This window comes from Miniopterus natalensis, chromosome 18 (genome assembly GCF_054644295.1).
Source record: "Miniopterus natalensis isolate mMinNat1 chromosome 18, mMinNat1.hap1, whole genome shotgun sequence".
Lineage (NCBI taxonomy): Eukaryota > Metazoa > Chordata > Mammalia > Chiroptera > Miniopteridae > Miniopterus > Miniopterus natalensis.
The window spans coordinates 12,461,983-12,690,943 of NC_142098.1; the positions used below are offsets into that span (position 1 = coordinate 12,461,983).

At 46.7% G+C, this 228,961-nt stretch overlaps 7 protein-coding genes, 1 non-coding gene and 1 pseudogene across 10 annotated transcripts; 4 read left to right on the forward strand and 5 right to left on the reverse strand.

The window, feature by feature from the left end:
* The first annotated feature begins 1,904 nt into the window (after window positions 1–1,904).
* Window positions 1,905–17,178, forward strand: SLC7A10 (solute carrier family 7 member 10). The gene is made up of 11 exons (XM_016221013.2): window positions 1,905–2,070; window positions 11,156–11,360; window positions 13,409–13,560; window positions 13,792–13,917; window positions 13,987–14,140; window positions 14,886–15,009; window positions 15,092–15,195; window positions 15,540–15,636; window positions 15,826–15,975; window positions 16,581–16,758; window positions 17,001–17,178. Exons 1-11 carry the CDS (start codon window positions 1,920–1,922, stop codon window positions 17,129–17,131), a joined length of 1,572 nt encoding a protein of 523 aa, XP_016076499.1. The 5' UTR covers window positions 1,905–1,919; the 3' UTR covers window positions 17,132–17,178.
* A 1,215-nt stretch (window positions 17,179–18,393) lies between these two features.
* LRP3 (LDL receptor related protein 3) lies at window positions 18,394–29,918 on the reverse strand. Of its 2 annotated transcripts, none has more exons than XM_087827045.1 (7): window positions 29,846–29,918; window positions 28,029–28,076; window positions 23,015–23,153; window positions 21,232–21,446; window positions 19,657–20,773; window positions 19,216–19,348; window positions 18,394–18,997 (listed from the first exon to the last, which is right to left on the reverse strand). In XM_087827045.1, exons 1-7 carry the CDS (start codon window positions 29,916–29,918, stop codon window positions 18,413–18,415), a joined length of 2,310 nt encoding a protein of 769 aa, XP_087683171.1. In that variant the 3' UTR covers window positions 18,394–18,412. The 2 variants fall into 2 exon arrangements, with proteins under 2 accessions (XP_087683171.1, XP_087683172.1); XM_087827046.1 differs by having other exon boundaries at window positions 18,738–19,016.
* Window positions 29,919–42,402: 12,484 nt separating this feature from the next.
* TRNAT-AGU (transfer RNA threonine (anticodon AGU)) lies at window positions 42,403–42,476 on the reverse strand. Its single transcript has one exon. It is a non-coding gene; the product is annotated as a tRNA-Thr (tRNA).
* A 1,680-nt stretch (window positions 42,477–44,156) lies between these two features.
* WDR88 (WD repeat domain 88) lies at window positions 44,157–67,327 on the reverse strand. The gene is made up of 11 exons (XM_016220878.2): window positions 67,019–67,327; window positions 62,288–62,398; window positions 61,133–61,221; window positions 60,450–60,513; window positions 58,531–58,669; window positions 57,135–57,264; window positions 52,815–53,002; window positions 51,028–51,110; window positions 49,501–49,569; window positions 46,358–46,450; window positions 44,157–44,497 (listed from the first exon to the last, which is right to left on the reverse strand). Exons 1-11 carry the CDS (start codon window positions 67,325–67,327, stop codon window positions 44,312–44,314), a joined length of 1,461 nt encoding a protein of 486 aa, XP_016076364.2. The 3' UTR covers window positions 44,157–44,311.
* A 943-nt stretch (window positions 67,328–68,270) lies between these two features.
* GPATCH1 (G-patch domain containing 1) lies at window positions 68,271–110,207 on the reverse strand. The gene is made up of 20 exons (XM_016221073.2): window positions 110,135–110,207; window positions 101,969–102,103; window positions 99,581–99,666; window positions 97,153–97,313; window positions 96,543–96,640; window positions 95,969–96,027; window positions 95,217–95,459; window positions 94,074–94,221; window positions 90,212–90,291; window positions 87,405–87,609; window positions 84,537–84,833; window positions 83,393–83,571; window positions 82,799–82,926; window positions 81,674–81,810; window positions 81,162–81,328; window positions 75,725–75,941; window positions 74,100–74,207; window positions 71,403–71,500; window positions 69,809–69,954; window positions 68,271–68,547 (listed from the first exon to the last, which is right to left on the reverse strand). The coding sequence occupies exons 1-20, from the start codon at window positions 110,205–110,207 to the stop codon at window positions 68,517–68,519; spliced, it is 2,796 nt and encodes a 931-aa protein (XP_016076559.2). The 3' UTR covers window positions 68,271–68,516.
* A 6,130-nt stretch (window positions 110,208–116,337) lies between these two features.
* RHPN2 (rhophilin Rho GTPase binding protein 2) lies at window positions 116,338–168,513 on the forward strand. The gene is made up of 15 exons (XM_087826619.1): window positions 116,338–116,406; window positions 130,964–131,079; window positions 141,070–141,198; window positions 143,596–143,671; window positions 149,509–149,586; window positions 149,927–150,051; window positions 151,533–151,699; window positions 153,792–153,979; window positions 154,383–154,539; window positions 156,670–156,789; window positions 158,269–158,463; window positions 161,047–161,123; window positions 161,676–161,822; window positions 162,112–162,267; window positions 167,127–168,513. Exons 1-15 carry the CDS (start codon window positions 116,338–116,340, stop codon window positions 167,388–167,390), a joined length of 2,064 nt encoding a protein of 687 aa, XP_087682745.1. The 3' UTR covers window positions 167,391–168,513.
* Window positions 126,591–127,981, forward strand: LOC107543386 (zinc finger and BTB domain-containing protein 14 pseudogene; annotated as a pseudogene).
* Window positions 168,471–171,752, reverse strand: FAAP24 (FA core complex associated protein 24). Its single transcript, XM_016221005.2, has 4 exons — window positions 171,463–171,752; window positions 171,202–171,341; window positions 170,869–171,021; window positions 168,471–169,822 (listed from the first exon to the last, which is right to left on the reverse strand). The coding sequence occupies exons 1-4, from the start codon at window positions 171,566–171,568 to the stop codon at window positions 169,574–169,576; spliced, it is 648 nt and encodes a 215-aa protein (XP_016076491.1). The 5' UTR covers window positions 171,569–171,752; the 3' UTR covers window positions 168,471–169,573.
* A 373-nt stretch (window positions 171,753–172,125) lies between these two features.
* On the forward strand, window positions 172,126–216,826 carry CEP89 (centrosomal protein 89). Of its 2 annotated transcripts, none has more exons than XM_016221059.2 (19): window positions 172,126–172,210; window positions 175,224–175,330; window positions 181,332–181,490; window positions 184,644–184,830; window positions 189,667–189,769; window positions 192,519–192,547; window positions 193,504–193,546; window positions 195,773–195,991; window positions 197,598–197,743; window positions 202,359–202,409; window positions 202,574–202,657; window positions 204,179–204,282; window positions 204,756–204,871; window positions 207,306–207,486; window positions 208,485–208,652; window positions 209,223–209,364; window positions 212,587–212,676; window positions 214,242–214,411; window positions 215,671–216,826. In XM_016221059.2, exons 1-19 carry the CDS (start codon window positions 172,172–172,174, stop codon window positions 215,909–215,911), a joined length of 2,379 nt encoding a protein of 792 aa, XP_016076545.2. In that variant the 5' UTR covers window positions 172,126–172,171; the 3' UTR covers window positions 215,912–216,826. The 2 variants fall into 2 exon arrangements, with proteins under 2 accessions (XP_016076545.2, XP_087683388.1); XM_087827262.1 differs by having other exon boundaries at window positions 197,601–197,743.
* The last annotated feature ends 12,135 nt before the right edge of the window (window positions 216,827–228,961 follow it).

The following is a 228,961-nucleotide window of genomic DNA, read 5'->3' on the forward strand; positions in this document are numbered from 1 at the left end:
CTAAATGACCTCCTGAGCTGCAGGCCTGGCCAACAACATGCAAATTCCATCCTGTGCCGTGCGCTGGAGTCAGCCCTTCTCAAACACCCCCCACATCCCAGGTGCCATGAGAGGCTCACCCTCGGGAACCACAGGCTCCCAGCCCGTGAGGCGCCGGCCACCCCAGCGCGCACCAGCCCTGGCTGGACCCTAGCGTTGAGGGGTGGCCGGATGTGCAGAGTCAAACCAGCAGGTGGAGACTACCCGCTAAGACCAAGAGTCTCCAGAACTCTGCGGCCACCCCCCACCCCACCGCACCGCACCCCCTGCGCGAGGCCCCTTTAGAGCCTGCGGCTGAATGAGGCTCCCAGGGGTGGACGGCGGAGGGCGCCAAGAATGCCGCCTCCGACGGGAGCGCAAAGGCTGGAGCTTCTCCTGTGCCCCCAGCACGTCCACCCAGGATCGATCCTGCTCCCTACCCCCAGGTCCCCGCCCCCAACTTCGCAAGTCCCTTCTCACCAAACTCCTGCACCACCAGGCTCGCACCTCGATGCTCGGCGCACAGCCCGCGCTTCACCCCGGGTAGCCCTACGGCCCGTCGGACCCCGGGCAGGGCGCCCCCGCAAGCCGCGAGGCCGGGGGCGGGGGAAGGACCCGACGCCAGGCGCAGCCTCATCCGCATGCAGGGGACGGAGCGTCGCGGCAGCCGCCAGGAAAAGACAAAGGCTGTTCCGCCGCCCGCCGCCCTGTGCCAGGCTGGCCCCGCTCGCAGCCCCGGTGGCCCCCCACATGCCCCCTCTCCCCCCCCCCCCCCGCGTCTGCTTTGCTAGCTGCACAGTCCGGGCGGCTTCCGGGAGGAGGCAACCTCCCTCGGATCCTGCAAGCCCAACCTCCTCCTGCGACCTCAGGAGCCACAGCCTCTTTCTCTGTGTCTCCCCGCAGTAGAGGTGGCCCCGTCTCCTGGAGCCGGGCTCGACTGCGCGGGTCGGTCGCCAAAGACCAGAGTTCCAGTCCCCTGATGCCCGACTCTGACCTGCGGCTAGACGTCTGCAAACGGAACCTGCCAGACGCAGCCCAGAGCCGTCGGGGGAGGGCGGGGGGCTGGGCGAACCTCTTCCAGGGCTCCCACTAGGGGGTGGGTCCCCTCTGAATGAGAGTTGGGGGCCCCAGGGTCTTCGTAGGACCCTGTCTCTCCAGGCTTTGGTGGTGGGTGCTTAGGGTCTCCTGACCCCTCAGAGGGGTTCCTGGACGCACCCTCCAACCCTCCTAAGGGCTGACCCTCACACCCCGCCGTCACCGTCTGCAAGCCAAGGAGGCATCAGAAAGGGGTGACGTCTCGGCCCGGCCACTTGCCCCTACGAATCTCTGAGCCTCGGCTTCCACTCAACCTCCAGCCCCCCCACTTCCCACCCCCACCCCCATGCGCTGGGGGTCATGCCAGAATTTAGAGAGTATGGAAGCGCTGGCACGCAGCGGGTCCCCATACACAGGCAGCTATTTTGCCAGCTTCCAAAGTCTCCAAGAGGGCAGGGGCAGTCTTGCCTTTGAGCTCTGCTCCCCCCTCCCCCCACCCCACTCCCACCCCCACCCCCACCCCCACTCAGGCAGCGAAGGGCCCCAGCCGTCGCTCAGCTGGGAAGTTCCTCCCAGGTCTGCCCCAAGCCCTCTCCTTCGCTCCCAGGCCAGGACTGAGGAGGGGGGCCGCGGGGCAGTTTCCTTTAAGGAAAGTGGGGGAGGGGGCTGCGGGCCAGGCCTCCTTCCGCCGCTCCCTGGCCCCAGCCGCCCGGGGGGCGCACCACCCGGGCCCCGCGCCAGCGCATGCGCCCGTCGGTGAGCCTGCGAGGGCGGCGCGCTCACCGACAGACGGACTGACCGACGGACTGGCGGCGGGTCGGATAGCCTGGACAGCGCAGGGAGCTGGGACGCGGCTGGACAGCGAAATGGCCGGCCACACGCAGCAGCCAAGCGCGCGCGGGAACCCCGGCCCTGCGCCCTCGCCTTCCCCGGGCCCGGGCCCCGGCCCCGGCGCCTCGGAGCGGGTGACGCTCAAGAAGGAGATCGGGCTGGTGAGCGCCTGCACCATCATCATCGGTGAGCGGGCCCCTGGCGGGCGGGTGCCGGGGGGCAGGGCCGAAGGCTTGAGGCGCACGGCGCTTGGAACCCCTCTCCTGGCGCTCCTACGGGCCTGCGACGGTGGGACCACGGGGGAGGGGATGGCTCTGTCGCCCCCGCACAGCGACCGCAGGGCTTCTGTCCCACCTCCCCCGGCGCCTCGAGGTGGGCGAGGGAGGTGCCGGTGCCATGCGCCCCTGGAATCCTCACCCTGCCCTTACGTCGCTGTGGGGTAAGGCAGTTACCCTCGGTGTTCTCGTCTATGAAGTGGGAAGGGTTAAGGTCCTGCCCGAAGGGCAAGAGCCTTGCAGGTGTGGGGCCTGAGCAGGCTGACCCCGCTAAGGCCTCAGGTACTGGGCAGTGGCTCAAGCTAAGTCCCTACTGTGTGCAGCGTTAAAAGTGTCATGCCCTGTGAGTGATTTTGTCTTCAAAAAGCAGGAGGGACTGTGGGTAGACTGGACAGCCAGAGCCAGCCCAGTGTGGAAACAGGTTCAGAGGATATTTATTGCAGTTTGATGGCAGAGCCCTGGGGGAGGGGGCAAAGCAGCCAGTGGCTAGAAGAGGCCAGTGTTGGGGTGGGGCAGACAAAGCCTGAAGAACAGCCAACTGCTTCCTGAGCTGAGATCCCAACAGGCACTCATCCTCTGGCTCTGGGGCCCCAGCTTCCTCACCTGAGAATGGGTCCATGTGAGCAGAAGGCTCAGGAGACAGCAAGAACAGTGGTAGGATTTTTCTCTTTCTATCCCAAATCATGAACACTGACTTCTCAGGAACTGGCTAACCCAGATCAGTGCCTGTGTCCACACCAGGTGCCTCAGAGACCCTCATGTGTCCCAGGATTCATGGCTGGAGGGATGAAGGACTGGGGTCTTGACTGCTCTCAATCTATCACCTCCCCAACCAGTGGGAGCTGCTGGTGCATCCACTGCCCACCCATTCCCAAGTCCCTAGAGATAAAGTTGGGGTTTAGGAGGGCAGACTGGGATCTTCACCTCCTCTCTGTCCCCACACTGGGAGCTCCTGGGCCTGGCTAGAGCCTGGCTCTTGGCTAGCCCTTGCACTCACACTGAGAGTTGCCCCAGAACACAGCCTCTGTGCAGGTAGCTCTCTGCCTCCCCATTGCCTCTGGAATGGCATCTTTCCTGACCTGGCACTGAGACCTTCTTGGCCTACGGTGCCCTGCTTAACTGTCTGCTGGCAAGAAGGGCTGGTTCCAGAGATTTGGCCAGGATGCTGGTTAGAGCTTTGTCCCAGTCCACACTCGCCCCAGGAGCTGTGCCCCCAGGAAGAAGCCCACACATCATGAATGGGCCAAGAGGCTGGGGTCAAGAGGCATGTCTGGAGCCAGCTGCAGTGCACTCCCTGGGCCACCTCAGTAAGTCCAATTTCCTTGAGCTGTGTTCCTACTCTGCCTCTTCCGGGGTGACTTGCCCAAGGCTGGCAGACTCCAGAACAGAACACAGATGACCTGACCCCAGCCCAGGATACTCAGTGGTGGTCCAGCAGCCCTGCTTAGGGAGTTTTAAAGGGTAACAGCAGACAAGAGGCTGGAGCAGGCAGGAGGCAGACCAGAGGAGCATCACCCTGAACCAGAAGGTGACAAGAGATGAGGGAGGAGGCAGGTATGGACTGAGTCAGGGTCTGCACTGCCCCCCTGATGCCCTGAAGGCCTCCACCAACTCCCCATTCGCTGTTCTGGGGGGCCAACCTCCCACATATAACCCCACCTTCCTGCCCTGGGGAACCTAGTCAAAGTCAAAAATTTCTCTAAAGTATCATATTTTAGCTTTAAAAGTCCCAAGAACTTTATATCATACTCAGGTCTTTCTTGTTTGTTACCAGCTACTTCACTTATCTCCAAAACTTCCAGACAGTCTCCCCAGGAGACACTCTGATCCTCTTCCCTGTACCCCCTGCCCCGCCCCAGGCTGGGGAGTAGGGTTTTTGGAAATGGAGCTAAATGGAAGGGCTTTGGGTTGGAATAAGACTCCCCCTAAAATGTGCCTTGAGCAGCACCTGCTGGCCTCTGGGAACACAGCCTGGAAGAAAAAGAGGCACCTGGGGCAGGGCTGTGTGAGCTGCATCCAATATCTGCTCAGAAAACCACCTGTCATCACATTGTGAAAATATGTTGTCCCCTGATCTCATTTGATTCCCATGCCTGTCTTGCATGATGGGAATTTTTGTACCCATTTTACAGACATAGAAACTGAGGCTGGAAGTTGCATGACACTGCTACAGGTGATGGACTCAGGATTTGCCAGCAGATTTGGGTTCATTCCCCAGCCCATTGTCCGTCTTCATACTGCTCTGGTGCTGGGCAAAACTGGGGCCAGATTCATAGTCCTTAATGCGAGAAGGTTAAGACTAAGCTGAGAGCTCATCCAACCAGGATTTACTGTTTGTTCATCCATCCACTTCACTATGGATGGATGAACGAACAGATGGAGAGAAATTTCCCCCAACTCCTGCCCCCCCACACCCCACCCAGGACTGTAGGTACAGGGTGTCTTGTCCTGACTCAGGGACTTCAGACAACTCCCTGAATCCACATTCAAGGAAGGGATGTGCCCAGGTCCAGCTGAGTGGGAGTCACCCCTGGGTCGCTAACCAGGCTGTCCTGTCCTCCACTCATGTTCATGGACTCAGGGGTCTGCTTCATGAGTCCTCTCTCATTAGGAGCTCATCCCTGCCCATCCAGCCTTGTCCAGGCCCTTCTCTGTGCGTCATCAGGCCTGGAGGTTGTTGAGCTGCTCAGGGGATGGCCCTCTCCAGAACCCCAACCCCTCCTTACCAAGACCCTGAGGAGGCATTAAACCTGCCTCACCACAGCCCCAACTTATAGAAGAGAAAACTGAGGACCTGAGGCTGCAACCAGCCCAGGGTCACATGTCCTGTGTGCTCTGGGAAGCTGTTGGGGGCCGAGGCAGCTCTGGCTACAAGGGCAGGGCCTGCCAGCACTGGACACATTCGTTCATCTATCTAACAATTAGGTGCTGAACAGTGTCGGGCACTGTTCTAGGTGCTGGAGACACAATGGGGCATGAGAAGACAATATCCTTGTCCTGCTAGAACTGACGTTCCAGCATGGACGTCAAAGGGCAAACAAGACAAACAAGCTGAATGTTTCGCCAACAGGGTAATGATAAGTGTGCTAAGGTGAGAAAATTAAGGCAGGAGGCAGGATTATAGATAGCAGATGAGTCAAGAGTGGGTTGGGGTCCAGCTTTTTTTTGCTCTCTTTTCTTTGCATGATGGGATCCCTGGGAGGGCTTTGAGCAGAAGAGAGATGATGTGGATGGGAGGGGAAGGGAGGAGGGGATGAAGTGAGAGAGGAGAGGAGAGGGTGGGATGGGGTCAGAGGGGAAGGGAGGGGAGGGGAGGTGGTGGGATTAGGTGAGAGGGGAGGGGAGGGGAGGGGAGGGGAGGGGAGGGGAGGGGAGGGGAGGGGAGGGGAGGGGAGGGGGTGGAATGAGGTGAGAGAGGAGGGGAGGAAGTGGGATGGGGTTCGAGAGGAAGGGAGGGGTGGGGAAGGATAGGGTGGGGTGGGGTAGAATAAGAGGCGAAGGGAGGGGAGGAGAGGAGAGAGGAGGGGACTTAATGGGATGGGATGGGGCTCACTTTGGCCATGGGCAGCAAGCGCAGAAGCAGGAAGCCAGTCAGGAAGGTACTTGAGTCACCTGGCTAAGAGATGACAGTGACTCAGAGCAGGGTGGCAGCAGTGGAGGTGCTAAGAGGAGGTTCAGTTCTGGGTGTGTTTGGTAGATAGAGCCAAAGAATTTGTGATGATGAAGGATGTGGAGGCAAGAGAGGAGGCAAAAGGGGCACCAGGGTTGGGTCTGAGCAGGTGGGAGCACCCTTTGCCATTTACTGATCAGGGAAGACTGAGAGGAGCAGGTTCGGGGGAAAGAGGGCTGAAAGTCAGGAATCCCATTTTGAATGCGTGAAATGAGAGATGCTTATTTGTTGACTAATCAATTGGATATACTGTTTAGTTTAACAGGAAGGTCTGTGCTAGGGACATAAATTTGGGAGTTGCCAGCAAAAGCTGGGGTGCTGGATGAGGTCTCCAAGGAAGGGAGTATTGAAAGAAAAGGGAAGATGCCCCAAGACTAAGCCCTGGGCACCTGTTGTCTAGAATTTAGGAGAAATGAGAAGGGATCAGCAGAGGAGTTCGAGAAGCAGCAGCCAGTGAGGTGGGAGGAGGGCCAGGAGACTGCCCTGTGGGAAGAAGGGGTCCACCTGCCAGAAGCCGGGGGTGAGGCAGGTCCTCTGAGGCCTGGGGCTTGACTGCTAGATGCAGTGGCATGGAGCTCATGGGGCATCTGGAAACAGGGCATGGGTGAGTCTCACTAGAGGAGGCCACCTTGGCTGAGCAAGCCAGGCAGAGAAAGCTCCACACTTCTGCTCATCCCTCTCTCCAAAGGAAAGTGGGTTAGGCCAGACATGCATGCCAGCCAATTGGCAATTCCAGGCATGTCTTGGAAACATCCCCACTCACCTCCCTAGAGTTCTGCCAAGACCTCAGCAGGCACTTTTGTCTCCCTGGAGGGGTGCCTGATACATGCTCACTGTAAGGACATTTATGTGCTTAGAGACACAGGGCGATGGCAGGACCCCAAAATTAGGGCCCTGGCTTCTGAACCCAGGGTGTTGAGGTCCCATGGGGGTCAGGTCTCCAAAGGCCAGAGAGGGTGGCCTGAGGTACCTTTAAGGTGACTGACAATACTAAGATCCATAGCTACTTCTTGGGGCCTCTGATGAGCCAGGCAGGGTGGGAGCCTGCTTGCATCACTGCCTCATCTCCCCACTTTACCCATAAAAGGCTCAGAGAGATGAAGTACTTTGTCCACATCATGAGGGATCTGGGATTCAAACCCAGATCTGGGAGTTCTCAACTAGTAAGTTCCATTGCCCATGGTCTAGGGGCCTTAGGACCTAGCAATGGGAATTTGGAGCTCTTTGGAGCTTTTGTATCTTCCAGAGAATTTGGAGGCCAGGGCCTCATGGATCATGCCCTGGGAGGTGCTGGGACTTGTTGCCCAGAGCAAAAGAAGGAGGCCTGGCCCAGGGCTAGCCCCTGATCAGGCCCAGCAGGGCAATGGGGCCATGCTCCCTGAGTCAGGGATAGGCAAGGAGCATATAGGGAGACCTAGCCTTGAGCGTTCCCTGTCCTTCCAAGGGGGTTCAGGCCTTTCATCTCAGCAGACCCTACCCTCGGTGGCCATCCTCCAGCTATCATGGCAATGGGGCAGGGTCCAGGTTATAGGAGCCAAGGCGGGGAGTCAGGGAGGGCTTCCTGGGAGTGATGTTGCTTCTGGGAGGCCAGTGAGCTGGGGAGAAACCTGAACAGTGAGGACTTGGGCCCTGTGCAGATGCACAAAACACATGCACCCTGCCCAAAAGTGCCTCTGGCAAAGTTGGGGTTGGACCAGCCCTCTGCTGCCCCCTAGCCCAATGCCCCTACCTGGCAGAAGGGGAAACTGAGGCCCAGAAGGGCAGCACTGGCCTGAAGCCACACAGCCAACTCCTGAAAGTGTTTCTAGGGCTGAAGGGTGATGCCAGCGTCCTGACAGGACCTCTCTGTCCCCTCCCCAAGTCAGACTGTGCATTCCCCACACACACACCAAGGGCAACTGGCTCTCTCCACCACCATGACCTCCACAGTCCACCCCTGTGACCTTCATGGTCTGCCACTGCCTCCCAGAAATAGGTCAGTGTGCACCGCAGCAGGCAGGGGAACAATGGCCCTTTCTTCATTGCCCCGAGGAGCTGGGTAAGCCCCATCAGGCCAAACATCTTAATGTGATAAAACCACCCAGTGTGGGCTGAGGGAAGAGGGGTGGGGGAGAGTGGAGTGGCCTCCTCACATCCTTGCCCACCTGCCCAGGAGCTCCGGCCCCACCGAGAGCCTGCAGGGGCCACAGAGCAGCAGTCCCATTGGGAGGATGGGAACGTGGAGGCCTTGGAACCACCTTTCTCCAGCCCGCCATCAGTCAGACGCCTGAGCAGACACTCAGCCGTGTCCCGGCCCATCCCATGTTCCCTGGTTCCTGTCCCTCCTCTTCTTCCTCCAGAGCAGGGTCCCCCAACAGCTGGGCTTGCCCACTGCTGTTCCCTGAATCAGGCGGAGCTTAGTCTGCTGGGCCTGAACAGAACAAGTGAGAAGGGAGGCCTGTGCCCACCACCACCAGAGGGCTGGGCAGGCACCCCTGCGGCACCTCCTCACAGCTCCGTGGTCCCTTCCCCACACCTCCTGTAGTCATCCGAGCCCTGGAGGCCCCACCCTTGCCTCATCGTTGGTGGTCCCCCACACTCCTTGCCCTCTGCATCTGACCCAAGCCAACAGCCCCTGGTGCTCTTGCAGAGCCCCACCCAACCATGTGGTGTGGTGTCGAGAGCAGCTTGTGGACCTCCACAGGGTTTTCTGCCACCTTCCAGCACAAACCTGCAGTTGTCCAGGCCTCCAAGGACCTGAAACATTAGCAGGCACATGTGTTCCTTTGAGCCACTTGGGGAGTAGTCCTTCACTGTAGCCTGAGGCCATGTGTCCAAACAATAGTGATCCCCCCCCCCCCTTAGCCCATTTCCAGGCCCCAGCATAGTGATCCTCCACCCCCAGCCCATCTCCAGGCTCCAGTCTCCAGCTACTGGGCACAGGCCCCAGCCTTGAGGACAAGGTACCAGATGTGGCTTCCCCAAAAGCTATGCCCATGAGGCCCTGCCGGGCTGAACTGTGTAGAGGGGTGGGGTACCCATGGGGTGGGTGGCTGAGGGCTCTGGATGCCCCCAGCCCCAATGCACCCAGCTCCTCACAAGGCCACCCAGCCCCCGCTGGCTTCCACCTCACTGGCTTTTGGCAAATCCCACTCCACCAGGTCCTGAGAACATAGACTCTGCTGCCGGATAGAGCAAACTCAAAGGCCTTTTAGAAACCCGACAGCCCACCCAGGACCTGGGCCCCCATGGTAGGTGAGGGAGGTTGCTGCTTTCCCCCGGGAAGCAGGCTCGGGGCACAGCTTACCTCTGGGGGCTGGGGGACAGGAATTCTTTCGCCCTTATCTGGATGTATTTAGGCCTCTTGGGACGTGACTGGAAAACCAAGTGGGGCGTCGTGGCCGTCCAGACTGGGAATCTGTGTCGGCCGGGGGTGGGGTGGAGGGTAGCGCCGTGAACAAGGAACGCATGCAGATTGGCGCCCGCAGCCGCTTCCTCTTCCAGGCCGTCTGTGGCCTGGCGGGTGGAGCGGGCAGGCTCTGCCCTGGTGGACGCGTGCCCCTCCCCGCCGCCCCACAGGGCCCTGGCAGATGGGGCTATCTTATTGAGGGGCTGAGCCCCAGGTTCCCTTAATGTTGCTTTTTTATTCATGTGGCCTGTGGAGTCTGGGGTTGTGTCCTCTGGGGCACGTCCTAGTGCAAATCACCAGCGACGTGTCCTGATTCATTTGCACAGATGATGAAGCCTAGGCAACCCAGAACACTGCCCCCTCTTTGCCCTAAGTGGCAGGAGCTCAGGGTTAAGTGGGCACTCAGTGTCTTGTTTATCCTGGAAACCTGCTCTGCAGACCCTGGCTTGGCCCCTGACCATTTCCCACTGTTCCACTCCCAGATACTGTGAGTCAAGGGAGCACTGTGCCCCTCCCCCAATTCCCAAGACTCAGAGTCAGCCCCAGGGGCAGGGCAGAACTTCCATGACCAAAGCAGAGTGCACTCTCACCCGAACCTTCGAACCTTCGAAGCCAGCCACCCCCTCTGCTCCCCTTCACAGGCCCTCCAGGAGGGCCCAGTGGAGAGTGCTGCCCCACAGATGAGGAAATCAGTCTCTCCCATCAGGGCATTGGTGCCACTTGGGGCATTAGGCCATTTATTCATCCATTAGTTTACTCAACAGATGTGTATTGAGCACCTACTATGTGCTGAGGAATCAAGGTGAGTGAAAGCAGGTGAGGTTGCAGACAGTGCACAGAATGATGCAGAGATGCAGAGTGCATCTGGATACAGCTGAGGGCTTCCCTTAGGTATCTCACTGAATTCTCACAATAATCCCATTGTACAGACAGGACTCGAGAGGTGACCTGAGACGGAAGAGGTCTCCAGGTCTCCTGAGCCGCAGCCAGGGCTTCCCATTAGGGGCCTGGGATTCAAGCAGTGACCCATTTGCAACCAGTGGGCCATCCCAAGGGAGAGGCAGTCCATGTCCAGACCCCAGGCTGGGCCAGGAGTCCCCCTCCATTGCCCTCTCCATTCCTTGCTTGATGGCTGCTGACCAATCCCCAGCCCTGAAAATGTACCCCACTGGCCCTTGCCCAAGACCTGAAACATTTTCACAGTGCCAGGAAACAGGTCTCTTCAGAGTCTGTGTGTGCAGGTTGCTCCCTGGGTCAGGGAGGAACCCAGGGAGCAGGCCGAGGAGCTCCCTGATAGGGAAAGAAAGGGAAGATGGACCAACAGTGAAGAAAGTACGAGGTAGGGTCTGGGGAACCACGAGGCTGTGAAGTGGGAGGAGGAGCCCAAACCAGCATGGTCAAGGAGGACTTCGTACAGGAGGTGCCACTGCCTGAGTCACTCCATAAGTTTGGACTTCGACCAATAGGAAAGTGGCAGGAAAGTGTCATGGCCAAGGCCTTGCTTTAGAAGGCCAGCTCTGGCCAGCAGGTTGGAAGTAAGGCAGGTGGCTGGAGGCTGAAAAAGCTGGAAGCTTCGGCCAGGGGCAAAGGGTTGACCTGGGTCCTGTGGGAATGCACAGCAGTGACCACCACTCTGCCATCACTCATGTGGCTGAGCCTCGTTGCTTGTGCTCACCCCACTTTGTGGGAGTAAGGGGGTGGGGGGGCAGAGGAACAGGACCCACCTCTGGAAGGGGAGCCTGGCTGAATGGACAAGGTGCCACTCCCATGCCAGGACTAGGGAGGGGAGATGATGAGCCCAGAGTGGGGTTCCATTGACATCCACATGCCTCCAGGCCTTCCTCCCTCTTCCTCCCAGGGAGCAGCCTGGGTTTTCTTCCTCACTGCAGCATCCAGAGCCCCACAGAGAGGGCTGATGCCTCTCCATCTCCCCCACAGGGAACATCATAGGCTCCGGCATCTTCATCTCCCCCAAGGGGGTCCTGGAGCACTCTGGCTCTGTGGGTCTGGCCCTCTTCGTCTGGGTCCTGGGCGGGGGCGTCACTGCCCTGGGCTCCCTCTGCTATGCGGAGCTAGGAGTCGCCATCCCTAAGTCTGGCGGGGACTATGCTTATGTCACCGAGATCTTCGGGGGCCTGGCTGGGTAAGTGTGGGGTACCAGCGACTTGGTGGTGGGTTGGGAGCATCTCCAGAATGGATGGCCAGTCGGGCCTAGACCTGGGTTTTCTCTTCTGCTTCTCACATCACGGGAAGGTCATGGGGAGGAATGAAGGGAAAGGGGTGGGGCTGTTGGGCCCCCTTCCACATGCCCACTCCACTCAAGCTGGACACTACAGCTGGCCCCTTGACCTCTCTGTTTCCTTTTAAATAAAGCTGTGTCTAAGTCCCCCTCCCCACCCAGTGCTTCTGGATGGGGAGGGCCTTACTATCTGAAACCTCTAGGTAATTCTGGCATCAGGCAGGGATGGCCTTGATTTTAGTAGCCCATATGGGGGAGGGCATGATATTCCTATCAGTGCCCTGCAGGAGCTTCCCTTTAAATAGCTCCCAGTACTCCTTTATCCACCAGTGAACATTAGCTGAGCACCTACTGTGTGCTGTGGGCCGGGGATGCTGCGATGAAAAGATGTGTCCCTGTCCTCACATTGCTCACGGTGCAGAAGGGAAAATGCCCCTCAAAAGTGACTAAAACCTAGAGGATCCCAGCTTTGAGGATGTGTGCAAGAAGCAGTGGCCCAGCAGCCAAGAGAATGGGGTGCCGACACCTAGGGAAGGCTCCCAGGAAAAACCACATTTGCACCGAAGCTTGGAGGAGGAGTGGCATTTTCTCAGCCGAGCAGTGAGGAGTTGGAGCACGTACAGAGGGTGGTGGCCTGGGCCAGCTTGTCAGATCTATGGTAGGCAGTAGAGCTTGGGGGGAGAGGAGGGGGCAGCCTGGGGTGGAGGGGCATCATAGTATGGCAGTTGTCCAGCTGAGCCATGCTGAGGGCCTCAATAAACGTACAAGAAGATTCCAGAACCATTTAGGAGCGGGTTTGGGAGGATGTGGTGGCCAGCGTGGCATGAGGGAGAGGTGGTGGAGCAGGAATGACGCTTTCCCACTGGAGAGGCTCCATAGACGGCGGTTCCTGAGATGGAGAAGGGGAGGTTTGGGGTGCATTGGTGGGGTCTGTGGCACATCTGGGGAAAAGCTCAGTCAGGTCTTGGCAGGGGGTGGGTTCTGGAGTCCAGGGGACTTTAACGGGGCGGCTGTTAATGAGGCCCTGGCAGGGCAGGCACACCACTGGGTGATCTCCTCTGGGGATAGGGTCCTCAGAGGGGCCTGGGACCTGAGAAAGCAAAACTGTGCTGTGCAGCTGGGAAGGATACTAGAGAAGGTGAGAGGGAGAAGAGGGCCCAAGACCCTACCTCTTGGCTCTGCCTGGAGGCACCCAGCATCAAGTTTGCAGAGGGGAGCACCCAGCAAGGGGGAGGGTCATGGAGTTAGGATGCCCCAGAAGCCAAGGGGTCAGGGGAGGTTGCAAAGCAAGTGGTAGGGAGCAGCAAGGGTGAGGACCAAAAGGAAGCCACCAAACTTGGTGCTCCAGAGGCAGATGGTGTCCCTGGATGAGGCAATCCCCACCCTTGAGAGCTGGACTGGGGACTAGTACCACCCCCAAGGACAGGCTGTCCCCTGGATGCAGGCAGAGCCCCCAGAAACAGGCAGGGCCTCACAGCCTTGAGCAGAGCCCCCACTCCTACATGAGTACCCTGCAGAGGCAAAATTGGAGAAGAAAGGACATAAATTACTCCCCACCCCTTATGGGGGCTCTGGAAGGGCTGGCCCCTCAGGGGATCACAGCTCAGTCAGCCATCTGCAGCCACAGGACTCAGCTGAGAGCTGCTGCTGGAACCGAGACTGCTGATCCCCCCCACCCCTCACCCCAGCCGGAGCAGAAAACAGCCTGAGGCCAGGGGCTGTGTGGCCATTAGAAAGGTGGTTGTTTCCCTGTCGGTTCTAGACACCTGCCCAAGGGCAGCTTGTAGCTTTTTAACTGTGCCCAACCCTGTCTCTATTGAAACCTGTCTCCCCGGACTGAAGCCAGCCTCCAGCGCTTGCACCTGCCCTTGGGCCCCTCTGCACACACCTGGGCCTGCTCTGCCAGGAAGGCGATAGAAAGCCTGTGCCACTTGGGCCCCCTCTCATTTTAGCTTCCTGCTGCTCTGGAGCGCAGTCCTCATCATGTACCCCACCAGCCTGGCCGTCATCTCCATGACCTTCTCCAACTATGTATTGCAGCCTGTGTTCCCCAACTGTATCCCCCCAGCTGCAGCCTCCCGAGTGCTCTCCTTGGCCTGCCTGAGTGAGTGCCCCCCGTGGAGCTGGGCTGGGCCTCTGCTGCCTGCCCTGTGGGGGAGGACTGGGACTCCTCCAGCGGCCAGCCCTGGAGAGCTCAGCCTCAGGGGGGAGCTTCTTGCACTCTGGCTGCTGCAGGCTTTACCACCCTCCTGCAGCTCAGGCTGGACTTGGCCATGGCCCACCATGAGGGTCTCAGCCTCAGGCGTGCACCCACCCCCTCGCCTTTCCTCCCCAGTGCTTCTGACGTGGGTGAACAGCTCCAGCGTGCGCTGGGCCACACGCATCCAGGACATCTTCACCGGCGGGAAGCTGCTGGCCCTGTCACTCATCATTGGCATGGGCTTTGTCCAGATCTTCCAAGGTAGGGCCAGGGTGGGGCTGTGCCCAGGGCTGGGGAGATGACACTGACCCTTGACCTCTGGACCCCCAGGACACTTCGAGGAGCTGAGGCCCAGCAATGCCTTTGACTTCTGGATGACGCCCTCCGTGGGTCACCTAGCCCTGGCCTTCCTGCAGGGCTCCTTTGCCTTCAGTGGTTGGAACTTCCTCAACTATGTCACTGAGGAGCTAGTTGACCCTCGAAAGTGAGTGGGGCACCCGGCTGGGCCCTGAGAAGGGGTGGGGCCCAGTGATGGGAGAGGCAGCCTCCCTGCACAGACTTGCTGTCACCTATAACTTAGTCTGGTCAGATGCCTGACCACTCCACTGCCCCCAAGGGAATGGCTCTGGAAAGAGAGTCGGGATGCTTGTGCTCCAGCCTGGCCCTGTATGGCTGTGGGCAAGTCACAGCCCCTTGCTGGGCCTCAGAAACACTGAATATCATTGTCCTGCTGTAAATGGATCCAGCTATTTGCATTTGGCCAAAAATTATACATGTGCACACAACATGGTCCCTACAGATGAGGCCAGTGGCTCCATCTGATGCTCAGCCAGGGACCCCATAGTGAGCAGTTCTAGCAAGGGCTGGGCTGATAGGCAGTCCCAGGGGCACCTTAGGTCTATGGGCTGAGCTCTCAGGGCACTTCTGGGATTTTCAAGGCTGATTTTGGCTGTGTGCAATTTTCTCTTTATGTGCAGACATTACACCCACCCCTTAGGATATGATGTGGCCCCTCCCCCATGTGCCCAGGCTGGGGTTAGGGAGTTGAGGGGGGATTCAAGACAGACAGCAGTGCTGCCCCCTTCCCTGCCCTCAAGGCCCCCAAGCAGACGCAAAAGATGGAGACAAAGCTGCTTCTGTTGCTGGCTCCCCTGGCCCCCCTCCTCACCCCTGGGCCCTGCCCCCAGCCCCCAGGGGGCCAACATTGATGCATCTCACCACTGCCCCAGGAACCTACCTCGAGCCATCTTCATCTCCATCCCCCTGGTGACCTTCGTGTACACTTTCACCAATATCGCCTACTTCACTGCCATGTCCCCCCAGGAGCTGCTGGCCTCTAACGCGGTGGCCGTGGTGAGTGGGGCCCCGCTCGGTGCCCAGCCCTGCCCTGCCCCCACCCAGCCTCATGCCCTGCCTCTCTCTTGTGCTCACTCAGACCTTCGGGGAGAAGCTGCTGGGCTATTTTTCTTGGGTCATGCCTGTCTCCGTGGCACTTTCTACTTTCGGAGGGATCAATGGCTACCTGTTCACCTCCTCCAGGTGACTGGACTGGGGAGAGGGTGGTCCAGGTGAGGCAGGGTAGGTGCCCTGGCATGCAAGCAGTGCTGGGGGCCAAAAGAAGAGAAGTCCTGTAAGGTGGGGCCCTCCTGAAGCTGAGACAATGAACTCCCCAGGAACAGGTATCTGATCTCAACTCTGAGGAGCAAAAGCAAGAGGGGCTAGAGGGGAGAAAGAACTGCTCAGTGGGACTGTTGGGGCCTGGAGGAGGGGGATCAGAGGTGACAGCTCAAGAGGGACATCAGGTCTAAAGCTGAGGTCCAGGATCTGGCCAGTGAGGAGGCCTAAGGCCAGGCTCACAGCCCCTACCCATCTCCGTCCCCCAGGCTGTGCTTCTCTGGAGCCCGAGAAGGGCACCTGCCCAGCCTGCTGGCCATGATTCACGTCAGACACTGCACCCCTATCCCTGCCCTCATCGTCTGCGTAAGTTGGGGGACCCAGGCTGGTAGGGCAAGGAGCCCAAGCCACCAGCAATGTGGGTAGTGGCAGGGATGAACCCCAGCCCTGGTGGGCAGCCCACGGAGGGAATGGGGAGGGCCAGGGCTCACCAACCTCCTGCAGGGCTGACAGGAGGCAGGTGGGAGGCCAGCCCTCAGCTCGGTCCTCTCCCAGTACGGGACCACGGCGGTTATCATGCTTGTGGGAGACACGTACACGCTCATCAACTACGTGTCCTTCATCAACTACCTCTGCTATGGTGTCACCATCCTGGGCCTGCTTGTGCTGCGCTGGAGGCGGCCGGCGCTCCACAGGCCCATCAAGGTGAGTGAGAACTTCACCCATTTGGGCGTCAGTGTCAGGTGATGGCGGCGATGGGGATTCCAGCTTCTGCCATGCGCTAGGCCCTGCTCAGGGCTTTGCGTGCACTGACTTATTCAGTCCTCAAAACAGCCCCACGAGGTGGGTTCTTTGCAAACAAGAAAATGAAGCTAAGACACTCGCTCTAGTTACACAAGTCACTTGCTATGGTTCCACGAGCCCACACCAAAACCGAAGACCCTAACCCGAGCTAAAGGAAAAGTCCTCCTTTTTGCATATAAATCCTTGAGCTGGAGAAAGGCTTCAGTGCCTGAAATGTGACAGACTAAAACAGAATCGACCTTCAACCAAGTGCAAGTCGCAAGTCCACATTCAGTCACTGGGTGGAGGAGTTCAGACCTGCTGACACTGACAAATCCTCAACAGTTTGGCCACTGGCCATGCAATGAATGGGCTTCCAGCACCGTGGGCTGCTGCCAGGAGGGGGCCGGCCCCTCAGGCGTCAGCTCCCAGGAGAGGGTGGAAAGCACCAGGCCCCCTGGGTTGTGGGGCTGGAGAGCAGGGGGCGGGGGGCCCTGCACCACCGGTGCTCTGCTCACTCTCCACAGGTGAACCTCCTTGTCCCCGCCTTGTACTTGGTCTTCTGGGCATTCCTGCTGGTCTTCAGCTTCATCTCAGAGCCCATGGTGTGCGGGGTCGGCGTCATCATCATCCTCACCGGGGTGCCCATTTTCTTCCTGGGAGTGTTCTGGAGAAGCAAACCAAAGTGTGTGCACAGACTCACGGGTGAGCTGGGCAGCCTCCCCCAGGTGCCAGGGCTGCAGATGGGACCCTTTTGGGGGCTCACCCTTGAGTGGGGTCTCCCAGCAGCTATGCTGGCAACACAGAGCCTAACCATCACCAAATATCTCCCCACAATGTGCCCCAAGTGTCCGGGACCCACCACAAAGGGAGCAGCTCTCTGGGGACCCCTGCCTCATGGGGTCAAACCCCGAGGTCCATCTGTCTGTCTGCCTGTCTGTCCTCAGAGTCAATGACACGCTGGGGGCAGGAGCTGTGTTTCGTGGTCTACCCCCAGGGAGCCCCAGAGGGGGAGGAAAATGGCCCCTGCCAGCCCTCCCCACTGCCCTCCACGGACAAGCCCCTGAAGACACAATGAGACGCTTGTGGAGTCTGAAGCAGCTATTTCTGTTTACATGTTGTTTATTGAGGAGGTGTTTTGCAAAAAAATGTTTTTCCTGGGGAAAAAAAAAAAAAAGAGATCCCACTCTTAGAGGCCTATGGTGAGGAAGCCCTAAGAAGTGGGCTGGGTTCCCTGCCAGCACTGCCCTGCAGGCTTTTCTGGAAAAGATGCATGAATAAAACAGGGCTGGTGGTGCACTTGTCTCAGGTGAGTCCCAGGTGGGCATGACTGTGGGGGCAGGTGTGGAGCTGGCGGGGAAGACAGGCTCTGGAGGAGGCGCTCGGCATTGGGGGCTCCGCCGCTGGAGCCAGGCTCTCCGTCTCTGGGACTGTCAGTTGGGTCCAGAGCCACCCCTACCCCAAAAGGACATCAAGGATTGGGAAGTGGCTTATGTGCCCCCTCCCCAGGCCCAGCAAGGCCAGGCCGAGGTTCAGACCCCGGGAGAGTCCAGGGGTTCCCTCCAGAACTGCCTTTCTTCCCATAAGTCCCCATGGAGTGTCAGGACTTCAGAGTTCACCCTAGTTTACAGGTAAGGAAACTGAAGTCCTGAGACAGGATGGAATGGATTTGGTCACTGTGAGTTTGTGCCTCAGCCTCTGTCCCCTGAGAAAGCATCAAGCAGCATCTCCCAGGGACTCAGGGCCTTCCTCTACCCAGTGCCCACATTTTCAGTGCCCTAGTGCCCTCTCAGATAGAGGGCAAAGGGCAAAGGTCAGCCTGGCTAGGCCCATGCTTACACCACAGGCATGAGGATGGGGGCAGAAGCCTCCTAGCCCAGCTCCTCGGGTCCTGCTGGGGGGGATGGAGGAGAGCTCAGTGCCATCAGCACCCCCTGTAGACTGGGTCCCATGTGCCCACAGCCATGATCAGTCGAAGTGCAGCTCTGGCGCCCCCTAGGGTGAACGAAGTGAGAAGCCACCGACAACACCCCAGAGAGCTCTGCCCTGGCCCTCCTGCTTCTCTAGAAATGGGCTCCCAGAATGGAGAAGGGGAGGTAAAAGTGAGACCCTGGGTGCCTGTGTGGACACTGGGGTCACACAGAGGGGGTCATAATTCCACTCCCCTCCCTGCTGAAGCTCCCACAGCCCCACCTGCTTGGCCCACTGGGGGGGAGAGGGGGATGCTGATGCTGCAAGCTGGTGGGGATTCCAGGTGGGCCACACGGCAAGAAAGAAGCACTCTGAGACAGGGTAGAAATGACTGTGTATTCCCTGGTTACAAAGCGGGGCTGTGGCAGTCACCAGTGCATGTGGTGGGTCAGCAGACCAGCAGGGCCTCGTCGTCACTGGCCTCCAATGTTGGGGAGCAGGAGGGTGGGGGGCTCCTGCAGACTCCCAGTGGCTCTGGTGGGTGGGGACCTAGGGTGCTGCTGGCAGTGGGGGCTGGGGGGTGAGGGTCCTGGGCCGAGCAGGGCTCCCGAGGTGTGTCCACAGGGTCTGGGCTGTCCATCAAAGGGTCCCTGCAGGCCTTTCTGTCCTTGGCCACTGGCCTGTACTCTGGGTCCTGCAGGCCCAAGGGGGGCAACACAGAAGGTCCCACCTCTGATGAGTGGCCAGGGACACTGGGTGGCCCATCTCCAGCTGCCCCAGGGCTGCCTGTGTCCGTAAGGGGTGCCGCGGGGTCCAGGGCAGCCCCTGGTGCAGGCTGGAGGAGCCCGTCACCCAACACTGTCTGAGAGGTGCGTGCAGCAGTCAGCAAGGGGATCTGTCCTCGCGGTGCCCGAGGCCGGTGAAAGAGCCGGTTCCACAGGCGACCTAGCCGGCGGCGAGAAGGTCCTCTGCGGGAGGCATGCCGGCGCATCTGTCGCCGCATGGCCGTGCGAAGGTTCTGTAGCACGGAGGCCTGGAGGGTGGGGCGGCGGCTGAGGGGACAGAGGTCAGCACGACCCCCAAGGGACCCAAGACCCCAAGAGACCAATGTGTCCCCCGCATCTGGCCATGGCCCTCAGGTCACCCTCCCCAGGCCTCACTTCCCGCCTCCCTCTACCCCACCTTGCCTAAGGTGCTAAGGTCCAGCCGGGAGCTGGGGACCTGTAGGGTCTCATGCCTTGTGGAGCTCACCTGGGATGCGCTGTAGACAGGAAAGTCCTCCACCGGTGGAATGAGGCCCTGTGCAATGAGCTGTCCATAGGACGGGGGTGCCTCCCGCCGCACGAACTCGGCCTCTAGGCGTGTCATCTGGGTCTCGAAGGCCCTGAAAGCAACGGGCAGCAAAGGGCAGCATAGCAGGGCTGGCCAGGACCCCACACTTCCCATCTCCCACGGGGCCCTGTGGGAGGGCTCACAGCAGGAAATGGGGCCCTGCCACTCCCTCCAGATATCTTGAGATGCCCGGACCCTGGAATCACAAGAGAAGTCCCACGTGGATGGCCCGAGCCCCAATTTGCAAACCCACAGCAGTAGGAGCAGTGAGCCCAGAGCCTCTCTCCAGAGAAATGAAGAAGCCGAGGCTGTGGCCTGCGGCCCCAGGCACCGGGCAGCAGTGAGGCACCGCCCGCCCACCTGTACTCCTGCGTGCGCAGAGAGTAGAGCTTGAAGGCGCAGCCCAGGGCAATGACGAGCAGCAGGCCACAGACCAGGCTGCCGATGAGGGCGGCGGTGATGACCTTTCGGGGCACGGCCGCCAGGCAGCCATGCTCATCGCTGCCGTCCTGGCAGTCCTCCTGGCCGTCGCAGCGCCACGTCTCAAAGATGCACAGGTTGGTGCCACAGTGGAAGGTGCCAGGCTGGCAGGAGAAGCAGTTCTTCTCATCGGCGCCATCAGGGCAGCTTTTCTGGTTGTTGCAGCGGTCGGCAGGCGTGTAGCACAGGCCACTGCCACTCTCGCAGGGGTACTGGTCGGAAGGGCAGGCGGGGCAGCCCTGCTCATCTCGGCCGCTGGCACAGTGCCACCAGCCATCACAGCGCTGTGGCTCTGAGAAGCAGCCCTGCTCGCCTGTGTCATCCACGTCGCCCTCGATGCTGCTCCCACATGGCTGCTCCCATGGGAGGCAGTAGCCCTTCACCTGGTAGGTGGCATTGAAGCCGTGGCCAGCACTGCGGGCACGGGCATGGTAGGCCACAGTGAGGCGGCCCTGGGCAGCCTCCAAGCTCACGGGCCGGTGGTTGCTGCGGTAGGACAGCGTCTGCAGCAGGCGGTCCCCGCGCTCACCCAGGCCCTCATACACCTGCACGTAGTCGTCATAGCCCAGCCGCAGCTCCAGCTGCAGCAGCACACGCCGAGTGTCTTGTGTGTCCACCAGCCACGTGCAGTGAAGGTCTGAGGGCCCTCGGGCTGCACCAAACAGGTCTGGGGAAGCAAAGGAGCCATAGAAGCTGCCCAGCCGCCGGCCGCATGCCAGGTCAGGGCAGCCGGCCTCATCAGAGCCATCTCCGCAGTCCTGCGTGCCGTCGCAGCGCCGCTCTGCAGGCAGGCAGCGTGTGGAGCGTGCCCCGCTGCAGGGGAAGGTGCCCCCAGGGCACAGGCTGCCAGGTGGCTCAGAAGCAGGTGCTGAGCAGTTGCCCTCATCGGAGCCATCGCCACACTCATCCATGGTGTTGCACTGCCACGGGCCCGGCAGACACTTGCCATTGTCACAGTGGAACTCGTCTGCCTGGCAGGACGCCTGGCCCAGCTTCCCTGTGGGATGAAGAGAGCAGGGGAAGGCAGTCAAGGGAGAGCAGAGCCTCCTTCCAGCATGGGGTCTGAGGCCAGGAGCAGGCAGGGCGGTGTCCCATTCCAGCCGGGCCTCTGCAGGGCCTAGGAAGAAGGAGGAGACAGAGAGAAGAGCCCCTGGCCTCTCCATGGCCACCCGAGGGACAAAGTCCCCTGGAATGTCAGGGTGAGCTGGGGTTAAGGGGTGAGCCCCCATTCTAACCAAGTCTGTGAAGTGAGGTCAGTGGCCTTGAGGGACTCCAAGGTGCCCTGAGGCAGCAACATGACCAGTCCCAGTCCCACCACTGTGCTCAGACTGATGGGGTTCCTGGAGGAGACCCTGCAAGGAGCGGGCAGGTGGGGGGTGCTGCTCTGGCCCCGGGTGCCCACATGGTGCCCTGAGTGCTCTGTGGTGCCCTGCAATGCCCTGTTGCTGATGTCACCTCGGATATATGAGAGACGAAAGCCCTGGGCCTGGCCAGAACTGGAGGCATCAGAGTGGAAGAAGATCCAGACGTGATCCCGAGCGGAGATGAAGGCAGGAGGGATGGCAGAGCCGCAGAGCCTGAAGGCCTCCTGGCGGGGCGGGGCCGCTGGGCCCAGCATGAGCCAGTCGAGGGAGCACTGGTGGGACTCCTCCACGTCAAAGTTTCGGAAGCTGCAAGGGTGGGGAGGACCATAGATGTGGGTAGGCAGGCAGAGCTCATGCAGTCAAGGACCAGAGAGATCAGGCCTGAGCGTAGAACAGGGGTGGTCAGCCCCACCCTGACCCTCCTCTCCTCCACTTCCAGGCACCCAGGGGTCTAAGGGCAGCTCCAAGAATAATCAGAAAACTCTGAAGAGCATCCTTCACATCAGCCCCCTGAGTTCTGGGAAGGCCTGGTCAGCACACATATAGCACCCCCACCCCAGAGCCAGAGTGAAGAGCCCCATCATGGGCAATTCTCTCTCCTGACACTTTCCCAAGTGGGGAGACCCAAGGGTCCAGATCCTCCCATACTGGGTCTGCTAGGACAGACCCTGCACAAACTCACAGGCGTGTACACTGTGGGGGAGAGGGCACGCCCCCAGGGGTGGCCTAGGTGACAGTTTGTCACCTGGGGAGAAATATACTAGCCCTGGACCCTCTGACCCAGGCTGTGGGATGAGCAGATCACAGGTCCTGGAATCTCTGGAGGAGGGTGAAGTCTTTGCAGAGTGTGTGCCTGAAAGTCATGGCCCTGTGACCCCGAGAAAGAAGGCTCAGGTGCTAGGACAGACCCTGATGGTGCCCATCACATCCTATGCTTTGGAGCTGTGAAGTAACAGGGGGCTTTCTGGGCACTGGCATTTAGGAAAGTGAATCCGCACGCAAATAGCCCCATGGCCACTCAGGCCAGGGGTTCCAGCCTCAGTTCCACCATCTGATAGCCTCACTCCATTTCCCTCTGCACATCCCTGCAGCTGCAGCACCTGGGCTCCTGCCTGATTCCCTCTCCTACCAAGACTGCCCTGAGGACTCTGGAGAAATCCTGCTCAGGGATCCATGCCAGCCTAGCCTGAAGCCACCCCTTCAGGACAGAGAAGACACCTCTGCCACCTCAGAGAGAGCTAGACCATGCCCACCAGCCCCCGGGGCTCCCCTTCTTGGTAGGCCTGAGGTGACTAGCAGCTCCCACAGCCCCTCAGGGCAAGATGAAGCCCAGCTCCAAGTAGCCAGCCACAGAGGCCCACAGAGGCCTGGAGAGCTGGGCACACTCACAGCTCACACATGCTCACAGGCACTCATATGCTTATAGCTCACAGATGTTTACACCTAGACTCTCACACATAACTTGCACACACACAGCTGCTCACACGTGTCCAAATTTGCTCAGACATGTGCTCATGTACACACATGTGCTCTCATACACTCACACATGTCCTTTACACATGATCATACACATACATAAGCACACGTGCTCACACACACATACTCATACATCTGCTCATGTATGTGCTCTCCACATATACTCCTGGGCCCTCCACACCTGCTCACACATGTGCTCACACACATACACACTCATATGTGCCTTCCTCACCTGCTCACACTTGCTCACACATATACACACTTATATGTGCCCTCCATGCCTGCCCACAAGTGCACTCATGCTCAGGCACCATCACACACATGCGCTCACACACACACACCCTTAGCACTCGCAGACCCATATAGATTCCCTTGGACACCCCCTGGCACTCCCATACCTGATGGTGATCATGTCCCCACGGTCGCCCTGGATGTACCAGCTGCAGTTGGTGCCCGGTGGGTAGTTGAGGGGCCAAGCCGGGCTATAGATGACGCCACGCCGTTCTGTGTGCTGCTCCAGTTTCCCGCTGCAGGCAGCTGTCAGGAGAGGAGACAGAGAAGTGCTGGCCTCACCCTTGGGTAGGAAGTAGGGGAGGAAGGGGGGCACTTGAGCCCCCCATAGCTTGAGCACAGGCCTTTCCAAGGTGGGATAAAGGCCAGCCAAGGGTGGGCATGGCCAAGGGCAAGGCCACTACTCAAGACTTCACGGAAGTGGTGTATGTGAGAGGGGCAAGGAGCACCCCCATGGACTCAGGACAGCCGTACCCCAACCTCATCCTGTGCACCAGAGCCTAGGTCTTATCTCCCAACCCTGGCAGGGCTGGAAGCGTGCCCACCAACAACTCCCCTTGGCACCTCTGAGGTGCAGCCTCTTGGCCTTGGAGCCTCCATTATTTAAGAATTCTGCACCCCTAGGCCAGCCTGCCTTCCGAGGGACTTGACAAATACAGGCCTCAGCCCAAGAGGAGAGGAGCTTTGCTCACCCAACACAGATGTGAGTACCTACTATGTGCCAAACACAGTGTCAGGCATGCTGAGTAAAGGCAGGCAAACACCCTGCTCTGTGGAACTTGCAGACTCCAGGGTGGGTTGAGGGGGGAGATCAGGCAGACTTTATGCAGATCCCCTGAGTGGAGCAAAAATAATAAAACAGGCCTGAAGGGAGGGGCCAATGTCCAGATGGGGCTGGAAATGCAGGCTGGGTTTGATTACACCATATATGGAATTTGGGTTTTATCCCGAGCATAAGTGGAAAGCCACTGGAGGTAGATCTGGTAACCAGATGAGGAAACTGAGGTTCAGAGAGGATAAGTGACCAGCCCATGGCCACACAGCCAGTAAGTGGCCATCAGAATCCACCCTGTTCCTCTGGTGGGCTCAGCTCTCACTGCCGTGCCTGTGCCAACGCATTTATGAAGTGTCAACCATACACTGTGTTAGGGACCAGCGCAGAGTGTCACACCTGCCAAAGTGAATGAGGGGCCACCATGCTCAGCCCCATGGCTTCACTGTACCCACCAGCCAGGCCTCTCTGCTTGGCACTCACCCGTGGCCTGGGAGGCCAGCCCCCCTGACCTTCAGATTTCTCATCCATAAAATGGGAGCGACGCACACAAGGCCAGGAGAGGAAGGACTGACAGAATGGCCTGGCCATTCCCTCTTACAGGTGAGGCCACCAGCTTTCTGGACCTCGCAGGGACCCTGGCTGCTGGCCTGGGGACGCCCTGGGAGGTGAAGGGCTATGCAAACCAGAAGAGAACATCTCCTCTGGAAGGTGCTGGGTGGAGGTTCCCAGGCAGGGAGGGCTCAGGCTGCTAGGGCGCATCTTCCCCCACATGGAGCCTCTGAAGCGTGTTTAACAAAAGCACCTGGCCTCTATGGCAGGCAGCTCCGGCTACTCAGGCTGGGGACCACTGTATCTTCAGCGCCCAGGACAGGATCTGGGGTAGAGGGGGCCCATTCAATACCTGCTATGGCCTGGAAGCCTTCTGTAGGGACGAACACTCACAGAGGCCAGGTTTCTCATCCACACTGTCCAGAGAAAGCCAAGCCTGCACACCTTTCTCTCTCTGGCCAGAACATTTCCCCCTCCAGGACTTATGTCTGGCCCTCTTCCACGGGTCAGGAAGCCTGTCTCTCTGACCACCAGCCACATCAGGAGCAGATGAACAGACAGCTGCCAGCCCAGCTCTGCCTTTCAGCAAAACCCCTGACAACAAATACATCCCCCCAAATAGCCTCATTCCTGATGGCCCCCAAGGCTGCCCCGGAAATTCCCACACCCAGGGCAGCAACGTCACTCAGTTACCATTTGCTCTTCTCCAAAGGGGACCCCAGAGACTGGGGTTCCTGCAGCTGTCAGCCCGGCCCACGCAGAGCGAATGTGAAAAGGGGGAGGCTGGGTCAGTGCAGGGAGCTGGGAGCTCTGGTCAGGGCCTCTGGACTGGACACCTCTTGGCAATGGGTTTGGAGGGTGCCACCAGCTCAGACAACCAGCCCCAGGCCTCTCTGTGGTAGCGGGTCTTCCCCACCCAACACACCACCCCAAGATCCAGGCACAGGAGGGGCTTGTGAACCCAATCCCGGGGCCTCTGCTTTACTCTGTGAGTAAAATGTGGTCAGTGGGTGTGCTTCTCTGAGGGTTGCTGGGGATCTGGAGAAAGTGGCAGTCTTTAGGCAATGTGGGGGGGTTATTCCCGTGGGAGGTGAGGGCATGACAGTGTGTAATAATGGGCCAGCAGTGAGGGGAGCTAGGAGGGCTGTGTGTTTGGGGAGATACTGATGCAGACTAGAGGGTTTGGGGGTGTTTGGGAGGCACTCAGAGAGGTCTGGCTGAGCTTTACCTGGAGGTGACCTGTGCTCACTTGGGCAGAAAAATCTGTCAGCCCTCATGCAAGTGGACTGCATGGCGAGGGATGACTGAGCATTTTTAGACCAGCGAGCGCCTTTCTTTCCTGGTCCAAAGAGTCATCAAATACTCTTGAGAGAGCCTGAGCCTGATTAAGCAAAATTGCAGATCTGGTTTCTAGAGGCGATCAGTACTCCGGACAACCTGCCTGGAGTCACCAGACAACAGGAAGCTGTACCCCCACCCCAGGAACCCGGGGAAGCTGCCAGGTAAGTGGAGAACAGAGCCTGACAACCTAGGGCAGGATGCGGTGGAGGTCCCCAGGGCAGCCCAGCCAGGCCTTCAGGAGTGCCTGAGCCCAGTGAGGGCTGGGAAGGCGCAGTAAGGGCTGAGACGGACAGTCGTGATCCAGGATCCTCACAGTAGGAGTCACAGGGAAAATCCTGACAATGTAGTCATGGAGCCTTGGGTCAGGGGGGATAGGGGGCCTCAGGTAGCCAGAAGCTATCTCTTAGCAATGCCAGAGGGGTCAGGGCTGGACTCCAGAAGAGCTAGGGCCCAGACCACCACCTGTGACCACACAGACTGTGCGCAGCTCGGGACACCAGGGCACTGTGCATAGCCACCATGATGTGAACAGTGGCCCCTGAAATTGGGCAATGTGGGCTCTACTGGCCCTGAGGTCTTTTTTTTTTTTTTTAAATATGTTTTTATTTCAGAGAGAGGAAGGGAGAGGGAGAGATAGAAACATCAACGATGAGAGACAATCTTTGATCAGCTGCCTCCTGCATGGCCCCTGGCGGGGATGGAGCCCACAACCTGGGCATGTGCCCTGATGGGGAATCGAACCATGACCTCTTAATTCATGGGTCAACACTCAACCACTGAGCCATGCCAGCCAGGCTGGGCCTGAAGTCTTGATGGCTAAGAACAACTAAATGTGTGGCCCTGGGTGGCTGTCTTTCTCTTCCTGACTCTGTGGGCGAACCTCGTCCCTGCAGCACCACTCTTCTGGCCTGGGGCTCACATCTGTAAGGCCTGCCACCCCTGTCCCACTCCCTCACAGCCAGTCAGTTTCTCCTGGAAATTGTGTGGGGAGACTGGCAGTTAGCTATGGGGACCAGGATGCCAGGCAGGGCTGGGGCTGGCTCTGTGCTGAGCAAGGCAGGGCCCTAGGCCAGCAGAGTCAGCAGAGGAGGCCTGGCTGCAGGGAACCGGAGCTAGTGTGCAGGGACAATTGGGAGGGAGACGAAGAGTCTGTGTCTGAGAGACGGGCTGATGACAGCAGCTTCTGTGGATCCTGGGCCTCCCATCCCAGTGACCTTGGCCAACAGAGATACCTCTCTTTGAGCCGACCTCAGTGAGTTTCTGCTACAAACTGGGCCCTGAGCAGAACTAGAAGTCCCATACTTCCTGCCCCTCCATGCAGCACAGCAGACAGCAAACAAATCAGCAGGCACCCAGACTGGGGACCACACATTTGCCCAGCTTCCTGAGGCCCTTCTTAGATGTCTCTTGGTGGCACCAAGGGCCACGAGGGCCTAGACTTACACATTTGCTGATGGCCTGGGCCACCCTTCCTGCTCCCGGCAGTCTTCAGGTGCTGCACTTGACACTAGGCATGAGTACAAAGACAGCCAGTGGATGGACAGACCTGATCTCACAGGCAAAAGATGCTCACAGGGGCAGAGCTCCAATTGTGTTTTCTCACATTCTATATGTCTATTTGGCATCCACTGAGGGCCAGACTCTCAGTCAATTTGTTTACCTCTCTCCTGCACACCAATTTATCTAAAACCTGCCTTTTCCCAGGCCAGCTGATCCAAGGCTGAGCCCCTACCCACCTTCTTATCTAACTCACTCACCAAGACAATATTTCCCCTGCCCTAGACTGTCCTAGGGCTGAAATTATTCAGCCTTGCCAATCCTAAGCTGTTTCCCTGGCCCTGCCTTGACTTTCCCACTGAAACTCCCATTGATGTTCTGGCCCAGGCCTTCCCTGCACTCCTGCATCAAACCTGATCAAACCTCTGGCCCTGCATGGCATGGCCATTGTCCCTTCCTCTCAAGACATATAAGTAACAACTTCCGTCAATGACATTGGCTTCTCCACATCATCCCTCAGTCACACCTTTATAAATTAAGTCCCAGGTATAATTTTTAAAAAGGCAGCATCTAGTGGCAGCTCATGGCCCTTGGGGAACCCCACAGCCTACAGGAAGCACCATCTGTTAGTTATACCAAGCCCATGACAGTTTGCTAGTGGTATTAAGCCACCATGTGTCAACACCATCCATGCTGAGCACCTTGCCTCATTCACTCATTCAACCCTAATAACAGGCTTTGAAGTAGGTCCTATTATTGCACCCATTTTATAGAAGATGAAACTGAGATTCAAGGAAGTTTAAGCTTGCCCAAGGCAGAACAGCTCCTTTGGGGTGCAGAAAAGATGCACGAGGACTGACCTCAGGGGTGGAACCAGGACCCTGAAGACCTGTCCTCAGAAGTCACCAAACCAGAAGGCAGGGAAGAAGCGGGGGAGGGGGGGGACACATCTTACTCACCTAAAGCAGGAACTGCGCTGCTGAGCCTGCCAGTGAGAACGATGTTCACTGCGGGAAAACACAAAGAGGGTCCAGGTATAATTTTTAAATTATACCTGGAGGGAGGGGCTCTCAGTACCCAGACACCTGCCCTGGGCCGGGAGCAGTCCTTTCAGGGGTACAAGACAACATAGCTGGAACTCCTCTCACAGGGCAAAGCCCAGAGCACTGCCTCAGCGACTCCTGCTCCCAGCCTGGGCCTGCGGGACCCCGGAGGGTCTCAGAACCCACCTGCACACTACAGCAGAAGAGAGCAGTGTGCAAGCCTGGCTGCACCAGACCACTCCTGCCACTCCCCACACCTGGGAAGTGTACCTCACTTGGGAGAGGGTATGCTTCCGTCTCCTGTCAGGCTTGAGAAACTCAAGCTTGGGCCCCCTGTCATAGAGAGGCCCTGGCTCAGCCTGGACCGAGGCTCTGCCTGTCAGAGGGGTTCCTGACACCCTGAAGGGCTGACACCCTCTGAGGGGCCTTGGGAGGGAGGGAAGTCGTTCTGATTACCCCATTTTACAGGGGTGCATGGCTACAGGGTTCAGGGGCATCTTCACTGTGCCACACTAACCTCGAAAAGGGAAGCAAAGAATTCTCCTGCCACCCACCCCCTCAAGTACCCACCCCCTGGGGTTTGTCTTTTGCTTTCCTGCAGGGGAACCAGGAAGATATGGGCAAACCCAACTTCCCAGTGGTTCAGGGCGCCCCCTCCACCCAACAAAAAGTGAGCCAAGGAAGGCAGAGGGCATCAATGGAGGGGTTAGCACCACTTGGTGAAGAAGCAGGGGCAAGTGCCCCCTCTCAGGACACCCAGGCTCTGGGCCACATCTGGGCAAGGAGGGCCTCCGGAGGCCAAAAGGCCTGTCCCCCAGCCCTGCTCACCGGGGCAGCCCACCCAGCAGCTCAGAGTCCAGCGCACCATGGCAACCAACAGAGTGGGGAGTGGGCACTAGGAGAGTCACAGCCCTTACTGAAACCAGCTTGCACAACAGAGGCAGGTGCCTGACCCCCAGACACAAGCACCCTGATTCTTGCGGAGACAGGGGATCATGCAGCTTAAAACCTTCAGGTTTCTTTTTTACTTTGTCATTTCCATGGCTTCAGCAAACCTACAGGGTTACAGTGCTGTCCTCAGTGACACCACAGGGTGTCCAGTAATGACCCCAGGCTCAGATAATGGCCTCCCTCCTTTATCATGGTAAATAAAGGAGCCATGTGCATTGAGGATTTAACTCTTTCCTTCTCTCCCCACACAGGGCCCTGGAAAGGTGGGCAGAAGAACTCCTGGGTAGCATAGGAGCCCTCCCGCCCAGGTGCCTGGCCTAGACAGGTGCCTCGGACCTCCCAGACACACCACCGAACTGAACAGGCCGGCCCCTGGGTCTGCGAAGACACAAAAGGGAGACGGGAGCATTCTCGACGCTGCCTCCAGCCTGGCATCCTGAGTCCAGGCTCCAGGCAGCACCCGTCCCCACCCTGACTGTGGGCAGAAGACGGAGACTTCAGGGGGCAGCTGCCTCGCCTTTGTGGCTGCTCCGGAGGCCCCGATGGCCCGCCGCCGCCGGGCTGAGCGCACGGGGCGGGCAGGAAAGGGCCGCGCTGCGCACCGCCGAGCTCGGACCCGCGATCCGCGCCCAGGCCCAGGACCCCTGCAGGCCCGGGGCTCTCCCGGGGCCGGCTGCGGAAGCCCGGCCGCCGACGCGAGCGCGGGCCGGCGGGTCCCACCGGGGCGCGGCGCGGGTCTGCCAGGCGGGGCCCCCCTCCGCGGGCCTGCGCGGCCCACTCACCCAAGCAGACGACGGCCAGCTGCGCCCGGGCGCCCGGCGCCCCCTCCGGCCCCGCGACCGCCCGCTGCTCCATGCCCGGGCCGGCCGCCCGCGGGCGCCCCGCGTGCCCCCCGGGTCCCGCTCGGGCTCGGGCTCGGGCTCGGGCTCGGGCTCGGGCTCGGGCTCCGGCTCCGGGTGCGGGTGGCGGCTGCGGCGGCGTCTTTGTGAGGCGGCGGTGCAGGCCGGCTGCGCGCGGGGCCACATCGGCCGCGGCGTCACGGGCCCCGCGGGGGCTCAGCGGCGGCCGCCAGGGAGGACCCCCACCCGCCGCTGCCCCCGCGCCCCGGGCGCCCAGCCGCGGCCGGCCCGTGCCCGGGGGCCCCGGGCGCGCCCATGCGCCGCGCCGTGCCGCGCAGCCCGCCCGCCCGAGCCGCCGGTGGAGGGTCCGTGGGTCTGTGGGTCCTCCCGCCGGCCCCTCGGCCGCCAGGAGCTCGGAGGCCGCGCTGCGCAGCCACGTGACGCGCCCGCCGAGCCGCAGTGGCGCTGGCGGGGCGGGAGGGGGCGGCCGGGGCGGCCGGGGGCGCGCGCCCGCCTCGGTGCTGGACAGCTCCGCGCCCGCGGCTCCGGCGGCTCAGCGCCTCCGGCCCCGGTTCCGCGCCGGGCCCCGGTCGGGCTCGCCTGGCCGGCCGCGGGTGGCGGAGGCCGGGCGCCTCTCCGGAGCCCGGCCGTGCTGGGCAGCGCAGGGGAGGGAGGGCTGGTAGAAGGTGGCAGCTACCCCGGGCTTCTTGGGGGCCCTGAGGGCGGGACAGCTTGTGGCGCTGCAGGTTCCTACCCCTCCAACCTGACCCCCGCGCTTGCCACAGCCCAAGGAGCCGCGTCACATCCCTGAGATGAATCCCTCTGTGCAAAGCAAGGCCTGCGAGGGGCTTCTGGAGACGCACCCTCCGGGGGCCCCTGGGCCCTCCCAGCCGTCCCGACTGGCACTGGGAAAGGGAGAGGGGGCCTGCCTTTCAGGAGCGGGGCCACCACCCGAGAAAGCAGTCACAGAGGGGCTGGGCTCAGAAGACGCAGAAACCCGGACCGAAGAGGCCATTTAGGGCCAAGCAGGTCAGCCCCCCCCCCCCCCCCCCCCGCCTTGAGAACGATGTGAGATCAGACGTCCCGGAGGGTCCCCGGCATGGAGGCCTGCGCCCCCCCCCCCCCCAGCTGAGGCTCCCGGCCCCTCCATCCCCTCTCCCACCTCTGATCACAGCCTGTTAGGAGAGAAGGTGGAGAGGAACTAGCGTTATGTTAGTAAAAGTTGTAGACAGAGTCACTAACTGGATTTTAATTTAAACACTTGGGGGCAAATGCATCCTTTTGTTTCTCTGGTTTTTCTTGTTCTCTCTCTTCTAATTTCTTTGGTGATTTTTCCAAAGCAGGCTTCTTCTTGGGAGATGCATTAAAGGGTTTAGGAATCAAATAACAAGATAATTCATTTATGGTAAAGAGCACTGGGCTGCCAGAATTTGGTTTCCGAATTTCCTCAGACTGCTCGCCACCCATGTAATGGGCATTTCTGTGTGGCAGAGCGTTTGACTGAAGTAGGGGCACTGGCAGGGGGATCTGCAGCCTGGTTTACACTTCAGCGTAGGTGATGCGTTCTGTGAGGGATCCGGGTTAGAGACCAACACCGTGGGGAGTCCCACTAAGCCTGAGGCAGAAGGAAAACTGTGTGCCCATCTATACCCATCAAAATAGCCTCCCATATTTTGAAGCAAATGGAAAAGTTTAACAAAAGCTCTACAATCCTCAAACATGACTCTATTGAAGCTCTAAATTGCCCAGTCTGTTCACACCTCGTTGTCAACCCTGAAAAAGCCACACGGGAGGGGCAGCCACCTACCTGGGAGCCTCAGGCTCATTAGAAACAACTGTTTCCATTGCACAACAGTGTAGGGTCATAAAACAAACAACAATCTATCTTTATTTAAACATTTGGTCATTTGTTCATCGTGGATTTTTTGCATTTATTTTATTATTAATATTTTTAATATATCTTTATTGATTGCAGAGAGAGGAAGGGAGAGGGAGAGAGAGATAGAAACATCAATGATGAGAGAGTCATTGATCGGCTGCAGCCCGCAACCCGGGCATGTGCCCTGACTGGGAATCGAACCCCGATCGCCTGGATCCTCGGTAGATGCTCAACCATTGAGCCACGCCCAGCTGGGCATTTATGTTTATTTTTTTAACATAACATATTTTGCTGCTGATAGTGTTCCCATGGGTCTGTTGGTCCTCTTGCCTGGCTGGGGTTTTTTGGCACAAACTTAAACCCCTGCCCATGTTGAGACTTTGACTATCTGACCCGGTTTCTGGTTTAGTCCCACGGTGGTCTAGTGCCCTCTAGTGGCTGCTGGGAGTCGCCAGGGTAGCCCCTGGCCAAGTCAGGCATCAGGGTCCTCCTGGGGGAAGCTGGCCTTCCTACTTAGGAGGAAGCAAGGATGCTGTCACTTATGTGTGCCTCATGAGATGTGGACTGTGGGTCACCAAGGTCTTCTGAAACCTCTTCCAGGAGTGAAAAGGAGAAGACAAGCAAAAGGGAGAGGGAAGGGGCACAGAGGTGTCCCACATCAATCCCTGTCCAAAACAATGGTCACTGCCATTGCCCATTCACTGGCTGCATGCCTGAGGCTCCACAGGACACGGAGTAAGTTCCCACTCCCTCCTTGGTCACTGGCCTGCATGTAGATGCAAACTTAAGCCCTCTCGTATCCAACTGGTTGCTGGACACTGCATAGAGGATGCTGAGTTGGATGGTAAATGTCTTTCTTGATTTCAAATAGTTGGAATTTATTTGAGGGTCAAAGGCCAAAAGTGGCTTTGGCAAGTAAAACTGAAACAGGTTTAGTGCAGGTCCCTCCTAGGAAGGCAAACTCTTCATTGTCCCACCTGAATTCTAGACCAGACACACACAGACACACAGACACCCAGTCTGCACCTTTCCTGTTGTACCCAGATAAATTCATGGCCATAACACTTACTGAGCCAATAACCTCTACTGCAATCCCCCACACCATCCATCACTAAACCCTGATAGTCCCCACATGTATCTCCAATTTGCACACTGCTCTCCATCACCACGGCCACCTCCCTGGTCCCAGCTACCATCTCCTCTCTCCTGGACCTCTGCAGGAGCCTCCTGCGTGACCACCTGCCTCCCAATCAACAGCTCATATTTTTAACATGCAAAGCGAACCATGCCCCCTGCAGCAAATGCTCAGGAACAGACTTCAGGGTTTTTAACCTGGGCTTTGTGATGCTATGGGACTAGCCCCGCCTACCAAGCCCATCTCTCCACCCAACTCCTTCTGTCCTCAGAACGTTTCCACTCTTTCCAGAGCTAATTTCTACTCCTCTGTTCTGCCAGGACAACAGTGAAGCAGCAGAGCCAGAGTGCATTCGGAGAGCTGTGAGCAGCTCTCTAAGCAGCCCTACCAGCATGTGGATGCACTGACGGGCCCCCAGGGCCCAGGCCCCTTGGAGATAAACACTCCAAGCACCCAAGGCCAGCTACCCAGTCGAGCCAGTGGTGAGAGCTCTGTCGGAGTCTGTGAGCCAGTTTCTCCTTGGGCAAAACCCATCCTTGGGTGCTTTGTAAGATTTCTTTGGGCCCCAGCAGGTGAGCCTCACAAGCCAGTGTCTTCTAAAAGGCTATTTTTCTCTCATAAACATTAAAATTCATGTTTCTCAAATGAGGTTTTAAAATCTCAGCCATTTAGGTAGAAACAAACTTGAAAACCTGTGACTATGGGATTTCTGAATGGCAGCTAATGTACAACTTTGCAGTAAGATGGTGGCAGGAGAGGAAAGGAGGTAAGAAGAGAAAATTAGCATTAGGGAAAGGGAATTCAGGTTTATTTGAACTTAAAATACTAAAAATATCAAAACCACAATGAGATACCACTTGACCTCCATTAAGATAGCTACTAGGAAGAAAGTGAGCAAGAAGAAAAGTAACAAAGTGCTAGCAAGAATGTGGGGAAGTTGGAGCCCTTGCCCATCGCTGATGGGAATGTAAAATGGTGCCGCTGCTGCGGAAAATACTTGGGCAGTTTCTCAAAAGGTTAAACACAGAACTGCCATCTGACTCAACAATTTCACTTTGGGGCATATAACCAAAAGAAGTGAAAGCAGGAACTTCAGGAAATACTTGCATACTCATGTTCGTAGCAGCATTAATCACATAACCAAAAGGTGGAAGCAGCCCAAGTACATTGACAGCTAGGTGGATAACCAAAATGTGGTATATCCATGCAGTGGAATATTATTCAGTCGTAAAAAGGAAGGGCATTCTGACACACGCAACAACACGAATGAACCTTGAGAACGTTACGCTCAGTCACAACAGGATAAATACTGTATGATTCCACTTACATGCGGTACCTTAAGTGCTCAGACTCAGAGACAAATCAAAAGGGTGGTCACCAGGGGCCAGAGGGAGGGGCAGTTGGGGAGTTAGTGTTTAATGGGCACAGTTTCAGTTTGGGGGAGAAGCGAGTTCTGGGGACAGGTGGCGGTGATGGTTGCACACAGTGTGAATGTGCTTGATGCCACTGAACCATACACTTTAAAATGGTTGAAATGGTAAATGTTGTGTTATGTGTATTTTACCACATTAAAAATACAGTAAAAATAAACCTATAAAAATCAGGATTGTCACAACATTCCCACCTGAGCTCTGAGAGATGGGACAGCTGGTCTGGTCCTGCTTTGGGTTTAGTGTGGTATCCTAGCGTCTCTGCCTTCCTAAAGCCCTGTTCTTTGGGGGAAGGAGGACAAGGCTTGATACCCAGTGCTTGTTCCACCCTATGAGAGGCCCAGGCAACCCCACCTCCACCCTCCACCCCCCTCCCGCCACCACCCACAGATCCAGCCCTGCCACACCTGCAGGCACCTCTGTGGCGATGGGCGCGGTGTGGCCACGCACATCCAGCCACGGACACTCTCCAAGCCATTGCTGCTCTCACAACTTTAATAGGCCAGCGGCAGTAAAACCCTTTCACCTTCAGTATCAAGCAGTAATGTTAAAATTATAGGCCTGGAACAGTGACCGTACGTGTGTCGTAAAAGCACCATTCAAAAAAAAGAAAAAGGCTTTTATTGCAATAAAAATGTTAGCACCAGGTCACCCACTTGGTTTACGTAACCCTCTGCACAGTAATTTTAGATGAGTGCAGTTCCCATCTTCAATCACAAAGCTCCCCTCGGCCTTGCCGAAGCACTCAGCAGCACCTTGCAACAATAATCGTTTGTGTATTGATTTGGGGGGGAAATCAATCCAATTCAGTGCACCTCACTAAATAATTAACAGAGCAAAGCACGTCAGAAGCCGAGGTGAGGAACAGATAAGGTTTGTTCCTTAACCCTGTTGCTGTCACAGGAATAAAAATTACAGGTTGAGAGTATTAGCCTGAATCCAGAGACACACAAGCAGGCCTGGGAAACCCACAGCTGGAGGGATGGTTGGAAAGCCACTGGGACAAGCCCTCGAGTCTCAAGGAGCACGTGTGGGAAACGAAAGCAGGCTGCTGAGGTGGCTCCTAGAGAGGCTGCCTGTCCCTGTCAGAGCTCCTAGGGCTCCCTGGGGGCACGTGGTTGGGGGCGTAGTAGTGTCAGACCCACTCACCAGGGCCCCTCCCCATGGTGGAGTGGACAGCGAACCTTTATATTATGGAGTTAAGGATTGTATGGAGTTAATGAGTCAACTCATTTTTTTTAAGTAGTCCTACTTCAAAAGGAAATTTTGTATCATTACCTTGAATGTAAATCCAGATCTTTAGCCATCACTAGGCAATCATAACTATGTAAACACGACCAAAACACTGGACGCTGTGTTGTCTGCATGCGTTACTCTCTCCCTCCCCCACCCCGTCTCTCTGTGAATCTCCACCAGGGAGACTTAAGAAGTAGCGTAGAGCATTCAGGGCATCCTGGCATCAAAACAGAACTTCTCCTCAATTGCATGAGAGACACTGGAGGACAACTGAAGAGAAAATGATGTCCTTGCGTTGTGGCTCAGTGGTATTTCCTGCAAGATGTGACAGCCCTGATCCAGATCATCCGGGTCCTATTGGAAGTCACCCCAAGCGTCCCACAAGCAAGGAAGACCAGCAGGATAAAGCAGAGGCTCTGGAGCCAGCCTGCCCAGGATTCAACCTAGTTCCCCCACTCCCCAAGTGAGCAGGTTTCTTAACTATTATGAGCCTTGGCTTCCTCATCTGTAAATAGGGGCACAACAGTACCTACTTCACTAGGTCATGATAAGAACAAGAAGCATTACCACCTGTAAGGCACTTACAACAGTCCCCTGCATTGAGTGAGCACTCGGTAAATACCAGCCATTACCCAGCTGCCCCCTCCAGGAAAACTCCTATTCAGCCTTCAGAACCCAGGTCAACTATCCTTTCTCCGCCCTCCCAGAGGGAGATAAAACTTCCTCTCTCCTCACTGCTCCTCTGTACCTTGTGTTATGTGTATTTTACCACAATAAAAATACAGTAAAAATTCAGGGTTGTCACATTTCCTCCTGGTGTCTTTATAGGAAGAGCAAATTTGGACAGAGATGTATGAGCACATAGAGAAACATGCCACATTAACGAGAAGGAAGCCATCTGCAAGCCAAGGAGATAGGTCTCAAGAAACTAAACCTGCTGACACCTTGATCTTGGACTTCCAGCCTCCAGAACTGTGAGAGAACACATGTTCATGTTTAGGGCCCCCGTCTGTGCTGTTTTGTTATGGCAGCTGTATCTGACTAATACAAGGACAGATGGCGAGGTGGCTCTAAACATGCAGGTAACTAAGAGCGCACAACACCTCGAGGCGAAGTGCCCTAGAGAAATAAAACACAGGATCAGGGTGGAGGGACCTCAGATGGTCTGGCAGAGGGACGCACTGGGGTAGCCAAAGCCTGTACAGGTGGCCTTCGAGCTGAAAAGTAAATAGTAAGGAGCTAATCAGGCAAAGGTTTGGAGACAGAGGGAACAGCTTGTAAAAAGGTCCCAAGCTCTGGAAGATAGCTGCCGAGTGAACAAGCACAGGGGTCACACGGTTCTCGCTTCGTGGTCCCATGCCTCAGTTACTTTTTGAGGATGCTCTGCCACTGGTCATTGTGAGAAGTCCAGAGGTCTCTAAATCCACACTCTGTCCTGCTCCCGGTGACCGTGGACAGGCAAGGGACCAAGGTCAGCCAATTGCCACCTCTCTCAGGCCCTGATTCCACAGCAGGGAGGGCAGGGGTGGGAAGTAGGGCAGGAAGTGGGGCATGAGGAGTTTGGTGGCTGGTCCTTGGGGCTACCCCTTGTTCTGCCAGTGCCAAGCTGGTGCTCAGCATTGCTGCTGTGGGTTCCATGAACCACCCCCAGAATGTCCTCTCCCCCTCCCACAAAGTCCCCTGGTGGTTAGAAAAGGCGGTGGTGCCCACTGTGGGTAAGAGCAGGTTGCAGGGGCAAAAACTGATGCAATGTGGCAGGACCCATGCCCAGAGTCTGGCCCCCCTGCCACTCTTGTGGGGAAATACGGGATGCGGTGAAAGGAGTAAGGGAGGCGGGCAAGAATTACTCATAGCCTCGTGAGGAAAATTTGTCAAACAGCAACACCTGAGGGAAGGTGTGGGGGCCAGTTCCAGGTCCACATAACAACATTTGTCAATTTTAAATGGAAATAGAGGTATTCAATGAATCCATAGCTCACTGGTTGGCCAAGGTGGACTCACAGAATGTAAGAGTAAGGAATGCTCATTGTAAGGAAAACAAAGTTCGATCCCACGGAGAATAGCACTGCTTTTTTGGCAAACATCCTTCCAGCTGCTTTTTGTTTTGTTCTGTTTTGTTTAATGTATTGCCCAGCCGCTGTGGCTCAGCGGTTGAGCATTGACCTAGGATCCAGGAGATCATAGTTCTTTTCCCAGTCAGGGAACATGCCCGGGCTGCGGGCTCAGTCCCCAGTGGGGGGCGTGCAGGAGGCAGCTGATCAATGACTCTCTCATCACTGGTGTTTCTATCTTTCTCTCCCTCTCCCTTCCTCTCTCTGAAATCAATTTTTTTAAAAAGATATAAAATTGTGCCTCTCAGCAGGGCACATTTGTCAACAGAATGAATGTGCTTTGAAATTCCTCCTTTAGCAGGTTTCCAGGATATCTTACTATTTTTCAATATGTGAATCATTAGCATCACAGCAGCTGAAATAATCAGCACCAAAAGCTCATAGGTCTCCTTCCAACTCCTACATCTCAGATAACACAGAAAAAAAAGCAAGTTATCTAGCATTGGAAATACAAATCTACATATTCTCAGGTAACTGAGGCCAAGTTCAACCTAACATCATTTCTAGCACCTAGTGAACTGTGTGCAGACAGGAGGTCACCAAGATCCTTGGGGCGGGCTTTCTTGCAATTGAATCCCTATATTGTCAGCAAAGGAAATTGTGCAAAAAACAAAGACATAATATTTTTTTCCATAAAATGAGCAACAGTCTATCCCAAAAGTTCATTCAACTATTTATTTAAATAACATTTTTTAATGTTTTTATTGATTTCAGAGAGAGGGAGAGGGAGAGATAGAAACATCAATGATGAGAGTCATAGATCGGCTGCCTCTTGCACGCCCCCTACTGGACGACACCCAACCAACTGAGCCACACTGGCCAAAAGCCATTCCTTTTCATTGCTGAGCAGAAGTCCATTGCTCAGACATGCCACAGTTCATCTATCTCCTGTGATGGACATTTGGGCTGGCCCCAATTTTGGCTATTGTATTTAGAGCACCTGTGAACGTTTGTGTACAGGTGTTCTTGCGGATACTGTTTTCATTTCTCTTGGAGAAATACTGAAGAGTGGGATTGCCGAAGATCTGGCTTTTCAATTCTGATAAAATGAGGTCATTTTCACTGCTCTGCTAAACCCACTGGACCCTTCCTCTACTGGAAATTATTCTGTTACTTATATGTACTGCAGATATCTTTTCCCGGTTTGTAACTGATCTTTTCCCCTCAAGATTCAATTTATCATTCAGTATCCCAACCCAGATTCTGCTCCCTCCCCCAAAAATCTAACAAACTACTGGCAGTAATAAAAGCATAAGACAAGAGGGCTCCTTTAAAAAGACACATCCAAACATCAAGGGCATTCCTACATACCAGGAGTGTAGGAATTAAAAATTAATAGGAAAATTGTCCCATTCACCATACCTAGAAATAAACTCAGCAAGAAACCCAGCAAGACCTAGATTAAGAATACTGTAAACTGACCAAAGGGCTTGAAAAGTGATGTAAATAAATGAAAAGATAAAAGACTCAGTAACAACGTGAAAATGCAAATGACAGATTGAGAGATAATACTGATTATATCTACGAAAGACAAAGGGTTCTTATCTAATATAAACTCCACCTACAAATCAGTAAGAAAAACAAACAACACAACTGAAATACTGAGCAAAGGACATGAACAGGCAACTCGCCGGAGGAATACAGATAGCCAATGGCATCTAGAAGGATTCCCAACTCCACTTGTAAACAAGGGAAATATTGATTAAATTAACAGTAAGAAGCATTTTACAAACTCCTTGATATTGGCAGGCTCCAGTTCTGGCAGGGTACAGAGGCATGGGTACTCCAGAAAAGCAAAGGAGGGGAAAATGAGTGTGGCCTGTACATACTACACTCAGAAATCCTCTCTCAACTTTGTCTTTGAAAAACTCATGTGCACAAAGAAACCTGCATGTGAGGGAGGGTTCCAGCCCAGCTTTGTCCATTGCGGTGAGATTCAGGAAAAAACCCCACACCGCCACAATGTCCACCAGCCAAGGAGGAATCTTCTGATTCATGTAACAGCCACAACCAAGCCAGGACCGCTGGGAAGCAGTAAGTGAGAATATAAGGCACCCATCTGGAAAGCACCAAGATGAACATGTTGATAATTTATGTTAAAAACACATGCACAGCAATGCAAGGTTGGTTTAACATCTGGAAATTAATTCATGTAATACACCATGTCAGTAGAATGAAAAACAAAAACCACATAATCTTAACATAAGCAGAAAAGGCATTTGACAAAATCCAACACACTCAACAAACTAGGAATCAAAGGTGACATCTTCAACTTGATAAAAGGCGTCTATGAAAAATCCGTGGCTAACATCACATTTTATTAAGTTTGAAGTATGGCCCTGGCTGGTATGCATCTGTTGGTTGAGCATGGTCTTGTGCACTGAAAGGTCATGGTTTGATTTCTGGTCAGGGTGTATACCCAGATTGCAGGCTTTTAAAATTATTATTATTATTATTATAAAGGAAGAGGCTTTTTTTAACATTGTTACAGCAGTGCGTTTACATGAAGGGATCCTCAGTGCACAGCCCACCAGAGCTGCGAGCGGATAAGTCAGAGAGTAAAATCAATTATTATACACAGGTGCAGACACCAGACCACCCTCAAACAGAAGACTGATAATCACTTTACCAAAAACAAAGTAAATAAAAATAACACCCATTTTTCTATTTTAAAAAGTGTCAGCTCTTGAGTGGCTGAGCATGGCATCACCGATCGCTTTAATGCTTGCTTGAGGGTTGAGTTGTGCAGCCTGTGGGGGCCAGGCCTGTGTTGGCTTCTGAAGTTTAATTTAAGCATTCCAGAGTTTCATCTTTTGAAGTACTTCTGTTTTAAAATTTTCTTTCTCTACTAATTTATTAATTGTGCCAGTCTAACAGTTAGCCAGCCTTCATCAGCTGTAAGTATTAAGACCAGAAAACCTCCCTTTGTAGGCTTATATCTGAGTCAAGAATGAAGAGAGACCAAACACTAGAACCTTAAAAGGTAAATGATAGTCAGTGATTGATGTTTTTCTCTCACATTGATGTTTCTCTCTCTCCCTCTCCTTTCCTCTCTCTCTAAAAAATCAATAAAAACACGTTTAAACTCCAGCATATTAGGCTAAAAAATAAAAATTAAGAAGTTTGTTTAAGTATGAAGTATGAAAGACTGGATGGCAAAGACCAGGAAAAAGACAAACATGTGCTCTCAGCACTTCTATTTAATATTGTACTGGAGGTTCTAACCAAAGCAATTGAAATGAAATAAAACACATCGGAATGAAACAAAAAAAGAAATACAACTATTCACAGAACACATGATTTGTATACAGAAAATCCAAGGAAATAGGAGATCTAAGGAATTCACTAAAAACTAATTAGAACTAATAAACTAGGTTGGCAAGGTTGCAGCATATAAGATTAAAATACAAAATCAACTGTGTTTCTATGCATTTGCAATGGACAATCTGAAAATTCCATTAAGAAAACAATTCCATTTACAATAACATCAAACAGAAGAAAATACTTAGGGATAAATTTAACCCCAAAAATGTGCAAAACTTATCCTGGGGGAGGGGACAAAAAATAGCTGTTGAAAGAAATTAAACATCTCCCCTTGGCCACCTCATAGGCAAATGCTCAAAGCTGACCCGACATACCTCAGGCTGGCAGTAAAGATGGGTCAGGGAAAACCCGGCCGGTATTGGCAACAGTGACGAAGGCCCTGTTACTGGAGACGAGTTCACATCTCTGAAGTTGCTATCAGAACTGCAAAGCCTCAGAGTGTCCCTGCAAGTTTTCCCTTGCAATGTCAATCAAAAGCAACCAAGCTACAAAGGGCAAGAAACTGAGCCCTGAACAAAATTTAAAAACCAGGTAAGAAGCCCAGGCCCATGGGAGAAACAGAGAAGAGCTGCTTCTGGGGCAGGTGAATTTGCCTGCTGGGGCCGCTGCAGCGCGATGGGACTGCCCGGTCGCGGCTGACGCGGCTTCTGCGGAGTGCGACACGAGCATTCCTGGGCAGCTGTTTTTGATTCCGATGCCTCACCGCGCCCCCCAGTCTTGGACGCAACTGCCCTGGCGCGGGCCCCCCGCCCGCGTGTTTTCCCCCAGCCGGGGCCTCGGGGCGCCCTCACCCCCGGTCCTCGGAGTCCCGCTTCACGCATCCCCGCCCGGGGTTCCGCGCCCTCAGCAGCCGGGGCACGCCGGCGGCTTCCGTCCCGCGCCCTCCCGGCGCGCCGGCCTCGGGGCCCCGCCTGACCTGGCCAAGCCCCAGCCCCGGGCCTGTGCCGCAGCCACGGCGCCGCGGGGCCGAGCGAGGAGAGTCCGCAGGCCTGCGAGGGGCCCGCGGCACGGCGCCCAGTCGGCCCTGCCCGGAGGGATCGCACCAGGGGGCCCGCCTGGCGACCCCCAACGCAGCCGCGGGGAGCACCGGCCGCGCCCTCGTGCCCGGGACCGAGCCGCCGCCGCGGCCACCCGCGTGTTTCCACCGCCCCTCGCGCATCGCGGCAACCGGGGCGTCCCCTCTGCTCACTCTCCGGAGTCGAGGACGCGCCGCAGGTCTCGGAGCCCCGCGGGGTGAGCTCCAGGTGAGGGCTCGCGCCCGGCCGCAGGCAGGGGCCCGGCTGAGGGGACACCTCGGAGTCACCCCCACGCCCCCGAGGTGGGGAGGAGGATAGCGGCGCAGAGCAAAATTGGAAGTGGGCAAAAGTGAGCGAGGTACTCGGTTGAGGCACCGCTGGGATTCGAACCCAGGATCTCCTGTTTACTAGACAGGCGCTTTAACCAACTAAGCCACGGCGCCGCCCGCACAGGCTCCGCGAGAATCCTTTACCCATTACTATTTACCCGGGCGTTCGCGCGCATGCGCACAGGCCGCCCCAGCGGCGGGCGCATGCGTGGAGCAGGCCCTCGCTCACACAGGAGGCTGAGGTAGGGCGGCGGAGCCCGGGGTCGGAGGCTCCTGCCGCGCGCGGTGGGCGGGACCGAGCAGTGTTTTCTTCGCGGCCTCTGTCGGGTCCGCATCCGGGCTTGGAGCCAGAGTGGGTCCCTCCTTTGGGAGATGCTGACGTGAGATCCACCGGGCTGGCCCGCGAGGCCGAGTCCCCTCCCGCTCCGGAGATCCCCGCGGGACTATCGCGGCCCGACGGCCCGCTGCCCGGCGCTGGGTCAGAGCGCACACCCCGAGGTGGCCCCGCGGCGACCGCGCCCCGGGCCCAACGCACCGGCGCCCCCGCCCCCCGGGGGCCCCCCTCGGCCGCACTCAGACCATTGGTGTCGCCGGCCCCGTCATCCTGGAGGCTCCTCTGCCCGCCCGTCGGGACCAGACCCTTAGCTTCACTTGGGCCGCTTCTCCGGAGGACCCGGCGAGGGGAAGGGTCCGGGGACACAGGGATCCAGAGCTTCAAGGGACCCCGGCTTCCGGCCAACATCAGCCACTTTGCCCCAGCACGTTAGAGGGCCTTTCAGCAGCGACAAAACCGTAACACTGCTAATCCATTCACCCAGCAAGTCCTCGGGTGGGAGAGCCCCATCCACAGAAATGTAAGTTTCTGCAAAAATATATGCACAAGAAGCTTCACGCCAGGATTATTAGTAACAGCAAAGGCACGAGAAAGAGGAACCACCTGAGCGCCCACCAGTGAGGGCAGTGGCGTGTGTGCAGTCCACCCGCGCCCCGGCGGAGGGAATACACCTCTGCTGTCTTGTGTCGGAAAACGGGGACCACTAGCAATAGGACTCCTCTCTGAAGGAGAGCTGAATTGCTGCCAGAGCAAATAAATGAGTATTTACTGAGCAGCCAGCTCCAGCCTGAACAGTCACCAGGGTTGTGACTGAGGAGGGCATCACTAAGCACAGGACTTTGCCCAAAGAATGTCAGGTTATGGTGCTCCTGAGAATTATTGGTGCCAGTCCATGGACACTAAATAAATCGGTCTTGCAATTAAGTTTTTTAAAACAGAGCAAGGGGCATCCGAATGATATTTGCCGTGTGAGCAATACCAAATGGAAAAGGGAGCCCTTCATGGTTTTCAACTGAAACCTTCACTTCTGGAGTAATTATGCTGTAGATATGCTGTAGATAGCAGGAAGATGGCAGCCCGTGTGCATAGGCATGCTGGAAATTGAAAAGTCTGGGGTGGACAGCATGAAACATTCTGTGATGGAAATGCCCACCACCTGCCTGCCTAACTAGACCTTCCTCTACTCTGGGCAGGTGGCCATCCGGGAGCATTAGACAGGGAGGCACCCACAGTCTCCTCCACAGAGGCGTCCCCACACATCTTCCTCTTCATTTTACAAGCCCTTCCTCAGGGGCTGCTAGTGCCAGCCCCCGAGGTCTGCCTTACAGGGCAACTCCAGAGCCCAGAATGGGAATCCAGCTGTGTCTGGATGAACACCAGGACATAAAGCTTATAAATAGCAAGAGTGCTTCTGGAATTCACATGCACACTCGTTTTCCAAAAGAATCTAGGTTTATTCTGCCTGAAAACTAAAAGCATCCAATCCCATTCAGTAGGGTGCTGAGGAGGTAGCATGGTGGTGGGAGCCCAGCGAGGGTGTGGCCCTTGCCCCGTCTGACAGGCCCACCCAGCCAGGGAAGGGCCCCAGAGAAAGATCCCTGCAGAGCCCTGAAACCTACAGGACCCAGTGGCCACCATCTTTGCCCAGGCTGGACCCCCTTGCTGGCGAGTCGTCCTTTTCTGATGATGAGGCCTCTGCTGGCAAGCCTTTTGCTTCCATCCGGCAGAACACGCATTTGGTGACGACTTCAGAAAAGATGTCACTTTCGTAGACAGAGAAAGGCCTGTCACATTCTTCGCACTGACGTACAATATTTAAAGAGAGCAGAAAAGAGGTGCTAGTCAGAGGGGATCAGGGCATGCAATTAGAATTCTCCCACCCTATCCAAACCCCTTGGGTTAGGTCAAGGCAAGAGCTGCCTCTCCTCTCTGGGTGGAAATTGCAGGCCACTGAGACAGAATGAGCACAGGCTTCTCCCTCTCTTCCCCCAAAAAGCTGTGCAGCTCATGTCCCCTGCCAAAGGGTCCTGGGGGCAGGAGTGGTAAGCCACCTGGCAGTGAAGAGGACAGGGTGGAGGGGTCTAACCCCATCCTCTGCTCTGTGCAAAGCAGAACTATGGGGCCGAGGGGATATCTTAACTCCTTGACATCCTGGGGACGCCTCACTTTTACAGAACCATGAGAAGCAAATAAGCACAATTTCTGCACGAAGCAGGAATTTTTACTAGATGATGAAGGTGCTGAGCATCCTCCTGCATCTCAAAGCCTGTTTCTGGCCAAAGCACAGAGAGAACAGTGGCTGCAGCAGCAGAGCTCACTCACTACATCTGCTTCCCACAAATGTGAACACCACCACAGCGGGGTTCTCGGGCCACGGGCAGAGGTCTCTCAGGAGTTCCCACCACAACACAGTCCCCCCAAGACGAGCCTGTAGGGTGGCATGCCCCTGCCCTGGCACCCCAAGCCCCTTGCTTTGCCACCCTTGCCTATTTCAGTGCACTAATGCCTGCAGGAGAGATGGGCAAACCCTATATGGGGCAGGCCCTCTGGGAAATCTGGCCTCTGAGAAAACCCAGCCTTTTTTTAAAATTAAACTTTCTTTATTCTACAGTATAATTTCTCACGGCCCAACCCCAGAATGACAGCTCAGAGGAGGCAGCTCCTGCTGGCAAGTGGAGGACATGGGCAAGCACTGCTCTGTAGCTAGTCAGCTTCCAGGGCCTGAGAGTGAACTTGGCCACAATGACCATGAGAACCAGCTGGCCACAAAGCCGAGGTCCATGTGGGTCCCACCCCTCACTTCCCTACCCCATAGTGCTGTTCCCAAATTAGTCGTTCCCAGAAGCAGTGGCTCCCAGCCAGACCTTCTGAAAGGAGGTAAGTCTAGGTGACTGTGGGATTCCAAGGGAAGGAAGACTAAAGAGGGCCCAGCATAGGCTCCTCAGTCTCTTAAGGTGGCAGCCAGGTATCTGCTCCAGAGTCCTAGCAAGTCCTCTACTGCCCAGGGAGAACCTCCGTGGCCAGCCCTGGCTGAACCTGGTGAAGCAAAAGACGTGCCCACTCTACCACCAAGTTCTCTCACTAGAGAAACACAGGCACCTAAGCCCCTTCCATGGGAAATGGGGCACTGAGGGCCTGGCCAGAGGGTCTGCTGCCAGAGTGTAGGAGGCTCACACAGTGTCCAGGTGTGTGCCCAGCACTCCCTCAGGCCTCATTTCCCAGTCCCCCTCATTCACTCTACACAAATACAGACCAGGTTCACTCCTGCCTCAGGGTCTCCGCACTGGCTGTTCCCTCTGCTGGAAAGTTCTTCCCCTAAACATCACATCTCACTCCCTCAAGTGTTTGAACAAATGTCACCTTCTCAATGAGACCTATCCTATCTACCCTTTGAAAGAGAGCAACCTCCAGCACTCTCATTCCCCTTCCCTATGTTAGTTTTCTCCAAATAACTTATCACCATGTGACTAACCAAATATTTTGCTTATTTCTTTGCTTTTCTCCCCTTTTACAATTTAAGCCCCTTCAGGGCAAGGATTTCAATCTTTTTGCTCATGGTTTCATCCCCAGTTGCTGAATAAATGTTTGTTCAAAGAATAAATTAATTTGTAGTGGTAACAAATGAAAGCCTTCATTGGGCTTAATTTTACCCAATACCAACCTGTTTCACCGTTAAGCCCAGGGCCTTTTTGTACTTGATTACCAAAGGAATTTGGTCAATTTCTTCAATATTCCATAGTCTCATGGTCCTATCCTAAAAAAAGTTAAAAACAGCAAACCAGCAGTCACAAAATGGGTTCTTTAGGCTGGACAGGCCCAGGGAGGTGCATCGCAGCAGGTTCTGTTTGAACTTTGACCTGCTGAGGAGCAGAGTTAGGGCCCAACTGTCTCAGTTTCTCCAGCACCTTTCCAGCTTTTGCTCTGCAAGGCCCATGTCCCAGAAAACCCCTTTCAGGGTGCAAAAAGTCCCATTTTTCACCAATGGGTATGGAAGTTCAAAATAGGGTCTGAAAGCAAAATTTTTAAAATGCCAAATGGATATGCGTAGACGATCCACCGGCTATAGGTCCATCACTGTTTTCCACAATTTGCAGTTCACAACAATAGATCATCCATTATTGTGACTCATCCCCCGTGATGCAACTTAAGTATTCAACTCCACAGCATTGTAATCCTGAGTTTTAACAGTTTGCCTTGATTCTACCTATGGATTAACGGTTGAGCTTTGTTTCAAGATAGTGCTGGTAGAATTTTTAACATTGTGAACATCATGATCTGTTTTGTAAGAGTTAGGGTAATAAAAATGAGAACATTTGCAGGACCAATGCCAGCATGACCCAGATGTCACAAGAAAAGGAAGCTGTACGCTGTGTTTAATGACAGATAGACACTTAAAACTAGACTGGGGGCCCTGGCCAGGTGGTTCAGTTGGTTGGAGCATCGTCCAGCACACCAAAAGGTTGCAGGTTTGATTCCTGGTCAGGGCACATACCTAGGTTGCAGGATCCCTGGTTGAAGCGTGTACAGGAGGCAACCAATCAATATTTCTCTCTCTCAAATTCATTTTTTTAAAAAGAAAGAAAACTGTCTTAAAAAAACAAACAACCCCTAGAATGGGGATAGGTTACCAGAACAATATGCAGAAAATAACTGGGGATTAGGTTTGGTGGAGGAGGAAATATGAAGAGCACATATGGTGACTGAGTCTGGGATGGGACAGGCAAGTTCAAAATTATTCAGAAGTTTTCATCTTCCACCAAAATATCAATGTGGGGGGAAAAAGAAATATGAGGCATCCAATTGGAAAGGAAGTAAAATTATCTCTATTTGAAGATTACCTGACCTTGTATATAGAAAATCCTAAGGAATCCACTAAAAAACTATTAGAACTAATAAACAAGCTTGGTCAGATTGCAGGACATAAAATCAACACACAAAAATCAACTGCATTTTTATATACTTGCAGTGAACAATCTGAAAATGCAATTAAACAATTTGATTTAGCATCAAAGGGAATAACATTGCTTAGGAATAAATTTAACAAAAGAAGTGCAAAACTCACAGACCAAAATCTAAAAAATATTGTTGAAACTAAAGAAGACATAAATAAATGGAAAGATATCCCATGTTCAATGAACCAGAAAACTTAATATTGGTTAGATGGCAATACCTCCCCCCACAAAAAAATGATCTGCAGATTCAACACAATCCCTGTGAAAATCCCAGCTGACTCCTCTGGTCACTAACTGATTCTAAAATCCATATGGAAATTCAAGGGACCAAAAATAGCCAAACAACCTTGAACAAGAACTTTGCAGGGCTCATACCTCCTCATTTCGAAATGTACTGCAAAGCTACAATTATCAAGACAGGGTAGTTCAGGCACAAGATCCACAGAAACACAGATAGAAACATAGGCCCATAGACTAGAATTGAGAGCCCAGAAATAAACCCTCACATTTATGATCAATTATTTTTTACCAGGGTTCCATTTTGGAAACAGAAGTAAACATAGGGGTAAATCTTTATAACACTGGATTAGGCACTGGTTTCTTAGATCTAACACTAAAACACAAGCAACAAAATACAAAACAGATAAACTGGACTTCATCAAAATTTAAAACTATTGCGCCTCAAAGAACATGCATCCAGAAAGTGAAAATATATGTGCCAATAAGCACATGAAAAGATGTTCAACGTCATTAGTTGTCAGGGAAATGCAAATCAAAACTACAAAATACCACTTCATAACTATTAGGATTACTACACTCAAAAAGCTAAGAGTGCCCAACCGGCATGACTCAGAGGTTGAGCATCGACCTAGGATCCAGGAGGTCGAAGTTCGATTCCTGGTCAGGGCACATGCCTGGGTTGCAGGCTCGATCCCCAGTGGGGGGTGTGCAGGAGGCAGCCGATCAATGACTCTCTAATCATTGATGTTTCTCTCTCCCTCTTCCTCTCTCTCTAAAAATCAATTTTTTTAAAAAATATATCTTCATTGATTTCAGAGAGAGAGAAGGAGAGGGGGAGAGAGATAGAAACATCAATGATGAGAGAGTCATTGATTGGCTGCCTCCTTTACGCCTCCGACTGGTGATCGAGCCCGCAATCCAGGCATGTCCCCTGCCCGGGAATCGAACTTCAACCTCCTGGATCCTAGGTCGATGCTCAACCGCTGAGCCACATCCGGTTGGGCTCTAAAAATCAATTTTTTAAAAATCTTTTAAAAAAATAATACATAGGCATAGAATTTTTATGTGCTATTTACTATGGATGTTCTGTAAGGTGTGGCAGTATCCTAGGTTGGCTCTCAAGTAAGTTGGTCATGTAGGCAGTTTTGTCCAGTCTCATAGATCGAGAAACTCTCAGTCTAGAGAATGGAATGTCTCTAATAGAGGTAAGGGGCAAGGTGATTCCCCACTTCTCTGGTCCTCACACCTAGAGGACAGCCCTCTGGACATCCTGGGCTAGCCGCTATGTGCCACTGGAATGGGAATCCCAGGATGTAGCGAGGTATGGGGCCCCTTGTTGGCTCTATCTCTCACCAGTCTGGCCAGGCCCTTGCTCCAATGAAACTCCAATGCCAGTGGTGCAGAGACAGAGGCAACTCCCCACAAGAGCAGACAGAGGGACCTGCTATCCTCGTACAGGCCGCTCCCTGGATGGGATGGGATGGCCTGGCCAGGTGTGGCCCTCAGACTGAACCTGCCCCCAAAATTTTACTTGACAACAGAGTTTCTGTTATCACCAATCCTCACAGATGCAACAGAGATTTTAAGTCACTCAAAGGTTGGCCACTTTTACCTTTGAAGCAGACAGGATCCATTTCTTGTTGCTGCTAATGGCAACATCCATAACCCAGTCATTATGGCCCTGAAGAAAAATAGAGTTTTAACAAGGACCTAGAGGAAAAGCTTTTGTAAGAACAACAAAAACAAAAACAAAACAAGTAAACCCAATGTTGCTTACGTTTAAGAGTAACCAACTGTGCTTCCCTGGTTTCACCAAGGACATTTCAGGTGGAAAACAGTGTCAAGGCTTGTGATACGTGTATGTCATGGCCTTGTGCGTGTTTTTAAAGACAGCAGGATGGGGAAAGAATTATTGTATCCCTAGCTGGTACCAGAGCACCTCTCGCAGGTTTGTGCTTGCTTGCTTTGTTCTAGGGAATACTACTCAGAGCTCTGACTGGTGAGGGGGCTTTTGGCTTCAAGTGGGGGACTGTTTTCCTCAGATACAAAGGAGCTCAGAGGAGACAGATACCATTGCTGGGTCAGACATTTGATGACATCAGGGATCTGCCAGCATCCTTGTCATTCTTTGGCCTTTCCCTTATAGAAAGAGGGGAACAGTGAGGCAACACGGTTGGGTAGGACAGGGAACCGGAGAGAAGGTTAAGCTGCTGTGCATGACAAAAGGAAAGGAATCTGAAGGTGGAAGAATAGAGAGGAGAGAGGAGAAAAGTGAGCAGAACTAATAGGGGGCAAAGGGACTTAACTTTAAGCACAGGGTGCTTGAACATTCCATTTTAAGCCATTTATTTGCTGTGATGTAAACTCCTTTGCCCCTCCCAACTCAGAAAGCTCAAATAGACCGGCCTGTGGGAGCCTGAATGTTGTGGTGATCCAAGGGGACATCATCTACATTTGGTCACATGGAGCAGAGAGACCAAGACTCATGGGTGCAAGCATTCCCAGCCAAAGGTGGCCATGACATCTTAGGATCAGGGAGTATGCAGATATCTTAGGGTGGAACAGAGGCACTGAAGGAGCCCATCCAGGGACTGCTGACCTCTGGGTGCTGGCTGTGTTGGGTAATCTATTCCCTTATTATGGAGCTACTTTGAGTGGAGTCTTCTCTAACTCGCAGCCAAAAGCACCCAATTGACACCCTTCGTTTGGGAGCCTACAGCTTTCTGTGCATGCCTCATTGTGGCATTTAGCCTTCTACACAGTAATTTCTGTTGTTCTTAAACACTTTCCTATCTCTGAGTTTCTGCATTTGCTGTTCCATCTGCCTGGAATGCCTTCCCCCAAGCTCCTCACTCATCCAGTCCTTCCCTGCCATCGTTCCTCAGCTCAAAGGCCCCCTTCTCCATGAGGCCCTCCCTTCCCACCCACTATGGATTAGTCCCTGCAGTCCGTTTCTGTCACATCACCCATTGTGGTTTCTCCATTTCATTCATCACTGTTGATTTGTTTGTCCTTCCCCACAGAGGTATCAGCTCCATAGGGGACATCTAGGTCTTCTGTCTCCCCAGCATCCAGCACCCAGCATGGAATGACTAAGGAGTGAAGCTCAGATGCTCTATTCTGATGCTGGTACTGGTACCTTCAAGGAGAGCTTCCGGTAGCCTTCTCCTACATCCCAAATAGTCACACTCTTGTCAAACCCTCCAGACACGAGAAAAGATGCTGCAACACAAAATGAGAGTCTCGAGGGGTCATCTTCTCCAAGCAACTGCTTCCTCCTGTGGTGGGGTCAAAGCGGGCTGAGGCCTCGTTAGTGAGGTGCTTCATGACTCACTCTAAAGACACCCTCACCCCCCCTTCCTGGTGTTTCAACCACCCACAGTTACAGCTGATTCTCATTATTAAAGGTAGTTATTTTCTGTCAAGTCATCACAAACACTGAACTAGCAAATACTGAGCCATTGCTCCTAAGGAAAATACAGGGTTAGGTTCCTGTGAGCCTCTGGTCACATTTCCTAAACTCATCAAAAAACATAACCTTGTTTTATGTCTGTTTCTGTTTAGAGACACCTTATCTGATATATATTGTTTGTTCATTAACATTGAATTCAGGGCCATCAGTTCTGAAACTCATGCCTGAATGAAGCTTCTCTAACACGTGTGTTTCCCCCATAAAGCACATCACAGCCTTTTTGCACTTAGGAGCACTGGACAGCATTGCTAGGAGGCCGGTTTAAACAGCAAGAGCACCAACTAAAAGCTCAAATTGCAAAGCATGGCACTAAATGGACCACAAAAAGTACACGTTATGATGAGAGAGATGAAACAAGAAGGCAGCAAGTCACCTATTTCAACTTCACCTGGGAATGCGCACACAGGCTAACAAAATTTGCACTGCGCTTCACATATCCACGAGTGACCACAAAAGTGCCATGAGTATTGACTTTAGGGTTACAAATAAATGTTAGCCTGTAGGCAAGTTTATAAATAGAGAATCTGCAAATACTGATGACTGTATGCAACTCTGAAACCAGTAAAGCCAAGGAAACAAACTGGTGGGGCGCCTCATAGTGGGGTCTGACTTACACAGAGGCTGCTTCTGAAGAGGAAAAGTTATTCGGAAAAACACATTTCTCAAGTCAAACCCTGATCACGTGTGTACTGGCTGGGGTCCCCCACACACAGTCCATGAGGAGGCAGGAGTATAACCTTTGGCTCCTGTGTATCAGGTTCCTGTCATTGCCCCTGCTCACATCCATGCCCCTTCATCTGGAAATAGCTTCCCAATTTCCCTCACCTATTATCAATCCCTCTGGTTCAGAGTGTTCTTACCCTAAGCTCTAACTCTGGGGGTGGGCAAGTCACTCAGACCTGGCCAATCAGTACCTTTCATCTCCTGCTATAGTGATTGGTTCAGAGATGGGCATGCGACCCAAGCTGAGCCAATGGGAGTCTTCCATGGGACTTGTGCTGGCATCATCAGAGGGAGCTGCTTTCTCCAGAATCACTAGCAGCCAGAACCGCTGTTGGCCTGAACCACCAGAGGCCACTTTGCCTACTTGAGGAGAAATACCAATACAAGAAAGAAGCTGATCTGAGGAGCAGAGTAGAAGAGTTGGCTCCCTGACAGCACTGTCTGAGTGTCTGGACTCAGCCACACCTGAAGTGAGACCTGGACTTTCCCATTACAGGAGTTAATGAATTTCCTTTGTTGCCTAAACCACACTGAGCTGAGTTTCTGTCACTTACAAACTTGTGCCTATGAATCTCCCTCTTGACTTTTTTGTTCTTGTGGAAAATAAATCCACCCAGCAACACTGAAAATCATCTCTCTGTGCTAAGGAAAGTCCCGTGTGAATGAAGCATGAGGAACTCTGCCCCACCACTCCTGTGGGTGCAGAATTCTTCTACGTGTTTATTACTCACTGTCTCTGGCAAAGTGGCAGGAGCTCACAGACCCTTCATGGCCCTGCATCAGAGTCACACAGGCTCCACGGTTCCGAAACTCCCCTGTATGAATGTTCCATATTTTTAAGGTTTTATCCCAAGAGCTTGTACATAGGAAATGGCCACTGGAGGTAAAACAGCAGTTTGAGATTGCATTGGAATGTGCGCTGAAAACACAGAGGGAAGGGTGCAGATGTTAGCACTAGACTCCTGGAAAATCTGAAGACACACCTAAGGGGGGAAGGGTGAAGGGAGAGGGAATTGGAGCTGATGCCCTGTGACCTAATGGGCATCGCTCCTTCAATCACTGACTACCATGGTCCAGATGATAATTGCTCTATGTCACACTGTTCCAGGGTTTCTCAATCATGGCAATACAGACATTTTGTACCAAATAATTCATTGTGATAGGGAACTGTTTTGTACATTGCAATATGTTGGGCAGCATCCCTGGGCTCTACCCATTAGATGCCAGTAGCCCTCACACCTAGTTGTGACAACCAAAAATGTCTGCAGACATTGCTAAATGTCCACTGGGGTATAAAACTGCCCCCGATTGAGAACCACTGCACTATTCGGAGCTGCCTGAGGTTTGAGGAAAAGAGCAGTTAGAAAAGCTGTCAGTGGTAGTTAATGGACTAACAGCCCTTCAGGCCTGGTGCTGGGTCACACAAAGTGTGCCTCTCCTGTTCACTGTTCACCTCCTTTCACTCCAAGATGTGGACGTTTGGCTACTTCTCCCCTGCTCTCCCCCTCCACCCCCTCCCACTTACTCTTCTTCACCCCAACTGCTCTCTCTCTCTCTCTTTCTCTCTCCCTCTCTCTTTATCTGTCTTCAGTGTCATTAAAGCATATTTTAATGTTGCATATTTAATTAACATAGTTTTTGGTTATCCATTCTCAATTTTTAAATGTGTTCTTGTTTGGAGGAAAATAATCTGTCAGCATTTGCTGCTTTTTTTGTTTGTGATCCTCAAAGTATTTTTCCCATGATTCTCATCTCCTGTTATAAACAGAACTTTCAAGCAAATCTATAAACATAAATGAGCATCTCTGAGTAGCCTGAATCATAAAATCAATCATTTTACCTGAGGAAAAGGTTGAGCAAAACTGTTTTCTAGAGCTCAGGTCAGAGTTTTGGACTCTGTTTCTGTTCTTTGAAATGCACAAACCGAGCAAGATCAAAGGGGGACTAGTGTCAACTTTCCAATGGTGTCCAGGGTAAAACTTTCCAAATCCCTATGCCTATTGGGCTAAGAACCATCTCTGCATCCACACTGTCAATGGGGTTTAAACCTGGAGATGGAATAAAAATCCCTCCCCAGAATCTAGACACTGTCATTGTGGTTCAGGCCAGGGCTATCTCTATTTTTCAGGATGGATTCTCATTTCGAATAAATTCCACTTCTCATAAAAGACCATTTTTCTTAGTGCCAATCTTTGGGAAAAGTGCTTGTGTTGCACATGCATGTCTGGATTAAGATGGAGTCAATGCACTTCTCTCCATTCCTCTTGCTTAGGATGGCTAACAACCCTGGGCATTTACAGAGCAAACAGAAGACTGTGAATGGTAGAGAAAAGGCAGACCAGCTAGGGCTCTTGGGACCCAAGGAGGGCATGCTGTGAGTGCCTAGGGTTTTCTTTTTGCTACATATGTCCTGGACTGAGTACTGGAAAAGCTTGTAACAACAACAAAAAAAGAAATGGGGAACAAAAGAAAAGGCCTCCAAGTAAACTCACTCTCCCTAGCCAAAGGAAGAGCCTAACAAAACGGAACACCTTTAGACAATACCCACCTAACTCCAGCCAAATATCTTGGGGAAAACTGCAGCCCCATCCCCACCGCTGTCAGCAAAGGCCAAGACGGGAGCCTAGATTGCCACCCTTGTCAGGCTGTAATCAGATGGCCTGCTAAGGCAGAAGATTTAAGTAAGACAGTCTCATAATGTAATACTCCAAATGTCCAGGATACAACTAAAAATCACTTATCATACTAAGAGCCAGGAAAATCTCAAGATAAATGAGAAAGACAATCAATAGATGCCAACACCGAGATAACAAAGATATTAGAATTATCCGATAAGGATTTTTAAGAAGCCATCATAGCCCGGCCAGGCGTGGCTCAGCAGTTGAGCATCGACTTAGGATCCAGGAGATTGCAGTTTGATTCCGGATCGGAATCGGGGCACATGCCTGGGTTGCGGGCTCACAGCTGATCGATGACGACTCTCTCATCGTTGATGTTTCAACTCTCTCTCTCCCTCTCCCTTCCTCTCTCTGAAATCAATAAATATATATATATATTTAAAAAGCCATCATAAAAATGTATTGATAGGCCTTGGCCAGTGTGGTTCAGTGGTAGAGTATGGGCCCTCACACCAAAAGGTCTTGGGTTCGATTACTGGTCAAGTGCACATACCTGGGTTGCAGGTTCGTTCCCAGCCCTGGTCGGGGCACGTGTGGGAGGCAACCGATTGATATGTCTCTCTCACACAGATGTTTCTCTCTCTCCCCCGCTCTCTCCCTTCCAACTTCTCTAAAAATCAATGGAAAATATATCCTCGGGATTAGACAACAACAAATTTAAAAGAAAAAATGCTTTGATGGGCCCTAGCTAGGTACTTCAGTTGGTTAGAGTGTCATCCTGTGCACCGAAAGGTTGTGGGTTCGATTCCTGGTCAGGACACATACCTAGGTTGCGTGTTTGATCCCTGGTCAGGGCACATGTGAGAGGCAACTGACTGATGTTTCTCTCTCTTGCTCTCCCTTCCTCTCTCTCTAAAAATCAATTTAAAAAACATATCCTCTGGTGAAGATAAAAATAAAATATAATTTTTTTAAATGCATTGATGGACAATTACAATCATGTTTGGAACAAACAAAAAGATAGAACTCCTCAGCCAAAAAGAAAATATAAAGAATGATCAAATGGAAATTTCAGAACTAAAAAATACAGCAACCAAAATAAAAAACTCAGTGGGGAGGACAGAGGAAATCATTTGCGACTATAAAGGCAGACAATATAAATTAACCTATCCAAAAAATAGATTGGGGGGAAAAAACCAGAACCTCAGGAACCTGGGGACTATAACAAAATATCTAAGCATTTGTTTCATCAGAGTTTCGGAAGGAGAAAGAGGGTGGGGATGAAAAAGTAATCAAAGAAATTACATCTGAAATTTTACCAAATTTGGCAAAAGACATAAACCTATAGATCCCAAAAGCTATGTCATTCCAAATAGGATAAATTCAAAGAAATCTACACCCAGACACATCATAATTAAACTTTTGAAAAGTGAAGATAAAGAAAAAATCTTGAAAGCAGTGAGAGAGAAATTACGCCTCACCTAGAAGGGAAAAACAATTTGAATGACAGTGGATTTCTTATCAGAAACCACGGAGGCCAGAGAAAGTGACATGACAGTTTTTAAATGCTGAAAGAAAGAAAAAAACTTGTCAACCCAGATTTCTATATCCAGCAAAAATGTCCTTCAGGATGAAGAGGAAATCAAAACATTTTCATTATTTTTATTTTTTTTTAAAATATATCTTTATTGATTTCAGAGAGAGGAAAGGAGAGGGAGAGAGAGAGAAAAAAACATCAATGATGAGAGAGTGATTGATCAGCTGCCTCCTGCATGCCCCCGACTGGGGATGGAGCCCGCAACCTGGGCATGTGCTCTGACCAGGAATCAAACCCCGATCACCTGGATCCTAGGTCAACACTCAACCGCTGAGCCACACCTGGCCGGGCAAGACATTTTCAAATGAAAGGAAACTACGAGAATGTTTGGCCTCAGACCTACCCTAAAAGAATGGCTAAAGGAAGTTTTTCCAAACAGAAAGCAAGCAGTAAAAGAAAGAAACTTGGAACATCAGAAAAAAAGACAGAACATAGTAAGCAAAATATGGTTAAATACAGTAGTTTCCTTCTCTTGAGTTTTCTAATTTATGTTTGACAGTTGAAGCATATATATATATATATATGACAAAGAATTTGTTTACTCCTTGGAAACTTCAAGATCAGTTGAGATTATGTTGGCTCACATTGAAACAAATGTACCTGAGGCCTGTCCCAGCCCAAAGGCCACAAGTGATGGTTTCCCCAGCCTTCCCTCCTCCTTCCCTTTTCCCCTCTCCAACCTCCTCATAGTACCCACGACCAAGCTGGAGATGCCCAACATGGATGCTGGCTAACAAGCCGAAAGTGTGCAGGCCAAATCCAGGAGGGCATGGATGGGAATCCTGCCCACTTCCCTGATACAAGATGCTGCCCGGCTTCCTGGGGCCCCTCCTCACTTGGTGATGGTAAACAGCGTGGCCTGGGATGTAACATCCCAGATCTTGATGCTCCTGTCCAATGATACGGAAGCCACCTTCTGGCTATCAGGGTCAAAGCGGCAAGCTGTGACCGATCTTTTGTGGTGATCTGAGGCACAGGGAAAGGGTCTTGTTATGCACGTTTCATGTTCCAAGCCACATGCTTCTCAAGGCCCAGAGGCTCATACTACTCCCCCAGACAATGACAATATTCCAGAAGCACAATTCCAGTTTTCACAAGGGACTAGTCACTCACACATCCCTTAGTGCCTACCACATATGCCAGGCTTTGAACAAGGAGCACGGCCGATCCACTCCCTGTCCCAGCAGAGCTCCCAGTCTGATGGGGATTCACCCTTGAGTGGGCAATGCCCCACAGTATGCCAGGGGCCCTGAAAGGAGGGTGAGGTACCTCACAGCTCCTGGCAAGGTACCTCACAGCTCCTGGCCCAGCCTGGGGCAGCCCTGAGAAGTAGAGGAAGGGCCCAAAAGTTATCAAGGGCAGGAGGGCAGGAAGAGTGCTCCAGGCAGAAGGAACAGCATGAGCAAAGGTCTGGAGGTGGGACAGCACATGGAGAAGTGTGGTGAGCAGCTAAAACCTGGAGAGTGAGGAGAGGTAGAGTAGGATGTGATACATTAAGGGAAACATACAAGCCATGGGGCATTGCACATATCATGGTTCCATATTGATAAAAATAGACATAAAGCACATATGGGAAGTAGCACTGTGTGTACAAACACACACAAATATGCACACACACACAGGGTTCAGGAAGGCCACCCAGCAACATATTTTTTATAATAGGTATCTCTGGGGAGGAGACAGGACCGGTACAGGAGTCTTCAACTTTTGACTTTACACACCAAATTTTTTTACAAAGATTATGTATTTTTTAACCTTTATTTTGCTATAACTGTCAACTGACATGTAATTACAAGGATAACACAAAGAGAGCCTGTATGCCCAGTTTTCCCCAGTGGTAGCATCTTGCAGAATGATATATCACAACCAGGAAAGTGACATAAATGATTATTATTTTAATATTTAGAAAATACAGATAAAAATATTAAGAAGGCTGAGCCTCCACTCAATAAAAAGTTGGGCTTTAAATGTCCACATGAGGTTGGAGCAGAACATTGTTTCATTAAATTACGAGCACAAGACTGAACGAAAAATGTTAACTGATGACCAGTCTTGGTATTAACAGCCAGTGTTTTTATCAATCAGTGTCCCACCTTTAATTATATGACTCATATCATTACAGTTTCACCAAATAGAGCAATCAAAAGTCAGTCAAGTGACAAGCAGCTGTTGCCATGGCTGACAGAACAGAACAGGGAGCCCATGCAAACTCACCTTTTTTTTCAAACTCACCTTTGATGTGTATCAGAATCTTGGCGTTTAGGGCATCAGTTAAACAGATTCCGTGATCCACATCTAAGCCTGCGACCACATATTTACCATCAGGAGAAAAGTTACAGGCGGTTATGAGGTTTTCATGCCCGATCTTCCACTGAAATAGGGCAACGATCAAAAGGTTGTTCTCTCTCTAGCCCAGCTGTTCAGTAGAGCTTTCTGTGATGATGGAAATGTTCCATCTACGTGCTGTCCAATATCCTAGCCACTGGCCACATGTGGCCATTGAGTGCTTGTAGTAGGCTAGTGCAAATAAGAAACTGAATTTTTAAGTTCGCTTGGTTTTAATCAATTCATTTAATCAATAAATGTAATTAATTAATCTGTGTCCAGATTAATTATGATGAACAAGGGTAGGGACAGTACCCAGCAGAACTGGCAGCAAGGTTCGAGTAATGGCCAACTTTACCCCTATGCATTTTGGTAAAGAAGTGAAAGAAAGCATCCAAGATAGAAAAACTGGCTGGAGACAAGAACAGGAAATTTACGAGAGAAGAAATAAACATTTGGGAAAATGTTTAAAGATCAACACCAATCTCATTTTTCACCTACAAAATTGGTTAATTTTTTTTTTTAATTATGTTACCTGGCATGTGAGGGTGAGAGATAGTGGGCTCTCCTCCAGTGCCTAAGGTATAAGTTAGAACAGATTTCTGGAGGACAGTTTTAAAAGCCCCATGTTTCTATACCAAATTAGTAATAAAATCCAGCTACATATCCAAAAATATATTGCTGCATATGTATAAAACTTATATGCAAACTTTCCTCATTGTGGCATTGTTTATAATAAAAGTGAAAGCAGCCTTAATGTCCTGAAACAGGGAATGGTGAAACCAGCATGATCTATTTGTCCGATGGATCCCACACACCCATTAAAAAACATGATGTTGAGCCCAGCCAGCGTGGCTCAGCAGTCAAGCATCAACCTATGATCCAGGAGATCGAGGTTCGATTCCTAGTCAATGACGGGATTATAGGCTCGATCCCCGGTGGGGGGCGTGCAGGAGGCAGCCGATCAATGACTCTCTCATCATTGATGTTTCTATCTCTCTCTCTCCCTCTCCCTTCCTCTCTCTGAAATCAAAAAAGACATATTTTTTTAAAAATAATAATCATAATACGATGTAGATGTGTACTGAAATGATACTATGTTGCTAACAGAAAATACTTGTCTGGGTTAATATGTAAATGTAGGAAATGAGACAGCAAGATGTTAACTATAATCTCTGGGGGTTTTAAAGTGTTTGATTTTGTTTTTTCTAATCTTGGCTTTTCTTTCTTAAAAAAACTTTACAATGAATGTAAATTGATCTTTGCACTAAGAGAAAGACTGTTTTTTTAAGGAGACAAAAGAGGAGGAAGGGAGAGGGGAGGTGATCTGCTAGGGAAGGACATCAGGGAAGGGACGGGAGACCCTGAAGAGATGCCTGAGAAGGGCCAGGGCTGCTGGGCACTGAGCAGGAGAGAGAGGGGACCTCAGGGTGGTTTGGATGGATGGGTGGTGGCCCCTCCAAGATGAACAGATTGCGAAGGGCCAGAACCCTTATGCTTAGGCCAGGGGGCCTTTTCCTGGCCTCAGCGCTACTTCCTGCCTCATCAAATCCAGACACCTCACAGGGGAGAGCCTCTCTCCCTCAGTCTGAAATGCCATGACCCCTTACCTTAACCCCCACCCCATCCCACTTCTTTCCATGTATCCATCCTTCAAGAAGAAGCCCTTCTCCCAATGCCCCCACTTCATCATCTTGGGTCCCTGAGAAAATTCTCTTTTCCTGGAAGTCTGATTTCTCTTGCCACCCCACACCAAGCCCAGGGCCCTCTAAGGCCCAGTGCAGACCCCGGGCTGAGGCATCTCCACTGGGGCGGGGCATGCTTACCAGCAGCTTGCCTGTTTCAAGGTCCCAAGTCCTCAGAGTTTTATCATAGGCTGATGCAGTAATTCTGGAATAACATGACGAGAAAGGGTCTTTATGGCAGAGACAGTTATGCATATGGTTTCCTCAAGGAAAATTTTGATAATTTAAGACCAAGATTGCAAATAATACCAGAATCTCTCTAAAGATGCTCCATGACCACCACCCACTCACCCCCCCGTCCTGCCCTGGAGAGCAGTGGGTTCTCACTGAGCACAGAGAGAACCTAACACAAAAGCAGGCCAGCACCACTCTCTTCCTTACTCCCTCAGCCGTCTAAATCTGTTCTCTCATGTTTAGGGCGTTAAAGGTATCATCTCTTCTGTTCCATAACTGACCATCTTCTTCTAAGGCAATATCTACAGCTCACAAGGATCAGTCACTTCTGCTCACATGTCTAATTTTTAACAGAAAAAATACTTTCATAGGCAGCTCATTTCACTCTAAAATGTTTTATTGTACATTTAGTAAAATTTAAAAAATGTACCTTTGTCTTGTTATATTGCATGTTTCTGTGGCAATCTTTGTCCACTATATAAGATAAATTTCCATGAAAGTTAAATTCTCATATTGTTTTTACTCAACTGTCCCTGGTGTGCCTCTTCACTCTCGCTGTTCCTGACCAGTGTAAAGGAAAGAAAGGTCACCTTCTGCTGTCAGCCGTGACACTGCACTCTAAAACAGGAGCTTCGGGCCGATGCTCAAAATCCCGGATAATAGATCCATCCACGGCATCCTCAAATCAACAGGAGAGATGGACAGGGAGCGAGAGGTCATAGAGGCACTGACTGAAGTTGTGGATTGAGTTCAATCAGCTTGTTGGGAACAGTAAAGCATGAGAATCACATGGTCCTATGACTCTCATCCATCTCAAAAGGGTCACAGAGCTAGTGGGTCCCAAATGTGGGGCCTGAATCACTTGGATGGTTCCCAAACCCTCCTGTTCAGTCTGCGTGGCCTTGGTACCCACCAATGACACAAAAGATGCTCCTCCAAACTATCTTCCACCTGGTTACCTGAACCAGAACCCAGGAACCAGGCTTGACTTGTTCCACCCTGTCCCTCTCCTGCCCCTGAAGCCAGAGGAGATTACAAAACTCAGAGCTGACTGTCTTCCACCATGAGCCCAGCTCCAGCCACACAGTCATCAGTGGCCTGGCCCCTAAGGAACATTGCCATCCCCCAGCCCTGCTCCTGTCTGACCAGCAATGCCGCTAAACAGGCCTGCCAGGGTCTGCTGGCTATGTCCAGGAGGTTTTGGAAGAGCTCTTGGTGACCACCTCTCTGCAACCTTGTCTGACCATCACACCCATTCCTCGTTCCCTTGCTTCCTGCACTAATCTCAGGTCTGCCTCTCCCAACCTCTTCTCACAAACAGGTCCCAGGCCTGGTCACTTTTCTGTCCTCTGTGGCCAGCAAGGCTTGGCTATACCATCTCTGTGGATAGAACTCAATTTCCCAAATGAGAAGGAGACCCAAAGAAATGGCACGGCTCAGATACCCCTGGTAGGCTCTAGGAACAAAAAAGGTGAGGCACTCCCAGTCCAGTGGTCTCTATCCCCTGCTCCCACTGTTTCCAAACCAACAGCCTAACAGCAGCTACATTAACTCATCTCTCGCCAGTGGCTTGACACTCATGTGAGCCCTTCACTTTGCTTCTCCTTCTTAGACTTGGCTCAAAAAGGCCTCTCCAAATCCTTGTGACCCTTGAGAGCCTGGAAACTCAGTACTGGGGAACTCTCCACAAGAGTTGACATAAACCTACAGGATGTTTTGGTTCCAACTAACATGGGGCCACCTACCCACAGCTTCACGGTGCAGTCAAAGGAGCCACTGAGGAGCTTTGTGTCGTCCACACAAAAGTGACAAGAACTCACAAGGTGTTGGTGTCCACTCAGAATTTGAAATGGAATCTGAAAAAAAAGATGGACTGAATAAGTTCAGCAGGTTGCAGAATACAAGCTCAGTATTTAAAATATCAGTTGTATTTCTATACATTTGCAATAAACAATCTAGAAAAAGTTAAGAAAAAAATCCATTTATAAAAGCACCAAAATAGGAATAAATTTAACAAAAAAGTGTAAAACTTATACTCTGAAAATTGCAAAACATTGTTGAAAGAGATTTTAAAAGACCTAAATAAATGAGCAAACATCCTTTGTTCATGGATTAGCAGACTTACTATTGTTAAGATGAAAATGTCCTTAAAAATGATTTACAGATTCAACACTATCTCATCAAAATCCCAGCTGAAATTGACAAGCTGATCCTAAAATTTATATGGAAATTCGAAAGAAGCAGGATAGCCAAAACAATCTGGAAAAAGAACAAAGGTGGTCCTGGCTGATGAGAGGCAATGATCGGCTGCCTCCTGCATGCCCCATACTGGGAACTGAGCCCACAACCTGGGCCAGGCAGCTGGGCCCACATCACCCAGCAAGTGGTTATTTGAAAGTGGATTTGGATTAACTATAAATATATATTGCAAACTCATGGGCAATCACTAAAAAAAAGTAAAAACAAAAAGGAACAACAAAAAAAACACCATATCTGATATGCTCAAAAAGGAGAGAAAATGGAATCACATAGAATGCTCTATTAGAACCATAAAAAAACAGAAGAAGAATGGAAGTAAAAATAAGAACAAAAATCAACAAATAGAAAATAGTAACAAATATAGTGTATATTAACCCAGCTATATCAATAATCATGTTGACTATTGAAATCCACAAATTAAAAGGCAGGGATCATTAAAATCAACCAAAGAACAAGATCTAACAATATCTTGTCTACAAGAAACCCACTTCAGGTATAAAGACACATATAGATTAAAACTAAATGGATGGAGGCCCCAGCTAAGTGGTTCAGTTGGTTGGAGCACTGTCTGAAACACCAAAAAGGTTGCGGTTTTGATCCCCGGTTGGGGCATGTATGGGAGGCAACTGATCCATGTTTCTCCTCTCCCTCTCTCTTCCTCTCTCCTCCTCCCTCATCTCTCTCTCAAATCAATAAAAAAGTGTCCTCAGGAGAGGATTAAAAAAAAAAAGTCCAGCCAGTGTAGCTCAGCTGTTGAACATTGACCTAGGATCCAGGAGATTGTGGTTCGATTCCCAGTCAGGGCACATGCCCGGGCTTCGGGCTCGATCCCCAGTCGGGGGCGTGCAGGAGGCAGCCGATCAATGACTCTCTCATCACTGATGTTTCTATCTCTCTCTCCCCCTCTCCTTTCCTCTCTCTGAAATCAATAAAGATATATTTTTAAAAAACAAATAAATGAATATAATGGACATCTACAGACTACTTCATCCAACAACAGCAGAATACACATTCTTTTCAAACTCATATGGAGCATTTACCAAAATAGACCATATTCTAGGCCACAAAACACACCTTAACAAATTTAAAAGAACATAAATCATACACTGTCTGTTCTCAGAACACAATGGAATTAAACTAGAAATCAATGACAGAAAGATGGTTGGAATGTCAAAATACATGGAGACTCAACAACACATTTAGAAATAACACAGTTCAAAAAAAGAAATCTCAGGAAAAAATTTTAAAATATTTTCAACTAAACAAAAATAAAAATACAACTTATCAGAATTTGTGAAATGCAGTGAAAAGAGTGGTTAAAGGGAAATTTATATCATTGAGTTCATATATTAAAAAAGAAGATCTAAAATTAATTACCTAAACTTCCACCCTAGAAAAATAGAAAAATAAAAATAAATTAAATTCAAAGTAAGAAGAAGAAAAGAAATAAGGAATAGAGCATAAATCAATGGAACTGAAAACAGAAAATCAATAGAGAAAATCAATGAACCCAAAAGCTGGTCTTTTTTTTTTTAATATAACTTCATTGATTTCACAAAGAGGAAGGAGAGGGAGAGAGAGAGACTGAAACATCAATGATAAGAGAGGGTCATTGATCGGCTGCCTCCTGCATGCCCCCCAGCAGGGATCAAGCCCTCATCCTGGGCATGTGCCCTGACCAGGAATCAAACCACAGTCTTCTGGATAATAGGTCGATGCTCAACCGCTAAGCCATGCGGTCTGGGCCAAAAGCTGGTCTTTCAAAAGGTCAATAAAATTGATAAGCGTCTAGCCAGGATAACAGAAAAAAAACAGAGAGGCCACAAATTACTAATATCAGAACTAAAACAGCCCGACTGGCATGGCTCAGCAGTTGAGCATGGATATGATCCAGGAGATCACAGTTTAATTCCCCGTCAGGGCACACGCCAGAAATAAAACAGATATCACCACAGATGCTATGGACATTAAAAGATAATCAAAGAATATCATAAACAACTCCATTCCCACAAATTTGATAGCTTGAAATACAACTGGCTAGATTCAAATTTGAAATGAAATGGACTAATTCCCTGAAAGACACAATTTGCCAAAACCCACATGAAAAGAAATAGATAATTTGAAAAGGCTTTTATCTATTAAAGAAACTGAACCACTAATTAATAACCTTTTAAAACAGAAAGCACCAGGCCCAGGTGGGTTCACTGGTAAATTCTACCAAATGTTTAAGGAATAAATTATACCAGTTTTCTACAATCTCTTTCAGAGGATAGAAGCAGAGGGAATACTTCATAAGTCATTCTGCGAGGCTACCTAGCATTACCAAAATACCAAAACCAGACAATGACATTACCAGTATCTCTCATGAACACAAATGCAAAAATCCTCACCAAATATTAGCAAACAGAATCCAACAATGCATAGAAAAAATTATACATCATGATCAAGTGAAGGTTATCTCAGGTATGAAAGACCAGTTCAATATTCAAAAATAAATTAATGTAATCCATCACATCAATAGGCTAAAAAAGAAACTCATGCGATCATATCAATAGGTACAGAAAAAGCATTTGACAAAAATCCAACACCCATTCATTATAAAAAATGCTCAGCAAACTAGAGGGGAGCTTCTTAACTTGACAAATAAATACCTACAATAAACCTTCAACTAACATAATACTTAATGGTGAGAAACTCCAAAGCTTTCCCACTAAGACCAGTACAAGGCAAAGGTGTTCTCTCTTACTACTCCTTTCCAACCTTGTATCAGAAGTTCTAGCTCATGCAGTAAGATAAGGAAATTACAAGTATAAGATTGGGAAAGAAGAAGAAATAAAACTGTCTTAGTTTGCAGATGACATTATCACCGATATACGAAATCCAAAAGAATCAATGAAACACTTCTGGAACTAATAGTGATTATAGCAAGACTGCAGGATACAAGGTTAATATACAGAAGGTTAATCACTTTCCTGTATACTAGCAATGAACAAGTGGAATTTTAACTTTAAAACACAGTATCATTTGCACTAGCACCAAAAAATTAAATAGTTAGGTGCGTATCTCACAAAATATGTAGACGATCTATACAAGGAAAACTACAAAACTCTGATGAATAAAATCAAAGAGCTAAATAAACAGAGATATTCCATGTTCATGGACAGAAAAACTCAATATTGTAAAGATGTCAGTTCTCCCCACCTAATCTATGGATTCAGTGCCATCCCAATTAAAACCCCATTGAGTTATTTTGTGTTTATTGACAAACTGATTCTAAAATTTGGAGAGGCAAAGAACAGCTATTGAAGGAGAACAAAGGTGAACTAATGACACTACCTGACCTCAAGACTTACTATAAAGCAACAAAAATCAAGACAGCATGGTATTTGTGGAAGAACAGACAGATAAATCAATGGACAGGTGAGGTTATATTTCTTTCCAACCTTTCATTGACCTTGACCATCTCTTTCCATGAGAGCACTTCAGTCTCTCTTCCGCCCAGGGAGGTTTTCTTCATTGTTTTCCTCCTGTGTTTCTTTCCTCCCCCCTCTCCTACACCTCTCATGTATATTGGCTCTTCTGGGTCGCTCCTGTGTGCCCTTTATCTTTTCTCTCGTTTTTGTTCCTTTCTATTTTTTTCTCTGAGTTCTCAAAGAACCCCCCGAGCTTGCTTTCTGACTTCCTGTCCCAGTTCTCCCTCTGACGTTAGAGCCTTCACGGAGGATTTGGGTTTGGAAATCCTCTTTTTCATCCCCAGGAATTTTCTCTGCTCACAGATTATTTCCTCTTTCCAGCTGCCTGTTTTTGCTTTATCAAGGCAACGTCTCTCAGGTATCACCGAGAATACAGAGCAGTGTTGTTAGGTTTTTGTGTTTTTATTTTATTATTGCTACTCTAAGTTTTCTGTTGCTGCTGGTGTTCTGTTTAACAGGTGGGGAGGGCCCCTTCACCCACCCTGGGGTATGCACTTGGGAGTGTCACCTTGGGGATATTTAGAGGCTCAGCTGGAGACCACAGGGTCTAGGTTGGGTCAGGGCAGCTGCTTTGAAACACTGTCCTCACTGCCCACCCCCTTCCCAGGATAGTCCTGTTTCCCCAGCGACTGCGGGGGGAGGGGGGAGCCCTGGGCCACCTGTGGCCACTTCTGAGCCTTGGCCCACTAGATGCTCCTCGGGCAGGGGACAAACCGCCACCCCTCCCCGGAGAGCAGTTCTAACCTTGGAGAGGGGCTCCTGGTCGCCCCAGAACTTCTTTTCAGGCATCGGGTGCTTCTCAGGCAGTCTCTGCTCCATGGCCAGCGGGTTGAGGGAGGACAGCAGCCCGCCCCGCCGTATGTCCAAGAGCGACATCTTGAAGTAGCCCACGGCCCTGGCCAGGGTCGCCCAGGACAGCCTGCTGCGCTGGGCTGTGTCGTCCGAGTCTGGGTCCACCGGCGGCCGCACGCTCCTCTCCGGGGGCGGTGTCTTCTTCCTGCCCTTGGCCCGGTGTCTGGGGGAACTGGAGACCCTCGGTGGCTGGGAGGCCATCTCGGCACCCTGCCTACCAGCGGCCGGCAGCCGGGCCTGGCTGCAAACGGTGGCCTCCCGCGCGCGCCCCCGCGCGCAGCCCTGGGTCCGACACGCCCCCGCCCAGGAGCCCCGCGAGCTCGCTGCCTCCTCCGCGCATAACGAGGTTACCCTCAGAGAGACGGGCTTGGAGGTCTGGGCACGAAAGGAGCAAGGCGACGAGTGCAAAACCGGCGGCCCCGTTCGGTCTCCCCGGCGCCCTCTCCCGGGACCATCTCCGCGCGCCCCCCGTCTCTGTTGGGCTCTCGGCCACCCCACTTTATGTCAACCACGGAGAAATGGTCATTCAGAAATGGCTCTGGGTGAATTAAAATGGAGTTGTTAGGGGCAGGTACACACCATATGTAAGAGCGTGAGGGAAATATCTGTCCCAATGCCGATGAAAGTAACGGACAAAACCTCACCCCAAAGACTGGACGGCTGTTACCAAACAGCAAGGGTTGTTACCTCCGGGTGGGGGAAGTGCTGATCTTCTCTTCCTCCTTATAAAATCGTTCTGATCTTTCTGCGATGTCATTTTGATAAGGTAAAAAAAAACCCTCTGTCATTTACTTCTGTCAAAGGTCTGCCAGCCTCCAGCAGGGAGTCAGGGGGTGGGCGCATGCTCTTCAGCTCTTGGTCTTGGTGCCTCAGATACACTGGTGACACCTACCCTGAGAGGCTGAGGCCACCTGCCAGGATCCTGGCACTGTGCAGCCCAGGGGACTCCTGGCTGCCACCATCAACCACCAGAGGGAAACACTGCAGGAGCAGAAGGAAAGGACCACCTCCCTCTTGTACAAGTCCTTCGATAAGTCCAGCCGTCCTTATCGGGACTTGGCTTTCTTCATAACAATACCAGAGAACAGTCTTCAATTTTCATTCTTTTTTTAAACTTTCGGGAAATGAAAAATCAAGACGGAAATAGAAAAATTCCATTTTAATTAAACTGTACAGTCTGAATTTTTTTCCTTGACACTAACTGAAGTTAAAAATAGAAACCAATTTTTGCAAACTTCCAAGGCAGCCTTTGAAATGTCAAGGTTTTAAAAATTATTTTACAGCATGAATTTACATATAAATACAATCTGTACAATGTATTAACTGAGCAATCAACAGACTTCTATCATGGAGGAGATCTGGTTTTGGAACAGGCCAGGGCAGAGTTCAACTACTGCCTCCTTAGAGGAAGATGTTTTAGCCTGGAAACGGAAGTAAAAGAGAAAGAGAAGGCAAGTTAGATATGAACTGACAAGCCAAACAGCTCAATTTTATTAATGCTTCACTGTGCTACGACACTGGGATGCAGGGGTTCTTAATCTCTGCTAGTTCATTCACCCTAATACAACTGGCTATCCATTTGGAGAAAGGTAAGTTAGATGCCTACCCTACTCTGTTTGGCGGGGGGAAAAATCTACAAAAGCATGAGAATAGTTTTTATATATATATATATATATAAAATCTTGGGTTAGGGAAGCCCTTTCAAAGACAAAAATGTAAAACATACCAACAAAGAAAATTGGTAAAGTTGAGTGCACCAAAAATTAAAGCTTCTGTATAACAAAGATAGTTAAAATCATATGATAGGTAATACATTAAAACACAAAGGATTAATATCCTGAATTATTATTTTTTAATTACTAAAAACTAGTAAAACAATCTAACAGAAAATAGAACACTTGCAGGGGAACTTGAACAAGCTATTCACAAAAGGGTACATGGCAAAGGCTGAGACATAGGAAAGGACATTCAACCTCATTAATCCAGGTAATGCAAATTAAAATGAGATGCCCTGCCCGGCCGGACGTGGCTCAGCGGTTGAGCGTCAACCTGGGATCCAGGCGATCGGGGTTCGATTCCCGGTCAGGGCACATGCCCGGGTTGCCGGCTCGATCAATGACTCTCTCATCATTGATGTTTCTCTCTCTCTCCCTCTCCTTTCCTCTCTCTGAAATCAATAAAGATATATTTTTTAAAAAATTAAAAAATGAGATGCCGTTTTTCACCCATCATATTGGCAAATGTTTCTGTACCATTTATATTTGATATAACAAAGCGCTTTCACAATTTAAACTGATACAGCTAATTTTGGAAACAGTTGGGCAGTATTTATTCACTCTAAATGTTCATACCCTATTTATGCTACATAAAATTATTTATATTAAAAATGCGTAACATAATGTGTGTGTACATATGTTACAGGTGTGTAGTTTTGCAAAAAATTCTTATAAGTTATATATGAAACTGAGAGCAGAGGTTACTGTGGAAAGAGAAGTTTGGGGAATTGGTCAAGAGCCACTTTGAGTTTTATCTGTAAGGTATAAATTTTCACAATGATAATATATTCACATATTACTTATTAATTAAAAATTAACTTTTTTTAAAACCTAGTTAATATGCAAAATTATCAAGATCTTAATGAGGCTTTGGAAGGTTTCTGAAAACCAGTCTCCCATTGCCTACCGTCTCAGCAGCTCCTGGGGTGACAAGTCTATGGTATCTTCTTCACTCTGGCTGTCACTGCTGTCGGCACTCTCAGAACTACTACTTTTCTCTGACTTTTTACTCTTTTGCTTGCCTTTGTGCTTGTGCTTCCGGTGTTTCTTTTTCTTAAAAAAAAAAAAAAAAAAGTTGCTGGCAAACACGCAAGCACACACAGACTCACACACTCACACAGGTGTTTTCCTCCCTAATTCACAGCAGTGACAGGCTAAGGAGGCATTTGATTGCTGGAGTCATTCAAAAACAAAAGCAAAACCTCATTTGGGGTGAGCTTTAGCCAAGTATGGGACAGGCCAGGAACACACGGCTGTGTACACTCTCCACCATGTCCCCACTCATGGAACTGACCCTCTAGTGACAGGCACAGCAGAATCAGGTAGATGTAGACAGGATACTGTCTCGACACTTAGCCCCCATCTTATCCAAGGTGACCCCTGCCACTTCCTGTGAACCTGACTGGTCCATTCTGTTAGGCATATGTGATAAACTATACACATCAGGATGGCAAACACCCTGGAAATGCACAAAGAAGAAAATGGTAGAAAGTTAGAGAACAGCAAATACTCTGGTAAGAAACAAATGAATTTGGTTTTTGAACCTGTCAGCACCAATTTTTTTTCCTTTCACTACAAGTGAATTTCCTCATCTTCTATGCTCAGGAATCCTTTTTTCTGATAGTGAATAAGGGAGCTGTTTTTAATCACTTCTACTACTGCCCAGACCAATTTGGGTACCCAACACCAATATTAACGGAATTAAAAGGCTATGCCTCCCTGGCAAGTTTTCCTCAGTGGTTAGAGCATCAGCCCATACACCAAGGGGTTGTGGGTTCAAATCCCAGTGAAAGACACGTACCTGGGTTGCAGGTTTGATCTCCAGCCCCAGTTGGGGCGCATGAGGGAGGCAACCAATCAATGTGTCTCATATCGATGTCTCTCTCTCTCCCCCTCTCCTTCCCTTCCACTCTCTCTAAAAATCCACAGAAAAAATATCCTTAACAACAAAAAATTTTTTTTCCAAAAGCCTGTGCCAAACTGAAAAGAAGACATGGATGATGACAGAAGGGATGTCAACAGCGAATACACACAGTACTCTTTCAGGTTTTCTTTACTTCAAATGCCAAGCTATGGACCAACATCTCTATGCAATGATGACGAAGTAGTTGAGAAATGTTCAAAATAATACCTTCATTTAATATTGAATGAATAATCGAATAAAACTTCTATTATTTATTACTCAACCATCACTCTAAGATACTTAAATGTCCTTTTTCCTACTTTTTAATGCTCACAAGTTAAAAACTTTTTTAAGTACAACTGAACAAATTAAAATATTCCATCTGAAAGAAAAACAAAGTTTCTGAAAATCAAGGGTCTACATTGAGTGTCTAGCCCACACTTCTGTCAAGGTGTCGAAAAACCCATGTACCCCTATCTTGGCCACAAGACACTCTCTTCAACAGGTTACATGTGTGACACTTGGGGACTTGTCTGGATGACAGAAACAGGAGCGACAGACCCCACACACTGACCCCAGGACACCAGAAGTTACTCACCTTCTCTTTCTTCCGTCTGTGCTCTTTCTTGGTCTTGTGTTTTTCTTTGTTCTTTTTATGTTTCTCTTTTTGAGGAGCCTCAAGTTTCTGACGAGCATCTGAAACACAAATGCAATAAACACATGAACTATAGGGGGAAATAAAGGCTAAATTCTTGAAGTAGGAATCTGCCTTAGATGGGATGATTAGCATTAAGGCAGAACTCCTGTCCTCCCTTCCTATACAAATGGTGTTAGCTGTATATAGGGAGTCCCAAAAAAATGGATACACACACACTTTAAATAATTTTAAAGGCAGTGTTTATTAAAATACGTTTCATTTTCAAAACTGAGCTATCAGCTGTTAAAGTGTGTATACGTTTTTTAGGGACACCCTGTATTTAAAAACTGCCAGAAACGTCAACACAATACCTGTGTGATCCAACTAGTATCTTACCAGAGGAAGATAAAGTCAGACCAGGTGCCCACAAGCCTTTGTAATTTAACATCCTAGAGTAGTTCGGAGTCTGAACCTCAGCTGTGTCGCCAGCTCTGTGATCTTTGGCACCTTGCTTAACCTCTTCAAGGTTCAGTTTCCTCTTTCATAAAACAGGGGTAAGAAGAATCCCTATCTCCTTAGGGACACAGAGAGGACTAGATGGGGCTGTGCACATGAATCCCATAGCCTGGAATCTGGAACATAAAAGTCAGCTCCTCTCACAGCATCCTCCCTTTACAAAAGCACATTCAACATGAATTTGTCTTATAAGTGGAAACACTGAAAAACTAGCATCAGAGCAACATAAATACATGTAATCATTAAAATGACAAGTTGCAAGCACCTAAATTCTCCATCCCCAAATTCTGACAAAAACGTTTTCATGGGTCATTAATTTCCTGGTACCCAAACCAGCAAAAATTCACAATAGTAGAAGCAGTGTAAATTATTAAATCATCTTTTTCCACCTGAAGAAAGTTCCAAGGTGTTTCAGAAGTATGGATATTTTCCAAAACCAGTTAACAGGTGTTTGCAATTTTCTATTCCTATAGTTTGGTCGGATATTTCAAAAACTGATCTCTGCAAACCTTTTTTAAAATTAAATATATTTTTTGTATTGTTGACAGTATTGCAGATATCCCCTATTTTCCCTCCCTTTGCCCCTCCACCCAGCCCCTCTCCCGTTCCTAGGCCTTCACCACTCTATTGTCTGTGTCCACGGGCTATGCATACAAATATATAAGTTCATTGGTTTATCTTTTCTCATTCCTCCCTCCCCCATCTGAGATCTGTCAGTCTGTTCCATGCCTCCATGCCATGGAACTTATATTTGTTGGTCAATTTATTTTGTTCATTAGAGTCCACATATAAGTGAGATCATGTGATATTTGTCTTTCTCTGGCTTATTTCACTTAGTATAATATTCTCCAGGTCCATCCATGCTGTCTCAAAGGGTATGAGATCCTTCTTTTTTACAGCTCCATAGTATTCCATTATATAAACATGCCACAACTTTTTTATCCATTCATTTACTGATGGGCACTTGGGCTGTTTCCAAATCTTAGCTATTGTAAGTAATGCTGCTATTAACATACGTGGGCATAAGTTCTTTCTGATTGGTGTTTCAGGGTTTTTAGGATATATTCCCAGAAGTGGGATTGCTGAGTCAAACAGCAGTTCCATTTTAAATTTTTTGAGGAAACTCCAGTTTTCCACAGTGGCTGCACCAGTCTGCATCCCCACCAGCAGTGCACTAGGGTTCCTTTTTCTCCACACCCTCGCCAGCACTTGTATGTCAGGTGATATCTCACTGTGGTTTTAATAACCTTTTTTTAATGCTAGTTTTTGGAAAACCATTTTCCCTCAATAACCCATAGACCAAATGAAGTTATTAACTATTCCAAGGATCTCAAGGACAATCTGGGAAATGGGCATAAATAAATTAGCTTTAAAGAGCTAACACTTTAAGCTAAAGATTTGAACAACTAAAGCAAATAAGAAATACATTCACTGCAACCTTTCAAACGTTCACACTTTTTACTCCTCTCTGCTTCTTATTGTCTCTTTGAAGGCTGGATTAATTAACTAAAACAATATTTATATATGAGCACCACAGGAAACTATAGCATAGATAACAATTATTTATTATTCGTATACCCGGGCCACATTATCAGAGGTTTGTTAACCCAGTCTTCAAAGAGACAATAAACCAGTCTAAACATTTTAATGTGAGATGCCAATTTAGGATGGCACTGAACAGAAGTCGTTAACAGCTACTGGAGGAGGAAGATGGGCTGTATTTACTTCTGAAAGAATTAATTTTATTTTATTTGCTACATTAGCCAAAGTATAAGAAAGTCTTAGAGTACCTTACTCCCTGCAATTCCCCTCCCATCTTTGTGTCCTAAATTTTTACTTTTTATTTCTATAAGTAGAAATAAAACATTTGAGATACTTAGGACTCTACTATAAATAACTGAAAGTTAAAAAAAAAAGCTTAAGGGTCTCCGAGGCTGTAAAGCAATAACTGTCATTAAAGCACTAGGTGGAGTAATGGGTTTCCAAATGTGGCGGCGAACAGGTAAACCAGAAACCAATGGATATATTTGGTTGGCCTCGTGTTAGATTAGGTGAGTGGATATAACACCATTAGAGTTGTCATATCTCAGGGGACACTCTGGTGCCAGTGCAAACAGGTGGACCAAGGAGCTCTCAACTCACTGGGGCAAAAGACGGGGGGCAGCCGCGGGCCGAATTCTTCTCTTTCGTCTATCTGCATCTTCTGTATCACGAAGGAAGGTGCAGGCTCCTGGGGTGCCGGCTCACTAGCTGAAAAACACCACGGTATTAATTTCATATATTTGCCAAATATTCATATGTTTGAGTCTTTCACTAATGTCTGTTGCCACCAGGTAATGTGTACCTTCCTTCACCGTTTTGCTTAACTAGCTCACATCAGGTGCTGAGGACACAGGGGCTGTGAACATGGGCCTGACCTTCAACCTCATGGGCTATAGAGCTGGGAAGTCAGTCACACAAGGACACGGGCAGCCAAGTGCACCAGTGTCTGCAACACAGGGGTGTGTATAGCATCCAAATCACCCACTACAAAATGAAGGGTTAAAAGACGTCCTCGAAGAAAGGTCATCTGAGAAAAATAAAATTTACAAATAGGGATATAAGACTATGTCCCAGCTCAGAAAGTTTAATTTCATTCAAAATGCATTATCAGAGGAGAAAAACGGAATATAAACAACTTATCATGTTCACATTAATAATCTTTTTTTAATAAAAAATGACTGTTTTCAGATAAAACAGATAAAAATAGAAAATGTTTGGAAAAATAAGCATCGAAAGTATTTATGATGGTTATCTCTGAGAAGCAGGATTCCAAAGGACTTAAGCTTTCTATGTTTTTATATTTCTAAATTCAAGTATATATGACTTTGTAATAAAATATAAGTTGGGTTTTTTCCACAGAAATAAAAAAGAGGCTGACATTTGTTATCACCTAAGAACAAACAATATTTTATACCACTATGTAACTATGTAAGGCTCTCAAAACTTATACCCATGTCCACCACAGATGGACAGGGCAGGCAGAGCACTCTGAGACCGAGATGAGAAATTCTGTCCATCCCCCACCCCAAGCATCTGAAAAGTGTTGCACCGTTGCAAGCTCAAGACGGCCTCCTTTCCTGGGCGAAACTCCCAGCTGGGGTAAACAGAACAAGCAGGACAAGCTACTGACCAAGCATTAGACTCATAGTAATGAGGGCAGACCCCATCTGCCAAATGCTGGTTGATCCAGAGCATACGATGTGCCCTAGAGAGAGGAATGCTGGCACAGCCTCTGTATACTTCATGACTAAATGTCATCCAGAATCCTAGCACCTCCTTATCAGCCAGGTTTTTAAAAAAAAGCATCATCCCCGATATGCCAAGGTTATGGGTTTGATCCCGGGTCAAGATATATGCCAGAATCAACCAATGATGCATGAATAAGTAAAGCAACTAATCGATGTTTCTCTCTCTCCCTCCCCCTTCCTCTCTCTCTAAAATAAATACATAAAGCTTTTTTTTTTTACTATTCTTAAATTCTTTTCAACCAGGATAAGCAGGAAAATCAACATTATCAAACACATCTATCCTAAAAATATACCAGAGATTTATACCAGACATATAAAACAAAACTCTGGTCTGCCCCAGCTGAAAATGTACAAGATTAAAACATCACTGATTGCGAATTATCATGGTTTAAAATTACACACTAAGCAAAGCAGCAGCTTCTCTAGAGACATCATTGTTTTCTTCTTTGGATCCCAAAGTCTGAAATACTGACGTACTGTGTGCCACAGATGATGTTTCCATCGAGGCAGTCTCCTGGGAACTTTTGAAGTCGGCCTCCCCGGTACCCTCCTGATCATCCTCGCTGTCGCCCTGCTCATCCTCAGAGGATGAGGACTTTTCTTCGGAGGAGCTGGCAAAGATGGCCTTGAATAAGTCCATGGATGGGCGGCTATCTTCTCCTGCAGTCTGTGACTCCGCACCTTTGTTTACCAGCTGCATTAACAGTGAAATAAGAGTCAGGAATAAAGGAACAAGAGTGAAAGGACCCAAACATTCTAGAACACACACACACACACACACAATGATGTTTGTGTTCACGTGCATGGCTCTCCACACCCACATACTGCATAACTAAACAATCGTCATACACAGCATTTATTTTTGTAGTGTCTCTGATTCAGAAACACTGCAGAATGTGGTGAATGGTAGAAGCAGCTGAAATCTCTTAGGGAGATTGGTCATTAACCAGAATTGCAGTGAAAAATGCAGTAGGAGTTAGCACAGTGCCTCTGTCCTGTTTTCAAGAGTCCATCTGAGCCTTCAGGGGTCCAATATTAAAGGTGCTGAAGACGGCCCACTCATGAAAATGCTGAAGAGAAAACTGGGCCCTCCACACAACGGGGAGGGAGCCAGGAACACATTGATAAAATGGACACAGAACTTCCCTTCTCAGCTACACATTGCCCTTCCTAAAAGAAGCTCAGATATGAACATTCATATTAACTAAATAAAGAGCCTGTAACTTTGTATGCACTCAATTCAATAAGCAAAAAGCAAAGGTGTGAAGAAGACACAGCTCCCACCCTCCAACAGCATATCACCTCTGGACACTGGGCAATCTAATGTGCTAAGCAGTACGAGAGAGCCCCAGGACTGGCCCAGATCACCATCCACTTCCGTCCTTCCATGTTCCCACTGGAGAACCTGCGTCAGGACTAGATCCGGACTCTACTACCCAGCTCTCCTCACTCTCAGCCAGTGGTCACTTCCCCATACCACACCACCTCCAGTTTCTGGAGCAAAGTTACAAATTCCTAATGAGGAAAACTGGTACAAGACAGTGGCATTTGTGGCTTTAAAGTAAACACTTTTCATAGAAAAAAATTAGACAGGAAAAGTATACCATTGCTCACTAAAAATAACCAGGGCACCTTGGAGAAAGGACTGATTCTAGAGCTAAAACTGAGAAATAAAGAGAGGAGTCCAGAACATTTTACTGAGCCAAAAAGCAAGGTCAGGCTCAGAGAATAAGAGGGATTCATCAAAAGGACACAAAGCCAACTTGAAGGGGCTCCAACTAGCCAAGCTAGTACAATCGGAGCATTAAATAAATATTGATAGTACCAAATTTATCTCTTTGGATAAAATAGGAAGCAAAGAAATAGTTTGATGAGAAGCTATTTCAAAGCTTCTAAATACTTATTAAAATAATTAAGTAAAAATTAATAAGAAATTATAAAGAAAAGTATTTATTAATTAGAAAGGGGAAAGATTAACTTTACTGTGAAAAACCTTGGCAGGCACCACATTGCAAAAATGATCAAAGTGAACATCACTAGTAAAGCGACAAATCGCCATCCTGCGTCACCCGGCAGGATCAATGAGAGCACACCGGCATCCCAGCTGAGGAGTTCCTACCACAGATTAAAAACTTGAATCTAGTCCCAACGTAACATCAGACAAGCCCAAATTGAGGAACGTTCTTCAAAATACTGCCTGCAATCTTCAAAAGTATCAAGATCATAAAAGCCAAGGAGAAACTGAGGAACTGCTCCAGATTGAAGGAGGCTAAGACATGACAGCTAAATGCTACAAGTGATGCTGAACTGAATCCTTTTTGCTATAATAAAGGACATTATTAGGACCTTGAATGGGTAGACCTTGAATGGGTCTGAGAATTAGACAGTAGTTACGTTTCAAAGTTAATTTTCTGATTTTGATGGATGTACTCTACTTATATAGGAGAATGTCCTTCTTTGAAGGAAACACAGGGATGATGTGGCTTTGATAACAGAACTATGGGATTAACCACCAGCTATGTCCCAGACCACTGGGAGGTACACATGCACAAAAGATCTGAAAAGTATTATAAGGGCTCTGAAAACTAGAGTGACATTTGAACCACAGCTCACAGAAGATTGGTTGGAACTTGCAGCCTGAACCTAACTAGGTCGATTGCCTGCTAAAGCAAAACAAAATGAAAATTCAGCATTCTCCTTAGAATCTGAAAAAGACCTAGGGTCTCATGACATAATATTCAAAATGTCCAGCATGCAATCCTAAATTACTTTTACTTGGTATACAAACAACCAGGAAAATCTCAACTCGCAAAGGACAATCAACAGAAGAAAACCCAAAATGACAAAAATGTATGCATTATCAGACAGACTTTAAATCAGCTTTTCAAACCATGCTTCAAGAATAAGGGCAAACAACTAGAAAGATAAAAAGGCCTCGGCAAAGGAATAAAAGATATAAAGAAGAACCAAATGGGAATTTTAGAAATGAAAAATAAAATAACCAGAATTAAAAAGCCACTGGATGAGTTCAATAGCAGGATGCAGATGACAGAGGAAAGAGTCAGTGAACTTGAAGACAGATCAATAGAAATTATCCGATTTGAACAACAGAGAGGGAAAAAAGGAACAGAGAGGAGTGAGAGTGTGTATAGGGAAAATATCTGAAAAAAATAATGGCTGAAAATGTCCAAATCTGGGGAAATACAGAATTAAAGAATCAAGAAGCTCAGTAAACCCCAAACAAAATAACCTCAAAGAAATCATGCCCAGACACATCACAATCAAACAGCAAGAGGAAAAATCACATCATATAAAGAGAGAAACAGTGATTTGAATGACTATAGATTTCTCATCAGAAATCAAGAAGCCAAAAGGAAGTGGTACAACATTTTGAAGGACAAAAAGAAAAGAACTGTTGACCCAGAATTCTATTTCCAGCAAAAATATCCTTTAGGAATGAAGATATTACAGGACATTCTCTGATTAAGGAAAATTAAGAAAATTAGCTGTTGGAAGTAGTCTAAAAGAAATGCTAAAGGAAGTTCCTCAGACAGGAGAAAGTGATAGAAAAGGGAACTTGGAACTTCAGGAATGAAGACAGGACAACAGAAAAGGTAAATACCTGAGTAACTAAAATACACTAATCTCTTCTCATCAGTTCTTTAACATTGAAAGCAAAAATCAAAACATTGTCTGAGCCTGGCCGGGCATCGCTCAGTGGTTGAGCTTCGACCTAGGATCCAGGAGATCAAGGTTTGATTCCCGGTCAGGGCACATGCCCGGGTTGCGGGCTCAATCCCCAGTCAGGGGCGTGCAGGAGGCACCCGATCAATGATTCTCTCATCATTGATGTTTCTCTCTCTCTCTCCCTTCCTGTCTCTGAAATCAATAAAGATATATTTTAAAAAACAAACAAACATTGTCTGATAAGGTTTTCGATATATGTACATAAGACAATATAAAACAGAGAGAAAAGAGACCTATATAGTGGTAAGGTTTCTACATTCCACTTGAAGTGGTAAAATATCAATTCAAAGTATACTGTGAAAAGGCAAGTGTACACATTGTAACCTCTAGAGTAATCACTAAAAACTAAAGAGAGTAAAAAATAATAGATAAATTAAAGTGGAATGCTAAACATTATTTAAGTAATACAAAAGAAGGCAGGAAAGGGAAAAGAGGGGAACCAAAAAGTAGAAATAGACAGAGAGCAAATAATAAAACTGTAGATCTAAATTCAAATATATCAACAAATTACCTTAAGTGTAAATGATCAAAACACAAATTAAACCATATAGATTATCAAATGTGGTTTTTTTAAATGACTCAATGACAATGACCTGCTGCTTATTAAAAAAAAAAAAAACAACTTTAAAGATAATGAATTAGATAAGTTAAAATGATGGAAAAATACAACTATGCAAATTACCAGGAATAAAGAATGATATTACATAATGATAAAAGAGTCAACTCACCAAAAAGATATAATAATCTTAAATGAGTATATAATTATCAAGAGAATTTCAAAATACCTGAAGCAAAAACCACTTTGGAATACAGCCTGGCAGTTTCTTATAAAGTTAAATCTGTACGTATATATTACCCAGTACTCCCACTACTAGATGTTTACTCTAGAGAAATACAAACTTATGTCCACATAAAATCTGCACATGACTGTTCATAACAGCTTTATTTATGACAGCCAAAAGCTAGAAACAACTAACGTCCTTAAACTGTGGTGCATCCATGCAACAGAATAGTATTCAGCAACAAACAGGAATGAACTATTGCTACATGCAAAATACTGGTAAATCTCAAAGGTATGATGCTGAATGAAAGAAACCAGTCTCAAAAGGCTATGTACGTATATCGCCTGATTCCATTTATATAACATTCTGGAAAGAAAAAAACTATAGAGACAGAGAAGAAATCAATGGGTGACTGAGGTTTGTGGTGAAGAGAGAGGACGACTACAGAGGCACAGCATAAGGAGGCTTTTTCACTATGTATCCTGACTATGGTAGTGATTACATGAATCTATATATGTGTAAAAACTCACTGAACTGTACATTTTGAAAGTCAATTTTAATGTAGCTTAATTTAAAAAGTAGAATAAGCCCTGGCCGGGTGGCTCAGTTGGTTGGAGCATCATCCTATACACCAGAAGGTTGCAGGTTTGACCCCTGGTTGGGGTGCATACGGGAGGCAACTGATCAATGTTTCTCTCTCATATCGATGTTCCTCTCTCTTTCTCTCTCTCTCTCTTTCCCTTCCTCTCTCAAATCAATGGAAACATGTCCTTGGGTAAGGATTAAAAATAATAATAAAGCATAAAAATAAAATTAAATTTAAATTTAAAAATAAAAAATTTTTGATGACACTATTAAAAATAAAACCAACTTTTTATTAAGTTCAACTTTTAACTATTAAAGCAGTAATTTTTTTTAAAAACCCAATGGATGTTTTCTCTACATTCTCCATAAAAAAGAATACTTGTTATTTGGAAAATTATATTTTTCAATAAAAATACATTGAATTTTGTTTCAATGGTTAATGCTAAGTGAAAGTCATTCTAGGCAGAGAAGTTTATAACCCCTCCTCAAATGATTTAAGCTATGACCCAAATTGTTGGATTGTAGAGCAGGTGGTGGCGAACTACATCCCAGGGGCCAAATCCAACTCACTGCCTGCTTTTGTAAATAAGTTTTTATTGGAACATAGATGTATCCAATTGTGTTCACATTGCCTGTGGTTCCTTTCACACTCAACAGCAGGATTGAATAGTTGCAATAGAGACTATGGCCCACAAAGCCCTTAATATCTGGCCTTTCACAGAAAAAGTGTGCTGGCCCCTGCTCACCAGAGAAAGATAAAGGCCACAGCTAGCCTGGCAAAGAGAACTGGGTCCAAATACCTTTTCTGAGAGTGAGTCCTTCACATGCTCTTCCTCTTTGTTTACTAATGGACTAGACTCTTGTTTAAGTGGGCCAACTTTTGATCTGGCCAAACTTAAGAATTCACTAATGGAATCTTCTTTCTTTTCTTGTTTAGATGTATCCCATCTGGATGGTTTTCTTGATTCTGAAAAGTAGGACATAGACATAATAGCAGAATTAGCAAGCAAAAACAAGTTCTTCATTACAGCTCTTTAATTCATTCAAGAACATCAGTGACCCTGCTATAGGCCAGGCATTGTGCAAAGTGTGGGGCATGTGGCAGATGCTGAGGCAGAGTACCAACCCCAAATAGGATGCATCCGGACCATTACAACATGAGCTAAGGTATCCATCTGAGCAATTCTCTTAAGGGAGGGAGAGTTTGCACTATATGTATCCTTAGGATTAGATGACCTTTTATTTCTATCTTCCCAACAGACTAGGGATTGAGACCATGGTCAGCACATGGATCTGAGGAAGTCCTACTCACTATCAGGACCTTGGTGCGGCAGTGCTTTTTCACTTGATGTTTGAGTTGTAGGCAAGGAAGCTGTCTCTGGGAGTGTCAGAAAGTTGAAGACTGAGTATTTGTCACGTTTCACTCTTGGTAAGCCAACTAAAGTTGAACTGGGGGTTGAAAAGAAAAAATATGAATATAATTTTAATAACAACTGTGAGAATAAAAATTTAATTCCTATAAAGCTTTCCATGTCATGTTTTTCACAAGTAGCTCTTCTATTTGGCTATAAAGGTCCCCTAAGAGGTTTAAAAATTTAAAAATTTATAATAGATGACTTTAGTACCCATTAGTGTTTTCTTTATTATAGTAAGAGCTAAAATTTAACTTTAAAAATTGATTTCCATTAAGGAAAACTTCCACTGCTAAAAATCTAGTAGACCCTGAATAGCACAGGTTTGAACTGCGCAGGTCCACTTATCCACAGATTTTTGTCAATAAATACCATAAAGGTAGTTTCCTTATGATTTCCTTAACATTTTATTTTCTCTAGCTTACTTTATTGTAAGAATACAGTATATAATACATATACCATACGAAATAATGTGTTGACTGTTTATGTCACCCATAAGGCTTCTGGTCAACAGTACTATTAGTAAAGTTTGGGGTGAGTCAAAAGTTATACGTGGACTTTTGACTGCACGGTGGGGGAGATCAGAGCCACTAACTGCTGCATTGTTCAAGGCTCGGCTGCATACTTAAATCTTCTGACAAAGTCTCTGATTCAATTATATATGCTTTCTTGTGGTGTTTATAATCAAATAAGAAGTACTAAACTTTATAAAGGATTAGAAAACATAACTAACATTTTAAATGTAAACTATATAAGCATCATTGAAAAGGTAGCAAATCAGACAAGTTTTATAACTTGACATACCTGTGTTTCATAACTTCAATATGGACTAAGTTTGCTATCTGGATGTTTGTTAATATTTTTAGTAATAAATTAATAGAAGTTAAATTTGTACAATTTGCAACTCAAGTATTGTACAAGTAAGTTCACCTAGAAAAGGGGGATTTTACATGAGTATGTAAGCAGAAAATTAGCTTTAATATGGGGAATAAGTACTGATGGAAGCACAGGTTTATCCAACTTACTCTGGATAAGGGTCAGGGACATTAAACCTCTTACATAGAAGCTTGTCAGGGTGCCATTCAAATGTGTCTCGGGTGAGCTTTCCAAACATCTTCATCTTCACAGCAGAATGCTTGTCACTGACATCATTCTGGGAAAAGACATTCACTCTCGTTCATCAAGTGGTCACACACTGACCTGACTGCTCTTCCATTTAAAAGTACTCAAGCACTCTTTCAAAATTACAAAACCGCTTATGCTACATTTTTGCTAAAGTATACTGGGAGCATAAACCTAACTTCTAATTCTCCAATGCCATGTATATTTTTATCTTTTCACTGAGGGATTTAAAATATTTTGCTATGCAGTGTTTTAATTTTAAAATGCACCAGGTAGGCCCTGGGTAGCTCAGTTGGTTAGAGCATGGTCCCGATAGCCCAAGGTTGCAGGTTCAATCCCCAGTCAGCACACATACAAGAATCAACCAGTGAATGCATAAATAAGTGGCACAACAAACTGATGTTTCTCTCTCTTTCTCTCCCCGTTCCTCTCTCTCTAAAATCAATCAATAATTTTTTTTTTTAAATGCACCAGGTAGGGACGTGATGGCAACAGACCTCTTGGTCTCGAGGAACTTCCACTTGATCTGAATCGTCGACCTCCTTGGCATGAGTGAACCTGGAGGACAAGGTCGAATGGGAAGATGCATACAGCACGGCTGCCCGGGCAAATTCCTCCCGTTCACGGCCTCGCTCCCACTCTGTCATACTGGGATCCAGACAATGTTCCAGTGCATCTACGGTACAGAGAATAAGAAACAGCTTCACTCTTAGGAAAAACATGCGGCTCAAAGGGGAACATCTGGTGGCACCACTAGGTCCCTACAGATTTCATCAGAGACGAAAAATCCTCACTCTGGTTTTTAAGAGCATGGTGAGGAGGTACTTGGCAAGTATTACTGCTCATTCTCTCAAAATGATGCTTCTTTTGAATTCCACTGCATACATTAGAGAAAAACATTTGGGAACTAATGCTCGATTAAATCTTCAAAGCAAGGAACCTGTTACCACCCCCAGACAATAAGTTCATCCCAATTACATTCCTAAATTTTGGCAGAAAAACATTCCTTTCTCTAACTTTTTTATTTTTCCAACTTTTTTTTTTTTTAATTTAACAAATAAACGTTAGGGGTCTGGATTCTTAGTAGGGAGTTCAAGCACAGTACATAAAGATCTGCTTTGGAAAACCCTTTCATCTGCTATGTCTCACAAGGACTGCTGCGTACAGTGGCCAGCCCTCTCCCCAGTCTTGCCATATGTATTTACTTCATAGATCACAGTGATTTTCTACCCCGTGTAATGGTTCGGCAACCAGCTCTCCCCAAATTTTAAGCTATGATTTAGGGCTGGGTGGTTAAGACCTTAAGATAAAGTGGGAGATGGCCTTGTTTTCTCAGTGTGAAATGCAACGCTTGCAGAAGTCAAGCATTTGCAAACAGTAGAGGGTCTGTAATTGAAGACTGGCGACCACGGCATGTTCTCTAATTAAACAGCTGGCTTTGGGACCTGAGAGAAACAGAAACATAAGCCAATTGTTCTTGTTTCCTAAGGTCAAAACCAAGGCCTGCATCTCTGCACCGCTGGCAGCAGGACGAAGCACCCTGGCAGAGCAGGGTACTTCAATTTTAAATCTGGGGCGAGGTCAGCATACCAAGAGCCCCGCTGCTGGGTGAGATGTGGGAGGCTGAGGCCTGGCACCCACCTTTCTGGCCCCGTTTCACATTTACTAAAAACTTTTCGTATCGTTTTTGCTTCTCTGGATCTTTGGCAAAAGGTTTGAAGTTGCTGGCTTTTGTGGTGGCTGCCCCACCACTCAGTGCCATGTGCCACGAGCAGTGTGCGCCGTCTGGAGGTGAGGGCTGGTTTCTGCTGCTTGCGGCATTCTGGGCCAGACTCAGGGCCTTGACCTGAGCTGCTTTAAGGTCAGTGGCCTGCTTCATTTCTTTGAATCGCTCTTTATCTTTTTGGGATAGAAATTCTAATACTGAAGTAGCTGAACCTAAATAAAAACAGTAACAGGAAGAGATGACAGTATCGTTAAGACAAGTATACTTACATTTTTCTGTACATAGACTTTCAATATCACAAGTTCACGTAACTGGACTATTTTACATTTAGTGTTTCATCTGTATTCACATGATTCCTGTAAACCAGACAGTACTAAAACAATGAGGCTCCTATTTCACAATTGGCAAAAATGAAGGTTAGTACTTGGATGTTTATCAGGCCAGCGAGTGGTCCCAGAAGGAGAAAGCTGACATCTTGAACTCTGGACCTCCAGTCCATGGTAGCCACCCTTCCACAGTCCTGCCCAGCACAAGCCCCGGTTCAGAGCACAGCTACCCATCATGCACCCACTCGTGCCGCAGATGCTCACTGAGCACTCATTCCATGCCAGACACTGGGCTGGGCTGGGAGGGCAATGCAGGCAGGGTCCCGCTCTCACTGATGAGGGAGAAGGACATTAAAGAAGCCAAAAGTCAACACCAGAGGACTGCTATGAGAGGAGGAGAGGAGGACTGTGGGAAAACATAGGGTGGTGTGATTGAGGGCGACTTAAGTGAGAGGGCTGGCTGAGAGGGGGAGATGACTAGCTTATATGGTGGGCACGGAAGGCCTGGAAGGTCCGTCTAAAGAGATAATATTTGAGGTAACTTCTGAGTAAAAAGAAGGATCCAACAAACAAGGGAAGAACAGAGGTAGAGGAAGCGGTAAACATAAAGGCCCTGAGTGGGCATCTTGGTTGGCAGGTTCAGAGGGCAAACAGGAGGATCAGGAGGTTAGACCACAGTGGGTTAAGGGAAAGTGGTGTAAGATGTGGCTTGAAACATAGACAGGGATGGATCCAGAGAGCCTTGTGGAAAGTCCAGATTCTCTTTAGTTAAGTACTGGTGGCACTGGCCAAGTAGCTCAGTTGGTTAGAGCATCGTCCTGATACACCAAGGTTGTGGCTTAGATCTCCAATCAGGGCACATACAAAAATCAACCAATGAATGCATAAATAAGTGGAACAACAAATCTATGTTTCTCTCTCTCTCTCTCTCTCAAATCGATTTTTAAAATAAGAATCAACTAATGAATGCATAAGTAAGTAAAACAACAAATTGATGTTTCACTCTCTCTTCAAAACCAATAAGTAAAAATAAATAAACAAAAAAAAAAGTAGTAATAGAGCATTTTAAGGGGGATAGTGATATAATTTGGTTCACCTAGCTACTGTTGAGGGGGATGGGCTGCAGAGGACAAATAAGGACCAAATCAGGAGGCTATTGCAATAGTCCAGGTGAGAGTAGATGGGCATTCAGACCACGGGGGAAGCAGCAGAAATGCAGAAAAGTAGATGGAGTCCCCGTGCCTATTAGGGGTAGAAATGAGAGGACTTGCTGATAACTGGGTAGGGTCAGGGGAGGGAGGGAAAGAGAAGAGCAAGAATCAGGATTCCTACATTCTGATCCGAGCAGTGGGTCACTGGTGGTACCATTTACTGTACTAAGAAGGGGCAGACTGGAGAAAAAGCAAGTTTGAGGAAAGAAGTGGAAACCAAGAGTTCTGTTGGGGTCTATTACATTTGAGATACCTGTTAGGCTCCCAAAGGGCAAGTATAAGTTCATCTCTCTTAGTGGGTCTTTCTGCTCCAACATACAGGGGATTCTCCACATCTGTCTATACTTTCACATGCACTCATTCCTTCAGGCTTCCAGGAAAAGTGCTATAGTACCCTTTTCCCCTGAGGAAAAAATCCTATGGTCCCAGGCTGTACAGAGAAAGTGAAGGTACACATGTCCCCGGTCTTTACCACATTCCTGAACAATTATTAAAATCTGAAAACTGCTACCCTGGCTGTTGTGGCTCAGTGGTTAGAGCAAAGGCCTGAGCACCAAAGGGTTACGAGTTCTATTCCCAGTCAAGGGCACGTACCTGGGTTGCAGGTTTGATCCCAGTCAGGGCCCATGTGGAAAGCAACCAATCGATGTTTCTCTGTTTCTCTCTCCCTCCCTCCCTCTCTAAAAATCAATGGAAAAAATATCCTCGAGTGAGGATTAACAAAAAGCAAACAAACAAAAATCTGAAAACTCTGAGCTTAAGACAAAGGTTGTAATTTCAATGACACAACTCAAACTAATGGTGGGAAACAAGTCTTAAGAAGTAAAGGATGTATACTTATATGTGCCATTCACAATAAACAATTTTATTCCCACAGTTTGGGAATACAAAATCTTGGAAAAATTTCAATGGGAAAGCATCTTTCCATTTTGATTTTGATCACTCAGAATTATAATAAATGCAATGATTTATTTTTTATTTTTAAGAAATTCTTTTTTTTTTTTTAAATATGTCTTTATTGATTTCAGAGAGAGGAAGGGAGAGGGAGAGATGAAAGCACCAATGATGAGAGAGTCATTAATCGGCTGCCTCCTGCATGCCCCCCACTGAGGATCAAGCCCGCAACCCGGGCATGTGCCCTGACCAGGAATCGAACCTCGAGCTCCTAGATCCTAGGTCAATGCTCAACCTCTGAGCCATGCCGGCTGGGCTAAATTTAATGATTTTAATCTTCTCCATGACATACCTTGAATAGGTGTTTCTCCTAGCAACTCTCCCCGCTTGGAGGCATTCAGTTGGTGCCTACTATGTGTCCCTGGGTCATGTATTGACTTTCCAGTTGATTCTGATAATACTTGAAGTAAGTGAGAGTTTTTGGAAGTTGCAGCTACCACAGGTCTGAAATAATGCACTGGTCGATAGTCTCTTGGCAATTCAGGTGGTGGATAAATCTTCAAAAAACAGAACAAAACTCTGAAAATACAGGCTGTACAATGATCATGTTTGATTCAAGCAAGAAAACCCCTTACCTCTGAGCGTTATTAACCCCAGCCTTTCCTAGACTAACATTCAGCAGGTAGGTAGGCAGCACTGGGAACAGATTGTCCAGGTGCCCAGCCAACATCCATTCTGGATCTGGATGGTCACCAGAACCACAGTTCAAACGAGACATTTTTAATATCACCCCTGCCCACTTCTACACAGAGATGCTAACATGCATGTTTCGTATAAGAACAAAAACTATGACAACAGCTAACAGGATATACAGGCCCACGTGCAGACCTCGCCTACTGTAAGTCAGAAATTTTAGAAAAGTATGATTCAAGGTATAGAAAAAGTAACTTTAAGTTACTTTTAAATTCAGAAATTTTTTCTGGTTATGTTTCAGTTCCAAATTGGAACTTCAAGCCTTATTTTTTTATCTGAGGTATTTTTAATTCAAAAGCTGACTGAGCCCTGGCTGGTGTGGCTCGGTTGGTTGAGTGTTATCCCATGCACTGAAAGGACACTGGCTCGATTCCCAGTCAGGGCACATGCCTGGGTTGTGGGGCTCAATCTCCAGTAGGAGGCAGCCAATCGATGTTTCACTATCAGGGAGATGTTTCTATGATTGTGTGTCTCTCTCTCCCTCCCCCTTCCTCTGTCTCTAAAAAAAAATCAATTAAAAAAAAAGCTGACTGAACTGAAATTGAAATATAGTATTTGGGAAACTCAGGCATTAATGATGGCAGAAGAGATAAGCTAAAAGAAAGGATTAGAGAAGCATTTGAGATCTTGCTTCCTGTCAGATGTTGTTAGTTTTGGCTCAAATAAACCCTTTATAAAAAAATTTTTTTTAAACCCATTAGACATTTTTTAATTACTGCATTAAATGGTCTCTTTTGCACTTGGTCTAACAAACATATATTTATGGACAGTTCTATGTAAGCTGTTTTCTAGATTTTTCAGCGGCCTGAAACCCTGAGCTCTGTAACCAGAGAGGAGCTGAATGCCCTGTGGCATGAGTTCTCAGCTCCAGCTGCACACTGGGTTCACCTGAGGCTTTTAAGAGTAATGATGCCCACATCCCACCCCACAAAGTCAGCAACAACTGGAGTTTCCCAAGGTTCCCAGGAAGTTGCAAGGTTCCCAGGTGGTTCCCTGGGGGGCAGCACCTGGCATGATGAAAATCCATAAAAGAGTAGTATTACCACTGTTAGGAAATCACATTTTTTATCATCTTAGTCTGACCACCTTCTCTGAAAAACAGACTCCCCAGCCAGCCAGCAAACACTCTCATGTTACCAAGACACAAAAATCCCGTGGAGCATGGCAGAAAAGAGGTGCATACACCCTAGTATTCTTCATAACCTCCATCAGATTCACAGCACTTCAAAGGTGGGGTTAAAAACTAGGTGAACACAGCCCTCTTGTCAATGGCTCACGCTCAAAGCCCTACTCCAGCGAGGAGCACCTCAGGAACCCCCGCTCTGTCTGCCCACTTAGGGCACTCTGCCAGTCAGTGACCTTGTCTATCTTGCACCCTCACTGAATAAAAGCTACTTTGGGGTCAGGACTTTGTCCTATTTATCCTTGACCCTGGAATTAAATGAGTACTTCTCAACCATTTTTATGCTCCCCTTTCATAAATGTAAAATTCGCCTTCTCCTTTGACATATTTGACATTTCTGATGATAACAGCAGCTTACTATGCACCCAACACTGTTTTAAATGTATCCTGCTCACGATTACAACACATTAACTATTACCACTAAACCAACCACAGCCACTGTAATATCGAACGCAGTTTCTCAGGCTGCACTGCTACCGGCCGCCCCTGTTCTGAAGAACCACAGGCCAAGCCACAGAGGCACAAATGTTTGCTGAATGAAAAACAAAAAGCGCATTACAAAGTGTGGAATAATCTGAAAAAAGGATGCCAACAAGGCAAATGGCCAGGCACCCTCCTGAGTTATCAGCACCCACAACTAACTTGTGATGTCCACCTAGGAACAGGTGACTCTGAGGGTGTTAAAGAGTACTGCTTGGCCTAAGCTGTAATAGAATAGCATTAAAACAGGACTATCTGGAAAAGCACACAGAGTTGTCCCTGAGACCTGACCTACATGTACAGGCTTCTCCCTTCCCCTTGCCCAGGCAGGGAGCCCAGGGAACCTCACACGTTAGTTAATACGCCTCACAGCAGGACTCAGGGCTGGGGGTCATTACAGCTTTCTGAAAGATTTGTACTTTTCCTTAAGTTACACTGTCCCTAGAATTTTATCAATTCCATTCTCCCACCAGTTTCTAATGTAATTTCTTTTTAATGGAAATAACCACTCACTTGAAGTTTGGGTTTAAAAGATGAGCAGTTGGCTGTTTTGAATACATTGTGGCTACTGACTGCTATTTCTAAGACAGAATACGTTTTCCTCAACGATCACTGGTAACAAGGCTGGTGCTTTTGAAAACAGAATTTATTTACCATTCCAGTTGTTGATACAATAACTCAGATTACATAATAAGTATTAAAAGCACTAAACCAGAAAAAAATATATATAAAAAAATTCTTACTTTCTTAGAAGACAAAGGTTTAGAAGCCAAGGAAAATCCATCCAGTATTTTGCCAATGTATCGAAGATCTTTCTCTGATTCTACAAAATGATGTCATTGATTAATTTCAGAAGCATAGATAAGAATAAGACAGACGTCAGTTTTTTTATCTCTAAGAAACACAAATACTACAGGTAACATGTGATATCACACAGAGATAGCAGCAAAGGAGGAAATACCTCTGTTGACTCTGGGAGCTGGGCCCACACCACCCACAGCTGATTAGGCTGCCCAGGACCCAAGGTTAGAGGCCCAACGCTAAGGGGCACCAAAAAATATACTCTGTGTAGTAAAAGCTCTCAAGAAAAACCATCAAGAGAACAAGTGTGGATAAAAGTAAAACCATGACTGTGAGAGGGTCATTTCTAAAACTGGGTGAAGAACCCTAAGGAGGCTGCCTCCCAGTTTCCTTAGCAACCATCCAAACAGGGAACAAAAGGAACTACAACCGGGTCAGCGCGTAATCTAATCTTAGCACAAATTAAAAGGTACTTTTGTCCTTTTCTGAAAAATGAAACTCTAACAAGAGATAAAGATCACTAATTCAAGAAACAAAATGACCAGACGCCCTCTGACTTGAAGCCAGGGATGGTCCCTTGGTCGCAGACACAGCCCCACCGACAAAGGCCCTTTGATTACCAAGGATTTCCTGCGCATGGTGGCTCTGCCAAAACTCCACACGCACAAACTGCATTCTCTGCAGCCAAAGCCCCTCCCCGTGACCACCTCAGCGCAGCCACAGCTGGCGTTTAGACCTCCAGCAGACACAGCTGCCCGCATGCACAGCCGGGTAACTCTCCTCCCCCACAAAATCACTCTTTGTACTTCAACTCCTGTTGAACTTTTGTACCAGCTTCTGGAGGTTCCTAAGATTCTGTACAGTAATTTGCTATTAAATTTCACATTCTTGCTATTTTCTATTCTTTTAAAACCCTGCAATTTTACTTTTATGAATTTATTCTGAATATACAGCAAATGTGCACAAAGAACCATAAGGTATTTACTATAGCCCTATCGATCAGGGGGGAAAAAATTAGAGCAATTCAAAAATCAACCATTATGACTGGCTGACTATAAATTTACTCAGTGAAAAACCATACAGTCACCCTGGGCAGGTGGCTGGGTTGGTTGGAGCATCGTCCCCTACACCTAAAGGTTTGGTGTGTACAGCGAGGCAACCAACTGATGTTTCTCTCTCACCTCTCCCTCCTTCTTTCTCTCCCTTCCTTTCTCTCTAAAAAAAAAAAAATTAAAAAAAAATCAATTAAAAACAAAAAAGAGAAACCATAAGGTCAAAACTATAGATGTTGTGGCCCTAGGGGTGGCACAGAAGAGGCAGCTGTGGGAGGGGGTGACAGCAGAGAGGGCACAAGGATAAGGGGAGGCCGGGGAGCCCAGGGAGACACCCGCCCAGGCTTGACGCGGGAAGGGGTGGGGTCAACAGTCAGGCAAAAGTGTTATATAAAGGAAAAGCCAAAGATTTGGCTGGGAGGGCAATTTAAATATGTATACTTATTACAGATCAGCAATTATTATACAACGAATATGTTAATGTTAGTAATATAGCATTGTATTAATATATTGACATATTAACATAATTAACAATTAGCATATTTACTATATTATCTATAATATTACATATTATAGCATTGATGTAATATGTATTATTATATAACTTCTTTTAGGTTATAGAAATGATAACTTAGTACATAATTTTGAAAATATAAAGGTAAAGCAAAAAATATAAAAGTGAGTAAAAGGTAGAAAATAAAAGCAGTCTAGTTATCATCCAGAGGTAACGCCAACTAACATTTGGGCGCCCAGCCTTCCAGCATCTTGTGAAAACCTGGGTTCTCTCTGTGGCGACAAGGACAGGCCACTCACTCAGCGTGGTGGCTGGGTGCCAGGCAAGGTCTAAGCCCTCTACGTACATTACACTCTCCACGGGACAGTCATGCCACTGTCATGCCCACTGTCCAGGCAAGGACGCCGAGGCACAGAGAGGTTAAGTAGCTTGTTCAAGGTCATGGCTGAAAAATGGGGAGAACCAGGACTGAAACCCAGGCAGGCAGTCTTCAGTTTGTGTTCACAACCACTAAGCAAACTACCTCTTAAAAACTGTTCTGCACCTGCCTTTTCTCTTCTAGAAATGTAAAATCGGTATCATTTTGGGGAGCGATGCTTAGATTATTTCAACAGTATGATCTCAGATGTAGTCTACAAGAGTTAGATCAAATTTTATAACTACAGCTAAAAATGTCTGAATAGATTGTTTTTATCTCAACTCTCATCTCCTTTATTTATTAGGTAGTTATTACTGTAACCGAAGAATAGTAGGTACCATTTATTCAGTCTTTGAGGCAGGTGCCAAACACGGAGTTATGCCGTTTAATCCTCACAAAACCTGAGTGTAGATTTTGTCCTCACTTTACAAATGATGCCCAGAATGGTTACAAGCCTTGCCCAAGGCCACACAGCTGGGAAGGAGAAAGCAGGGAGCCGATCCAAATCCGTTTCTGATTGGCTCCAAATCACACGCTACTAATACCTGTGTCACACTGTCTCCTCCCTACACCTTTTCTGAATTGAGAAATTAAAATACTACCAGCCGTTGCAGGGTTCAATCCCTGGGTCAGGGCATATACAAGACTCAACCAATGGCCCTGGCCAATGTGGCTCAGTGGTTAGAGGGCTGGCCCACCCACCAAAGGGTCGCGGGTTCAATTCCTGGTCAAGGGCACATAGCTGGGTTGCAGATTCGACCCCTGGCCCTGGTCCAGGTGCGTGCGGAGGTAACCAATTGATTTGTCTCTCTCACATCGATGTTTCTCTCTCTCCTCCTCCTCCTTCCCTTCCTTCTACTCTCTCTAAAAAATCAATGGAAAGCCCAGCCAGTGTGGCTCAGCGGCTGAGCATCGACCTATGATCCAGGAGATCAAGGTTCGATTTCAGGTCAGGGCACATGCCCGGGTTGCAGGCTTGACCCCCAGTGGGGGGCGTGCAGGAGGCAGCCGATCAATGACTCTTTCATCATCGATGTTTGTATCCCTCTCTCCTTCTCCCTTCCTCTCTCTGAAATAGATAAAGGCATATTAAAAAATAATAATGAATTTAAAAATCAGTGGAAAAAATATCCCCAGGTAAGGATTAACAACAACAAAAAAAGAGTTAACCAATGAGTGCATAAATAAGTGGAACAACAAATCAATGTTTCTCTTTCTCTCTCTCCCCATTCCTCTCTCTCTCTCAAAATCAATCAATAAAAAAAAATTTAAATACTACCTAGGTTCTGAATCACTATAGACTCTGACGTGAAATTCAAGTTGTGTTGACAGATGTCCACCTCTTTGTCCAATAAGAGCCTCCTAAGAGCTGGGGACACAAGCAGAAGACAGGCTGGCTGCCAAGCTCCATCTTGCTACGCTCAGTGTTCCTACTACCGAGTCGCCACACCTGGCCTTCAGACCCACTGCTTGAGCTGACCTACTTTGACCACGTGCCTAACTCCTCGAGCTGGAAGTGCTTCCCTCTGACCCTGCCAGCTCTTACCTGCCCACACGCGTGCTCCTTCCGATTCCAGGCCTCTTCTTCCTCCCCTCCTTGGCCCTGTCTGGATAACTGGCGTGGCTCTGACCCATTCTAAATCCTGCGTCTGTCTTACTTCCCACACTGGGCCTCTCCTCCTACTTTGTTTCTCACTCTCCATCTCTGACCAACAGCCCCCTACTCCTCGGAGGCTGCCTCTGTCACATCAATCTCGCAATCCCTTCTCCCAGATAACCTCACACTGGTCCTGCCATCAGCCTTGGGTCTATGGAATCACCTTTCTGACTCTGGTATTGCTTGGGCGCTGTCCAGCCATAGAGTCCATCTCCAGGCTCCTCATCCTTCAGAACAGTGTCATACTTGGACAGAGTTTCTGTGGCATAGATGTCATCGTCTTCCTCTTCCAAGGCACCAACACCAAAGGCCTTCGGAAACAAGGTTTCAAACAGCATTACAAGTGTCAGGGTATGTTTGCGTTAAAGGATAAGCTACTTTAAGGATGTAACTGAACAGGTCACATTAGCACAGTAAGGTCACCAAGAGAGGAGCAAATGGGGGACCCAGGTTAACACAGACTCAAGTCCTTTGGGTTACAATGACAGGTGTGAGTGCCACACCCAGCAGCAGCTATAGGTCTAGGTCCTAACGTGGGCAGAGGAATGGAGGACACACGCAAGCAGCAGTGCAGGAAGTGAAATGGGGCCCCCAAAATAAGAAAGGAAGAGTGTTCATCTGTGTTCGATATGACCTGTGGACACAGCTGGTAACCTGGTTCTGGAGACCACCATACTCTAATAGCTGCTGTAAGGATGCCTAATCTCTGTGGGAAATGATCTCCAACAAGTATCCCTTTTTGTTAAAATAACTAGAAAAACAATAATGGCATTTTCTAAATGTAACTTAGAAACAAAAAGTAATAATGACATTTTCTAAATGTAATTTAGGAAGGGACCTCTGAATCAATTTGAGAGGACAGGCAATCAGGAAAAGCTCTCCATCTCCTCAAAAGTACAAAGCAAGTCTCCCAAGTGAAACTTACACCTACACTCCTCGAGCTGGAATGTAGGGCTGGCAGCACCAGGAAATGGTCCAAGAGGGAGTCAAACTTGGACGTGAACTTGGGAGAGGCAGACTGAAATTCAATTATTACCTAAACCAAAGGGGTAAGTGTGGTTTTCTGCTCAGTTCCACAAGAGCGTGAAAAAGCAGTCCTCGCTCCTGGGAACACACAAACTCCACCAAGAACATAGGTCACAGGATCTCAGGAGTAAGTATTCAAATCACGTGGGTGCACTTTACGTGTCTTCAGAAGAGATCCGAGTAGTCAATCAATAATGACTGCCTACCATGGGCAAACATAATACGGAAAGTGTTCTCATTTGTCAATGGTTCCATGTTTATAAAACAGAAACTCTTTTACCTGGCCTGAAATTCCCAATTTTCTTCCTTTATTCACCCCAGTATCTCCGAGAAGATCGCTGGTCTCCTGGGGTCTCCCACTAAAAAGATTAAGATGTTCTCCCGAAGTTCCAAACAATGCCCGGTGGGGATCTAGGCCCTGGTAAGCCAGTCCATGCACATTATCTTTAGGTGTGAAATCCACAGGTGTGACATCCCTGGGGGCAAAGGTCACATTTCCTGGCAGGTAGTCGTCATCTTCATCCTATTTAGAAAGTGGAACGAAGATGAGTCACCGCCTCTAAAATGCTATTTTCAAATGCAGTGATTCATTCCAAACAGAACCACCACCAACATTCATCTCCACTGTTACAAATCACTAAACCAAGTCCCTGAACAAGGCGATACTAAACACAATTCCATTTTAAGAATCTAAACAGACTTGGGATGTCTATGGTGCTGGCAGTGCCGAATACAGTATCTGACATTATAAGGATAGTTTTGCAGTGTGGGTATTTCACTGTAATGGGATATGATGGATTTCAAAAATTGTTTCCAATCATTTACAGATGATGTATTGTAGAATTGTATACCTGAAACCTGTATAACTTTATTAACCAATGTCATCCCAAAAATTCAATTAAATAAATAAATAAAGACAACTTAAATAGTAAAAAAAAAAAAAAAATTTGTTTCCGACCATAAAATTTCACATTCATGAAGTAACAAATGCTACTGTACCACACTGAAGGTCAGTCATCCCATACAATATACCTCAGAGTCTTCGGAGCCTCCAGGAGGTAATGCACAGCCATAGATTTTTACTCCAGGATCTACAAGAAATTTCAAATGCATCAGTCATGAGCAACTGAAAAAATAGAAAACCGAGTTGCTGACGCTCTTTAGAGACACAGGGCTGTGCTTGTAAAAGGCGCTACAGCATTAAGGTCTGAGACTGAACATCCAGGAATTCTTTTCCACCAGCCCCTGATCCACCCACACTCTGGCAACAATGTGCTAAATGATTAACTACTACTGCTCCAGCACCAGGGAGAGCCCAAAATAATTATTGCTGCTTCCAAGAGTTCACAGTCTGGCTGGGGAGACCAAGGGCAAGAAATAGAAAATAATCATGTTAAGCTGTGACACAGTTTTGGCAGAAGTAGGAAACAGTTTCATATACTCCTGATGGGAATGTAGACTAGTACAACTCTTCCAGAAAACTATTTCACATTACACACAAAAAGCCTTAAAATACATGCAAACCACCCAGCTACTATGTCTAGAAACATGTAGCCATTAAAAAGTATTAGGATTAGGGTTAATGACAATCAATATACACACATACCAGGTTTTTGTCGGCGTGGTCTTCTCTTTACTCGAGGACCAATTCCTTGTCCTTCCTTCCAACCCATTTTTCTTAGCAATTCAAAACCAACAGATAATCTAGGAGATCAAGGCATTGAAAATGAACTTTTTATAACACTAGAGCACAGCAGGAAGTAAGCAGCCTTTGAGTTCCTGCCCAGCGGATACACTTGGCCTACCTGAGCCCTTCCCCCCATTCGTGTTAGAACTGCACAGCCCTGCCCTTCTGGACCTGGGGAAGCCGATTAGAATCTCTTCTCCTGGGCCCAGAATGGGCACATAGCTACTCTAGATGATCCTTGTCAAGCCTTCAGCTGGGAAGCCATGACAGTCTGAGGCTGCCACATCAGGCCACATGCCCAGGAGCAGAACAAGGAGGTGTGCGAAGGAGAGAGGGGAAAGAAGATGGAGCTCTAGGGCACTCCATGCAGCAACAGTGCAGGGCCCTCTAGGGAAGACACCCCTTTGCACTCGGGTCAGGTGAAGAAGGCTCGTCCCACTAGCAACCAAGCTTTCCCTACATAAGCTCGCTATACATATGCAAAGCAGTGATTTCAAGATCAGAAAAGTCAAAATTAAATTCTTCTCACGTTGCTGGTGCTATGAGGTCATCGAGCAGAGTGGCTCCAGGAATTGGGGCAGTAGCAGCTGCTAACTGCCTGGCCTTTTCTCGTATTTTATCTTTGGTTTTGGAAGCAAAATCATCTGTGGTAACAATTGCTTTAGGTGCTATCCCAAATTCACTAAGATCCTTAAAAAAAATTCAAACAAAATTACTTACATTATTTGGAAAGTGACTAAACATGATACATCACGTAGCTTTAGTTCTTGTTAAAATTACAACATTGAGTTTGGGATCAGAGGACCAGCTAACTTTACACACTGACTTCGGAACCCTAACATAAGGCCAGTGGCCAAGGACAAGGGCATTAGAGTGGCTACTCAGTGAGGCCACATGGGGCACTGCCAACCTAGGAAAACAGGAAGGCCCTCATTCTTTTCAGGCAATATTTCAAAGGTCAGTGTGAAGGGGGCAAATCTTAGAATCACAGCCAACTGGTAAGCACCAATGTGCCAGGCCGGGTTAAGTGCCTTTGTATTTACTGCTGGCTGCCTGTCTAACAGCCACTGCCCCTTCCTCTTCTCTCACAGAGTCCTGAGATTGCACAGGCACCTGCCTTCCTCTGCGCCACCATGCGGCTCAGGAGTGCCGGCCTTGCTATGTGCGGGCTGGGGTGGGGGCAGGGTTAGGGAATGGAGGGTCAAGTCTTATCTAAGCGAGTCATTTTGATCCCATTTCCCTCACTTTAGGAATAAGCATGTAGCCCTGGCTGGTTAGCTCAGTTAGTTAGAGTATTGTACCAATAAGCCATGGTTGCAGGTTCGATGCCAGGGCAGGGAACATAAAAGAATCAACCAATGAGTGCATAAATAAGTGGAACAACAAATAGATGTTTCTCTCCCTTTCTCTCTCTCTCCCCCATTCTGTTCTCTCTCTCTAAAATCAATCAATAAAATTATTTTTTAAAAAGAATAAGCATGTAAAATAATTTGTCTTTTTAAAAATTATTTTTAAAAATTATTTTTTAAAAAGAATAAGCATGTAAAATAATTTGTCTAAGCAGAGGGAAAATTCACTGGAAAATTTATGTAAATAGTTTCTTTGATCTAAAGAAAAGATACCAAGAAGAAAGTCTTTCTTCAACTGAATAATGTCATCCTGGTTGTGCCCCTGGGAACTATTGCAGCCACCTTGCAACCATGAGATGATCTAGTGTAAGGAGAAGCTGACATGTAGATGACTGAGAAGAGAATCTGGGACCTCACTGGCATTTAGACTCCTTGTTACTTGAGACTGTGTTTCCTTATGGATTATGCTAGTCAGATAGGAAGGGGACTGCCCCTTGCCTCTTAGCTGCAGCCTAAAGCATGCTGATATAAGTATTTTATTTCATCTTTATCACAAATGGATCCGTGACTAGGTTTTAAGTTAAGAGGAGTTTAATTTTAAAACAAAATGGAGCACACCCTACATGCTGGCAGGACTGTTTTAGAACCGCCTTCCCCAAGCCCCCATTTACCCCTAAGAAGTTTATAGTCATTGTTGCTTTAACACTGTGCCCAGAGGCCTGCATGTGGCTTCCTTTTGGTCCTTTCTTTAGCACTCGCTGCCCCTTAAACTGCAGTGTGCATGAGCTACTGTACAAGGCCGAAGACTTGGCTCGACGGATGCTTTGCTGCTGAGGCAACTGAGGCCTTTCCAGTGAATGTGCCTGCACAGGCATTCCTTGTTTTATTGCACTTTGCTTTACTGTCCTTTGCAGGTATTTCATTTTTTACAATTTGAGGGTTTGTGGCAACCCTACACTGAGCATGCCTATCGGTGCCATTTTTCCAACAGCCACAGATGATGGTTAACATCTTTTAGCAATGAAGTATTTTTTCATTAAGGTACTGCACACTCTATAGACTACAGTAGAGTATAAAAATAACTTTTATATGTACTGAAAAACCAAAATTTTCACATGACTCACTTTATTCCAATATTCATTTTATTGTATTGGTCAGAACCAAACCCACAGGTAATATCTCCAAGGTATGTCTATATATGACTTTCCCCTATACTCTTTTTTTAATTTTTTTATTTATTGATTGGGGGGGGGAGAAAGAGAGAGAAACACCGACTTGCCGCTCCACCCATCCAAGCTTTCTACTGGTCAATTCTTGTAAGTGCCCCAACCAGGAATGGAACCTGCAACCTTGGCGTATTGGGATGACGTTGCAACCAACTGAGCCACCTGGCCAGGGCTCCCCTACACTCTTGACTTTAGAAACTACCCCCAGCTTAAGACGCTGCTCCAATGAAGAAGAATTTATTGAAATACAGGGCACTATAATCCAAATACTTAAAAGATAAAACCTTACGTACAAAGAGGAAATCAGACATTGAACTTTCTGAGGAAGGAGATGCTATAACCAACTACAAGCTAACTGGCAATTAAAGTTCTGTGCACTCACCTCTTCATCCATAAAATCTTCAGGACCAAGAACAGATTTGTCTGCTCTGTTCTGTCGTGAAGACACAAAGGAAGAGGGTGTCCATCCTTGAAAGAAAAGTTTAGAGCATTACAACCCTTGGTAGCATTTTGGTTTATAACTAAGTAATTAAATAACATGAAAACCCCATAACTACAAACTCCTGGCTACTTCCCATCTCACTGCTCATATAGATGTAATTATTCCACATAAACTCCTTATTAATCCCCATATCCCCTGTTGTCAGAACTTAGTGGGTACAGTGAGGTTTCCCCAGAAAAATTTGGAATCAAGTAAAATCAAATTATACGTGGAAAGTTAAACTGTGAAAGGAAAATAAGTAGACCTGAGCAGAAAGATGCAAGGTCGCCTTAAAAGGCAGGACCACTCTGAGACCAGCAGAACAGCAACCTACACTAATAAATTGGTGTCAAAGAAACAATGTCTGGTGAACACAGAACACAATATACAGATGATGTATTATAGAATTGTACACCTGAAACCCATATAATTTTATTAACCAATGTCACCCAATACATTAAATAAATTCAATAAAAAATTAAAATTTAAAAAATAAGAAGAAAAAAAACAATATGTCAAGGTACAGTCAGCCAAGAAAGAACGGCTAAAGAGAGAATTACAGAAGCAATGCAAATAACATTCAGAGTGCCAGACCCAAGGACCCAGCCTGGCTGGTCTAAGGACAGGCCATGGCCACAGCAGGTCCCCAATTCCATCAAATACCTGAGTCTTATGACGAACACCCCTGTTCCCCTTCCACAGTCACCAAACATGTGCCCTGCCTAAAGAGAGAGAACGCTCTGAGGATCTAATGTACCCGTAACCCTCTCCAGATAAGCTTCTTTAGATTTCTCTAAGAGTGACACACCTACTTTCTGATCTCCTACAAGAGTCTTGCTGAGGAGCATGCGGCAGATCTACTCTTGGCAGATGGGTGGAGTAGGCTTCCGGGCCAACCTGGGAGATTGATTCCCCAGGAGAGGAAGAATCTGCTCTCCTGGGCAATACCCTGGGCCCAGCACCTTCCTCCACTTTGGATTTCTATAATCTTTGTCCTATTTCTGCATAGTCTTTGACTCCATCGCTCCTAATGGTAAAGAGATATTCCAGCACATTAACATATCACAGTCTACCTGAGCAGTCATTTGAGCTGTTTACTTTCTAATTATAACACGCAGCAGGGCCATAACTATAATAACGAGCAATGTATTCATTTGCTGCTTTCTTCACAAACCCTGCTGCCATTTTACATGTTGGAATAAGTGTGCTACTTCCATAGAGCCTGAGTTACCTTAATTTGCTTTTGTTAATAAGGCTAAATATTCCATATAGCATTTCTGTCTCACCTGAAGTAAACTGTTCAAATACTTTGATCAACTGCCCATTGAACTTACCTTTACACATTCTGGATAGTGAATTTTTACCATCTGATTTACCCCAATTATTTTTCTTATGTGGCTCTTTTTCTTTCTTTCTTGCATTACTTTTCATCTTTATTTTACCATTGTTGTTGTGTATAAGTTATTTTTTAATTCATTTATTTTCCAACTATAGCTGACATACAATATTATATTACTTTCAGGTGTACAGCATAGTGGTTAGACATTTATAAAATTTACAAAGTGATCCCCCAATAAGTCTGGTATCCATCTGACACCATACATAGTTATTACAGTATTATTGATTGTATTACAAGTTATTTTTTTAAATATATGTAAAAGAGCTGTCCTATCTTGTTCTTAATAATTCCTACATGAGTTAATCAGTTCATCTTCCATTCATATCTGAGATACATAAGCCATTTTTCTTCCAGTTTCTATGTTAAAACACCAAAAATTATACATTACTTTAATCAATGCAGAATATATTATATTGCACCATGTGAAAAATTTAACGGGTTTTTCTCCAGGTCAAGAGTATGTACTGACAAGTGAAGGCTTGGTCCCGTCAGGAGACAGCAGCTCTGATCCTCAGTGGCTTCATCTACAAGACAGCTGTAACACCTGCCCTCCTTAGTCACAAAGTCGTGTGAGACAACGATGACCTGAGTGAATCTGTGTGAGAGTACTTTGTGCATGGCAAGATGCAATCTAAAATGGAAGTCATTATCATCGTTTAATCATCCAGTTAGAGTTTGTGTGTGTGTTTTTTAAGTGAAAAAAACCTCTTCCATCTTCAGGTTGCAATCAATGAACAACACACAGGTTGTTTCTGAAAACATTCCAAAGGTGCAGAGAAGACAAAAGTATGCAGGAAGTTGTTTAAAAAGGGAGAGATGGGAGGTGAGAATCTTGTGATATTTCAAACACCTGCTTTAGCAATACTGAGCGATAAGTAGGAAAATCATACCTTCTTTTGAGCCAACAGTGTTGAAGTACCCAGCAGAGAACCCTCCACTGAAGGCTCCATGAAACCGTTTATACCTTCCTTTTTCATCTCGGACAGTCTGATCCTGAAGAGGAATTGGTTTCTTTGGTCTTTCACCTAAAAAAAATATTTTGAATGGGTGGTGGATTAGAAAAAATTTAAGAAATTACATTTCTCAAATGTAATGAATTGTTCACTTCCTGTAACTTCAACTCTAATCATTTTAATTAAGTTCCTATTCCTAGTCTTCGCTAGCTTATATAGCTCAGGAGGCAATAAATTTTACCAAGCTTCTTTATAGTTCTAAAACAATGCTAGAGCCCGGCCAGCATGGCTCAGCGGATGAGCATCAACCTATGATCCAGGAGATGGAGGTTCAATTCCCAGTCGGGGCACATGCCTGGGCTGTGGGCTTGCAGAAGGCAGCAGATCAATGATTCTCTCATCACTGATATTTCTTTCTCTCTCCCTCTCCTTTCCTCTCTCTGAAATCAAAAAAGATATATTTTTAAAAAAATAAAACAATGCTAGATACCTCTTACTTATATTAAAAACATGTTTTAGCAAAAATGGCCTGCTTTTCCCACTAAATTCCATTAGGAAAACTGAATGACATTGGACAGGGAGGACAGTCCAAATAGATGGAAGTGGAATCTGCTGGCAGTGAAGGAGGCAAACTGCTGGGGTGGCACATGGCATGCACAAGTCTACAACGGAAGAAACACTGCTCTCTTCTAGAACTTCATAGCACCCCCATCTGACTCCAGAATTTTTCCTTGGTATTGCCCATTTCCCCCAAATCTTAAGAGTTTCCTTATTTCTGGGAATCTCCTGATTCTATAGTTACTATTCTTTAAACTTACTGCTTTTCCTATTTTGCTGAAAGCGTTGGGTTGCTATGTCACACAGCAGAAAGGAACTTAATAAGTTTTAGCCTAGTCTACAAACCCCTTAGGTTTAAAGTTCCCAGTACTATGATGCCAATTACTGTCTAATTTTATCAACTCCAATTCAAAATTCTGAATCTATTTAAAATAAAGGTAACCATCAAGTTATTTTCAAACATTCAATACAGAAAGCAAGTTATACAGTAGTTAAGGGCACAGGGTTGAGAGTCACAGCTCTGGACTTTAAAGCCAACTCCATCTTTACTAGCATGGGACTTCATCATCTTTTTTTGTTGTAGTTAATCCTCACCTGAGGATATTTTTTCTATTGATTTTTTAGAAAGAATGGAAGGGAGGGGCAGAGAGAGAGAGAGGGAGAGGAAGAGAGAGAAACATTGATGTGAGAGACACACCGATTGGTTGCCTCCCACATGCACGGGGGCAGGGAACGAACCTGCAACCCAGGTACATGCCCTTGACCGGGAATCAAACCAGTGACCCTTCGGTCAGCCTGCTGATGCTCTAACACGGAGCCACTCAGGCCAAGGCAGACCTTAATCATCTGAATCTTTCAGTGCCTCAACTTCCTGGCCCATCATAGAATTGTTATGCAGATTAAACAATATAATGCCTATGAAATGCTTAGCAAGAAGAGAGACACACAATAAGTACTTTTACAGTACTAGCAATTACTATTATTATTATTATTTACAATAGGTAAGACGTGTCCTAAAGTGCACACATACTTCTGAAAGATGGAACGAAAAGTAAAGGAACTTCCAGTCTCATTGTCTTAAATTCTTACTTGTAGCTATGGGGTCTCTGGGTCATTTCCGGAGTATAACCCACAGTAGGGTCACCGAGAGTTCAGGGAGACTGGGAGATCTGGACTCAACTCCCCTTACCCAATTACTTCCCAGCTCTGTAAACTTGGGCACATTACTCCATAAGCCTCAGCCTCCAAAACTATAAAAGCAGGACAATAAAAGAGCCTGCCTTGCAGAGTGGTGCTGATGATTAAATGCCACATTCAGAGATCTATGCACAGTGCCTGCTCTTAGCAAAGCTCAGTTATCAGCTGTAATTCCATTTCACTCTAAAGGACTGAATTACAACTTGGGACCCACAATCCAAGATTTTCAGCATTTCTTACAAATGCAGTACACAGCCCGGCCGGCATGGCTCAGGGATTGAGCATCCACCTATGATCCAGGAGATCGAGGTTTGATTCCCAGTCAGGGCATATGCCCAGGTCGCAAGCTCGATCCCCAGTGGGGGGCATGCAGCAGGCAGCCGATCAATGACAACTCTCTCATCATTTATGTTTTTATCTCTCTCTGCCTCTCCCTTCCTCTCTCTGAAATCAATAAAGATATATTTTTTAAAAAAGAAAGAAATGCAGTACACACACTCCATTAGTGCATGTGCACCTGGCACAACTTGGCTAAGGCAGTTTCTCAACCTTAGCACCTATTGTCAGCTTGTGCTGGATATTTCTTTGTGTGGGGAACAGTCTTGTGCACGGTAGGATGCTTAGAGAGAGTAGGTCCTGCCAATGCGAGGTGCTGGTTTTGCTCTGTTCTCCAGGTGCTTCTGATCTGAAAAGGGAGGGGAGATCTGCAGACAACTACTCGGAACCTGTGACAGCAGATGACAAAGGCCAACCATAGGGCTCTCGAGGAGGCGCCACCTCTAACCACAGCATGGAAAACTCCAGGGTGAAGGTGGCATTTTAGCCAGGCCCTGTTATAATTATTGCTACTAATAACAACTAGTTCCTTCTTGTCACACATATTATCTCCTTTATCATACCCTGATAAGGATGCTTTGATTAAGTAACTGCCCTGAGGAACACAGCTAATAAGCACAAAGCTGAAATCAGATCTCAACTCTGCCTCCAAGCCAGGGATGCCAGCCATACTGTCCTTCACTCATCTCCGACCAAAAGTTTACATGGGACTTGCATCAGGCAGTCTTGTTCTAGATCCTGGTTATGGGAAACAAAACACATCTCCATCCCTGCTCCCAGGGTGCCCAGAGCCCAGCAGAGGAGACCTGTATGTACAGGGAGTCTTCTAATAATGTGTAAGGACCACAACATCACAGTCACTCTAGGCAGGAGCAGAATTTGATAGCTGTAGATCCAGACACAATTCCCAACAGAAGCAGTAAGTCCATCAGTAAACAGGAGGCCTAAAAGGGTAATGTCAGATGTTTTGAGAAAGTGGTGTAGTCTGACTGGACGGCAGGGAAGGAATGGAAGATGAAACCAGAAGGGAACTTGAACATGGTGCTGCAGCGTCTGTGGTATGTCTTGTGGGGGATGGGAGCCACAGATAGTTTTAAGTAGAAGAGTCACAGCACCAAGGAGGAAGAAAATAGTCCTAAAATTAATCTGTGTACAGGATTGAGGCAGGATAGTAACAAACTGGGGAAATTCCTTGACAAGTGGAATAAGGGACTCTGAGACAAAATAATTAGACAAGGCCAAACAATTTGAGCAATTTACAGCCAGCAATTAAGTCATAAGGTTTTATCTTCCCTAACCAAGGATACTTAGGAGTAAATGGTTTACCACCATCCCGGGGCAGACAGACCTTGGTCCCAGGCCCTCTTCAATAATGTTCTTTAAAAATGAAACTAACCAGAAAATAATCCTGGCCCCTTTACACACATTTTGATGAATCTATGGAAGGACAAACCTGAAAAGCTAATGAATATTCTGTTAGACCCTCCCCTTAGAACTGCCCTAGAATTCCAGACAGCCAAGGAAAGATAAAAAAGCCTCAAGACAAAGGATCCATAGTGGGCTCTAGCTACAGCACACCCACACTTTATATTTTTGCTCCTAAACTTTAAGGGATCCCACAAGATTTGCAACCATGGGAGCAGTGGGCAGTGGCAGCTCGACTCAGGCTTATCCCTTGAACCTGTCTCCAAGGCCCCCTTTTCTCTGACTCTCTCTCCTGTTGCTTCTTCTACCTTAAGCCCTTCCTTTGTTTCACTGTCCCCAGCTTTAATAAACATACTCTCAAAATCACCTAGACTCATATTATGAAATCTATCCTACTCAAAGTCAAGAACCCACACACTACTAGCAGGCCTAGATGACCTGCCCCAGGCTCAGACCCAGTCTAGTAACAGGATAATATAACAGGATAAGAATTCTAGAGCCAAGTGAAAGTGCCTAAGCAAAAAGTAGGAAAGCACTGGTGCCCCCTTCCTTCCAGGCCAGAGGGCTTACGATGTCTATGAGTCTATGTGTGACAGTGTAGCCAATGAACCTTTCCATCAGGGACAGCAACTTTAATTAAGTAGTGGAGTCCTTCTTCTAACCACCTTTGTCTAACCTGTCACTAAAACTTCAAAGCAGGAAGCAATATGATTACTGGTCTAGTATGTTATCAAGTAAAATGTACTCACAGTGCATTTAAGCTTCAAAGTGCTTAGGACACAATGAATCAATTACTCAAAAACTTCTAGTCCTGGCTGGGTAGTTCAGCTGGTTAGAGTCCTGTCCCTATACGCCAAGGTTTCAGGTTCCATCCCCAGTCAGAGCACATACAAGAATCAACCAATGAATACATAAAGTGGAACAACAAATTGATGTTTCTCTCTCTCTTTCACCTTTCCTCTTTCTCTAAAATCAATAAAATACAATTTTTTATCTCTATATCTCTATATCTATATCTATCTATATATATCTTCTAACAGTGAGAAGTTAAAGGATGATTTTAGGCCAGGAAAAAAATCTACAAATCAAATGTCCCTTCTTTCTACTTCGAAAGCAAGGTTAGATCATTAGGCTTCATTTCAGATTTCATGCAACATCAAGACAGGAAGAGTTAGAAAAATATAGGTCAAGTAGCTGATGACTTATATACAATACGTCACTTCACAAGGAAACAACTGTGAGACTAGAAATATAGACTAGATATGAACAGCTGCCTAAGGTGGTTATAATAAACACCACCCATGCATGTTTAACCCTTGCCCTCTCCCTGCATAGCTAAATTCTAACCAGTTTTCAAAAGGTCCATGCTGCCTTCTTAAGTTTCCTTGTTAGCTTGCATAGGTTATTTCCTGTCTACCATACCTTTGCAATTGTGAACCTTGTACTTTTGTTCTGTGGCTAAAATGAGATTCTGCAATAAATCTGACAAATTCAGTGACCTCACTGGGTGATCTGAACATAAATTCATAATAGGCAGGTCATGGTGGGTAGTCATACCCAAGGCATATAACTTTTCTAGAACAAGATTTATCTTTGCCTTAAGCAAGCCCTGTCCATTGCTCTTGTGCATCTAGGTTAATACATCTTTGAACTGCCAAAGTAATCCTCTTTTTCAGACCCCTCAGAGGTGTGACCACCCTCAAGGGAGCACATAATCTAATTAGATTACCCTGTAATCTAATCCCCATCTTCCCTTCTCCCAGTTTCATTTAATCTTCCTTAGGTCCCCTCCTTAATTCCAAATGCATTTTTATTTTTATTTATTTATTTTAATATGTTGTTATTGATTTTAGAGAGAGAGGAAGGGTGAAGGAAAGAGAGAGAAAAACATCAATGTGAGAAACACCAATTGGTTGCCTCTGGCATGCACCCCGCCAGGGATTAAACCCACAACCTGGGCATGTGCCCTGACCAGGACCTGAATTGGTGATCTTTTTGTGCACAGGACAATGCTCACCAACTGAGCCAGACCAGCCAGAGCCAAATGCTTTTTTTTTTTTAAATCCTCACCTGAGGATATTTATTCCATTTCTTCTCAGAGAGAGTGGAAGGGGGAGAGAGAGAGAAACAGAGATCTTTGTTGCCTCCTGCACAAGCCCAGACCAGGGCTAGGGAATCGAAATACATGCCCTTGCCAGGAATCGAACCTGAGACCCTTCAGTCCAAGGACCGAGGCTCTAACCACTGAGCAAAACCGGCCAGGGCCCAAATCCATTTTTTTTTTTTTAAAAAACCTGTAAACTGTAATTTTGGGAGGCATTTTTCTTAGTCTGTTGAGATCTTGTTTCCAGGCATATTCTCTGTTTGGCTCAAAAAAACTCAAACTCTTATAAAAATTCTCTACTGGCTTGAACATTTCTTAACAAGTAGGCAGCTCTCAACTAGATTTGAAACTCCTCAAATAAAGGATCTTTATCAACAAGTTCTTTGAGATCATGGGGTGATGTATTTGCCGGTGAAGCTAATGTAATCTTAGGCTGTATCAAAGAAATACAGTCTAGAATGAAGGAGACAGTAGTGACGGCCCTGCTCTACCCACACTCTGGTCCCATACCTTGAGAAAGGCTTTAACAAATTAGGGTAGAGGACTTTAAAATGAATGTATCAGAGAACTGAGGATGTTAAGTGTGGTACAGAGATATCTTAAAAGAAATTCAAAGGCTGTCTTCAAACACATAAAAAGCTTTCAGGAGACTAGCCTTTCTCTTTTTTTTTTAAAGAATTTGATTTTTTAATTTTTATTTTATTTATTTATTTATTTTAACATGTCTTTTATTGATTTCAGAGAAGGGAAGGGAGAGGGTAAGAGATACAAACATCAGTGATGATGCCCCACCAGCGTGGCCCAGTGGTTGAGCTTTGACCTATGATCCAGGAGATCACGGTTGGATTCGGGGTCAGGACACATGCCGGGCTTGTAGGCTGGATCCCCAGCAGGGGGCGTGCAGGAGGCAGCGGATCAATAATGCTCTCATCATAGATGTTTCTTTCTCCCTCTCCTTTCCTCTCTCTGAAATCAATAAAGACATATTTTATACACAGAAACAAAAAACATCAATTCTGAGAACGTCACTGATTAGCTGCCTCCTGCATACCATACCCCGTGCTGGGGATCGAGCCCACAACCCGGGCATGTGCCCTGACCCAGAATTGAACCGGGATGGTCTGGATCATACACAGGTTGATGCTCAATCGCTGAGCCACACCCGCGGACTAGCCTTTCTTCTTCATAAGCAAAAAATAGAAGCAGGGCCAATATATGGCAGAAGTTTCTCTTTTTTGTTGTTTTTTTAATTTTTTACTTTTAATCCTCACCCAAAGATATTTCTTTTCCATTGATTTTAGAGAGAGTGGAAGGAGGGTCTTGGGGGGGGCCTGGGGGGGAAGGTGGAGAAACATCGACGTGAGAGACGCATCATTGGTTGCCTCCCGCATACATCCCCATCAGGCCAGGGATGAAACCTGCAACCCACCGAGGTACGTGCTCTGGAGCGGGAATCGAACCCACGACTCTTCCGTCCGAGTCCGCAGGCCGACGCTCTAACCACTGAGCCAAACCGGCCGGGGCTGCCAAAAGTTTCTAATGATTAGAACTGTTCGCAGGGAATAAAAGTCATCAGTGGAAATGTCCCAGAAGTACACCCAACCTGGCGGGATGTGGTCAGGGAAGGAAAAAGATCTCACCAACAGGAGGTCTGCAAGCAACTCCCGGCCCACCAGGCTCCCTTTGTCTTTCCCACCGGGAAAGGACTGCCATCCATCCGCCCTCACTGGGCATTCAACACATACTTCGCTGAACAAACCGAGACACTAAGTGGATCAGACCAGAAACAGGGGAGGGAAGCTTGCTTCATCTTGCCCTTCCCTACATGCCACCCGCCAGCTCTGCTTTCAAGGTGTATCCACCTGTCGCCGCCACCTTTTGCTAACACTCCAGGCCAAGCCGTCATCGCCTCCAGACGTCTTTCGCTGATGTCCCTGCTTCACTCTCGCCCACCCTCGACCCGACGCCTACTCTCAAAATCGATAGAACAATCCTTAAAATATACATCTCTCACCTGCATAAACTCCCCCATGTCTCTCCTACGCTTCGTATACAAACCCAAACTCTCTGCTCCACCGACACCAGTCCTCCTGCCTGTGCCCCAATCTGCAAACCTGGCCCCGACTGCAGAGCCTTTGCACCCGCAGTTCTCTAGGCCTGAAGTGCTCCCCCCCCCCAACCTCGTATGGTTGGCACCTCCCTCGGCTTCAAGTCTGAGCTCAAACGTGCTCTCCTAAGTCAAGGCCTTGCCTGGCCGCCCCAAACCGCGCTCTCGGACGAGCCTGTTCCGTCATCTCTCTGTCCCCATCCCTCCGAGCCTCTCCGCCGTCCCTCCAGAACCTGAGCGCCCGACAGCTCGGCGCGCGCCTCTCATCGCCGTTCCCAGAGCCCCTAGTTAGGAGCCTTGGCCCCGAGGCGAGCCAAGGCCCGGCGCGGGGCCACGCGTTTCGCCCCCGAATCCTGGGCCCCAAACAGGCCCGCACCTTCTTCCAGGGGCTCCAAGCCTGTCCCATAGCTGACCAAGTCCTCGTCGCTGTCACTGCCCGGCGCCGCCATCCTGCTCCCTTCCGGGCCCCGCCCCCTCGCTACGGCGGCCTCGGCGGGCCAAACGCCTTCCGCTCTTCGGCTCCGCAAACCTGAGCCTCTGGCCTCTGGGCGGTGCCTGGTTCTCAGACGCGTCTGCGGGAGGCGGACCCGGCGGCCGTTGCCTGGGAGACTAGAAGACGCAACTGCGGACCCGGGGAGGCGCCTGAGAAAAGCTGGAAGCCACGGGTCGGTCAGGGCATAAGGCGGGCTCCCTTCCCCGTCCCCCTCCCCCTCCCTCCTACCCCACCTCCCCCGCCACCTGCGGGGAAAGTCCCCGCGCTCCCAGATGCAGCCGCGCGGGGTCTAGCGCTCTCGGGCTCGCATCCTGGAGCCGCCTTCCAGACCTCGGGAGGGACGCAGGGACGCGGGCGCCCCGCTGCTCGGGGTGAGGGCTGCCCCGGGCGGCGCGAGATCCGAGAGAAACGTAAACCAGAGAGTAAAAGAAACGGAGGGGAAGAAAGGGGTCAGGAGGGGAGTGGAGGAGAGGAACGGAGAAAAGGGGAAACCCGGAAAGAGAAAGAAAACCAGAAAGGGGAAAAGAAAATCAAGCAGACTAGCAAAAGGTCGGGGTAAGGTGGGGCGGGGGGCATGCTGAAGGCTCCCTTACTGAACCCTAAGAAATAAACGTCTATCAAACGGGGTGCTGTTATCCTACCCCAAAACTCTTTACAGAGAGGAAAAATGAAGCTCAGCTAGTAAAGGGTAAGGCTCGCTTTCAAAAGGAGGGTCAGAAGGCTGTGTGAGTCAGTCACTAGGGTGTCGCTAAAATGGCCCTGCCCTCCATCCCCCACACCGCGTGAATCAGTCTCGGGGAGTGGGGCTGTCCCTGAGCACTCCAAGCTCACCTGACCTCTGAGCCACTGCAGCCACTGTTCCCCCTGCTTGGAACGCTCCTCTCCCAGGCACCACGTGACTCACTGCCTCACCTTCTTCAGGTCTCTGCTCAAAGGTCACTTTCCCAGTGACGCCTTCTCTGACCCTATTTTAAAAACAATCCCTCTCTGCTACGCACCCTATTCCCCCTCACCCTACTTTATATTTTTCCACAATAATTATGCTTAACACACTATATATTTGATTAACTTTATTATATCTGTTGTCTTTCTCCATTGGAATGTAAGCTCCACAAGAACATAGATTTGGACCAGGTGTTTGTTTGTTTTCCCTTTGCTGTATCCTCAGAGCTTAGAAGAGTGATTAGCTGGTAGTAAGCACTCAATAAATAATTTTGAAAACAAGAACAAGGCCCTGGCAAGGTGCTCAGCTGGTTGGAGCATCAGCTGGTGCACCAAAAGGTTGCAGGTTCGATTCCTAGGCAGGGCACATACCTAGGTTTCAGGTTCGATCCCCAGTCGGGCCATGTGGAAGGCAACCAATCTGTGTTTCTCTCTCACATCAATGTGTCTCTCTCTCCTCCTCTCTCTCTCTTCCTCTCTCCCTCCCTTCTCTCTCTAAAATAAACCACAAAAGTAAAACAACAACCAAAAAAACAGGTTTTAAAATATAGCCCCAAAATTGTTTGACAAGTCTCCCATCACAAAGTGGAGTCTAGCCCAGCCAGCATGGCTCAGTGGTTAGAGCATCTGCCCACACACCAAAGGGTCTTGGTTTTGATTCCTGGTCAAGGACACTTACCTGGGTTCCAGGTTCACCCCCTGCCCCAGGTTGGGGTACATGTGGGAGGCAACCAGTCAATGTGTCTCTCTCACATCAGTGTTTCTCTCTCTCTCTCTCTCTCTCTCTCTCTCTCTCTCTCTCTCTCTCTCTCTCTCTCTCTCTCCCTCTCTCTCTCTCTCTCTTCCTCTTTTGCCCTTCCTCCCAAAGACCTCCTGGCTTCCATAAAAGAAGTGGGATCTGTCTAAATGACCTTCCTCCCCCTCACCCTATTTATTTTTAGTTTTTAAAAAAATCCTCACCTGAAGACATGCTTTTATTGAGAGAGAGAGAGAAAGGGAGAGAGGGAGAGACACATTGATCAGGGGTATGTGCACTGACAGGGAATTGAAACCCAAGACCTTCTGGTGTACTGGATGTCCCTCCAACCAACTTAGGCACAGCAGCCAGGGCACCCCCCCCTTTTTAAAAATAAGAATTATCTTTCTGAAAATTGCATTTTTTTAAAAAATAGCCTAGATTAGAATTCTTGGAGACCAGGTATTTACATCTCAAAAGCACAGGTAAAGAAGTGCAAGCATGCTTCTCCATAAAGGATGAGATTAAGAGGGGTGGTTTAGGGATCGTAAAAAGTCCCATCTCCTCTTTGGCATCATATGGCTTCAATTTATAAGAATTTTTTCATAAAAATTGCAAAATTATGCCTATAATTTACAATGAATTTTACTCACGTAAGGATTACCTTGTAATTTTTGCTTATAACTTGGCAAATTTTACCAGATTCTCCAACGGAAGATGTATGAAAGGCTGCTTCCCTGCTTTGTCTTAAAAACAAAGACCAAAGTAGGAGGCAATAAGTCTTAATTTGAGATCCAAAAGTATAGCTATTCTGTGAGTATCGATTCAGACAGAAACCCAAATAGTGTTTCTGTTTTTCCCCTTTATTTTACTTTTTTTTCCATCACCATTTATCTCCCCTACACCCTCTTCTACCTCTACCCCATCAAATAGTGTTTCAATTATAGGGGGAAGTCACGGGGTATCTATGAGAAAGGGAAGGGGAACAACTACATCAATAGAAGGAAAGCACTTGTATAGGTGCAGATAAGCTAACAGGGTGGTGCTAATTCTAAAGAATGTTTTTAATCTTCAGTCCCTGGACTAGGTATCTGCTTTCTTGTTATCTTTCCAGTTGCTTGGGATACAATGCCTCTTTAGGCCCCGTCCAAAGATTATTTTGCCCCGTTTTAACATTCCAAAGGTTCGAGGGGTGGGATGTTGGAAGTAGTTTCTCTGGGATGGCAGCTCTCACTCCATTTTAAAGTGGCTCTGTTTATTTTATTTTTTTCACACCCAAGAGAAGCCAGTGCTGCTTTTGTCAACAAGCAGGTCTTAGGAGGTGAGATTTGCATTTTATTTGGAGGAACTGGGTCCCTGGACCTCGTGGCTTACATAAAAGGTCCCAACAAGGTCTTTGGGCCCAGTCAATCTCTGGCCTTTGTCAGATGGGAAAACAGCAGCTTGACAAAGTAGTTGTTTGTTTGCAGTTGAGATTTGAACCTTTTGCCCATCTCAGAAATCCTCACTCCACTTTTTTGTTAGGAGCACAGGGGCTCATTGGTGTGCTTGTGACACATGCCACCAACAGGGTTAACAAGGAGGAGATTAGATGTTCCTCTCCTGCTGGGCCAATTACAATGGTATCAGAGGCATGAAAATGTCCATGCCCCAAGAAATGACACGCATGTGGCTCACATAGCCAGGAGGTGCCTGCTGGGACTCAGAGAAGAGGGCCTTTTCTTCCAAAGATGCTCAGGAGCTAGTCTTTTTTTTTTTTTTTTTTTTTAATTAATTTTTGATGTCTTTTATTGATTTCAGAGAGAGGAAGGGAGAGGGAGAGATAGAAACATCAACAACGAGAGTCACCTATTGGCTGCCTCCTGCATGCCCCCCACTGGGGATCGAGCCTGAAACTCGGGCATGTGTCCTGACCAGGAATCAAACCACGATCTCCTGGACCATAAGTAGGTGCTCAACTGCTGAGCCACCCCAGCCGGGCTCAGGAGCTAGTCTTAGAGTAGGTTGGTATGTCTTTAGCACCATGCTTCCTTCTCTTGCTGTTCCTTTTAAATCAAAGAATTAGTTCAAAAAGGCAACGGTGTCAGGCTAGATTAAATAACATATTTTGGTTCTCACTGTATTAACTTTTATGTGCATCTCTCTCTATGGCAAAATGCTTCTGGTTTTCTGCTTATGGTTATGACATAGTTGTCTTTTAAAATAAAGTTTAAGTAAAGTTAGTAAATTTAAAGACTTAAGTCAATAATAGTACAAGTGAAACATACCTATATGAGGCAAATCGTGAAAGTGACTGGAGCTTCAAGGTGGTAGAAGACGACAAAAATCTGAAGGTGACAGGGAATGACTGGAATCAGCAGGTCTGAACTATAATTGATCTCAGCCACAGAGGAGTGTGCCGTTGGCCACTTCGGTCTTCTGAGCCTTAGTTTTCTCAAATGGAGATTATTTAATCCATTTATTTGCAGAACAGTTGTGAGAAAGAAACATAATATCTATACAATTTCTGGCTAGAGGTCCTATTATTGATAACTTTATTATTTGTAGCAGTAGTAGTAACTAGTATTACAAATGTAACAGAGTGACCCACCACCCCAGGAGCCCAGAAATAGAAGCAGCTGTTTTTAACTCCCAAGGGGGGAGGGTGTACTTTGGGTGTGTGTGTGGTTTGGGAAAAATTTTCCTTTATTATTTATTTTTTATTGTTGACAGTCTTACAGATGCTCCCCATTCTCCCCCTCTTTGCCCCCCTCCATCCAGCCCCTGCCCCACCTCAGGCCTTCACGCACTGTAGTCTGTGTCCATGGACTATGCATATATGCATATAAACTTTGGTTGTTCCCCCCTCCCCCCTCCCACGGGGGTGGTGCTTTTACAGGGCAATGGACCAATTGTTGGATGACTGACGATGAAATTAGCTTAATACTCATTACTTCTGACACCTCTGGGACATAAGGGAAGTTTTTACACCTACTAGAGTTTCCCCATACACCTGACCAGCACTGAGCTGGTTAAAACTCTCCAGGTTCTTTCTTAAAATTAAAAGTCCTTTCTGGAAACGTCTTTTTTTTTTTTTTTTTTTTGCAGCATCTTGGAGTTGGCAGTAACAGGTGCATTTTTTTTATGACACTTGGTTGTTGCTACTATTTATTTTTAAACTTTCGAACAACTCCTAATGCACATCCGTTTTAAATTTTATTTCATTTTTTCAGAGAAGTAATCGCTTGGCTTGTTTTGAAAGTAGATTGTTTTGTTCTATCCGTAGCATCCACCGCGACCGCCAAACGCAGGGCAACCGGGGGAGGGGTTTTGTGAGCGCGGGACGGCTGCCAGGAGGGGCATGGCCCCGGTGGCTGGGGGCTTCGGGCTCCGGCCGCATGTTGTGGGACTCAGTTCTGTCTGGCATCTGTCCGGAGTCTACCGGTCAGCCGCGGGCCGGTGAGAAAACAGTGCGAACCCCGTCCCCGAAGTCCCACTTTGTCTGGACGTCCCTTTTGCGCGTCCCTTCAACCAGTTAAGAGCTTTAACACCCACCTTAGTTCTAATACTTTCGACCAAAGAGAGGGTGAAGCGGCCCCATTCTGCAGTTGAAAAAAACTGAGGTTTGAAGTGGTGGTTAAGAAACGTGTTCAAGGACATCCGCCGAGACACTCAAGCACAAAACCCTTTCTGGGGATCCCTTCGTGGGCAGACCCCATCTCCCAGAGCTGTCTACATCTCCCAGCGGACCCTCCAGTCTCTGCAGCGACGGTGGGGGGACAGGGAGTTGACCGCCGCGCCACCCGGTCTGAGTCCTCCGGCCAAAGCCCTCAGTAGTGCAGCCAACTCTCCGTTAGCGCCCGGGACTCGGCCCCGGGGTCCCGTCCCCGGCGGCAGACCGCTCCGGACCGCTCGGCCCAGAGCCCAGCGCTGCAGCCTCGCCTTCGACGTGGCGTCAGGTCCGATCACTGCCGACTGGAGTCTGCGCTCCTTCGGGGACCAGCCGCGACTTTACTTGCTCGCTGCATTTGTCCCCACGGCTCCAGGCGAAGGGCCGCGCCCCCAGCCTGGGCCTCGCTGCGGCCGCGGAGACCCAGACCCGCCCCTGAACCACAGGGCAGAGCCAGCCACGAAGCCCCAGATGGGGGGCCCGAGGCTGGGAGATTGCAGCGGGGCGCAGGGGTCCCAGCTCTCCGCGCGGCCAGCCTCCCGCCTGGGGCGCCGGTTCCGCCCCGCCAATCAGGAGCCGGGGCGAGGCACGGGGCGTGGTCTCGGCGGCCGGGGCCGGGTCTCCGTGGCTCCAGGCCTGGCTCGGGGGTGGGGGGAGGCTGGAGGGGCGGCCGCGCGGGCGGGGCGGGGCGGGGCGCGGCGGCTCAGGGCCCCGGCTGCAGCTCAGCCTCAGTCCGCTCTCGGTGCCCGCGCCGCCAGCATGACCGACGCTCTGCTGCCCGCGGCCCCCCAGCCGCTGGAGAAGAAGGGCGACGACTACTTTCGGAAGGTTGGTGGCCTCGGGCGGGCGGGCGGCGGGCGGCGAGCTGCGGGCCGCAGACCCCTTCCCCAGGCTGTGGAGGGGCTGCGGGAGCGCGGCCGTGGTCGACCAGGCCGGAGGCGGAGGGAGCGCGCTGGCCTGGGGCGGGCGGGAGGCTCGGGTTTGGGGGGGCTGCCGAATACCGGCCTCCGGGAGCAGGTGGCTTCCGGGGCTGGGAGGTGGGGAGGGTCGCCCGGGGCCGCCCCGCGCAGGTGCGGGCGCGGGATGGGCCGGGAGGGTCGGCCTGGGGAGGAGACCGGTTCCTCCTCTTCGGGGCGCATTAGGACCCGAGCGCTTGGCCGGGGCGCCGGTGGAGATGGAAGGACCGCTCCAGGCGGGTTGGCGATCTTCTGCCTCTAGAGTACTTCCAATGTGCATTTCTTTGACGTTTTAGAGGGCAGGGGAGAGCTGCTGGTGGGAGGTGACCTCGGGCGTCGCCCCCTCTTCTACCCCAAGTCGCCCAGGAGGGCTTGAGCGCGGCAAATGTGATTTATGTGATTGTAGGAGAAACGCGGGGCGAGCGCGCGCTGCGCGGGACCTTGCCTGGTCCGGGCGACCCTCGGCGCACACACGGGCCTCCGGCCCAGTCCCTCAAAAGCGACCCCAGCCCGCGGAGCTGGGGGGAGGGGGGCGCAACGCAGGTGGCAAGGCCTGGGCTACAAAGTTGCATTTGAGCCTGGAGTCCCAGGGACACCTTCCACCCTTCCTCCTTGCAGGTCCCCGGCAGTCTAAAAATAGCCTTTGGAGCTTGGCCAGGCTTAACTGGGTGGGTTGAGAGCTTATTATTTTTTTTATAAGCTATGTGACCTAAGGTAGAGTGTGTAATTATAAATAGGGAAGTGAAACTGTTTCCCACAGAAAAATCAATTCTTAATTGTCCAAAGCCTAATGATCCGGTGGTAAGAGGACTTGGCATCTTCCTCTTTCCTTGTGAGGCTGTTGCTTTCTGTGGAGGAGCAGTGGCCCCAGGGGATGGGCAGGGCTGGAGGGGAATCTGGAAACAGGTGAAGATAGAGTGGGGAAAACATTTTTTTTTAAAAAGTGGATTGCTCTTAGCATTTTTTTTTTAAAGTAGTTTTAAGGTATATTTAAGTTCAAAGATGTCATCATAGAATTACAGGATTATAACTTCTAATTATGTGTGGCGTTTGGGACAGAGGATCACAGGCCATGGAATTGCAGGGCCTGGGAATCACTCAATCTCAGTCTCAGGGCCCCTGAAGGTGATTGCCACCCCCACAAAATTGCTCTGTAGCCTCCTGCAAGTTGCTGCCTCTTTCTGGGACTGCATTTCCTCCCTGAGTTGTTTCTCTGAACAGGTGGAGGTCTGGCCCTACAGCACCATCTGGAGGAAATGACTGAGGGAGGGGCAGAAGAGATGGAGGACACCTGTGAGGGTTATGGTCCCAAGTCTTCCAGGACAGGTTTTCCAGGGGGAAGACATGCACGGGGAAGAGCAGAGGGCCAGGGAGCCATGCAAAGATGCAGAGTTGGATGTTTTTTAGGTGCAGTTTCTGTGGTGGTGGACACGAGAATCATGGGTGCCAAATAAGATGAATCACTGGCTTACAATGAGAAACATCTCTTTTGAAAAGGAGACCTTGTCATGATCATTGTGCTACATCATACAGTCCAAGGAATGTTCTTTGTGTGAGGGTAATAAAAGGGGCTGACGCGCCCGGCCAGACGTGGCTCAGCGGTTGAGCGTCGACCTAGGATCCAGGCTATCGGGGTTCGGTTCCCGGTCGGGGCACATGCCCGGGTTGCGGGCTCAATCAGTCACTCTGTCATCGTTGATGTTTCTGTCTCTCTCTCTCCCCCTCCTTTCCTTGCTCTGAAATCAATAAAGATATATTTTTTTAAAAAAAGAAAAAAAAAAGTTGCTGACATTGCCCTGGCTGGGATGCTCAGTGGGTTGGAGCGTTGCCCCCTACACCAAAAGGTTGTGGGTTCCACGCCCCGTCAGGGCACCTACCTAGGTTGTGGGTTCCGTCCTTGGCAGGAGCGTGAACCGGGGGCAACCATTCCATGTTTCTCTCTCACATGGATGCTTCTCTCTCTCTCCCTTGCTCTCTTTCAATAAAAATACATCCTCGGGCCCGGCTGGGTGTGGCTCAGCAGTTGAGCGTCGACCTAGGATCCAGGTGATCCGGGTTTGATTCCCTGTCAGGGCACATGCCCGGGTTATGGGCTCCATCCCCAGTCGGAGGCGTGCAGGAGGCAGCGGATCAATGACTCTCTCATCACTGATGTTTCTCTCTCCCTCTCCCTTCCTCTCTCTGAAATCAATAAAAATAGATCCTCAGGTGAGAATTAAATAAATCAATCAATAAATAAGAGGTGCTGACGTGGAACCCTTCCTGATCCGTGAGAGGAGCTAGTTTGACTCAAAACAAATGCTCCTTGAATGAAAAGGAGAGAAGGGTGAGAAAGGGAGGAAGAGCACATCAGGTAGAGGGAAGGGCAGGGAATGGAACTGTGAATACTTGTGAGGGAAGCCTCTGGGGTGCGGAGGTTGTTCAGGGTCATGCTCCCTGAAAGCGCGGGAAGAGAGCCAGGCATCCGTCGAAGTGTTTTATGCAGGACCAGACATGTGAAAATTCACATCACAGAAAGATCGCTTTGACAGCTGAGTTGTTGGTTGGCGAGGGGTCGTGGAGAGGCTGAGGTGGAGCCGGGCAGGGGGGATTTACAGTTGGGGGCCTGGGGGTTAGCTCCCCGTGATCTCCGTTGTCTCTGCCCCTCCTACTCTGATATGGACCGTTGATGGCTTTTCAGTCACTTATATAAAGTGCTGGGTAAACACAGCCTCACCACCCATCCTTCCCACCAGCTTGCACCCCTAACTCAGACTGAAGGCAGTGATCCGGTGAGGAGGTCCTGAGCCACAGCAGCGTCAGCAGAACTAATGGACAGGATACGGTCGGGAGGTCTGCTTAGGTGTCTGAGTGGACGGTCATGCGCCTCAGTGACATGGGGGACCCGGCAGGTGGGCTTGAGGCCGCCATGTGGTAGCCCCAGTGGGGAGTTTACTCCAAGGACTTGGCAGCCCCAAGAGCACCCTGGCTGGAGATGTGGCTTTGGGGGGCACCAGTGTGGGATACGGTGACAAAGGACCCAAGACGGAAGGGTATAGTACCTTCATATACTACCTCCACTTAAGGGACAGGTAGAGAGGTGGGAGGCAAGCCAGGAGGGTGGCAGCAATGTTGCTGAAGCTGAGAGTCTTTTTAGTGGAGAAACAAGAGTGACAAGTCAAAAGACTTAGTCTTTTAGGATTTAGTTCTTTGGGGGTTGTTAGTAAACGATGGGTGGAGAGTTGGGGCCAAAAGCCCATGTGGCACTTGCAGGGGAGAAGGGCAGAGAAGATAGTTGTTGGAGGGAGATGGGGTTAGAGAAGAGAGAAGGCAGGTTTGTTTTAGAATGAAGAAGTTTAGAGCCTTTTTAAAGCTGAATGAAGGTGAAGAAGTGGGTGGGGTGGTTTGTTGAAGATTCAAGGGGGAGAAGAGAAGCTGCGGAGGGGTCCCAGGAGGCAGGCGGGGAGGCGAGGATTGGAAATAACTGCTGCACTGTTGGGTGGGTGAGCCAACCAGGAGTAGCGATGACCCTCCAGACTAGAGGTGTAGCCGGGCCATCATCTCGCTGCCCCTGAGCAGGCTCCCCCATCCTGTTTTTGGAATTGTGTGCACCCCGACAGGACCAAATCAATTTCTACTAAAGTCGAGCTTCTCTTTCAGCCTGTTCCCTTTATCCTACTTTCCCTCCCTTCCCTCTTTTCTTGAAAATGCCATTTTGCTCCATTCATTCCAAAAGCATTTATTGAGTGACAGCTCTGAGCCTGACTGCTGTCAGGTTCTGGGGCATCCTGGACCCTGGTTCATTATGGCTTCTGTTCACAGTGGGCCTCATTTCCTGGGTGGGGGGGCAAGCAGTGATGGGAGTTCGTGCTTTGTCCGATAGCTTGGTCCATGCTTGGAGAGGAATCAGCTTTTTTGCTTTGGTCCACAGAGCAGAAAGTGGGAGGAAGGGGTCCACAGTCCATATCCACAGCTTCAGGTCTGTTTTGTGTGACTTGTACATACAATGAAGACTGATTGCCTAAAAGTCCACTGTGCTGGCTGGGCCTGGTTCCTGAATGTGTGAAACAAGCATTGGCAGAGAGGGAGGCCCCCCTGATAAATCAGAGTCTTCTTGGGTGTTCAGAGCCCAAGGACATGAACAGAACTTGGCCCCAGGTCAGGCATTGGCACCCCTCATACAGACCCTGGCGTCCTGGGCTGACAGCATGGGGGTCTTTGGATTAAAAATAAAAATCAGAATGCTTTCTGGTCTGTCATCAAAATATGTTTTCTTTTCTCTGGTTTCTCGCTGTTCTTTCTTTCTCTACATTAATGTGTTTACATAAAGGTACAGTTCTGTAAGGTTAGTACTACGAATTACTTTCTTAAAAGAATGACCCGTGGAAATGGAGCTTTTCCCCTAAACGTATTTTTATGCTCATCCTAATGAAAGCCTTTGAAGAATGTGTGTTCTGACCTCGTTAATGCAGAGTAAAGCAAGTTTCTAACACACTGCATCCTGAGAGCAGGGCTCTCCCGGTGTTGTCTTAAAGCCCGAAGGAAAAACCTGCTGTTGGCCAAGGGAAAACCAGCTGGAGAAAAATTAGAGAAAGCTGTTCCCCAGGACTGTTGAAAGGGCCTAAATGAAAGGTCTTAGCACTGAGAGTCACCACAAAGTGCAGCATTGTCTGTTCTTATCTCTGCCTCTGCATCCTCTGGGAACGCTAATGACCCGAAATGAATTTAGCTCCGTTGTTTTTACTCAGGAGCTGGAGGAGAGGTTGTTTCTTGTTCACAGAACCTCCAGGCTGGACAGGGCCCCAAGGTTCACAGTGTCCTGGTTTATGGTGGCTGTTTACTCTGGGCCTCCTGGAGGCTCCAGCACAGAAGGCAGGAGGAGATTTTTTTTTCTCAAACCCTGAAGCTCCTCCTAGTTCCTTCCCTGCACCATTTGTCTTAGTGGGGTGTAATTTCATGTCATACGCATGTGTGGGGGGAAGCCTTCTGCTGGGCCGCTCTACTACAGAGCACACAGGTCATGGGGTCTCATCTTTCCAGCTTTACTGGGTAGTGATAATGCCCCTCCAGGTATTTGGACCCATCCCCTTGGAGCCTTGAATCCTTTCCCAGGTCAGGAGAGGAGGGGGAAGGGGGTGTGTGAAGGTTTGTGACCTGCCCCCTCCCATCCCAGACCCCACCATGGGTAGAGACAAGTCCTGAAGCCCAGGCTGCACGCATGCGCCCAGGCTGGTCATGGCCTTAGTGAGGGTCTGCCTAGCTGCACAGGTGCACACTGGCAGCCCAGAGGGTGTGTCTGACAAATACCTCCTCACTCTCTGGGATCCTGGCCAGGAGGGGTCCCCTGGCAGAAACGGAATTTTCATGGTGACTCAGAGAAGAGTCAGGGTGATGAGCTGTAACACTGTAAATGTCCCTTGCTTCCTGGGGCTATTTGGACGGATTCCAAGACACCACCTGATGAGACCAGGCTTTGGCTTTAGGCTGATCGCTACTTCCTCCTTTGGCTCAGGTACCAGAGTCTCGTGACACAAAGGCTATATTGGAGGTGGCCACAGAGGACAGTGAAACTGCAGGTGCAGTCCAGCAAGGGGTGAAAGTGCAAGTGAGGTCTCCCGCCTGCAGCCCCCAGGTGGGGAGAGGTACAAGTCTTTCTGGCCTTTCCCGTCAGACCCACGGCGTTTGCAGTGGCCATGTGTCCTCAAGAGTGTCCCAGGGTTCGAATTGGATTGTAAGAGGAGGAAAGGCAGGTGATTGAAAGCCATTTCAGAAGTAGTTTCTTTTTCTCTAATATTACTAGTGTTATAAAAGTAACACAAATTGTTATAGAAGTAATTATAAAAGTAACTACAAAATCACACACATACATAGGAGTCCCCGTCACACCCCATACAGTCACCTTCCTAGATAAGCATTATTAACTCTTGGTGACGACATCCTACTGGTTGAAATAAGCAGGTCATTAGTTGGATCTGGAAGTACATTTGATTCATGGAAATTTTAGTGATTGTAAATCTTTGTTTTTCATTCAGCATGTTGAAAAATAACAGTGGCACACAGCAGATGTTTATAAAGATTTGTAAAACTGACTGAAGGGAGCCTCTAGTTACGAGTGTTGATTCGTACTGTGAGTGAATGCGTTGGGAAGCCGGAGGGAGGCAGCTGAACCTCGGCTGCAGCTCTGATGGAGCTCAGGAAGGGCAGGAGGGCTCTTTACAAATGGCAGATTCATGTTTTAATTTTTATGGATGTGGAAAAGCTGGGTTCTGGTCACCCAGCCTGTCCTGAATCTCTAGCGTGGCGAAGGGTTAAACGTATGTGTGTATGGCAGGGTACCGCGTGCTATTTCTGTGCTTTCTGGTTGACAGCTTCTGGCTTACTCAGAAACAAACAGTTTTGTTTTCCAGAGTCTGGCGTTTGAGTGAGGAATTACGTAACTAGGAGGGAGGGAGAAAGGCAGAGAAAATATCTGCACTAGAGAAGCAGCACCTGCTCTTCCGTGCCCTACACGAGGGTCTCTAGCCAGGAGACCCTGCACTGTCGTCCCTCACTCAGTCTTACTTCTGACCTGGAGACGCCAAGTTCATACTGTGTGGACTTTATCTGTGGCTGTGTGTAAGAAGGAGTGGTGCCAGGCACCAGGTACTGCCCAGGCTCCCAGTCTGGGAGGAAAGCCTGATCTGTTCTTTCTGAGTCTGCCTTCCCCTTGACCTGGCCTATCCACCTTTTCAGTGCCAGTCTCTGCAGGTGTAAGTTAAGCATCCCTCCCTTTCTTTCAAATCAAGTGCTACAGTTTTTGCCTAGGTCCAGCTCTTAAATACTTGTTTTGCAGCTGAACAATCTGACTGTACACTAAAGGCATGCAGGTGTATGTTGACAAATAGAGTTTTCACTGTAAGTGAACTTATTCTAAGTTAGGACTTTTTTAGTTGAAGGTGCCAGAAAAATCCAATTCAAAATGGCTTAGGCAGGTAAACAGCAGTGAAACATCCCTACAATGGAATTCTACTCACACTAAAAAGAAGCAAACCACTGATAAGTGCAACGTCGATGAATTTCAAATATTGGGCAAAATAAGTCAGACATGAATACATACTGTATGATTCCATTTATATGAAGTTCTAGAACAGGCAAAGTCTATGGTGATAGAAACCAGAGTACTGGTTATCTGGGGGTGATGTAAATGTTCTATTTTTAAAAAATTTTTTAATGGAGTAGTGGTTACACAGGTTTATACATTTGTCCAAACTCAATGAACTATGTACTTAAAATCTATGTATTTTATTGTATGTAAATTATACCTCAATTTTAAAAGTGAATGCATTGGCTCCTGTAACTGAAGAAGTCTAGAGAGATGGCTTCAGGCCTGGCTTGATCTAGGGCTCAAATGTTGCCATCAATACTCAGCCCCTGAGCTCTGCTCCCCCTGGGTTAGCTTCATTTCTGGGGAGATACTCCTCTGCTGTGGTAAGGTGGCTACGGGTGCCCAGTCTCACGTCCTCCTAGGTTCACAGTGGATAGGGAGGGTGAAGCCTGAAGAGTTCTGATTGTCCCATGTCAGGTGTTCACCCTGAACCCATCTCAGGGCCAGGGGCCTTTGATGTTCCAAATGGCCAGGCCTGAGTCAGATGTTCTTCCCTTAGGAAAGGAGGTGTGGATGGATTTATCATGTCTGACTACCCTGGGCTGTGAGGAGGGAGAGTGGGACACAGGTCACTGTGTCCAAAGGATGTGTAGTGATGCTGTGCAGCCCTCAGCCAGGGAGCATGTGAGGGGTGTCTGGGGATAGGCCAGCAAGCCGTCCCAGCATTCCCACACATTCTGCTCAGGCTGCCTCGCAGCCCATCTTAGAGTGCCAGGAAGGACACCGGCTGAAGTCCAATGCCTGCCCTTACCGTCTCTAAGTCTTGAGTAGCTCACTTAACCTCTAAACCTCAGAGTATGGGATCTGAGATGCTGGGTCCCACGTTGGCTGTCTGACACTTAGCAGGCGCCCACAGAGCTAGTGGTGGAGCTCAGGTTTCACTCAGTACTTGCCCTTGAGTAAGTTGGCTGTTGAACCATCCTTCCACTTTCTGAAACCAATGCAAATGCCCAGTCCTTAGTCCGGTAAGGAACCTGACAAACCCCACGTGGGGTGGGGGTGGGGGCTCACTTCACTGAAAGGCTTGCAGGCAGTGACCCTGGAGGCCAGGGCAGTTCAGTTGTCCCCTTCCTGCTTCAGGTTCCCAGGCCAAGCAGGTGCTGCCCAAGTCCCTGGCACAAACCCCAGTTTTGGAGCAGCTCTACATCCTGTTGTGAACCAATCAAGAACTAAGTTGCGGGCAAGGGCTGTGGGTTCCCATCAGCAGAGAACCCCTGGCAGGCGCCAGTAGACATGGACGGCCAGACAAACTCTGGCGATGTCGGAGGGATCTTTCTCACCGTCTTGCCCAGATTTACCTTTTAGGGCTCTGGAAAGTTGTCTAATCACCCCATGGGCGTTTCTGGTGTGTCCAGCAGGCCTAGCATTCTTACTTGTCAGTAAGAAGTAATGTCATTTGGGGGTCCGATTACTCAGTCAAATCGAATACTAAACATTCCTTTGTCTTATCTAGAAACTTGACCCCACATCTGTGGGCTGGTTAGGGTGTAGCAATTCCAGGCCAGCCAGAAGTTGGGTAAGGTATAGGAGCAAGAAAAGTTCTTACCCATGAGCTGGAATGGCTGCTTATCTTAGCCCTAGGAATGTACGTAAAGGAATTAGTCATTCAAGCTCCTCTGTCAAATGGAACACAGCTTTGATGAACCATGTAATTTTGAATCATATTGAACTATTCCTTCATAGTAATTTTAGGAAGTGGAAAGGAAAGAGGCTGGCAGTTATTTTAGCCCTTAATATTAAATTAGCTTAATATATTTTAAAAAATATAATTTTATTGATTTCAGGGAGAGGGAGGGAGAGAGAGAGAGAGATAGAAACATCAATGATGAGAGGAGTCATCATCGATTGGCTGCTTTCTGCACACCCCCAACTGGGGATCGAGCCCACAACCCGGGCATGTGCCCTGACCAGGAATCAAAACACGATCTCCTGGATCCTAGGCTGATGCTCAACTGCTGAGACATGCCTGGCCAGGCTGATTTTTCTTTTAAATAAGGGATCATTTATTAATTTGAAATATGTTAACTTTAAGGTCATTCCATTTGAAATGGAGGGCTGTGTAGGGAACAGGTCAGGTGGGTGGCAACCTGATGGGAAGTGAGAATGAGAAATCTTTGTGGAAGGAGAAACGTCACTCATTCCTAACTTACTAGTCCAAAGGCCACTGATATGGGAATCTCAGAGAAGGTCGGGGCTATAGATAAACCACTCTCCCTCTTTCAAGTGGAGGCTAGGTGTGTGCGGAGCTGCGGCGGCAGTGACGCAGCTGGAGAGAAAGGGCAGTGTTTTCACCAGCCCTGCCCACCGGCTGCTCCCAGGGCGTGGCCACAGCCCCATCAGTGGGCAGAACCTCAAGATAAGCTTCAGAAAGGAACGAAGCCTTCACTCAGATCCCAGGGGTTCTCCCCGCTGGGTAGGAAGAATACCATTAGGTTAAAAATGAAACTTTTATTCAGATCTTAAACTTTTCAGCATGAAACATTGTAATCCAAATATCCCAGGAAATGATGGACAGAGAACACATAATTTAGCGACAAAGAAATTCAGGTGATCAATAATATATGAAAAAAAATGTTTGCCTTCACTAATAAATGCAAATTGGAAAGTAGGATATCTGTTTTTGCATATCAACTTGGTAAAGATTAAAAATAATGCTTTTCAATTCTACAATTAAGTTGAGACAAATAACCCAGTTTAAAAATGGCCAAAATGATGGGGGTTTTCAAGGCCAGGTAGACATTCCGTGCTAGTGCAGGAAGGCTGCTACCATCAGGGATATGCACGATTCCGTCCCCTCTGACCTGCCCTTTCCCCAAACTCCAAAAAAAAAAATCCAAAACACACTGCCACCCCCTGTGCCCCCACGCCCCGCGTCCATCCTGTCCCCAGCCTGCATGCAGCAAGGTGGGGAGCCCACGGCGAGTATCTGTGGCTATGCCAGGCTGCAGGATTGGCGTGCCCCTGATCAGTTATTCTGATCTGAAGAATTTGGTGTTTCAAGCATTAAGGCAATACCCTGAGTTCTTCATGGAGTTTTTCATCAGTATGTCTGAAACCATTAAATACAATGATGATCGTAAAACTGTTTCTGAAAACGCTAAAAACGAACAACGCCTGGAAGGGGAATTTTGCGATACTGTGGTTGAAGATGTGAAATTCAGAGCACACAGATGTGCGTGTTCTTGCCGCCTGCAGCACCTACTTTAAAAGCTTTTTAAGAAACTTGAGCTGATAGCTCTTCAGTAATAGAAATAGATTTTCTTCATCCTGATATATTTGAAGAGGTCCTGAACTACATGTACACAGCAAAGATTTCCGTGAAAATAATGATGTCATCGGGTCAGATTCTTGGTGTCCGATTTATGGATAAACTCTGTTCTCAGAAGCGTGACGTATCTAGCTCTGATGAAAAAAAGTGGCCAGTCAAAAACTAAAATATTGCCTCAGAGTAAATCGCCCCATCGGAGATGCTGCTGACACAGGACGATGATTGGGAGGGAATTGGAGATCAAGATGCCAGTCCATCTGATGGCACCGTAGAAGGCACCCCGCCGAGTGGGGTTCAGGAAGCCATCCGGAAAGAGCCGGGGGTGTGGAAGTTCGAGAACTAGATTGCTACGGCCAGGAAGTAGGATCCATGGAGACCCCAGAGTCCAAAGATTTGGGGTCCCAGACCCCTCGAGCCTTAACATTTAATGATGGAATGAGTGAAGTGAAGGACGGACAGACACCAGGCTGGACAGCCGCTGCCAGTGACAGGAAGTTTGAGTGTTTACTTGATGGCCACCATGGGGAGCAGACCCCTTGTCAGGCATGTGGCAGGACATCTTCCGACGAAGGCAGGTTAAGGGAGCATGAAATACTCCGCACGGCAGACGGGCCGTTGGTTTGCGGAACGTGTACAAAAGGCTTTACCACACAGGCCCCCCTGAAAGAACACCTAAAGACCCACACGGGGTGTGAGCCCTCCCGTTGTGAGGTGTGTGGAAAATCATTTATTTGCGCCCCAGACCTAAAGAAGCACGAGAGAGTTCACAGTAATCTAAGACCGTTTGCGTGCCATACATGCAACAGAGCCTTGAAACACAAGTCCCTCCTCAGAGACCATGAACGAAGACACAGAGGGGGAGAGCCTTTTGCGTGTGGCTCATGCACCAAGGCGTTTGCCAAGGCATCTGATGTGAAAAGGCACGAGAACCGTATGCACAGTGACAGGAAGCAGGTTACCCCCAGTGGCACCCAGAGCGAGACAGCAGTTGCAGGCAGCACCCATGGCCCCCAAGCGGAGCAGCAGTTGGAAACAGGAGCCTGTAGCCAGAGGTGATGGGACAGGAACACTGTGCCTGAGCTGCGGAGACCGAGATTGCATTATTCATAAGTGAACACCAGTCACTGTATTTTTTTTAAAAAATTTTGTGTGAAAACTTCTGGAGCATTGTATTCACTGGACTTAAGGCAGTGCCTGGTTAGGTATTTTTAAAACTTTTCAAGGAAATAACATTCCTTGGTTCTGACCAAACAGTTTCACTGTCCTGTCTGGTGTCTAGTATTAATGTTGCCAGTAAGTCCTGCCCCTTCTCCTTTTTCATGGTTTTAACTTGAGGACTCCTGTGTCCAGTTCAGAAGTGAGAGACTTCAATTCCATTTTTAATTCCTCTTTGCACTTGCTGCGCTGGTGAGTGCACTGCACAGAGTGGTAATTGAGTACATTGATTTCCTGATCACAGTTATATGTGACATAGTCAGGACAGCATTTTTTTTTTAATGTATCTTTATTGATTTCAGAGAAAGGAAGCGAGAGGGAGAGAGAGAGAGAAACATCAATGATGAGAGAGTCCTTGATTGGCTGCCTCCTGCACGCCCCCGACTGGGGGTGGAGCCCTCAACCCGGGCATGTGCCCTGACCGGGAATCGAACCGAGATCTCTTGGATCCTAGGTCGATGCTCTACCGCTGAGCCACGCCCTGCCAGGCAAGACAGCATTTTTAATAACTTAATAAAAGTACTTCATGTAGACACAGAAAATACTGGTGGGGTGGTTGACCAAGAACACTGCGCAAATATGCAAACAAGGCCTGGAACTGTAGAATGGTCTTAGACTTGTATTTGATTTGTGAATTTTCTATCACTGTTTTTTCACAGTTTTTGTGGGCAAATAATGAATGGTTACTTTGCTGAAAAATAAATAAAAATAGGCAAAAAAATCTGAATTGATATTTCTCCAAAGAATATATACAAGCGGCAATAAGCGCGCAAACAGATGTTCAACATCATTAACCATCAGGGAAATGTAAGTCAGAGCCACAATGAGATAACCACACACCGTAGGCTGGCTATAATAAAAATGATGGACAGGAACAAGTATTAATGAGGATATGGATAAATTATAACCCTCATATACCATTAGTGGGAATATAAGATAGTATGTAGCCACTTTGGAAGGTAGTTTGACAGTTCCTCAAACGGTTAAACATAGAATTAACCACATGACACAGCAGTTCTACTCCTAGATATATAGCCAGGAAGAAGGAAAGCATTACCACGTGAAAAATTACACACAACTAAGCAACCCTGTTCACAATAGCCAAAAAGTGAAAGCACCCCCAAATGTCCATCAATTGATGAATGAGTAAACAAATGCGGTGTGTGGAATAAAGGACTGACACATGCTAGCTGCATGGATGAACCTAGAAAACAATATGCTGAGTGACAGAAGCCCATTACAAAGACCACGTTTTGTATGAGTGCATTTATGTGAAATGTCCAGAATAAGCAAATATATGCAGGCAGAAAGTAGATTAGTGGTTGCCTACGACTAGGGGGAGAGGGGACAGGGAATAGGGAGTGCTTTTCTTTCCTGGAGGATAATTGGGCTCTGGTGCATGGGGGCCCTTAAAGAGGTTAGACCCCATCATGCTGCCCTAGAAATATACTTAAAGAAAAAATTTGAGGTTTATAAAGCATGTTTATAAATATACATCAAATATTTATACAATAGTAGATGCCAGGAAACAGTCTAACTGTCCAGCTATAAGGAAATGGTAAATCCTAAAAAAGGGGCAGCCCTGGTTGGGTAGCTCAATTGGTTAGAGCATCACCCTGATACGCAAGGTTGTGGGTTCGATCCCTGGTCAGGGCACTATAGAAAAATTAACCAATGAATGAGTGCATAAACAAGTAAAATAGCAAATCAATTCTCTCTCTTTCTCGTCTCTAAAATCAATCAATAAATAAAAATTTTTAAAAAGGCAGTAGCTGGTGTGGCTGACTGGTTGAGCGTTGACCCATGAACCTGGAGGTCATGGTTCGATTCCTGTCAGGGCACATGCTAGGGCTGTGGACTCGATCCCCAGTAGGGGGCGTGCAGGAGGCAGCCCATCCATGATTCTTTCTCATCATTGATGTTTCTCTCTCTCTCTCCCTCTCCCTTCCTCTCTCTGAAATCAATAAAAAACATTTAAAAGGGGAGGGGCAATATTTTACAATCATTGTTTTGAGGAATATTTCATAACAAAGGAAATTTTCGTAATAGAGTACAAAGTGAGAAAACATGATAACCTTTATGTGCCCTCTGTGGAAAAGCAGGTTAGCAAAGCAGGCCTGAGGCTGCTATCCTTAGGAAGGCCTGCTTACAAGATTGGCTTCTGCTTGGCGTCTAGGAACCTGGCTCTTGGAGTGTTGCCTCCATCCCCTAACTGATAAGGTTGGCTTACTGTACTTAGACTGATGATAAAAACCACGTGGCTTATAATGAACACCTGCTTTCCTTCTGGGAGCCTGGAATTTTGGTACGTGCTAGGCAGAAGGTGCCTTTGTGATCAGTCCCCAATAAAACCCCTGGGCAGAGACATTGCATACATGTTGCTGGGAGGAGTGTGCTGTGTGGCCATTCATGGTGGGGAGAGCACAGAGAAGCCTGTACAATGGTTCCTCCAGACTCCGCCTCTGTCTTCTACGATCCATCTATGCATCCTTACTAAGCCGCTGTCGTAAATCTTAGCTATGAGTGCTGTGAGTCCTAGCAAATCTCCAAACATGGGCCTGATCTTGGGGACTCCCGACACAGACACTAATGTGGAAAATAGCAAAATGTTTATAAGATACACGGGGAGGAAAGAAACCAATCTGCAGTGACTGCTTTGGAGTTGCATTACTATAAGTGACTTTTATTTTCTTTATTATGCTTTCCAGTATTTTCCATGTTGTTACTTTTATTTTCAGAAAAGTTTAGTTTTAAAATCTTTTTCTGCTGGCATCAGTTTTAGAATAGCTGACCTCTGATGGGGCTTCTCCCCTTTTCCCTTAGGGTTGCAATCCCCTTGCGCAAACTGGCCGAAGCAAACTGCAGAATCAGAGGGCCGCCTTGAACCAGCAGATCCTGAAAGCCGTGCGGATGAGAGCGGGAGCAGAAAACCTTCTGAAGTAGGTGTCTGCTGGCTCCGCAGCCTCAGCTGGGAGCCAGCCTTCCCTGAGGCCTGCCATCTACTCCCTAAACTCCTAGGCCTGTCCAGCTTTCTCTTCAACTCTCAGTTTTAGCCTTGGGCTTCCTCCTCATTTCTGGCACCTGAGCAGGCCCTTTCTTGGCTAGAGCTTGGTTATGTTAGAGATAAGCATTTTACCTAGCCTGTCCATGAGTTTGGGGATATGGGGACACTGGGGAATGTCCAGTTACTGTATTCATGTTTCTTTTCCCTGCTTTCTGTGGGCCTCGTCTACTTTCTTTTCTGCCTAGCATTGTGTCTGGTCTAGAATCACTGCTCAGTAATGGTGTGTTGAATGTGTAAAGGAAAGGAAGGCAGAAAGGAGGGAATAGGGGTATTTCTGTTGCCAGTGTCCATCCCTCTAATGAGGAGCCCAGTAGCCCCATGTCCTGGGGCATTTATTACTATGCTCTGCTGGTAAAATAGTTACTCATGAAGCATAGAACTCAGTGAAGCCTTACCTGTGTCACAGGCAGCTCCGAGCCCTCCCCACCCCCTTCAGTGCACTGCGTGACCGTGTGCCAGCTTCCCCTTCTGAACTGCCTTCAGAGCTTAGGGGTAACTCTTGTCAGCCGCATGCTGCCTTCTGCACTGGGGAGTTGAGGCAGGGCACCATACCTGCTGCCCCGGGAAGTGAGACAAATGCCTCCTGGAGCCTCTGAAAGAGATGTAGCGTGCTTGCAGAAACCTGGAACCTGGAAACCTGGCAGGATATGGCTTATGGGTGTTTTCAATGGGTCAGCCTCGGGGAGCCCAGATGGCTCAGAGGTTGTTGGGGAAAGCAAATACACCAAACCGGGTGTGTATAAAGGAACCACAGTACTCTGGTAGTCACAGATACATATGATTGATGGGATCCACTCCTCCACATGGGGACCACTCACCTGAGCACTCAATAAACAGGAGGAGGGTTTCTGACCATGAACTTGGGCTAAATTTATTTCTGAATCAGTCTGTATTTGCTCCTTAGGAAAGATCTCTGAGATATTAAATGGGAGCAATAAAGGTGCAGGACTGCATGCCTTGTGTTTATTTTAAAGGATTTGTACATATACTTCTGTGTATGCACAGATTATTTCCAAAGGGGATGGAAAAAGAAGCTCTTACCAGAGCCAGCTCTTGGGAGCAAGACCAGGGTTGCAATATTTTCCCAGTCTCCTCCAGTAACGCTGGCAGAGACTGGGACATTATTGTAACATTTTACCCTTTAAAATGTCTGATAGCCCACCCAGCGTGGCTCAGTGGTTGAGCTTCGACCTATGACCCAGAAGATCACGGTTCGATTCCCGGTCAGGGCACATGCCCGGGTTGCTGGCTCGATCCCCAGCAGGGGGCGTGCAGGAGGCAGCTGATCAATGACTTTCATTATTGATGTTTCTATCTCTCTCTCCCTCTCCCTTCCTCTCTCTGAAATCAATAAAGATATATTTTTTAAAGAATTTTTTTTTTTAAAGCCTGACACTGCCCCGTCCCCAGAGAAGTCTGGAAATTGTCAGGTCCATAGCACTGTGGCCAGTGCAACTTGGGAGAAGCCCTTGTTTTCAGGAGTGTCTGCTGTGTGCTGGGCTTGCTGTACTGGGAAGGCTGCAGGCACGATACCCCCCGCCCCCCCCCCCCCCCGTATGTTGTGACTGCAGGTTTTGGTTGACAGGCCAGCTCTGTGGCCAATGGGACAAGTGGGCAGCCCTGACTTTGTGGCTTCCCCAGAAGTGGGCTACAGTTGATTCGCCTGTTCATTCACCCCACAAATGGATTTGTTGATCACCTACTAAGTGGCAGGCAGTGTTTGAAGTGCCAAGATAAATCTGCAAGCAATTCAAATGAGACTCTGCTTTCAGGATACTTAGTTTCTTATGGGAGGAGCCTTAATACCCAAGTAAACACATCCAATCATGTCAGGAAGTGATGTTTCTAGGATGTTGATGAAAGGGAAATGTGATAGAAGTTGACAAAGGGTGATCAGGGAGGCTCTCCCTGACCAGGAGACTTGGCATTTCTAAGGTAGGAACTAGGGCGGTTTTGTCTGTCTTGCTCTGTTAATAACCAGCAAACAGCCTCTCTCAGGCCCAATGGCTCAAGCTCATTGTGAAGTCTGCAGTTGTAGAGCTGGCAGGGGTGGGGGTGGAGTGGTGGTGTTAATGATTCTCACAGTGACCTAAAGGTTCAAAGTGCCTCTCTATGGAGAATGTTGTCAAAGGAAACCCTGAGTGTATTTATTAATCTGACTCAACCGGCTCCAACGGTTTCCCAAAAACAAACAGGGCTTTTAGCCAAGTCCAGCTCTAGCCCCGTGGGCGTACCTGGTCGGCTGATTAAGTGGCTGTCCCTGCCTGCAAAGGTGTAGTTTCAGGCATAAATTGGGCCCCGTTGTCCTGTGTCTGTTTTTCTGTTTTTAGGTTCCCACATGACCCATCACAGCCCCCAGATGAAGGTAGAGCAGTTAGAATATGTTTGGGGGAGAGGGCATTTGCAAAAATGTCCCCCAAAATGCAGAAATGCAAGGGTCCCAGTCCTTACCTGCATTGGTAAGGGGACTTCGGGCCTTGACACGCACTGCGAGGAGCCAGGTCTATACCCTTTCAAGATCTTCTCTGATCTGTATCAGCCAAGAGTCCATGAGCTTCCTGGAGTTTGATATTTTAAATGTACTTTTTCAGGCTAAGCAAGGACAATATTTTCTCTTTTCCCAGCTCCCTTCCCTCCCTTGAGAAAAGCTGGGACAGAAATATGATGCTGTTTCTCTGAAACAGAGTCAGTCTCAGTGAAATTTAAAGCAAGTTGCCTTATAGTTTAAATTAACTGGTTCTTTGAACAAGGGTAAGTCATTTTGCTTCTTTGTGCTTCATGTTCCCCTCTAATCTGATAGCTGTTGTACTGGAGCAGAGATGGCCCATTCTGAGGTCTATAGGGGCCTGGTGGGCGTGGAAAAGAGTGAAGGGTTAGCACTGGTGCTGTGAGACAATAGGGAGTGGTAGGGATTGTGGTGAAGTACAGGACATACGCTCTTTGGAGGGGGCAGCTGCAGTTTGCCCTATATGGAGGGCAGAGCCAGAGTTTTCAGGTCTTCAGATTTTTTTTTTCTTTACAGGAGATTATAGAGATCTGCCTTTTTTTGTTTTTAATCCTCTAATAATTGAATTTTTGCATATTGGCAACTAGTTCAAACGGGGGGGAAACACCCTGAGAGCCAAGTAAACAACTCCCACAAATCTCTAGTTTGTGGCCTCCAGCCCAAAGGGTCTTGAAGTTCTGAGCCAGGGGTGACCTGGGATGGCTTTGGCCGTAATGAGAGTGACTCCAGGTTAATGACTGCTCACACTGTCAGTTCTGAGGGGTGCTGGTGCGTGTCTGTGCAGTGGGGTGTGCGAGCTCTCCATGGCCTTTAGCGCCTGCTCCAACTCTGAGGCCTGACTTCCTACACTGAGAGATGAGCTGGGGGCTGACATCCTGCCAGCCTGGCTGATCTGCTGCCTTAGCCTGGTGCCTACATGAGGGCACTAGGCAGCTCTTGCTCCAGCCTCCCTCAACCCCCTGGCAGAGCAGGATTTGGGGTCAGATGGATTAAGGCCAAGCTGTCCCAATAAGGCCTCTGAAGCTGGTGCGAGCCTGTGGTACCTATTCCTAGTTGGAGGGACAATTTTACTAAAAGACTTTGGGAGAGGGGAAGAGGAATTACACTAAAACAAATGAGATATATGGGTCAGAATGCAAAACTCACATGCATTTTTAAACATAAAACATGGGGATGTTAAAGAAATTTTGGACTTGGGGCAAGAAGTTGTCATCACATAGGGACTATTATGGTGGAAAAGGTCTCAGAAACTTTACATTGAGGGAAACTGTGTGCAGATGTGGTCAGTAGCATCAGGAAATAATTGAATGTGGCTTTCCTTCCTCTGTTTGCACTTGGTGGGTTGATCATTCAGACGGAGTAAGTGGCATACCTTCTAATTCTGGACTTTTGCAGTATGGGCATGCTCTTTATGACAAACCCAAGGGAGTAGGCCTTCCCTTGGTGGTCTAGGGAGGCCCTGGAGACTCTGGGCAGGAAGGGGCTGAAACGCCTGCTCCCTCATCCTGGTCGTCCTCAAGGCCTCTCGGCTGTAACCTCAGTTCCCAGACCACAGGGCCTCAGAGGAGGTGCATACCCAAGGGAAAGCTGAGAAAAGCCGTTTTCTAACCAGGCCGGTAGAAGCCATTCATTTTTAGCTGGGATGGCAGCTCGGGTGCAGGCATCAGTATCGAGGAGACCTAGGCTCTGATCTTAATTCCTAACGTGAGCCAGCTGATTCTATTCTTGTCCGTTGCCCCAAGCTGTTCCCGCAGCCTGGACGCAGGAGCTGAGCACATGCACCATGTTGAATTGCTGCGCCTTATTTCAAAAGTCCCTTTCCTCCCCGCCAGGCGTGGCTCAGCAGTTGAGCATCGACCTAGGATCCGGAAGATCACGGTTCGATTCCCGGTCAGGGCACATGCCCGGGTTGTGGGCTCGATCCCTAGTCGTGGGCATGCAGGAGGCCGCCGATCAATGACTCTCTCATCATTGATGTTTCTATCTCTCCCTTCCTCTCTCTGAAACCAATAAAGGTATATATATATATATATATATATTTTAAAAAGAAAAGCCCCTTTCCACCAGCGAATCAGTGAAAAATCATTACCTGTATTAGAAACAGTTCAAAATCTATAGTTGGTTTCTGAATCATCAGTGTGCCCCAGCAATTTTCAACTGGTGTTCTGCAAGAATTTTTAAAACATGCGGTACCTGACTAGTCAGGGGCACTGACCTCTTTTCCCTTCGATTATCAAGTTAAAAAATGACAACAGCCAACACAATAGTAGCCATCCAGTGTGAATGCCCTGTCTTGAACCATAAATACATAGGTCATAGAATAGAGTTGCATCTTATTGGTCACGTCCCATAATAAGGTTGCATTTGATTGGTTAAATCTTAGTTCCCAAAATCCTTATATGCAAGTACAGGCACCTGAGTTTTTAAAAAGCCACTTTGGAGCAAAAAGGGTAGGTAATTGTTATTATTTTTTGTAAATCAATCAAAATTGCACCCTTTTTTTTTTGGTCAGATCAGCAAAAAATATATTTTTTGGTGTGCCCCAGAATTTTAGTAATTAGCTTATGTGCCATGAGAAGAAAAAGGTTGAAAATTGCTGTGTGCCCAAAGGTCAGCACTGTATAAACCAACCCTGCCTGGCCACCATCCCTTTCCAAAGTGACCTACACAAAGAAGTCTACATTCAAAGAGCAAGTTCATTGATTTGTTGCAAATCCTAATTCTCAAATTGTTGCCAACTCAAGAGGGAGGAGATGTGGCAAATCAACATGTAGAGGTAGAAAAATTGATGGCAGTGTGAAGGCTCTCCAGGTATTTGGTCATGGGTCTTAGGGTCTAAATTATTATATTCAAGTTGGACCCACTCTGCTGCTGAGAATCATTCAGCACCCCCTCTGTCCTTCCCCTACCCCCACTGTTGATCTATATTCGCCATTTGTTCTTTCATCGACTGAAATTTGTTGAGCCCCTACCATGTGGAAAAGACTATGCCAAGTTCCAGGAGAAATACAAAAAGTAGAAGGCAAAGGTCTTATCCAGGAGTTATAATTGTTTATCTTGTCTCACTTCAAAATGGATTTGAGGCACCTTAACACACTCGTGCGTGTAAGATTAAAACAGAGCCCAGCTGGCATGGCTCAGCAGTTGAGCATCGACCTATGATCCAGGAAATCCTGGTTTGATTCCTGGTCAGGGCACGTGCCCGGGTTGTGGGCTTGATCCCCAGTAAGAGGATTGCAGGAGGCAGCCGATCAATGACTCTCTCTCGTCATTGATGTTCCTGCCTCTCTCTCTCCCTCTCCCTTCCTCTCTCTGAAATCAGTAAAAATATATTTAAAAAGAAAACATAGGAGAAAATCTTCATGACCTTGAGTTGGGCACAGTATTCTTAACTACAAAGCAAAAGCATAATCCATAAAAAACAAATTGATTAATTGGACTCTGTTGAATTTATAAACTTCTGTGCTTCAGAAGACACCAGAAAAAGAAACAAAAAAAGAAACAAAGAAAGAAAAGATAAGCCACAGACTAAGAGAAAATATTTGCAAGTTATGTATCTGATAAAGAATTTGTATCCAGAATATACAATTTCTGTTTATTAAATAATAAAAAGACAACTCAGTTTTTTAATGGGCAAAAGATATAAATAGACATTTTGGTAAAGAAGGTGTATGATTGGCTAATAAGCATATGAAATGATGCTCAATATCATTAATCAATAGTGAAATGCAAGTTGAAAGCATCGTGATATTCCAGGACACACCCCTAGATTAGCTATAATAAAAAAGACAGACAATGTTAGGATGTTAAAAAAACTGGAACCATCACACACTGATGAATGCAAATGGCACAGCCACTTTGGAAAACAGTTGGGTAGTTTCTAAAAATGTTAAACTTACCCATCTAACAGTAATTCTGCACTTAGGAATCTATATGAGAGAAATGAAAACATGTCCCAACAAAGACATGTATGTCAATGTTTGTAGTAGTAGTATTCATAATAGCCCCAAAGTGGAAACAATCCCGATATCCATTACCTGGCGAACAGGTTCACAAAATGCGGTATATCCACGGACTGGAGTAGTGTTGCGCAGTATGAAAGGAAGAACTTTGTACTCCAGCAGAGGTTTTGACACAGACTTGAAGACCTTACAGGTGCTCCCTCACCCGATACAGATTAGGAATCATTGCAAAAATAAGTGTCACTGAAAACCAAGTACTGAGCCAGGCCTTGCTGCACACTTTTCCGTGAACCGTCCAGGCAGGTCCTCAAGTCATCCCTCCGACCGAGTCCAGTACTCCTCTCCTCACTGATGAAAACCCAGCCGCCTGTTGTCAGCTTGCTTTGCTCACCACCTGTTCTCCTTTCGTGCAGAGAGCAAAGTGCTACCACTTCCCCTAGGGGCCGCCCTCCCCACTGGGGCGTCTCCTCTGCCTCACTCCATATGTGGCCCATCACTTTTTCTCCATGGTGTATTTATGTTTCTTCTCTCTCCACCTCCCTTCACACTCCTCCTTGAGGAACCAACAAGTTTTTGCCTCAGCCCCTCAGAAAAAGCCACCTGACCCTGGCTGCAGATATGATGGCACCTGTCCTCTTACTGCCCAATAAAATTTTTACATGTCTACACCTGGGCTCCCCCAGGCAGGCAATGAGGTGTTCGAAGCTCAGCTTGGTGAATATCATTGGTTTGGGGATTATTTTGACCATGATCACCAATAACAAATACATTTTATATCTCAACACAGTATATGTACACATACCCCTAAGACAAAATTCTCACAAAACCATCCTTTGCCATACATGGGATGCATGCCAATATAGTCTATTCTATTCTAATAGCCTGTTGTTGTTGTTTTATTTTTATTTTTTTATTGCTCAAAATATTAAAAATGTCCCCTTTTTTCCCCACTGACCCCTTCCACCCCTCACCCATTCCCTCTAATAGCTTGTTTTATTATTATTAAACACAGTGGTGTTCGCAACTTGCCAATTCTGATTCTCTGACATCAAGTGGGTGCCCAACAATTCAATTCATTTCCGGCACCAACTCCTGGGTTTAGCACAGACCCCACAATTATGGGCTTGGTGCCAAAAGACTTCCCCACTGCAGGCACCAGTTGCAAGAACAGGGCACCTATACTTCTGACACCCAGCTATAAGTTAGGGCTTCCCACAACCCCCACCTCAGGTTAGATAATTTACTAGAACTACTCACAGAACTCAGGAGAACACTTTACTTAGATTTACTGTAGTTTATTTTAAAGAATACAACTCAGGAACAGCCAGATGGAAGGGATCCATAGAATTTCCAAATAATTTTGAAAAAGAACAAAGTTGAAGGACTTGCGCTGTCCAATTTTAGAACTTACTATAAAGCCACGGTAATCAAGACCGTGTGGTATTGGATTAATGGAACTGAATAGTATGCAGAAATAAATCCTTACATTTGTGGTCAGTTGATTTTGACAAAGACGACAAGACAATTCCAGGTGGAAAGGACAGTCTTTCCAACAAACTGTCCTGGAGCAGTTGGACGTCGCTGGTATGTCAGTGTCCCCAAGACTATCCCCAGGATCAGTGATTCACCAACTTTTAGGATCAGCGTGTCAGTTTTTACCAAAAAGCTTACTGGTTTTTTGTTTGTTTTTTAATCTTCACCCAAGGATATTTTTTCCATTGCTTTTCAGAGAGAGTGGAAAGGGGAGAGAGAGAGAAAAAAAAAACATTGATGTTAGAGAGACACATTAATTGGTTGTCTCTCGTACAAGCCCTGACCAGGGCCAGGATCGAGCCTGCAACTGAGGTGTTTGCCCTTGGCCGGAATCGAACCCGAGACCCTCTGGTACGCAGGCTGACACTAACCACTGAGCCACGCAGGCCAGGGCGGTATTCTATTCCTCTTGATGGTGCTGTTGTGAATGAAATTGTTTTCTTAATTTCATTTGAAGATTGTTCATGGCTAGTATATAGAAATCAAATGATTTTTGTATATTGAATTGTATCCTGTGACTTTGTTAAATTTATTAGTTCTGGTATTTGTTTCATGGATACCTGTAGATTTTCTACATACAAGATTATGTCATCTGTGAGTAAAGACAGTTTTACCCTCTCTTTCCAATCCGAGAACCTTTAATTTCTGTCTTTACCTTACTGGCACTGGCTCAAACTTCCAGTACAGTGTCCGTCAGAACAGGCAAAAGTAGTCCGTCTTTGCTTCGCCCCTGATCATAAGGGGAGAGTGTCAGGCTTTCACCATGAAGTCTGATGTTAGCTGTGGGTTTTCATAGACGCCCTTTATCAAGTTTTGTGAATTCTCTTTTATTCCTAATTTTTATCACAAATCTGAATTGGACTTTATCAACTACAGGCGTACCTCTTTGCTTAATTGCGCTTCACAGATGTTGCATTTTTTACATATTGAAGGCAAGATCCTCCACCATCAAAAAGATCACGACTCGCTTTATTGGGATACTAGCTTTATTGTGGTGGTTCGGAACTGATTTGCCAATATCTTTGAGGTATGCCTGTACTTTTTTTATTTTATTAATTTTGATTGATTGATTGATTTTTAGAGAGAGAACCATTGATTTTGTTGTTCCACTATCTATGCATTCATTGGTTGATTCTTGTATATGCCCTGACCAGGGATCAAACCTGCAACTTTGGTGTATTGGGACGATGCTCTAAACAACTGAGCTTCCCAGCCAGGGCTGCCGGTACTTTTTATTGCATTTATTAAAGTGACCGTGTGTTTTCTTTTGTCCTTTGTTCTATTAATATAGTATGTTACATTAATTGATTTTCAGTTGTTAAGCCAACCTTGCATTTTTAAGATGAATTCCTCTTGTTCATGGTATAATCCTTTATATATGTTGCTAGGTTCAAGTTGCTAATATTATATTGAGGATTTTTGCATATTTACTTATGAAGGCTATTGGTCTGTCATTTTGTTTTCTTGTGACGTCTTTCTCTGGTTTTGGATTAGGGTGATATTAACCTCATAGAATGAGCTGGGGAGTGTTACCTCCTCTATTTTCTCATCTATTTCCTTTTGAGGGGATAATTTATGGCCCTTTATGGGTGGCTGGGAATAGTTCTCTATTCTCTTCTCAAGCCTAATTCTTTGCAGAGATGTCTTAGGATTTATGCCTGGCAGCTCAGTGTCATTGGATACATCCAGGTCCATTTACTGTTATATGCGGCTCAAAGTGGGGCAGGTGCCTGGCATCCCTGAGACACCTTATCTTACCACATCGGGCACTCACATCTGCAGGTGGACTCTCAGAGCTCCCCTGCTTACCTAGCAGCTGGGATACCTGGCTTTAGGGTGCTTCTCTCTTCCTTTCTTTTAACAGAGCAGCCACGAACCAAAAGGTACGCGAGCAGGTGCGCCTGGAACTGAGCTTTGTGAACTCACATCTGCAGATGCTCAAGGAGGAGCTGGAGGGGCTCAACATCTCGGTGGGAGTCTATCAGAGCACAGAGTAAGTGAGGGTAATGCTTCTTCCAGGTACTTCCTGAGCCTCGGAACATGCCACATCAGGGATGGCGCACAGCTAGCCCCAGGGGTATGACAATCCCCACTTTGGGCAGCAAGGAAATGATTAGGTTTGGGGTTGAGCAAGGTGCCCGGGATGAACACCTGGAGAGTTGGACAAAAGAACATTTACTTGTCTTGGGACCCTTGGAACATGTTTTTATGGGAGAACTGCATGGCTGGGTCCAGGCAAGGAGACATGAGCTGGGTGGCTCGGCCATAAAGATGCCCTGGAAGGTCTTCTGTGATTGGCTCTGAGACCGACCTGCCAGGTGGGGTGCAAGTGGCCCTGTCTTCATCCATTTCAACCTCCTTGCCAGGCACAGGGCCTGACTCTGGATCACTTGTGTATAGAATGCAACAATGTCTAAACTGCCTTTTATACCAACAATTAGGGGACTCATGCCAGTTCCCTGAGGAGAAAGTGCAACTGAGACACTTCAGAAATGTCCCCCATTAAATATTTGAGGGATGGATGTTTTAATTCAGAGGCGTCCCAAAGGGAGTGTTTGTGGGAGGCAAGGTTTTGAGGTATAGCCTTCAGAAAAGCTCAGGGAGTCTCCCACCCCTACCCCAATGTGGGAAATGTCCGTCTTTAAGGAGAAATAACTTAAGAAGCTCCAAAGGAGAGTTTGCCCACTTTCTGCATGGGGAAGTGAGACTTTTCCAAAGGTAGGGGAGCCCCTGGGGAAACTCAGTCAGAAAACCGTTCCCTGGATTAACAGAAGGATGGCATTTGAGCACCTTGAGTCATCTTTGGAATGTGCTTTTCCTGATTGTCCCCAGTCCTCTGCATGGCACGGGCGTGTTTCTCAGAGCGGGAGGAAGAGCGCTAGCCCGTGAAACCTGCGAAACCTCTGCTCTTCCTTCTGCGCCCTGTGCCCTGGCTCACTCAGCTGTGGGCCCCTGGTGCAGCTTTGGACACCTACTCAGAACCATGCGAGGTTTCTCCCAGCCTACACTCTGGTATTAAATTCCAGGGTTTTGCCCCAAAGGTCCAAGTTCCTCCAGGAGGCAAGGCAGGGCCAAACTTTGGTGATAAATGGAGGATGTTTCCTATTCCCACTTGTTGTACTGAAGCTCAGGGATGTCCATTACGAAGGCCTCCCACAGAGACATGCAATTAAGGCCCCAGTGTGATCACAGTGTGGCTCTAAAGTGGCCAGTTGTCCCTGGGCCATTGGGAAGAGGGGAGGGAGGTGCACATTCATAATGCCACCTTGCATTTGAACCAGCTCCCTTCCTGTTTTCAAAGCAGATTGCTTGTTTCTTAGCACAGTTGGTCTTTAAGCACTTCTGTGAGGTGGGCAAGGAAGAAACAATCTCACTGTGCAGATGAGAAAACACAGGAAGGTGGGAGGTTAGCCCAGGAGTGGGGCTGGGGTGCCCTGGCCAGCGGGCCTTGGGACATTGGCTGCTCCTGGACAGTCACAGGAAGAGCAGACCTTCCCTCCAGCCCTGTGTGGGGTGAGGACAGGAGGGCGCTGGGGACAGAGGAGAGCGGCCCTGCCCGTCTTCATCTCCTTCCGGCAGGGTCCAGCTTTCCCTGCAGACTTTGGGGAAACCACACACCCCTGTTGGATCTCGCCTGCTTTGAGCACAGCCCCCTTGTTTTCTCTCCACCACAGAGGCAGGTTCAGCTTACAGCTGCATTGTCCACTCGCCCTGCTCAGCATTCCTGGCCTTCTCCCCTGGCCAGGCTGAGCAGCCCCAGGAGGTCTCCTGTTACAGGTCAGGGAGCTAAATCCCTGTTTGCAGAATACAGCCTGAGCCAGGTTCACTTCCTGTTGGCCCTGCCCCTAAGAACTAGACTCAGGGCGCACTCCCAGGGCAGCCTGTGGGGTGACCAAGTGGTCAGTGGGGGGAGAGGAGGTGGAGGGGAAGCAGCCAGCTAGGGCCTGACCCTCGGCTGGGAGTTAGGAGCACTTAGTTGTCAGGTGGGGCCTCTGCCCTGAAGGCCTCGTGCAGGTGATGAGACACCTACAGAGATACACTCCAAGGAGGAGGCAACTGAGAGCCCAGGGTTGGAGGGCTGCAGGAGAGGTGGGACCAGGCACAGGCCCTGGATCATGGTATGTTCTCAGCACAGTTACTGAAGGAAGAGTTGAGATTGGAGAGATACATTGACCGAGATGGTGGTAGACCCTTGTGTGTTAGGCCGGGGCGGGGACCAGTTTTAGAACAGAGGCAGGGATATGACCAGAGTCAACTTCATAGAAAATGAACTGGTTTGCAGGGTTGGTGTGAGGAGGGAGTGGGGACCTGGGCTGGGCTACTGTGGGAGACTGTGGGTGCAGAGTGGCCAATATAGGGATGCTCATAATCCTTGCTGTGCTTTTTGTAGGGAGACGTTTAAAATCCCGCTGATTCCACTTGGTCTGAAGGAAACCAAGGATGTTGACTTTTCAGTTGTTCTCAAGGTAAATCTCAAAGCAATGGGAACTGGACTCACCGCTTAAGAAAAAAATATAGAAATTTAGTATCCCTTACAAGTGGCCTTAGGCTCAATGGGTCAAACGTCAGCTGGTTTCCGCAGGTGAGCCTGAGCCCCCTCGCCAGGGCAGGTGGCACAGAGAGCCTGGGGCAGTCCTCTGGCATTCTTAGTCGCACTGAGGCTCCTCCTTGCCTGGGCCAAGGGGTTGAAACCCTCACAGGCTCGCCCAGAAGGCCAAGTCAGAGAGGGTCGGTGGTGGGCATGCTTTGGAATTTAAAATTGTATCCTATTTTAGTATCTTTTTTCTTAAATTTTGTCACTCATATAGGCCATATTTTTTTGAAGAATAGCTAAATATTTTCCCTAAACATTTTATTGCGAAAATTTCTAAACTTAGAATTTTACAGCAAACTCCTGTATATTCACTACCTAGATTCTGCCATGAACATTTGACTACAGTTACTTTATCACAGATTTATCCATCTGCATCCCTGTGTCTGTCTACCAACCCTTCTTATTTTTTGGTGCATTTCAAAGTAAATCAGAGATGCTGGTTCACTATCCTTAAATACGTGACTAACTAGAGTTTATGGCTGTTGTTTCCCCCCATTCAATTCCTGGGGATCTGGCCTCCTCTCTCTGTGTATGTGTGTGTCTCCCTCCCTCCGTCCCTTTTCCCTCCCTTTCTCCTTTTCTTCTTTCTCCTTTTTAATAAAATAATTGCTTTATTGAGATATAAATTACATCTTACAAGTGAACAGCATCTGGCCTCCTCATAACTGTGTGTGACTCTGGCAGGCAGCCGGCACTTGTAGGCCCACCTGTGCCTGTTACTGAGCCAGATGCTGGTGGAGTCTCAGGTCCTGCCTGCTGGGCTCAGGTGGGAAATCAGGTTTCTTTTCGTAGGAATCCTGTTAGTTGACTCATTTTGGACTACTTTCAGTTTAGAAAAGAAAAAAATTATCATAGTATTTTGGGCACTGTAGAATCCGTCCTTTTAAAAGCAATCGGTAAATGCTTTGAACGCTTCTGCACTTGGTTTTCTGGAGCAGAGACTGAGTCGCTTGCCATAAGCCCTTTCACCCAGGGCCTTTTTGCCTGTAGCCTTGTTTGAATCTTGGTGCCGGTCCCTGTGAGCTTGGGGTCTATTTTGGAGTCTGAGAATGACGTTGGTGACCTTGCGGGACCCAGGATCACTAGAGGTTGGATTTTCTGAGTAGAAAACAATCCAGGAAACACAGTTTTATGCCAACTTTTTATAGGCTTCTTGAACTTTTAGATGTGATATTGTCACAGGTCTGTGGAAATGTCTTCAGTTGCTTTTGTAGAATAATTTTCTTAAGATTTAATTTGTTTCTCGGTGCCAGAGCTTCAAGAGTGTAGGCATTTTAAAGGGAGATTCAGAGAAACTTGGGAATTTTATGGGCATCTCTAAGGATCTGAACGTGTCACGTGCTGAATTCCACATTAAAGCCAATGAAAAAAAATCACATGGTGTGGGCATGGCCAACGGCTGTTCAGCTGAGGCTTCCAACCATGTCATTTTAGCCTAAATGGGGCCCTACAAATGTCAGTCATACGAAAATAAGAACGTTTGGGGACATTCTGTTTTCTCCCTTCCACGTTTGTGCCTCAGAGTAACAGACAGGTGCTACAGAGGGGTTTGCCTGACTTCACTAGGGCAGGTCAGATTGTCTTTCAAATCTGACCCATGTGTCTGTGTGGCATTTAATGGTCAGTAAAGCCTCACAGTGTGATTTGGCTTTATTTGAAATAAATGAACTTTAAGGTGGCCTCATTAAAAAGCACCATCAAAATACATTCCCTTTCCAGAGAATTCAGGTGGTTGTTTTTGCTTTTAAACAGAGCTTTATTTATTTTTTTGATTAAGAACAGTATTCCAAAACATTGAGAAAATACCAAGACATGCAGAGGTCCCTCACAACCCACCACCTCTTTTGATTTTTGTGAAACCAAGGCAAAAGCGATACCTTATAGTTTGCATTTCTTTGATCAGAAGTAGAGGTGAATACATTTTTATGTATGTTTAAGTGGCTCTTACATTTCTCCTTTTCAAAGTGACTGTTTCTGTCCTTCGTCTGCTTTCCATAGTGTTGCTCTTATTACATAAAACAGGTTTTTTTTAAAGGTGTGCAGGATAATAACCCTTGGTGTTACGTATTGCAAATATTTCAGTATATTCTTTCCTTTAACTTTTGTTATATAAGCAATAACCAGTTTAAAAATTGTGTGTATACATACAGATTTTATGTTAAAGCTATCAGTTTTTCTCTTTGCAGTTCTGCCTTGCTGACATCTTCAGAAAGGCATTCTCTGTTCCAAGATGTTATAAATATTTTGCTATTGTTTTTTTTTTAATTTTAAATTTTTATTTTTGTTTAAAATATTACAGATATCCCTTTTTCTCCCCAATGACCCGTTTCTTTTTTCTTTTGGTTAAATATATCTTTATTGATTTCAGAGAGAGGAAGGGAGAGGGAGAGAGAGAGAAAGAAACATCAATGATGAGAGTCATTGATCGGTTTTGCCTCCTGCACGCCCCCTTACTAGGGATCTGTCCTGCAACCCGGGCATGTGCCCTGACTGGAATCAAACACCAATCTCTTGGGTCCTAGGTCGATGCTACACTGCTGAGCCACACCCAGCTGGGCTGTTTAAAATTCTTAACTTCAAATCTTTAATCTGTCTGGAATTTGTTTTGGGGTAAAATGTGAGGTGTAAGGCTTTAACTTTTTGTTTTCACCAAACAGGCAGCCAGTTTCCCCTGAACTATGTCTAAAGAGCCCATCTGTGGTGCTGGGTGGTGTCTGTTTCCCTCCTTCCCCTCAACCCTCCAGCACCCCACCCTCCTCCATCCTGCTCTGTGCCAGGGAGGCAGCAACAGGCTCCCGCTCTGTGGTTTCCTATTGGGTGTGGCCATGGGAGAGGAACACCAGCAGAAGATGAGAGGGTAGGAGGAGAGGGAAGTTGGGCATTTATTCCCAGCTCCCGCAACTGGCTTCCTTTTGCATTCCCGTAGGGTAGGTCCTGATGGCTGTGCAGAACCCACCTTGGGGAGCCACTTCTCCAGGTTTCCGAAGCTCCTTCTCCCCCTTGACCCTTCAGCTCTGGCGTTCTAATGGCCCCGGAGATCCCACACCATCCACACCACTTAAACTTTTTAGCCAATCTACTGTATCCTTAAACTCACCCTTCGTGTGGGCCACCTTTTCCCTGCCTGGACCTGTTGGATGCTTCAGCCTTTCCCACTCCCTGGAATCCTGGCTTCAGGTTTTGAATCTGCTTCAGTCTGTTTCAGACCCGTATCTGCTTTTCATTGGCTGTCCACTTCTATCACTGCTTCATCCCTGTGTGTTCCAACAGTAAACAGAGCAAGCCTCCTTTATTACTATGCTTTTCAAAATGTTCTTAGCTTTTCTTTCATGTTTTCGCTTTCATACTTTGTCAAGTTTTCCAAAAATAGTACTTTGGGGCTTTGATTGAAATTTCATTAGAATCATAGCCTAATTTGGACAAAATTGCACCTTATAGTGTTGCACGTTTTCATCCAATTGTTGATGTCAACCAACAGCAAGTTTACAGGGGCAGGAACCACACGTGTCTTATTGAAGTGATTTTATGATTTAAATGAAAGAATGACCTAACTAATGCCCTTCAGGAGAGTTTCATAGTTATCTGCTTAATTACATTATTTTTATCCCTAGGAATACTGTGCTTTTATTGTTGTGAAAATTATTTTTTCTCCTGCTATATTTTTCTAACTGGTTATTGGCTGTATAAGAAAGGAAGACCATTGACTTCTATATGTTAACTTTTTAGCCAATCTACTGAATTCTTATTAGTTGGTGTTGTGAAGTTTTGTTAGTATACTATTATTTTGCAAAAAAAAATTACTGTTTCTTCCTTTCTAATATTTATATCTCTTATTTTCCTTAATTTCTTGGCCAGAGAGCTTTCAGAATTATGCTAATTATGCTAAGTAATAGCAGATTCTTTTCCCTGATGGTTACAGTGGGTTTCAGCTATATATTTTTTATCTAATAAATATGTTTAATCTGTCCTAGTTTACTAAGTTAGGAATACATTAAGAATTTTTATCAAGATCCTTTTTTACTTCTGTGAGGTTAACCTAAGGTTTCTCTTTTAACTTCATATTTTAAGAGTAATTTCTCTCCTTTTAAGAAAGTTTTTGCTAATGTCCTCAGTGGAGGTTGACAGAACAACAGGCTGCTCTCTGAAGCATCACCTGGATGGTAGCCCTGGCCCTGCTCTCAGGGATGTCATCGGAGAAGCCCTAGTGAACTTTGTCCTTGAGATCACCTTCACTGTAATTAATGTCACTAATGGCATAATTAATAACATTTGAAAGCCATTTCAAATTTTACAAATCATCATTTTTTTGCTAGAGGAGCTGATTCCAAACATCAGCACTTTAAGTAGTCGTAAAGAAAATCTGTGACAGCATCATAAAACGAAAATAAAAATTGGGTAAAGGGACCAAGTTCAAAAATAGAAGTCTTTGCATAATCTTGGGTCCAGCAAGACATCTTCTCAGGATTTATTCTGAGGAACTAATCAGAGGTGTGCACAGGGATGAGCGTCACAGTGTAGTGTTATCTTTAATTGCAAAACTTACAAATGACTTTAAGGTCCAACAAGAATGGGTGAAGGCTATCATGGTACCTATTGGCTAGCACATAGTAGGTGCTCAATTTATTTGTTGAATATAAATTGTATGTTCATTACGTTGGAGGATTATATAACCCTTAAAGCTCGTGTTATAGAATGCTTTATAGTATGTGAAAACATTTGTTTTATTACCAATTGAAAAAAAACAAAGCAAAGCTGTATATTCATACAATCCCATTTTTGTAAAATGAGGGCACGTGTGTGTGTGCAGATATGCATTGAACGGACAAAAAGCAGGAGGAGCTTTAGCGTGGAAAGTGTGTAAAGAGAAACCTCACGGACACTTGGGAAACGTAATTGCGCAATCTCTCCTCATCTTTCTTGCAGCGAAGGAGAGCGAGCACTCACAGAGGATGTTATGCAGGAACGTGTTCTCCATCCCCCTGTACTGTTCTTGTTTTTCCCCTGTAACACTTGCCATTGTCTAATATACCATGTAATTTACATATTCGTTGTGCCTGTTACTGTCTGTGCCCCTGCGAGAACATAAGCTCTCCCGGGCAGGATCTTTGTTTTTGTTCACTGATGTAGCCCAGGTGCTGTGGACGTGCCTGGCACGGGTGCGCTCCATCAGTGTGTGCCCTGTGACTGAGTGAGCTCACCGAGCACTTGTCAGACGCTGGGCTCTGGGCCCGATAGGGGGTCTCGCTGCGGGGGCTTCATTTGTGGAAGTGCCAGAGCTGCTGTCACAAAGGTTCACATCGCAGGCCCTTGTAACAGTCCCCAGACACAAGTTTCTTTTTCCAGGAAGATCCTGTGCCCGGTTACTGAGGGCAGCCCAAAGGATGCACATCTGAGCCCCTGAATATCTGTGACATTTACCAGAATCGTTTAATGTATAGATCGCTTCACTGTGTCACAAAGACATTTAAAAAGTAATAAATTCAGCTTTCCTTTTTACTGAAGCAACAAAAGCAAAGTTTTAAAATACACATAAACACAGAAAAATAAATCCCACCACTCAGAAAATCACCATAATGTAAGATCTCCCATAGGTTTCTGTGTGTTCTACATGTATTTTTAAAGTGAGCACATTAGAAGTTACTTTTATACCTCTTTATGGTTTTGAAAGACACCTTAGCTCCATTTTGTCTTATCCCATTTTTCTTACAGGATTTTATTGTGGAACATTACTTTGAAGATAGCTACTTATATGAAGACGAAATAGCAGATCTTATGGATCTGAGACAGGTGGGGTTCTGCGTGCAGCAGGGAGGGGAGGATGGCTGCTGGGGCTCGTTTAGTCTTCAGAGTATCTCACTGTCGCACGTCAAACCTTATGGAACTGCAGGTGGTTGGAGGTGATGGGGGGGTCTGTCAGAATCATCTGTTCTGCTTGTCATATAAGCCCACAGAAGGGAAGAGACCAGCCCACACTCCTCAGTTCATCCCAGCCCCTCCCATCCCTCCTAGAGTTCATGGTCTCAGTAGCAGGGTCCACGCTCCACAGGAGTAGCCTGTGAGAGCACCTTCCACCCTGTCTGCTCTGTGCTCACCCCTTCTCCCTGGGCCGTGGTCCCTTTCCTTTCAGGCTTGCCGGACACCCAGCCGAGACGAGGAGGGCGTTGAACTGCTCATGAGCTATTTCCTCCAGCTGGGCTTTGTAGAGAGCCGATTCTTCCCGCCCACCCGGCAGATGGGGATCTTGTTTACTTGGTAGGTGCCTGGGGCAGGGACAGGGGCTGCCCCAGTTCAGACACAGCTTGGAGCCCGGGCACCACCGAGGCTCCTCTGCACCGCGGGCCCCTCTCTCTAGTTGTCCCCTTTATACAGGACGTGTAGATAAACTGGTGTTTATTTGTGAAGGGCACCCGAGGGGCGGAGGCTCCAGCAGACCTTGCCTTTTGCTTCTCAGAACAAGTGAGCCAAGGAGAAGAGGCATTTTTTCATGCCCATTTTCTCGGGGAAGCGCTGGGGCTCTGAGGTGGAACTAACAAGAAGCAAGATTCTTGTCCCAGGTGGGGTGGGGGCTGGGAATCAGGTTTCATCCCAGCGACAAGGGCAAAGCAGAATATTTAAGAGGAGTGTTGCTGAAGTACTTTGGAGATGCGGCACCTGCTCTGAGGGTGGGTGAGAGGAGACCAAGCCCCGATGGCAAGGATCCTATGCAGAGTTCAGTTACCCCCAGCAGGCCCACCCGCCGCCCACCCCGTGGGGGGAAAGGCAGCTGCTGCCAGCCGCCTGCCCTGGTGAAGGCACTGAGGGCGATTTCACCTCCGTCTTGAATTAAGGAGAAGCTCCACGCCTACCTGCTTGTTGATGTGTCAACTTTAAAACAAATCCTGAATCTTTTAGACTTTAGCAAGAATAATGAGGGATTTGTAATTTCTGTATTTCATTTAGGAGGAGCCTTTTATTTTTTACATGTGTATTTTAGAGCAGTTTTAGGCTCACAGCAAAACTGAAGGAAAGGTACAGAGATTTCCCGTATACCTCCTGCCCCCACACACCAACGGCCTCCCCCAATATCAACATCCCCCACTAGAGAGGTACATCTATTTACTACAATTGGTACATTATCACCCAGAGCCCATAGTTTACGTTAGGGTTCGCTCTTGGCATTGTACATTCTGTATTGATGTGGATAAATGTATAATGAAAGTATCTACTATTATAATATGCAGAGTAGTTTCACTGCCCTGAAAAGTTTTTGTGCTCCACCTGTTCGTCCCTCCCCCGTCTCCCTTCTGAAACCCTGGCAACCACTGATTCTTTTTCTGTCTCCGTTGTTTTGCTTTTTCTAGAATGTCATATAGTTGGAGTCATACAGTATGTAGCCTTTTCAGATTGGCTTCTTTCACTTAGCAATATGCATTTAAAGTTCCTGCATGTCTTTTCACGGCTAGATAGCTCTTTTTTCCTTTTTAGTGCTGAATAATATTCCACTGTATGGATATACCACAGCTTGTTTATCCATTCACCTACTGAAATGAAATTTTGGTTGTGAAACCTTATTTTTGTGTGCTATTGTGCGTGTCTTCAGTATGATCAAGCCCATCATCTTGTTTGGAAATGAAAGCCTCATTGCATGTTCATCTTTGAATTTTTTCAAGAAATAAATGTTGTCCATTTTTCACCCCAAAATGGCATTAACTAGCCAAGCAATCTGTATGCTTACAACACATTTCTTTTAAAAGGTATGACTCCCTCACCGGGGTCCCAGTCAGCCAACAGAATTTGTTACTGGAGAAAGCCAGCATTCTCTTTAACATTGGAGCCCTCTACACACAGATCGGGACCCGGTGCAATCGGCAGATGCAAGATGGGCTGGAGAGTGCGGTGGATGCATTTCAAAGAGCCGCAGGTGGGTCTCCGAGAGGGCTGCTGGGATAGAGTCCTGGTACCCCAGCTGAAGTGGGTCTGCGGGTCCTCCCCAGGCCCACGCTTGGTTTCACAGGCCTGAAAGGGCCAGACCAGTTTCCAGCACTGGTGTAATTTCCCACCAAGGGACTGACTTAGTGGTTTAAACCATGTTGGCTCAGTCTGAGTCTGGGTTATGGCTCATGTACATAGTGAATCCTGTGGTTAATGATTAATCTTTTCCAAATGAGTGGCCCCAAGGATGGCAGTGAATGAAGTGTTCCTATGTGCACTGTACTGAAGAACAGAGTAAATTTTCCCGAGTAGTGAAAATGTAGGCTTTTTAAAAATCAAGTGTGCCTCATTGGTGCCCATTACTATTTATGCCTTTATATATTTCTATGAAGCCTGTCCACTTAAGGTTGCTCCTCTTGGCTCTTTGTTAAGTGACACTTAGCACCAACCTATGGAGGACCAGGGATCAGAGGCCTTGTGCAGTGGCTAGGCCCAGGGTGGGTGTCCACGGGCCCTGCCTTACTCCTCTCTAACAGAGCCTGTGTCTGGCACACTCAGGATGAACCAATATGCTAATATTCCATGTAGGAATCCATTTCTTTCACGGTAAATCCTTTCCTGGACTCATCATTCTGAGTATCTTGAGCAGGTGTACTTTGTGACCTGTCTCTGAGATTATAGATATGGACAAAACGCAGCTTGAGAACAGAGTGGAGGAACCTAGGGGGGAGCAGACAGCCTGCGGCAGTTTGCCATCCTTCTGCAGAGCAGTCTATGCTTTGCAGCAAAACCAGAGGAACCAGTCAGATGGGATTCGTGGTGGAGATTTTATTTTAGCTCCAGGTTGATGTCTGTTTATGTTGTAACAGTTAATTTTCTAAAGCATAAAAAAAAGGAAGCTGAGTGCTACAGCATGAAAATTTCCTTTGGAATGGGCTGAGCTGATTTTTCCTGGGGTCCTGGGCAAAAGCCCTGAATTTCTGAATGACCTAGGTGTTAAGTGTGAGTGTCTCACCTGAGAGCCCCTCAGTCGTTCTGCCTGCCTTCTGCTTCACCTTTCTCTGATTCCTGGTCACGTTTGAAATTTCTCACGATTGTCCCAGGAGAGACAGGAATGGATGGGAGCAGGCTGGTTTTCTTTCTTTTCTTTTAGTAAGTCTTTGTTGATTTCAGAGAGAGGAAGGGAGAGAGAGAGAAACATCAATGATGAGTCATTGATCGGCTGCCTCCTGCACACCTCCAACTAGTGATTGAGCCCACAACCTGGGCTTGTGCCTTGACTGGGACCCAAACCGTGATCTCCAGGATCCTAGGTCGATGCTCAACCACTGAGCCATGCCAGCTGGGCTGATTTTCTTTCTTGATATACATGTAAATGTTTTGGAAGAGAGTCCTATCTTTTTTTAAACTATGGTAAAAGATACACAACAAAATTACCATTTTACCCACTTTTAAGAGTCCAGTTCATTGGCATTAAGTACATTCGCACTGGTGTACAGCTACCTCCAGGGGTTTTCATCATCCCAACTGAAACTCTGTTCCTATTAAACAGTAACTGCATTCCCTGCTCTCTGCCCCAACCCATGGCAAACACCATTCTACTTTTTGTCTCTATGAATTCCAGACTATTCCAGATAACTCATCTCGGTGGAATCATACAACATTTGTCCTTGTGATTAGCTTATTTCACTTAGCATAATGCCTTCTTCCATATTTTAGCATGTGTCAGAATTTCCCTCCTTTCTAAGGCTGAAAAACATTCCATTGCGTGTTTATACCACGTTTCATTTACCCATTAATCCGTCAATGGACATTTAAGTAGTTTCTGCCCTTTAGCTATTATAAATAATGCTGCCATGAACATTATTGCACAACTACCAGTTTAAGTCCCTGCTTTCCATTCTTTGGTGTGTATCCCTAGCAGTGGAATTGCTGGATCTTATGGTAATTGAGAACCAGATTTTTTAAGATACTCTAGGATGCCAGTTTTATATTTTTGCTTCTGTCATTCTCTGTATTTCTGAGCATCATGGTGAAATAAATATGATCCTAATTAATGTGCAAAAAATTTCCAATTGTAGGGGTTTTAAACTACCTGAAAGAGACATTTACTCACACACCGAGTTATGACATGAGCCCTGCCATGCTCAGTGTGCTGGTCAAAATGATGCTTGCACAGGCCCAAGAAAACGTGTTTGAGAAAATCTGCCTTCCTGGGATCCAGAATGAGTTCTTCATGCTGGTGAAGGTGGCTCAGGAGGCTGCCAAGGTAAGCCTGCCTGGTTCTGGTGACTTTCAGAGTAGGCAGGATGCACTGGTGCAGGCCCACTGGAAGCAGTGGGGGCTTCCCATGGCAGCTTGCCCATGACCTGGGCAGCATGCCCACACTGGCCAGAGTGCTGGCTTGTATTTTCTTGGCAAGTACTGGTGTTTCAGATATGGATCACTGATTCCATCTGTAGCTTAGCCTAAAAACCAGCATAATGACAGTTGCCTGATCTTCCTGTTATCTCTGACACCGACAGCATGAAGAACCCTTGGAGATGCTCCCAGATTCTAGAGCGTCCTCTGGCAGGGGCTGCTTCAGAGAAGAAAGGGTTCTTTTTCTGCAGCCTGGGTGCATGAGGGCTTCTGTGCCAGGCTCCCCCTTCCCAACATCCCTTCTGTTGCAGGTGGAAGAGGTCTATCAGCAGCTGCACGCGGCCATGAGCCAGGCACCAGTGAAGGAGAACATCCCCTATTCCTGGGCCAGGGTGGCGTGTGTGAAGGCGCACCACTATGGAGCCCTGGCCCACTACTTTGTAGCCACTCTCCTCATCGACCACCAGTGTAAGGCTTGGGGCTCGGGCTCTGGGCTTTGGTCAGGGTTGTGGTTTTCTTGCCTCCGGGATATTCTGAGCTGAGATTCAGGGCTGTCTGCCTGCCCTGGACAGAGGGTGGGAAGTACACATTGACCCAAGCAGCTGTCACATAGGCCAGGGTGGGATTAGGCGTTCATGTTTCCACTGTGGGAGGAAAAGGGGAAGCACTAATTCTGCCTGGATTGGAGCAGACAGTGGCATGGAGATCTAGAACAGACCAAGATGAGGGCTGGGAGGCATTTGCCTCAGGCACAAAATCTAAGGGAATGCCCCAAAGCTCAGTAATCAAGATAAAATTTTAATGTCACATTTTCAATGAATCAAAAGTAATGCAAAAAAGTTCCATGGTGATTAATTTTTTAAAATTGATTTTAGAGAGGAAGAGGGAGGGAGAGAGAGAAATATTGATGTGAGAGAGACACATTGACTGATTGCTGCTGGCTGCCTCCCGCTTGCACCCCGACTGGGGCGGGGAGCGAACCTGTAACCCAGGTACATGCCCTTGACCAGGAATCAAACCTGTAACCCTTTGGTGTGTGGGCTGATGCTCTAACCACTGAGCAACACCAGCCAGGGTGTGATCAATTTTTTAAAATTGATTTTAGAGGGAGAGGAAGGGAGGGGGGGAGAGAGAGGGAGAAACATCGATGTGAGAATGAAACATTGATCGGTTTCCTCAAGCACATGCCCCAACCTAGGATCGAACCTGCAGCCTGGGTATGTGCCCTGACCGAGAATCAACCCATGTCCTTTTAGTGTACTGAACAATGCTCCTACCCAGCCACACCAGCCAGGGGTGATCAGAATTTTAAATAAAGATGGGGAGCCCTGGCTAGTGTGGCTCAGTTGGTTGGAGCATCCTATGCACCAAAGGGTCTGGGGTTTGATTCCCAGTCAGGGCACATACCAGGTAGCAGGTTTGATTCCCAGTCGCAGTGCGTACTAGAGGCTACCAATCAATGTTTCTCTCTCTCCCTTCCTGTCTAAATAAAGAAATAAATAAGTAAAGACAGGGATTGGTAACAATGCTATGCTGAGTCACATTGGAGCCCAAAGCAAAAAGTAGTTTTGATTTTTTTTTTACATGGGTTTTTTGCATTGAAACTTGTATTAAACTATTGTGTACCTTGACTGTTGAGATTTTGGAACTCCCTTCAGTTCCCAGCTGGAGGTGAGTGTGTCTCTCTCCTCACCCTTGTCTTGGCTCTGATCTCAGGTCTGGTGGGAATGTTGTAATTAGTGCTAATCAAGGCAGCCTCCAGCATACTGAGAAGGATAACCTCTGGAGCCAGCCTCCCTGGGTTCACATCTTAGCTCTGCCGTTTACTGGCTGTGATCTTGGACGAGTTACTTAGCTGCCCTGTGCCTAAGTTTTCTCATCTCTAAAATGGAGATATGAAGGGAACCTATCTCATAGGGCTGTTGTGAAAACAGTGTGTGCTGTGTGCAAAACTAAGTAGTGCCTTGTATATAGGTGGACTCTGAAAGTGTTAGCTGCTACTGCTAGTATTATGTAGTCTGCTAGGCAGGGCAGGTCATGTAAACCAGCGCGAATATAGTGCTTCAGTAATTGCAGCAGAGACACCAGTGAGGCAGCAGCTGGACTCCTTGGTGTAGTCATGGACAGTTTTTCATTTGAGTTGGACTTTGAATGCTGAGGAGAGCTTTTCCAGCTGACCAGGGAAGGAAAGAACAGTTAGAGAAAGAACACTACCTGAGCTCTGGGATGGAGGCCGAAAGTGTTGAGGTTGGGGGGGGGGGGGTGCGTGCCAGGGAGGGTGCAGGCACAGAGGCCACCAGAGGTTTGAGACGGGGCTGTGCTAGGAGGTCCCAGGAAGTGGGTGGCTTGGAGGGGGTTGTGAGTGGGACCTCAAGACCAAATTATGAGCCCCAAGTATGCAAAGACGGTGGGCTGGATTGCCTGGCATTTGTCCAAGGGCAGAAAGGAGACCTGTTTTCCCAAGTGCCTTGTAAAACTAGAGAAGGAAGGAAGCAGAATATGTGGTTGAGAGAAATCTCTACGTGGGTCTGTGGTGCTGTCTCCAGAGCCCTCGGCCATGGCCATGAGAAGGGGCTCATCCTGTGGTTCTCATTGCAGTGAAGCCTGGTGCAGATGAAGACCACCAGGAGAAGTGCCTGTCCCAGCTCTACGACCACATGCCAGAGGGACTGACGCCCTTGGCCACGCTGAAAAACGCTCATCAGCGCCGGCAGCTGGGTGTGTATTGGCTCTCCTGCTCCCTCCCTCCCAGTGGACCACTTGATGCCCAGCTAGTCCTGCTCACAAACAACCCCCAACATGTCCCCAGGGCAGGCCTTGGAGAGCAGGGGTCCAGAGTCATGGTGGCCACTCCAGATTCAGAAACCATGAGGTGTAGTCCTCTAATCTCTATAGGCTTCCAGAGTTGTGTTCTCAACGGGTTTTGCGAGGCCCAGGCCTCCCCAGTGGAGCTAGAGCTTTGACAGTCTTTCATCACCCCTTGTATGGAAGGACACGGTGGTTCATTTTCTCGGGCCACACCTGAGAACTGGGAATGAATTGTCCTGGCTTGGTCTCTGCCAAGTCTCACTTCCTACCTCCCGCGCCACGCATTTTCCCCATCTCAGTGACAACAACTGCATCCTTCTAGATGTGCAAGCCAGATCCTTCTAGGTGTGCAAGCCAGAACCCTTGGACTCACTCTGTGCCCTGTCTCCTCACAATTGATTAGCAAATCTCATTGACTCTACCTAGAAAACCGGCTGCTTCTTGCCCTATCACCTGGTCCAAGCCACACATACAGTGTTAACTAAACTGACGCTGACTTGCTGAAGCCTCACACAATCCTATGAGATGGGTATAGCATGATTCCCCATTTTTCAGTTGTGGAAATAGGCCCAGAGAGGTTACACAGCTTTTTGCACTGGTTTCATAGCTGGTAGTCTTGCTTTCCTCTTTGCACCTTCCTTCATAGTCCATTCACATGGGTCAAATCAGATCAGTCCTCTGCTCACACCCTGATGGGCTCCCATCTTACCCACAATAGGTGTATAGGACCTCACCATGCATGGTTGGACATGGTCCGGCCCCTGCTCCTCTCTGCCTTCATTCCCTACCCTTCTCTGCCTCACCCCCAAACTCCTTGCTGTCCTTGAACACATAGGCATGGTCCAGCCCCAGGGCCTTTGCACTTACTGTTTCTGCTTTCAGAAATGCCCTTCTGTCAGATATCATCATGGCTGCTTCCTTCCTTACTTCAGGGTTCTATTCAAAAGTTACCTTCAAAAAGATCTTCCCTGATCACCCATCATGGAAGAGCAACTTATCATTCCCAGTCTTCTCTTGCCACCTCTGCCTACCGTTTCACATTTCTCCACAACCTGATTGCCACACATTTCATTACATACTGCTTTGCTTGTTAATTATCTGTCTTCCACCACTAGCATGTAAGCTCCATGAATGCAGAGGCTAGGTATGGTTCATTGCTTTATCTCCACTGCCTGGAACATTCAGTAAATATATGCTGAATGGATGTTTTATGGACGTAAGTGAGCACATTGCACATGCACTTCAGAGAGACCTAAGCCATCTGGGCAGATTCTTCAGAAAAGGGAACATCCACCTTTCTGGGCTGATCCTTGGGCATTTGGCTCTCCTTGAGGTACTTTTGTTGCAATTTAGGACACACGTCACATGGTGTTGCTTTTCTGTTGGCAGGCAAGTCCCATCTGCGCAGAGCCATTGCCCATCACGAGGAGTCCGTGAGGGAGGTGAGCCTGTGCAAGAAGCTCCGCAACATCGAGCTGCTGCAGGAGGTGCTGTCCGTGGCACACCAGCGATCCCGGCTCAAGTGCACTCAGCACCAGGAGGATGATGACCTGCTGAATTTGATGGATGCTCCTGACATTATTTGTGAGTGATCTGGGTGCCTGTGCCAGGTGCCGAGAGTGCCCTGTGTGAGAGGCAGGGTCACCTGGGTTGCACAGCCTTTATTTGTTCACTCTACAGGGGCTGGGCAAACTCTCACGATGCACTGGGCACCAGGAGAGGGCAAAATGCCACTCTTGCTCATCCCATGTACCCAAATCCAGGGCTTTCTTCATGGCCTTGTCCTTGTCAACCCCTTAGTGACTTCTGACTCCCCTCCTGCCCCTTGGTGCTCCTCCCGTGGTGTTGGGGTGCCCTGCCACCCTGGGCGTTCCCACCTTCCTCTCCACCCCCTTTGCTGACTGTTCCTCCTCTAGATTTCTTTCCTTAAAGTCTCCCAACCTCCTTTGGGGCTCCAGCCATCACCTCTACTCAGGAGGCCCATGAAACCGCCTTTCGCCTTGACATTTTGGCTTCACCCCTCTCCCACCCACACTCCATCTGCCTTCTGGGAAGCGGCACTTGGTTATCTGTCTTTTACAGCTCGGGCTGCATGGTTTGAAAGCCAGCACATCCTTATTTTCTCTTCTAGGCCTGCTCTTTCCCTGGTTCGTTCCATCTTATATTAGCACCAACCTTTGTTTTTCTTCTAAGACAAAAGTTATTTTTATTATGAAATGGGATGTAAAACTTTCACTGATAACAGTGGAACCAGAGGATGGAGGGAAAATTCTTCAAAACCTAGTTCATCGTGTGTGTGTGTGTGTGTGTGTGTGTGTGTGTGTGTGTGTGTGTGAAGAACACTTAAGATCAACCCTCTTAGCAGATTTCAGGTATACAGTGTGATGTCGTTAACTATAGTCACCATGCTGTGCGGTAGATCTCTAGAGCTTACTTATCTTGTGTAACTGAGACTTTGTACCTCTGACCACCATCTCCTCATTTCTCCTACCCCTACCCCGACCCCTGGCGTCCAGCATTCTGCTTTCTGCTTCGATGAGTTGGACTATTTTAGATTCTGTATATAAGTGAGATTGTGCACCGTGAGCATTTTCCAGGGATCTCCAAGGTGTTGAGCACTGTCCCGTTTTCGGAAGTACGGAGGTGAACTGGGCAGTTGTTGCTGCCCATGGAAAGGCAGCAGTCAGTTCTGCCCTCGAGCTTAGGAGTGGAGGGACCTCCCCGAGGGGTGACTTGACAGTGAGAATGACCAGGATCTTTGCAGGAGTTAGGGGAAGGGGGTGGAGGGGGGTCCAGTCGAGGAAATCCCCCTTTGGCCATACCCCCTCCCACCCTACTTCCTAAACCTCTGTTCCAGTCTCTGGAGTTCCACCCCCAGTGTTCAGGGTCCTGCTCCTTAGAATTAGATTCTGGCTCAGGCCAGAATCCTGGGATTGTCTTTAATAATGTTGGCTGATATCTCCTGGGCATTTGAGGTCTGCCAGGCACAGCACCATTTGTATACAGAATCTCACTCAACTCTCCTTCCGACTGTATGAGGGCAGTACTGGTATTGCCCTTATCTTAAAGGCTTAGGGGGATCTAAGTCCTTTCCCCAGGTGACAAAGCTGGTGGGCGGAGATAGGAATAGTGCTCAGGGAGTCTCCTTCACGGACACTGTGGCCACCTCCTTGGCCCCCTTGTCCACACCATGTGCTCTGTAGCCAGCGGGTAGAGACTTAACCTCATGGAGGGAGGGAAACACATGGCTCCTGGTGAGGTCCAGGAGTGGTGGCACCACTCTTAGTGGATGAGCAGCCTCTCCGAGCCCAGCGCTGTATCATACAGTTTGTAAGAAGCCACAGGGTCATCCTGGGAATAGAGGGGTATGATCTACCTTAGCGGTACCAGTCTGCTTCCTCAGGTTTTCTTTTTATACTATTGTTCATGTATATTGAGCCTGTTCTAGGATCCTTTGTGAGAAGCCAATGAGCCTCGTGGTAAGGGTGGGTTGGGCCCGGCACAGATATGTGGAGATTTGAGCTATTGATGGACACAATTTGGCAAACCCACTGCTCACTGTGAAATCATCACATTACACACTGATAATGAAAGGAAGCACATCTCCTCCAGGCCTTTGTGCTGTCAGACATGGTACTTCCTTCCATGACAGCCACGCCTAAAACATAGATGACTTCTCTGCAGGGTTTTATAAATGCCAAAGGAAGTCCACTAGAATATAAATAAGCTTCTTGAAGGCAGGGAATGTGTTGTTTGTCACTACCCTGTCCCATCCCCAGAGTAGGGTATGGCTCATAGTAGATACAGGTCACACTGGACCAGGGGGTTGACCAGTAGTCCATCTTCTGTACTAGCCTAAACCCAGCGGCCAGACACGTGACCCGGAGCAAGGATTGCTTTCTCTTCCCTTCTGAGTGAGGACTTAGACCTGAATTTTTATTTTTTATATTTTTTAAATTTATTTTGAGAGAGAGAGAAACATCGATTTGTTGTTCCACTCATTTATGCATCATTGGTTGATTCTTGTATGTGCCCTGAGTAAGGATCGAACCCACAACCTTGGCATATTGGGATGATGCTCTAACCAACTGAGCTACCTGGCCAGGGTCAAGGATAACTCTCAGCTACAGAAACATCCATGCTTTCCCTTTTCATCTTATTTTCTAGCTAAAACTGAGCAAGAGGTTGAAATTACAGTGCCACAGTTCTCCAAGGTGACAGCCACAGACTTCTTCCAGAAACTGGTATGTTGAGTGCTAATTGCATAGTGACCTAAGGGACAGCTTTTACATGTCACAAGTATACAAAAGGTTATTTTTGGGTATTTTAGATTTTTAAATTAGGGGTTTTAATTAAGACAATTTTTTTTTTAAGGTTTTGAAAAATATATATATCTTTATTGATTTCAGAGAGAGGAAAGGAGAGGGAGGGAGAGAGATAGAAACATCAATGATAAGTCATTGATCGGCTGCCTCCTGCACGACCCCGCAACCGGGGCATGTGCCCTGACCGGGAATCGAACCCCAGTCGCCTAGATCCTAGGCTGATGCTCAACAGCTGAGCCACGCCCGTCCGGGCAAGACAATTTTATTTAAAATATATTGGCTATTTTAGAGAAAACGGCAATTAATGTTCTCGTGTGACTGCTGTAGCATGTATTATCCCAGATGGTGCCATTACATTGGTCTCTGAGCCAGGCCGAGTGACATCTGCAGGGACAAGGCAACATTTCCTTTCACTTTCAAATGCCCAATTCAGCCTTCAGATCCTACAGCTAACGATGCTCTTTTCCAAAGGGCCCTTTGTCTGTGTTTTCGGCTAACAAGAGATGGACAGCTCCTCAAAGCATTCTCTTCACCGTGGAAGAAGGGGACTTGGGGTTCACCTTGAGAGGAAACTCTCCAGTTCAAGTCCACTTCCTGGATCCTTACTGCTCTGCTGCGGTGAGTATGTGCCATTCTAGGTGGGGGCAAACCTCACTGGCACCTTTACAGGTGGTCAAATGCCCAAACAAACATATCTGGGTGAATGATTTAGGGTTTCTTTATGTCAAAGGTCTGACTTTATACAAAAGGCCTCTTGTGGATATTAAATGCGCAAAGAGGAAAAGATTAATTTTTGCTTTCTTAAAGCAAATTCATGCAAATATCTATTTTATTAATGAACTTGGAAACTGATCCCATGAATTGAATGAACAGAACATTGACCTTTATTTAAATCATACTTTTGTAGGCGGCAGGAGTCAAGGAAGGGGATTATATTGTTTCCATTCAAGATGTGGATTGTAAGTGGCTGACCCTGAGCGAGGTTATGAAACTGCTGACGAGCTTTGGTAAGCGTGAAATTCAGATGAAGGTTGTGAGCCTCCTGGACTCCACCTCATCCATGGTAAGCGCTGACACCCCTGGCAGTAGATAGCAAAGTGGGGTGAGGCTGGTGTGAGTGCAGCCCCAGAGGTTTTTCCCGGACCCTCTTCCTCCTGCCTGCATATGTAACATGCCACAAATGACTGCACTCCTAAGCTTGGCATTGCTGCAATGTGCTTGCCTTGGGTCAGAGAACACTGGAAGACTTTTATTATCGATCCTGTGCAGAAAATAACCAATTGCTTTCTTTTCCTGATTATATCCTTTTAAATGACAGAAGTAATACGTACACATAGTAAAAATACATTCAGATGGTACAGAAGGGCTTGTCATTTGAAAGGCCCTTCTCCACACGTCAAAGATAGCATTTGCTGTTCCCTGTGAGATCTTGAGAAGTGTCCAATACCTGGGCAGGTTCATGCGCACAGTGATGTCCTTTCTCCCCCAAGCAGAAGGAATCATTTCATACACACTCTTTCACACTCTGCTACCTTTAATGTACCTTAGAGATTTCCCTCTATAGCAACATCCATTTTGTTCGTTCTGAAAATATTGATTGAGCATTAGCTGTGTGCCAAGCCCCCGTCTTAGGTGTTGAGCTAGAGCTGCAGCTAGACAGGTAAGGTCCCTGCCCCCACAAAACTGGCACCAAATAAGCAAATAAGTGGTTGTGATTTTGATAAGTGCTGCAAAGAAAATAAAAGGTGTAAATAATAGAATGACTGTGGGCAGGGAGAGGCTCCTTTAGACAGAACTTTCACAGAGGCTTGAGTGATGAGGAGGAACTTCTTGTATTTGAAGAGGCACATGATGAGCATTCCAGGCAGAGGGCCAGCAGGTGCAGAGACCCTGTGGCAGGAATAAGCTTCCCCTGACAGAGGAACCAAACAAGGGCCTTTTGGCTGGAGCATTGTGGCCACAGGAAATGAGGTGGGAGGGGGAGGGGGCCTCATTGGCTGTGGTGGGACTTTGGAAGCCATTGAACCTTTTAAGAAGGGGAATGAAATGATAGGATGTTTATTTTAGAAGGATGTCTCTGCTTGGAGGCTGGCCGAGTGGCAGTGGGGCGAGCTGGCTGTGGCAGTCATCAGGCCAGTGATGTTAGCAGCTTACACTAGGGGTGACAACGGAGGTGGAGAGGTGGGTACACCTGAGACATACTTTGAAGGTGGAGCTCACAGAGATTTGTAGATGATTTGTGTAAAAAAATAAAAAGGTAGTAGAAAGAGAGATGGCTCTTTAGTTTTTGGCTCGAACAACTGCATCATTTTTTATAATGATGGGGAACAGGGACGTGGTGGTTAGGGAGGCTGAGAGAGAAAACAAAAGAGTTCTGCTTTAACTGTTTCATATGCCAGTAGACATCCAGATAGAAATATAAAGTAGGTGGCTGGATGTTCACATCTTCAGTTCAAGGGAGAGACAGAGCTAGAAATAAATATTGAGCATCTCCAGCATAGAGATGATACTTAAAGCTGTAAGAGACTCAGTGAAGTTGCCTGCGAGGGGCTAAGGGCTGAGGACTGGACTCTGAGACACTGCAAGCATCTGGATGTCCGTTAGAAGAGAAGTAGCACAGAGGAAGTTGCGAAGGCGAGTTCAGAGAGACTGGGTAAAAAGGAGCTTTGCTTCAAGAGAAAACGCTGCCCGGAGAGGGTGGTCCGCCATGTTGCATTAAGTTAAGAGGTGGGGAGTCGGGGAGGAGGAGCCGGGTCTGCTGTATTTGGCAGTGGGACAAAAGGAGAGCGAGCACCAGGACTCAGATTAGAGAGGGTTGGAGAGTGAATGGGTTGTATGGCTTCACGGATAAGAAATGTGCAGAATAGGCAAGTCCATAGAAACACAATGTAGATTCGTGGTGGCCAGGGGCCAGGGCTGGAGCACTGGGGAATGGGGAGTGACTGCTCGTGGGTACAGTTTCTTGGGGGATGGAAATGTTCTGAAATTAGGTGGTGGTGGTAGTTGCACAACTGTGAATATACTAAAAGCCACTGACTTGCATTAAAGTGGGGAATTTTATGGTATGTGAATTGCATCTTAATTTAAAAAATAAAGAAGTTGAGGGATTCACAGAGCACCTTGGGAGAAGGGGTCATGAGAAATGGTACTTTTAGGGGTGGAATCCATAGAATTGCTGGAAAAGTGATCAAGGTCCTAACCAGAAACAGAAGAGGTTTGTCCAAACAGAAGATGAATAAAAGGCTGGGCTATGGACTGAACGGCTGGAGTAGATGGCACTGCCAGGGAGGGAGGTGGCTTCACAGAGCAGCCCTGCCCCTGAACAGAGATGGAAAGGCTTATCCTTCAATCCTGTCATGTGTTTGAAGGAGGCCAGTGGATGTGGCGGTTGGTTAAAAGCAAGGATTCTATACTCAAGACTGTCTAGATTTGAATCCTGGCTTTGCCACCAGTTGTGTGACCTTGGGCAATTCAGGGAACAGCTCAGCCTAGGAAAATGGGGAAAACAGTGCCTAACATGCAGTATATTTCAATTCATAATAGGTGTTATAATAACTATGATGTGGTTCTTCTTTTCCCCAGCAAGGATTTTAGATAATTACATTTGAGCACTGTTTTTGTTTTTTAAAAAAGTATGTTTTTATTGATTTTAGAGAGACAGGAAGGGAGAGGGCAAGAGATAGAAACATCAATGTCATCATCGATTGGCTGCCTCCTGCACGCCCCCTGCTGGAGATTGAGCCCAAAACCTGGGCTTGTGCCCTGATGGGGAATTGAACCTTCCACCTCTTGGTGCATGGTTCGATGCTCAACCACTGAGCCACACTAGCCGGTCTGAGCACTGTTTTTAACTGCTAAACCTTTTTTTCAAACAAAGCCAAAAAATGAGAATAGAGCTGAGTGCTCTTGCTGAATTGACTGCCTGCTCCCCTACTCTCTCTGGATCACAGTGGAGATCCCTAGGGACTCCTTTGTGGAGAACATTTTGAAAACTGCTGACGTAGTGGAATCCTAGGTGTAGAATCAAAAGACCTAGAATCGGGCCTTGTCTGCCATTAACAAGCTGTGTGACCTTCCGTGGGTTAATACCCCGCCCTTGGCCTCAGTTTCCTCATCCAGGTAATGTAAAAGTTGACTAGGGCTGTGGTGTCAAGAGTTCTGAGAGAGGTGCCCCAGGAAGATGTGAGTGGGAGCATGCTGGGTGAAGACAGGAAAAAAAGGGAGTGGGAGGAAGGGAAGACCTGTGAAAGGGAGCAGAGGCATTGGGGTGGTAGCTGGGGTGGGGAGACGGACATAGGGGAAAGGAAAGCTTTTCGGAGGTGGTGGTGGTGTGTGTAGGGAACACAGCAAGCTTGTGTGCTGGTGGGAAGGTCTGGGAGACCGGAGTGCAAGGAGGGAATACCTGGAGGAGAGGGCATGAGATCCAGGCACACCAGAGGGCTTGTCTTTGGGGACAGATGCAGTTAAGTACAGGGCAAGGATATCAGGAGGGCGTGTGAGGGGCTTGAGAGAAGGTATCTAGGAGGAAAGAACTAAAGTTACTAGGGAAATGTAGGAGTGCCGGGTGATGGGGTACCCGGTAGAGGTTTGGGGTCAGGGTTAGAATGTCGGGGGAAGGCAGTCAACTTGGTAAACATTTTCCAGTAATGTGCAGCTGTTGAGATGGAGACCTGGGAAGGCAGTGGGTGTTGAACTAGAGTTGACATTCGCTGGTCCAAGTGGGTAAGTGAATTGAGGGTGTTTTCAAGGGAGGGGTTATTCTGCATAACGGACTCTAAGCAGGTGAAGGTTGAAAAATGTTTGCAGGCATTAAATCTACCTCCAGGAGTTTTATTGTTTTTAATGAGAGCACATGTGTCCTGTAGAGCATGTGGGATTGATGGCAGTTTTATAAGAAAGGGAGCGGGATTTCGTCCAAAGGAGCCACACTCAAGAGGGACATTTTATGTGAATACCCTCCTTTACTGCTGCATCACTCAAATTCCTTGACTTATATTAGGAGCAACGAACCCACTTAGGTCTATTGTATGTAGGTCATTTATACTTATGTACATGGCCTGATTTCTGTGCCTGGAACACAGATGTTCAGTAAACATTTGGTGAACAAAGCAATCTCAATGTTAGCCAAACCTTACAAGCAGGTGATAACCCATGTGGAAATGTTTAGAAAACAAGTTTCTTTAGATTTTCTATTTGAGTCCTACACAGGCCTTTAAAAGTTAATAGTTGGGTTTAATAGGTACTGTGCACACTTTTGTTTGACGAAGATGACAAAAGTTCTGGAGATGAATGGTGGTGATGTATGTATCCATCACATGAATGTATGTAACACCACAGGACTGTACCACTTAAACAGGGAAAAAAGTTAATGGTATCCTCACCATGGATTCTATATTATCTTTAAAGAGAATGAAGTTGAGCTATACCTGATGGCATAGACCGAAATCCAAGATACATTAAGAAAGCTAGGGGCAGATCAGTCTGTGTGTGTATATTACTTTTAAGGAAAGACAAGTGGTGACATATACTTAAGCACACAGCATTACCTGTATATGAACATTATCTCCAAAAGTGTAACAGAAATCATTTAACTCAGAAGGGCCTGGAGCCAAGGTAGGAGGAACATCTACTGTTCACTGTGTGTATTTCCATATTGTTGACCACGAGTCTGTATTGCTTTTTCAAATATAAGAACCTGAAAAGGTAGATAGTGGTTCTCAGCCTAAATTACTACTTCTGAGTATATTCCTTAAAAACTGTTCTTGTTTTTAAGAACCTATATAAGCGTTAGTCACCTGAGTTTCAGGATTATTTCCATTTTAGAGGATGCTGAAAGTGCAGAATGTGAGTCTCAGACTTTGCGATCACTTATCAGATATCTTGAGGATTTCTAACACCCTTTTCTTCCTCTTTTATGTGCAGCATAATAAGTGTGCCACATACTCCGTGGGAATGCAGAAAACTTACTCCATGATCTGCTTAGCCATAGATGACGATGATGATAAGACTGATAAAACCAAGAAAATCTCGAAAAAGCTTTCTTTCTTGAGTTGGGGCACCAACAAGAACAGACAGAAGTCCGCCAGCACCTTGTGCCTCCCGTCAGTTGGGGTTGCCAGGCCTCAAGTCAAGAAGAAGCACCCCTCTCCTTTCAACCTTCTCAACTCCGACAGTTCTTTGTACTAATGACAGGAAACAAAAACGTTCAGGCCCAAAACTTTTACAGTGCTGACTAGGCCTTCATATTTGTGCCATAATGGAAAATTTCTAAATATTCTCAAATCCTGTTTTCTTACAGGACAACCTTACAATGGATGTCTATGAAAGTAACAAGAAACCTCTGGAAATGTGTGGAAAACAAATGTATTCAAGGAATGTCACCATATTGCTGCAAGTTATTTATTATACAAAGTATTGTAAATAGAATAGTGATGAAAATATGGCTATTTTTAACAGCTACAATGATGACTAAATTTTAGATACTATCAGAGTTAAGTTGGGGTTACCTATATTGGTCTTATTTGTAAGTTTCCAGGCTTGGGTAATAATTCATTCCTTAACCCAGAATCCAGATGAGCCCAAATTAAACAGGTCAAGGAATTATAATTATGGGTTTAAATTAGTATTAATAAAATGTTACAAAGAGCTGCTTCCTAAGGGGAATTCATTAACCTAAAATAACAAGATTTTACTACTGTTTCTACATAATATGAATGCTACTTCCAGATAAAGTCTAGGGTCCAATTTGTCATGACTTATTAGATGTAACAGTTTTGGAGTAGCTTTCCTTCCAGTTACATGTCATTTAAAAGTTGCTAACACGGTGGCAGTGTTAGATGCAGATGCTGTCTACAAGGTAGATAATATACTGTTTGATACTCAAAACATTTGTCATTTTGTTTAAAGTAGAAAGTACATAATTGTATATTTTAAGAGTCTTTAAAATGGGTTGAATTTTATAAGGTAATGATGTAAATGAATCAAGTTTAAAGCTCTATTTGACTTTTTAAAATGACATTCTTAGTTGATTTCTCATGCTATACATTGGATGATACCGTGATTCTAACAGGATTCACTGTTGACATAGTACAGGTTATATAGCTTAAAAACATAGTATTGAGGTCTAGTTTTGAGAGTTAACAAGAATTTAAAATATTCTCTAGTGTGCAATATCAAAAGGGAAGCAACACCTTTGGGAGAGTGTATTCACTGCTCATAGGGCCATTTTTGTATAAATATTTAAATAAACACATTCATTTGCCTGAGTTAATGTTTTTTACTTCCTCACTTTAATTCCCTTCTTTCAAGTTGTTTCTACCCTAATACACAAATGATTTTATTTTTGATTTTTAAAAATCACTAACATTTCACAAAACAGGAGTTTCAAGTTATCTTAGTATCTTTGAAAGCATATGGCATCTTTAATTGTATTTATTTAATCTTCACCCGAGGATATTTTTTCCATTGGTTTTTAGAGAGAGTGGAGGGGAGGGAGGGGGAGAGAAACATGATATAAGAGAGACATCGACCAGGGCTGAGGATTGAACCTGCAACCCCAGTATGTGCCCTTGACCGGGGAATCAAACCTGCTACACGGGTTTTGTGCACGGGTCAGCGCTTAGGGCAGTATTTATTTTTTGAATGGGCAAGTGTACCTTTTGATCCCTAGCCTACCCCCAGCTCTTCTTTCTGGATACAGCTGCCCTTACCGTTTTCCTGTGTATCTTCCCACTATACTTTGGCTTTTTATCTTTAAGTGGGTACTCTACATTCCAGGCTTTCTGTGTTCAGATGTTCCCAGTGATTATAAACAAACTGTGCAGCCACCATGAAGGAAGTGATCAAGGGAGGAAACACAAAGGCTGTTCAATTGTTTATTTACACTGGCAGCAGCCCTCAAAGCACAGGTATATTAAGCCCAGACCTGAACAGTGACTGTGTCACCAGGAACAAGGGGCTTATGGTACACAGTGCTTCATTGTAGGTTTGTTTCCTGTATTTAGAAGGTCATATCCACCACCTGAAACTTGGTAAGACCTTTCCATTGATAGATGGGGGTCAAGGTCACACATTCAAATCGCCCAAGATGGCTTTTTTTATGAGTCTGAGTCCCTAATTCGAGTGACTCTTAGGAAAATCGCCACTGGCCCTGTTCATGGTAGCAGAATCAGGGCAGCACCACCTGGGGCCCACTAACTTAAATGCCTGCACCCAGAGAACAGCGCAGGACAACTGGCAGGTTCCACTCAGTCCTCACCTAATTGCTGCGAGGAAATCTCTTTTCTTGATTTTTAAATATGAAAAGAAAACAAGATCCAGTAGTTTGCAGTGTAAAGCAGAAAACACAGTAGATGCTGTGAGAAGAGCTGTCACCTGGACTGTGTGAAGAACCCATGAATTTGCTGTGCTACTGCTTGTCCAACAACCTGCTCCAGTTCTTCGATGGAAGCATTACTTAGTTGCTGGATACTTGGGAACTTCTGAAGCAGAAGGGAAGCTTTAACTTTTCCAACTCCTGGGATCTGCTGCACAGTTCGAAGTAGGGACAGCTCAGAGATTTGAGCCTGTTTCTTCTGGAGAAAAGGATTCTTACTGGGCTCCTTGGTTTGCTCTTGAACCTGAACCAAAATTAAAGAGCATGTGAGCACCCTCTAGAGGACCAGCAATCTTTCAGTTTTTCTTTTTGGTTCAACTTGATATACCACTACAAATGTTTTCATATACCATGAATATAATTTTTCATCAGCAAAATTATTAAAAGATGAACCATATGAATACACAAAGGAGTAAGAGATAAAATTTTTTAAATAAAAACTTAGGTTTCCAGAATGGTTATGATACAACCAATGAAAACATACTCTGAGAAATTCAAACATGTTCCTATGGTCCACTAAGAAACATTTCAGGTGTATGCCATTAAATGACTACACCTAAATTGGATCTGCTTGTCAGAGGAGACACCCAGTCTTCAGTTAGTTGTGGATACAGAAAGGCAGATAATAGCACTGCATCAAGGCAAGTTAGGAACAGTAAAGCAAAATGTGGCAGAGCTGTGGAGGGATCTGTGAACACGGGACTGCATTTCCAATTTGGTTCTCAACGTTAGCTGCACATCAGAGGGGAAGATTTAACATCAACAACACAGTAACACAAATTGATGCTTAGGCCCTACTCCCACATTCTGATTTTTAATTGGTCTGAGGTAAGGCTCATGTATTACTATTTTGAAAAGTTTCCCCACAAAATTCTGACATACAGTCAAGTTGAATAACCTTCAACTGGGTTTAAAAACAACATAACTTGCACACTGAATGCTGATGCTTAAAAAATATGTGGCGATGAGGCAAAGCAGCTGCTAGAGGACATTTTCACCAGCATCAGTGCAGAATAATCAGCGATGGAGCCATCACAGTCTGGGAGTCTAAAATCAAGTCTCCAACTTGTTCACTTTGTTATACAGTTGGCCTAGAATGTATCAAGCTCAGCTGGTAGCAGAGGCAGCTTCTGAATTTACATTCCTCAAAAGGGTTTTATAAAGCAACACAGAATGATTAGAGGGACTCAGAACCCGCAGCAAGCAAGGGCAGATGCTAAAAGATGCATGAAGGCCAGCTGAGAGTCCTCAAGGCAGGGCTATCGTGGAGGAGTAGGGATCAGTACTTACTAACTGGATAATGATGCAGGACGCTTCTATCTGGCTGGCCACTGGAAGCAACACCATCCCGAGGTCCAGCACAGTAAACTTCTGCATGGCTGGGAAGTACTGTTCACTCATCTGCGTTTTCTCAACTACCACCATGCCTTTAAGATTACTGGACTTCAAAGAAAAATAAACACAGTAAACCATTCTGTAACAAAATCCCTTTCAAGTTTAAGGAAGCTAGCGCTCCGAGGGTGCTTGGAATGGCTAACGGTTTTATATAAATTATCCCATACATAAGAGGGAAGGGGAAGAGAAATTCATTTTCAATGTCGGTTTCTTCAATTCAGTACTTACATTTCTAACGCGAACAAGCCTCTTGCGGTAGCTATTTCCTGCCACCAGATCGGCTTCTGTGATATAAAGAATGCAGGATCTGACAGATAAGTAAAAATCTACCGGGGCCAGGCCATCCTCAAAAAGGAGTTTAATTTTCCCTTAAATGCAGACAAGAAAATAAGTTCCGTGAGCTCTGAGTGAAAAGGGAGCAATTGGTAGGACGTGTTTTAAAAGTGGGGCGAGGGCAGAGAGGGTTTATGCAGAGGGCAACCCACCGACCTTGCATGCCCTGGGCCAGCTGCGACCCACGCCATTTCTCACTGGCAACAACGTGCCCCAGAGGCACGTGCACAGGGCCTGTGCCCCCAGGGGGGTTCCTTTCCATGGCGGCCTCGATCTAAAGAGGGAAATTCAAGCCTGCGACGCGAGGCGGTCCTGCGCACCGCCCCACATTCCACTCGAAGCCGGGGCGGGGCCTCTTGGCCGGAGCCGGTCTTCAGTGTTCGCTAATTATTTCCCAGAGTCTAAGAACCAGGACTTTCCCGTCCCGATAGCCCCGTCCCTCATTTTCGTCACCTGCCTAGCCCCTGACACCCCAGCTCCGCCGGTGCAGTGGCGCCGCGAGCCCAGTCCTTCGTCTTGCCCGCCCTCCGCCTCGCTGGGCGTCAGATAGGCTATAGCGCCAGAGATTGACATCTCCTCTGACCAATAAGAGAACGGACAGCGCTCACAGTTTCCGCCCTGGAGGGGATTTGAATAGGACCCTCTGGTTGCCAAGAGCGACGGGTCTGAAGTATCCTTGGCTCTAATTGGCCGGCGAGAAAGCAGAGCCAGTAGCAGACGCGGTTGTTGCGGAGTCCCCTGAGTAGAAAAAGCGTCTGGGGCTCGGCCAGCGGGCGGGCGCCAGGCGGCTTTGGGGAGCGGTTCTGGGCTCCGAAGAGACTTGTTTGTCGGTCCGGACCCGGTGTGACCACTCGCCGCAGCAAAGATGTTCCTGGGGGTTGGGAGAGGCCGCAAAAGCCAGTTTGTAAGTAAATTCTCGCCTGGCCTGCGCCCTGGCCTGGGGGCCAGGAGTTAAGGGAGAGGGGCTTGGGATTTGGCAGGAGATTGAGGCGGGGTAGCGGCGCACGAGGAAGTGGTTTTCCATTCGAAACGCCCTGATCTTCCGTGTTCTAAAGAACCTTTTATCCCAGGGTCAGCCTCAGTCGGACGGGAATCGCCCTGTCTCCCCCACAACATTTGCTCCGGTGTCGGGAGTTCACTCCTGCCCTGCACAGACCTGCTCCACTGCTGGGTGTCCCCAATGGGGAGTCATTCCTGACTCCTCCGCGCCACCCACCACGGACGTCCTGTCAGAAGTTCCATACATTCTACCAATTTGTACTCTACAAATACATCTGGCAGCCGTTCCCGCCCCGCTGTGTCCTCCAGCATCTTCCTGGACTGATGCTGCAGCTCCTCACTATTTCTCTGCCTATTTTTTTTTTTTGCTACTTACTTCCTCTAGTATCCTGACTCCAACAATCCGTTAACACAACCTTCCCACCCCCATCCCGCACAACTAATCTATTGATCTTACCAGTGTCCTTACTGCCCTCGTTTCCAGCCCCAGTTTCTAATTCCACAGCCTATCATTATAATCACTTTCTCTATACACCCTCAGCTCCCATGCTGCCGTCTCCTTTGTCCATACTTGCCTGGCAAAACTCCAGACCTACTTATATCCAGCTCTCTTAATACTTGAAGTGCAGAGAAAGCATTTTGATAAGGGCACCCCTGAACTCAGTTTTGTTTTGTTTTTCTGAACTCAGTTTTAAACCGAGCTTAGAAAGCGTGCCTGACTTGGCGACCTGTTCTCAGCCCTCCCACCTGCAGCAGGCGTTTTAGACAGGTTGAGAAGCAGTGAAGACATACACAAAGCATATTTTACATTGCAGTTTTGCTAACTCAGCATGGCATTATTGAGTTCCTGCTCTGTGTCAGATACCTACAATTGATTGACAGCCTATGGCCACACTGTCTAAAGGATAGACAAACCCATAAGTAAGTCAGCACAAAATGGTAAGGCACAAAACTGCTGGTAAGGTGTGTACTAGGCAAGAGGCAGAAAAGTCAGTCTGGAGAGTTGACCTGGACTTTGGAGGGGAGGGTAAGGAAAGAGAATTCTTGGAGGTGGGGAGAGACATCATGTACAAAGGCCTGAAAAAGAATATATTGTTTGCTGTGTGGGAAATGGAAATTAAGGCAATTCTGAGTATTTAGCACAGAGTGTATGTGTAGAGATGAGGAGGGGTAGCAACAAGTGAATCTGGGTTTATTGGTGGGAACCAACAAATAGCAGCTTAGCAGCCACTCTAGACCATTTTATCTACCATCAAGAGAGTGGGGCTGCCCATGAGAGTTTTCCTGCTGGGTTGAGATAGGTTCATCCTGTGTTTTGGATTATGTTAGGAAATGATTATAGTGGTACAGTAAGAAATGTTTAGCATATTATGAGAGATTCACTCTGTCAAAAAAACAAAACAAAGTAAAACTCATGAGGCCTTTTTGAAGGATATACCGGATGCCAGCCCCTAGGGATTCAGAGGTGAAGAGAACCCTTTTTTTCTCCTCGAGTGTCTCCCTGGTGTGGGGGAGGAAGGTAGGGGAAGGGGAAGAGGCAGGTATTAAACTGTCAAATTGCTTGACAGATGCAGGATGGTAGGTGCTACACAGAGGTAAACAGAATAGAGGGATACAGCAGACACCGCTCTGGAATGCCTGTTTTTGGAGTTGGGCATGCAAGTGAAATGGGGGGGGGGGGGGGGGCTGCAGGAGACATTTGGGAGGTCTATCCATCCCTCACTCCTGAAGGATGCCCAAAACCCTGGCTCTTCCCCTTGGTTGTACCTTCCTTCTCTCCCCATGCCTGGTGCCTACCATTGCCTCTTTAGTCTTTCCAGGGGCCAATTTCAGTGGGTGCTCCTCACTAGGCCACAGGATCACCTTAGTCTGGTATCAAAACTCTGAAGTGGGAACAGTCCCCATTCTTACCCCCAGCCCATTGTTCTAGCCTCTCCCTCTCAGATGCTTCTGTATTACAGCAAACTGGATACTTGTTGTTTCCAGAGCACTGCCACTGGAAGTGCTTCATTCCTTTGCTTCATTTCTTTGCTATTCCCTCTTCCTAGAGTGTTTTTCTTCATATTTCCCAAATATGAGAGCAGTGGCCTCATGGGAGACCTAGTCTAAATCCCCCTGTGGTTTTCTCAAGGGGGCATAAGAAGTCCCCTTGCTGGCCCCAGACTCAAAGACCCGGTTCCCGTCCTGGGCCACCTCAGCACTTCACCTTTCCCCTGGCACATTCCATAATTGCATGTCATAAGTGTTGGGGTGTTTTCCTCTGCTCTCTCCCTCTTTGAGGGCGAGGACAAGGTTTCTTCATTGTTGTCATGGTATTTTGCTTCTAGTAGGTGTGAATGAATGTCTGGCGCACAGAAAAGGATTGGGCTATACTCAGAAACTTCTGAGAGACTCCCAGTTGCCTAAAGCAGGATTCCCCTACTTTCAGTGTGTGTAGGAACTAGTTTTTATTATTCTACATCATCAAAACTACCTAAAATCTTTATTAAGCCCCAACCAGGTGTAGGGCAATGTGCTAAGTGCTACATAGAGTTCAGGGTTGATAAAGACAAGAAGGTTGCCTGCTCTCAGGAAGCTTCTGTTCTGCAGGGGTTGGCAAGTGAGTGAGTAGGGCCATCGGAGGCAGTGCTATAAGACAAGTGGAGGTGCTACAGGGTAACTCTGGGGTCAGGGAAACTGCTCTGAGAAGGGAGGGTGAGAAGGGCCCACTATGGGCAGCTGTAATGGCGCTCCGTGGGCGGGCATATTTGCCTGGCCAAAAGGGGATTGGGGATAGCAAGGAGAGGAGTGGGCCTCTTGGTGGGGCTACATCCCTGGATGGCCAGTGCCAGTGTCCCTTCTTAGGCCCAGGGAGGAGTGGTGGCAAGACCCAGGTGATTCCTTACACCAGTGACCTGTTCTGGATTTTATTTGTGCAGAAACACATCATCCATGGCCTTCTGCCTGCAGCCAGCATTGCACCGAAGCCAGCTGTGCCCCGCTCACCTCCTCCTCGCAGCCCCAACCCCTCTCCAGAGAGACCAAGGTGAGTCTCAGGTGAACAGGCACTGAGGTCACCCTTGTGCTCAGCCACCAAGTGGTGGGTCCTAGAACTGTCTGAACTGGCAAGATTACAAGTGGGGTGATTAGAATCATGTCCTTTGAAATATTTATCATGGTTCCATAATTTAATATGATTTCTCTGTGGGATAATGGTCTATCCCTTTCAGGTATGGACTTCTCACATTTCTTAATTGAGCACAATTAGTATTTTTCAAAATATTAAAGCCTGAGTATTTCAGTTGATGGTATGTTAAAAGGAGTTTGAATTGTGCACATAATTTTCTCTTTAAACATAAGTCAACCTTTCAAAAGAACTGCCTTGTGGGAAGAAATGAGAAGTGGGTTCACTTCCCAGGGCCCAGGATTTCCCACATTCTCTAGTGCTCCTAACACATCAGTTAGATGACTGTTTTATACCCAAGACCCCTACTTGTGCCCTCCAAGATTTTAGACAGAGGAGAATTTTAGACTATTTTTTTATTCATAAGATACCTGGATACATGATTTGACTATTAGCAATGAGAACAAATTTCATTCAAGAGTGATACCTTCTTTTCTTTTTTTTAAAGTATTTTTATTGATTTCAGAGAGAGAGAAAGGGAAAGGGAGAGAAAGATAGAACTCAATGATGAGAGAGAGTCATTTACCAGCTGTCTCCTGCAGGCCCCCTGCTGGAAATGGAGCCTGCAACCCGGGCATGTGCCCTGACCGGGAATCGAACCTCGATTTCCTGGTTCATAGGTTGATGCTCAACCACTGAGCCACGCCGGCCAGGCAGGGGTGATACCTTCTTTTAGTGTTCTTTGAAACTGGAATATTGTATGCCTCCTGATAAAAAAACACAAATATTTTTAGTGTTTGTTTTTTCCTTTAATATGATCTTGAAAATAAGAACTAGCCATTTATTAGTATTTACTCTGTGTCAAGGACTCTAGTAAGTGCTCTAGAAGTACTATTTCATTTCAACTGCTCAGTGACCCTATGAGAGAGGTCCTGTTGGCATCTCTCTTCGAGCTCAAGTGTTCAGCATTTGCCTGAAGTCTCACAGCTGGCGAGCAGTGGCATTGCTGCAATGCACTTGAAGGTCTGTCCAGCTCCATTAAGTAGTGTCATTAGAACTTAAATGTTTGGCATCAGCAATAGTGAGAGGGTTAGCTTTACATCCCAAAAGAACACACATCATATCATGGCAAGCATTGCTATAGACTCATTAGAAAACATCTGGCCCTGCCAGGCGTGGCTCAGTGGTTGAGCATCGACCTAGGATCCAGGAGATCGAGGTTCGATTCCCAGTCAGGGCACATGCCTGAGTTGCAGGCTCGATCCCCAGTTGGGGGTGTGCAGGAGGCAGCCAATCGATGGCTCTCTCATCAATGATGTTTCTATCTCTCTCTCTCCCTCTCCCTTCCTCTCTCTCAAATCAATAAAGATATATTTTAAATTTTTAAAAAAAGAAAATGTCTGTAGTTTCTGTGCTTTACAGAAATATCTTCCTGGATTGTAATCTTTATAAACCCCAAATAACCAACATGACTTTAGCAAACTTGGCATACTTCTAGATCTTTTTATTTTTAAGAAATAACATTTAAATTAATCTTTGATATTATTCCACTTCATGTGTAGTGTAATAGTGTAAGAATCTTTTGCTATTTACTTCTCTTGCCTCCTTCCCATCTGTTGTGTTACTGTTGTCATACATTTTAATTCTATCTGTTATAAATACATTACTATATTTGCTTTAGACAGTTGTTTATCTTTTTAAAAACAGGGTTTTTTTGAGGTATAATGGACTATGATAAACTGTTCATATTTAAAACTTATGATTGGTAAATTTTGACTTAGGTTTACACCTGTGAAACCATCACTACAATCAAGATAATAACTATATCCATCATCCCCCAAAGATTTCTCATGCCCCTCTCTTCTACCTCCCATTCCCCTGCCTAACCCCCCCTCACCCCCATTCCCAGGCAACTATTGATCTGCTTTCTGTCACTGTAGATTAGTCTGCATTTTCTAGAATTTTATATAAACAGAATTACACAAAATAAGCTGTCCTCTTTCACGCAGTATAATAATAATAATTTTTATATTTTTATTGATTTCAAAGAGAGGAAGAGAGAGAAAGAGAAGGATAGAAGCATCAATGATGAAGGTCATTGATCAGCTGCCTCCTGCACACCCCCTACAGGGGATCGAGCCCTCAGCCTGGGCCTCTGCCCTGACTGGGAATCTACCTTGATCTCCTGGATCCTAGGTCAATGCTCAACAGCTGAGCCAGGCTGCCCGGGAAGTATAATTATTTTGACATCCATATTGTTGTGCAAGTCAGTTATTTGTCCTTTTTATTGCTGAGTAGTATTCCGTTACATGAATATGCCACAATTTGTTTATCCACTCACCTGTTGATGGATATTTGGGTTGTCTCCAGTTTGGGCTGCTAGAAATAAAGCTGCTATGAACATTTGTGCACAAATCTTTGTTTGGACATATGCTTTCATTTCTCTTGGGTGAATATCTAGGAGTGAAATACCTGCTTCATATACTAGATGTATATTTAACTTACTAAGAAATTGCCAAACTATTTTCCAAAGTTGTGATTCCATTTGTGTTCCCACCAACAGTATATGAGTTCCAGTTTCTTCACATCCTCAGCAACACTTGGCTCGGTCAGCTGTGTGTGTGTGTGTGTGTGTGTGTGTGTGTGTGTGTGTGTGTGTGTGTGTGGTTTTATAACTTTATTTGACAATCAGCCATTAATTCTCATTCACATTTACTGTCCGTATAATTTTCGAGTGGTGACAGGTGCTTAGGCAACTATGTATACAGCTTGTCTGGCGAATCTACATCTTCATTACACTTTCTGGGTAGCCATATACTGGTAAGGTACGGAACAGTCCTTATTCCTTTGACCCAGACACCTTTGTCAAGCCTGGAGTCCATGTGCACATCTGGAGTTCCTGTCTCCTTTCTGGCAAATTTCTGGATCTCTTTGAATGCCTGAGGGGAACATTTCTTTTTCCTTTTTAAAGGATAGTTCATTGATTTTTAAAGAGAGTGGGAGAGAGAGGGAGAGAGAGAAACATCGATGTGATAGTGCAACCTTGATGAACCGCCTCCTGCAGGCCCCCTTCCAGGGATTGAGCTTGCAGCCCTGTCATGTGTCCTGCCCGAGAATCGAATCAGCAGCCTTTCAGTTCACAAGGCGATGCCCAACCAACTGAGCCCCACCGGCCAGGGCAAGGGGAACATTTCTTGGAGTGCACTCCATGGATGTACTTGTGAATGTTGGTGGTATGCTCTCTGGTCACCGCCTCATTGGTGGGAGAATTGCCCCTTCTCGCCACCCTTCTTCATGGGAGACATTCTGCCAGGCCCAGGCTGAAGAGGAAGAGCATGAGGCATGAGGGATTGTCTTGACCAATCTTTTTTTTTTTTTTGGAGTGAACTGATGATGTGCAGGGGAGCAAGATCTCAGATGCTCCCTTGGCCAATCTTTAATTTTGGATGTTCTAACAGGTGTGTAGGGGCATCTCATTGTGGTTTCATTTTGCATTTCTCTAATGATACTGAGCAGGTGCTTATTTGCTATTTGTATATCTTCTTTGGTAAAGAAGATATACAAATCTTTTGCCCACTTTTTCTGTTTTTCAGTTATATTTTGAGAATTCTTTAATTATTCTGGATACAAGTTCTTTATCAAATATGTGCTTTGCAAATATTTTCTCCCTATCTGTGGCTTATCTTTTATTCTCTTAACAGAATAAAGTAGCAGAAGATCTTAATTGTTCTGTAGTTCAACTTGTCAATTTTTTCTTTTACAGATTATGACTTCAATATACTATCTCAGAAATCTTTGCTTAAACCAAGGTCACAAAGATTTTCTTCCAGAAGTTTTATAGTTTTAGGATTTACATTTAGGTCTGCTATCCATTTTGAGTTAATTTTTGTGTGGAGAGAGGTACGGGAGGCATGGATTCAAGTTCCTTTTTTCACACATGGATAACCAATTGTTCCAGCACTGGTTGAAGGCTATTGTATTAGTTATTTATTGCCATGTAACAAATTACACAAAAACTTAGTGGCTTAAAACATAAAACAAGAGCAGTTTTTTATCTCATAGCTCACTATGTTCTTTTTTTAAAAAAATAATTATGTTTTCCCTCTCTATTTCATTTTGGTTATTTTTTATTGTCTTGCCTTCCATTTCACGAGTCTTTTCTGCAATCCCCATCCAGTGTAATTTTTATCGCCTGAAGTTCAAGCCTTTTTTTTTTTTTTTTTTAATTTTTATCCTCACCTGAGGAGTAGGGATATTTTTTCCACTAATTTTAGAGAGAGTGAAAGGGAGGGAGGAGGGGGGGAGAAAGAGAGACATCGATGGACGGAGACACATCGACTGGTTGCCTCCCACATGTGCCCCAACCAGGGGACCGGGATCGGACCTGCAACCCAGATACATGCCCTTAACCTGGAATCGAGCCCAGCCGGGCATGGCTTAGAGGTTGAGCGTCGACCTAGGATCCAGGCGATCAGGGTTCAATTCCCGGTCAGGGCACATGCCTGGGTTGTGGGCTGAATCAATGACTCTCTCATCATTGATGTTTCTCTCTCTCTCTCTCTCCCTCTCCCTTCCTCTCTCTGAAATCAATAAAGATATTAAAAAAAAAAAAAATTTAAAAACAAACAAAAAACCTGGAATCGAACCCGCGCCCCTCCAGTGTGCAGACCAAGCTCTAACCACTGGCCCACACTAGCCAGGGCCAAGGCTTTTTTATCATTTTCTGTGTCTCTACTATGGGGTATAGTTATAACGGCCTTAATGGCCTTCTCTGCTAATTCTAACGTGTTCGGTTCTGAGTGGATTTTGGCTGGTCATTCTTTTCATTTTGGGTCACGGTTTTCTGTCTGCACGCCTCATTCTCTTCGATTGTGTACTAGACATTGTTGGGAGTTTTACATTGTTGAGTGCTAGAGATTTTTGTATTTCTATAAGTATTCTTGAATTTTGCACTGGGATGCAATTAAGTTGCCTGGGACCAGTTGATCTTTTGGGTCTTGCTTTTATGATTTGTTAGGCGGGGTCTGGACCAGTGTGCAACCTAGGACTAACTTTTCCCTGCTGCTAAGGCGAGGCCTTTTGGAGTATGGTACTCAGTGTCCCATGAATTATAATTTTTTCCTGTCTGACTGTTGGGAACAAACACTGACCTCAACCGTATGTAAGCATCTGGCACTGTTCCTCTGATCCTTATGAATGCTTCTTCCCCCAGTCTTAGGTAGTCTCCTCACACGCATGCACTGAGGAGCATTTTGCTAAACCCTCAGGGGGACCTTCTGCTGATTTCCGGAGTTTTCTCTGTTGAGCTCTCTCCTTTCTGGTACTCTGTCCTTCAAATTCTATCTGCCTCGGTGTTCCCAGATTCTCAGGTCCATCTACACAGTTCAGGGAGTCTGCCTGGCCCCACATCAGTTTCTCCTTCCTTTGCTGTGACCTGGAAAGTCTCTGGCAGTAAACTTGGCCGTTTGTTAAGTCTATTGTTTTGTTTCACTTTTTCAGGTGGGAGGGTAAATACATTATTTTATCTTTCCTATATTATAGTTTTGAAAAATTTGCAAGTTTCTAAAATGCCTTTACAAATATTATATATCTTTTTATACCTCCTTTTATTTCATCCTGATCTTTTATTTTAATAGAAAAAGCACTTGAGTATAGACTCCTTGGATTAGAGACCTGGTTCATCTCTTATTAGCTTAGAAATCTTGGGCAAATCATTTAATTTATATGAAAAATGGAGGTGACAATAATATTTACTCATATAGATGATGTGAGAATGAAGTGAGATTGCTTGATGGCATATAACAGGCTAGTGGTCAGTAGATATGCACTAAACATTGTAGAACAGAAGGTAAAACTTGATTAATTCACGTATCCTGTTGTTTAACCTTTAGTTCACCATCTCACTGGATGCTTTTGTCCATAGATCTGCTCTGGCTGCAGTTATTCTAGCAACAACATTGACTGGCCGGACCATCGCCCTTCCTCAGCCACAGCGGAGATCCCAGGCTGAGAGTGACACGACCTATGTTGAAAATGACAGTTTCATTGAGCCCTATGCCACCACCTCGGAGCTGAGGCATCAGTAAGGACAATATCTCTGGCTCTGCTTCCTCTCGGGGCAGAAGAGGAGCACCTCATGTGTGTATGTGCCTGTGTGTGTGCTTGTGCGTGTATGCATGTGCACATGTGTGCGTGTGCATGCATGTGATTATGGCTAGAGCTTAGTAGTGAGGTTTTCATCACCAATGCCAAAGGGACACTGTTCTGGGACATTAATGTTCTTGAATTTCATCAGAATTTTCTCTAGAGTGGCTCTTGTTAAATTATGGCTGGTGAACACACTGGTTGTTTTCATGGCAGCAAAGAGCCAGTGAATTTAGTGCTGCTTTTAGGCCTTAGCAGGATTCTCTGTGCCACCACCTAGATGGTGAGAGTTGTCACTCACTAATTCTCACATATCTCCCCTTGGACATTCATACTGATTTGACCTTTGTTGGCATCTGTACTATAATTTTCTTCTTCTTTAATGTCATTTCCTCTATTGCTTGAGCTGGGTTAATGCTAACATAGGGCTGGGGATCAGGAAGGTTTCCTCCTGAGCAAGAGAGCATTGAGGGGACACCAAGGAATTTACTGGAATGAAGTGGGAACGGCAGGAGGGTGGGGGGATGGTCAGTGCGGGGCTGGGATGAGCTTTCTAGACAGAGAAAGAGGGAGCATGACACATGTGAGCAACAGAAGGCAAGGTTGTGGCCGGGAGACTTTGAGAGAGGTGGGGAGTCATGGAGATGGGGCTGGAGGAGGGACAGGAGCTCAGTGTTCCGCTCTGAGGTTTGATGTCTCCCCTAGAAGCAGGGGGACATGGAGGACGTATGGGCTTATGGGGTGGTGGGGATACATGACCAGACTTGCCTTTTATCTGCCATGTTTATTCATTTTTGTTTTTGTTTTTGTTTATATTTTTACATACCAAACATTCTGTATTTTTTCTGTGGTAAGATACATCACTCTTCTTCTTGTAGCTGCTGTCATTATTGTCAAATCTCGAAAGCCCTTCCCCACCACAGCATTACATGAAGGCTCGTGTATTTACTCCTAGGACACGTTTATGCTTTTGGTTTTTACATTTTAATCTTGACTCCGTTTTGAGATATTTGAATATAGCCTGTTTTCTTCCTAGTAAGAACTGTTCTTTGGCTGAATAAGAACTAAATACGAGGACAAGGTTCTAAACTTTTTTGGGAAGAATTAGCAGCTAAGACCATCAGATAAAGTCTGGAAAGGAGGCATATTTACCCGGGGCAGGCTGCATTGGGCCCATCCTGTATTTTTTTCTTAATCCTCACTCAAGGTTATTTTTTCCATTGATTTTTAGAGAGGGAGGGACACAGGGAGGGAGAGACAGAAACATCGATGTGAGAGAGACACATCGATTGGGTGCCTCCTACATGTACCCCAACTGGGGTGGAGATTGGGGATCAAACCTGTAGCCCAGGTATGTACCCTTGACCAGGAATTGAACCTGTGACCCTTTGCTGCATGGGTCACGCTCTAACCCCTGAACCACACCAGCCAGCATTAGCCCCATTATATTTTATTTTATTATTTTATTTTTTTAAATATATCTTTATTGATTTCAGAGAGAGGAAGGGAGAGATAGAGAGAGATAGAAACATCAATGATGAGAGTCATTGATTGGCCGCCCCCTGCATGCTCCCGACTGGGGATCAAGTCCACAACCCGGGCATGTGCCCTGACCGGGAACCGAACCGCAATCTCTTGGATCCTAGGTCGATGTTCAACCGCTGAGCCACGCCTGGCCGGGCAGCCCCATTGTATTTTAAAACCTATAGTTGAAGTAGTTAAAATAGAGAATGGGTTCAATGATAGAGAGTTGTGCACGAACACCTGAGGTGGCCTAGTGTTGGCAGGTATATTGAATCTCTAATAAAGGCAGCCCCACAGATCGAAGGTTTCAGCAATATATTGATTAGCAATTCTGAGGAAAAATCAGTATTGAGCCTTGCCTAATTCATGTACTAAAACACATTTCTATTGAGTGAAAGGATTGATTTGTATATATACATAAATAAGACCATGAAATCCTATATCCAGTCTTATCAAAACTGCTATTTACTCCTACACTAAGAATTTAGAAGGTTAAAAGAAATTTTTAAAAAATCATCTGCATGGCCCAGCCAGTGTTGCTCAGTGGTTGAGAGTTGACCTAGGAACCAAGAGCTTCATGGTTTGATTCCCAGTCAGGTTAGGGCACATGCCTGGGTTGCAGGCTTGATCCTCAGTGGGGGATGTGCAGGAGGCAGCTGATCCATGATGTTTCTCTCTCATCGCTGTTTCTATCTCCCTATCACTCTCCCTTCCTCTCTCGCTCTAAAAATCAATAAAAACATATTTTTTTAAAAATTATCTATGTAAAAAAATTAATAGAATAGGAAAAATATTTGCAGTAAATACAAAGTCAGGGTTTTAATTTTAGAAGTTAAGAAAGTTAATTTCAAATTGGAATGGACATATTAGAAGCAAAGTAGATAAATGGACAAAGGACATGAACAGACAATTCACACTAGAGGAATTAAGGCTTGCATACAAATATATGGAAAAATATTTAGTCTCAGTAAGATATGCAAATTTACACAGTGAGATTTAAATTCTTTTGGCAAGTTTTAGAAAATTATTACGAATGTAGTCACAGGCTGGGGAAATGATTGGTGAAATGATCTTGTGTGGTATGCATATAGACCCACAAAATGTTCATACCATTGACTCAGCAGTTTGCCATCTGGTTGTCTGTTTTATAGGATTAATCCTAAAAGCAGAAGAGATTATTTGCACATAGATGTCCATTACAGGATTATTTATAACAGTGAAAATTGGGAGAAACCATAGTAAGGGAAATGGCTGACGAAACAGGTGTAACTGCTTGAGCCTTTACCTTATAACAGTTTTACTTTAAACACTCGGCAATGAAGCAGATTGTGTTTGTGTGCAGTGATAACTATAAGAACTGACGTACAAAACTAGAAAGAAGTTTTAAGAGTGTGCAGAGAGATGGGATAGTGGATGACTTAGTCCTTTAGTTTCTGTGTATTTGTAATATAGTTATAATACTTTTGTGGTGGGGCTCAGAGCAGTGTGTTTGATACATGGGTATATACCAGTGTGAAGTAAGTGGCTGGTTTAGTGACTTATTTTTCTCCTGAATGTTCTAACACAGGCCAAGCTGGCAGAGTGAGACAGAAAGAAGGACTTCTTTGCCGTCCTTTGAAATGCTGGGCTACGGGGAAGAAGAGGACACTGACTCGCACCTGTCATCCAGCTACAAGGAGTCGGGGAATGTCAGTGCTCATAAGAAAGAGGGAGGTCTTGGTGATGCCGTGTATACCACGCCACACAAAAATCAGGTGTCTGTCACATTCCAGAATTTCGTCTGCTCCTTGACATTAACTTATAGTAAATTGTGTACAGAAAATTGTGTATGAGTAAGGACTTTCTTTTCTCTCTTCTACCTTTGTTTTGGGGCTTATTTTTTTAATGTGTCATCTCGTTTCTATCTGGTTAGGCTAAAATTTAAAACTTTTCCTTTACTTTTCAAAGACAAACATCTTTGTTTTTTCAGGGTAGATTTTCTTCCAATGCTAAGTAATCCTGTTTTTTCTTTGACCCCAAAAGCTATTTTTTCTATCACTTTTCCAATATCAGTATGCAAAGCTGCAGCCTTTCTTTAAATCCATACCTGACAAAAGGAGTGTGGCCCTTTATCTCCATGGTAGCTGACATTGTTTGAGTGGTTACCGTAAATGAGTCTCTATTTCAAGCTCTTACATGTATTTACCTCCAACTGTCTCAGTGAGGTAGCTTCCAATTATGACCCTATCACATGTGGAAAACCGAGGTACGGAGAGGTTGAAGGAGCCCATTTCTCCACCACTGCCCAACTGCTATGGTTTAAACTCTGCTCTTGGGGTTTTGCAAACTGGATAGTGCCATTTCTTCAGTGGCAAAAGAAAGCACCGTAATTTCTTTTTCCTTTCTCTTTTTTCACCATCATTACAACGTGTTAACATGGTGACTACACATACAGACTGGCAGCTCCAAAGTATATTCATATTGATTATGTTATGTTGATTACCCTCGACTATATTGGATCACATTTTAAATGATCTTAGGGAGCTTATTTTGAGGAATCCATATGTGAGTATTTCATAGGCTGACCGTCACTTTCTAACATGTAGACTTTAACATGCAGACTTGGGTTTCTCTACAGTAAGGAGCACTGGAGCAGGCAGAGAGCTGCCAGGAGCCCAGAGGAGGGTCCTCTGCAGAGCTCCCAAAGGCCAGGATGAAGCCCCACTGTCCTCAAATCTGCAACTTTCTGGTAGCATTTTGGACTGAGGTTAATAGATAGAGTTGTATCATTCAAATATTTTTAAATGAAGCTTGTGACCACATTTCCCTTAGAAGAAAGAGATTATAGTGACGTGCACAACCTCCTTTGTCGTTAGCAGGACAAATATTTTATTTTTTAGGCAGCCTGTCGTGATGCTTCTCGGAGCCATATGCAGAGGGAATTTTTTTATTTTAAAATTTGAACAGTAGAGCACAGCTAACAATCTGAAGGACTGGTGAGGCTGCAGAGGACTCTCTAACGCTGCTGGGAGTGTAGCTCATACCACCACTTTGGAAAACTGTTTGGCACCATCTATTAAAGCTGAACGTGTGTGTTTTCTATAACCCAGCCCAAAAAAGAAAGTTGAAAAGTAGGAAGTATGATATACTAGTGTTCTCATTCTTCAGAATGAGCAAGTGTTGACACCTTGCCTTGTTTTGCTTCAGATTTTTAAAATAAAATTACAGAGAAACTATTCATGGAAGGGTAAACTAGTTCTTTCTAGAAACTTCTGGAGGCCAAGAAATAGCGGGTATTCTTTTGCTGTTGCTGTTGAGGATTAGGGATGTCCCCTCTCTCTCCACAGTTAAAATTTTTTTTTTTTTTCTTTTGGTCACAAAGGTAATGCATGGATACACATTTCTTATAAAAACTTTTGATATTGCAAAAGCCCTCCTTGAAACCCTGCTGTTCCTATTCTGGTTCTCTCTCCAGGAGAGGCTTCTGTGGTCAGTTTGATGTCTGTATCATGTTTTTGTTTCTAATCCTCACCTGAGGATATGTTTTCATTGATTTTTTTCTTATTTTAGAGAGAGAGAAAGAGAAACATTGGTGTGAGAAACATCAGTCGGTTGCCTCCCATGCACACGCTAACCAGGGATCGAACCTGCAGCCTACATCTGTGCCCTGACCAGGAGTTGAACCCACAACTCTTTGGTAGGAGGGGTGATGCTCTAACCACTGAGCAACACTGGTCAGGGCTTTTACCAGGCTCTTGCCCAGACTTTACCCTGAGGGGGAGCTAGCTGGTACCTCCTGTTGCTCCACTGAATGTACTTTGGGTGGGGTTCTTCTGTTAGCACCATTAATATGAGAAGAGGCTTGTGGGGAGGTGACCGTCCCATCGTAGGCTGGACCTGTGCATGGTTAGCATTAATTACTGCTGGATCTCAGAGTCATCTCACTCTTATAGTCACATGAATCTGGACACTGCAGCTTCCTTGCCATGTTGTCAGGTTTTCCAATACCTTGCTTTCATCTTCAGGTATTAGAATGCTTCTGATATCACAGACTAGTTTTGCATGTTTTGAACTTTATATGCACGAGATCATAGAACGTGTATTATTTTGTCTCTGACCACATTGTTAGGCATGTACAAATTTAAAATTATATCTTCCTGGTAAGCTGAACATTCTGTCACGATAAAGTCACCCTCTGTATCTCTAAAAATGTGTTTTGCCTTATGTCTGTTTCACCTGACACCCTCCATCTTTCTTTTGTTTGATATTTGCATAGTCTGTTTTTTCATTCCTTAATTTCAGTCTTTATATGTCCTTAAGTTTAGCTGTGCCTTATAAACAGTATATCGGTTTTTTAACAAGTTTTAAATATATAATATATAATTCACATTACACCCTTTTCATCTATTTAAAATATATAGTTCAGTGTAGCATGTAGTTTTGTTAACCAAGTTTGACAAAGTTTTCCTTTGTCTTTTTACTGAACTTTTTAGTCTTTTTGTATTTAATGTATATAAGGATATACTTGAATTTGAATTTGCCATCTTTATTTTTTCTATTTGTCCTGCTATTTTATATCTCTTTTTTTGCCCTCTTGCCTTCTTTTGGATTGGTGATTTTTTTCAGTTCTATTCTTCTCTCTACTAGTTTGCCAGTTATAGTTTTTTCTCTAATAATTACTCTAGAAATTATAGCATGTACATTTTACTCTTTAAAATCTCAGTTAGTATACTGCCCGGCAAGAGGATGAAGGAACCTAGGACAAGTGCTGCATACAGATAAGGAAAGGCCGTTACGGCACCACCCATGTCTGCACTGTGGATGGGCTGGCCTCCCTGCTGCTTCCTCTCCTTCAAGGCTCAAACAAGTTTTGTTTTAGTTGCCAAGGTTATTTCTATAATGGGAAGTATTTGGTAGTTTAAAAAAATGTTTTAAGTTACAACTTTTAAATTAGAGTGTTGTTTTGAATATTGTCACAATTCTTTGGTTTATTTATTAATGTGTTAAATATACACAAAATGTACATAAACCATAATTGTACAGCTCAGTGAATTTTTACAAAGTAGCCACCACCCAGATTTTTAAAACAAGAACTTTATTAGTACCCCACAAGTCCCTCTTTGTGACCGAGAAGAGGTCTACTTCCCCCAGAGGTAAACACTGCCCTAACTCCAAGAGTAGATTAGATCTTAGAAAATAACCTTAGATTAGTTTTGCCTATTCTGAAAATTCTGTGAATTTAATCACATAGTATGTATTCTTTGGGGCTTGGTGAGCCTTCAGTTACTGGGCACTCAGTAGTTAGTTTATCCCTGTTGCTGTATAATATCCCATTCTACAACTAAACATCCAAATACTTACTCATTTTACTGATGGTGGATATTTGGTTGTTTCCAGTTGGGGGCTCTTAGGAATAGTGCTGCTATTAACATTCATGGATATATGTATATACTTCTGGTGGGTATATACGGAGGAGTAGTATTTGTATCCTCAGCCTTAGTACTAGTAGATATTGCCCAACAGTTTTCCATAGTAGGGAATCTTTATGATGATATTTGAGTCCCCTTAGCATTTTTCACATTTCCTTGATAATAGTGAGTAGCTTACTATATCTTTGACGGGGTGAACAAGGCAGTTGGTTCCTAGGAGATGAAAACTGAGAGGTCATTTCTTTATTCTTCCTTCAAATGTGAGTAGAGTGCGAGATCCATCAGCTGAGTCACCTCGGAGCCCTGTACACTGAGCCTGGTGGCCTAACAGCCTTTGCTCTTGGCCCTGAACTGCTCCAGTGCATCTTGCTGGTTGGCGCTGCCACCTCCCCGCCAGCCTTGGGGATGGCCCTTCTTTGCGGGCAGCATAGCACAGCTGAGACAAGATGATCACATAAGTAAGATTTTGGTGAAGAATCAGGAGAGCAGACGGGAAGCCAAGCAGAGAGCACCAGGCTTAGCTTATTGTAGGCTTGGATTGCCTCCGTCCCCACTTTCCAGAGCCCCACCAGTGAGACTGTCTCCCGCTCCTCAGGGTGGTCCCATTCCTGGCCCACAGGTCTGTGAGAGACAGCACTGCAGCCCTGCCACCACCCACGATATCTATGTAGGAGGTGCTCACAGACAGTGGAGGAGAGGGTTCTGTTTCACGAGGAAACAGCATTTACAGCGGACTCACATGTCCAGCCAACATATCGGACCTCAACCTCAAACAGTTGCCTGACTGAGGGTTCTCACAGGGCAGGTTGGCAGCTCTTGTCTCACATAGAAGTGATGACACAGTATCAGTGCCATGTTAGGGTGGTATTGGGGGCTGTGCACAGCAGGCCAGATGCAGCGCCTTTTTCTGGGTTTGTCCCTGGCAGGAAGGAGAAAGAAAGGTTGCCCAGGCAGCATGCGTGGGATTTGAAGTTCTGGGTTGCCTAAGTGTAGCTTGAATGTCATTGCCTTTGCCATGGGGCTTTTCCTGAGGAGCCCGCAGTTTCATCCCGCCCTGCCAGGTGTAGTCCTTTTGTATCTTGGAGAGGGAGGTGGCACTGGAGAAAGTGTGGAATAAGCCATTTGAGTTTACTGGGAGGACATTTGGTCATAAGTTTACTCCTTTGTCTCTTGTAACAAAAGGTTCCATTGTCACATGGGGTGGACACTGAAGATGAGGAAAATATTTCTGAGCAAGATGGGTTTCCAGACTCACCTCTTATACCACAGCGTACACAAGAAAAAGGTAAAAAAAGTAACCCACAAATTTTCAAATATTAAAAGCATCTTGTGGCAATAAATGTTGGTTAACTTGGGAGAACATGTAGCCATTGCACCTCCATACTGTGATTCTGTTATTACAGGTAGGAATATTTCTGAATTTTATTTTCACTAAAGATAAGTTACTCCAGAGTCAGTTGCCTGGATGTTAGGTTGTGCTCACTTTGGAGTCCGTTTTGTCCGTTCTGTCAGTCGGCCTGAGAGCACACAGGGGAAGAGGGCTCAGCTCAGGCTCTGACACTCTACACATACACACTCTCCCGCCTGTTCCCCGGTGCCTGGTGTTGCAGGGGGTCGGTACCCAGTGGTCTCCACGGAATGGGCGAGGGGGGTTATCTGTCCTGTTCTCCATGCTATCTCCAGTGCTTGGAGCTGGGCCTGGCCCACTGTAAGCTGTCTCTAAAGATTTGTTGGATGAATGGGTGCATGGACATGTTTATAATACAACTCTAACTACGTTGCCAACTGTCCATATATTTTGTCTGGTACTGTGAAAGAATTCAGGGTATTAGAGCAAAGGTGGGGAACACTTTTTAGTTTCCTAAGAGATGGCTTATATTTGAGAAGTGAGACAGCGAGCCTGGCATACAGTGGGCACCAATAACTGCTTTATCAGGACCCTCAGAGTTGCCTGGGCTCAAGGAGAGGTGACTGGGAAACAGAATGCCAGCCTAGAAATACCTGGGCAAGAAACACCAATTGGTTAGGTGGCATATTTTATCCCTATGGGAAAATCTCTGTGAATATTAAAGTCATGTAAAAAGTGTATTCCTTTTTTATTTTATGTTTTAAAAATATATCTTTATAGATTTCAGAGAGAGGAAGGGAGAGAAAGATAGAAACATCAATGATGAGCGAGTCATTGATGGGCTGCCTCCTGCACAACCCCACTGGGGATCAAGCCCACAAACTGGGCGTATGCTGTGACCGGGAATCGAACCGGGATCTCCTGGATCCTAGGTGGATGCTCAACCACTGAGCCATGCCAGCCAGGCTGTATTCCTTTTTTAATTATAGAAGTACTACTTTTGCACTATTAAAAAAAAAGGAAATGTATAAGTATATCAAGTTAAACACATAATTGTACTTCATAGATAATTAATTTTATTTTATTATTTTTTTGTTGTTAATCCTCACCCGAGGATATTTTTCCCATTGATATTTTTAAAGAGAGCGAAAGGAAGGGAAGGAGGGGAAGAGAGAGAGACACATCGATTGGTTGCCTCCCACATGCACCCCAACTGGGGCCAAGCATTGAACCTGCTACCCTGGTGTGTGCCCTTGGCCAGGAACCGAACCCTTCACCCCTGGAAACCTGTTTTTCTTCATTTAATCCCTTGCCCTCCCCCAACTTTATTTTGTGAAGAATTTAAGGGGGACATAGAAGATTGCATTAAATATGAGAACAATAGATCTGATGTAACACTGTAAGATACCAGATCAAGACTATTGTGAAAGTTATTAAAAATGTAAATTATTTTTGTATCAGTTTAAACATTTGCTCATGAGAAATTTGTTCAGCTTACTGTGTGCCAGAAATGATGGAGCCACAGCCTTTACCCTCACATTCTAGTTGCGGGGGAGATGTGCAGAGGGCGAACTGCCTGGGTGCTGAGGCCAGTGGTAGAAGTGGGCGCAGAGACCCCAGAAGAGTCAGCATTGTCCGCCAGTTGTAGAAACTAGCAGGGAGAAGAGGTCGTTAGGCTGGAAGGACCAGGTAGGATTTCATCTGGTGCCCCAGCCCAGGCTGCCTCAAAACACTTGACCAAAAGCAGGTTTGTTAATATTGAATGTCAACTTTAATTGGAAAAAATTTTTAAATTAAAATAAATTTTAAAAAGAAAAGGAAAAAAAAGCAGTTTGGTTAAAAATAGTGGATTAAGATGACTTTTTGGCCAAAAATATGCTCTTCTTTGATTAGTTGCTCAAGTGTTGGTAATTGTAATGAACCAGGAAGTAGATTTATAATCTTGTATGCATCTTTAAGCATTTTTGTCTCTTCTTCTGAATTCGGTACTTTTTTTCTGTTTTTTGCATATTTGTTTCTAATTTATGTTTCAGCCAGTTATTTCTGCTCTGCAAATTAATTGTGGAAAGTTAAAAGCAACCAACTTCTAAAAAGTTGAAAGTCCTACTTTTCACTATAACTGGGGGTACAGGCAAACTGTGTCATAAGGTCACCCTCTCCATGGAGGATCTTAGTCACAAATATGTATTTGTAAGTTGAAAATGAGTTACTGGGCAAGATTTGTTTTCATCTGTGTCAATGAGGCAATTTTCTTCAAGGAACAACTCCTTTTCTGACCAAGTTGTATGCTACTTCCAGGGAGGGTAGGCTCAGCCCATTTGGGGAATAGCGGGTGGAAACTGTGGAGAGAGCACACGGGTGGGGGTACTCTGTCAGAAAGGTGGGTAGGAGCCCCGCAGGGAAAGGGCTCAGAGTCACACTGAGGAGTTTGGCCTTGGTTCTGCAATCCTGCGAGCCACTGAAGGTGCTCAGGAGTGAGCAGGATAGCCTAAGATGAGCAGTTCGGAGTTGGGCTCCCCGCCTAACTGCGGGGCCAGCTTTCCAGGGGACCTTGCCAAGCCTGTTGCCGGTCCCTGCCTTGCTGGGTTCATCTGTAGAAGGTGAGTTTCTGATTGTTTGTACTCTTCTGAGTTGTCAAATGTCTTTATCTGCTTTTAAATTTTTTTCTCTTTTTTTAAAAAATCAGATGGTGACCATTCTGTTCTGAATTTAAAGGTAAGATTAGTTTTTTAAAAACTGGTTTTCTCAATAGATTGAATTTCTACCATAATTTTTAAAAGACTTTTGTCATTTGTGGGAGGAAAAACCTCCCTTAGGAGTTCTTTCCAATTGAATACAACTTTTTTTAAAATCCTCACCCAAGGACATGCTTAGAGAGGAAGGAAAGAGAGAGAGAAACATCAATCGGCTGCCTTCCCATACTCGCCCCAACTGGGGATCGGACCCACAACCCAGATATGTGTCCTGACTGGGAATTGAACTTGCAACCCTCTGTGCACAGGACAATGCTCAGCCAACTGGGTCACTCTGGCTGGGCTGAATGTTTCTTTTTTAATACTTAAAAAACTTGAAGAAATTCATATTTTCCATAGTTTAAAAATGAAACTAATGTATTGAGAGGTTTGAAATCACTTACACAATTTGTAGAATGACTAGAGAATACTAATTTGCAAACATGGAAATAGTTCTAACTTAAGTTTTGAATTGTGTGAGGTCATAGGAATTTAAAAACTAAACATTTCTTGGTAGAATTAATTTACAACCAAGTCTACTTTTTCAGTGGAAATTAGAAACTTAATATCAGACTGATGTGTAATGGAAAAATGAACAAGAGTTCAAAGCTTTCCCTTTCCTCGAAGTTTTGTGTTGAAAGTGAGATCTTATATTCTTTCCTCAGCACCCTGAGAAACTGCTTCTCTGTAGGTTTTGGGGTCTTCTTGCATATCCCAGGAGAAAGGTTGCGTTGGAGTTTGCTTTGCGCATCTCTGTTCAGCACCTGCAGCCATGTCACATGCTTTAAGAATGTGAACTGATGGCCCGTTACCCACGGGACCTACATATAAAGACACAGTGACTGACTGAACCCGCAGACAAAACAGCAGAAAGAAGGTTTGAACAGAAGATGTTAACACTCTCAATTTATTGGGCTCATGGCTTTTTTCCCCTCTTAGGATGAAAAACCACCATTATGTGGAAAACCTCCACCGTCCCCAGGTATTTGCCTTTTGCCTTTGATTATGATGGAAAACTTATAGTTTGATAGACTACCCAGAATAATCTCATCTAAAATAAAGGTTTCTTTTTTCCCCTGTAAAAGCTGCTGCTTCTTTCCCATTACTGGAATTGGGAACAGGTAGCAATTGTTGAACTTCCGCCTTTGTCTCTAAAGAGAGGACACACACATTCAAACATTAGATGGTGGAAGTCTCCATGGGATGCACTCAGATCCTGGGTGCGGGGAGGGGTGTGACCAGCCGGGGGTGGGTGGCTGGAGGCATCTGTGGGACGTGCTTAGATGCTGGGAGGGTGGGTATATGCAATAAGGGTTCTGTTCTGGGGCTGGAAGCAGAGTGTGAGGTCTAGAGATGTTTTCTGGGGTACTCTCCCCTATAATGTTCTTGGGAGCTTCAGTAGCTTTCAAAGTGAATTTTGTAAGTTTTGCCTGTTATGCTTCACATCACTATCCGAAAACCATATTGGGTAGCAAGACTTCAGTCTGTCCTCCATGTGGGATTGGCTTGACTTTCACCCATTTTGGTGCTCTCCTGTGGGAGTTTGCTAGGGCTCTAACTTCTGGCCCACAGGCTCATTCGTCATTGTATATATTCTGCCTCTCAGCCCACCCTTCAAATGTATGTACTAATCAAAATGTTCTTACCTGATTTCTGTGAAGTATTGACAAGCATCTCTCTGAGAATATGAAATATGCTCATCCCAAAATCTTATTTTTGTGCCCACCACTCTCTCCTCTGTAATTTGACGGGTGCTTCTCTTGGCTCAGACACTTACTTGGTTTGAGTGTCCCTGTTGGTCTGCCTGGGGATGCTGTACCTGCTTACTGCAGGCTGCTCAGATGGAGAAACCAGCCAGGCTGCCAGTCGTATTGCCTGTCTCCTGTGACTGACGGAGAAGGCAGGCTCTGTGGCCAGCCAGGAATTGTGGGGGTCCCTCGTACTTTTGGGATTCTCCAGCCCTTTGGTCCTGCCCTGCCTCTCAGACCTCAGTGCCTGTATGTACAGCCTGCCAAGGGGCATGCATCTCTGCCTGGCCCAGAGGGTTTGAGCCCCATCTGGTACTCTAACTGGATACTTTATCAGTCCTTTCTAGGCCACTTTAGTTCCTACCTGCCTGGGCGAGTCACCCCCACCTTTTGTAGCTGACATATTTTAGGCTGCAGCTTCTGTCTTCGACCTAATCTCAACTGTTTTCTTTCTGGGACTCCTCATGGTCCCCCTCTTGTTCTTAGTGTAGCTGTAGAGTTACTCATTTCTTAGCCTTTCCTTTCATGTGCTAAGCACTGGATATATTTGTATCAGGGGTCAGAGGAGGTTATCTGGAGTCACAGTCCCTTCCCTAGCTTTTGCCTGCCCCCTGGGGTGTGTGCCAAATCTACTGTCTCGAGCCACCAGCCCTCCCACCCCTCTTTACCCACAGAAGCTCTGCTTCTGTCTCCACCTCCATTGGAGGCGTGCCTGGCCTGGGAACCCATTGTAGTTTTCACCTTTTTTGACCTCTGAGCACCTCTCTCCCTGGAACAGGGCTCTGCTTTCCTCCCATCTTTCTTGCTATTCCTTCTTACACTCCTTTGTGATCTCTGGTTTTCTCCTCTCCGTGGAGCCGTCAGGTCCTGCCCACGGGCTGGTGGCTCCCCTCTCTTTCAGCTGAGGCTGCCTTCGGAGCTTTGTGCCTGTGTCCTACACTGAGGGTATCTTCCCTTGTCCACTTGTTTCCTTGTCTGGCTAAGTGTCTTCCAAACTGCAGATCTTGATCTGCCTCTCCCTGTTGAGTCCTGTGGGGTTTTAACCCCTGACTCTCTCTCATATACCCCCTCAGAGCCCGTCTGGGCTGGGCCTCATCATTCACTTTCTTTACTGCTGGCCTGAGGAAGTCACCTGAGAGCAGAGCCTCTTCTTTTCACACCTCTGCCTAAAAGTCTTTCTGGCTCCTGGTCCTCCACTCTGCATATTATGACATGCAAGGGCCTCCTCTGGTTCCTGCTTCCTCCTCTGTCACCTCTCTTCCTGTCACCCACTGTAGTCTCACCAGACCACCCATTCTTTCTTGTACAGCCCGTCTCTTCCCCAGGACCAAAGAACATGGCATGAGGCCTGACAGGAAGTAGTTGCTCACATGGTTTTTCAAATGAAGTCTCATGTAATTTTGATGTAAAATTGTAAATGTCAGTGAACATTTTAAACCGGTTTCCCTGTACCTTTTCAGATATAACTGGTAAAACACGTCAACGATGTATAGAAATAACCAAAGAAAAGTTTGAGGAATTAAAAGAAGAAAATTTGCATCTGAATAGTACAAACCAAACCCTTACTCTTGAACTTAACATAGTAAAACAAGCAATGAAAGAACTACAATTAAAACTTAAGAGAAGAGAAAAAGGGAACAGAAAGGCGAAGGAGGCTGAGAACGCACCCTCCAAGGAAGGTGGGGACTGCGACCGTTTTCTAATTAAAGGAGCAAACAGGACTTCACTCATTTGCTTATTTATTTTGAGAGTTAATACTTTAGGTTGTAGTATTTGTTGATTTTAATGTTGATATTTTGTGTTACAATATTTTAGGTTATTTTATTAATATCCATATATTTGTTGAAATTTGATTTTATCTGCTATATCATTTTTGTTATGCTAAAGAAATTCTCATACTTCTGGGTTTGATGCTTAGGAAAGTAACTTTACATATATTTCATATCAGTTTTTATCCCACTGAGCAGCATATAAAAGCACCTTTTCACCACATATTTACCAATAATGAGGATTATATTTTTCTTGCTAATTTGATAGGCAAAAAAGAATCCCATTTTAGTTTACATTTCTTTTATTATTGATGAGCTTGAATATTTTTTTCATATCTTTGCAGGTCATTTTCTTTTTCTTTCATAAATTGTCCCACTTTAAAATATGTTTTTATTGATTTTAGAGAGAGAGGAAGGGAGACAGAGAGATGGAAACATGAACATCAATTGGTTGCCTCCTGCATAGCCCCTACTGGGGATTGAGCCTGATCAGGGCTCCATTATATTCTTTATCCAGGTCTCTAATGTTAACCTCTTAGATAACAATAGTAAGGTTGTCCTGCTAAGAAATTAATATTGGTGTGTTACTTTTTTTTTAATCCTCACCCAAGGGTGTGTTTTTATTGTTGAGAGAGAGAGAGAGGGAGGGAGGGAGAAACATTGATCTGTTGCCTCGCATAAACACTCTGACTGGGGACTGAACCCAAAACCTAGGTATGTGCCCTGACTGGGAATTGAACCTGCAACCTTTTGGTGCATGGGATGACACTCCAACCAACTGAGCCACACCGGCCAGGGCTAAATTTTCCCAGTTTAAATTGAGATATTTGGCTTTTCTCATTGGTTTGTAGGAACTCTTTATGTATTAAGGATGTTAGCCTTTGTCATATATGTAATATTTTCTCAATTTGTTGATAATTTAACTAAATCTAAAGGATATTTTTCTTTTATGGCTCATGCCCTGGGTGTCATGTCCTTTTTAACCTCTAAGGTTATATAAATATTCACTGATTTTGTCTCTACATTTATCTATTTATATAAGGCCAATATTATTGCCTGAAGAAAGATGATCATTTTCTTCATATAGACCCTGCATATTTCTTGTCTTAAGCACACTTATTTCTAGATACTTTACATTATTTGTGTTATTACTTTGTGGGATCTATTTTCTATTATGTTTTCTAATATTTGGCAAGGTTATTTTAATAAATTTTCTATTCTGTATGATTTGCAAGGCAAATATTTATATGTCATTTGAAACGGCGACTTTTCCTTTTCAATCTAAAGTTTTTATTTTACCTTAATTAATTATACATGTAAAAATTTCCATAAACTTCCAAAGTGTTAACTATTTAGTGTTAAAAAACTTAAAAACTTTTATTCATTTATATCTATGTATTTGTCACTCACTGGCTCTGTGAGCCTAAAAGGGAAAAAAGGGCAGATGGTTAGCAACTTATATAAAATCCTAATCAATTTGATACAAGTTCTTATAGAATAATATTAATTTTTTCAGAAGTTGCTGCACCTGAATTACTTCATCTAAGAAAACAAGCTCAAGAACTGGTGGATGAAAATGATGGGTTGAAAATGACTGTCCATCGTTTGAATGTAGAACTGAGCAGATATCAAACAAAGTTCAGGCATTTATCCAAGGAAGAGGTAATGTTTCCAATTAAGAAAAATCAGTTTTTCAGATTTTTTGTTAGCCTTTCCTGTTGAGTTGATTTCCAACATGAGGGGTCCATATTAATTAGAATTTGGAATAAAAAGATATACATGAAGCATAGTATTTCTAGGGACTTTTCTATTTCCTTCTTTTCCCTCCACTGCCTCCCCTCCTTTTCTCCCTTCCTCTCTCCCTTCCTTTCTTCCTTCCCTCCTTTTTCATAACAAAGGCAGTGAAGACTCTTTGTAAAAATTGGGACAATACAGAAGTATATATAATGTAAAAGAGTGAAAGTCCATGTCAGCTGCTCCATTCTCAGTCTTGTTCCTCAAGTTTACAACTATTATTTGTCTCAAAAGAAGGCAGACTAGCCCTAGCTGGTTTGCCTCAGTGGTTAGAGCATTGGCCTGCGGACTGAAGGGTCCCGGGTTTGATTCCAGCCAAGGGCATGTACTCGGTTGTAGGCTCGGTCCCCGGCCCTGGTCAGGGTGCATGCGGGAGGCAACCAGTTCACATCAATATTTCTCTCTGTCTCTCTTTCTCTCTCCCTTCCACTCTCTCTGAAAAGCAATGGGGGGAAAAAATCCTCAAGTGAGGATTTAAAAAAAAAAGAAGGCAGACTAGTTTATACAGACTCCAAATCACCTAACTCTAGTCAATGGGGCTTGCCTTCATGAGTCCCACACAGGTTTATAGCAAACAAAGAAACAGTTTTTAAATGGGCTCAGGAGCACCCCCCCCAGTCCCTGCAGCTGTATACCCAGGCTCAGCACAAAGGAAGCAGGCAGAAATGTCCATCTCCCACTTTTTCTCTGAAAGGGGTATGACTGAATACTTTCCCAGCTGCTGCCTGAGAGTCCGGCTTCTCATCATCCTGTGTCTAGGTGCTTACTGCAGTCCCCCTCGTTGGGACACAGTGGGTCTTGGTACATCCTCACCTACTGGGAGCCACTAAGAACAGAGACAGTGAACAATCACAAAGGTTTGAAAGGCAACCAGGAACTCCAACTGGGCTGATTGATGAGGTTCATCTCCTATAAGAGACCATTCTGTCAAGACTGGGAGAGGAGGCTGCTTTATCTAATTAGCAAAACCAACTCAGAGGGTCAAGGAAAATGAAGAAAGAAAGGAATGTGTTTCAAACAAAAAACCAAAATTAATGTTCAGAAACCAGCCTAAATGAAGTGGAAATAAGTGATTTACTCAATAGAGAGTTAAAAAATAACAGTCATAAAAATGCCCATCAAGGGAGCGCTCCCTCTTGGGAGCACGCCCACATCTTTCTTCCCTCTCAGGTGTGCATCTCCTAAATTCTAAGGGTCTCCATGAGACTTGCTATCAGGGGAGCAATGGGCAGTGACAGCTTGTCCTGGGCTAACCCCCTGAGCCTGTCTCCAAGGCCCCCATTTCTCTGACTTTCCAATGAGCCAAAGAAGCCCTGGCTATGCTCTCTTCTGTTGCTTCTATTGTCAGCCCTTCCTTATTTCACTGTCCCTAGCTTTAACCAACATACTCTCAAAATAAAAAAATTTGAAAAAAGATGCCAAGATCAGGAAAGCAGTACATGAACAAGTGAGAATTTCAAGAGAGGTAGGAAATATAAAAAGGTACCAAACAAGTCATAAAGCTGAAGAATAGACTGAAAAGCAATAAACTGAAAAATTCAGTAGAGAGGTTTATAACAGACTAGAGCAAGTGGGAAAAGGATCAGCAAACTTGAAGACGGGCAGTGGTGGTCATCCAATCTGGTCAGAAAAGAAAGAAGAAAAAAGCATGAAGACAGGTTAAGGTACTACGGCATAGCATCAAGCAGAGGAATAGACACATTATGCAGGTCTCAGAAGGAGAAGAGAAGAAGAGACAGAAAGCTTATCAAAGAAATAATGGCTGAAAACTTCCCTAACCTGGGGAAAGAAACAGACATCCAGATTCAGGAAGTCCAGAGCACCAAATGAGCTTAACCTAAAGAGACCCACACCAAAGCACATTTTCATTAAATCAGCAAAAGGTAAAACAAGAAAGAGTCTTAAAAATAGCAAGAGAAGAAGTTATTTTCATACAAGGGAACCTCCATAAGACTATAGGAGGATTTTTCAGCAGAAACTGCAGGCCACAAGAGAGTAGGATGATATATTCAAAGTGCTGAAAGAGAAAATTCTGCCAACTAAGAGTACTCTACCAAGTAAGTTGTCCTTTAGAACCAAAGGAGACAAAGTGTTTTCCAGACAAACAAAAACCAAAGGAGTTCATCACCGGCAGAACAGTCTTACAAGAAATGTTAAAAGAAGTTCTTCAAGCTGAAAAGAATAGGTGCTAATTAGTAGCAAAATCATATGAAAGTTTAAAACTCACTGGTAAAGGTAAATATATAGCTAAATTCAGAATACTCTAATATTGTAATGATGGTGAGTAAATCACTTATACCTCTAGTATAAAGACAAAAGTATTAGAAATAACTATATAATCATTTGTTAATGGATATGCAACATAAAAAGATATAAATTATTATATCAAAAACAAAATATAGGCCTGGCTGGTGTGGCTCAGTGGTTGAGTATCAACCCATGAACCAGGAGGTCACAGTTCGATTCCTAATTGGGGCACATGCCCAGGTTGGGTTGTGGGCTTGATCTCTGGTAGGGGGCATACAGGAGGGAGCCAGTCAATGATTCTCTCTCATCATTGATGTTTCTCTCTTTCCCTCTCCCTTCCCCCTGAAATCAATAAAAACATTTTTTTAAATGTCGGGTGGTGATAAAAATATAGAGCTTTGTATGTTTAGTGTGTACCAAGACCTACCAGTGATCCAACAAGGGGAATTGTAGTGAGCATGTAGGTGCAAGCTGATTGGAAGCTTAAAGTGAACTTGTAATTAGCTTAAAATAACTGTTACAAGATGTTTTATACAAGTTCATGATCATCACAAAGCAAACACCTATAGTAGATGTACACAAAAGAGAAAAAGAAAGGAATCAAGGATCAATGCATAGCACTACAGAAAATCATCAAATCACAAAGGAAGAGAGCCAGAAAGGCAGAAAGGAACTACGAACAGCCAGAAAACAACAAATGCCAATTAAAAAGTCCATACTTAATAATTACTTTAAATGAAAGGATGAAATTCTACAATCAAAAGACATAGAGTGGCAGAATGGATAAAAGAAAAAAAGACCCAACTGCATGCTGCCTACAAAAGACTCACTTCAGCTGTAAGGACTTAGACTGAAAGTGAAGGGATGGAAAAGTATATTAATGCAAATGGAAGCCAAAAGAAAGCTTATATCAGACAAAGTAGACTTTAAGTCAGAACTGTAAAAGACAAAGAAGGTTATTATATAATGATAAAGGAGTCAATTCATCAAGAGAATATGACAGTTGTAAATATGGACCCAGTATCGGAGCACCTAAATATATAAAGCAAATATTGACAAATGAAGGGAGAAATAGCAGTAATAGTAGGGGACATCAATACCCCAGCACTAGATAGATCATCAAGACAGAAACCACTAAGGACACATTGGACTTAAACTACATGTTAGACCAGACAGGCCTAATACAGAACTTTTCATCCAACAGCAGCAGAATACACATTCATCTCAAGTGCACGTGGAACATTCTCGAGGGTAGACCATACGTTAGGTCACAAAACAAGTCTATAAATTTAAGAAGATTGACATATCAAGCATCTTTTCTGACTACAATGTATGAAATTAGAAATCAATTACAAGAAGAAAACTGCAAAGTTTACAAATATGTGGACATTGAAGAAATGCAACTGAACAACCAGTGGGTCAAAAGAGAAATTAAAAAATACCTTGAGACAAGTGAAGATGGAAGCACAGCATACCAAAATCTATGGGCTGCAGCAAAAGCAGTTCTAAAGGGAAATTTATAGCAATAAATACAAATGTTAAGAATAAATAAGTAAATAACCTAAGTTTACACCTCAAGGAACTAGAAAAAGAAGACCTTTAAATCTAAGTCCAAAATTAACGGAAGGAAGAAAATGAAAATCAGCAGAAATAAATGTAGAGACTAAAAAGACAACAGAACACATCAATGAAACTAAGAGCTGGTTTTTTGAAAAGACATAAATTTGACCAAGCTTTAGCTAGACTAAGGGAAAAAAAGATTCAAAATTAGAAATGAAAGAGGAGGCATTACAACTGATAGCACAAAAATACTAAGGATCATAAGAAACTCCTGTAAACAGTTATACCACGCCCACAGAATACTGCATGGTATCACTTATATATGGACTTAAAAAAAAAATTGAACTCATAGAAAATAGGTAGAAGTTGAATATATTCCGTAGATTAGAATATAGTATATCACTGTTGAGTTCTTGGTTTTTATGATGGTAGTGTGGAGTAAGTGAAGGTTTTTCTTTTTAGGAAATATACACTGAAGTATTAAAGGAAAGGAGGCATTATATCTGCAAATTATTCTCAAACATTTCAAAAGAAATTTTTCATATATATGTGTATATGTGCCTACACAATCTATAAAGGTGCATAGATTGCTGGTGCACAGTAGACTAAGAACATCTTAAGTCTTGAAATTGCAGTGTGTAGCTTAATTTGTCTTCAAAATGTGTTTTGTTCTTAGAGTATAAATGTTGAAGGCCTACCGTCAAAGGGCCCTATACCGCCCTGGCTGGTAAGTAAAAGTTATTTCATTTCAGGCCCACATTTTCTGGGCTATGTTTGAATAGCTATTCAGATCCATTCTAAATTAAGTGTATCTTCTCACCTTTTAAAAAATTTGCTGATTGTGTTTAGATGTAAGAAATATATTAACCTTCTTTACCCCATTATCTTCAGCTGGATATAAAGTATCTGTCACCCTTGTTGCTGGCCTATGAAGACAGAATGAAAGAAAAAGATGAGCTCGTTGCCACCCTTCAGGTAGGTTGGCAGATGTGAGAAGAGACAAGGTTTATAAAAAGATAAGACCATTTCAAACTTTGAGTCCCTGTTCAAACATCTGATAGGTACTCAAATGTTTGTTAAAGGGAAGGAGAAAGGAAGGAGAGAGTGTAGCAGAGTAGGGGGGAGGGAAAGAGGAAGAGGGGAGGGAGGTTGGGAGTGATCGGTGGAGCAGGAGGGTGGGCAGGGTTAGATGGGGGAGGTTTGGAGGGACAGGGTGGTGCACTGGAAGTTTCCCAGACGGGCAGCCCCACATGGGCTGGGGTCTCGGGGTGCAGAGAAGGCATTTCTACCTGGGAGGAAGGCATTGCTACCAGAGAAGGCTTTTCTATATCCACCTGAAGATAATGGGGTAAAAAATAACAAGGGAGGCATTTCTTTCCTGGGACTCTGCAGCTGCAAACACCACTGTCAGAAGGGGTATTTGGGCAGACCAGGGAAGGTGGTAGGCCAGGGGTGTTTTACACAGACTTCTTAATTCCGTGAAGAGCCAACCCCAGGGAAGTCCAGCATTGAGCTGTTGGAAGCAGTGGGGAAGGGAGGATTTTATTCATTGCTGCCTTGCTCACCTCTGTTTTATGGGAATGGCTTCTGGCAGTGGAGCTCATTTGAGTTACACAGGAGACCAAGGCGCTGTGGGTGTTGTAGATGCATCCATGCCTTTCCATGCTGCATACTTCTGTGTACCTCATTTAAGTGGCCAGAGACATCTCTGGAATTGGAAGGATCCAGAAAGAGAAGTGTTGGTTTTTCTGGGATCCCCAGCTGGAAGGGTTGCTTAAGACTCACCCAGTCTGTTCTTATTACACTGTTCCATGTACATGGACCATGTAATGCAGTTAAATTTTTACCCCCATTTATTTATTGATTTTAGAGAGAGGAAGAGGGAGAGAGAGAGACAAACATCGATTTTTGTTCCGCTTTTTTTTTTTAATTGATTTTTTAGAGAGTGGGAAGGGAGAGGGATAGAGAGAGAGAAACATTGATCGGCTGCCTCCTGTACATCACCTACTGTACATGCACTCCCGGCGTGTGCCCTGACCAGGAATCGAACCAGTGACCTCTTGGTTCATCACTTACTAATCTCTTGGAAAGTTCTTATTTTTATGTACAAAGTTCCATTTTATGCTCCAAAATCTTTAAACAAAGGGAAAATTACACTGTTTACCAGCATCTCTGCTTTTCTTATACCTTTTATTTTTTCAAGTGTTTGGCAGTTACAGAAAAATGTTATGAAATTAGGAATTGAATGTTTAAACCCTGAGGTTCGGTGTCCCTTGTGCTCAGCACTGGAGTTGTCTCATGTTTTCTCACTAGACTGTGAGCTCCTCGAGGGCAGGCACTTGGTGCTGGTACTAAGTGTCCGGCTGCTGTTACTGTGAGACTTTGCTAAAAAGCTATTAGCGTTTGATTTTAGCCACAGCAACAGCACTAGAACTAAGAAATATAGAGGTGTGTGTGTGTGTGTGTGTATTACAATTTACATAAATTTTATTTCAGGAGGAAATGAGAATGTTCAGGATGCGCGTCCAAGAAGTGGTGAAGGAAAATAAAGAATTGCACCAACAGTTAAATAAGAGTAGTCCTGTTACCAGTGAGGAATGGCAAGTGGTGTTGTGTTTATGGTATTTTATTAATTACAAGATAATAGGAATAAACTTTATTAAATCATCAAATAGCCCTGACCAGTGTGGCTCAATAGTTAGAGTGTCAGCTTGAGCACCGGAGGGTCCTGGGTTTGATTCCAGGTCAAGGGCATGTACCTGGGTTGCAGGTTCGATCCCCAGCCCAGGTCAGGGCACGTGTGGGAAACAACCGATCGATCTGTCTCTGTCACTTCTCTCTCTCTCTCTCTGTCTCTCTCCCTCTGACCCCTCCCTCCCTTCCACTCTCTAAAAATCAATGGAAAAATATCCTCGTGTGAGGATTAACAAAAAAAAAACAAAAAAACCCAAAACAAAAAACATGTCCAGATATTCATTCCCTACAACATCACTTACTTTCTTTTGGACTCGGACTGTCTCTGTAACCATTCAGCACCTGGGTGGCAGTATTTAATTTTGTGAATCACTTGTAGGCATCAGCTTCAGACTCAGGCAGAACTGGTTTTAGAGGAAAACAGGTTGTTGATAGAGCAGCTGGAGATTCAGCAAAGAAAAGCCAAGGACACCCACCAGGAGCGTCTCCAGGAAGGTGAGCTGCCTTTCCCTGAGTGATGGCAATGCTGTCATGTCGTTGTTCTGTCATTTTACACTGTACCCCCTTCTGGGGGGCCCCTTTCAAATGAAAAATTTTTTAAATCATGTTTTTTTAGAATATAGTTTTCTTTACTGAGATGCATCTGTTTATGTTACAACATATCCAGCCGTTACCCATAATGCATTGCTTGCTCTCTCTCGGACTCCAGTGTTGCTTTAATTATTCTATGTATTTTATAAATCAGTTGTAGGTGACAACATGAGGATCTATACAGGAATATTTTTGTTGAATGAATAAGTGGAAATATTTGGTCTCTAAACAGTTTCTCTGTGCTCTTGGTGCTCTTGCCCTTCCTTCAGAGCTGTGGGTGCTGGCAGAGGTTAAGCCTCTGTCAGACACTTTCATGAATGTCCCTCCCTGTCCCTAGGAGCCTCACAGTATAGAACAGTAGACTTGGGTGTGGCCAGATTGAGTCATTTCTTCCACTTTCATTAAAACCAAAATTTACAAACAAAGATAGTGGCATTGTTTCCTTTTGTTTTACTGATTTTTCTTTTCCCAGAAAAATAATACAGGACAGGAGGCCTAAATACAAGCTGTCTGCGTGAGCCAATGTAACTCCTTTGTTTTCCTTTCTGCGCCCCATTATTGAGCCCCTCCTCTTTCCGCACTGGAAGAGCTAACCTGGAAGTTAGCTGGAACCTCTGCCGTTGCTGAAGCTAGCTGGCTAGCACCCCCTTGTTTCTGGCAGCCAGGTCATGTTTAAAAGTGAGAGCATCTCTCAGAGTCTGACAGGAGTTTCCTGCACAGGACTTCCCCACGCCCTAGTCTTTGCACAGCACAGAAGTGTGTGCGCCTACTCTGGCGTCATTTGTCAGGGAGGGGACAGAGTGAGTGTTTATTGAGCCTCCTGTCTTTGCTTTCAAGATTAGAGATGATGGGGAAAATTAATTTCATAATGACTAAGCTTAATTTTCTCAAACATAGCAGATCTGAACAGGTATGATTCTTCTGGTCATGTGGGGCGGGCCAACCTTTGGCCTGGCCTATATGATTCAGTCAGCTGTCTGTGTTACTTTTCCATTTCCCAGAAATAGTTATTCATTTTGATCAACTAAATGTTTTTATGGAGTGGAAGGGTTAAAAGTTTTATGCTGTCATACTTCTGTGTATTAGTTTCAACAGATGCCCAGGAAGTATCTTATTATTACATACTACTATGTCAAATAAGATGAAGTATTTATGATTTACTTTCAATACAGGACATAAAATGTAAAAACTTAATGAGAAAAGGGGAGAAAAATACTAAATTTGGGTCTTAGTTTGTGTTACTGAATAGAAAGAGTTCGTCCAACCCGCGCTAGCAGAGCCAAACACTAAACACTGAGAACTGCAGTGGCGCCATCCAGGAGAACAGGAAGCTAATGCTCAAAATCCCAAACTTGCTGGTTTACGGGCCAGGGGTGTTATAGAGTAAAATCACAAGCCGCCATCGTGAGTAAGGGATTTAGGTTCATGGGTCTTGTTCATTGGTCAAGAGTGAGGTAAGGGGCCCTGGTCGGGTAGCTCAGTTGATTAAGGCTTCATCCAGATACACCAAAGTTGCAGGTTCAATCTCCTGTCAGCACACATTTAAGAATAGCAACCATTGAATGTATAAATAAGAGCAACAACAAATCAATGTCTCTCTCTCTCTCTCTCTCAAATCAATAAATACATTTTTAAAAAGAGAGAGGTAAGGTCAGAAAATCATAATTTCAAGTCTTGAGGTCAGCTTTGGGGTCCCTCAGTCTGGCTTCATGGGGGCATGGCCAGAGGTCATTCTGCTTTAGATCTCTTGAGCTGAAACACAACGTAGGCCATGGTGTTCTCTTTAGCTTGATGGAAACCCATACCTTGTGACCCTTAGTCAAGGCAAGGCCATTGTTTCTGGCTGCCTCAGGGGATTAATGACTAGTAAGGGGAAGGGCTAAGGCTTAAGTGGGCACTCGGTGAAGAAACTGCATAGAGTGCCGGGTTCCATATTAAATCAAAACCATACATTAAATCAGGACCCTTGGTTTCATTTGGCCATCTTGGATGTCCTTGAGAATCTTGCAGTTTTAGGGACAGCATCACAATGTATGCTTGCACACCAGCATGTGACTCAAGGCTGCCCTTTAGAAAGTTCCTTGAAGACTGGAGTCATGTCTTGTTAAATATTGTATATTTAATAATTATATCAAACTCTCAATATATGAGAGTTTATATTTAGTGAATGCTCAATATAGGGACAGTAATTTCTAAGTACAGGGTCTTTGGTATTAATTTATAAATCTCCAAAAGATTTTTAAGAGATTATTTTTTATAAGCTGGCTCTCATTAGTAACCAGTAATCATGTGTTAAGTCTCCCATACCACATCTTGATCCATCTCTTTTGTTTTTCAGTTTCTAAGCTGACTAAACAACTAATGCTTCTGGAGACTAAAACACAGAGCCAAGAAAAGGAGCTAACTAAAAGCAAGGAGCAACTGGAAACTGTATGTGCTGAATGCCAAGAGCTGAAAACACAGTTGGAGGGCAAAATAGCAATGAAAGTTCATGCTTCAATTGTCAATGAATTGCAAAGGTAAGGAATTAATGTCTTTTCAAGGGTTAATGCATCACAGTGCATGTTGTTGTAGGCAGAGTGGAGAGAGGTGGCTCCTTTTTTAAAAAAATTTTTTGTTCCATCTTTTTCTGAGTCTCTTTCTGAGTCATTTTAGCTGCATGAGCACAGGTGTCTGAGTCTGAGAACGGTAAATGCTTTATTAAAGTAGAATCTGACTGTCCCTGAGGGCTATAGTCTGCATTTTGTATGTAGATGTGTGTGATTTTTTTTCTCTACTGTTCTAGTCTTTATTGATTTTAGAACCAAAGATAATTTAAAGGAGTAGAACCAGAAGCCTAGATATCCAGTAATAAGGAGCTGGTTAAATGAAAGGATACAACCATAAAATGGAATGCAGCACAGCCATTAAAAGTAATGTCACAAAAGATTAATTTTCACATGGGAATATGGCCTAGAGTGCTAAATATTCTTTATTTGATATTATACATAAACTACACAAAAATGCCTTTCATTAAGTAAAAGGCACATTTTAGATATAAGGGATTTTAATTAAATTGGCGTAGTTAAGACCAAAAAGATGAGTGGACATTGCCAGCTTATCTTCAGCCCTCACCTTCAACAGGCTAGTAAACGCAACCTGAGTCCTGCTGGTCTAAGAGACAGTGAAGGGATCTCCTCAGTATTTAAACATATTAAAATAACCAGTTACGTATATCTCAATATAAAACCAATATCCTACAGGTCCCTCCCTTCCTCCCTCCCTTCCTCTCTCTAAGATCAGTGAAAATAAAAGAAAAAGAAGTGTGTGCCCAGCTGTGCTCTCTCCCCTGTCCTCTAGGAACTCCGTCCCAGGTCCTCCAAGGGCTGGGATGGGGAGACCTTGTGCAGAGGCTTCCACATGCCCCTCAGGGCTGGAGGCCTAGGCTGGTTGCCAGTGTGCCTGGCAAGAGCTGCCTCATTGTAGCCTCTGTGTACCCGATACAAGCCTGATACAAGCCGATGTTTTTGTCCATCAGCCGGCTGCAGAAGGAAGATGAGAAGGAAAGTGCTGACATGGAAGAGCTGATGGAAAAGTTGACAGTCCTGCAAGTGCAGAAAAAGAGCCTGCTGTTGGAAAAGAACAATCTCACAGCTAAAAACAAAGCGCTGGAAGCTGAACTCGGACGAGCACAGAAAATAAATAGGTTTTCAGATAGTGTTTCCTAAGCTTTTTTTGGTAGTTAAAAAAAGACAGTTGAAAAATATTCTTTATCTTTTCTTTTTCTAATATTGGTTATAAAATAGAAAAGAATATTAAGTATAGTAAAAGCTTTTCTGTTGACCAACATTAACCAACATTTTTCTAGTCTATAGTTCACATATTGTTGATAGTTATAATGATGACCCTACAACTCTGAAACTTTTAGAACTTCTTTCCTAACCATTTCCTAGAAGTCAACTTTGGGATTACTGAAAATCCCAAAGTATCTTTTAGAACATGAGCCTAAAAGTTAATAGAATAATATATAGTTAGCCTATTAATTGTGTGAAAGCATTTTGTGATTTCTATTGGCTTGACTTCGAGTCAGTAATTCTGCTTGGCTTAAAATTAAATTCAATTACTATTTCTCGCCTTGAAACTTACAGATTTAGATTGCTGAAGACTAACATTTAGATGCTAACATACTTGCTGTTTTTATGATACAGATATTCACTATGCCCTAGCCATTCAGGTTAATGAGGTTTTTATTTCACCATTTGTGGGAACCCTTTAGGAGATCTCAAAAAAAAATTGACGTCCTCAAAAAGCAGGTGGAAAAAGCCATGGAGAGTGAAATGTCTGCTCATCAATACCTGGCAAATCTCGTTGGCCTGGCGGAGACTATAACCCAGGAACGTGACAATCTTATGTATTTGGTAAGTTTCCTCAGTTACTTCAAGTACACTGCAAGTTAGTGTGCAAACGTAATTTCAGAAGTATTTTTTTTACAAAATTATCCATAAACAGCTTCATCTTTTTCAATTTCAACAGCAGCCCTGACTGGTTTGGTTCAGTGGTTAGAGCATCGGCTCTCAGACTGAAGGGTCGAGGGTTCAATTCCAGTCAAGGGCACGGACCTCGGTTTTGGGCTCGATCACCACCCAGCCCGTCAGTCAGGGCACTTGCAGGAAGCAGACCAGTCGATGTGTCTCTCTCGCATCAATGTTTCTCTCTCTCTCCCCCTCCCTTCCACTCTCTCTAAAAAAATCAATGGAAAAAATATCGTTGGGTGAGAATTAACAACAATAAACAAATTTCAATAGCAAATTTTCAAATTCTCCAAAATTTTATATTTCAACCATGGGGAAAAAAACGCTTTTAAAAGGCAGATAACCCAAACTTTTAAATAATGGCAAATGATATTTTAGAGGGTAAACTAATGGAATTAGTCCATTTAACTAAATAGGAACAGTAGTTATCAGCTGTGTTACACACACAGATGAACCTTATATTCTCCCTGTAAAGCTGACTTAATATAGTCCCCATTTGAAGATGAAACATAAGAATCATAGGTTAAATAGAGTTCATCCTAAGGACATAGTTTAAAGGGCAATGATATTCATCCCACATTGTTTCTAACAGCACCAGTCCAAGGAAGGGAAGTGAGTAAATTATTGGTGGACCTAGATGATGGAGCTCTAGGACCACCAATGGACATGCAAGAGTGATGGCATGGACATGATCCTGGGCATCTCCACATCGATTTTAAAAGATGTCTACAACAGATTGTACAGTGAAAGAAGATAGATGCTATGCCAAGCTGTATGCATTGGGAAAAGTCTGATAGGACTTACTACAGAAGGGTACAGTGAGTTAGCTATTCAAGTGGAATTACAAGAGATTTTTAAAAATTGTTTTACTTATCTGCATTTTATGATTTTTCTACATTGAACAACATTGCTTATGTGCATTTAAACATGTTTATGTAAGCAGTGTTGGTAGTGTAGGGTCAGAAGTAACAGTTTAATGGATGTCATTACAAAGAGACCTGAGGACTTTCTGAGAGTCAGAAATTGGCAAACTTGGAAGTAACTTGGCCCTTCTCCAGGTGAATGAGGTGTGTAGAGTGTCAGGATATGTCACAGGCTTATTCCCATTTGCTAGAAACATACTAAGTTCCTCCACAGGAAAATGCACATAGGTTTTAGCCATTGTTTATATAAGAAGAAATACAAATAGTATTCAACTCTTGGGGGGAAATGTTGCTTTTTTTTTTTAATAATTGATTTTACAGAGAGAGGAAGGGAGAGGGAGAGAGAAACATCGATCAGTTGCTTCCCACGTACACCCCTGCTGGGATCAAACCTGCAACCTCGGTATGTGCCCTGACCACAGGAATTAAACCAGCAACCTTTCGGCGCACAAGATGATGCTCCAACCAACTGAGCCACAGTGGCCAGGGCAAAATGCTGATTTTTACTTGTGATAAAAGAAATGCTAATTTAGCCAGTCTCGACATACCATTCTTTTAATGGTACTTTTTTTAATGTTAGTCATATATTACTGGTGATTTCTAGGTACTTCCCGAGTCTTTTAGAAGCCATTTGACAGCATGGTAGCAGCCTTAAAAGCATGCAGACCTCCTGGTCCAGTAGTCCCTCTCCTAGGAGTTACTGTCCCATCGCAGGTACTGAACTCTGGCATTCCCTGAAGCAGCGCTCAGTGCCTGTTCCCCCTTCTGCTCTGCTTCCGGGCTTACACTCTGATAGATGAAGAAGCAAACAGAGGGCTTGTTGAAAAACATAACCTGCCAAACAAACCCATTCATCTAGCAAACATTCATGGGGACCCAGCTGCCATGTGTCATTGCCACTGTAAAGGCAAAGTCATCTTGTTTGCAGGGCAGGACACACAGGTTTCTCCAAGATACAGTCCCACGTGGGCTAGAGAACATCCCAGGCTTCCCCGATGAAATCAAGATCTTCCCTGACCCACAAGTGGTCCTCCTTAGGTCCACCCCTCATATTTATGAGCCCAGGATAGAAATATAAATGGAAGCCACATACCATGTGTTCAAATACTTAAAAGTTACAAATTATGACTGTTAATGAAATGTGCTTTCTCCTCCTGCCCTGACCTTTGTTATTATGGTCTGAAAGCTAGGCCTGAGTTTAGAGTCTTCAGACCTCTCAGATGTGGGGAAAGCTGCTCTTATCCCACCCTGGCCCACCCACCATGAGGGATCTCTATACATACAGACACTGCTGTCCCCTTGGCCCTACAAGGTCCTTCCCCTTGCGAGCCCCAAGGGCAGCCCTTCTAGTGGGGGTTCAGGGGTAGTACTGGCTGCCTTTGCACTGTCCTGGGACTGTGAGCCATGCATTCCCACCTTACCCCTTTCTGCTCTCTTGGACCTTGTGAGAGCCCCTTGTATTGATATTGGCATCTTAATTTCTAATCCTGCCTTTTGAATGGGTTTTCTGTGTGATTTGTGGCAAGTTATTTAACTGCCTTTGTCTTATTTTTCCTTTCTAACCACCAAATTGCCACTACTAGCCTATTTTAGAAGGAATGCTCACTTTTACAATTCTTTTTTACCACTTGAAATAGTTAATTTGTAGTGCATAGTAGTACATGTCCCATGTAGATATTAATCTGTATCATTCAGCTTCAGGTGACATCCATCTTGGAAATACTGCCTATCACATTTGTTTGGAGAGTGGCATTGTGTATTCATATTAAGTTATCTTTAATTTTTTAATTATTCAAAGAAGTCAAGTTAAAATTTATTTGCATCTTCGCACTTACTCCTTGGATATGATCAAAGGAATGGTATATTTCATAAGGACAGAGAAATGTGTTAGAAACCCTTACAACCTCTCCCATTCCCCTTGTCCTGGGGACACAGATCTCCTGTTTGTGCCCAAGAGGGATGCCCAGCTGTTGTAGCTCTCGCCCTCCTTAGCTGTCGGCCCAAGTTCTGCCCACAGCCCTCACACAGGGAGTGGCAGTCCAGGTGGGGGCAGCAGGGGTTGGGCCAAGTCAAGAGGCAGAATGGAGATCATTTGTGAGTAATAATATTTTTTGCAGAACTTTTTATTCTTTTAATTTTTCTATAAAACTGGAAGCCCATTGTTTTTTTTCACCTCTCTCCTTAGGCCAAATGCTTAGAAAGTGAAAAACATGGAGTTCTCGACAAAATTATTAAAGGCAATATTCGCATGGGAAAGTTAGAGGAAAAAGTCAAGGTAAGTGGTCATTTAGCCTTAAAGATTCCTCTTTCAAATGGGAACAGAGGCTTCCTGGGTATGGATTTCCATGTTATAAAAAGTGACACATTCCGCATATGTGTAACCTGCTCACCCATAGAGTAAAGCAGCACAGGGTTTTGCTGGCAGAAATGGCACCTCTGCCGAGGTAGCATCTCTCCACTCATTAAATAAACTTCAGCCCAGCCAGGCGTGGCTCAGTGGTTGAGCATTGACCTAGGATCCAGGAGATCAGGATTCAATTCCCGGTCAGGGCACATTCCCCAGTTGCAGTTTCGGGCTTGATCCCCAGCAGGGGGCATGCAGGAGGCAGCTGATCAATGATTCTGTCATCACTGATGTTTCTGTCTCTCTCCCTCTCCCTTCCTCTCTCTGAAATCAATAAAGATATGTTTTAAAAAAACAAAAAAACCTGCAGCTCATCTGCACAATAACATACAATGCAGATGTTTAAAAAAAGGACCCAGAAAAATCTCCAGGCTATATCCTTAAGTTAATGTCCAGGCTTTATGATCAAGTCTAGTTCAGTTGTTGGTTCAGTTGGAGAGTAGCATTGACCTGCTCCTCTCTTGCTTAATCCTGATTGTGCCCTCCAGTTTCTGCCCAGGAAAGCCATTCTCCTTGTACCAACTCTCCTCCCCTGGCCACCTCCGACATGTCCTACACCTCCCCCATCATCTGCATCCTGACAGCCCTTGTTCAGCATGCATCCCCAGCCTCACCAGCCATACCGATTTCTCCTGAACATAGACTGAAATCAGGGAGTGTGATACTCCCAACTTTGCTCTTCTTTCTCAAGCCAGCTTTGGCTATTCATGGTCTTTTGTGATTCCATATAAATTTTAGGTTTATTTGTTCTAGTTCTGAGAAGAATGCCTTTGGTATTTGGATAGGCATTGCACTGAGTCTGTAGATTGCTTTGGGTAGTATGGTCATTTAATGATATTAATCCTTCCCATCCGTGAGCATGGTATATCCTTCCATTTATTTGTGTCTTCAGTTTCTTTCTTCAACGCCTTATCGTTTTCAGAGTACAGGTCTTTCACCTCCTTGGTTAAATGTATTCCTAAGTATTTTATTCTTTTGGCTGCATTAGTTAATGGAACCTGTGTAAACTATAAGCCAAAATTTATGTGACAACAGTTTTAGAAATGCTCAGAGGGAAATTCATAACCTGAAATACTATGCAATAAAAATGAAAGTAGGAAAATGAATGGGTTAGTCTTTTATCTCAGGCATCTCTTTACCAATAGAGTATGATAAATCTTGCCAGGTCCTTCTGTTTTAATTTTACTTAAAGCATATAAAAATAATTTATAGCATGATATAAATTAGAAATTTGGTTTTATTATCCTTGAAATTTTTTATTACTTTACATGACTTTTATGATCCAGACTTGCCCTCCCAGATCAGACCTATCCAGGGCTTACTCAACTCATTGGTCTCTGACTGCCCAAGGAGGTGGGTAGGGAATGCATCCAGGAGGCCATCTACTTGGCAGCAAGCAGCTTCCCTCACTCACACAGTCCCTCCTCCTCCACCAGGGTTACAAGAAGCTGGCCGCACTGAAGCTGGATGACATTAGTCACTGTCTGACAGAGCAGCAGGAGGACTTTGCTAGCAAGACAGCTCAGTACCAGCAGGAGATGCGGCACCTCCATCGGATGCTGCAGGACAAGCAGGATGTCCTGGATGAGGCTCTGCAGCAGAAAAGGTAGGGCTGCCCCACCCCATAGCGTGTGTGTGTTTTTTGAATGTTGGTAGAATTTTCCAATAAAACCCTCTGATCTGTTTTGTTTAATTGATTGCTTACTTTTGTTTTTCTATTTTAGTTTTATCTGAATTTAATGTTGGTCTTAATTTTTATTTGCTCCTTAATTTGTTTTTTGTGTGTTTTTTCTCCAGCAATTGACATGCAACATTGTGTAAGTTTAAGGTGTACAGTGAGATGACTTATTACATCTATATATTGCAAAGTGATTACCACAACAAGGTTAACACACCCTTCACCTCACATAAGTACCATGTGGTTGTTGGTATATGAGAACATTTAAGACCTACTCTCTTATCCACTTTCTAGTATACAATGCAGTATTGCTAACTATAGTCGATGCTGTACATTACATGCCAGCTCATGTTACTAGTTTTTATATAGTTGTTTATTTTGATTTACCTACAGTTTGCCAATTTATTTGATTGCTAATTGTTAAAATCAAGACAACAGGCCCAAAAAGGAGTTGCTTACACCAAGCCCCATGTCACAACCAAGACTAAATCTACAATTTCAGCTCCCCAGAAAATAGTTTTAAATCAGCCAAGCAGGGACCACCTGAAGGAAAGGAACCTTCCAATAACCAACCCACCTTTTGCCTCATTTAACTTCCTGGTTCCTTGCTCAGGAAAATCTGCTTCACTGCCCTTGCCTTTTCTCATAAGCCTCTTTCCCTCTGGGCACTCACTCTCCTGGCACATGGTCTAGGCCAGTCTTCCCTGTGTCCCCAGTTATGAGCCCCACTCCCCTATGGTTGCTCCCTTACCCCCTTACGAATTCTTTATGTCTGGACCCATAGTGGCTTGAGTGGTGGGTGCCTGTGAAAGGTGTCCGAGTGGTGAGCAGGTCACAGTGGGGACAAGCAGGGGGGACAGAGGAGCAGCCTAGATGGCCCGTGTCACCTCTGTGTCCTCAGCCAGGCCATTGTGCTTAAAAACAAAGGGTGTGTGCTTGATGCCAGAATAAAGGAAAAGGCAGCGTTGAGAGGAAAGGTGAGAAGCTGTCTTCAGCCTGTGCCTTAGTATTTCTGTGTCTCCAGCGGGCCTTGGTGCTTCGTACAACACTAGAGTCTTGGCCTCGGAACCCGACCCCAGTGGCTCTGTTCTCATTGTAAAGCACACTTCCAGCTGAGTGCTCATGACTTTAGGATTCATAAAGCTCTTTAGGCATTTTTTTAATTGTCCTTTTTTTGACTGTTTTAGAGCAATGGAAGGCGAGCTGGAAGTTGTTTGGGAGTCTACCTCCAAGGAAAACCGAAGGATCCGAGAACTTCTGCAAGCCACACTGGAGAGGACAGGCATGTGGGCCAGCACTAGGGCTTCTGAGGGTCCCTGCTTCGACAGCCTCTCTCAGGGAGACGTGCTGGATGGCGGCAGCCTCAGCTACTGTGACATGAAGCCGCCTCCCACCACCCGCCAAGGTCTGCGGGAGCCCCTGGGCTAGGATCCCTCGCCCAGAAGGTCGGCCTTGTCCAGAGCAGAAGGGCCGGCTCCCCTGTCACTGCAGGGCTCCCCTTTCACTCCTCAGGGCCAGGAAGTGGTAAACCGTCTCAGAATTTTAATCCATTTTACATTTGCTTATTTAATAATGTGTTACTGAACTGTATGTCAGCCAGGGCATGCCTTCTGCCACACTGCCTTTGAGAAAGGCTCCGTGAGACCCACTGCTCAGGTTAACAGGGGACCCGAGAGCTAGCCCTTCCCTGGGCTCCTAGAGTGGCCAGCGGGACCGTCTGCACACTGCGCCAGGCCCGTCTGCTTGGGTGAGCCCATCAGTGGAGCAGCATGAGGCCAGCTGGTAGTAGCCCTGGGCAGCATTTGTTTGGTGCTCATGCTCCAACAAGTTGTACAAAACGTGTTCTGTCCTCTCCCTCAGCCCTTTTCCAGCCTCCTGGGAAGGTACTTTTTCTAGGGTCACATCTTCCCCTTCCCCTTCCCCTTGGAGAGCCCTGACTGAACACCAAGGTGGGGTCCCTGCCCACTGCCACCACCGAGAAGGATGCCTGGGGCTGTGGTTCTGCTCCACTCTTTGGACTATCTGTGTCCTCAGGTGGACTATCCCAGCCTCTCAGGACCACTCACTGGGACTTCCTGCTGGCTATGCCAGCTAACTAGGGCTGCATGTCCCCGTCATGCTGGAAGAACCCGGGGACATGAGACATGGTGCGGAGGGGCAGAATGCTGGACCACGTTGTTTTACAAAGCTCCTCCAAGCCAAGGCCTGTACTGTTTCAGGCAGCAAGCCCTAGCACTGTTCTTGGTCATGGTAACAGTTGTGTATGAGCTCTGACTGCTAGATGGAAAACAGATCGAATATCATAGATCTTTTACTTTTTATAAAATGTGTTCAACAGTTAAACAGTTGTAACTTATTATCACTTTGTGCTCAGAGGGTGCCTTGTCTGTAGGAACACTGCCACTGTCACCCCCTAGAGAACCTCTTCTGTCATCCCTGTCTTTTTCCTGCCTTCTATGAAGACATTTTGTTCCTTGAGATGTGAACGTTTTTACATTTCTGCCTTAAGTTTATGACACACCACAAATGTACTTTGCAAGGGTAAGGCAGGCATGGCCGCGAAACAAGGCAGCTGAGGCAGAGAGCAGACTGTTGGATGCTTCGGGAAGGGGCTAACGCCCTGGGCCTTGCAGGATGGACCAGGCTCGGGAGCTGGAGGACAGGGAGGCGAGCAGAGGAGCACAGGAGGGGCTTTGGGCCTGGAGGCTGGGGTGGGCACTGCAGGAGACTGGTCCACAGAGACCTGGGACTGCTGGGAAGCGGCATCTCTTCCGATTCAGCATGCAGGTTCCCAGTCAGAGCAGGACCCAGCCCCATTCTGTCTTTGTCCTGGTGAGGCTTTATGTGGCTATAGAAAGGTCCCAATCAAGGTGAAAGTAACCCAAGGTAAAGAGTTATATGTGACCCAGGAGCTCAAACGAGCCCCACTCGCTGCCTTTGGAATCACTGAAGAGCAGCCCTGGGAAGTCAGGGCTGAGTGGAGAGCGGGTCGGGCACAAATGTGTGTTTGGCATGAGAGCAGGTGGGAGCCTCTGTCCTCAGTTTTTCATTTGACCGCTGCAGAGGGGCAGTGGGGCCAGAAGTCATCCCTTTGTCCCTCGAGCTCTGAGAAGAACGGGAGACACCACCCTTTCCCCAAAGCTGCATTCTCTTTAGAGCGGTGCGGTCACCTAACTCTAAGGAGAGAAGAAGAGTCTGAATCCTGTTGATTTTGATTTGACTCAGCGAGTGTACGGAAGGTGCTTATCTCTGAGAACAGCAGCAGTGACGCAGGCAGACGTCGTCCCAGCCCAGGCATGCTCAGGAGAGGCCAGCAGCACAGACCCGAGCCCGAGTTCCCCAAGCAAGCGGGTCTCTGCAGCTGCAGGAAAGCAGTGTGTTAGAGCCCTGCATGCGGGAGCCTCACTTTCTACTGGAAATTTTATGAAACCTAATAGTGATTAAGTACTTCTTCTTTTTTTTTTTAATCCTCACCCGAGGATATTTTTTCCATTGCTTTTCAGAGAGAGTGGAAGGGGGAGAGACACATCGATTGGTTGCCTCTGGGGATTGAGCCTGCAACTGCGGTACATGCCCTTGGGCAGAATCAAACTCGGGACCCTTCAGTCTGAGGGTTGACGCTCTAACCACTGAGCCAAACCGGCCAGGGCTTAAGTATTTATGATGAAAATAGCACCCAAAGCCCGACCAGTGTTGCTCAGTGGTTGTGTTTCGACCTGTGCACCAAGGGGTCGCCAGTTCGATTCCTGGTCAGGGCACGTGCCTGGGTTGTGGGTGATCCCCAATAGGGGGCGTGCAGGAGGCAGCAGATGGATGATGTTTCTCATCATTGATGTTCCTCTCTCTCCGTTTCTCTTCCTGTCTCTCTAAAATCAATAAAAACATTAAAAAAATAGCACCCAAATTGAAGTGTGTGTGTGTGTGTGTGTGTGTGTGTGTGTGAGAGAGAGAGAGAGAGAGAGATGTGCCGTTGAGTTGGCTCCAACTCCAGTAGGAAAGTTTAAAGTGTGTGTGTGTGTGAGAGATGTGCCGTTGAGTTGGCTCCAACTCCTGGTGACCGACCCTATGAATGAGTGACATCCACGGTGTCCTGTCCTCAGCAGCCCTGCTCATCTCCTGTAGACTCATGCGAGTGGAGGCTTCTGTGGAATCAGTGCATCTCATGTTTGGTGGCCCTCTTTCCCTGCTGCCTTCTGTTTTTCCCAGTATTTTTGCCTTTTCCAAGGAACCCTGCCTTCTCACGACGTGCTCAAAGTAGGGCAGCTTCAGTTTTGTCATTTTTGCCTCCAGCAATGTTTCAGGCTTAATTTGCACCAAGATCCACTTGTTCGTCTTTCCGGCAGTCCAGGGTATCCAGAGAGCTCTTTCAACACCTATCAGCCTCCTTCCCTGTCCAACTTTCACACTCACACAGAGTAATTAGGAACACGAGGGTGTGGCTGACCTTAGCCTTGGTCTCTAATGATACATCTTTTCTCTTAATGATCTTTCCTAATCTGCCACTGCTGCCTTTCCAAGTCCCAGCCTTCTCTTGATTTCTTGGCTGCAGTCTCCACCTGAAGGTAAGCACAGTCTGGCTCACATATTTCTCTGGGACAGTACTGTACAGACCTAAACGTGGAAGACAACACTAAGCTTCTAGACCATGGGTGGGGAACCATTTTTCTGCCAAGGGCCATTTGGATATTTATAACATCTTTCACAGGCCATACAAAATTATCAACTTAAAAATTAGCTATGAAAAAAGCTCCTAGACTTATTGAATTTCCAGTCCTGCCTGCAGTTGCCTTGGCAGGGCCAGACCAAATAATTTCAAGGGCTGTATACAGCCCTCGGGCCAGACGTTCCCCTCTCCTCCCCGTTCTAGACAGTAATTCAAAACTTTGGGTCATAGAAGGATTTCTTTAAACAAGACACAGAAAGCTGTAACCACAGAGGGAAAAAGTAATACATTTGACTACATTAAAATAAAGAACCTTCACCCAGTGGAAGGGCAAGCCACGGAGCAGGAGCAACACCAACAGCTAACACAGGCTGTTACTCCAGAAAACATAAAGAACTCCAGCCCCACAGACAAACAGAGGAGAGGCATGGGCAGGCATGAAATGGAAGCCACAATGCCATAGTTAACCTGTCAAAATAAAGAAATGTCTGACAATGCCAACTTAGCAAGTGTGGGAAACAACATCATTATCTGGTGAGACTGAGAGTGTGAATAACCTTTGCCCCAGCAGTTCCACTGCTGTGTGTTTGTGTGTATGTTCTAGAGAACTTCGTGTGTGTGTGCACCAAGGAAAACACACAGGCACGATCAGAGTAGCATGTTCATCACAGCAAAAAATAGAACCCCCTAAAATTTCCTTGAGGCAGGAGGATGGATAGCATAGCATAAAGCACACTCATCGACAGGAAACATTCTCAGGTGGTACCCAGACAGCAAGTCTCAGCAGAATACAGTGTGATTCCAATCATATAATGTTCAGAACTGCAAAGCCAAGCAATGTGTTTGTCTGGTACAACCACATGGAAAAGAAGGGATCGCAAACTGGAAGGGCAGCTCCTGGTCACTCAGGAGGCCTGGGACGGGCCTGCTCCTTGAACTCAGTGGTCAGTGTGTTGAATTTTTTAAAACATATAGACCTCAGCCCGGCCAGCGTGGCTCAGCAGTTGAGCATCAACCTATGATCCCAGAGATTGTGATTAGATTCTCCGTCAAGGCGCATGCCCAGGTAATGGGCTTGATCACCACAGGGGGCGTGCAGGAGGCAGCCAATCAACGACTCTCTCATCACTGATGTTTCTCTCTCTTTCCCTCTCCCGTGCTTGCTCTGAAATCAATAAAGATATATTTTAAAAAACATACAGACATCAGATGATCTCTTATTTTTAAAATTTATTTATTTTTTTAAATTTATCTTTATTGTTGAGAGTATTACAGGTATCCCATTTTTCCCCCCAACTGATCCCCTCCACTTCGCTCCCACCCCCTTCCCAGGCCTTCACCCCGTTATTGACTGTGTCCATGGGTTATGCATATATGCATATAACTTCTTTGGTTAATCTCTTCCCACCCTCCACCCCCTTCCCTCTTTCCTCTGAAATATGATTGTCTGTTGCATGCATCAATGTCTCTGGATCTATTTAGTTCGTCAGATTCTTTTGTTCATTAGCTTCTTCTTAAAGAAGACCCTTCAACTTTTCCTGTAGTGCTGGTCTGGTGGTGATGATCTCCTTTAGCTTTTTCTTATCTGTGAAGCTCTTTATCTGACCTTCAATTTTAAATGATAGCTTTGCTGGGTAGAGCAGTCTTGGTTGTAGTTCCATGTTTTTCATCACTTTGAATATTTCTTGCCACTCCCTTCTGGCCTGCAAAGTTTCTGTTGAGAAATCAGCTGACAGTTGTATGGGTGCTCCCTTGTAGATAACTGCTTTTCTCTTGCTGCTTTTAAGATTCTCTCTTTGTCTTTAACCTTTGGCACTTTAATTATGATGTGTCTTGCTGTGGGCCTCTTTGGGTTCCTCTTGCTTGGGACCCTCTGTGCTTCCTGGACTTGTAAGTCGATTTCCTTCCCCAGGTAGGGGAAGTTTTCTGTAATTATATTTTCAAAAAGGTTTTCAATTCCTTGGTCTCTTTCTGCCTCTTCTGGCACCCCAGTAATACGAATGTTGTGCCTCTTGAAGTTGTCCCAGAGGCTCCTTATACTATTTTCATATTTCTGGATTCTTTTTTTTTTTTTTCTCTTCTGGTTGGGTGTTTTTTGTTTCCTCATGTTTCAAATTGCTGATTTGATTCTCAGAGTCCTCTACTCTACTATTGATTCCCTGCAAATTATTCTTCATTTCAGTTCCTGTAGCTTTCATTTCAAATTGGTACTTTATTATGTTATCGATTTTCTCAGTTATTTCCCTAATAGTCTGCTTAAACATCCTTATAACCAAAATTCTGAACTCCGTATCTGTTAGCTTGCTTGGATCTATTTCATTTAGTTCCTCTTCTAGAGATTTCTTCTTTCCTTTGTGACATGTTTCTTTGCCTCCACATTTTGGCTGCTTCCAGGTGTTTGTTTCTATGTATTAGGTAGAGCTGCTATGTCTCCTGGAATTTGTAGAGTGGCTTTGTGTAGTCAGTGTCCTGTAGGGTCCAGTGGCTCAGCCTCCCCAGTCACCTGAGCTGGGCCTTCTAGGTGCTCCCCTGTGTGGGCTGTGTACACTGTCCTGTTGTAGTTGAGCCTTGGTTGCTGTTGACGTCCCTGGGAGGAACTGACCTCCTGGCCAATCAGCTGTGAGGACCAGCTGCAACTACAGCCAAAGAGCTGCTGTGCTGGAGACACCCCTAAGGAGCAGGATTTACATCAGTGGAGCTTTGGTGTTCACCAAGTGTGCCCCTTGAGTGTCACTCGTGGATGTGGTAGGGTTGTAATCCAGCGTGGTCGAGTCTAACCACCAGGTGCACTGTCTCTGGGGCCTCCGGGGAGGTGCAAAGTCAGCCTGTGCCAGTGCCTTGCCCAGGGCCACCCAGCATGAGCTACACAGCAAACCGTAGTTGGCTGCTCCTTGTTCTGGGCTTGGAGGTGTCCAGGAGAAGCCAAGCTATGAGCCAGTGCAGCTGCCACTAGTGCCAGGCCTGGGGCACTTATCAAGCCGTATGGGGCCCGCTGCTGCTTGTTTGAGAGATTTTTATGAAAATCCTAAGCATGAGGCTTGAGAGGCCACTTGCACAGAAAAGCCCCTGGAAATGGCCTGGATGAGCTGCAGGTGGGGAGGGGCGGGGCCAAAGGTGAGAGTCAGGTGAGAATCAAATATGGCGCCTGCCTGCGGGCTGTGTGCGGGGAGAACTTGCCAAAGGAGCAATGGCCTCCGCCAGCTCCTCCGCCTGGGAGGAAGCCGCCCCTCCAGCTCTCGCCAGGATCTCAGGCAGGTTAGTTCCTCCCCGAGTGTCCCAGGTCCTTTCAGGCTGCTGCCCGGCGCTGGGCTCAGAGGGAGCGTCCGAGTGAGTCCGTGCCGGGCCCTTTAGAGGAGCTGCTGGGGCTCCCGCAGCCTCCGCGACCCTCAGGGACACTCCCCACTGGTTTCACTGCCCGGAGTTGTGGGGACGTCTCTTCCAGGCCCTGGAGCCCTGGGCTGGGGGCCTGCTGTGGGGCTGGGACCCCTCACTCCTCCAGAAAACCCCCACCGCCGAGATTCCCTCCCAGGTTTCAACCGCCCCACCGGGTGTGGGCCCGAGGCACGTCTCCGATTCAGCCCCAATTCAGCCTCGATCCGCTCGCGTTTCCGCCCCTCCTACCGTCTGGGTGCTTCTTCAGTTCCCTGATTGTAGGGCTTCTGTTCAGCCAGATCTCAGGAGGCTCAGAGTGCTGGTGGTTCTGTATTTTAGTTGTAATTTTGATGTGGTTGCAGGAGGCGGCGGGTGCAGCTGTTACCTACGCCGCCATCTTGTTTCTCTCCAAATGATCTCTTTTGTAAACTTAAAAGAATGAGTTAAACTTTGCATAATAAAAATTTTTGAAACAGTAAATGGGACAGAAGACTGCAAACTGAAGGCAAATTTTGAAGTGTTTCTGCCTGCTGTTGGGAAGTGGGCCAGCACCCAGGTTTCTGTGGGGGTAAGGGAGACTGGGAGATTCGTGTTTATGAATGAAAATGAAAAAGCATAGTGGGAGAGGGCCGAACAGGCCTCCAGCAAAGACGGGAGAGGAGCGACCCCGGGGCCTGGAACTGGGGCAGGGCCCCTCGTGTGTTCCCAGGAGGGAGGGTGGGTGCTTCCAGACTGTGGAAGCAGAAGGTGAACAGATGAAGGCCATGTTCTTCCATGCCCTCCACCCCCATCGAGCTGCCAATCAGCCACAGGGGAGGGGAGAAGACTACAGAGGTGTGAGGGCCACAAAAGTGCTTCACTGGGGACACACGGCTGCCCACCCCTCAGCCCAGCCGCATGATTCTCTCCAGAAAAGCCCAGGCGGTGAATGGCCACCCAGGGTGGGGCTCGCAGACAGGTAGAGTGAGGGAGAGCAGGGCATCGGCAAGGAGGTGACCAACAAAGGCCACAGACAGAAGTAGGGCCAGGCAATGAGACCCCTGCCCCTGGAACTCCTCCGCTCAGAGGCAGCCACTTTCCCCTCTTCTAGCTTCTTCTGGAATTCCGCTATTGTTTTTTTTAATGAAGAACATCACTTTTAAAAATTTAAACAATTTTTTAAAAATGTTTTTATTGCCCTAGCCAGCTTGGCTCAGTGGTTACTGCCTCTGTCTGTGGACGGAAGGGTCCCTGGTTGGATTCCAGCCTGGGGCAAGTACCTCGGTGGCAGGTTCGATCCCCCACCTGGTGGTGGCGGTGCAGAAGGCAGCCCATCAAGGTGCCTCTTCCACATCGATGTTTCTCTTGCTCGCTCCCTTTCTCTGTGAAAAGCAATGGAAAAAATATCCTCGGGTGAGGATTTTTAAAAAAATAATAAAAATAAAATACATTTTCATTGATTTCAGAGAAAGGAAGGGAGAGGCAGAGAGAGACAGAAGCATGAGTGATGAGAATCATTGATCGGCTGCCTCCTGCACGCCCCCTACCGGGGATCAAGCAGAAACCGGGCATGTGCCCCTACCTGGAATCTAACCGTGACCTCTTTCCTAGGTCAGGGGTGGGCGCTCAACGAGTGAGCCAGGTCAGCCCGGCTTCTCATGCTATTCTTCACCAAAAGCCTGCTCATTTACTTCCCGCAGCCCTCCATCAAGCCCTGGACTGTACCGGTTACCCCGGCTGCCCAAATTCTGGGGGCAAGGTGGGAGGGGCCTCGTTTTCATTCCTGCCTCTGTCGGGCCTTCCCTGCGGTCTGGGGGGGCACTGGAGTGGATTCTCATGAGGACAAACCTGCCAGCTCCGTTGGAAGAGAGGCCCGGGCGGCTGCCCCGCTGCACGGCTGGGGGCGGAGCGGAACCCGCCCGCTCCCTCCCCGCTGCTCCTGGGGCTGGGCGCCTGCAGCGGCTGAGCCTCCCGAGCTGCCACAGGAGACCCGCCCTCTCCTCGGTGCCCGTGGCCGCGACAGGCCTCCCCTCCGCCTCCTGCCCCCGCCCCGGGAAAGCGGGGGGACACTTCTTACTGTGCACAGGACCAGTGCTCAGTGGGGCCTCCAGCACAGGGACAGGGGACGCAGGTTCACCCAGCTCAGCGAGCCTCGGCCCCGGGTGTGGGGGGAGCGCCACCTGCTGGACGGCGCGCTCCCGGGTCCCAGCGACCGACCCGCTGGCTCCTGGCTGTGGGCTTCTGCGGGGCCACCAGGAGACACCTTGGCGGGGCTCCGGGTGCATGCGTTCGCCCACGGGAAGGCCCACAGGAGGAGAGCGCTGGTCATGTTCAAGCGAGTGCCGCGGAGGAGAAAGGAGCACTTGTGGGCAGAGTAAGTGAATCAGCCCCTGAGGTGCCCAGAGCCACAGAACACGCTTCTGCCACCAAGAGCCTTGCAGTCCAAGTAAGAATGTTTCAGGTGAATGGACTGGTGCAGCTGCCCTCAGGGGAGGAGGGTCTGAGGGCTTGTGAGGGAAGGGAGGGCAGAGCCTGCCCGGCAGGCCTCTCTGGCTTGTCCCCTGCCCCAACCAGCCATCTGTGCCTGCTCAGCACTGGCCCTGTGATGCCCACGATGGATGCAGGGTATTCAAAGTGGAAGCAGCAGAAATGGGCAGAAGCTAGGGAGAGATATAGGTGGACTCCGGAGATTTAAACAACTGGACCCTGAGAGGAGCCAGCACCAGGGCCCAGCAGCGAGAGAGGAAGTGGGGGGGAGTGTAGAAGAGCAGGGGAGAGCCTCAGGGTTGGCTCCCCAGGCCTCGAAGGCTCCCAACCCTGCTCCCACCAGCCAGGGCTTGTGAACTGTCTGCCATGGACCCACATGTCCTCAGTCCTGAGATTGGAGAGTTGCTGAGGGTAGATCTTAAAAGTTTTCATTACAAAAAAATTCTGTAACTATTGAGTTGACAGATGGTGATCAATTTGCAATATATACAAATATTGAATCACATCCTGCTCCTGAAATGAATATAATGTTTTATGTCGATTATGTCTCAAAAACTAACGGGCAAAATTCAAAGGTAGTATTGCACTGTTCCGATAGTTCCCAGATATATTTAGGTTTTTATTGTTCCCCAGATAAGAGCTTTACATTGTGCTTTCCTTGCAGATTGTTTTGTGCTTGGGCTGTAAGCCCTTGACGCTGGAAGACTTTGCTCACACCCCTGATTCCACGAGTTCTGCTTGGAACTCAGGTCGGTAAGTGCACACCTGCTACCTGGTCCTTTGGGTCCCCAGGGGCTCTGAACCACTGCCAGCCCCAGTGGGAAGAAATGTAGGACTGAATGAACTTAGGAACAGAAACAAGTCTGACAACTCGGACCAGGTCTGGTAAAGGAAGGTCCAGCGTGCGCCTGAGGCTTGACTCTGCCTCTGTTGTGGAGGAAGGTGAACCAGGGGACATGGTGCCAAGAGGCTGTGGGGAAGTGGATTTACACTGCCAGGCTTGGCACGCCTTTAAAGACCATCACAGGAGAAGGGGCCCCAATATGCAACAGATGAAAGATGACAAAATAAAATGCAGGTGGTGTTCATATCTTAAAGCACAAGCACCTTTCCAGTTGGAAAAAGCGCAGTTTGAAAGTGAAGGCCAAGAGCTTTAGCAGGAACTTAAATAGTGGAGTTTATGGAAAAAATAACATGAAACTTCCTAGGAAATTAATTATGAGAGGGTATTGATTGCAGTGAGGTATACGTCAGCCAGGGGGTAGAAGAGCGAGACACAAAATGAGCCAAAGATTTTGCAGAAATATTGGGGGGAAATGTATTTTTATTTTTATTTTTATTTTTAATTTATCTTTGTTGTTGAGAGTATTACAGGTGTCCCATTTTCCCCCCCAGTTGACCCCCTCCACTTCGCTCCCACCCCCTCCCCAGGTCTTCACCCCGTTATTGACTGTGTCCATGGGTTATGCATATATGCATATAACTTCTTTGGTTAATCTCTTCCCACCCTCCACCCCCCTTCCCTCTTTCCTCAGAAATATGATCATCTGTTGCATGCGTCAATGTCTCTGGATCTATTTAGTTCGTCAGATTCTTTTGTTCATTAGCTTCTTCTTAAAGAAGACCCTTCAGCTTTTCCTGTAGTGCTGGTCTGGTGGTGATGATCTCCTTTAGCTTTTTCTTATCTGTGAAGCTCTTTATCTGACCTTCAATTTTAAATGATAGCTTTGCTGGGTAGAGCAGTCTTGGTTGTAGTTCCATGTTTTTCATCACTTTGAATATTTCTTGCCACTCCCTTCTCTCCTGCAAAGTTTCTGTTGAGAAATCAGCTGACAGTTGTATGGGTGCTCCCTTGTAGGTAACTAACTGCTTTTCTCTTGGTGCTTTTAAGATTCTCTCTTTGTCTTTAACCTTTGGCACTTTAATTATGATGTGTCTTGCTGTGGGCCTCTTTGGGTTCCTCTTGTTTGGGACCCTCTGTGCTTCCTGGACTTGTAAGTCGATTTCCTTCCCCAGGTAGGGGAAGTTTTCTGTAATTATATTTTCAAAAAGGTTTTCAATTCCTTGGTCTCTTTCTGCCTTTTATGGCACCCCAATAATACGAATGTGGGGCCTCTTGAAGTTGTCCCAGAGGCTCCTTATACTATTTTCATATTTCTGGATTCTTTTTTTTTTTTTTTTTTTCTCTTCTGGTTGGGTGTTTTTTGTTTCCTCATGTTCCAAATTATTGATTTGATTCTCAGAGTCCTCTACTCTACTGTTGATTCCATGTAAATTATTCTTCATTGCAGTTCCTGTAGCCTTCATTTCAAATTGGTACTTTATTATGTTACTGATTTTCTCAGTTATTTCCCTAATAGTTTGCTTAAACATCCTTATAGATAAAATTCTGAACTCTGTATCTGTTAGCTTGCTTGGATCTATTTCATTTAGTTCCTCTTCTAGAGATTTCTTCTGTCCTTTCCTTTGTGACATGTTTCTTTGCCTGCACATTTTGGCTGCTTCCAGGTGTTTGTTTCTTTGTATTAGGTAGAGCTGCTATGTCTCCTGGAATTTGTAGAGTGGCTTTGTGTAGTCGGTGTCCTGTTGGGTCCAGTGGCTCAGCCTCCCCAATCACCTTAGCGGGGCCTTCTAGGTGCTCCCCTGTGTGGGCTGTGTGCACTGTCCTGTTGTAGTTGAGCCCTGGTTGCTGTTGGCGTCCCTGGGAGGAACTGACCCCCTGGCCAATCAGCTGTGAGGACCAGCTGCAACTACAGCCAAAGAGCTGCTGTGCTGGAGACACCCCTATGGAGCAGGATTTACTTCAGTGGAGCTTTGGTGTTCACCAAGTGTGCCTCCTGAGTGTCACTCGTGGATGTGGTAGGGTTGTAATCCAGCGTGGTCAAGTCTGACCACCAGGTGCACTGTCTCTGGGGCCTCCCTGGAGGTGCAAAGTCAGCCTGTGCCAGTTCCTTGCCCAGGGCCACCCAGCATGAGCTACACAGCAAACCGTAGTTGGCTGCTCCTTGTTCTGGGCTTGGAGGTGTCCAGGAGAAGCCAAGCTATGAGCCAGTGCAGGCTGCCGCTAGTGCCAGGCCTGGGGCCGCTTATCAAGCCATATGGGGCAGCTGCTGCTTGTTGGAAAGATTTTAGGAAAGTCCTAAGCATGAGGCTCGAGAGGCCACTTGCACAGAAAAGCCCCTGGAAATGGCCTGGATGAGCTGCAGGTGGGGAGGGGCGGGGCCTCCGGGAATCACGGGAAGGGGCAGAAGCGTGAGTGAGGCGCTGGTGACTCAAATATGGCGCCTGCCTGCTGGCTGTGTGTGGGGAGGACTCGCCAAAGGAGCCATGGCCTCTGCCAGCTCCTCTGCGTCGGAGGAAGCCGCCCCTCCACCTCTCGCCCCGACTTCAGGCAGGTTAGTTTCTCCCCGAGTGTCCCGGGTCCTTTCAGGCTGCTGCCGGGCGCTGGGCTCAGAGGGAGCGTCCGAGTGAGTCCGTGCCGGGCCCTTTAGAGGAGCTGCTGGGGCTCCTGCAGCCTCTGTGACCCTCAGAGACAGTCCCCGCTGGTTTCACACCGGAGTTGTGGGGACGTCTCTTCCCGGCCCTGGAGCCCTGGGCTGGGGGCCTGCTGTGGGGCTGGGACCCCTCCCTCCTCCGGGAAACCTCCGCCACAGAGATTCCCTCCTGGGTTTAACCCGCGGCACCTGGTGTGCACCGGGTGTGGGCCCGGCGGCCGAGTCTCTGTAATTCAGCCCCAACCGGCCCGCGTCTCCGCCCCTCCTACTGTCTCGGTGCTTCTTCAGCTCCCTGGTTGTGGGGCTTCTGTTCAGCCAGGTTTCAGGAGGCTCAGAGTGACGGTGGTTCTGGATTTTCGTTGTAATTTTGATGTGGTTGCGGGAGGCGGCGGGTGCAGCTGTGACCTACCCGCCATCTTGTTTCTCTGGGAAATGTGTTTTTAAAACAAATCCAGATTATTTTGCATGGAGGGAGGAGCTTAT

Bases quoted from the DNA above. Each gene is read 5' to 3' on its own strand.
- SLC7A10 (XM_016221013.2), top strand. From the start codon at position 1,920: ATGGCCGGCCACACGCAGCAGCCAAGCGCGCGCGGGAACCCCGGCCCT. The intron at 11,361-13,408 runs GTAAGTGTGGGG...CTCTCATTTTAG, and splicing joins ATCTTCGGGGGCCTGGCTGG to CTTCCTGCTGCTCTGGAGCG. The intron at 13,918-13,986 runs GTAGGGCCAGGG...CTGGACCCCCAG, and splicing joins CTTTGTCCAGATCTTCCAAG to GACACTTCGAGGAGCTGAGG.
- LRP3 (XM_087827045.1), bottom strand. From the start codon at position 29,918: ATGGAGCAGCGGGCGGTCGCGGGGCCGGAGGGGGCGCCGGGCGCCCGG. The intron at 20,774-21,231 runs GTGACATCAGCA...TTCATCCCACAG, and splicing joins TCGTCTCTCATATATCCGAG to GGAAGCTGGGCCAGGCGTCC. The intron at 18,998-19,215 runs GTGAGCTCCACA...CCCACCCTCCAG, and splicing joins CTGTCTACAGCGCATCCCAG to GCCTCCGTGCTACAGAACCT.
- WDR88 (XM_016220878.2), bottom strand. From the start codon at position 67,327: ATGGCCTCCCAGCCACCGAGGGTCTCCAGTTCCCCCAGACACCGGGCC. The intron at 61,222-62,287 runs GTAGGTGGCCCC...TGTTGATTTGAG, and splicing joins ACTGCACCGTGAAGCTGTGG to GATGCCGTGGATGGATCTAT. The intron at 51,111-52,814 runs GTGAGTAATAAA...TTTGTGTTGCAG, and splicing joins CTGCCACTTTGCCAGAGACA to CATCTTTTCTCGTGTCTGGA.
- GPATCH1 (XM_016221073.2), bottom strand. From the start codon at position 110,207: ATGGCGGCGCCGGGCAGTGACAGCGACGAGGACTTGGTCAGCTATGGG. The intron at 97,314-99,580 runs GTGAGTGCACAG...ATTTTTTTTAAG, and splicing joins AAGATTTTATGGATGAAGAG to GATCTTAGTGAATTTGGGAT. The intron at 87,610-90,211 runs GTAAGAATTTTT...TGTTTTTTGAAG, and splicing joins AACCTTTGTCTTCTAAGAAA to ATTTATCCACCACCTGAATT.
- RHPN2 (XM_087826619.1), top strand. From the start codon at position 116,338: ATGACCGACGCTCTGCTGCCCGCGGCCCCCCAGCCGCTGGAGAAGAAG. The intron at 141,199-143,595 runs GTAAGTGAGGGT...TGCTTTTTGTAG, and splicing joins GGAGTCTATCAGAGCACAGA to GGAGACGTTTAAAATCCCGC. The intron at 149,587-149,926 runs GTGGGGTTCTGC...CTTTCCTTTCAG, and splicing joins ATCTTATGGATCTGAGACAG to GCTTGCCGGACACCCAGCCG.
- FAAP24 (XM_016221005.2), bottom strand. From the start codon at position 171,568: ATGGAAAGGAACCCCCCTGGGGGCACAGGCCCTGTGCACGTGCCTCTG. The intron at 171,342-171,462 runs GTCGGTGGGTTG...TCTGCATTTAAG, and splicing joins GCTGGCCCAGGGCATGCAAG to GGAAAATTAAACTCCTTTTT. The intron at 171,022-171,201 runs GTAAGTACTGAA...TTTTCTTTGAAG, and splicing joins GGCTTGTTCGCGTTAGAAAT to TCCAGTAATCTTAAAGGCAT.
- CEP89 (XM_016221059.2), top strand. From the start codon at position 172,172: ATGTTCCTGGGGGTTGGGAGAGGCCGCAAAAGCCAGTTT. The intron at 195,992-197,597 runs GTGGGGACTGCG...TAATTTTTTCAG, and splicing joins GAACGCACCCTCCAAGGAAG to AAGTTGCTGCACCTGAATTA. The intron at 204,872-207,305 runs GTGAGCTGCCTT...TTTGTTTTTCAG, and splicing joins CCAGGAGCGTCTCCAGGAAG to TTTCTAAGCTGACTAAACAA.